General features: G+C 48.0%; 1 protein-coding gene across 1 annotated transcript; it reads right to left on the bottom strand.

Moving 5' to 3' along the window:
- Positions 1-100,260: 100,260 nt before the first annotated feature.
- On the bottom strand, positions 100,261-227,337 carry GRIK3 (glutamate ionotropic receptor kainate type subunit 3). Its single transcript, XM_067311619.1, has 16 exons — positions 227,164-227,337; positions 160,500-160,676; positions 159,211-159,468; positions 157,672-157,853; positions 152,980-153,033; positions 148,114-148,287; positions 145,231-145,374; positions 141,974-142,081; positions 137,271-137,384; positions 132,466-132,669; positions 121,704-121,927; positions 114,254-114,372; positions 110,992-111,209; positions 102,070-102,292; positions 101,617-101,867; positions 100,261-100,506 (listed from the first exon to the last, which is right to left on the bottom strand). Exons 1-16 carry the CDS (start codon positions 227,276-227,278, stop codon positions 100,312-100,314), a joined length of 2,760 nt encoding a protein of 919 aa, XP_067167720.1. The 5' UTR covers positions 227,279-227,337; the 3' UTR covers positions 100,261-100,311.
- Between the last annotated feature and the right edge of the window lie 59,114 nt (positions 227,338-286,451).

Below are 286,451 nucleotides of genomic sequence, written 5' to 3' on the forward strand. Positions count from 1 at the left end.
AAATGCCTGAGAAATAGGTCAGAGCAAAAATTGCAGTATGTACATTTGATAGAAGTTCTTCCAAAGTTCTGTTCTCTTTCAGGTTGCTTCATAAAGTAAATAATGTGAAGCTCAGGCTGGTATTTAAGTGTATCTATTTAAGATCTGAAGAGAAAACATCGGTAGGACCTCCCCAAAGTTGCCATAAGTTTAGAACAGATTGGTTTTTTCTTTTAAGACTTGGAGTTCAAATTTTTGTTTGCTCCTTGTTGCTGAGCCTTTAGGTTTCACTCTCAAGCAATCTTAGCCGGCACTGAATGTCCGAATCTGTTCAAATAGCCAAAATTGCAGACATTTTTTTGTATTGGGCAATAACAGGTGTTGCCTGGACCCAGGAGCAGGTGCACTGATACAGGCTCAGTTTCTCATGATGACAGAAGGTGTTAGCTTGCTGGAGTGGGTTTGTCCTAGCAGAAGACCAGCAGCAGAGCAGCTTGTAGGTGTCCAGGAGCATAATGGTTCCCCTCTTGAAGGATGTCAGGGCTTTCTTGGTGATAGCTAGAGGCATTGGCTGGACTGTTTTCTGCCCGGATGTGATAATGTTTGCGAGATCTTCCACTTTCATTACCATATTACTCGGTGTCCTTCCAGATGATGGGCTTTATCTGTTTCCCTTTCACAGTGTGTTAGACTTCTCCCTTGGTGCCTGAGTGCTTTGAGCAGAACTTTTTGTCTTTTTCACCATTGATGCTCTCCCTTTTGCCTCACCCCCATGCCAAGCTGCTTTCTCTAGAGGTTCATGTATACATGTGTGCACACCCTGCCCTCCTGTTGGGAGGAGAGGCTTCTTCGTTGTCTTGTAGCATGATCCAAGAGCAGGCAGAGGCAAAGATTTGTTGTCAGCCAGTTTAGTTACTGTGAAGTGCCACAGAGAGGCAGGCTCTCACAGTTCGCTGCAAATATTCAGGCCATGCTGCAGCCCTTCTCCAAGCAAGGCAAGAGGGGAACAACAGGAAAATGCCATTCCTTGTGACAAACAAATGAAGCTTTTAATGTGTGATGCTTCAAAGAGGCTGTTGCTTTGCACTGATTTTATTCTGCGGGTAAATCTGGAGTTTGCAGGTGATGGTGCATACAATATGTGCACTACTGCTCCTGTTTGGAATTAGTCTGCTCTTCTGTGGCCATCAGGGTTGGGATTTGCTGTGGATCTCAAGGAAATAGGTACTTCAGTCCATTAGGTTCTTAAAGGTCTCAGCCAGACAAGTAGACCTGAAAGCTGTGCTAGGAGATCATTGGGCCAATCACTGGAAAAACATTTGTTTATCTTGTGCTAAGTGATTCTGCTCTAAAGCTAGGTTTTCTGCTCACACAAACTGAAATTGCTCTGACTTGGTATTATAGAATATAATCAGGGAAACAGTAAATGTTGCCATGGGACAAGGGGAGTTTGCAGAATGGTGGGTGGTTGAGTGAACCAAGCTGTTTAGCTGGAAAGTTGTTTGAGTCTTAACTTTCAAAATGTTTTTGCAGCTGAGGTTCTCAAAGCTCACTGGAAACAGTAGGTAATTGTGGAAAATGCCTGAGAGATTTAAACTCAAGTCTTGAATGCTGTCACTGGAAATAAAATGTTAAATTCTCCAGGACTGTTGTATATCCTGGTCCTATATGAACTGTTATTCTCTGTTCCTCCTTCATGGACAGATATATTCTGATCAGGGTCCAGATCTCTTGGGGGGGGGGGGAATCCTTTAGCTGCAGGTTTGAGGCCTATGATAGCAGGAGAGTAAGCAAAATGACTTCATCCTTACTTAGGATGAATTGCCTTTAAAACCTACCTTAATTTTACAGATACTGCTCTTCAAAGAAGAGCTGGTCACTTGGAACTTCCCCTGTAGAATATACTGAGATCACTTTGAGTTTATGCATGCAGCAAAGGCAAAATCCTTTTCATTTATGGAAAATCCACTTCAATCTTTAATAGTGCTTTGTTCTGTGCATAAATCTGCTTAATTGTTGGTATAAGAAACAGTGGAAAAAGCCTGCAGGCCCTGCAACTGGCAGCATTAACCAGGAGAGGCAGGAGTGGTAATTTGTGCTGTGCACACAGGCGTCCAAAAGGTTTTTCTAGTAGCAAACCTGGTGGTTGCATAGTGCGATATTTGTTTCACTGTGTTAATAGTGAGCTGGCCAGCATGCTTGGGCTGGAATATCTGGCTGCTGTAGACAGACTTATCTTTTTGTTAGAGTTCTTCAGTTTTTACATGTGAAGGTGTCCAAGATAGGCTTTGTGTATAACATGCTCCGTAGCACATGGTACCTTTCCCCAAGGGCTTCTCATCAGCTGGCTAGAATATGCTGCAGGTCTTAAACGCTTGAGAGGCTTTCTGAAGAAATAAGTGTGCTGGAAACAACAGATTTTTGTAAGAAAAAAGCATTTAAGTTCTTCCTACTAAACATGTGACAAAAAATTCTAAACTGGCTTTGGCAACAAAATCTGTGGAATTTTTTGGCTGGGACTCTGTGCAGAGATTTTTGGATTGCTGTGAACACAGTTGCACTAAAACTCCCTAGGTGGGTAGCATGCACTTATGTGAATCAAAGCACAATTTGTCTGACTGGATTTCTGTAAAGAGTTTGAATTTTAGAAAGCTCTAGGCTTTTAAAGCTCTTCTTCCAGAACTGGGTGGAACTGGATCTTTCAAGAGACAGTATGTACCAGTGCAAGTCCAAATTTGATTTCCTTTCCAAAGTGGTTTGGAGGGATTTCAGGTAATCATCTGAATGTGTGGATACTTAAACTGTACAGAACTTTCAGCCATGAAAAGCTGCTCAGAAGAACTTTCTGGAAATAGAGTAATGTTAGAAAACAATAAAAATATACACTTTATTTCTGAAAATTGTGTGGTCTACTAAGTGTTTTTCATGATAAGGAAATGTATTTAAATGGTTGAACCTGAATATAAAGTATGCGCTATGAAAACTTGTGCAGATGTCTTCAGGTGATACATTATATAAAGAATCGAATGAAGCTTTGCCTCATTAAAAGACTGCATTTTATTTACATTAATATAAATTAACTGCTTTGATCTAAGATAGTTAATAAAACAAGCCTTAAAGTCTCTGGAAAGGAGAGTAGGAATGTATTAGGGCACTTGTATTTAAATCTGGAAGCATTGAATAATATGTACACAGAAAAGGGAAAAATAAATGCAAACATAATACATTTAAAATGTATTGTAACTGTATAAGCAAAGCATGTTATTTAGAATGTGAGTCTTAAGCTGTTGTGATAACCAATAAAAGAAATCAGTAGGAAAAAATGCAATAATAGAAGAATAAAAAAATTAGCTGAAAACAATTTAATTTCAGCACTAATACCAGAATGCAATGCGATAGTAAGCAAACTTGTTTCTTTTCTCAAACCTAAATTGCCTTAGTTGGGATAACTGTTTTGAATGGTGAGTAGCCAGAGCAGGAAGTCCAAAATGAGACAGCAGCAGTGTGGCAAGATGAAGCAGGTGATCGGAGCACCAAGTTGAAAGCCCGGGAACAGCGACATGCCGCATGTGTGTGTTACTCCTGTGGATGGTCCCTACGGCTGACCTCCCAGGGTGCTGGTAGCCCTCCCAGCAGGACTGGGGACAAGGTACCTGCTGTGCTGCAGGGTGCTGTAGGAGCATCTTCTGAAATGCTCCAGCTCTCCAGCTTGTCCATCGGGCACCTCCTTAAGACAAGCAGGGTCTGCCTTGCTGTTTGGAGGGGGTCTTGTTGATTTGCACAAATTCCTTTACTGTACCCATTCCCTGGTCAGCCCATTGGTGCACTGAAGAGCTCGGTCAGTAGGGTGCTGAAGACATTGGTTCTTTATTGCTGTTTGCTGTTAATGCATTCATGGCAATAAATGCAAGATCTATTCCTGCCAGGTGTCAAATCTTTATCATTAATAAAGAATAAACCTAGATACAGGCTCAAGTACCTTTCACCTCCTGCAGTCAGTAAGAACTTGATTTCTTGAACTAGTAGGTTACTGCTATTCTAATTGGAATGAAGATTCCAGTCTGTACCTAAGAGAGGGGGAAAAAATCACTTGCTTGGTTTACTTCATACAAGAAAAAAGCTGAGCAGCTAGTGTGCCTTGTGTGTAAAGAAATGCTGAAGTTTGGAGGCAGAGCTGAAATTGCCATTCTAAAGGCAGTTTAAGTGCAATCAATATATTGCAGATGTTTTCAACAGATTCAGTGAATGGAGTGTTACTTGTCTGAAGGTGAAATTGGCTGCCTTGCTGTTGCTCTTTGAAGGCTTTCAGTTTCTGTTTGCTCGCTTTTTATGTTAAGAGACCCGTGACCATCATACTGATACTTAAGACAAAAGCCCTTGAGTACTTTTACATTTAGAGTAAATTATACGGACTCAAACTGGAAACACTTTGAATTTCTCTGAAGTAGAAATGTCAGCAGTGCAAGTCGTCTTTTTGCCATTTTCAAGGTATTAAAGCCTGAAATCTGGCACTAGGCTGGAGCTCAGGAAACAGACTGGATCCTGGGTGAAGCGCTCTGCCTCTTCTGTTGCACTGGCTTGGAGGAAGAACCATTTCTTTTATGTCCATCAGCATCAGCTGCAATGGGGATCTTGGCTGGGTTTCCAGGTGCTGCTGTAACACTGGTGCCTAACTCATAAGAAACCAGAATAATACTGAGGAATGATCTTGATCAGCTGGACAAAGCCAGGAAAATCCTGATCTTTTCCTGCTCAGTTGAACTTTAAGGCCTGCATTTGCAAACCAGTACAAGTCTCAGCTGGAGTCAGTAAGGTGTAGTGACCTGTGCAGCTTTGTGCTGTAGATAACAGCTTTGAGAGAGATCTTTGAAGCCAGGGAGGCAGATAGATATTTACCAGCAACTTTTGGTCTCTAATTTTTGTAATTTGGAGCTGTCTCATTACTGTGTTTGGGCTTCATTTTCAAGGGCAAATAGTCACTTTGCCGTTTACATTAGAGTGGTGCAGACTTAGAGGGTGAAAAGCAGACCTTTATGGTAGACTTTTAAGGTGGCCATATAGATTTTTGGGGTTTGCTCTAGAGCGCACTGCAGTTGATGGAATCCTAGCGACTTAGCTGGGTATTGAATAAAACCAAGGAAGACTAAGAATTTAGCAGAGCAGCAGAGAAACCCCAAATGTCTCTGGATTCATTGTGGGCACTTCACTGAGGAAAAAGCTTTTAGCAAGCTGTAGCAGAGCTACCAGTGGTAGCTGGCAGTCGCACTCTACAGGGAAAGAACAGGCATTTTGAAGGAATGTGTTCTTCCCAACCTGATAGTCTCTATGGACCTGGAGAACAGAGCAGCCTCATTGTAAAATATTCATAGACAGCTGCTCTATAGCATTTATCCCAGTGTTGTTTAAATCTTGAGCTAGTCTATAATTAAAGCATTTATGTTTCAGATGCTTAACAGGGTGTTTTAAATGTTTAGGTCTTGTAAATGATGTTTATTTATGGTTAGCTAATTAAGCTAGCAGAGTTGAATTTGGTCTCAAATATAGTCCAAAATATGAGCAATGACATTCCTTCTTACTTTGAAAGAGGCTGATGCAAGAGGGGAGGGATCCTTGCTTCCTTCTTGGGCACCTCTGGGCATGCAACTGCCATGCGACCACCACCCAGGTGGGGTTTCTGTGTTGGACCCTTCTGGGTGCAAAATGTTGCAAGGAAATGAAATAGTAACTAAAGCTGCCTGTCCTACTGTCACCCTTGCTGCCTATAGGCTACTGTGAGTCTTTCTCTGGTGTCATCTTCTCTTCCAGCCCTTTCATTAACTTAAGGCTAAATGCTTATTGTGCCCACATCCAGGAAAGGGTGTTTTGGTGGCTGCATCACTGCAGTGGACAGGATCTAAGTTGGTGTTGTGTGGTGTGTGTTTTTTTTTGTGGCTTCTGGGAGGGGAGAGGGAAGCATCAAATGAGTTTTAGCTTATCAGCCAGCAAGCAGAGATTTGTGACAGCGCCTGTGCTGATGTCTGGGGTGAGAGGAGGGCCAGCCTCCTGCTGCTGCTGCGGGACCCACTGAGGCCTGCAAGACAAAACAATTTGGGTCCCTGCTTTTAAGTCTCTATGAAAGCAAAAGCTTGCAGCAACGCATGCTCAGCAGAGCATCTTTGAGCAAAGTATGCTCCTTTGTCGTATGCCTGTCTCACGGGAATCTTTGCTGTGTGGAGGCAGTGGTTGCATTTGTTGGACTTTAGCTAGGGTTAATACTTATTGTTTCCAATGACTCTGACCTCTTATTACAAACCTAGCAGACAACAGGAAAAGTATGAATAAACATAATCACATGAATTAAAAAAACAAATCAAAACCAAATTTCTAGAGACCTTTTAACAATTCATTAGCTTGCAATAAAACTTACTTGTGGCCTCCCTGTCTTCCACAGGACTGAAGAGAACCAAACCTTAACTCCTGTCTTTAGGATGAGGGGGGGGGAAAAAGTCTTGCAGACTGAGGAGGAAACCTGGTGGAGACCCTGAACTGGGTGTTGGTCAATTTGTGTTTAACTTCCATGTGTGAGCTAAAGTATTTCTCTTTGGTAAAAAGTAATTCTTTCGTCTTCCCATAGTAAGTGTGAACTCCAAGTCTTGGAATCATCTGTTTCTGCTATTTATAAAAATGCCCAACACAATAGTATGCTCATTTCTGCAGCTTCCCAGTACTGTTGTGATGCAAATACTAATACTATGAAGGGAGATAAAGTTGAAGAGCTCTTGGTACTATCTAGCAATCTTAGAGATGCATTTTGTTTCTATAGATAATCTTGCAAGGCTGTAATATACTTTCAGTATTTCTCTTAATTTCTTTTATATATTACTAGAAGTACTTTCATGAAGACTTGGGTTTAGCATCCTTAAACTTCAGTTCTTGCTTTTTAATAATATTTGACTTCATAACAGTGCATTCATGCAATTATAATTCTTGTCCTTTCTCCCCACTGCCAAGTAGTAGCATCCATTTTCAAAAGAATTCCCCCTTAAAAGCAAAAACTAAATGAGGTCCAAAAAGGCATGTGGAAAGAATATTGCAGTTGCCTAGAGCTGTGCCTTTTGTGATTAGCTCTCAAGTGATGTGATCATTCTTTGCTTGAGACAGGTATGGCTGAGGCCGGGGGATTTGGGTTGCTTTTGGGATTGTTTCCACAGGGAGGGCAGAGCTGAAGCAATCGCTGCTGGACCTGCTGTAGCTGGGAGAGCAACAGTACAGACTGGGCAGATGCAAAGGATGAGAGGGTCAGGCAGGGGAGGCCGTTGAGACAAACTTATGGTGTCTTTTACTATTTGGAGAGATATGTGGATGTTTTTGGCAGAGGCAAATATTTTCTGATTACTCTTCATTGGCTGAAAAAGCACATTTCAGCTATGGTTATGATCAATGATGTTGAAGGGATTTTTCACATTTGCAATCTGTGGATACAGGTTGGTAGTTGTAGAGGTAAAATTTAATTTTCACACTGATTCAGGATTCTGGTTTTTGCTGGGGGAGGATTTGGACTGGTCTTTAGTTTGTAAAGCCTTCATGGCTATATGGAGCTAATTAAAGAAAAATAGGCTGCTGGAGCCAGCAAGAGTTAAATGTATTTGGTGGAACATGCTTTTCTATTGGTATCTTCAGTTCACTTTTCTCCTGTTGCTTTATTGCCTCTGATTAATTAAAAATGCTTGCTCAGAGCAGAACTTGGTTTCCTGGGCAGCTCTTTACCCAGGCAAAGTCCCTGTTTTTCCAAATGCTGCCTTCCATTGCATCTGTACTTGCTGCCTTAAACTCGTGGGAGATTTGAGGCCTCTAGAGACAGCTTGATTCCTTCAGTAGGAGGGGATAGATGTCGGGGTTGTGTGCCACTTGCCTCTTTCTCAGTGACGAGCTCTGAGACTATGGGAAGCCTCTCTGGCTCTTATGAAGCTGTTACTTTCTGCTACTTGTCTTATCCACTTCAAGGGATTGAACCTTACTATGAGTTTACATCAGCAGTAGGACCTTTGGCATCATAGCTAGTGTTCTGGCTTTAGTCCCTGAAGGCAAAACATCAAGATTTCATTGTATAAGCGATGGTTCATCAGTCTCTTCTGTGAAAATCTGAGTTTTGTGATGCAAAAGGATATTAGAAATAGGACTTGTAACTTCCCTTTATTTTACTGTCTACTGAGCAATTGGCAGTACCTTAATTTTGCAATGCAAAAACCTCCACTTAATCAGATTTTGTGATGACTTGTCCTATAAAAAAAAAATATTGATGATCAAAGTGTAATTCAATGAACATTTTTCCCAGTGAGGGTCTGAGAGATGCCCTGTATACATTTTACAGGGGCCAGATGGTTTGTGTGTTTGCCAAATGTCACATTTAAATTCATGACATCTATGACTGCCTCTAACCAGTACATTTTAGTTAATGTAAATCAAAACACAACCCTAAATTACTTTAATGTTTAAAAATATTCAGCACTTTAATATAACTGTTCTCAGTCCAGCTCAAGTAGGGTTTGCTTTTGTTCATTTCAGGAACCATCTGTGCTTTTAAAGCATGACTTCAAAGTAATAAAAATAGCTCCAGAAAGCAGTATGAACAAACTGATCTGGCTAAAATTTAAGGGCAGTTTCACAATATGAAATTGGTAGAATCACTCCCTCTTCAATTCTCCCTTCCAGTGGAACGTGGCACCACCCTGGACAATCCTGGGTCACCACCCAGAAACCCATGTTTCTTTCAGTTAAGCGTACCAAAAGAAAAGCCAAGGGAGCTGTTTTGACAGGAAAGGCAGAAATCCCTGGAAAAGTAACTGTCCCTGATGTTTAATACAGGGGCTGAGTTATCCCTTCACCAGCAGTTGCTGAAACAAGAATTCCCATTTACTGCAAAGGGAGATGAGGAGTCATTCCCACAGTGCAGAGCAAGCACTGCTCTCCGGATCAGATAATCTATGCCCTCACACAGCATCCATATTCCCATGGGGTGGGAATGGGCAGCAACAGCTGCCTATTGGGAAAGAGTGCAGCAGGCACCCTCAGATATTAACCAGGGACCTGTTGTGCCCTGCTCTAGGGAGAGGGAATTCCGGGAGCAATGCAATTTAGGATCTGAAATGTGATTCAGCTCCTGAAATTCATTGAAGCAGCATGTTTAAATCTGAACAATTTCATCTGGACCTATGCAAATTTATGGCATAATATGACATGGAAATGTATGTAGATGTTGTCAATTATTATAGAGCAAAGGAGCACATAGATGGAATATTCCATTAAATGTTTTATACAGCATTTTTGAAGTTCCTAAAAAAGAGCACCTTAGAAATACCAGTGAACTGGAATTGAGTTTGCATGTTCCAAGCCCATTACATTGGGACTTTTTCTTTAAACTGCTTATTAATCTAACCTTGCCATATAGATTTTCAAGAGAATACTTTTCCCTGATTTGTGAAGGTATAATGTTACAGTGAAGAAATGTCAACTCTTGATTTACTGACAAAGCAGACAACTGACATAATTTATCTCACTTGAGATCAGTTCATCAAACTTAGGAACATCTCAGCTGCTGTAAAATCCAGGCATTTGATACAATCATGTCTGCTTAAAATGCAAAGGATAACCTACATTTTTAAAATGCTGTAAAAAGAACAAGAAGTGATGCCAGGATGAAAATTTATGAGGCATGGAGCTGGGATTTGAATTTAGCATTTGCTGCGTAGTGGAGTGTTGTTACTATCTTGTTTGCACAGTTGAAAACTAGTTTTAATAGAAAGATGCAGCAGGAGGGATAAGCCTTTAGTATTCAAGTCCAGTGCCTGCTCTGACCTGATGTTATATAGGAATTTATGTGCATCCTTGATTTTAATATAACATTGGTTGATACTAGTGGTTCCTTGTTAGTGAGGCTCTGATTAGAGCACCACATGTTTTTGCAGTTTAAGTGCAAGTGCTTGTTGCATTCAAATGCAGAATTAAACCTGTGAAAACACAGATGAAAGCAAAGCACATAATCTTGTTTAATAGCAGCTAGTCTGATAATATTCAAATGGAATTAGCTTTTTCACCATCTATGTAAAAACATTGCTCTTTAGTGTACCAAGATTATAAATCCTTTTGGCTTAAGGCTTGTCCATTTTCTGTGCTTATACAGAGCCTGGCACAGTAAGTGTTGTACATGACTATTGAGTGCTATGGCAAACCACGTAATACATACCAGATAAAAATATAAACATAAAACATAGTACATAAAACTGCAGGAACATAGTTCCTGCAGTTCTCATCACGAGGGTATCTGTCAGCATCATAGGTAAGGAATTTCTAAAGCATTTAAATGTAAAGTTTTAAATTAAAAACTGATCTGCTTTAGTTACCTCTAGGTACCTAGGTAATGGCCAAATTAAATTGGTAAAGAGAAACCATATTCTAAGTGTTGTATGAGCGAGAGCCAAATAACTGCCATGTGAAATGAGTGGTTATTTACTGTAAAACCCAACTTCGAACACTTCAGTCTTCTCAAACATTCAGGGCAAAGTTCTCGAAGGATGTACCAGGGAAGTCATGTTGACATAAAACCTGGTCCAAGGATAACCCAAATTTCAAAAATCCCAACTTGTGGCTCAAACATTCTGCAGAATTTTGAACCAAGAACAAATTAGATGTTTTTGATCTTTTTTACAGTCAGTGCTGCCTCTGAAAAGAGGGGAAAATGGGAATATTTTTCTTCTATAGGTTTTTGCAGCTCCAATGTCTGCTTAGAGATGGGTGCATTGGTGACTTAAAGGACTTAAGGCTCTACATGTTAGATGAAAAGCACAACTTAGGTTAACGTTTATCTTAACCATCGTTCTTGTTTGCAACACTAAGTCTTTCTGATAAATAAGAGGAGAAATCTTTGCTTCAGTGTATTAAAAAAAATAATAATTCATGCTCCAGTTAAACCTCAATTATATTTCCAAACAATATTTATCAGATTTTCTAATGTGTGCTTAGTGCAATTCAATTTTATGCTATCAGTCAAAAGTAGCAGAGCTCGGGAACCGGGGCTGGAAGAGGTGTTTTCCATATGGGAAATGGAGGGTGCAGTAACAAGGCAGAGCTGCTGTCAAGAGAGCAGCTTTAGAGGGGGACCACTGCTCTGGGGGCATCTTGTTTTAATGAAATATCAGTGCATTTAAAACCCTCACTGCCTTGGTTTTTATTCTCAAAATAAGGGAGGTTGATATAAATTTATAAGGGCTATTTTCTGTGGGCTTAAAACTGAAACTATAGTTTCACTTCTGTAATTCTAGGTAGAAAAAAATGAATGCCTTTGTAATTTCATGAGTCTCTGAATTTATTTCCCCTAATCTTTTTTCTACAGCTATTTACCACATTTAGTCAAAAATCCAACAACCAAGTGCATGCAGAATTAAGCTAGGTTCTTAGGTACACATTAAGTAAAGATTTAAGGTTGGAAATAAGATTAATTTAACTCTTGCTTACAATTACATTGCAAAATTGATTATCTGGAAATCCATATATTTCTAGTTCACATGAGTTTGATCATATGTAATACTATCTATGTATAATACTAGATTTATGATTAGAAAAATAAAGCTCTTGAGAGCTGAATGGGAATAAAGCATGTGCTTAAGACTACACATGTGTGATTGCTTTGAACAGATTCTTTACGAAGTTTTCAAGGGGAGCTTAGTTTGACACTGACAGCCTGTATATGCAATTTGCTTGTTCTCAATTTATTATATACTTAAGTGGAGTGCCTCCCCTAGAAGGAGGGGAGCTCTGTTCTAATCCAATCGCATACTTAGACCTACAATTGTTTCTTCTCTGAAATCATTTGTACTTTTGCCATTGACCCAAACTTAACTGGGCTGTTACTGTATGTTCTTTATTGTAAGTGTACTCTTTGGTCCTTTGCCGATGAAGGAAGGAACTAAATATATATTTCAGTACTTGGCAGAAAACTTTGTTTCAGCAGTGATTTCCTCTTGGCCTGAGTAAATCTTACTCTCCTGGCCTCAGTTTTTCTGTATGTCTGTGTGAGCACAAATTGTAGCTCACTGAAAGGATAAATGATATGACATCTCTGAAGGGCTCAGAACATGCAAGGCACTATTATTTCTCAGCTGCCTTCTTCAGAAAGGTGCCTTTTATGGAAAAGGAGGGACTAAGACAAGTGCTGGAAAAAAATGATACCAGGAGAGCAGATTCCAAGATTCCCATTTCAGATGCATATAAAGAAGGAAGCTATAGCAGTATCATTCAAATGTGACAGCAGTCACTCCAACCTTTGCTATTACAGCACAAAATTACATGTTCTTGCCAGAGAAATAGGAAGGGCTGATAAGGAAGACAGCTGGGATTTGCTTTCTTATCTATATTTTACACACATGCTCTTTCATTTCCCTCCTGCTCCCCTCTGTTTCCAGGATCCAGGTTGGCTTTTCAGTGTTTTCACTTAATTTGCATACAATGGGGCAGCTTTGTACTGCATACTAAGCCGCATGGATACAGATGGAAAATTAAATTCTTTAATTCACATGCTCTAAAACTGGCAGCATTAAAGACAATTTGGCCTGCAGAGGGCTGTTCCTCTTGGAAGTATCACTAGAACTCCTTTCCTGAGCTGTGGTGGAAGATCCAGCTTTGGGGCAATATACAGTGCTCAGATTTTGCTGCAGTAATTGCTCTATTCTACATTTAAAGATCAGACTCCAAGCTTTTGCACGCATACGGATTCCCTCTGCTTGGTCTGATTCCTCAAAACAAGCTATATTGTGCGGGTGCTGCTGAAAGACTTGCTAGTCCCATGGTCATTATTTTGGTGGCTGTTGGCCTGGAAGGGGAGCCAAGCATTTTCTGACTCAAAGTAACTGAGGCCAGACTGAGGGACTTAAACATGCTTTGCACTCAGTGTGCTGAGCTGCTGAAAAGGCCCAAGCAAAGTGACGAGCAGACGGTATGTGAACACCCTGAAATCTTTCTCCCTGAATGCCTGGTGGGAGCTGAAGTGTGCTGCTGCAGGCTGGTATTGCTAGGAGAGCACAGCATGGCACTGGCATGTGCCAGGGTCTCTTCTGCAGTGCAGTATAATTGTTTACACTGTATTAGCAATATGTGTGTTCTGGGAGAAGTTAAGGTTGAGGATGAAGGGAAATCCATGAAACAGTTGTGGCACAGTCCTAACAAGCACCACAAAACCCTCCATCTACCGCACCTGCTGGGAAGAGTTATGTGCAGTTATGCATGCTCTTGAATGTTCAATGAATAATTCATGTTATTAAAATAGCAAGATATTCATCAAGAGTTATGAACAGAATCACTATTCACACCCTGCCGCATTTCTGCTTATTACAAGGTAATTGGAGGATAGGCATTAAGGACCAGAGGAGACTGAAATATTTTGACTTGCAGTCTGGTGTCCCGTTAAACATTTGGCTTTGTGTTAAACAGCACCAAGGTGCAGATATTCCCAACATGCCACAACAGAAGCAGGAATGCAACCTCTGATTGCATTTCACAGGAGTGAGAAAAACATGCTGGGCTGAAAATGGAGTAGAATAGCCTCTTAGTTTGTATGACCTCTAATCTGTAGTTAATGGCAGCTATTTGCTATTTAACATTTGATCAAAAGCACTTCTAATTTTGTGTCCTTTGGGTTTTGACATGTTTCCATGTATATTACAGATTTTGAAAGCTGTTCACTGAAAGCAGAATTGGCTCTAGAAATGTCTTGCAGGTAGCTCTGGTTGAGAAACCAGAGTGAACTCAACTTCTCTGATGCTCTGCTGAAGCCAGAAAGGGCTAAGTCGAGGCTGAAGCTGACAGAGAAAGAGCAAGGTCTATTTAACCTCGCAGTCCAAATGCAGTCCCTGATGGTGCCTGGGAACCCAGGAGTGAGTTAGTGCACTTGTCTGGACATATGCTTTGTGCTCTGCTCTTCTGCCTCTTCAGTAGATGATGGAGATGATACTCTAGCTGTATTTATGGAAGCAGCACCACAGAGGTCTCTGGAAATGGAGAAATACATATCTAGGCAATTTTAAAAACATTTATTATTTATCATAATGTAATAGATGAAGGAACTGCCATAGCCAGCCACAAGTGTCTTTGATTTTTCTGAATAGCAATATTGCACTTGGGTATTGCACTCAACAGACCACTTTGAGGCTTGAAAGCTGAATCCTATAAATGTGTTAGGAAAGCTAGTCCTGTGCGGGTTTGTATGGGTGCTTAGGGGCAAGAGCTAGATTGTTGACTGGATAAAATGTTTGGACTTGAGTGTTTGTGAGATTTAATATTTTAAGCTAATTGGCACCCTTGGAAGCACTAGAGTGAGATTTAGGATGATTCAATAATTGCACATGCATTGTATGGGGAAAGCACAGCACCTGTTTGAGCTTGCCCTGCCATCTGCTCTCCCTGTGTCTTGGAGAAAGTGTTTAATGTTTGTATGACTTTCTACATCTGTGAAATGGGGATATCTGCCATGGCACTATACAGAACTCATTTAACTGTGTTGAATTTACTGTTTACAAGGAGTTACAGAAGTGCTAGCAGACATGGTACCACATGTGCAGCCATCATCCATTCTTCCTTGATCCAAGCTCCACCTTTAAAAGCTCCTGAAAATAATTGAAGAGAAAGTTGATTGCTTTCACCCCAGGAGCTACACTTTTCTGAATCCTGGGGTGGAGGGAAGAGGGGTTGAGGGGGGGAAAAAATTCAGTGTGGAAGTCAGCCTTAACTTAGTAAATGCTAAGCTACCAGAGTAACTTTGTATTGTTGGAAGAACAGGAGAGAGGATCGAAGAAGGCAAGAGGGTAAATATTTCCAGCTCTCAGTGTTTTCTCCTAAGATAGGGAGCATAATCACTGAAGGGTTAACTCACATCCAAGCAGCTCAAGTGAAGTGAATAAAGCAGGGCTATTGCCATTAAGGGGCTCAGCCAGAGGAGGGGAAAAAAGTGGTCTCTAATCAAGAGTGCTAAACTGGTAATGGGAAGAAACTTAATAGGTTGAAACTCTCAGGCAATCCTGGTAGGCAGCTGCTAGATCCCTGGCTAAGCAGGTTAAGTGCATCAGCTCAGACTCCTCAACTAAGTTCAGAGCTTCAGAGGGTAATACCAGATTTACCAATTGTGCAAAAAGGGGATGTGGTAATTACAGGGTAGGATAGAGGGGCTTATGTGTTCTGCTTCTCATCAAGATTTCCATTTTGGTATCTTATTTCATCTGTACTGTTCTTTCTAGACGTTTTCCACAAAATCTCGGCTTTAGTGGTTTGTGCATGCGCATGGCTCATGCCCTGGAGATGCTGTCAATGCAGTCCTCCACAGCAAGCAGATGGCCAGGGGAACTAAGACACTAGCTACAGCTGCACTGGTTGCAAGTTGCACTGTGTGGATATAAAATATATATCCTTGGGCTAGACTGGCTAAAATGACCCATGTGTGTAGATTCCACATTGCACTGAATGTGCTTCACTGTCTCCATTTATTTCTGTTTTTATGGTGTAACAGTAGTTCCCAAATGCTTATTCCAAGCTTGATTCATAGGGATGAGCATTCTGCCAGTTTGCAACAGTCTCTGCCCCTGTAGAGCTTACTGAATAACCAGATATGGGTTGAAGAAAGTGAGGAACAGATACTGACCTTATCTGAGACCATGTCTTGGGTCAGGGCTGAAACTAGAAACTGAACTAGAACTGACGGTGTCCTGTTGTCTCTATCTTTCTGTCTTTCCTTTCATTGCTGTTTCTCCCACTAATTCTTGATTTTTCTGAATACTCACTGCTACTCAGTTCACCCACAAACACAGTTGTTGCTTACAGAGGAGTCAATTTTATTTTCCTCTAGGTTTTACAGAAACAACTTCATGATTTTCTATTACAGACTTAAAAGGACAGCTTCTGATACTGCTGCAAAGGAAACCGCTGCTTGTCAGGGTGGTGCTGCCTGGAGACTGGACATTCAGACTCTGGAGGAATGTGGGGTTGTAGCAATGAGCTCCTTTATGGGCTGCTGTTGCAGCAGTATCACACTGGAGAAGACTACCTCTGAGCTGTATCAGGTTTAAAATTAGTAGAGCAAGGTCTGGGACTGATGGATTAATAGAAAAGTTAATTGACCTTCCCAAAAATGATTATCATTAACAAAATACAGCTGTTACCTGACAGAACCAATCTGTGAAGGCAGTGTTTGGGGCCTCTTATTTAGTCCCTTTTTGTATTCTGCTCCTGACTGTACTTAGGAAAAATACTTTTTTCAATCTTCGTAGACTTCTCTGATTTAGACCTAGCATAGGCTTTTCCACTGGTGACTCAAAGTGGGATTCTGGAAATCTTAACCCCACTTTAGGGGATGGCCACTCAGGTCCCATCTACGCCCATGGTTAATGAAACTTGAACTGACAAGCGTTGTGGGCTGGCTGTGTGGACGAAAGGAAGTTTTCTGTGCCAAGTCAGTTCCATTAATCTTGGGGCTGTGACATGTCGGTGCTCTTATTGATTTCCCAGCAGGCTATTCATCACCAGTCTTGTCACGTTATGAGCCAATATGGAGACGGCATGGGAGGGAAATGGGGCCGGTGTGTTTTATCTCCAGGGCACAGGATGCTCATAATCAATGCAACTTGGCGAAGGAGCCAGATGGGTTGAGATAATTGATGAGAAGCACCTCAGTAGAAGTTCCGCTCATCTTGTAGGGACAGCAGGGGAAATGCTTTTTGTTTTTTGGCCAGCAGATATCTTACCCAGACCTGATGGTCTGAACTGGCCTGGTGTAGAAGGCATAAACCACAGTTTCACTGACCCATGTGCTTGGCAGTGTATGATGGGCTTGGTTGAACACTGGATTGGGCTTGTCACACACTGCATTCATGCAGGAGTTAGCAGCCAGGTCTGTGCTACTGAAAGGGCCAGACCTGCCCAAATGCCTTATGCTGGCCCTGGGCTGACCTGCATGGACCTCGGAGGCCAGTACTGTGCTAGACTGCAGCATCAGGCCAGCCTGTGCTAATCAGACCTATGCTCACACTCAGGGCACCATCCATATAGATCAGGTCTACAGGCATGCTGCTTTCATGTGTTCTTATTCACACTTTGCATAGTCTGTTTTTCTGTTTTGTACCTGTGACAAGCACTGAAGAGGAAATGCTTGACTTGCTCAAAGCACCTATTTCTAGGGCAGGTGCTTCATGCGATTCTCTTGCTGTGCTGAGATGCACAAACTCGCCTGGCAGTGTGAATGGGAAATAAGAATCCATGGCCTAGTCTCCAGTGAAACTTTCACATAGGGACGGTATGTATTTTTTAGCAACTTAATTTTATTTTTTGTTTTCTCAATCCATAATGAGCCATCATAGTGAAACCCTACATATTAAGTTGTTTTCTTATTGCTGTTTTTAAGACAGCTGCTTGGAATTAAAATAGCTCTTAGGCAAAACTTATATAGAAACAATTAAAAGCCTGGTGTTTGGGAGGTTTTTGCAATTATGAACAGATCATGTTCTGGTCCCATAAAGATTCATGCCTCTGGCATCAGTGGGCAGAGCTGTGTGTGAAGATAAGTACAGGAAAAAAATCTTTGTGGTCTGAATTCTAAATTTGAGTTGCTGGGTTTTTTAATTTACCATCACTTGATTTATCTATGCGCTTTGCACTTCATGGAGTGGCTTTTGGCTCCCTGAGTTGGAAGTTGGAGTTCCTGTACTGAAGGAACAACTACATGGCCAACCTGCTGTGCAAGTGGGGCAGAATCTCATTCAGCTGACTTGGCTGCTGCTCTAGGGGCAAGTCCCAAATCTCCCCTTGTGAAGCTGTTTGTATAAATAGCAAAACACTTTCTGCATAAGGAATCTGACCCCAGCGCCTGGAGCTTGCATCCCCCAGTGGTGGCCTCATCCTCCTCTGTAAGGTGTACAGCTGAGCAAGGGTTAACAGCAAAGGGCATGCTGAAGTGTCTTGCTAAATGCTTGCAGAGAAGATGCCTTTGAAGAAAAGGTGGAAACCAAAGATAATGCGTAGTTAGTTTATCAGTTCAGAATCTAATGCACAAATTAAATTGCTGCTTCCTTCTGATAAATTTTGCCAAGTGTGAAAATCCATTAAGGCTTGAGTGCAGGCGGAGCCTTGACAGGAATTTTGGAAACACTACTGTTAAGGGTGAAAAGTTTCCAGGATTTTGAGATAATCTGCTCAAATCTGTCAAATGTGTCCCTTCTCTGAAGGCATTACCTTTCAAACTGACAGGACTTGAGCATGGTGAGCTGTGGAGGTCTGGGGGAATCAGGAGCTAAGACATTAAGGATACACAGTTTATCCAGGTACAGCCCACAGTATCCTTTCCCAGAAGGAAATTTCAGTTATGGTAAGGCCCTTTCCTTGATTGGAAACTTCCATTTAGTGTTTTTGAGCCATCTTTTAGGATAAAGGATCTCTTGGGATATAAGCCTCTTGTCCTCCTGAACAGAGGAACATTTCAAATAATGCTAGCTATAGGTATGTAAAGACAGGAAGCTTATGACTGCTGATTCTTGGTGAGTTCATGACATTCTTGACCTGATACTCAGAAATTTTAACTTTTCAGTAGTACTCATGGAGCAGAATTTTCAAAGGCTGTCTCCATTCCAGACTCATCACTTCCAAGACACATATATGTATTTGTAGATGTGTATATATACACATGCTCTTTAGAAATAACCATTTTCTGTATGCTGAAGAAAGCAGCCAGTGAAGTCTGTCCCCATCCGGTGTCAGAACTACAATAGTGATGTAACTAATATTTCTTCCTTCCTTTCGCTTTAAAGAAGTGCCATTCACAAGGGGGCATACCAAATGTGTGCTTCATTATGCCTTGTTAGAAGGCTTCTGACCTTGTGCCTTGGAGGGTGTTATTACTGTTCAGGTTGATGGAACAGATGCTATTTTACTGAAAAAGCAAAACTGCATTAAATTGACAGCACCTTATTTTATTTTTCTTGTAGCAAAAATTCTTATTTCCTATTTTATTTGCATTTTTATTATGAGAAGCATGGTGACTGAGTTACCTGGTGTTCATCTGCTGAGACTATGATGGTCTAAATAGCAGCTGGACTATGAATATGTATCACTTCATTCGTACAAGAAACTTTTGGCATATGATGCTGAATAAATGGAGGCTTCTTGGTGTTAGTGACCTGGATAGTAGCTTGTGAAATGAAGTGTCTTGAAGTGGAACACTCCAATATATACACATTATCACTTAGAAGTGATTCTTCTGTTGTTTAAATTCTTGCCTGGACTATAATATTTTCTGATTCAGAGCATATGTATTAGGCTAGGTGGAAAGGTCACAGACTTGTAGCAATATGGGTTATTCAAATCTGTTAAAAGATGCTGTATCATTGAAAAAAAGCAAGATATAGCATTCTTCAGCTAAATGATCCCGGTGGGTTTCAGAAAGCAACAAGCACATGAATTTTTATTTTTACTTTTTGAAGTTAGCTTACCTGAAGCTATATCTGATGCCTTCTAGTTCCTAATTAGGGACTTGAATATAAGAAAATGGAGTCTCTTAACCCCAACAGAATGTCGATCCATGTGCAAAGGTCAAACTGGAATTGCTCAGTCCAGAAAGACTGAGCAGAACATAAATCTCTAAATATGAAACTTAACTGCAAAGAGGAAAGAAATTCTCTTCCTCTTGTCCATTGCAGGCAGGACTAGGTTGCAAAACAGGAGGTTAACTTAAACATTATGAAAACAGGAGGTTTAAGCATTATGAAAACTTTTCCAGTGTTAAAACTAGGGGACCATGGCATTAGCTTGCCTGAGAAGTACCAAGTCTCACTGGAAGCTTTTTTAGAAGAGTTTAGACAGGGATCTGCTGTGTGAGATGAACTGATCCCAGCCTTGGGCAACAGAGGCCTGCTTGCTCCCTCGGGATGCGCTCTGGCTTGGGCTGCTGTGTCTCCGAGCTGGCATTGCAAGGCTATTTGTGCTGAACAGAGTCCCTGGCCGGGGGCGATGCCATCGGGTGTCCGAAACGGCAATGCCAGCGTGCAGTGACTGGCCAGACTGATTCAGCTGGGTGCCTGACACTTGCTGGGACACCTTTTAAGTTTCTTCTCATTCATCTTCAATGAATGCTTTCATACATGAACTATATATGTAGCTGTATAGGTATTTATAGTTGTATGTTTGTCCTACTATGAGATCCTGACACTCATCTGTAGAAATAAATACCTGTGATGCTTCAGGGCTGTCTTGAGAAAAGATCTGAAATGCAGTAAGGACTGGCCCCTCAGGCAGATGAGCACCTCGTGGAAGGGGTGGACCCCACTTTTCTTGATAGTGTTCAAATCCCGACAGGATGCTCTTTGGGGAGCTATGCTCAGCTAAATGCAAGCTGTGTTGTAGCCAAATGCTCTAGCTATTGGCTTCAGTGAAGGGGCAGGTGGGTGAAATGCAGTGGCCTGTGATGCACAGGATGCGAGGATAAATGGTTGTACTTTCTCCTCTGGCCTTAAACCCTGTGAACCTGTGAATGATTCAATTTACTGCTGATGGGAGCAATAGTGTTGTGAAGATGTTGCTCATTCCTGTGCCAGGAGGGTGCCTAGACAGTTTCAGCCCCTTGGTCTCTTTGCTGCAATTATTTATATTTAAAAAAAACTAAGTGCCTGAAGCATTTTGTCTAAAATGGTAATAACCCTCCTCAACAACAATGCAGAATACTTTTTTGATAAGATCATTTTAAAAGGTAACTGCTTATAATAATACAATTTATTCTTTATGGCTTGGGGGCAAGCTAAGATCTAAATGAAGCATGTCTTCCATTAGAACCCTACAGAAACAAACTAATAGGCTGCAAAGAAAACCATTTGTAATGTTACTATAATTCACATGATTCATTAAACAGAAATGGAAAATGATAGCACTTCCCCCTGAAAAAAAATCCTTATGGAATTACATGCTGAGATCACTTAGTTGAACTATTTTATTGACTAAGCATCTTGTTGTGCTGATGTGTAGATTATATAGGCCTGCAGCCATTTATTTTTTCATTTGCTAAAATTAGAACTGCTTTTTATTATGGGAATACTACCATATATTTTCCCCTCCAGCTGTAGCTGCTAGCCATGGCGGGGTCTTTTTCTAGGGGATTCTCTAGCAGTGGGCATTACTGGAGCACTCAAATGTATCACTAGCTTTCAGCCTCCCAGGTCATTGAGGGGGGAAAAAAGTGGAGAAGGATTGAAGGGCTATGAGTCAGATGTGATGGCTTTTAGCGGCTAAAAATAAACGCATGTTTTTTTCCCCTTAACCAAAACACGTGTTTTATGTCCCTCCAGGGGCCAGAACTGAAAAGACTGCTGTAGGGTTAGGAACTCTTGCCTAAACGAGTCAAGGTGCATTTCAGTGCAAGGTTTAGGGGAGAAAATGCAAGTAAGAGGAGCAAGAGAAGCTGTTTTTTGTGTTGTGAGCTTGTAGATTCCTGCTTTGTGTCTGGACCTTGCTGTGTGGTTAGCAAGTGCTGGGTTACATGTGGAAATGGCTGAGTGGGAGTGAATGGAGTTTTTAGGGGAGCTTCATATGGCTGTCTCCTGCGGCACCTTCATCCAGACAGAACTAAATACAAACCCTTCTTGAAAGCCTTAGCTTCCAAAGTGGCAGTGCGGTGTAGTCCTCAACAAGCAGTCATTTATGGGCACAGATGAGTCGGTTCCTGGGGAAAATCAAATTTTGTTTCATCTCTCCTCTTGCTGTCTGGCTGTCCTAATCACAGTCTAGATAATCTCCAGCCCTTCAGTAAGGGTCTAGGTTAGGTGTGAGACCTGGGAAAGGATGGGGCAGACTGCAAATGATGGAAGTATCAGTCTGAGGACTGATCTTGTTTGCCTGGCTCACTTGTCCATGGCTCCTGTATGGCAAGACATCACCAAAGATCTGTCTTGTGGTGCTCCCAGGAGAAGCTTAGGTAAAGCTTATCCTGCCTTTGAGGCAAGGGGGAAATGGACAAAGCAACCTTTCTGGGTCCCTTCTGATCCTTATTTTTCAGGATCTCTTATTATTAAAGTCTTTATTCTATGATGATTCATCTCACATAACTAAAGTGGGATTACAACATTTTGTCTTTTGATTCTTTTATGGATAGAACTTTACCCAGGAAACTCTGATTCTGAGCTCAAGAGTTAACCTCCTTTTGAGTGTCCTGTTTCTTGTCATCAAAACTACAATTGAACTCTGTTTAAAAATATGCACATAGTAGCTGGTGTTTCAAAGAGATGCTGATGTGACACTGAACTTGTTGAACTTCTATGCACAGGTTACAGCAAAAAGTAATACATGAATATAACATGTACAAGGCAAGCAATACTAGAACATATATCACATCTTTCCAGAAATCAAGGCTTCAGGTAATTCCTTTTTTGAGGCTTTGGATCTTTGCTCTTGCCTCCTCCCTGAGAGGGGACCCCCCCCGTAGTGTTGACTGCCATGCAAAGACAGCAGTGCTAAGTACAGCGTTCTTAGCTACCAGTGCTTAATGTGGAGATGGGGAATTTGTTACTCTACAAGCAACTAAAGTACTAACAGGATTGGAGTCCCATCTGCTAGGAATTGCTTAAAAACCCAGGGAGACAGCTGCTGTCCCAGCTGCACAGGACATACTGTGGGAAGAGGGATTCAAAGTGGGGAGGCTTGTCCAACTTCGTGGCAGGAGGCAACGGGCCTGCTCCCACTGCTGCAGAATGACACGGGCTGTCTTTTTGTGCTGCTGTTTGGCTAGGTGCTGTGCAGCCATCAGCTGCAGGAGAAGAGACCTTACCAGCAAAGCAAAGTGCTGGGGTTGCTTTTCAGGTGATTTGCATCTTTGGGACCTGGAGAAGTTTCTCTTGACATGCATACTCAGCCCTCCAATGTCAGCCTTGATTAATGGTGGAAAGCAGAGAGCACCATTTAAAGGATTTTGGAAAAATGGCACATGGAGCAAGTTTTAATGCTGATTTTGACAGCCCTCCTGTTTGTGGCCTTGACATGCTGCAGGATAGACTCTCTCTCTTCCAATGGCCATTCATCAGAGGTATCACAGGGCAGAAAAAGATATTAAAGGCATTTTAAATGAGTCCAGGATGACCTCAGGACTGATGAATGTGTTTGGGAGCACTAACCAATCTGACAATCTCACATTCATCAGTGCAAAATCAATCTGAAAGATACAGTGGGTTGCATCTACATTAATGTTGATGGAGGATGCTAGAATTGACAGAGTATCTTGGCACTTGCTATTTATTGCATAGGGAAACAAAATACTTGGGTTTTATATATAAATACATATGTATATATTTTTCTTTTATTCCCTCCTTTGTGACATGTTATACAGCAAGAAAAAATAGACTAGGGTAGCTAGGTATTTTGCAACAGTCTCATACATCTCTTCATTCATCTGGTAATTCCAATAGAGCATTTATTTCCATGCCATGAAGTAGGAGAAAGCTAAACTACAGTAATAAATTGTAACTTTTTTGCCAGTGTCATTTACATTTTGCTTTATTAGACAAAAGTCAAGCAATTAATCAGTTGATTGCTTAATTCAAAATTCAGTCAATTGCAATTCAGGCTTCATCATTATGCTTTCCAAATGATGAAATCTGATAAATTTGATTCTTTTGGTTGCTTGGCTGTGGGGATGGGGGGTGTAGGGGTGTGTGTGTGGAAATTAGGGTAAAGACAAGCCAGAGGTCTCAGCCTTTCAGAAACATCAGGGTGAGAGCAAAATTCCCCACAGAGTTTTGGACATCCCAATTAGGTTTTAGAAAATATGCCTAGTGCTGTGCTTCCAGAAACTGGGCACTTGGATTTCACTGATTTCAGCTGGGTTTTGGTTAGATTTAACTTCTAAAAATCAGGTGCTTTATTTCCAGATGGTAAAATTCCCGTGGTGCTGGTAACAGGCGCAAACAATAAAATACATCAGAAACCCACTTCAGTTCTGCAGTAAAAATGCAGCTCTTGCTTAGTGCTATTGAAAGCTCCTAAACAGAACACTTTCTCAATGGAGTAGGAGTATAAATGCAGCATAACCAAATATATGCTTGCTTTGCATAGAGATGCTTACTTTGCCATGAAGAATATTCATTCAATGCTCTCCTTACCTGCAAAATAGTAAATCTGCAATCCATCCTGAGTTTTCCACTGTAAGCTATATAAAAAGCTGTCATTTCCTATTGTTTAAACAATTTACAGCAGCTTAAAGAGGATGTCTCGCAGCAGTCTTGACATCTTGACTTGATCATAAACTCACAGCTGTTGTTGGGGGAGATGCTTTTCCCTTTAAGTGCCCACATGGAAGGCTGGTCCCCAATCGCCAACCATGGAAAGGTGGCTGCCTCCTGCCCCTCATGCCTGCAAAGCAGGGCTCTGCAGTGCTGGTGAGGCAGGATTGTGTTCTTCACTTCACAGCATCCACTGCTAGCAGGAAACAGGAGAAAAATACTGCTTTTACCAGCTAATATTTTATTATTAGTTTGTATTACTTTAAGAAACTCTGCAGTGGAATTGTAATCTGGTAAACCTGGAGCCCATGAAATGAGATTTTCAGTTCTGTGAGTTAGCAATAGGTATATGCATTAAAGCAGATTTACTCTCCACGTAAGGGAGATTTTGATGAGAACTGATAAATTAACCACGAGGAGTTCCGGTGCAGAGCAGGGCACAGCTCGCCTGCTGACCCCACTATCCTCATCTCACTTTATTTCATCTTCTTGCTGTGTTCAAATGACTGCCCCACAAATAAAATTATCTGCAACTTTACCCTTTCCTGCAGGGAAAGGGGCAGGGAATGTTTTTTGCAGAAGACTACATGGAAGGCTGTAAGAAGCTGAAATGGCAAGGATTTGTTCATGGTGTTCATTGCAGGGATAGCAATTGGGTCTGGAGCCTCTCGCTGTGACACAGGAACATCTGCCGAGGCTGGTTTCTTGGCTCTGATTATGCACTTTGCTCTGGATCCTCAGCACTTCTGCAAACCTGCGCCTGCCTTCCCAGAAATCCACCCTGGGCAGAGGGGCAGCAGAATGTACCAGATGTAACACAAAACCGCTTAAATTCCGCTTTAAGAAGCAGGTGTGACTTTCCTCCAAAGCAGCAGTGTTTGACTTGCAGTGTCAGGTGTGGAGGTGTCCTGCAGCCGAGCATCCCTGGTTCCTCGGACGCGGCAGGCTGCCCGGTACAGCTGTAGCATGTGCGAGAGTCCCGTCCCCACCACAACTGCAGAGTGCAGGTGCTGGGGCTGATAACCCGGCAGCCACATGCCCAGAGGAGGTGCACATGTGCCTTTATAGCAGTGTAAGGGACTAATGGCATCGCTGGATTTCTGCTCATCTTTCTAAAATCCATGCACTTTTTGGATTCCAGCACTTTGTTTTTGTCCTTCCCCACACCTTTATTACAAATTTTCTTAGGTGAAATAAATCTTTCTGTCTCCTGGGATTCTTTTTTCTCCCCACAGGTTCAGCTCTCCTGTTGTGTTACAGACGAGTTCCCTGACAGCACTGCTGCAGCTGGATTGGCCTCAGTGCTGGGATGAGGTTCAAGAAAAGGGGTTGGTGTCTGACAGCCCAGTGCTGGGTCAAGCCCATTACTGCTGTACCTGCACTCCCCGATCTGTGATGTGATATTACTGAGGTGCTGCCAGTGTTCGCCTGTCAGACTTCAGCCCTATGATCACCCTAAATAAAAGGACAGGAAGCAAAAAGGTGGCAGTTTCGTTATCTCTGCTGACACGTGTGCCTGCAGGAAGACTGCTGTCCCTGCTGTGCTGACCAGAACGATGGCAGGGCAGACCTCTGCTGCGGAAATGCTTGGCTGACTCAACTCCGTGTAGCTTGAACAAGGGGAACTTGGGTGTTTCTAGCTGCACTGGAGCCTCTCATCACAGTTCAAAGACATGCATTTCTTACAATGTACTTGGAGAAATCATGCTTTTTATGAGAAGTTTCTCAGTTCTTCCAGTCTTGTGGGTGAGATTCACAGGTGATGTAACAATAACAAATGCAGAAGGAAAGAAAATGGCATAAAATCAACTGCAGTGACAGATGTCATTGGAGATAGCTGGCAGACATGTGACAATTAAGAGAACTCATGGAGGGAACTAGGCAACAGCTCCTATGTGGAGAATCCTTGTAACCACTTCTCTAAACGCGAGCTTGGAGGCAAGGAACAAGCCTTGTGTGTTCATGAGCTGGGTACTTAGGCAGAACGTACAATAAGTACACATAATTACTGCATGCCCTCAGGTGTTTGTATGGTGCTGACACTAATAGCTGACTGGTGTAAGTCTTTGTATTTATATTCATTGGACATGGCTGACTCAGTTACATTTATTTACTTCAAAGTTTTTAATGGGATGCAATTGGAAAAGACTTATACCGAATTTGCATATTGATTTGACATTTAAGTATATGATTAAATAAAAGCTGCTGAGGTCATCACTTGACTAAATCGGCTTAATGAATGTTGATTACACTGTACATGTTAGTTTAGTGAGATCTGTATCTTTCTTCTGAATCTGTTATCACATTCTGTTCAATTATTATCGATTAGGATATGGGAAGATGCCAGTACCGGTTATGTTCCTGAGCTCATAGGTCCACTGCGTTGTGCATACAGCATGACTGGTAGATCAGAGTGCCTGCGAGCATCTAGCACATGGCGCTTCCCGTTTCACCCTTCCAGGACTGTCCTTTCCTCTTCACCGATGGCAAAAGTCACCCCCAACAAGGAATGACTGAAGCCAATGTTCAGGTCTTCAGATTCTCATAGAAGACTGCCCACATGCTCTTACACTGTGGCAAATGTGAGGTGATATGAGAGGTCATCAGCTCTCAGTAGAAGCAGGAAAGCACCTCACATTTACCAGAGGCGTAGGCAGTTATTAGGAGTTACTGATATCCCAGGAGGTTTTGGGCTAACTTACAATCTAGTGTCTTGTCAGAATCTAAACTGAATTCATGTCCCTGTGTCCTGGACCAGTCCTGCTATGGCTATTCTTTTTGTATCTTGGTTTCCCACCACTCAAATGTGTTAACAATACTTGATATTCTCATCTGAAAATCTGTTTTCCTTTGGAAATGCAGAGTCTTATCTTCCTCTCCTCTCAGCAACTTTAAACCTTTAACTTGCTGTATTTACACTAAAGGTGTATCTTCCTTTCCCTGGTAGGTAGCATGAAAGAAGGGATATTTTCATTCTCATTTGCTAATGAGTCCATTCATCAGTCTCAGGACTCTGTGATAGCAGTAGAAGGGGGATACAGCTTTCCTCTCTCACCATGCTTAGTAGAAGAGAAAAATGAGTGCACATTAGACTGAAATACAATTGCTCATAAATTCACCACATAATTGATTTGAAAAAGTCAGATGTTAGGATCCTTAAATTTGACTTGATCTTGTAATTCCAAATTCAGGCAGCTCAGAAATGCAAGTCAGTGTTTGCATTGTTTCCTAATTACCTGTGAATTGAGAATTCAAAATTTCAGGAGAAAGTGGTGTATAAGGAGATGTCTGTGTTGCATGTATTTTACTAAGCTTTTGCAGCTTCCGTGCAGCTAGATGTGCCTGCTGCTTCAGGATGTGTTGTGCTAGATGCTGGGACCCATAAGAAGGGAGTAAAGCTCTGAAGAACAACTTCAGTTTCGTGTCCCAGGTGGTGAACATGCTAATGAGCTACAAAAACAGGGTGGAAGAAAGGACAGACAGCCTGGCATTTAAGCCTGCAGCACTTAAATCATCTTGTAGTGCTGCCTTTACCAGACAGTTTGAAAAATGTTTTCATGCTCCGATTCATTTGTGTATTTTGGACAATAACTTTTGTCTATCTCATCTCATGCCTCCTTGGATAGGGACATTTCTGTGAGTATTGATAGCACCCAACACTTGTCTCCTATCAAGAGTGAAGGAAAGGACAATGTAGAGTAGCAGTAAGTGTGCAGCTTTGAGTGCCAGATTCACCAACTGAGTGCTCATGTTGTACAGCAGTTGTGGCATAATTCTGAGGTCCAGAAAGAGGAATGACCCTGGCATGAAACCTGCTGAAAGCAGTGGGATTTCCTCCGTTGACTTTGGTTTTTGCAATTGGTCTGAATATTTTAAGCCTCCCTTTCAGAAGACTGTTAAGGATGCACTCAGCCCCCAAGCATATCGAGCACTTGCTCATGCCTTTGTGCATTGTCAATCTAGGGCCTAAGTGGCAGATGAGATGGCCCTTATAGTGAAGAAAATAACTGGTCTAAGCATGTCTTCTGCCAGGTTTTATGCAATACTTTGCTAAATATGTTTTGGGATGATGAGGCTAGATCTTTGCTGCTGTTGGCTGACCATAGTCTTTTAGTATTTTGGCTTTTGGGGCTCCTGTTTTAGAAGAGGAGAGCTTTATCCCTCCATCCCTTGCCAGCCCTGTGTTTGTAGACCCTAGGCTGCCGCTCTACCTGGGGTGGCAAAGGACCTCTGCAAGCCCATGGCTTCCCAATAGTCACACTTCAGAGAAGCTTATGCACACTGCGCAAGCTCAGTGGATTGGGAGATGTGCAGTTGCCTTTGGGGAAGCTGCTCCAGAGGGAACTGAACTTCCATATGGAACATGTTTCAGTGGTGTATGCCATTAATCCTGCATGTTGAATTATTCAGGTGTTCAGAATAATGAATCATTGAACAAAGCCTGGCCTTATGCAGCTCTGTAGTAGAGCATGCCTCATGCAGCAAACCCTGCCAGTGTTCACTGGGTGGGAGTACTGCAGTTTAGTGTGTGACTTTGGAAGCCATGATCCTAAGGAATTGTCTTTCAGGCCATTTCTTGTGGCTGTCTGAGCAGTGCCTTCCACCTTACTGCACATAAGAGCTCAGGACTCAGTCACCTGTGTAGTTTTGACTCAAGTTGCTCTTCTGCACAAAGTGCGGAGCTGCAGTGGCTCCTAGAGAAGGACTAAAAGTGGTGACACCCCTGAAAAGCCCCTTCTCCATTGCTGGACTTGCAGCAGTGAGAAATGCAAGCCATTTTGTTAACTGATGTAAACCAGCTTCAACAGAGCTGTGCCAGCTTCCATCCATCACAGGTCCTGTCCTTTATCTCCATCAGTATTCTGCAAAGAGAAAACTGTGCCCCTCTTTGAAAGCCTAAGAAGAATTTGGAGAGGAAGAGGTGGTTTATGGTACTGGGTTTTAAGAATGTATTACTCTTAGGATCATACCTTAATTGTGATCACATAAAATTTCTGTAGCTGTGGTGCTCAAAGCTCAGTTTAGAACTAGCTCATAGCTCCTAAACCCAAGCCCCAGTGTGTCAGGTATGGATCTATTGACAGAATATTGACAAGAATCTCTTTCCTGAGGGCTTAGAGGTGTAATGACCATATGGGCAAGGAAGGAGAGAGGGAAGCCCGGCAATGGCAGGGTCTCCCGCTTGCCCATTTTGTACCTCCTTCAGGAGTCAAACTTTCTCCCTAAGCTTCTTCACTGACTTTAAGATAAAAATGTCTTCCTGTGAGGTGGGCAGGAAAGTGCCTGAGGAGCAGTGGTTTGACAGACCCAAATGACATGTGCTGGGCACTGCCTACCACAACAATTGTTCCAGTGTAAAAACCCAGATACATTAACATTTAAATAGAGGCTTCCCTGGCAGCCCACTGACCAAACTATGTGTACATCTGGGTAATATTATCCTAGATGTGTAAAAGCTATAATTTGGATACCTTAGAGGAAAATTGCAATCCATTTATCCTCAAATCACAGCCTGAACAGGTCCTGCTGACAACTGTACCACCTTAAAGTTAGAAACACTGACTTCCCCCCTGCGTTTCTGTTTATCCTGCTTTCTCTGTTTTGCTCCCAATGTGCTCAAAAATGATCTGGTTTGGAAACAAGTTACTGAGCAAAGCCTGGCTCTTTGGCTCTTTCCGGGCAATGATACTCATCTGTTGTAACACTGCGCTCCTTGCACCCCTGTCATGCAATGCTGATCCTGTGCCCATGGTCACTCTACCTCGGCATGGAACTGCAAGAGGCAGCTGTCAAGCTGCATGAAAATGGCTTTGCTTTTTCTGTGTAAGTGTGTGCAAAGTAGAAACAGCACTGCGTTTTGTGTGAACAGCATGGCTAGCTTTTGGATGAGTTCTTCATATTTATCTGTGCATTACTGGATTGAAATATAAAAGAGCAAGTGCCCTCAAAACTCAGTGTATTTCTGCAAAAAGGTCTGTATTGGTGAAGACTAACTTGAATGGTGTTTTGCAGAGGTGCTGTGACCTGCTTTGGTAGGTCTGCAATACAAGCATGGAGCATCAGTCCTGTGTGCAAGCAGGGCTTGCACCACTCATGTGTGCAGGCTCGCCTGTGCATGCCCACGGTAGGTCTGGGGAGCTGCTATTTGTTAGGTACCTACCCGAGCAAAAGATGCTCAGGTGAAATGGCCAGGTACACTGATCAAATGTTAGATTTTTACCCAAGTGAAAACTTCGAAACTTATCTCAGCAGAACATTATAAGGTCAAAAGGTCTAAACTTTTGCTAATTCACAGGATAGTGGATGAAAATGAATCTCCCAAACAGTGTCAAAACAGTTTAATCAATATTAGGTGGAAAAATCTTTCCAGGAAAAAAGCAAAACCAAGCTTGATTTGGACAAAGGTTGACCCTCAAAGAATTGTGTGGAATTTCTTAAAGGTCAAACTATTTTGTTTTATTTTTGAAAACTTTAACAAATCATTTTGACATATGTTCCATTTCAGAAATAAATGATTCTAATATTTCTATTTTTTTACTTTTAGTTTCAAAGTGGCATTTAAATTCATGTTAAAATTCTGCTTAATATCAGTTCAGTTGGTTTCCAACTTCTTTAGCTCAGCTCCCCAAAACATCCATTGTTTACCTAACTGTTTTTGAGATTTTTTGAATATCAAATTTAGTGCAAGACTCCTAAAGAAACAGTGGAGTGCTCTCTGGGGTGCTTAAATCCGAACGTGGACAGCACACTTGAAAATGTTTAGAGAACAATCCTCCTTTTACTACTTGGGAGGGCTGCTTTGACATTATATTAAATAATAGTTCTTGTCAGCCACCAACTTCCCTGACCCTAGGGTCAAGGAGCATGCACAAAATGGGTGAAAAACCCAGAGAATATAGGGCTACAATTTATAATAACTAACAAAATAAGTTTAAGTCCCAGTGCAACCCATTTAGTGAGTATATGAGCTAAAATATATTGCAGCTGAATTGCTGAGTTTGTCTGTTTTTCCCACAGAGCTCATTAAACCTTTTTATGTAACATTGCTGCAGCCACACTTTCCAAATGTGCATTTCGGCCAGGGCTTTCATGTATTTTAATTCTTTTTTTGTCCTTTCAGTTTTGGAAAAAAAAAAAAAAAAAACCCCTCATTCAACAACCTAAGTAGCTTAAGGGGCAAGTAAAATATCTTGTTTCTTTTGAAGAGAAGATCTGGTGTTTTGTTTTAACAGTGCAAATTCATCCTGGAAAGAAAAGATACTGTTTGTTCCCAGCTTCAAGAACCTGAGTAATAGGGAACACTGTCAAAACGAAAGCATTCAGCGTGAAATTCCCTGGCGAGTCAAAGGCAGCCGCAGCCTCTCCACTGAGAGCTGATGGGTTTAGCTTTGGCTTAGTGCACTGAGAAGCTATGGCCACAGGTCTCTAGGAGCAATTAAAAAAAAAAAAAAAAAAACAAAAAAAACCCTCTTATCAACTTAATGTGTGGTGCCCACCTAAAAGTCCTGTGTGCTGGCTTGTCTGTTCTGCGTGCTCCTGCCTGAGGGACGGGCTTTGATAGCGGTCAGCAGGAGGTGTGCATGGCTGGTCCACCTCCATGACCAGCCAGTCTGGCCATGATGTTGAGATCCAGCTGATCAGCAGGTGACTTGTGTCTTGCACCCTGCTCCTGGGGAATCCTCAGAGTTGGGCTAACTTCTTTGAGGTGCTGCTTTGTAGTTATTACTCTTGTTTTCTATTGAGTGATGGTATTTAGGCAAATAACTCCCCATGTGACCATCTCTGGAGCTTGTAGTGATAGTGTTTCAGAAGTTTTTCTTGCTCCTGGCACCTCTTGGTGCCACATGGGGAGAGAGCCCTGTCCTGGGTGATAGAAATGGGCCTGGCATGGAAGCCCTGGCATCGGGAAGAAGGTCCATGGTGCTGGGTGCCAGCGCTGCCTCCTGCAGTGTGTCCTGGGAGTCAGAGCAGGCTGCCTTCCCCCTGCCCTGCTGGACATCTGCAGGGATGGCTCCTGGTTAAGGAGGCCACCTGACCTGGAGTGCTGTCTGTCACAAGCCAGAGCAGAGCTGCAGGAGGGTATTAGAGAGAAATATTCAAAGAGCAGCCGGGATATTTAGCCCCCAGAAGGACATCCTAATGAATGATGCAAATACTTCCATTAAGGATAAACTCACCAAGTGCTGCCTCGGTCTTGAGAGCACACAGTAATTGACTTGAAACAAATTATTCAAAGCTCAGGAGATGCACACCAAGTTTCTGGCTTTGTCTGCTAAGGAGCTGTGGGATTTGGATTTTGAATCTCCTTTTTTTTGTGTGAATCTTAGAGCCATTACTGGAATTGATTCTTCTGCTACTGATTCTGCATATTGTTTTCCCTCCGCTAACTGTTACCTGTTCTAACTCTCTTTAATTTTTCTGGCTCACTTTCTCATTTGAAATCTCACCTAAAACTCCTCTGACCTTCTATTTTCAGAATCCTAGTGCTGCTTCATCTGTATCCGATCCAAAACTTGTTGATTGTGATTCTTCCTGCTGACTTGCATGGGCTAGTGTCCCTTCCTTCCTCCCTGTGCCTGTGCAGGGTGAGATTTTGGGAATTTTTGTTCCCATGGCTGCTGATGTCTATTAAGGTATATGCTTTGTGGTGAGGAACTGCTTTGGGGCCAGTTGTGCTGGAAGCTCTATGGGGCTGAGCTTATCAGGAGTGTTAGATCTCCTGCCAGCTGCGGAGGGAGGGTGAGGACTCAAGATGGGAAGACGGGTAAGATGTCCCAGAAATATTCCATCAGCTTTTGGCTATGTCTGGCCCTTCCTTCCTCCTCTGTCTCCTTCTCTCCCAACCCTATAAATCCCTTTATGCTGGTTGTCATGTGAAGAGAGCAGGGTGTGCCTGGACATCAGGGAAGAAGAGGCAGAGCTATTACAGAGCAGGCGGAGAGCTGGAGGGACACAGCAGCCTGGGAACTCATGGGTCAAACTTAGTCTCTGCCCCACAGCTAATCTGAATAGACAAGACAGGTGTGGGCAGGAGGAAAGCGGCAAGATTGTCTCCCAAAAGATGATCTGGGCATAGGGAAACTCAGGCTTGGATACAAATTAAGAACTAAACACCTTTGAGGATCTAGTGTAAGGGACTTGCCCAGGGCTATGCAGGCTGGCTGTGGCAGAGCTGGTGATGCTCTTGGATTCTGTGGAGTTTTCTGTTTCGGACTCAATGCCTTCCTCCCTTTCCCCGTTTCTGTAACCCCTGGAACAAAGCCTGGCATATTTGACAGCATCTTAGCTGCCCCAAGGCAAACATTAGATTTAAACACTTCCATGCTGTGTAGGATAAGTTCTGTTCCCTGGGGCATGTAATGGCTGAATGTGGAGGTGTGGAAGCCCAGAGAAGAAACCCATGAGCTTGGAAGCTGCATGGGGATTTTTTCAAGGCAAGATACTGCCAAGGAGCAAAGGCAATGAGGGTCATGAATACCTTCTTTCCCTTTAATTGGCTTCAAGGACTTAAGGTAACTGTCAGGGCTAAACTAAGAGTTTACCAATACACCTCCAAAATGGACCAAATCCTAAACTTCACATTAAGTTCTTAAGAATTTCTGATGTCTTGGATCAGCTGAACTGTTCTACTTTAGTATGGCTGCTGTTTTCATATGAAACAAAGTTCAGTATTTTTAAAAATTATGGTTATTGTTTTCAGTGAAATTACCCTGTTCCTGATTAAGTCTTCTCTGAGTCTTCATGAAATTTGCTGCTTGAAAATATCTGTGAAGGGACTTCCTGGCTTAGTTGAGAAAAGACTCATTTTTCAATATTAATACATTTGCGACCCATCCTCTGCTGAGGAAACCCTCAAGTTCACACAGACTGCTCCTTGGCAGTTCAGAGGTCCAGTTTAGAGCCCAGTGTATTTACTTGGGAATTACCTCTGAAGAACACCATTTACTGACCTGGCAAAGCCCGGATTAGATTTTGACTTCTGATACTGTATATCAGAGGCAGGATGAGTTACTGGAGTAGAAAATGCAAACACTACATTTCCTTTGCCTCCTTTGCTTATACTCCCTTTCCTCTTTCTAGATAGAGCTTTCAGTCTTACAGACGTAGGAACAAAATGCCAATGTGTATCAAAAGCTGCTGCATCTTGGACTGGCAAAGACCAATTTCATATTTTAGCAGGGCCATTCTGTTTCCTCTGGATACACCTGGTTAACACTCCCTCTCTTACTTGGCAAAATGCTTCCTGCCTCCTCTTAGCCCCGTGTTTCTCTTTGGTCCTGTAACAACTTTTTAGACTTGCTTTTTCCTGAATTTCAGTCCTTCCTTTCCACCCTGTTCAGTTTTGTAGAGCCTCCACCATGTCAGCTTGCTCCCCTCCTTCCAGCTCAGACTCCCCTGGCCTCTGCTGCCCCTTTCCTGTTTAGACCTAACCAAGTTGAGCTGCAATCAGTTTCTCCAACTGTTTCTTAAACAGTGGCAGATGGAGCTGTATCGGCAGAGGGGTGTTTCATGCAAAACAGTGCTTAATTTTTAAGGAATTTGTTAGAAACAAGGATGAAGGTTTGCAGGTTTTGTTTGGGAGCTTTTTTTGGCAGTTTGAAAGAGGCAAAAGCATCTGACAGCAATCAAAGGAGCAGCTGCCTTGCCAGGACATTGTGGCTCTCCTGATGGAGTTGAGACACCTGGCATTTGACAGTGGCAAAATGAGGAGACTCCCCTTATTCTCTCCCATATCTCTCACACTTTTCTACCCCTACACTGAAAACTGCTAGCATACACATCTCGGCTCCTAGCCCGTTTAGCACTGGGACTCTAAAGCTTTATGTAATCAGTCTATAGATGTAAAGTGAATTTCATGCTGGTGGAAGGCACCAGGGTTGCCATCCTGGAAGTTACTTCCCAGGAACAGGTGCTTGTACCCAAATAGCACCTGGGAAATCTGGAAGCTGTTTTAGGACAAGTGAACCCAAACCCAACAGTTGGAAGTAAAAATCATTGCAGAGTGGTGCAGCTCCTCCAAGGTCAGCAGGGCCTGCTGGTCCAAGGGAGGAGCTGTCCCCAAAAGCCTGATGTAATGGGGGGGGGGGGTGTTACTTGGCTCTGGAAAAAGGGAGAATGGCCAGTTTTCTGTGGGGATACTAGTTATCTCATGCTTCAGACAGGCTGGGCAGTGTCCCAGCACATTTGTGTGCCAGGAGAAAAACATCTGAATTCAGTGGGACCATCACTTGTTGCCCACCTCTGCAAAGCAAGGTTTACACTGCCTGAACAGCTTCTGCAGGCAGCATGTCATTTGTCTGCCTGCGCGACCATCGGTGTGATCTAATGCCAGGGTTCCCCGCATGGGCAGCTCCGCTTGCTGCCTTTGAATGCCTCTGACAGCGCTTTTGTGCTATTGACAGAAGTCGAGGCTAGTACACAGTTTCTTAATCGCTTTCTGGCAAACACCGTTAAGCCTCATTAATGCAAATTAACAGATGATCTATTTTCTGAGTCTCAGTCCCATCACATGAACTTACATTATACAACAACTTAAATCAATTTTTTAGTCCTTACTACAAATTGATTTGTGGCTTTTCTGCTTGGATTTGATTGGGCCAACTAAGCCCTGAATAGCAGAGTTGTGCTCTGCTCTGTTCCCTTATTCTCCACTGGAGGGAACAAGGTGAAATTCTGAGCAGAGTTTAGTTTAGTAATGGAAGGGAATTGTGGACTAAACGCAGGAAAGACTTAGGGCATGTATAAGAAGAAACTTTGAATCTGACCTGCCTTTGCTTGTTGAGGCAGATGTTAAGAGACCCCAGGAGTACCTGGTAATCTGTTTAGCTCACCCAACCAGCTGCTGACTAATGGTAAATCACAGCAGCCTTGTTAATCTGCAGGCAGATGAAGCATCTGCGAGCACTGATTGCAGGATGCTGTAGAAACTATTAGCCTGAGCTGGTTCTGGTTGGGTTGTGGCTTGGGCTGAGCTGGGTGTTGGATTTAAAGATCAGAAATCCTTGCTAAGACTTTTAAATACGTTGAGGCTTTTGTTTGATTTTCCTTTTTGGAGGGGTAGTGACAGAAGACTGCTGAAGCTGGTGATGGGAGAGCAGGGGTGACTGGTGCTTCTCTGGTACTTGGGAAAAGGCTATCAGGAGAGTGAGGGCTTCTCTCTCACTTCTTGCTTCCTGACTCCTCATTATTATTTCAGGGACAAGAATACTAAAAGGGTGGAGGCTGGAAATCATAAGTTCACTTTAAAATGGAAAGGTCTCTTGGGCTCTGGCCAAGTAATTAGGTTCCAAACTTGAAATGTCTGTCTTGAAATGAGAATTTAATGAATTAGCTGCATCTATCAGCAGGTGCTGAAGGGACTATTTTAGTTTAAAAGCTAGGTATAATCCTGGCTTGGCACATACAGCTTAATTACGGTCAGCTTTGACAATATACAAAAACATAAGGAGAGACCAGAGTTTGGCCTGTGCAGCTCTGGGATTTAAAAATTATTTTAGAAGTATTGAAATTGCTTTCTAATTTACTCTGACCTGATAGTAGGCCTGTTGAAGGAAGTTAGCTTGATCGCTTAGTTGGATTGCGTTTAAACTTGAGGCATGCAATAAGAGTTCAGCCTGGGGATACGCAGGACTCCCTGCTCTTGACAGGACTGTCCCCTTGCTGTTTCCAGTGTGGGTTTGCCTACAGCCCTGAGAGGTGGCAGGCTGCCTGGAAGGCTGTGCTCTTGGAGAGGAGCACTGGTCAGGAGGGCTCAATGTGGTTTAGTTCTGACCAGCGCCCCAAAAGTGTCCTGGCTGGCCTCATTTTGTGCCTGTGGTCTATGGGGCTAGCTGGAGTGACCTGTATAGTGGGAGTTTGGCTTTAGCCACTGCTGAGAACAGCCGGAGCTATTTTGCACAGCTACAGTGTTTTTCCTATACAGCTAGTTTTCAGTCAAGTTTTGCTCTCTTTGGTTCCAAGAATTAGCATAAATTAATCTCAGCATCTCTGTACCCTTGAATGCTGAAATTCAAAAAGAGCAGACACTAACAGCTAATGCTGTAAAACTGAGTAAGATCACGAGTAATTTCTAATGCAGTATTAGGGAGCCAGCACCGTGGGCTCAGATCACACTGGAAGCAGCAGTAGTGCGACAAAGCTAATGTTCGTATGGGGTGACACTTGAAGGCAATAGCATGGAAGGGGCTTTCCAGTTGTCCTGTGGAAAACACTGTACCACAGCAGAGACTTACTGTCATAGGGTGCTTGAAACCTGACCTCTGCGTGCAAGGCACCTGATGAGCTTTAAACTGTAGAATTGAGCTAGGGGCTCAAGGCACTTGTGCAGGCCAAACTCGCTTCTGCAGTGAGATGAGTTGCAAAGCAATTCTGGTCCTGGTGCAATAACCAGAGAACTCCGGGGCTGGGGCAGTGCAGAGCCAGCCGGGGAGATGCATGTTGTCTTTTTCCTCTAATGCAAGCAGAGCAGTCTGGAGCTCTATTCTCTAAGCAAATTCAGTGAGCTTAGTCTTACAGACTGTTGGAAATCTGCCTGGAAAACTGAGTGAAGAGTAGAGCAAAAGTTGCCATCACTTAAAAAGCTGTGGGGAATTCAAGTTGTGAATAATTAGTAAACAAGGAATCCACTGCCTTTATGTATAATAATCAAGGAAGTGTAAATTATCACAAAAACAAAACTGAATCAGCAAACTTAAACACTTGTCTCAAGATATGTAAGCACAAATATTGGAATAAAGCCATAGTCCGTCTATAAAATGTTGCTTGAGCTGTAGACTATTACAGATTTCTTGAAGTCCCTAGAAACTCAGTTTTTCTCACTTACAATTTCTTTTCAGTTGCCCATCGTCTCAAAGGCATAAAAATGTAGGTTGATATATCAGTGTCCTAGAGTTTGCTTCATGTTTTTTGGGGGTGTGCTAATGCTGCAGAGCTGGGCAAGGGCATGTTTCAATATGCTGTGAATGTTTCCTATATGCTGGAGCTGAGCTCCCAGCTCCTGTCAGGGGTCTGCTGGGATGGGTGCCTTTTGCACTTTATGCTGAGAAAGAATTTTCTCCAGCTCTGTAGTCCCAGGGACTTATTTTAATGCATTTTGAGTAGATGTGAAAAAGAATTTAAGGAAGCTTTCCACACACCGAGAAAGGTCTAGGGATCTGTTTTTAAATGCAAAAAAAGGGAAAGGGAGTGCTTGCTTACTACACATCTGAGGTATGGAAGCCACCAAGAAAGTAAACAGGCAGGAGAGACTTTGGTTGTGATGGGTGAATGGAAGCAATCAGGTGACTCTGGGAGGCAGGACTTGCATTAAAATAGGTATGCTAGGATATAGTAAAAGCTTTGTGTACTGTATCCCTAGAGGAAAGGGATGAATATTAAACCTAGTGAAAAATTGTCATGAGAATGTGAACCATATCTAGATTTGCAACTAATGTGAAGTTGGAGAAACACGACAGCACTTCCTAAAGTCCTGAAGAGGGAAAGGAAGAACTTAGCTGATCATCAGAAAGTCTTATCTTGTTAGCCTGGTAATTCTGCACCCAGTATTTATTTAGCAGTCAAATCTTATTGTCATATTTTGAACAACGCATCATTAACTCTGTTATTTGTCCCATTAACATAGTTGATCATGTGCTAGAGTTTGCCAGTCATCATGAACACTGAGTTAGTGCATGGCTTAGAGCACAGACTAAGATGTGAAGACAGATGTGTGTGTCTGGCCTGATTATAAGCTGTAGCTGGCAAAACGGAGTGATTTAATGAAGTTTTGATACAGCTCATCAAATACTGAAATGGGAAGATGCAATATTAATTTAGAAACTCATTATCATTTCAATTGTAGTCATTTTGAAGAGTGTTAATAACAGGGGAGCTTGAGGCAGTTTGGAAAGATGATGTATTATTCTAAAAGCAAAAATATTCTTCAAAATTATGTTTCATTTGACACCTAAACATTGAGCATATTCCTATTATCACCATGTAATCAATTTTTTGCCATGTCTTCCACGCTAACAGAACGTAATCACTTTAGGCATTTCATACACTGTATATTAGGCTTCTGGAGTGTCTAGGCAGGAGGAGCTGAAAACACTAGGTTGACAACTTATTTTTTAATCCTAAATTCTTCTGTGGAATTAAATGACTTCAAATCCTGTTAATGACAGCAGGACCTCTACAATCAAAAGAAAGATGCAAATGTGTCATCTAAAATGTGCTCCTTCTGTGTCAGACTGACATTTATTACATGTGGTGCTGACCACAATTGCTCTAAAGGCTTTAATCCCTTTTACACTAAAGTTAGTGCACCTTGGGAGAAATGAATTGCATCTTGTTCTACTTAAATAGCAGCATGATTCTCAGCTAAGATCAGAGTCTATTACTGATGATAGAAGATGCAGGAATAATATAGCCTGATTTTTTTTGTCCCCAGGTGCAATTTAATAGGAAAACTGGCACTGAACTTATGAATTGAACAAATTTGGACTGATTGTTATTTGGAGATTATATGAAACCTGTCCTTTTTATGCTGACGCTTTCTCGGATTGTAGGTGTAGTTTAAGTGCGCAGCCTAAATTTCTCATGTTGCACAAGCGATAAGTTTAGCCTCTAAAAAGCAATCCGTTGCAGCTGGCAGAAGGGGACATGCTTTCCCATGAAAAGGTGTATGAGTGTCACTGCTGTCAGCCCCTATAGAATTTCCCTGTTCCTCAGCTCCTGAGATGTCCTGAGATGGAAGATAGGCTTGCGTGCCTGAACTATGCCATGTATGGCTGAAACATGGGAACAAATCTCTAAATGGATGCCCTGTCTCTCGTGAGCAGAAGCCCTCCACCCTGCATTTGAATTCTCAAATACCTGTGGCAAGTTCACTGGTGTCATCTGTTCCTTTTTCCTCTTCTACCTACCTAAGAGTAGCAATTCCTGGGCGGTTCACTGTATGCTTTGGGGCTGTATGCAAGGCACATCTACATCCTATTAGTGCTTTGCTGTAACAGACAGGATCCCTCTGAAATCGCTGCTTGTAACTTGAATGAGCTGCAGTCTGAATAAGCACTTAATGACAGTCTTCTGACAGTGGTGCTTGAGCAAATTTCCCATCTAAAAGCAAAATCAAGGCGATATTTTGAGTCTATTCTTAGTCGCATCCATTTTTATCTGTAGATATTTGAAATTCTCGAATGACCTGGCAGGGCAGTTTCTTCCTAATGTTTTAAACTGAATTCCTATCCCACTGCAACCCTGCGTCATGTTGCTGAGATGCAGGGAGAGACCCTGGGCTCCTCCTGAGCTTTGATGTGTGAGGGGCAGTTCAGGGAACTGCTCCTGGCTGTCTGTGCCAGGGTGTGCACAGCTGAGGAAGTGTTTCCTGGTGCAAGCAGGCTCTCAAATTGCTGCAGGTAGCACAGGACCTGTGAGAAGGTCGCCGTTGTGGCTCAGCCTCACCAGTCTGCCCAGCAGCTAGCACTGTGGGCGCCGGTGATGGCTGAGACACTCGGGCTCCACCAGAATAAAGGCATTTAAAATACCTGGTCCTCTGTTCTCAGTTCTAAATGATTGGGAAGGATAAAGTCACCTCCGGTGGTTGGGGTACTTTGGGTTTGAGATGAGGAATGAGTGAAGATGTGTGACTGAAAGATCTTGTGCTGCATGTTCTCTGTCATAAATAAATTGTTGTGATGGGCTCAAGCAAAAGTTCATAGAAGAAACACCTGCAGGTTTTTCCTTGCCTCTACTGTCTCACTGAATGAGGATACCAGTCATTTAAATGAGGCTGGGTGCTGTGACATCTGCCAGCGGAGACTCCATACATCCCTCAATGGCTAGTTCTTCCATCATGAGTAAGGATTTTGCACTTATTAACTTTTTAACCAAAGATGAGCAAAGACAATCCTGCTGCTCTGACTCCAAATAAAATGACCAAATTCTTATTTGAGGAAATATTTTTGTAAAACTAATAATGGAAAAAATCATTTCTTCAGTAATTTTATTGCTTGGTCCCAGGTTGGGACCCACAAGTGTACTGAACATCCCCTTGCCCAAACCTCAGCTCTTACAGCCATATCTGGACTGTGTCAAAAGTTGCAATTTTCCCCACTGGGGAATGAGTATAGCTGCGATCAGAATTATGCTTTGCCCCTTCTATTTCAAACTTTTTGTACTTTTTCCTGCCCATAATGGTGATATTCAAGCCTTTGACTGTGCTATAATGGCCAATTATACAGTGCTCTGCCCTAGGAAGCACTGTAGGACAAGGTGGCCTAAGGGACAGGCTATATATTAGCTTCTGACATGTTCTCATTGAATAAAATCTATAAAAAATAAATCCTTGTATTAGGCTGCTAGTTTCACAATTTAAATCAACAAAGGCCTTAGCTGCATCTCCAGTGCTGACTGCTCTTTCCATGTGATGAGGAAAGATAAATAACGAGGTAATATTTTACTCTTCAGGTTCTGCCATTGGCAAATGCTTCAAAATGCATTCTGTGAATTTATGATGCTGGTGGCAGGCTTCCATGGCAATCCTTGTAATTAATCACTCAGTTTAACAATGAGGAACATTTCATTGGTCTGATTAGCACCAGGTGAAGTAATTAGCACAATTAATCAGGTGCAGGGTAGGACTGGGATTGAATTCAGGCAGAAAAACTTTTGTTTGAAAACAAACTCTTTCCTTTCCTGTGCTTGAAAACAGCCCTTGGTGTCAGGTGCTCGATGTGCTGAGACAAAGCTGCTCTGCCATGCTGCTGCGGCTGCCTGCTCTGGCCGTGCCAGCCCCTTCCACCCGGGAGAGGTTCCCAGTGCAGGGAATGAGGTTGGAAGGAAGAGGGTCCATGAAAAAGGTCTCTAATATGAAAACAAGGTCCAGCGCTGTTTGAATCTGAGGTGACCAATGTAAGCTGCTTGCGAATACCTGTGGGAAAGCAGCAGAAAGTCCAAAAGATGAATGACGCATTTTTGCATCGTTTGCTTGAGTGAAGTAATTGCTGGAGATGTTGCTTTGCTTATTACAAGTGGTGCTGTAGTTTCACTGACAGATTTTGTGGTTGTGACCATTCCATACTAGAACGCTTTGCTAAGAGTTCTTAAAAACATATTCTTTAAAGGTACTTTCTCTGTTTTGCTGCTTATATTGGCTTTCAGCTGCACTGTTTGCCGAGGAAGACTAACACCGTAATGAATATTTTACATGGATCAGTTTGCTGTAATGGTTCTAAACAAGCTAGTGACACCACTCACTCCAGTGTCAGGTTAATGTGACAGTCTCCCTCAAATAGGTCTGCAGTCAGTACTGGAACTTTCTGTTCTGGTGCCTTCACCTTTGGAATTCACCCTATATCTACATGTTGCATGAGTGGCTTTTAAATTGCCCCTTGAAGCTCACTTCTGTATCATGTGTATATATACTCACATCCAAGATTTCAGTGGTTCTAGTTCATTGTGTTATAATTGGATAGCCACAGGGAGATCGCTGTCAGAATTGATAGGCTCCTAACAATTTTTCATGTCTGGTGAATTATGCACTTTTTTCAGATGCTCATGTATTTATATGTTCCCATGGTGCTGCATTTCCTTTAAAGGAAAAGCAATGACAAACTAGCATCTCAAGCATTGGAAAGGGACTGATTTCCTTTAAACAAGGTGATGTGTGCAGCTGGCTAAAACAGCAAATAGAACAATTTGGAAATAATGTGAAATATCTTGAACTGTAGTTACTCTCTTATCCTATGCCCTCTTAAAGACTCTTCCAGGCTTTCCAAATCTAGGTTGGTTACGTGATGTTTATGAAGCGGTGCCTGTCGATGAACATCCTGTGGGACAGGCAGCAGGTGCTTTATCTCTAGCCCAGTCTCCGTGAAGTCCTGCCTCCAAGTCGGTGGCTGCGGGGCAACCTTCCATCTGGCTTCCCACATGTCTAGAAAGGGGAATTTCCTCTCTGGGCTGTTAAGGTGGGAGGATGTCTTTCCTGGCTGTGCTCAGCTGCGCAAGCTATGGACACTCCAACCTCTGTGACCTCCTTCTGTCTGACAAGTGCAGCTGAAATTGTTCGGCATTTTCAAAAGGTGGTAGAGCAGCATGTGTCCATGCGGGGAGCACGGTCACACAAGCTGTAACTTTGGAAGACAGGCTAAAGAAAATCTTGCTGTGATGCTTCAAATGTTAAGTTCCCTTAACCAGAGGTAGGAGGCTGCGGCGGGGGCTCGGTGTGCTGTGTGCACCCCCGGGCTGTGCTGCCTGGGCTGCAGCCCGTTCTCCTCCTGAGAGCGCTCGTGTGAAGAGCTCCCAGTCAGCTGCTGACACTGCTTTTCCTCTGACTGGGGTGCTAGCTGAATCTTGCTTTGTTTTGAGACTTCAGGATGTTTTAGAAATATTTATGGGATATAGATTATAGGTGTTCGCATCTGCCCGGAGCTCACCTCAAGCATGCTAACACACGGCAGGGGACCTCTTTTCTTTGAAGTAACCCTTCAGCCTTGCAAGCCTCCAAATGTGTTCCAAAAGGAGTCTGCTAGAGGAGTTTGTGTAATTTCACCATGCTTTCAGAATGAACGTGCATATTTCCACTTTTGGAAATAGTCTATCACACTTGAACAAGAAGCAGAAAAAAGGAAGATAAAATTGAAGACCAGATTAAGCATTTTATCTGAGGGTTTAATCAGACAATCTGTGGTGAGCTTTGCCAGAAGCAAAAATATTTCATTGCTTCTCTAATTACTACAGCCACCCCGAAGGGAGAAGTTCTGATGAAAGCCTTATCCCTGCAGAGAACGAAAACCTTGTGCATGTTCCTTTGAGGTCTGTTATTAATGCATTCACCTAGAACTAGTAGCCGCTGGCTCTTACTGGGTCCCCTGCGCAGTAAGCGGGAGGCTCTTCCAGGAGCAGGCAGGCGGCAGTCGCAGGGAAGATCTGCGGTGCCTTTGTCCCCATTTTACAGATGAGAGCCTGAGACGGGGAGAGGAGCTGACTCCTCCAGATTGAGGCAGGAAGCCCGTTTTCCCAATGCGTCTGATCAGGGAGCTCTTCCCCTCTGGTAGAATTCAGTGAATCCTTTGCTTAAATTATAGAGTGCATCAGTGACTGAAGGGACGTAGAAAATACCTCTCAGTCCCTTGCAGTTGATGGCTGTTCAGATTCGTTTTGTTTACCCAGTGTATTTGCCTTTTTAAGGGTAAGGCCAACCATTAATTTAGTAACTTCTGGGCCCAGCAGATTCGGAAGCTTTCAAAGGTTACTGCTCACACAGCCTAGTCTCCCAATCCCCTGGGACTCGCTATGTGAAATGGTGGAAATGGTGCATGATGAGGGAATGCCCTTTGGAAAAGGTTAAGCCCGCTGCCAGTTTATCATGCAGCGCTCCGAACAGGGGAAGAGGGCCTGTGGGAAATCAGAGGGAAGCAGGCATGCTCGCGCTGATTAGCGAGAGCCTTGCTGTCCTGCGTTCACCAAGGAAATAGGAAGAGGTACATGCAGAATTAGGATGAGCCTTGTCTCCGTGGACAGAGCAGTCCAGGACGTAGCTGCAACTGTTTAGTTTCAGCTCATTTTTAGTCTCACCGGAATGCTCATACAAAACCTCTCTTGCAATGTTTGTGATGGAAGCTTCTCCCCTCTTAAACCAAAAGCTGTTTGAGTTCCAGCCTATTGGTAAATTACAACGCAAATGCTTTTCATACTGCCAGTGGCTGTGCTCATAGTTTCATGGCTTTTTGGTGATGTGTAATTCTGCATGTGGTTTTTATTCTTCCTTCAGGTGCTGAAGGGCAAGCGGGACACAACCCTAACCTGGATAACTGGAAGGAATGAGAAAGCTGATGCTTAACCATTAACAGTTTGTATCTTTGGAGACAGTCCTGTGTGAGCTCTCCTTTGTGCCTAGGAGATGCTCGTGTGTGCTCTGGAGGTGGTGGTTGGCCCTTTGGTATGTTTTCCTTCATGGGGCAATCAGAAGCGGGAATATTGCAGTCTTGTGGGACTGGTTCTTTGATTCCATCTGTAAGTCAACAAGATGTTCAGAGAGCTCCAAATGTCTTCTGGCTCATTCTTCGTTATAGTACAGAGAAGTTGGTAAAATATTTCTTAGCATTATGGGTTGCAGTGCAGTGAAAGCCCCTGGACAGCAGTAGTGCCAGTGAAGTCCAGCCCGGCGGAGAGGGCAGCACGAAGCCTGTGTGCTCTTCCCCATCCTGTACTGTGCTGCTCAGGAACGAGTTCCCCTTTGAAGGCCAGAATTCAATCTGCAGTTTTATGGTTAGACAAAGGCTTATTTTGCAGCTCATTTTTATCACTGATATTTTGCCTTCCTAATATTTTCCTTATTGCTAACCCAAAGTGCCTCAATTATGTAAGAATCATGAGAGCTTGAAAATCCTGACAGTTTCTAGTAAGTACTTCTTGGATTACTCTTCTTTGTTCCTGTTTTTGTGCAGTGAAGTTGCACTTCGGTTTTGTTTCTAACCTGACATCCAGGAGAACTGAGATTCTTTCACTGCCAGCTGACACAAGGAGAAAGGGAAATCTAAATAAAAAGCCCAAGAATTTGCAGCCTTGTAGTAAATGAAAGATGAGCTCAGCTCCGTATCACTTGTATTCACTGCCTTGGGGGGAGCTTCCTTTGCAATAGGAAATCCTGCAGGTTCCTTGTCTGCAGCTTGCTTTGGAAGGGAGTGTTCATGCAGTTTTTTCAGCTCCATTAAATAGCACAGCTGCCCAAGCAGCTAAATGAATGAGGCTAATGAACATGTGCACAAGCTGATGGTTCAGGAGCTAAATTGCCTGGGAGCAAAGCAAAACAGAATTAGGCAAGGAAAGAACCTGATTGTTTTTCAAGTGATAAAAGATTGGCATGAATTACGGGAGGCATTAGAAATTTTGAAGATATGTAGGTTTAAATTGTTACATTTGTTTCAAATTAATAAAGATGGGGGAACAAAATGCCTGTTCAAAAGTATCGTACACTAAGGTTTCAATCTGATTTACTCGGATTGGGCTAAGAATTAATGTGTCTGCTTTTGGGATTAAGAATTATTTTTTTGTTGTGGGGGAGCCCACTCAGAACAAAGATATAATATAATAGCTAGTTGGGAGCCAGAGTAAAAGAGATGCTGTCTTAGCAGGTACAGGCTGGGCTGTGCTTCAGCAGAGAAGGAAAAGTTGAGCAAAGCAATGTTTGAGACCTCTGCAGTGCTCAATACTGTAGAAGATGTAGGTTCAAGAGTGCTGGCAGTGGAGCCAGCTCTTCTGCTGCTGATGCGATTTGAGGCATTTTAACATACATCAGTTCTTTTCCAGATGGGCTCATGTCAGATGTCCAGCTTTGAAGTTGCCCTTGGTTCAGCTCAGATGCAGAGTTCGGAGGAGACCTGAGCACCTGGTGTCTGCATGTGAGAGATGAATCCGTGTTATAGGGAATGGTCTGCGGCTGCAAAACGCAGATGTGCTGGTTATAGCCACCCTCCTGTGTGCACATCCTCAGCAGGTCTGGGAGAAGGGAAGGCGAACCGAAGTGCAATGGATAAACCTCAGGTTTTGATGCAGTTCTTTCTCAGTGAATCTAAACCTTCCCACTTCCTCTTTATGAAGCTTGTTTCCTCTTTATGAAGTTTTCTTTGGTTTTAAACCAAAACTTCAATTGAAAGTTGAATCATTTTAGTTTCCAAAGTTGTTGCTTTTTTCCTCAATTGTTAGTGGCCTTCCTGCAGCCTTTGGAAAATACAGTATTTCTGTGAAATACTTTTGAAAAGTATCTCAAAGCAAATTTTGATTAAAACTTTAAGAACTGAAATGTGGAAAGAGTGCTGTTATGGGCAGTCTTCCAAAAGTAATCTCTTCATGAAAAACATGAGCGTGTTCATTTAAACCCATTGCCTTCTGGGGCGCTGACCTCTCCTGGGTGGAAGGACACTTCTCTCTTAGCATTGGAAGGTTTTGATAGGCAGACAACAGTCTAATCCCAAAGTTCCCTTGCTTCTGCCCCTTCCTAAAGCTCCTAATGTTTCCGTCAGCCCTGTCCTTGTGACTATTGCCTTGAAAAATGTAAATGCAGTGTTTCCAGAGTCCCAGATCTCTTTAGGAAAAAATCTGCTGTCTGGTTCATACAACTGTTTCTTTAGTAGCTTCCTTTCCATTCAGGTCTCAAGACTATTGTGGCATTGATTGAACAAGAGATTCATGAAGGGAAATTAAGCCTCCAGAAGATACAATAATTTAAATAGTTGGCAATTTTTTTGTGTATGTGAGAACATGAGAAATATAGTGTGCTCATGCACCGTAAATTCCTCCAGGACCACAGTAGCAGAAGCAGATGAATTCTTATGAAACAAAGATTCTATTTTCATGCAAATATCCCTCAGTAATAAAGCACCAAGGGAATAAAAATGACAGGGAAATGTATGATGTACAAGCAGAATTGTTTCCAAAGCAGTGTATTTTCCATGAAGCCTCAATAGCTTTTTATACTGCAGGCTGTGTTGTGCAAAGCAAGATCAGGTTTCACATGAGCAGCGTGATGGAGAAAGCGACTGATTCTGCTGTTCACACCATCTTTTAAATAGAATTTCTGCGTAGAAACAGTCTTCTCCAGTCATGTATGGAGACAAGGGAAAGCCTTGTGATCCAAGGGGAGTGGGATCAGCCCCTTGTTTCAGAGCTCATTTTAGCTTAAAAAAAACAATGGTGGGAGGAGAGAACCGCTATTGGTAGTGGTTGGAAGGAGGTGAGAAAGCCCTGATTCCAGTTGCAAGTGTTATCCAAATCCAAACTATCTGAGCTTCACTTACAGCTCTGCTTCAAGGCTGAAATACAGCTATGGGCATAGCCGCAGCTTTTGGACAGCTCTACCCTGTTGTTTAGGACCAGTAAGAGGAAAATAGCTCCTGCGTGTAGCACGTGTTTAGCACAGACTTGGATGGTCCTTTGTCCCTGGTAATCGGTCAGAAAGCCTGCGGCTCCCCTCTCTCCATTGCACCTCCAGATAAGCTCCAATGTGATTTTTAAGGCCGAGATGTTACCCTCTCCTTTATTTTTCCCTTTTTATGCATATTAATGAAAATACACACCTGCAAGTGATGGGAATGAAGACGCAGTCCATGTTCAGTAATCTTTCTTGACTTTTTGTGTTGAGGGGAAAATGCCATCAGTGTTCCAGATGATCCAGAGAAAGCTGTTCACTTCTCGATAGGCAGCTGATAAATTATGGGAATGTGGAGCATTCCCTGCTGCCTAAGCTAATGCTTGCTTTCCAAACGGCATATGTGCGGGACATGAGGGGGGCTAAGGGAGACAGCGCTGTGGGAGAAAGGGAATAATCACAGCAAACTAGATCTTAAGAAGTGCTGCAGATGTATATAATTTTTATTGTAGGGAAGATTAATAGATCCTGGGGCGCTTTTTGTTTTGCTTCTGTGGAAGGAAGTGTTTACATCGCTAGTTTATTTCGAACTGTTTGGGTGGTTGGGGGCTAATAAACCTTGCTGGAGTTGCTGGAAGCTTCAGAGGCCACTGAACTTGCTCTCTGGCAAGTTAAGAATTCACGAAGCCCAAAGCATGGCTGCGTCACCTGGGATATGGATTGAACAGGGATTGCCGTTTTATTTCCTCCTTTTCCCCTCTTCATTGCCTCAGTATGAAACCCTTTGATTAGAGTTGCTATGGCACTGCTGTAGTAGAAGTATGCAAGAATTGCGCTCACCTCTTTGACTTGTCATCAGGAAGCAGCCTGCCCTAAACTGGGCCAGTTCAGTTGTGTCCATCCCATGTGTTTTGTTTTTGCTGCGCTCTCATGCTCTGAGTCACTTTCAATTGACTATGGTTAAATAACTTAATGCAAATGTGTCCTAAATGGACAGCTTTTTGCTTGCAAACTTTTTCTGAAAAAGTTAATGGATATGTAGGTATTTTTTGGTGTTGATTTTCCAGATCTGTGTGCTTGAATAAACGGAAACACTTCATATAGGTTTTGAAAGAAACAATTTGTTCCAACTTTTATGAAATGGGAAATTAGTTTTAAACCTGAAGCAACTTTTCTTCCTTCAGCTTTATTTTAAAATAATTTTAAGATCATGTCAAAGCAAAAAAATCTTTTAGCATGTTTTTTCCTAGCTTTTGAAACTTGATGAATGCCTAATTCCATTATTCCTTGAGATCAAGGTGTGAGGAATTTACAGGACCAATGACTAGCTGGAGGCAGTTGGGGTATGATAATCTCTCCTAGCTCTGGAGGTTTCAGTGTTAGATATGTTAGTTGGAGCTAGGCCCTCCATATTTACTATAGACGAAAGAAAAACAGGGCACATCAGAGGACAATTTTTAGCATGTTAACATGCTAAAAAATAGGTATCTCAAAGGTCAGACGAGCTCTCCTCTAGAGAGGCCAGGTTCTTCTCCAGTTTTTCAGGACACCCACCTCTGGAATAGAACCAAGGCATGGGAAAACTTGACTAGAAAGCAAAATTTCTTAGATGAGAATATAGGAAAAGTGAACTTACAGGAGTATCTATATGAAAACTCGAATTCAAACTTGGGCTGTCATGAAGTTGTACGTGTGCAGATATATATAGATACAGTTTTGAGGCTTATGTGAAACAAAGCCCATGAAATTACCTCTCTCAAAACTGCTAAGTCATTTTGTGCCATTAATATATTTTCGAATCCGAATATTGCATGAAGAGTACATTATCTCAGAGAAAGAAACAACCCATTAATGTATTCTGACCATAATGTAGTCTCATTCAGTATGCAAAATGCAGTCTTTGAGATGCAAAAAAGTCAGGCAAACTTATTTAATATTGGGTTTAAAAAAACAGCAAATCAGAAGAATTATCCATGAGCTTTTAAACTTCCACCTTGCTAATGTTAATTCATTCTTTCCTTTATTTTCACCTCTTTTTGATAAGACTGTTCTTTTCTAAATGAATTTGTCTTGTCTTTTCGAAGCTGGTTGTTAATCTAGGATGCTACACGCTCCTCCCCGCCCTTGCCAGAAAAATCTCTCAATGAGTAACAAGTAGGGTTCTGTCAGGGTTATTTTAAAGAGAAGTGTGGAAATATGTGTTTTGAGACGGTGCTAGCATTTTGTAACATTTGTGAGTGAAATTTTCCTGGGGAAAAAGTGCTATTTGACAATGGAGGGTTTTGGACCCTGTTTAGTATTGTTTTGTTCTTTTGTTGTTACCAGATCTCCAGGGATCACTGGCATGGTGCTGGACGGTTAATTCTTCCCCCTTTTCATCCTGTTAGCATGTGAAACGGGGTGGGAGCTTGCCAGGACCAGTTTGGATTATAATCATCTCGTGGGTGAGGGGACACCGAGCCCTCTGCTGCTTTGGAGGGTGGTAGGATCGCGCACAGCTACTCGCGCTCACCTCGGAGGCTTCGCTTGCCTTCGCTGGGCCCGAGCGTGTCCTCGCGAGCCCCTTCCCGCACTCGGGTCGAGTCTCCTTTCGCCCCCCTTCCTCTCCGTGTTAGGACCTCTGGTTATTGCAGGTCTGTCATTGTGGCTGCAGGATGTAATTCCAGGCTGTTGCAACATTAATCAGGGTTTTCTCTGCTGTATCTTAAACCTTACAAGCATGGTTTTAAACCTTAGATGAAACTAAATTAATCAATGTATAAATTAATTACCGAAAATGATTTACCCTCTGAGGCTGAAGCAGGGATGTGCAAGAAAAAACTAAATGCCAAAATTAAAACCTCAGTTAAATTTTGCAAATAATGGATAATTACAGGGCTTTTTTCTTTTTATGCTCATATTAAACTGTAAAGAATTATTAAATATTTAACTGACATTTATCCAGATAGCCCACAGCAAGTTAGGTAGCAGTTACATGATGTAATAAATGTCACCATTTAAAAATTAATTGCTGTGCTATCTAACTTGCTGTGGGCTGTCTCATTAAATATTAATGGGATGTCTAAAAATATGAGATGAAAGGATTATTTGGATATGGGATGGCAGGGTTATAAAGCGCCTGCTGCCTGGAGGAGGAAAGATGTGTTCAAGCGTCATCAGTTCATAGGCATTGCTTCCCAGCGATGCAGCTCCCAAAAATATATTCTGCCTCTAACCAGAATATAGTGCTTCCCAGTCCACGAGTGTTATTTCAGAGGAATCGAGTCGGGAGAGGGCTGAGTCCTTCCGCTCTAGGAAGCGGGGTGCCTGGCGTTATGGCCCTCCAGTAAGCAGAGGTGGATCCTGCAGCTCTTCTGATAGCATGTTAAAGGAAACTGGCTCTGTCCTGTCAGAGGTTGGTCAGATTTTCAGCAAGAAGCAAGATTTTTCTCCCTGGACAAGGAGCAGGAGCAGGGGGTGCCTGCTCCCTGTGGGCAGGGGTCTGTTGAGATCCTGGTTGCTCTTTGGTGGACGGGGCAGCGTGCACCCGATCTTGCCTGGACCCTGCAGCCCCTGTGACTTTTGCTGAATGCAGGCAACATGATTCTGAGGAAGGAAACACCGAAAAGTTAGAGGTTAAGACCTGGTTCTGCCAGTCAGATCCTGTGTATAATTTTCCTAGTGCTTGGGAGGAAAAACAAATACAGCATGCCTCCCCAAGCACAGTTCTCCATCTCTTGTGGAGAGATTTCCACCCTGTTCTCCAGGATGGGGCCCATCCTGGACTTGGGCAGGGTGTAAGGTGGTTTGAGCATGGCCCCTGCTGTTTCCTACTGTGCAGAGGTAATCTATGGTGGGGAATGGTGGAAATAAAAATGCTCATGTTGGGCAGGACTCCTGTTTCATTTTGAACCAAATATATGCTAAACGCTTTGCGGAGAATACACATCTAAGCATACTAGGTGTTTGAAAAGCAGTGCGGACACTGGGAGAGAAGTCTTCTGCAGCTCAGTGATACAGACTGAAGGGATGTGTTTGCTCTAACTCAGTCTCCCCCTATGAATAATGTATGCTGGTCTCCCAGAAAGGGTAATCGGAAATATGCTGTGTCCGTGACAAACACAGTGCACATTACTGTAATGGGGCCTAAAGACCATTCCTATTGACTCTATTTAAAGTAAGAAATGTGCAATGTGTTTTCCCAGTCAGTCACCACTTTAACTCTAATGCTCTGCTACTCCCCATACACTAATAAAGTGCTTAAAGTGAGTGAGCGAGAGCTTTTGCATGTGGAAGAAAGGATGCACGGTCGCCTGGGGTAGGCTGCTGCTGCGGCTGGAGCGGCGCAGGCGCCTCGCGGGGTTTCCCGTGAACCCCTCCGCAGCAGGGCCACGGCTGCAAAGGAGTTAACCCTGCAGCCAAGGAAGCCCCCTCCACCAAACCACCTGCACCAGGATGCTTCGCCTGGCAGAAAACATGGGTGCTGTATTTAACACTCATATGAAGCAGGAGATCATCTTTAAACCCTGAGCCTAAGGCTTGTCCAGGAGGCTGATTTTTTTTTTTTTTTTGATTCAACAGGAAAACTGGAGAGAATTGAATTTGTTTAGATGTTTTGGAGGAAATCCCCTTTCCTTTCCCTTAGGCAAGCCACGGAATGTAATTTCATTCATCATGTACTCGGTTCAAAGCACCGTTTACCACTGAAGGATTGAGCAAATACAATTTAAGGTTCCACTGTGCATGTGACACATTTAATTAGTGTACATGGGAGCTCAAAGTTGTTCAGAAAGTATTTGCTTGCATAAAAATAGGCTATGTTTGCAATTTAAACTGGAATAAAACTGCAGTTATGAAGAGTTTAATGAGTTGTTGTGTAATGTTCTTTATAAACTATCATAGATGTGAAATTCTATTAGGAAATAAAAACTAGGTTAGTAAATGCAACCGAATCCAGCCTTGCACAGCCTCTTGCTTACAGCAGCTGTAAGTCGTTGTTAATGTGAATGGGATTTGCATGTCTGCAGTGGCTGTTGGAGGAGCTGGAGTGAAAATCCCTTATGATCATCTCATTTCTGTGTTAGCTAGAGCATTGCTCTCGGAGCTGTGTTTAACACAGCAGCACGGAGTCTGGGACGCGCAGAGGAGGTACCAACTTGGGATGTCTGCTGTGGGGTCACGGGTGTCCTCAGCTCTGTAGTCACGCAATTTTCTAAGAGAGTCCTTGCAAGATAACCTCTAGACAGGTATCTTGAGTGTCCTAAAACTAGGATTTTGTGTAGAATTGTCAGAAAATTACTGATTTCTGTCAGCTGGGAGGCTCATACAAAGATAGAAACTCAGTTTTTGCTGTGGTCATGTGAAAGTTTACCTCAAACATTGTATGTTAATTGTAAAACTGCTGGCAGCCCACTTACTGCATGGCGGTGAAGCTGGTACGGATTAAGCTTAGAGTGCAACGTGGTGACACGGGACAGATTTATCTGAGGAAAAGAAAATGGTGTTACAAGGGGAAGGGCAACGATCCAGCTGCTGATCTGCAGTACTGATGCCCGTAGGAAGGCACGTGTGGAAGAGAGCAGTTTGCCGTGTCTCCTGAAGTGCAACAGCCTTGAGTGTTAAAGCCAACAGGATTAAGCAGGCAGACTTTTCTCTCTTTCCTCTCTTTTTGGGTTTCTCTGCTCTGATGTGGCAAGTTGGGAACTCGGCCCAGCGTGGAGCGGTGCTTCAGCAGCGAGCGTTTCTGCACGGTGCCCTGCTTGCCGTGAGCCTTAGGAGCCTTTCCTAGTCCCCGCGGGTCACCGTGTTTCGGGGGCGCCTGAACAGTCCGGCGCTGGCAGCCGAGCCGTCCGTACGCAGAGCAAGCCCCTTGCCGAAAGGCGAGGGAAAGGAAGGGTTTTTTCCTTCCCTGTTCAGCACAGCGGTGACGTGCTCAGGGTGGCGAGGGAAGTCTGTAGCGCAGGCAGAGCGGCTGCTTGCCCTCGTCTGCCTGCCTGGAGTGCAAACCCTCCTCCGGGAAGATGGGATGCTCTAGAGGAAACTCTGTGTAGTGTCATTATAAATTCATTCTAGGCCCAACTTAAATGTTAGGAGCATCGATGCCTTGTTCTATTCCTTCAGCAAACGTACCAGTTATTTATAAAGAGGGCGAATATATCATCGTGTATTACTTTGCTTTCTCATCTGCTGTGCAGCTGTCTCCAAGATCATTAGGACAGCATTTCAGGGGTGTTGGAGCTAGTGGCAGGCACGGGAGGAAGGACCTGTCAAGCAGACGGCATACTCCATTAGACACAGCTTTCATTTTTGTGGGCAAGCTGCATGGATGGGGAGGCGGGTTTTATTCTGATACTCTTTCAACTGAATCTCCATCTATGCTTCTCGTATACAACCCAGTAACTGATTCATCGATGAGCTGCAGTTACTGTCATGTGGGAGTGAACTCCTGTCACTTCCTACTTGGGAACTTCAGTTGTTATCTAGTACCTCTGGAGGTCACTATAACAAAGACAGAAAAATACAGATGCTGGAATTGTTTTAAGATTTCTGTTTGACTGTTTGCAATCTTATTTTGTGTTACAGCACATGTATGTGTCAAATCTGCGATCAATTAATGTAGATTTTTAATATTAGCTTTTTGCAAGGAAAGGTCTTGATTCTACAAGATTTTTGATCCTTCAGTCTATGCTTCTCGCTAACTACAGCAATTGTTCTCGTTTCACTTTTCACTACTTTGAACTTCAGAGCAAATGTTGTCTGAAGACAAACTTGGAACTGGTTGCGTGCATGGTTCTTCCTAGGCTCTCATTTAGTGTCCAAGTGCTTTTGAGGGTCTTGACTAATATTTTTGGTGCCTAAGTAAGACATGCTAGTGAAGAATTTGCCTCGTCCTTTCAACATCAGTGCCCTTTCTATATGAAAAAAATGTAGCTGAGGTCTTTAATCCTTTCTATAAGGGCAAAGGGAAAAATTCCCCTTCCTGAGTTACAATTTGCACATTGCCAACAGAACCTGCCCAGTTTAAAGATTTTTCCCACTGGTCAGAAATGGAAGATCTAACCTGGCATTTTACATCCTGCCCTTTATGGTCTAGTACGTACTTATCTGTCTGCAATCTCTAAAAGCTCTGATTCTTCCCTGGAGAGGAAGAAGGTTGTGAAAGATCTATATTTAGTGTTCTTTACAGTAAGGCCAGAAAGCTGGAAGACTGATTTCTTAAGAGACATAGTTTTAAATGGGCAAAACCTTAAAGCAAATTAAGTCAAGTTAGCACCTAATTGCATCTCCAATATATAGTGTTTGTCAGTGAAGTATCAATTGGTCCCTGTTAATAAAGCAAAGAGGTGCTAACAATTTGCAGTGTAACTTAACACTACTAATTGCACTTTCTTTGTAGTACCCACATTAAACCAAAACTGGGCCTGATTCTCACAGCATTTAGTCTTTAATGCTTCTTTATACTGCAGAGTAGTCTAAAAACTTTAATCAACACAGGAGTCAGAACCATCCAGTGTCTATTGGACAGATGTCAACCCTATTTTGAAAAACAGACTTAAACTTTCATTTTATTGACAATGTTCCTCCAGCTTTGGCATAATTGTATTTTGAAAGCTCACCCTTTTATCCTTAGTGGACTGCTGTATAACGGAAGAAACTCCTAATTCATGACTAATGAAAACATGTTTTTCCATGAAGAGTTGAATTAACAAGGCCTATGTATTGATTCTTATTTATAGATGTACATCTTGTATTTGGATTCTCTGCTGTCTAATGAGGCATGAGCTCATGCTCTGATTTACAGATTTTCTTCTGTCTGGAGAATTCAAAGCATCTCTTCTTCCCTCCCCCCTGCAGGTTCCCTGGTGTGTGATAAAGGTTTGAGCACAAGCTAAAGCCTTTTTTCAGTGGTGGTACTATTATCTCTCTCCTGTACGCAAAAATCTTTTCTCATGAACTCAGTTATGATGCAAGTTTGATATCTCTGCTCTTTCAGATCTGGCTGAAACTGGCTGATGACTTAAAAAATTACAGGGGGAAGGAGGGGATGAAAATGGACTTGTGTTGAGCAAAGTCACATTCTCTCATTTCCCTAGGAGAGCAAACCTAAAAGTGTTCACTCTAAACAAGACAAAAATAGGACAGAAGGCCAGAGCGTGTCCCTGGGTACAGGTGTAAGGAGCCACTGCTCCAGCTCCCTGTGCAGCCTGACCATGTTGTAAATTATCTGGTGTCTCCTTTGCGGTGGACCCTGCGAATTCTAGGGGTTGGGATGTTTGCGTTGTGCCATCCCTATGCGTTGGTGTAAAGTGTCATTAGGGTTAGACATGTGAAAGGGGCCTGCACTCATGAGCATGCTTGATTTCATGGATGCACTGTTCATCTCCACAGTGTCTTTTAAAGAAGATGGGAATGTACACAAGGTCTGTATTGACATGCTGTCTCGGGTCCAAGTACTGAGGATGGATCTGGCCTCATTTAAAATCATAACATGAACTCTGAACTTGTGTGGCACAGGATATTGTACACACACAGACTCAGATCCAATGCACAATATCACTGTGACACAGGAGACTCTTGGTGAAAAGCATCTGTGCAGCCATCTCGCATGTCCCACTCCTTTCCATGGCATCCCTCACCCACGCTGGCAGGAATTCAGGTCAGTCCAGGGGATGCTCACAGGGCATCAGAACACTGTCAGCTCCTTTTGCAAGCTGAGATGGAAAGGAGGACAGTGACATGACCAAGGATATGATGGGGAACCAGTGGCAAAGCCTGCAGGTCTGAATTTGGAATAAAAATTGAAAATGTCACTATAAATAGAATTTGTTAGTGCTACTGTTTAAAAAAAAATGTATTGAAAGATGTTGAGGGAATGATTTTCATTGGTTTCTATTCAGTAAGTTCTGCCCCACCAGCAGAGGCAGATGCTTAAAAGATCTCATCAGCTGTTTCACACCACGTTTTGTGTCTCAATCCAATCTATATAATTGCAGAATCAGTCAAAAGGGATAATTCTGGGTCTTTCTACCAGAAATAATTTTTTTTTCCATTCTGGTGATATGCAGCATGACCTTCAACTCTTAATACCCTAAAATAAATAAAATAAAATTCCTCTGAAGTTTCCCATTGATACAGTGAGACTGCAGTATAAAGTATGAGGATTTCTCATGATCCAAAGCTTGTGCTTTCTGGTTGTTTATCACCTGAAAAGTACCATCTCTGTTCCCTGATATGTCAGGATATAGACACTATTTTTTGTGTGATGGCTCAGCCTGACTTTTCAATGACTAAAATTTACATCAAGGGTTTTCAATCATATAGTTTCTTAGCCAAACTTCAGGTGCCTTTGATCTCCGTTCATGGGTTAACTGCTTCGAGGAGTCTCAAATTGTTGGTATTGTTAAACAGACAACAAATTTTTCTTTTGATTAGACACTAAGGTTAGCACAACTGTCTGGATTTTAGAATTATGTAAGCAGCTTTCAGTGCTAGAAGTTTACCCTTGAATATGACAGGTATAAAACATGTTTTCTGTGTCTGTGGATCTTTCAGTCGAGTGATTGATCTACCACTGCATTAGTGCAAGCTTCAGCTGTGTCACTCTGACACAGAGCTATGCTCTGCAAGGGGAGATGACCGAGTATCAGCTTACCAAGGACACTCCTAGGATGGAGTAATCGCCAGTAGAAACCTTTGCATCATTTGCAGATATATGAATTTGGTTTCTAAACTAATAAGCACAAAATGTCCATAACACAAATTGTTTTCAAGGACAACCAGAGTCTCGGGGCTGGCCCTGGTAGGCCTGCTGAGGAGCACCGAGTCCACAGTTGTGTGAAATTTCATTTTTGTCCAAAGAGGTGATTAACAAAAATGATTTGGCCTTGCTAATCAAGAAGTTGGGGTGGAATTTGGCAGGTTTCAGGCAGCACGCTCTCAGGTGTTGCACCAGTCAGATCAGGGCAAAATTTGTGTGCTTTTTCATCAAATGATCAATTCTGTATCTCAAGTTCTGTGTCACTGCTCATTCCCCCAAATGTGGAAAGCAACCAGTGGCAGCTCTACTGTCTGGTTAATAATCTGATCTACTGAATTTCAAGTTTTTAATCAGCTATAAGTATAGAGTAACCTTCTTTAGTAAGAACAATCAAAGGACAGAGTAAACAGCATACACTCAGTGTGAGGAGATCTAACTTGTTTTGCTTTATAGTCATTACGTGTGAAGAGAAGAAGAAACCTCAGTAAGAGTTAAACAATAGTCTTCACACCTGCAAAGTAAAAAAAGTAAATAATTATAATTTAAAAAGGAGAGTTTTTACTGTGGCATTTGAAAATGACTGATTTGGAAGTAAACCTTTAAAGAGAAGGAGAACCTAGTGAAAGAATTTTATATGAAAGGCAACACACTGAGTACCTGTAACCTTCAGGAACTGGGCAAAGCCATACAAAGTGCATTCTTCCTTCATGGTGTTGCTGATGTGCATTAACTCAGGATTTGGCACTTCACATAAAGTGGTGCCAGTGCAGCAAATGGCACAGACCTACTGGCAGCTCCGCAGAGTATAAACTGCTGGGGGGGGGGGGATTTCTTGAAAGTTTTGAATGGCAGCTGTCAAATGTGCAGCTGAGACCAATCGCCTTGAGATGAGAAATTCCTTGGTGACAGTTATGTCTCCAAAGGTGGTAGAGGTTAGGTTTTCTGGAGACCACTTTTCTCAAGTGCCACAGCAAAAGTATTCAATTTTCTTTTCACCTCAGAGACTTGAGGGATCTTCTTGAAATACCAAGAAAAGTAGAAAGGCATAAGAAGGTCACTAGAAAAATTTAAGGAAGTGGTATTTAGCAAATGTAATTGACTTATGTCAGGTGCAGTGCTAGCTTTTAGAGTAATTGTTGCATATAAAGATCACTAGGAATGTTTTTTAGAGAACATCTTTTTGGAAAATCAGTGAAGAGGTGTTAACAATTACATGCAGTACAACATATCCCTCTTATTTTAAGGGTCTCTAGAGTAAATAATGCTTTGAAATTATAATAGGAATTACAAACACAAATAGGTATCTTCTGACTTAATTGGTAGAAGTGCCCATTAGGGAGAAACCTCTGGAGAAAGTAAGTTCTGGAGTGTTTTGAATCTTCTTCATTAGTAGTTGTGTGGTGCTTCTAGAAATATAAAAGCAGAGGGATTTCTCTTGACAAGCTTCTACTGCTCAGTGTTGTCCATAGGTGCAGTCTCCTGAAGCAGTGGAACTTGCTAACACCGAGATGTGTGCGCTGGGAGCAGGCATCCTAATCCAGCAGCTCTGGGAGAGCCGTAGCTAAGGAGAGTCCGTGCCGAAGGTGTCATGAGACGGGTGCTGCGGGCTGGGGGGGGGTCAGAGCGCTGTGCCCCGAGGGGGTGTGTGGTCTTCTAGAATCTGCTCTTAACCTTCTCTGGAAAAAATGAAAAACTGAAAGTAGAATAATAGCAGACTTAGAGACAAAAACAAACCCCTATTTGATGTGGGCAGATCTGCTATGAAGGCAATTGCACCTTCAGTACTTAGGAAGTGCTGGTATCTACTGGGAATAATGAATTAAATTACTGCCATGAAGCTTGTTTAACCTTGTGTTGGGCATGTTTAATTATTTGACAGCTTTTGATAGATAAAGTAGAACATTTAAGTGTCTGTGTATTCATAGTGTGTGATTCAATGAAATGATCTTTATATATTCATGCCCTGTAAATGGCTTTGAATGCACATCTAATAGGGGACTATATTAGGCCTAATAGGATAGGTATAGCAAAAAGGAGAATGTTTCAATTGGCCACTAAAAGGCATCAGATTCTGCATGGGCTGACAGTGTGAAAGTGCCTCTTAGAATAACCCATGGAAAATGCAAGAAATGTGTTAAATGTGAACCCGGGAGGAAGGCCTTAGCGATTCTGCTTGCAGCAAAAATCTGATCAATCAAGAACGTGGAGCGAAACAGTGGTGAAGCCCAACAGCTAAGTAGGTCACCAGTTAACGAGACAGTGACTCACACAGAGAAGGGGGATTTAATTTTTAAACACCAAATCCTGAGTTTGTGTGAAATAAAATACATAAGTCTGGCAGTAGGTCAAATAAGATAAAATATTTTCTGTATGTTCTTTCATTCTACTGTTTGCAATTTTTATTATATTAACCTATACTACTACAAAAAGTTATACAACTTCTAATACTGAAGTCATCTTGAGATTATATGAGAATTCTTTGTTACTGTTGTTCCCGAACACCTTGCTCAGGGCTCCCATGCGCCAGGAGCTGGTTTATGTACAACGATGGCAGTTGTTGCGAGATGGTGCTGTGACACAACCTTCCAGTTTCTCTAGTGTGTGAGCAAATGTTTGGCCCTGAGAAGAGGTGCATAGTTTTTCTGCTGGTGTTGGTCTGTGTGATTCCTTGGATGCAGGACTAAAATTCCTGGGAGAATAGTGGTCTACATGGTGTTTGCAGTCCCTACCCTCCCTGGTGCCATGTAAATGTGAAAACTCACCTTCCAACTGGTTCAGTTGTAAAGCCAGGCTCTGTTCCCGCTGCCGGAATGAATGCCATAGCACTGACTTCTCTGCTACATATAATTTTATGAAGCTGATAGGACACACACAACTTGAATCAAGTTTTTATCTCATGTTTAAGCAAAGTGATGTATTGCCAAAAAAGTGACTGCCATATCAATTTTATTCATATATCCTTTTGATCGCCTAAAGGGTGCAAGATGTGTAACTCGGATCAATGTTTTCCTGTAAGTGCTGTTGCATATGAACAGACAATATTTCAATACATAGCTTTTTCTCCAAGAAAAGTTCCATGTTCACTCGAACTCCAGTTAAAATCTTCTGTGGTTATAATTAGTATTTTATCTCATTGATTAATGGAGAAAGATCTATAAGACTTATCTTAAAATCACTTAGCAATAAAAGACTGTGTAATAATAGTGCCTTTAATATTTTTAACAATGGCACAAAGAACTTATTCTTCCTTCTTGGATGTCAGCAGTAGATTTATTTTAATGCAAGGGAAATTCGCTGTGGATCCATCCAGTCACATAGTCTGCAGTTCTCATAGTCCATAGCCGGAACAGTTGAGCTGTATGCAGCTAAGCACTTCCGCAATAGAACCTTTAATAATAATAAAATATTAATACATATCTACATCCCTCTGTTTTCTTTCGTCTGCCTACATCATCCCCTCTTGAACGGAATATAATGTGTCCACGTGAAGTTATGTGCCCATTTAATGGGAACAGGTCTTCTGAGCTGCTGAATCCTAAATTGCAGCTGGTGGCTAAAGGTGAAATTCTTGCTATCATACTCTTAGTCTTCTCTGCTATCCAGACCAACTCCCTTCAGCAGGGAAAGAATGGAAGAGGAACTAGGGGAATATTTTAAACAAAAGCAGAGCAATTCTTGTGAAATATTTCCTACAATTTTCTGTGCAAGCAACTTCTCATCTTGAACTTTTCTGATCAAAACTCTGTTCTGTATTAGCCAGTCTATGGGCAGATGCTCTGTTTAACTTCCTGGCTCATGGCAATGCTGGGTTTTCTCAAATTGCATTTTTTTTAGTAACAATCTCTTGCTTTTTCTCCATTGCACCTATACTACCTGATAGCAGCTGATGCCAGATGAATGCTGCCACAGCCTTTTTTCCTGTTTAGCTTGTCATTTGGGGAGGGGGCAGGGACTATCTTTTCCCTTGTGTACGTATGGCACTCAGCTGGAGGGTGGTGCACTCTTTTAATCTCTAGGTGTTATTGAAATATGTTGATCAGCAGCAATGTCAAACCTGTGAAGCTCAGTCTCAACAAGGAGCAGAAGATGCAGGCCAGCCAGGGCAGAACGTTGTGCTGTGGGTCTGCGTCTGCCTATGTCTGCACAGTGAAAGGCATCTTTTTTTGACCATTGCAAAGGTTGAGATAAGGGACTGGAGAAAGTGGGTGTGTGGCAGAGGGAGATGGTTGTGGTAGATGTTTTTGCAACTATATACTTCTAGGTATTGGTCTAAAATAATGAAATGCATAAGTATTTTTAGAGATTATGTGAGTTTTGGATTAATCAAGAATGTAAGTTTCAGCCTCCTCCTTTAGATATGAGCTCCTATTAATATTTATAAACTATTACATATTAATACATTCATAATACATAAGCTATGTGGCACTATTGGTTTTAATAGACTTTTTTAGAACATCATTATAACTGAGGATGTTCTCCTCTGTCCTTCTTAAAAAGTTTAAAAAGTAATAATATGGATTTATTCTCCCAATGTTTATACAAGACTTTAAAAAAAAAAAAAAAGCCTCCTTTTTAATTACCTTGCCAGCCTATCAATACAAGGCTGTAGGCAATGTAATTTCAGCTGCTCAGAGTTGTATAAACTGCAATCAGAGCACTCAAGGAGGAGAATGGCTGTAGGTGCAAATCTAATTGAATCCACTATACAGAACTGGTGCTGAAGGACGTAAATGGCTGCGGGGTTTGGACTGGTTTGGAGATATCGCTGAGGTTTGGAAGCGTTGCGCAGTTACGCTGCCCCGGCGTTTGCAATAGCCGCGTATCCCGCTCCTCTGCCAGCCTGAGCCCTCCCAGCAGAGCGATTCTCTCCTGAGCTTTGCAGCATCCCTCATCCCGTTAGTGCAGCGCGGGGCCGGCGGCGGCCTCTCCCCAATCCCTTCCCTTGCACGTTTGCAGCCCGGGAAGGGTCTGGTCTGGTTCAGCTGTGCAAGTGGGCAGGGGCTCCAGGGCAAGTTGGTCTCTGGGCGCTTTGTCAGCCCCTGTTTGTACCAACTGACAGAAATGAATGAGCCTCTGAGACATCTGTCAGCCTGAGCTGGGACCCCTGGGGGGGGGGGAGAGGAGAAGCAGAGGCTTGGTCTCAAAATTGGTTTTCTGCATGATTCCTTAATTCCTGTGCCCCATCAGCCTTGGGGCTGAGACCTCCGGAGAGGGGCTGGCAAGGCCCCGGGCCCGGCCTTACAAGGTTAGGCGGTAAGCCCTACTCAGGTCTGATCAGTGACTTCCAGCCCTCAATTGTAAATGGAGTGTGGGAAGGGGGGAGAGCCCCCCCATGAGTAGGAAGATCTGCAATGAGCTTGCGTTAATCGTTCTCGAGCAGTGCGTTGCGCAGTGCATCGAAAGGCTGCCCGCGGCTTAGAGCCCCAACAGCCTCCGGCTCGGAGCAGAGGCTGGAGCAGGAGCCATGGTGCGGCAGCGGGACCCAGCTCATAACTTGTTTTCCTGCACGCTGGAGGTGACTTTGAACTAGTTGGAAGTGAGTCACCTTTTTCATGGAGGAAAGAAAAGCCTCCTTAGTCCTTCAGGAAGTGTCTGTTTCATTTTGAGATTAAAAAATAAAGCAAATAAGGCCAGGACCTTTTTCATCATATTTTGTGTGCATATTTGTGTCAGTGTTTGGTTAACCTTTGCCCTACTCTTTCATCTGCAGTAATTAGGATGTCCTGGTATTTTTAGATCTTCTTAACATTCCTCATTTCAAAGTTAATTTTCTTCCAGAACAACCCAATTAAAGGTGTATTGCTTTTTATATGCGCAATTCTGGGCTAATTGCCTTATTTGATCATTTTATATTTGTAAGGTAAATGCCTTATTTTCTTTAAAGGGAACTATCATTGCCTCCCACATATTGCATCTCAAGATCTCTCTCATTCTGCGGTTGATTATTAGCAATAAAGAATAATGCTATTACATAGTTGTTCAGAGAATTATGTAATTTGCAGAAGAATGGCACTGAGAAACCGTCACTCACTGTTTGCAGGCAGGCTGCACAAGGGGCTCGTGGGACGAGCGCGAGGGAGCCGTGCGATGCTGCTGTGCTCCCTGCCGTCATTTCCCGTTTTACATCACGGGCCCGAAAGCTCAGATCACCCTTCAGTACCTGCTGAATCAAAACCCAGGTCCAGGAGATGAAAAAATAACTTGCTAATTTGGGACTGGTCATCTTTGGTGCTGTGGAGAGATTTGATGCTGCTTCTTGGTCCCAGTTTATCATAATGTTTATGCTTAACTTTATGTGTATATATGATCCTATTTTCTGGGCTGAATTATTTTTCTGTATCGAAACACCTATCTCCTATGTTCACAGTAAAGATGCATAAATAGTTAAGGGCAGGCCCACTTTTCTGTTTTGTTACATGAATTCAGGTTTAGCTCTGAATTGGTCCACAGTGGTCTTAAAATTGCTTCAAAATGTTTTGCAGTTAGCGTGCGTTGGCAGGAATAAGCATAAAACCAGGCCTATTTTTCAGTCAGCCTCACAGTGTGAGAGCTCCAGCTCTGAATGCTCACAGCTTGTTCTCTAGGCTGTGTTAATAGATGTATCAATTCCCGCGGATGAGTTCGTGTCGAGCTTTTGCCGTAGGAATGTTCGTTAGCTGGGTCAGCTGCGGTAATCTTACTGCAAGTATGATGGCTCTTAAATCATTTTACCCAAACTTCTCTCCTGCCTTCTGCTCCTCTCTCTGGGGCGAGTCCTTCTGACTGTGCACCTGCACCTTTTTGCCAGAGCATGCTTAAGTCTAGATCAAGGAAGGGTTAAATTACAAGCTAAAATTTGAGTGGTGGGGGTAAAAGTGAAGCACAGGGTGGTAAAATGCTAGATTGACTAGTGGAAAGAGCTATTAAGCCCTGGCAACAGTCAGATAAATATGCCAAGATGCATTCCTGTGGCATTAAAAATATCTATTTCTTTAACAATTAATACAATGAAGGATACCATGTTTTGAAACCTGCAGCAAATTTTCATAGAGAAAGAAAAAGCTTATTTCTATTTTTATGGAAAATAAATGAATAATATATGAGCCAAGTTTGATATTTACAACATCAGCACTTAAACTTATGGTTAGTTTCTAATTTTAAGAATGCAGTAGCCAAACTAGTAATATAAAAAAAAAATTGCTCTCTTTGTAGCAATTTGAACTTGTAGGCAGCACTGTCCATCTCTAGCAGAATCCAATCTAACAAGCCAGTAGCAAGAAAAGAAATTGGCACAAATTCAATTCATACAGGCTGGAAATAAGATTGAGAAATACCATCACCTTAATTCATTATTATTTCACTATGAATTGTAATCTTGTCATTATCCTTTATGCCATCTTTCAGATAATCCTGTTCTCTGGGGAGGCTTGGATATTTTTTGCCAGGTAGAAATGCTAGAAAGGTTACCTGTACCCCAAGCACTGTACTATGATTGCAGAGGACAAAATCTTACTTAAAAACCTGGGGAACACCTGTGTGAGCAGGTAAGGGGCTGTGTTCGTTATGCTGCATGGCAGCTACTAATGTTGTCTTTATACGGGTGTATTAAGTTAAACTGTTGGTTCTTTCTGATGCGTTTCCCTCGTAATCATAAGTGTGGGCCCGGAATGCTCCCGGGATATTAGCAGCCTGTAAGAAAGTATTGAAATGTGCTTCCTTGCCACCAGCTGTGTTTGAAATAAAAAGCTTTAGTAGGTAATTTCGAAACCCACTGGACCAAACACAACTGAGCGTCGAGGCCCCGTGCCCGCAGAACGGGGAGCTCGTGAAGGCGCGTTGAAATGTCTCTGGCTCTTCCTTTGGGCTCGACTGGGAAGCGTGGGGCCGAGGTTCCTGCTGCGGGGCCTGGAAGCCGGCAGCAGGCGCCGGGGCGTTGAGGCCCTGTTCCCTGGGGGCGTCAAACGGGGAGCGCAGGCCCTGCCCCGGGAGCAGCGTGTGGCAGTTGGAGGTGTCTAGAGAAGACGCTTGGCACAACGATGTCCTGCTTGCGCCAAAACCTTTCCTCGCAGCCGAGGGCAGAGCGTGAGGACGGGGTCAGCGCAGCTGGAGACGGAGGGAGGCACACGGGCTGTCGGAGCTGCGCGAACCCCCTGCCCCGAGTCCTGCCCCGCAGATCCAAATGAAAATCCTTCCTTCAGGGACCAAAACGCAGTGCCGAAGGGAGAGCGCTCCCTTCATCCTGGCGTGGGAACTTCAGCAGGTGATGTGGATGGTGGCCAGAGCTGGCGGTGTCCGACGTGGGCTTGTGCTCCGGCTGCGCCCGGCCCTGTGTCCGAGCCCGCTTCCCTTTCTCCCCCGTTGCGTCCAGCGTGGACAAGCCCAGTCCCAGGAAGAGGAGCCGAGGCCGGGCAGAGCCGTTGCTCCGTGCGTGGCGTCGCGGCCACCGGCCCAGCAGGAGCCGAGGCAGCGCTGGAGGCTGCTGCCCGCCTGTCTCGCTGCCTTCATCATACCTGACAGTCCTGTCCCAGCCTGGCAGTCGGAGGCGCTGGGCTGAGGCAAAGCTTGACAGCGTGATGAAGAACACGCGCTGACGTGGAGGACAAATTGCCGCAGCAGCACTGTGGTAATAGCTTATAATGCAGAGGGAAAACCAAACACGCACCTGCGGGCGAGCCTGTGCTGCTGGAGCTGCGGGCTGCTGTCCCACCGGCACGGCTCCTGCGCCCGGCCCGAGCTTCCTGCCGACCGCCAAACCTCCTGGCAAGCAAGGAGCTACCCCAATCTCGATGGCTATAAAAATACATGATGGGGAATATCTGTAAGAACATCAATCTTCGTGAGCGAGGAGAGGATGGAGTGGGGTAGTCACAAGTGAGTTATCCTGTCACTCCTGACAAATGAAGATAAATTGTGTGACACTGGCTATTTATTTATACGCTTTGCACAGTATGCATATGGGCATGAGCAGGAGAAGCAGCGTTATAGATGACAAAAATAAGTGTGCTAAGAAGGGCCTGTCTGCGGCTGAGTTTTGGGTGGTTATTGCTGCATATGGTCAAGACAGTCAGTGACTTTGTCTCTGCAGAAAGCTTCAGGTGGTGAATTCCTCGTGCCCGGGCTGGGGAGGGTGGCGGGGACGGTGGGTGGGAACAAACCCCCTCGCCTGCAGCGAGGTCCCTCGGGAGCCCCGCACGGGTCAGCGGGCGCCGCAGGATCCCTGTGCCCTTTCCCCAGGATGGAGGGGGCGCAGAACTGGTCAGGGAGCCTTTGTAGAAACCCTAGAAAGGGCACTGGCCAGTCCCCCCGAAGCTTTGAAAAGCAAACAAGCAGTGGATGAAAAATGGGTAATATACTGTGGTATAATGTATAGTACACTTGCATATATTTCTTTTGTTCGCCAGCTTGCATACATATTTGTCTCTCTTGGTTTGCATCTAACCCCCCCCCCCCAAAAAAAAAGGAATATTTGTCTTGCACTGAAATGCAGAATTTAACACTTTCCATCTCACACTCTACCTGGGGGCTGAATACATCACTTTTATTTGCAAATAAGTAGGTGGGAGAGGCACTTTTTGAATAGATACTGTATGTGCATCTGGCAGGAGGGATTTATGAGCGTGGAGCAAGCACTAATTTCTGCTGGTGACAGGCTCCGTGGATGAACAGCATGAAGAGTCGGGGGTTGAGCATCCCAAGAGATGCAGGAAGGGCTGATGGCTGCGCTGCCTGGATGTGCTCTGCCCAGGATTGCATCTTCGGTGTCGTGCTGTGCTATGCTAGAGGCTCTCTGCCAAGACTCGTTGGGACGCCTTATGAAAATATCTCTAAGCAGAGGGGGCTGATTAGGGAAAAATTCCTCATATTTGCACTGGAGTTATGGTCTCATCAGAACAAGACTGTTAGAGTAAACTCCTCATCTCATGGACATCTCATCTCCTCTTTTGCAGATTGCTATCTCAGAATGAGTTGCAGATGCAAATAATGTCTCATATCTTGTTTTTTTAGCTACTGACTAGCTAGAGCAGAAGCACCCTTTAAAAATGAATGTCTGTGTTAGCTGGTGACAAACTTTGAAAATTGGACCCAGAACATTATAAATATAATACTGTAACAAATGGTTCCCTATGAAAATTAGTCTTTTCTAAAAATGTTGTGGAAATGTTTTTTCCCCAGCTGCTCTTAGTCTCATGTGAACAGACCAGTCCCATATTGTGTCCAAAAATCCTTGGCTTCCTTGGCATCTTTGAGCAAAGTACAAACCTTAGAGGCAACATGATCATTGTCTATGAAGAACCTGGGGAGGAAATAAAGCTGCTTAAACTCCCAGACAACATTAGTGCAAAACAAATGGGTGTAAACAGAAAGAATAAGGTTAGACAGAAAACAAGCAAGTAAGTAGGTCCCTGCCTGGCAGAGGAGATGCAACCTGGGAAGGCCTTCCAAAAGAAATAGTTAAAGCATCAGCAATTTTTTTTATAAAGTGTATCTTCACCTGTTTGCAAGTGGGATTGTGTGACAGGTCTGTCGCAGGTTCTAGCTGATGCTTTCTGGGATGGACCTGTTTTCACTGAGCCCGCAGCAGTGAGGACTGAAATCCATAATGGTAAATTTGTATTCTTTGAACAAAGCACTGACGCAGTCTAACTCTTTTTGTGGTATTTGCAGCCCATGTCTAATTGAGGGAATCACGGGAGCAGAGGATGCAGGGGGCTGGGAGAACATTATGCGGTTTGCATTATGCATCTTCACAGATGCAAATTTATTTTTGAATTAACCCTCAGCTCAGTTGAGTCCCACTAATCTCTTTACAAAGGCATGAACTGCTAATCCAAGTCCCACATTGGACTAGCTGCTGTTTGAACAGTTACCTAGATTAGTTTACATGTTTAAAATGAAATTTGTATTTATTTGTATCAAGAGTGCAGTTTAAATTGGGGTTGACTTTTTGCCACTTTTGAGAGGTTTCCTGGGAGAGAGCTAGCATGAAATCTTAATTCCAAACTGCCTCCTAAAATAGAAAGCTGTGGCAGATTAGGTAACATGTCCTTCAGTGTTTGGGAATGTAGATTACAGATGGCTTCTGCTACTGGAAAAGTAAAAAGGTGTTATGCTAATGCGGTGTCATGCCTTGCCTGTGGCATATAGTGCAAATGGGGATCAAAATAAGGAAGAGACTGGCATGGTGCGGGCCTGGAATAGCTAACGAGCCGCAGGGAAGAGGAATTTGCACAGACTGGGCTGTGTCTGGTGGTTATCCATTATCTTCTGTCACTGTGTTGATAAACTGTTATCACTAAATTATCCTCAGTCTAATACAAGCTTTACGTCAGGCTGCTATGAAATCCATTACTGTCTGTCAAACCATTTGGCTAATGGAAAAAACCCTGTTATCTCCATTTTGGTTGGATCCCTTTATCTGCCTACTATTTTTATTACAACTCCTTCTCATGGAATCAGGCTAATACAAAATGACAAAGAATCAAAAAGACACCCAAACCGGGGGGAGCTGAAAAAACCCTCTATTGCCCTCACTTGGCCTTGTTAAGGAACACGCCTGAATTAATTGAAAGACTTGTTTGTTCAGTGATCGATCCCATGAGCTGGTTCCTTTTGCTTAAAAACTTTTGTTTTGCAATAAATTCTGTATACAAATGCTATGACACAGAAAAAAATATGTTATGATTAATGCAGTAGCTTCCCTTGGCCTTTATCTTCCTAAAAACACATGGCAGGGCTGCCTTATAACTTCCTATTGTTTCATTAATTTAAATTTGCTGTTCTTCCAGCAATCATTCCTATCAAAAAAAGGAACTTGTGTGATCCAAACAAGCCAGCCAAAAACCAGAAGCGGTTTGCAAACAACCTAGCAGAAACATTAATAAAAAACACAACCAATAATGCATGTATGCACAGTCTAAGCATATCCATTCTTCTGCAGGCTCTGCGGTTTCGGGGGGTCAGAGGTATCTGTGCCCGCGGTGAAGGGTTCTGGAGTGGCGGCACGTGTGCTGCGTCGCCCGGCAGAGAGCAGCGCTGTGTGCACGCGACCTGCCAGCGATGGCCGCGGCCATGATCGAGCCGGGGAGCTGAGCGCCGCGGTGCAAAGAGGCGACGCCAGCCTGACCTCGGAGCTGCAGGAAGGCAGCTCAGCTTGGCCTTGCCGCCCCACCGCGTGCCCGAGCAGGCGATGCGGAGAGAAGGGCCTGCAAAGCGCTGCCTTTCCATATGCGAGCGGTGGTGTGAAATCCTGCCTGGCTGCGGGAGTCTTGCGTGGGACGCCATGCCGCGCAGCCCTGCCTGCAGATGTTCACAGGCGCTTAATGTTCGCTGCGGGAGCAGGGGCTGCTGCCTGGAGGAGGCACTGATCTCTGAGCGTCGAGGAGGGAGGCGCTTCTCAGGGCTTGCTGCACGGTCCAAGCCTTGGCGCACTGCTAGGCGATAGCACCGAGGGGGAAACGCGCTGCAGGCCACAACCACCCCGCTGGCTCGTGCATCAGCGGTGGCAGAGCCTCTCGCTTGCTGTGAGTAATGCACAAAGGATACTGCCTTGGAGGGAAGACCAGGGGAAGGAGCTCTGCCATCTGGCTGACAAAGTGCTTCCTCACCCTGCAGTTCTTGCCTCTGAGTATTTTTGTAACACTTCTCACTGGGGATCTTAAAGACTTTTTTTTTCCTCCTTCCCTTAGCATGTTTTTTAATATTCCATGGACACATGCGATGAGACCAGTGTATAATTATCTTCTCACTCCCCGTGTGCAGTCACTGAATTTGTCTTAATTTCCTGCACCAGTGCCCCTGCACCGGGAGCTGGTTGCTGCCCCCTGTTAAGTCAGTGGCCTTGTTCACAAGCTAAGGAGATTAAAGCGGTCAGATTCCAGCTAGGCATGGAGAAGTGCATTTTCTCATATAGGTTCTACGTATAATGCAGCAAGAAGATGTGGGGTTGTGGACTGATGCAGAGGACTGGGGAATGCCTTTAGATGCCGTCACCATTTTGGTCTCTGACCATATGGAGGCACAGCGAAGCAGAGCCCCCGATACGCAGGCACTAGCAAACGGTGCACCATCGCTGGGCTGATGCAGAGGTTCTCCTGCATGGCCAAACTGCCTTGGTCTGCTCTGCCTGGCTGTGTAGGCAAAGCCTCGGAGTCCAGGTATGCTACTGTTGTCCTCACTTTACTGCAGCAGGTGAAAGCTGTGAAGCCTAAGGGGTATTGCTGGCACACTCATACCTCCCAAAGCCCCACCATCAGTCCAGGCTTCCTGGTCTCTGTCCTTTCCTGCTGCAACTCCAGCACTGCTTCCTCTTCTCCAAGTGCCTGATTGCTTTCCTTGGATGTTCTTCATGTCCTCCAGCAGTTCCTGTAGACTGCAGGTTCTGTCAAGGTGGTACCTTTCATTCAGCCTCTCTTCACTCCTGGTCTCTTTAGTGTTTGCTGAAAAACAGACGCGAAAGGACTAGGCCAAATTCCAAACAAAACCAGCTGTGAGAAAAGCACTTTGTTTCCAAGCTGCAGTGCTGTGATATACTTCTGGCTTTAATTTCTAAAGTTTGTCTACATGCTGTCTCTGAACTGATTGCTTTTCCTCTTGCAAATCTCTAACAAGCTCCTGTTTCCTAAGCAAAAATGTAACTGATTGAAGTTTCCTCCTTACTTTCTAGTTTGGAAAGAAAACAAAAAAAATGGCCCTAACCTAAACAGTGCACCTCCCCTCTCCCTCCCTTTTTCATACTTAAGCTCTTGATTTTGCAAACCCTTTTCTCATCTGCTGGTTGCATATTTATGGGGATCTCCAGGGCACTTTGTGTAGGGCGTCAGACCCAGGCGCGTGCACCGCTTGCACACTGTTTGCATAGGTGCTGGCGTAGCACAGCTAACAGCAGTGACTGCCGGTGAGGTCCAGGAGGGCGGAGGAGCGTTTCCAGGTCCCACTAAGGGAGGATCTTGGTTTTCCTCATCATCCTTGGGCTCCTTGCTGCTGCTCGGAGCAGTATCCCTTGCTGTGCCTGGACTGCCGGAGTCTGAGTCACTGTTTCCTGAGGAGTGTTAGAATTTAATATAAATAAATAAAATGAATGAAAAGCTGAGTGTTTCACGGGTAATTGAAAGGTCAGCACAGATCATGCTGTGTCATTTGCTGCTCTCCAAACATCTTTTCTGGCTTCTTTTTTAATCCCCAGAAACACAAGCCACAAGTGCATTCCTTCCCTCCCTCCCTCTCTCCCTCTTTTTTTGGCCATCACCCACAAGGCTGCTGGATTGTCACTGCTGTAACCAGTTGTACGCTCTCTCTTGCTGCAGATATTAATTTTTTGTTTATAGAAAAATCAATAAGGTTTGAGTTATCAAAAGCTGTGTGCACTAGTGGGAAAGACACAAAATCAATGCTGAAATATTGCCTCATTTAATGGCTGCTGTAAATAGCTCTGTTATGATTCTTTAGTAGAGGTAAATTATGAAAGTGCTAGAGAGACCAGTTTAACTGTACTAGTTTCTAGCCTGCACCCACCAAGCCCCCAGCTCACCTTGTGCTGTTGGGCATTAGCTGGCAGAAGCTTGAGATCTCTTGGTTCACGGATATGCCATCGCTCCAGCAGGAAAGCAGAGAGCCACCTTGGCTGGGCTTGATGGGCCCTTACGATATTTTGCTCTATACTTATTAACACTCCTTTTGCTTCTGGAGGAGCGAAGCCAGTAGTTGTTCCTGCAGGGCTGCTGTCAGGGCACCCGGGTCCTATCACCGTGGCCTTCCCACTCTTGCTGCGGCTGGGCGCATCGAGCAGGGAGGGCTAATCGCAGCGGCCGCCCTTTCCTGGCGGGTAGGGTAGCCCTGGGAAGGAATTTCATCCCGTGTTTCCTCTCGTGCTCTCCTTTGTAAGGCATGCTTTCAGAAGCGTCACTGATGTATGCGATGCTTTTAAAACATTTTAAATACCTGTCCATTTTTAATGGCTTATTTCTATGCCATTGAATGCAAGTATTGCCAGTAGAAGTTCTCTCTGGAATATGTTTTGGTACTTTGGAACACTGGCTTTCTCTGCGTTCCTGGAAAGCCAAGTCCTGGGTTTGGCGTTAGCATGGTAATGCAGCTGGGTTCCCACCAGCATCAATAATTACATATGAGAAAAAGTGTTCTAGGATGCCTGGCTTGAAAGTTGCAAGGAATTAGGAAATCCTACTTTGCATAGCTCCTTGAAGGTCAGACAAACTCACCCTGGGAACGGTATTAGTTGATCCAATCACATGTGCAAACTCCTGAGTCAGAAGGACTCATTGAAGGCAGATAAGAGTTTTCCCTGAAGTACTGCTGCAGCTGGATGGATAGCGCAGGCTTTGCCTTGGTCAATATTTAACTCTGGGTCAATACATCTTGCTGTTTGGCTTCAGGGAAGTTAATATCTGCCGAATGTCAGCAAAATTCTGGCAATTGTATCTGCTGGCTGCTTCGTTTTTAAGAGGAAGAGGTTTCTTTTCTGAGGAGCTAGAGCGTGGGTAGGGCCTTGCCAGTTCTTAAAAAGTGAGAAGGAGCCACAGTTGTCATTGCTTAAAGATGAGGGCTGTGCAAATGACTCCATCTCTGACTTCCCTCCTGCCTACTGAGACCCAAACCCATTTTTGGTGCTTCTGCATACGTGCAATGAAAGATGGTCCTTATCTGAATCAAAAGTGACGAGGATAGAGAGGTGAAGAAAGAAGGGATGGAGAGCTTAATACATGACCAAGATGTTGCGGTACAGGATCAAGGTCCTCTGATTCCCATTCAGCACCTACAGAAGGGTGGTGCTGCCTCTTGCTGTTTGTTTTGCTCTCCTGGGGGTTCCTCTTCTGGCCGCCCTGCAGCGATGCACGCTGCCTGCTGCAAGCCGTGGGCAGCTGCGGCAGAGGCGTGCAGGGCTCTGGCCAGCTCTACCCTCCTCCAAAGCTGAAGTTCTCTCCTCTCCTCCCTGCAGAGCTGTTACTTTGGGCAGTAGTTAGCCAGTGAAAGTGTTTTCTTTTTATTATGGCTTTAATATTCATGACACGCATGTAAATTAGAAAAAAAGTAATTGTCCCAACTAACACTAAATAGGTTTTTCTTACACATCTGTAGTAATTTGATGCTTCTGCTTATCTCATAAAAAGTTTCCTGGTGGAACTGCCTCAGACTTGGTGTTCGTACAAGAGCCTGCTGAGCTTCTGTAATTAAGCTGTGATTAGCCAGCTATAAATACATGGAATACAATGCTGCACTCTTAGGGCAACTGGAGATGATAAAGGGATCGGTGAATACCGCCGGCACATCAGTAGCGCGGAGATGAAGCTTTTGCTGTGGATGGCGGGTTGGTTGTGGTGGTTCAGTTCCCATGGAGCATCTCTATAAGCTATGGTAGATCTTGGGAGCAAGGGCTATTGCTGGTAGAAATTACTGTCATTTCTTTAGTTCTGATGCTTTAGGGCTCTCCAGGTAGGTGTCAAGGGAGCTGTCCCGTGTGTGAGGCCACGTGGAATCACTTCTCTGCTCGGCTTTTCTCAGGAAGCAGTTAATTCAAAAGTCCAAAAAGCTTTCCAGTAGGATGGCCGGTTCCTTGAACAGTCTAGGTGGCCCCGGCTGTGAGCTTTGGCTTGTCAGACATCGCTAGGCTCAGACTGCTGTGTACTTTGGGTTCGGAGGTGTTTGATGGGGAGGGGGGCGTCTAAGAGCCTGGATCCTCCTCTCTGCGCAGAGCGCATCTCCTGGGCTTGAAGCCAAGGGCCACGATGTTATGATCGTTCAGCCAGAAACATGATGCATCTTGTGGCCTGTGGGCCCAACTGCAGCTGTTTGTAATGTCAGGGAACTGCTCTCAAGTGAGTTACAGCTGATACTTCATCACACACACGAGTTGGCTAAAGAATAAACTAGAGGAAGCCGGGATAATTCAGCAAAGAAAGCGAGCTGACATTTCGTGGATAAACAATTCATTATTCACTCAGCTCTAGCCCTGGTGCCGGAGCAAAAGTTGGTTCGTTTCAAACCCTGCTGCGTTTCCTTTCTCCGATGTGACCCAATGTGACAGAAGAAGTGTTCGTGAACACACTTAGCTTTCAAATTTGAAAGCTCTATCAATCCAGATCCCTTGAACTGCTCACAGAAAACTCATATCAGCTGCTAATTTTCACCCCTTGCATCTCAAATACTGTTTGGGTTTTCTGTCTCGCTGTTTCGGTTTTAAAAGCACTTCAAGAAAAACAACGCAGGATTATCTGGCAAGGAGGCAGTTGTCTAAAGCACTGTCTGAACAAGCGCTTTCTTTTTAGCAGCCTCTCGCCTCTCCGTTACAGCTCCTACCACCGTCGTTCCTGACTTGGCCCCTTTGGGCCGGACACTGCAGGAACAGCGTGTACAAAATCCTGATGTCCCTGAGCTAAATGGTGGCGGCCGTCGGATGCTCTGTGGGTGACTCCAGTCAGGCCAGCTGAAAGCAGCCGACTCTAATGTGTCTGAGGTTGAAATCCAGAGACGGGGCACCGACCCCTCTCTGCGCGAGCCCCGGAGGGGAGCTGCAGCTCGGTGTTAGGCCGGTGTGCTGGGAAATGACTGCTTCCCCCTGGGGCCAGGCAGCCGGGCTCCTGGGGGTGCAGCAAAGCAGCAGCAAAGCCTGGCTGATGCCTTCTGGCTGGGCTTAGCTGTGGGTGTGGGCACCCATCTGCTAAATCCCGAGCGCTGAGAGCGGTTTGGGAGGTGCCCAGACAGCAGGTTGAGGTGCAATGAATGTTTTTCTGGTGAAAACAGAGTGCCTACATGGGTCAGGAGCCTACAGGTTTGGCTTTTCATGTGGTTTTAGGCATATGAACCTTTTTCTAAATCTAAACCTCATTTCCTGGTAAAACATAACCAGCGGGTGAAGCAATAACACTGGGAAAGTGCAGGGATTTGAGGAAGGAGGGTGGTACCTGCATGGATTGTAAGTTTGGATATTACTCTCTTGTTTCTGATGTTTAGCATAACTAAATCAAGATCCTTCCATGAATGATCTAGCCCTATGAGGAATCTGTGCCTTGGAAAATGGACCTTGTCTGTTAATTTTCCCTCAACTTGGTTAAAAATGCAAATGCCTACCTATGACAAGCATGTACCAACCGGAGTCCATGGTAGCCAAGAGAGAAGGCCAAACTGGAGGCAGTTTTTGAGAGATGGGGTAGTGCTAGGATTTTTGAGGGATTTCGTCAAGTTTGTTGTACTGTCACGGAAATATTCCAGGGGAATGTGAATGAGGAAGCAAATGGGGAAGTTTAAAGCTTCAGGCAATGGTGCAAGCAGAAAGATTTGCATGAAAGGAGGTGCAGTGCCAGACAGGAGATGCCAGAAGCAGAGGAGGAAACAGTAGTAAAGATTTGGGCAGGAGCAGAGCTGAACAAAACTTCCAAGCAAAGAGGTAGTTCCCAAACAAAATTCAGAGAAGGAAAAAGCAAGATTAAACGAGAAGGATCTGCAGTCTGACCTCTGTGCTGTGCAGACAAAAATGGCTTGTTCTATTCCAGTTCCTAAAAACTACTGAAAATACCTGTAAACAACTAGATCTAAAGCTGCCAGGAGGAAGCTTCACCCAGAGGGCTGTGAGTGCATCCCAGATCATTGCAACAACATCCGCTTGGTGTTCTAGCCTCCGGCACTGTTAGAATTACCACAGAGCGCTTGCAAGTTTTAGCTTCGGTTTGGGCTGCTTCACAGGGGACTGGATCCACGCAGACGCTTATTCAGACTAGGAGGAAATGCATGATACAGATAGGGAACTCCTTTCATTGCTAATTCCCCGTCTGTTTTGTATCTTTGCTTTGTTTGCTTGCGTGGGTGCTTGTCGGAAGAAGGGCGTTCCAGAACCGCTGCACAGTTTATGGGTAAACATGATGTGATAGTCGCTTCAAATGGGGCTTTTGCAGTAATTCTCATATTTCATTCCTTTCTATTCTGCCAATCTAGCTGAGACCTGCTGCTCCTCTTTGTCCCTCTGTCGTTCCAGTCCAACCCTGCCCTCTATATGAATGCCCAGAAAAGTATTTTTTCCCATTTAAAACTAAGCAATTTTTATTTGTAGCTGTAAGTGGGTCCATTAGTGCCAGTCAGAGGAAAGCTGAAGAACATTTGGCAGATAATTGGAGCTGGGTCCATCAGAGGGTCTTGATGTAGAGCCTGCTGCACTATGTGCTGGTAAAACATCTGTGTAAATAGCTCTGCAGCTGAGGTTTCATTAGAACTGCCCATCACGACAGTCCTCTTAAGGCTCTAAATCCACCAGGGACTCCTCTGTGTCTACCCAAAATAGCAAGCCTTCCACTTAGTGAGCCCTGTTCTAAAAACGGGTTTGTCTCATTTAAATGTTCCTGGCTGTAGGCATGACCTGAGATTCTTTGTTGTAATGTGCTGAGCTATCAAAGCCCTTGTCTTGATAGCGTCTCATTAGTCTTTGAAGAGAGAAGGCTGGAGATGGCATCCAGCTGTTTCTCTGAGCTGAGTATATAATTTTCCAGCCACATCTGGAAAGGGGGAAATATGTAATTGGATGCAAATTGTCCTCTGTTGCAGTGAAAAATGTCATTTCTAGTAGGATTTTCTTTGAAAAATGAATACACCTTTAGATGAGAGGGGATAATTCTAGTGCTTGTGGAACTGAAAGAATGAGTTAGATAAAAACCTAAGGCTTTTCTGCTGCTCTGCTAAAATTCTGCTCATTTTTAGCCTAGCATACCTATGCAGTTTTCTGGTGCACCTTGCTACTGTCCACATCCCTGACTCTGCTTCGCTGCACATTTGGCACCTGTACTTGTGTCCAGCTCTGCTGCTCGCCCTGCTCTTCCAAGCTTGCGGCTGCAGCTGGTTTTGGATGCTGCTGCATCCTGACAGTTGCTCATGGCCTAATGCCTGCTGCACCTCAGGACCCACTTCTAGAAACTATATAGCATTTATTAAAGTAATTTTCAGAGGCTCATCCACCTTATTTGGACCAAACTAATGAACCTTCTGTACATTCTTAAAAATATGTAATGCAGAGAGAAGATGCAAAATGATGCAGTGATTGAAACCCTTCTGCCTGATGGCTCTCTGCGTCTTTTGCGCAGTGCGAAGTTCCTCCCTGTCTTTGCTACCGGTGCCTGCACACGTCAGGGGCCCTGTGCAGACTGGCCTTTCTTCTGAAGCTGTGAGCTCGCTGGCAGGCGCGCCTCAGCCTGGACTGTTCTGCCCTTGTTAGCTAGCCGTACCCTTCCTGCTCCGTAAGGTGCAGGTGAGCGTGCCGTGCAAACAGGCTCCCCTTTAGTGTCCAACATTAGCTACTGCACGTAACAGTGGTGTTAGCTGGGGCTACGGAGAAGAGGTCCTGGGTTCAGTCCTGGCTGGTTAATCAGTAGGAGAGATTATTTAAGATCGTCGTTGCCTCACTAAGATGCAAGTCAGAGCACCTGCTGTTTGCTTGCTGAGAGATGTGGGTTAATGCTGTACGATATGAATACCAACCGAGTACCAAGTTTTCAGACATGCAGATTTGTTTTGCGGATCATCATCTGTTCCCTCTGTGTGCCACTTAAACTGCCTGTTGTTATGCAAATCCGGTAATGTATTTATGAGTGCTCTCCAGAGATTTCAAATGGCATCTAATCTGGTTAGCAGACCCATTCTGCAAGAGACCTGCCTAACATTCAGCCAAAGATGAAAGATTGATATTTTATACATTCGACTAGAGAGAGAAGCTGTTTTATCCCATTCACCAAACATTACAACACTTTTACTGACCTGAAACCCATGTTAATTGCTGGGAAGAAGAATAAACACATAAGTGGATAAATGTGAACAAGCACGTACAATGTATTTACAGCTTTTGACAGTATCTGCAACAGAGCTGCTGCAAACTGCAAACTCACCTGTTCTCATGAATTAAGCAAAGCTGGATTGGGTCAGTGCTTGGATGAGAAACTCGAAGGGACAAACTGTCACTGGTGATTCTGCAAATGGCAGCTCTCCCTTTTCCGAGCAAATCCATCATGACTTCCAAAATACCTATCCCATTGCAGGGGGGCACCTATAGCAGAACCAGTTGCTTCTGAGCCTGATATTAGGGCTTTCAAACATTAGACTTGAATTTCTCATTAGTGAGTCGCATCCAGTCTGTGCTGAGTGCTGTAGACTTTTTCTGTGAAGCATCTTGAAGCTATTTCTGTCTACGTAGCTGAATTTGTTCAGGTTTTCATTGCCTTCTGCCTTGATCATTGAAACTGCTTTTCTTCAGGTACTGATAAAGGCAATATTGCATTATTATAGCCATCATTTTATGGCCTGTTGCATCCTTCCGCTGCTCCCCCATTTTCCATGGAACTGGGTACGGTGTATTTGCCTTCACGTGCTTGCTGTTATCCCCGCTCTACCTGTTGCTCTTTGTTCAGCGTTAGGTCAGCCCCGCTCCCGTTTGGCTCAGGGTGCTGCGTTTGGCTGGTTCCTTATTGGGGTTTCAAACAGCCGTCTTTGAGTTTTTCCCCGTACTGCTCCTCCCAGCTGAGAAGGGCTCCCTGTGAATAGCTGTAAAGCCCTGTCCTCGTTTGCCTCTGAATTCCCTGTTGAAGCTTGCCTTTGCCCGGGTGCCCACGAAGCCTTTTGGAGCTGCCGGGTACGCTGGGTGCCCCCTCTCGCGGGGATCGCCGTTCTTCTCGGGCAGTCTCCTCTCTGCTCTCGCTTTGTCCTTAGATTGTGAGATCTTCTATAAAAGTGATGCATTTTTGTGCTTGTTTGGTAATGTAATTATTTTCTTGCAAATAGCTGTTTCTATTGCACTGGCTGAACTTGAGAGAAAAATCCTTTTGGAATGTTCTACTGTTAAAAGCTTATTTCTTGCTGAAATGAAAAATTATAGTACATCCTTTTTGATCAAACGGCACACTTACGTTGAAACAAATGTTTCTGATTTTTTTAATGTTGCATTAGAATTAGACTGAGGGAAATTAACTCAAAATATCTTGCTGAAATAGATCTCATGAAAAAGTTGCTATGTTTTGACTCTTTAAACTTAAAAGGCAAATGTCTTCAACAAAGCAGCATGAGTTTTTGAATAATTTTGATATAGATGAAACATTTTTTATCAAATTAACCTTTCATTTGAAGGCTATAAATATAATAAAATTCATGATAATGTGCATCTCTGGATTTTATTCCAGTCACTGAGTACTTTGGAAACGCAGAGCACTGCCCAGTTGCTGTCTCCCGCTTCGGCGGCGCTGTGCGGCGCGGGCCGGCTGGCCTCCGCGCGGCGCCGGGAGAGCTGCCGTGCTGCGGGCGAGGAGCAGCGTGGCTCGAAGCGCGAGCGGGGTCGGAAGCCCAGTGCTCCCTCGAAGCTTTCCCTGCCCGCTCCCCGCGGTTTGATCGGAGTGCCTCCTGCCCCAGTTAGCCCACATGCCATTTTAATGTGCCTTGTCAGATGACAGATTTCGGGAGAGCTTTAGTAATTAGGAACTCCACTCTCATCAAGGAAAATAATTAGTGAGAATGCATGCAGTTTACAAAAGCAGTTCAATTAAAGAGAATAACAAGCTTTTTACAGCAACAAAGGAAGGACTAAGTAGACCTCAGTGAGTAAATAAAGCTGTAATCAGTGTGATTAATTTAAAATCTCAGGAAAGCATGAATTGGATTGATATTCTAGAAGTCTAATGTGTCTCATGAGACCAGAAAATAAATCATTCTACATTTTAGAATAGGAAGCCTCATCAATTGTGAACAACAAGAAAAAATAACTGACAAATGGTATTTTCCTATAATTTTTTTTCTTTGAAAACACATTTTGGCTAGTGTTTTCTTCATGAGGCTCATACATGAATTTGCACATGTTGCCTGGCTAAACTAAAATTAAAGTTTAGAAAAGGATTGGCTGGCATTTTCACCGGGAGCTTTTTCAGTGAGGCCAGCTGGGAAGGAACTGGGGGGGGGGGGTATTTTTGTCACAGATAAGGATGAAGTTGCAATGGTATTTTATGGCAGCAGAGGGACTATCCAAACAAATTGTCGGGCTTTGTATTGCCACGTGTGAGAACAGGCATAAATTCATGTGCAGAAAAGAGCGGGCAGCTTGTGGAAAGGCTTTTAGGGGGACAGCAAAGGTCCCAGAGCCGCAGGGGCTCCGTGTCTCCCTCGTGTCCGTAGTGGAGCAGGCGGGATAAGGAAGGGAGGGAGGCAGTGCTTCACAGCCTTAGTTTCTTATTTTGTCTTGCCTGTATTTCGGGGATGTGCTAGTGCAAGTTCTGCAGCTCGAGAAATCAATGCTGCTAGTGCTGCTGCCTGTGTTGCTTCGCTTGGATCCGAAATCTGGCTCCCCCCAGTAGTTAATCTGGGGATGCACCAAGCCTGATCCGCTGGGCAGGAGCCCGGCCTCTATATCGTAACTGTCTTGAGTTCGTCTCCTGCAGATGACTGATGTTTTTGTGGCACTTTACTATGCTTCGTAATAATTTAAAGCATATATTTAGCACATCAATAAAATGTTTCTCGGTGTATTGAGGGTAGAGAGCAATATATATATTCTCCTGGCTTTGGTTGGGTTGCAAAATGTTGGCAGATCAATCTAAAACGGGGAGTGGGTTGGAGGGCTTGGGGGGAGGACGGGTCTCCCACTGCCAGACTGCTTCGTTCCTTCAGGCACGATCATGTGGATGGGATTTCTTTTAGGCAATGTATAATGGCACCGAAAATGCAGCTCTTTGCATAAGCAGGATTAGAGTATATTTTCCTGTCATAATTGGCATTACTAGCCATTTGTTTTGGTCAGAAAGATTTTTCAATGAAACATTTTAAAGAAAAGTGGCTTTTAACCTAAATGGAAATTGCCATATAGGTCAGTTTTCTTTTTCTTAAAATATTCTTCCAACTTTTTTCTTTTTAACAAAAAAGTTCATGTCCTGAAACTTGTTAGCTGGGACCAGAAATGACACCTGGGCAGAGGGTGTCTTGTTCTGACTACATCCAGCAGAAACAGGCTTGGATTTGCCTGTGCCAGGGGTGTTAAGGTGGCACCCTGGGATGTGCACTGGGGCGTTTGCTGTGGGTTTTGCTTTGGTTTCTGTTAAAATCGCTAAACGCGCATTCGAAGATGGTGAGCGTAAAGCATTGCTGGGGAAAAATAGGCTGGTATACAACAGCCTCTGCCCCATTTGCCCCAACGGGACAGGCAGAAGTCTTCCTCTCAACCACCTTCTACAGAAACGGGTATTTCCGTAACCTTGGCTTTACGTGACAGAGGGCCCAACTGCGTGTAAAGATAAGGCCATAAGAAATCACTGTGCCAGAAACAGCCGTTCAGTTCTGGGATGTTGTTCTTCCTAAATTAACCCCTACCACCACGCTCAGTCTCTCACTTCATCCCTAAATTCTCTGCTGGTTCCTCTCCCTCTATTTTTTTGTCATAAAAACATCCCCTTTTCTTCTAAGCCCAGTTTTTTTTGCTGTCTGTGACCTTAAATAGGGACGACTTCTGCAGGCTTGCTTAGTTTCGAAGAAAAGCAAAACAACCAGCAGAGCTGGAACGGTGACCGTACAGGAGCGTGTCCGAAGGTCCCCACCTTCAGCAGGGTTTCGCTGTGCTTCTCACTACTGAACCTTTGCTTGTAGTGACTTTTATTTCTGGAGATTTCTAAATTTGTCCTGCTTTTTTCCAGATGGGCTCAGTGCAGATATCTGTCTCTGAAGCAAGGAAACATCTTGGTGATTTGCAGTCTGGAAATGTCATATCTATCCTAAGAAAAAGAGTTTTTGGGCCTACTTTTGCTACAGAGCGCGGGGATTTAATCATTCCCTTTGATTAGTATTTTTCATTCTTTTTCATTTTCCTAATGTTTCCAGTATGCTCAGCTTTCTACTCTGTATGTTTTAGTGAAAAAAGAGATCCGTTAAGTGTCTTAATTGATGACTTACATGACAATTATCACTGAATAAGCAGCTCTGATTACTGGATCTTTCACTTGAGACAAGGCAATACATCACCGCGCGGTCCGGAGCAGTTAAGTGTACAAATACACCAGCCCGTTCTGCTCCCCTCGTCTGCGGCCACGGCGAAGCCTTGGAATGCGTCCAGCGAGTGGCTTAGGCAAAACCTCCTCCTTGAGGATACAAGTTGGTTTCTTCTAATCGAATCTTGTTTCTCAAGGCCTTCTCTTGCTAAATATGGCAAAATTGTTTCTCAGCTGAACAAAACAAACTCTGGTGCTGTATTTTGTGCATCGGTCTCTCGTGGTGCCCCAGAGATGTGTGGTATTTAAAGCAGATGTCTGAGCAGATAGAAGCACAGTGCACCCTAATCAAGAATACAGCTGGATAAACAGTTCTGATGTGGTTCTGCAGCCGCTGGAAACATGACAAACTGCAGTCTGGTCGGTGGGAGATTGTGCTAGCAGAGGGTGGACGGACGCAGAAGTGATGGTAGGCGACAGGGGCTTATGTCAGCACCCCCGGAAGAATCCAGTCTTTCTTTGGGTCAGGCCCTGATTGGGAAATGCGATGAAAACTTGCAGTAGCAGTGTGATTCGCACATTTGTGAAGTTGTTGCCTGGACTGGAAACGGTTTGTGGGAACGGTCTGCCCCTGCGAATCCCTGCAGTCCCAGATCGGTCCTCCATTCGATGCAAGTCCGTGGCAATTAAAGCCTATTAAGGGCTTTGCAGATGTTCAGCAAAACCTGCTGTGACGACTCCTGCGACGGGCCCTGCTGCGGGCAGCGGCTCCGCGGCTCTGTTCTTCAGCGAGTCCCTGCGAGCGTGCCCCCCGCGCCGCGGGGCCTGCGCTTACCCGCTGCTCTGGCTGCCCGGCCAGCCTCGCGCCTCGCCGCGGCTAGCAGGGAGAAGCTGCTGATGTGCCATGGAACAAGCAGGCTGCAGCTGACTCTGATCAAATACCGCAGGCAGCTTGAGAGGAAATCTCAGACTGTACTTTTTCATTGCTGGGATCCTTCCCCCTCCTCCCCTATAGTATTAATGATTTTCCAGATTTAAACATACTGTTTATGTGAACCTCATCTGTGAACTCTACAGTAACTTGCATCATAATGCTAAGGGTAGCATGAAAATAACCTTTCCCCAAATAAATGCTTAACTGGGGAGTACCTGCAGCGTGAATGAAAAATCAGAGGTGATAGGGCTATTTCAGCAAGTTCAAATTCCAAACAACCTCTTTGCAGCAGAGGAAAATGCTATATCGATACCTCCACATCTTGTTCATTTGCACTGGAGAAAGATCAGCGTTTGCATTAAGTTCCCGAAAGTTTTGATAACCTCATTCCCCCCAAGGGAATTCTTAGGCAGGATAACGTATAGCCTGTTGTTGTGTGTTCCGAATTCCATTTCCTAGAGATCACTATTTTATTGCCAGACCAGCATTTAAAAATTGCTCCCTGTTTTCTTAGCTTGGTAGGAATTTACAGCTTCGAGTAGAAAGAAAAGGATTTTTTGATAAGATGAGGGCTTGATTTTTATTTATTAGTTTTGATGGAAATCTTTACCTTACAAATTAATCTTGCTAGTTATAAAAAGTAGCTACTGAAAGCGCCCAGCTCTTTCCTACGGAGGTGGTTTAGTTGTGACTTGCCGAGTGTGGCCCGGCCCCCAAACACAAAGTTTGTTCCCGAGTTCTGGGCGCACCTTTCGAAAAACAGCTAGTGATTTTGAGTGCCCAGGCACAGCCGTTGCAAGGCCGTTCCAACGGGCAAGAGCTCAGCTCTGCCTAAAAACAGGACGCCTTTGAGGTGTTTAAAGTTTCTTCCTTTCGTCCTCTCCTTATCCCATCTTTTAACAGTCGCTAGGGCCTGCCACGTGTTATGCTCTAGTATCTTCCTATGGGCTGTCTTTTAATCCGCTGTACAGCGTCTTTAGATGCCTGCTGCACCTTTCTGCTCCTTCGCGTCCCTGAGTTGGTCCCCGCAGAGCTGCCTGTTCTCCGGCAGGCTGAGCAGCAGCCGGGCTGTGTGTCCTGGCAGCTGGAGCTGCCTTCGCTATCGTGTCCCTGACTGGCTCCTTTGCACCGTCCCTTTTCCTTGCTGCTCTGTGCTCTTGCCAGCTGCTGCAAGCTGCTCTGTAACGCCTGATTTCCAGAGGCCGGCAGTCTGAATCCTCTTCATCGTGTGTTCACACCTCCACCGGCACGGGGAGCCCAAGGATGTGAGCAGAGACACCCCGGCTGGGCTGAACCAGCGGGTGCTGGGTGGTGGGTGCCCGGTCCAGGTCAGGGTCCTGCGGAGCAGTCCATGGTCCCCGAGGATGCCAGCGGCATTCCTGCTGGGGCTGGAGGTTGGGCAGTGCCTTCTAGCTTGAGAAGATGCATGTATTTGTCTACCGAGTTGTTCATTAGTCCTTTATTTACTGAAATATTAAAATGTGTCCTCTTCACTGGACTCCTGAAGGATTGAGGCTTTGATGCAGATCATGAATTTTACTCTTGGGATAGTTATCTGGACCGTGTGCCACCCTAACACAAGTCCCCGTTACTGGCTGTGCTCCGAGATCCTTTAGGTGCGGGGGTTCATTTCTTTAAGAATTAACAGAGAAACTTGCTATTTGAGCTGATTGCTGATGATTAATACAGTGTGTCATTTGTCATGTTTATGAGCAGATGAAGTGCAACTTTCTTTCTCTCCTTGACAACTTGAGAACTTTAAAGCCTTTTGTGTTTCTTCTTATGTCGCCACACATTTTCAAATTCCACACGTACTAAAATACTTAATAATTAGCTTATATTCCTGTATACTTAATGGTAACTGTATGCTTTTTTCTAGTCCTTTTTTCCCTTCAGGTATTTTTGTCTTAGTTCCATATGGCAAATTAATTCCATTTTAATCTCAAAATTTTTCTCTGGATGTTTTCAGAGTCACAGTCCCTGTTATTTAGCCTCTTAGGCAGAGGGGTCCTCTCGAAAGCCCTCTCTGCCTGCCAGGGAGCACGAAGTCACCACCAGGACCCGCTCCATCCCGGAGCGCACAACATGGAGGACTGGCAGGAGGTGGCTGCTGCACCGCATTGCGCTGGAAGAGTTTCCAGCTTTTTAAGGTCCCTGAGTCTACCCTAGCTTTCACCATGCTGAGAACTGCTTCAGTGCCTACTGCCAGGGTCTGAGCCAAAATCTGCGATGAGAACTCTTGAGTCCTGGTGCAGTGCTCCGACATGCCAGACTGAATGCTCAGAAACACTGTTAATGGACCTTCCTCTAAAGCAGATGACAGAACTAAAAAAATGCGGAGATTCTTTTCTTTAGCTTCTGGCTTTTCAGTTGCTTTAAGATGCTCATGTTCAACTTTTCTTTGCAAACCTGGGGGCAAGAAATATCTTTTGCAATAAATCTGGTATTTCTATTTAATCACACGTGCCTGGGAGCTGGGGCCACTCAGACTCATAATGAAATCACGAGCTTTGAGACCAGAGGATGGGGTCTTCTAGAAGTGTAGAAATGAAATAGAATGGAATGAATTGGACCCCCAAGTGATGTGCCTGTGCCCTCGCAGCTGTGCAGCAGGCCATGCTGTGCTGATCCCGTTTGAGCCTGCCCGTGCGCCCGGGGCAGCTGCTGTAGCCTGGCTGCCTAGTGCATCCCTTCCACTTGCTGCAAGAGACACGAGGAATCCCTAGCTGATTTCAGTCATATCACATTAGCTGGCAGTTGTAGACTATACTATTAATTATATTAATTGTATGTCTTTTGTAAAGTGCCTTGAGGTGTCTCGTCTCGTCTCTGTAGCTAATTCCAAACAGTGTGTCTCTCGTTCTGAGAAGTCTGGTACGTGACGAACCAGAGGGAAGCGGAGCTCTGTGCGTGCCGTTGCGCATCCATACTCTGCGTGGAACAAGAACTGGTCGTGCTGGAAACCTGACGAGAGAAATCCTCTTCCATGTTTTCTGCGGACTTCAGCATCAGTGATGCTTTTAGATTTTTGGATGCTCATCTGAAACAAAGCTGAGTTCCGAGGTTTTCTTACTGTTAGCAAATAGAGGGTATATATGTTATTTTCATTAGCGTTTTATGACCTTATCTTGCTGTCTGCTTGCAAGAAACAACCTCTTATAAGGTGTCTTTTAGCCCACCCCCTCTTCCCTAAAAGCTCTGTTCTCCAAACATAACCATGCAATAGGGACACTGGCTCTGCAAATATCATACTTGCTTTTCAATGTGTTGCTTTTCAATAGCAGCATTAGATAAATGGATCTTCCTTTCCCTTCAGGGGTAATGACAATTTAAAAATGCCCTGTCCTGCCTCCACTTCCTTCATTTGGCAGATTTTTGGTAGTTTATATAATTTGGCAGTGATCCCCTGTCTAAACCATGTCCAACATTTCATGCAATAAACTTAATGGACTTTTCCATCTTTGAACAGCTGAATTCTTTCTGAGCAGCTGCTCTGGGTTATTGATGGCCTAATTAGAAAGCTGCCTTAGGCCTGCCATGAGACTATGAAAGGCTTTTTTACATATTCCAGTGCATAACAGAAGCAAAGTGTTTTCAAATGATCTTGCTTGAAGGAAGGGAGCACCTACTGTTTAGATTTCAATAGCGCAGGCCTAGAGTCTAGGGGAAACAAAATGGCCAGGGTAGGGAGAGCCATCTGAAAAACTGACAAGCAAGGTCCTGACTCTTGTAATGAGAGCTTGTCGAGGCATTTTTTAGTCTGGTAGAAATACTTCTGAGTGAGTGTAATGTCTTGGTGCAAAAAAATCAAATTTTTATGCCTTTTTTAATCTCTTTTTGGTTCCCCCTCCAAGACTATAAAGGGAGAAAGGAAAAAGGGGGAAGGTGAAAATACAGAAAACATTTTATTTTGCTTCAGACTGTTTTTATGAATCCCCTTGCCTCCTAAATCTATGCTGATTTTCTTTCATAATGGATACAGTTAGATTTTCTTAGCATTTTTAACAGAAGCGGCTTGTCAGTCCCAGGAGAGAAGCTAAGCGTGGTGCGTGGCTCCGAGGGCCGTGAAATCTGTTGCGTTTCGGTGCAAGCTTGTGCCTTTTTGTCCTGCGCTTGGGCTCTCACTGCTCATCTGCAGTTTTCCCCGGCGTGTCTGTTTTTCCTTAAATTAGCTCTCAGATATGTGCTGTGTGTTGCCTTGTGAGGAGATCAAGGTCCGTCAGCCCATGGGATGTCGCTGCTGGGCAGGGACATCAGATCTCTCTTGTGTAACCCTGTGGAAAGTGTTCAGTTAAATATAAAAGTTTTCAGTGTGTTTCTGCATGAAAAATGTGGAAGTCAGTAGAAGACACTCTGAAAGTGCACTTTGATTTCGGGGACTTTCAGAACTGTGCCAGAAGGATTTATGAGCATCGTTCTCCCCTCTTCCCTGGTGGCAGAATCCAGAGGCAGGTGAAATGCAGCTGTGGGCAGCAACAGCAAAGCCCTGCGAGAGCAAATACTAGCGTTATGCAGCATCTTGGTGGTACGGGGAAGGATCTCAGACAACAGAGAGCACCAAAGAATTGAGGAAGCTAGGATGCAAGCAAATAAAAATTGGGTAGCTTTAATATAAGAGCAGCTGTTTGTAAATGGGGCTATTTGTCCTGGGGAGTGGGTGTTTCGTGGCCAGCTCGCAGGGGCACTGCTTGGTGCAGCTCGGCTGCAGGCGCCTCCCCTCCCCTGCCCGGGAAGAGATGCGCCGGCTGCTTGGGGAGGCCCCGCGGATCCCAGCAGGGGAAAGTGGAATTTCTCTCGCCACATCTTAAGTGGGAGGCTTTATAGTGAAAATGATTTTTTTTCTTTTTTTTCTTCCCTATGAACAATAAAGTCGCCCTTTCCACCTAGCTTTGTTTACTTCATCAGTCCTCCTTGCTCGGTAGCTCATTTCAAAGATGTGCATGACAGCTTGCTTGGGTGTGAAAACTGAAATTTCAGTTCTTGTGCTTGAATACAGAAGTTACTTAGCATGTCTCTGCTGGTGAGTTAGTCCAGACTGTCTCATCAGACCTTGATTCTGATTGGAGGAAAAAAATCCCCCCAAACTAACTCTACTTCTGAGACTATTCTGCAGCATCCACCTAAACTTCATTGTGCTAGAAAACATTCGGGCTCGTAAATTAGTTTACCGGACCTTTCTAGCTATCAGCATCCACTGGAAAAAAAGCCTAAAGGGAGTAAGAACAAATGCAAAAGGTTTCCAAATCTGATATTTGGAATTCATGGTCGTTTTAATAGTTCTTTAGATCCGAGTTGGAATGCTTGAAGCTTGCAGAACATGCCTGCTGTCTGCGGATGAGGCTGAAATGGATGAGAGGGAGAGAAAGCCTCACTCAATTAGTCTGGAAGAGCCGCCGTCCTCCGAGAGGCCATTTCGAGTACAATGTTTAAGATAATCACTGTTTTGTGTTTGCGTAAGTGGATGCCAGAGGGCTGCTCATTCCAGGCTGCTTTTAAACCCAAAGCGCCCATCCTGGGCACTGTAAATCCTGTTAGAAATAAATAAATAAACCCCCCAACAAGCAATTCAGCCATCAGAATCTCTGCTGGTTTTGTTTGTGTTATTTTCATTTGCCTGGGTAATCGAATTTGTTGGAATTAGGGGTTTGTCTGGATAATAGCATTTTCTAGCCCTCTGGAGCACGAGAGGGCTGTGGTGAATGCTGATGGGAAGGGAGCGCGATATTGATTGGAATAAACTGGCCCCAGATAGCATCAATTACCCACTTGTGAGCGCGCTTGCTTGCTGGCTGCCAGCTCTCGATTGCGCCGCATTAGCCGCCATTTCTGTCTGCTAGAAGCGCTCCAAAGCAGACGTGCCTCGGCGCGCGCTGGCCGTCCCCGCGCGTGACGGAGCGGAGGAGCGGGGCGCTCCGGCCTTCCTAGTGAAGCCAGCCCCGAGTCTGCGCGTTGGCAGCCTGTCAAACTGCATATTGATTGCGGCGTGCAGCCCGAACGTCTGCGGCCGGTCTACTTAGCTAATTGCCTCTTTTGCAACGTTCTTTGGTGATTACTAAAGGCTGACAGAAGCAAGGGCGTTCAGTAATGGCCTACAAAGTGCCTCCGAGGCCCGTCGCTCCGCCTGGCTCTTCGGGGTGAGGCTGGAAATGCGGATGAGGAGCAGGGACCGTAGTCTGAGCGTTAGTGCGGACGGTAACTGAGGCGGGTCGGATCTGAGCCAAACCCTGCAACGTCTCTGCTGGTAGATTTTGCGGGGGTCTGTAGCACCGGCGCGTTGGTGGTGGTGCGCGGATCTGCAGGCAGGGAAGACGGCAGCAACTACGTTTGATTTTTTTCCGGTTCCTTCAGGGTTGCTGGGTCCAGCAGCAGTTAGGGCGATGGTTCCCTGTGCTCAGGTGTGTGTTGTGAAGGGGCCAGAGCTGATCTGCCCTGCCCACACCGCGCACGCAGGCAACTTGCGCGTGTTAACCGCCAGCGAGGAGGGAAGCGGGCGGTTGCGGCTCCTCGCCCTGGCAGCGGGCGCTGCCTGCGTCGGGGCCTCCTCGCGGCTCGCTCCCCGCGCCGGCAGGTCGCACCAAAGTCAGGTTTGCCAGTGAGTTCCTACTTCTTCCTCTATTCCTTCTCGGTAGGGTTTAGGGCTGCGGGTAGCGATCTGACAAGCGGATACATAGATCAGGATAGAGAGAAAGCATATATTTTGTGCTATGGAAGTGCTAGGGCAGCAAGGTAAAATGGAAATTTAGACAAGTGTATAAACAAGCTATAAAGCTAGGAGTGCCACCAGGACTTTGGGGTGTGATTAGCTTACAGTGCATCAAGAGGACGATAATTCCTTCTAAATGATGGATCGTGTTACCTGTTGTAGCTGCATAATCATCTGCAGGATGGATTGGGATTAGTATTGTAACAACTTGCTGCTTAACTCCGAGCTATTCAAGCCTCTCTAATGCCTCCCGTGCACTAAAGGAGTCCTCCTCTGCCATGCTCTGCTCGCGTCTGAGTAGACAAGAGTGGCAAAGCCATTAACTTGGAGCATATTTGTTAATGTGGCGTAAGCAGCTAAAGAAGATGTATTTATGCTCCTTCATTTGCAATTGATAATCTGAAGAGCAAGAGGCTGGTAATACATTTTCTCGCTGGGGCTTCTATCCCTTTGCGGCCCATGCCGCGGAAGGGAATAGACGGCTCATTTACATAAGATAATGAAACTGCAGCAAAATAGTAAAATTGCAAAGCAGCTTTGTTTTAATAATGACAGATGCTTTTTAAACACTAATTATGTGTCTCGGCAGTTTCAGCTGGGCCACAAAAATGGAGAGCGATATTGCTGAAATACTTATAACAAAACCCAGGCCCTTCCTACAGCTCTCTTCCAAACAGCAGTGTTTCTTCTTTGCTCGAATGTTTTTCCGGCTCAAGGAGTGCCTGGTTTAAGTCCTGAGACAGGACAGACAAGCCTCAGCGAGGTGGAATGACCCTGTTTGCAGGGAACGGGATCCCAAACGCTGAGCTGGGCATCCCTGGGTGGGGAGGCTGCTGTCACCTCCTTACCTTGTTCCAGCTCTGAGCAAGAGCAGAAGAGGCAACAGACCAGGCAGTTGCGTGCGCTGCAGACACCGGAGCGCGGCAGGACAGGGATTTCTCGTGCTGCCCCCCTGTGAGCTTTTGGGGGCCGGCTGGGAGCAGCGGGGCTGTGGCGCTGACTGCTCTCCTGCCCAGTTTGCTGCTTGCTGTGGCCCCCAGCACAAGCCCTGATGCTCCCCAGCCCTGCAGGAGAGGAGAGCGAGCCCCTGCGGGCTGGCACCCCGCGGCACGTTGTTGCTCCGTTCCTCAGCTGCCCCAAGGACCCAGGAGGCTGCTGTTTACTATGTAAAAATGGTGCAAATCTCCTTGGTTAATGATACCAGCAAAGCAACTGTGTAAACGACAGCCTAAACTTTCCTGAGCAAAATTCACTGTCAAGCGTAGCAGACGCTTTGCTATGAAGAAGCAAAACAAAGCATAGGGAGAAAGATAAACACATTAATGGAACAAAAGCTATAATGCGAGTAAACGGCATGCATGCAGAAAAGGGAAAGAGATTCTATGCAGAAGGGAAGGATGGGATGAAAAATAAGATAACTGATGCTTAAGGGGGTGAAAGGATGGCTTGTGCCTGAACTCTTTCTGCAGCACGCTTTCAAACTTTTTTGCAATGATTTATCTACCCCTTTACTCTTCCTGGTCCCCCTTCTTCATGTAATGTTCCCCCTTTCACTGGCGACATCGTGCATTGGTTCAGCCTGGTTCCCTTTAGCACCCACAGAAAGAAGCCACCCCAAACCTGGCACTGCTTTCTGCCAAAGCAGAGTATCTTTGGGGTTGTGAAATACTAGTTGCGTCACAGTCACTTTGCGAATCTACAAAACCATTTCAAGGCGCATTACATACAGAGCCCATATGTTACTTCAGTGCTGCCAAAAGATTTCTTGTTTACTAAGATCTTGCTTTCGCTCTGTGTTCAGAGTGTGCTAAACGGCACCACTGATACTACTTAAAGTAAAAGGTGTCAGCACCCTGTCTGCCCCAGCAAATTGCTCAGCACTTAGAGCTCTCTGGCAAGGTCCCTCTGCGCTAATGCCTCCAGCTGGAGCCACTCGTGCTTGCTCAGCCTGGAGAAAACGGGGCCGATTCTTCCGCAGCCCTGACCGCGTCCTTGCTGCTGTCTGGCATCGCAACGACCATCTTCCCAAGCCTTCCCCATCCCCTGGGAGCGCGAGTCCGCATGCACCGCAGGGAGTGCTCAAAGCAAGAGTAGCATTAGGAAAGTAGTTCTCGGGGTTTGTGGTTTGTTTTGTTTTTTTTCCTGTTTTCTTAGTGCTTTTTAATGTCTGGAAACGCAGAGGAAAGCCAAAGCCGTATGTCCACAGCTGCTGATGCTATAAATAGCTGGTGGAAGAGTGGCTTCTCCTGGGGGTGCAAGAAGCAGCCACCAGTGCCAGGTGGGAGCACGGCCGCTTCCCGGGGCAGCCCGGTGTGCGCGGACCTTCTGCCCGTGCTGGTGGGAAGCTTGGGTGAAGCTCCGCAAGTTGTTAGTGCCTCCCTGCGCTCAGCCCGCCCTCCTGCTGACGGAGCAGGACGCCTGCTCTCCTCCCCCCCGGATAGGACAGGACACGTCTAAGTTTTCTGGTGTCTGTTCTGCTGCTTCTCCTCCTCTGTTTACGTGGGCTGCTGGGAGATGGACGCAAACTCTTCCAGAAGAGTCACTAGCACAGCCACCCTAGCCAGAGTCCCAGGTTTTTCTAGTGAAAAGCAGATCTCTAATGTACGGCAACTGGCCCCATGGATGGTTTGATATTTCAGTTTATGGCTGAAAATATCAAATGCAGTCGCTTTAGTGCTGTCTCTTATCTGTGCTGGGGAGATGGAGGTGCAAGAGCCATGCTAACTCCTGGCACGCTCTGCAAGCTCGCTCTGAGGATGAAGGTAATGGCACTTCTGAAAATTACATCAAGATCCTGAAATGAAAGGGCTTTTCCAAGTGAAAAGTTATTCTGTTGTACATAGTTACAGCTCCCTTTTTCCATGGTTGTTAGGGGCCTAGCTGTTAATGATGCATACCCAATTATTCTGCCTCTCTGGTCTGTTGAACCCACCACTTAGCGCATTATAGATGAGAAACAGGCTTTTCCTGCTGCCATATACTCTTATTAAACAAACTGCCTTCATTCTCTCTCTTCCATCCCCAAATTTTCCTTAACAAAATCGGATCCGTTTTGCTCATGGCAAAAATCTAGGTCCAAACTTGTCTGAGTCCTTCATGAGGGCAGAATTTTTTGTTCGGTGTAGGTTGAGGGAGGTAGGAAAGAGTTGTTCTTCATACCGGCTGGGCAGAAAGCAGGAGCGTGACGGAGGAGCTGGGTTTGGAGCAGGCGGCTGCGGCTTTGCTGTCACTGCGAAGCAGGCTGCCGCGGAGGTGATTTGGAGCTCCAGAATCCGAGATGGGGAAACCACCTGCTTAGAGATGTACCTGAACAGCTGCTGCTTTAGAAGGGGATTTTGATGAAATAACTACAGGTTAAAAATTGCTTTCTCTGAGTTGCAAATCTACAAATGTCTAAAAGTACCTGGATAAAACAGGGAAGTGAAGGATTAGGGCAAGCTGCCTCTCCTGCTATCCCTTTATTTTCTCCCGCTTTTGCCCGGAGGGACTAATCGTGCTCAAAGGGGATGGATCTTCTTCTCTTACGAGTGAAATCTGTTGTCTGATCAATTATTCATGTGCAGCGTGACTGGCAGCTTTGAGGCGGCAGGTTCACTGTCAGTGAAAGGTGATCTGCTGAATGACAAGGTTAATTGCTGTCTCGGATTATTGGCGATAATGATTTATGTTGACAATTCCTCATATTTATAGAGCAGACATAGGCTTGCTGTGCTGGGTCAGACGGCGTTGCCCTGCCCTGTGCTTTCTGTGTTAGAAACAGCTGATTCCTTGGTGCAACACATGGCGCGTAAGAACGGATTTCATTCGCACAAGCAGGTCTTACATGCTAAGCAATGAAGAAGCAGCTTTGCAAAGGCATCAGTTGCTTCTACCTTTTTTCCCTATTTTCTTTTTGACATATTTTTTGCATATTGATCGGAGTTTGGAATATAAAAGTGAAACTCCGCTGTCCTCTGAAAGTCTCTCCTTTGGGGGGATTGTCAGGGCTGCTGTTTTCCAGGGGGCCTGAGTGAATAGAAATGAGAAAAATGCATGAGGATGACCCTTAGAAATAATTAAAGTGGAAAGGATTTGTCTTTTAAATCTTAGTGTATGCTAAATGACAACATTTTGGGATTATTCAATAAATGCATAACTACACTGCATAAAATGCATACTTGCATCCCAAACATTTCCAAATGAGCCAGATTTGAGAACCCTAAATCCCACCAGTGCCTGTGCCTATGTATTTAGAAGCCTGACTCCCACTTTCATTGCTGTGGATTGTCTTCATATATTAAAGATACTCACAAGGCCTTTTGAATGTATTCCTAGAATATTTTGAATGTGTTGCTCAAATATGCCTTAGTTCTTAGAAGTGGAATTAGGATCTGAAGTCACTTCAGCGTTACTCTGTACTCACTCTAGAGTCCTGTTTGGAGAAACGTCCCCAAAAGAAACCTCTAAATCTTCAAATCTGGTCGCCAGCTTCCCACACTGAGCTCAACCTCAGACGGAGTCCGGGTCCTGCAGCCTGGTGCTCGCGGAGGTAGACTGAACCCCTCAAATCTGGGTGTTTCTCCTGACCGTCACACGCTGGCCCTGCAGTGTCATCTGTACTGGTGCACCCCGTTCTCCCTACCTGCGAAATGGAGAGGAGAAGCCCTTTTCTCTCGTCCTTTCTCTAACTTGTCTCTCTTGTTTGCAAAGCCGGTAGGGCAGCGCCTGTCCCTTGGTGCGAATGCGAGGGGTGTGATGGGGAGCGGGGTGCTGCGGGCTTGGTTTGTCACCCCGACCCTTTCCGATGCTGTTTCGGAGTCGCTTGTACCGAATTCTCCTCAAATGGCACAACTCAGCTCGGTTGCGGTTTCCCCTCTGCAGAAATTTTCTCCTGGCCTCAGTATAATAAAGTAGAATCAAAGATTTCAGACTAATAAACATTGGCGTTTAGAGTCCTTTCAACTTTTATCAAGCTAATACAATTTTTGACTTGCATCAAAAAGGGAAGGAGGTAAACAGAGGTTTTCTGAGCCTTGAAGCCCAGTGGGAAGCTGCGATCTCGTTGGAGGGTCTCTGTTTTGGGCACCTTTCCGTAATGAAAAGTGACGTGCAGCCTCGGGCGAGGTCGCGCTGGGAGAGCGCTTCTGCAGATGGCTCTTCGTGGAGTATCTGGGCTTAATTATTTGCCTGACACAACTTTCCCTGGGTACGTGAGGACAGGGAGAGTTGGTCTGAGCCGCATCCTCTGTTCCTACCGCCTCTCACTGAAGGGGAAGCGAACGGGGATATTCGTGCTCCTCTCCCTGGTCCTGGTCAAGTCCATCATCGCCCCCAGAAGGGCCCAAATCCCTCCGCTCGTTCTGGCAAGCGGAATAAGAGACTCCGAGGGCTGGGTTTCCCCTGCTGCCCCAGCGGGCAGCGCTCACCGCTGCTCTTTCCAGGGGGTTGGTGTTAATTGTGATGCATTTTGTCACTGGATTTTTGTGGCTGATCATCAGGAGAGATGGGGGGATCGTTAACAGCTTGTTTTCAAGAATAGGATTTCAATAAGGGGAAAGGGAGTTGCTGAGTATAAACAGGCAGAAACTTCATTTTTTTTTCTAGAAATTATTTTATTTAAAATTTAAAACCATATTACTTCATACAGCAAACTGTGCACTTTGATATATCACAGTGTCTTAAAAAGGAAAATAATCAGATTTTTTTCTTTTTTTGGAAATTTTATTTACATCAGCCTAGAATGATCAGCAAGTAACACAGTTACTATGAAACCAAAATTGTTACAAAATGTTTACAAAAAACTATATTCATAGAAATTCTGCATGTCCACAAAGGAAAATCCCCTGAATGTCACGGAGACCTTTTTTTCCTTTTTTTCCCCCTTCTTTTTTGTTTTTTTGTTTTTTGTCTTTTTTTTGAGAAACGTGTCAAAGAAAGGTACAGAGAGCAAAGGGCTTCCAACATCAGTGCCCAGCGGTGCCCGTGCCCCTGCCCAGGCCGGCCGGAGCGGCACGCTGGCAGCGCTCCCGCGCGCTGGCTGTTTGCCCTTGGCCTCTCGTCGCAGTCGGGCTGCGCATGGCTCGAGTTTGTGAGCGCTGGGGAACCGCTCGCCGCGCTGGCCGGCTCCCTGTGCGGCGCCCGGCCGCGTGCCGGTCCACAGAGGTGCTCGCCGGGGCTGGGCTCAGGCTCGGTTCCCTGCCCGGGACTCGGTTGCTGCGAGTTGGAGCTTTCTCCCCTTTGCACGCTCGGTTTCTCTGTGGGTTCGTCGTCTCGACGTCTTACCCAACACTTATATTGGTTATTTTTAGAAGGAAAAGCAAACCCAGACAAACCTATCCGTTGTGTCCCTGCTCTCTCTCTCAGGAGACCTGGAAGGAAAAAGCAAGCGATGTGAAAGAAAGGGACAGTGAACTGAAATGGCAGCGGTTTAGGTGCAGTTTAATAGCCAAAACCTGCTTGTCTTTTTTTGTTCTTCCTTGCTCCCTCTGCTCCCTAAGCAAAGAACAAAGTGATTTACGCAAAGCCAAAAGTCAGATGATTTCTAAGACGTGAGTTGTTAGGAGTCACCAAGCGCTCACAAAATAGCTTGCCGAAGGCTTTGAGGCTTTGCTGTCGCGCCTGCCCGCGTGTGGCTGCTGCGCTCGGGTCCCTGCGGCCGCGGGTACGGCCTGGCCCAGCCGCTTCGCTCCCTGGGCGGATGCGAGAAGCCCACGGGTTAGGGGGAATAACAGGAGAGACTCCGGTCCGTTAAGCAACGTAGCAATAGAGCAAATTAAAAGTTGTTCTGGGTGGAGCTGCCTCGGATTTCCAGCGGGATGGCGGAGGTCGGAAACCATCTCGCCTCCCCTTAGCTCCCACCGAGCAGGAGCTAATGGGGAGGAAAGAGCAGCAATCCAGAGCGTGTTTGGGTCCCCACTTGGATGACTCTTCTGCCTTGTGGCACGTTATTTTCAGCTGTGCAGAACATTACCTGTGGTTAAATGTGTTAAGCGTTTTAATAATCAGGATCTTAAATATAAAACCATAATATAGATGCATGAAGTTGTCTAGTATTTCATGGCTGATTTACTGTTGGTGTAGAGAGAGAGAAGGGAAAAGGTTAATCTGCAGGGTTTTTTCTTGCTGGCTGCTAGCACTGGTAATTCCAGATGCTCACCTGTCAATCTGGGACACGTGAGTAAAACTAAATCCAACTGGGGTCAAAAGTGAGTAAATAGTGTTTATGCTGTTAGTAGTATTTGTGTTTAAAAAAACAAAACAAAAAAAAAAACACCCTACCAAGAAGCAAAATGGATGCAATTTTCTGTGGTATTTTACTCCCAGAACATTTAAAGCCAGGTTCAGGCTTTGTTTTTCTTTGCCTTGATTGTAAAAATCTGTTTTTAAGAGCTTAGAAATTTGTAAAGAAAACAAAGTCTGCTGCTCCGGCAAACCTAAGGATTTGCAAAGAGGTACAGAAAGCAAGTCATTAGCTTTGGGGAATGGACCCATTTTTTCCAATCCATACTCTGTTGTTGGGATTTTATTTCACTTAAGTGGCTTTCATGGTGCTGGTACTGGTGGAGTCCAGTCTTCGTAGCAGGCCCAGGTTTGAATTCAGCCTTTTCTCTGGGCATCAAACAAAAGGACTCCAAGCTCAGCTCCAGGAATGCGGGGAACAGGCGCACGCAGGGGAGAGCTGCTGGGGACCAGGGAAAGGGACAGAAGGGAAAAAATCCTGCTTTGTCACAGGTAGAAACTTTTGATTTTTGCGAGCTAGTAGTTAGTATTGTGAGTTTAAAATTAGAGTTGAACTTTTCACATTGCAGGAATCTGTAAAAAGAGTATGCTCAGTGTATGTCCTGCTTAAAACCTGTTTGAAAGTTGGAAGGATGTAAGCGAGCTTTATTTTTTGTCAGCAAATTATTAGGAATATGATGCCCATTGGCAGCTTTCACCTCTAATTTTTTGTGGTTTATATGAAAAAAAGGTGAAAATAAGCATCAATTCCTTACTACTAGAGTCAAAATACAACAAATCCACCCTTAGATCACTATGTTGCTTCTTGTCATTAGGGGAAAACCAAGTAAGGACAAATTATGTTCCCTGATGGAAGCTATCTCCCCTTGAGCTAATTTGCTACTTCTGAGAAAGAAACAGGTGGGGACGGAAAATCTTAAATCAGCTATGAACAGGTTTGTCCCTTTGGGCAAAGGCAAACTTTCCAGAAAGGCCTTGCAGTTGGGGGAAGGCAAATCAGGTCAGTCTAGCAGCTGATCGCTGCGGCAGCTGTGGACCCGGCTAACCGCGGGGTGACGCGATGCTCCCGGCTGCGGAGCCCGAGCCCGGCCGGAGTCCTGCGGAGCAGGAGACGGGGCAGCGCCTGGGGCAGGTCCGTCACCGTTGCGTTTGCAAAGGAAGGAGGGTGCGGTTTTCTTCAACACCAGTATTTAAATCAGAATTTTTAAGTGCCTTTACAATACTGTCCTCGTGCTATTCCGGGTTACGATATGCAGAACTATTTCCCTTTGTTTCATTTTGCAAATGGCCAGGAAGAAATTCGTCAGCAGGGCATCCCGCTGGCCACCCAGGTGCTTTTCCTGTGGACAGGGGGGAAGTGAATGACGTTAGTCCAGGCTTGCTTCTAGGTCAGCAGAGGGGTCTTTGGTAGTTCGGACTGAATTCATCTGCAGGACCAGCCTTCTGGGTTAAGCAACCGCAAAATAAGAATGCAGTTTGCAGAAGATTTATTAAAAACGTTTTAGCGTGTGTTCGCCTAAATCTCCGTGGGGATGCTATTGGAAGGGCTGCGGATTCGCGGGTGGAGCGATAGGGGTGTCGGGTTCGGCGCACACGGTGCTGTTTGTCCCAGGGCCGGCCCGGCCCCGCAGGCTGAGGCTTCCACTCTCGAATCTCTGACGCCGTGAGGAACGCTTATTCCTAAACCAAACACGCTCCTCTCCTGATGTGAGTACGGACGCAGCAGAGCTGCAGTTCAGCGCTGCTGAGTTTCATGGAAGTCAGCAGCATTCAGTTCTTGGAAGCAGCGCGCTCAGTGCTGCTCAAGCCTGTGGGCTCGGCAGAAGAGTGACCTTTGCAGAGACAGCGAAGGAGCTGAAGACCTGAAGGTGGTGGTGTCGCCAGGGGCAGGGGCTGGCGTTGGGTGCAGGGCGTTTGGGTGGTTTTGCAGCGGTTCCCACGCGCCACCCTGTCCCCTTCCTGGTGGCTGGGCGTCCGGCTGCGTTCAAGCTTGCTCGCCCCTTCAGTTGGCCGTCTTGGAGATATCTGTGAACGCTCGCTGGCCTTCTCCCACCACGCGCCCACGTGGACTTCCTGCTGTGGATGGCCAAGAGCCAGCACAGCCATGAGGTAAAAGGCCACGGTGAGCTGCTCGAGAGAAGGCACAGCTTAGACGATGATAGTATTTCATAGATATTTTTCCCCTTCCCGGGCAACGTGTCCTAAACGTGCCGTGTACGTCAGCTGGGAATAGATGCTCACAGACGGTTGCTCGCGCCACACCTGTACGGACAGAGTGTTTCTTTTTATTGCCATGCTGAAGAAGCCTTGCTCTGGGGGCTCCTGCTCACCCACCGAGGAGCAGTTTGCCTCTATTCTGTCTTGCCTCCATGTGTTTTCAATATGTAAACATCAGGCTCATGGATGATGGTATGGTTGGATTCCGTGAGGCTTGTAGGATCTAAGCTTTAAAAAAAAAAAGAAAAAAGAAAAATAACAAAAAAGAAAACAAAAGCCCCAAGACCCATGTTACAGTCCGTGCTTTGAAGATCTTGCTTCTATACCGGTGACTGATGCAGTTGCGTTTTAAAGGCCTTGTTCTTGAAATGAACCAAACCAGGCTTTTTTCTTTTTTTTCTATTTTTTCTTTTTTTAATCCTTTCTTCCCTAGTTAAGAGTGCAACCAGCCTCGTCTGCAGCAATTCCTTCCCACCCACCCCCCAGGTCTGACTCCCTATGGGAACACAGGCGTCAATCCGGTGTTGCAAGTCATGTTGTCCTTCCCGGGCAGCCGTCGGTCATTGAACGTGTGCATGTTGATCACCGCATCCGTCTTCACCATGACGGGGGGCTGGGGCTTGTGTTTGACCCGTCGCTGGCAGGTGAGCGACAGCCGGATCTCGTCGGCCATGGCGCTGCAGAAGGAGCGCTGGGGAGAAGCAGGGACAGAGCAGTTACTCTTAGCAAAATATTCGTTAACAACCTCTCCTTGAGCAGGAGGATGGTGAAACTAGACTCTTTGCAGAGGGTAAGCACAAGGTTTAGGCTGCGTTTGAGGCATCGGCTGTGCTTGGTTGGCCTTCAGCGATGCACAGGCCTCTGGTTGACCCTCTCCCCATTAGCAAGGATTGTACCTTTGACATAATAAATTTTGCAAAATAGAAGAGCCACAGGTGACCCCGTCAGAGGGCCGGTGCTCTGTGTGCTCCCTGCTGGCTGTTTGGGAAGGATGCTGGTAGATTTATGTGCTGAGGTTCAGGGGGCTATTGAATCCTGCTGGGTTGCTAGCAGGCAATTTATCTATCCAGTGCATCACACAGTCAGCTTTGATTTCTGGTCGTGCGTATGAATGCGCTTCCCAGTTACTGCGCTGTGACACAAGGAGGAGGGAAGAAACACAAAAGCGGTCTTAGTTCTTGAGCGCTTATCAGCCGCTTAAGGTGGGATGGGCCATTTGCATAATAGTATTGCAAAAAGTGTTGAAAAGTTGATAAAATAGTGTGAGGCTTCCTGACCAGTTCCTTGATGTTCTAGAATAGTCTTCTAAGGGGAGTGGGGACATAAGATAGAGACTTAATATTTCTATGCATAACAAATGTATAAAATACGCAGCACAGTTGCCTGTAACAGTGGTGCCTGGATGTAACAACTCAGGTCCTGTCCAATCCTGACTTCCAGCGCAGCTTTTTGTCCCTGTTTTCTTGACTTGAGGTTGTTCAGAACTACCCCTGCAAACGGTTACTTGTCCGTTTTTAGCCTAGCTGCTGTGGGAACAGGTCGCCCTGGATTAGGCTAGGTACAGTCCGCCCCTGCCTAGGCCAGGGGAGCAGGAAGGAAGGAGCTGTAGGGAAGGGTGTTTCTGTGGTGCCATGGGGGCTTTGCCCCAGTGCGGCTCCCGGCTCGGCACCCACTTGGGCAGCAGCTGGGGCCCCTCCGAGCAGCTCCCTGCCTGCCGTCAGGGTGCAAAATACCCGATGCCTGGAGGGAGCTCGGGAAACCCTGCCTGGCGGTGGGGCGGGGAAACTGAGGCAGTCGATACCTGCTCGCGCTCCGCCGTTTTGCGCAGCTTGTAGATGAACTCCACCATCGCCACGAAGACCGAGAGCACCAAGCCTGCGGCCAAAACGATGAAAATCCCCCCGATGTTCTGGATGCCGAGAGCGCTGGCCTCCTTGTTCTCGTCCTCAGGGCAGCCGTTCCCACGCCACCACTTCTCTTTCATTACGTGGAGCTTGTCCTCCTCTTGGAGCTGGAGGATGGCAATGGTGATCTTGTCCCTGTATGGCGACCCTGGGGAGGGGGAAAGTAGGACAAAAATCGCTTAAGTAGGGAACGTGTCTGTGTCAAGCAGGGCTGTTCAGACCTCTCCAACAGGCTGACAGGGAAATATTTGGAAATACGCTGTTGGGAGTGGGCTATGTCAATCCCATCTGTTGTGTTTTGGTAGCTCCCCTCCTGGGCTGCCTCTGGAAACCCCACCGGTGTCGCTTACCCATGGGAGTGCCGATCCCGTAGCCTTTGGTATCGATTAGCCCTCCAATCTGAGTCAGGTTGCAGTTCCTCTGCGTGATGTACTCGATCGTGGTCGACTCCATCAGCAGGGCGTAATCAGCTGTGAGGGTTCGCTGGATTCCTTCCTCATTATTTTTAACGAGTGCTGTGGGTTTGCTGCTCATGAAAGCCCACATTTTTTCAAAGGTGGAAATTTTGGATTTCTGGAAAAACAATAACCCCCACACCCAAAATAAGAATTAGTCATCTTATTGCTGCGAGAAACACCCCCAAAACCTACTATCTTTATAGTAAATAAAAAATATCAGTTTGAGAACAGGTCATGTGTACAATGAAACTATTATAAATTTGACCATGCCTTAAATATCTCTCTGCTTTTTCTGCCAGCATTGTTTGGCACCAAATTGCCATAACAAGAGAAGATGATTCCTTCATAGTTCATGTTGTGCAAACACTGAACAAAAATACAGTCACTGCTTCAGAGACCTTATATTTTAAGTGAAAATATTCATTTGCATCAATAAGATATGGCAAGACCCTGCCTTGATGCCCTGCAGAACTTGCTGGAGTGACAGGCTATCAGTATATCTGTTTAAACTTATTAGTTTCCTAACCAGAATTTTGTTTATCCTGTAATGTTTCTGCACAATGAGAGAAGACGGAGAACATTTCAGAGGGCATGTTTTTCTTCTTTGCACGCTCTCTATTATATATATATATATCTGTTCTCCAAGCCTTACAAGGAAACATGTCTCCTCTGAGATATGTGCGACTGCCAAACAAATTTAACATATCCATATAAACAGAGGCATAGAAATACTCAAGAAGATTTTGTTACAACTAAAAATAAACGTGGATATTTTTCCACTATCAGGAGACAGTCTATTAGAAAAAGGGGAACGTGTTTTCTAGGTTACTATTAGTATGAATGCTTTTTCATTTTTCATTAGAAATTTTCATTTTTCATTAGGAAACGTGTCGGGTGGGATGATACACAGCTGTTTTGTATTGTTCCATAACATTTTAAATGTACCACTGATTTATCTGCGACCTCCTCCTGCGCTGACTTTCCGTAGCCTGTGTGAAGGCTGGGAAGCTGCCGCAGGAAGAGGCGCGCCGGCTTTCTCCTAAATAGCTGCTGCCTTGGTCGCTGTATTCCCGTGTGCGAGTGCAGCTCGGATCGAAATGCTCGGGCTGGGTAGCAAGGCAGCTCGGCGGCAGGAGCGTGGATTTTGCGGAGCAGCCCCGTGAGGTCGGCGTGCAGCGCGGCCGCGGCTCCGGTGTGTTCCCATGTGCCCAGGCCGCGTGTTCCCTGGCTTCGTTCCACGCGGTGCTGTTGGGAAGCAGCCGTTCCCTTCCCGAGTGATACGTGCTTGTTTGCCCCTGCCTAAACTGGCCGCTCTGCGCGGTGGATGCGTGCGCTCGTTCAGCCGGGGAGTTAACGGCGCTGGGCAGCGCCTGTCGCAGGCTGCTGCAGCCCCGTGGCGCCGTGTCCGACGCCAGCCACGCGAACGGCCCTGCGCTTCGGGCCTCATCGTGCCGCCGCTGCAGCGCTTCCTCGGGGAAATCCCCGCTCCAGATGGACATCATACGGGAGCGGGAAGGAGCTGCTGTCGCTTGTCCTTGTTTAATTCTAAAGGAAACGCAGACCCGACGGACCTGGCGATGCCAGGATCGCCTCTCGGCGGCGGTGCCGAGAAGGCAGGCCGAGCTTCTCCCGGGTGCGGGCAGGTCCGGGGCAGGGCGCTCGCCCGGGGCCCCGCGAGGTCCGGCTTCGCCCGAGCTGTTCCCCCCGCGGATGCAGCCCGAGGGAGGGAACCGGCGCGTCGCTCCTCTCCGCGTCCCGCTGCGGCTGGGACGGCGCTTGGGTGTCGAGGCTTGTGGTCGTGCTGCTGCCTGCGCCTTTGCGAGCCGTTCTTTTCTGCCGAAATTCTTGTTTTTCCTAGATCTCCTTTTTCCTTCCGATTTAGTAAGAGGCCAGCGTAGTCAGCCCAAACATCCTCCCCCACAACACCCCTTAGCAAAAGCCTGAAGCTGGACTGATAAGTCTCTGTGCTTTGCCTAGAGTAAAGCTAGTGGCTGCAGGAGGAGCTGCGCTCTCTATTCTAGCTGTCTTTTATATTCCTTTTATGTTTGTGCTCTTATATTAAAAAACAAGAAAACACAAAAACACAAATAACAGGGCATGGAGCCCTAGCCAATCTCAACTGCTGTTATCGCATCTCCCCCTCATTTTTTTGGTACCACTTAAAAGATGCTAGCAGAGGTTTTTCTGATTAAAAACTCTATAATGCATGGTAAATTAATTAAAAGATATAGTTAAAATGAAAAATCCCTCATAATATTTTATATTTTAAATGCTTTACCTGTCCTCCTCCTTTTTCTATATGTTCAGTGAAAGTTGAACAGTTTTTATGGCAGTTGTCGTGTAACTTAACATCCCAAATTTGGTTAGTATTGGGCAGTAAAAAAGGCTATTTCTCTGTCTTTAACCCTGTTGGCTCATTCTCCTGACTCAAACATCCATGGACTTATTTCTCCTCAGTTGAAATTCGTGCTTGCTATAATCCACTTGATGAACTCGCTGTGGTGGAGGTTCTGGGGCAAACTCCATTCGAGAGGCAGGATAATCCCCCTCACTTGAAAATCTGGTCCAGTGCCTGCAAGGTAGATTTGTGGCATCTGTCAAACCTCAAAGAGCAGCAAGAAATGTAGCCTCCAAAAGGATTATTAAATATCTGTACATTACGATGAGTAATTGAAATGAATAACGTACTGGACTTGCTGATAACGACCTGTTTAACATTTATATAGTTCACATCAGAGGCCTCTGAGTTCACTAGCTCTCCCTTGCTCTTTCTCTTCCTGCACTTAATGCTCCTTGGGTGTTGACACAAAGCTCTTAAACAACATCAGCGTTCTCCCAGTTTAAAGCATAGAGCAAAATAAACTGGCAAAAAATCAATAGGCTGCATTTAGCGAAGCTAATAGGACTCGCATGAGCCACGGTAGCTCTTCAGGCAGCTTAAATTACATGAGACAGGGCTCCCTGGAACAGAAAAAAAACACTTTTCTCTTCTTGAATCACTCCTTTTGACCAGCTGAAAGGAGTTGGTTGTGTTTGGAAGTGCCAGGAGGACCCGCTCTTTCTCAGCTCCTGCAGCCCCCTGCTCCCCCCGCAGCAAGATGCCACTGGTGGCAACGGCCTCGTCGCCCGTAAGACAAGGACGTGTTAACTCACGCTAGCAAGGACAGGCCAAACCTGTGGCGAAGGCAAGGCAGCTGGACCCGATTCTCCGGTCAGGGCAATACCTGGCTCCTCCCAGGGGATTTATTTCGTGTTATTTCTTTAGCTCGGCTAACCTGAGATAACGGCACTCCTCCTCCCAGTGCAAATTCACCAGCTGTAATCCTCGGCACAGCACTAGCAGTTTGATAGATTTGGCTATTTGTTAAAAGTCCAATTTTAAAGCAATTGTCAGTCACCGTGAGAGCACTCATCAATCAAAACCGCGGGCGCAGCTGCAGCGCGGGGTGTACGGTGCCCTGACTCGCGCCTAAATCCTGACAGCCCCGACCACAGCGCTTTTTTCTTATTATGAGAAAAAGTTGTTACTTCTAGAGAACTAATTGCTGCAACTGCACCTTTTTCACATTTCCTGGAAGGATTGGCTAAGGCAGCAATTTTACAGCCACAGGGACCTAACCTGCCCTTCCCTCCTCTCGGGTGTGTCAGCTGTGCTCCAGAGAAGGTCGTTGAGTTATGGGGAATTGGATGATGTCACCTGAACATAAATTCAAATGAGCAAAAACTTATTAGGCACAATAGTTTGGTAGTAAATAATAGTAAAGAATGCACATAATTGTGTTTATCCCCTCTGATTTTATATATTAAGTAATTTACCTTAAAAAAATCTTTGGGATTAATTACTGGTTTGAACTGATGTTTGCTGTGCAGGGGCTGGGTGCAATTTTTTTGTATGGAATCACCATTTTACTTATGGGCTGCATTTTTATGAATCTGAAACGGTGGCCAGGAGAGGCCACCCTGGCCCCCTGCGCCCTCTGTGCGGAAGGGGACAACGAGGCAGAGCTTCCCCCAGGTTCCAGCTCCACATCCCCCCCGAGACCTCAGCTCTGCTGCAAAAGGTGGAGGAGAAACTGCTCAGTCGCTCTGGAGCATCGGGATAAGGAGACAATCACCCGACACCGACTCCTTCCCGACAGAGAAATCCCGGAGCATTTTCAGCTCCTGAGCATTTGGAATGATGGAGATTTTTGCTAATAAACGAAGGCAGTAGTTTAATGCTGCTAATCCATCCAGCCACAGTGCACGTCGGGGGGATCGTGTCTCTGGCTCACACCTCTCCCCCGCCTCCTGCGAGTGAAGCTGCTCCTCGTTTTGGTCAGGGCAGGTAACACCAAAGCCTGGTCCAGGGGCTCCTGCATCCCGATGAAACCCTGCTTCAGTTGGGAAGGAAACACGTGTGTGAGCAGCAGCCCCTCCGAGCGCAGCAATCACGGGGGGTGCTGAGAATGCCTCCGAATTCGTCCTTTAGAGTCAGAGCTCAGAAGCTACCTTTAATAACAGTGTTTCAAGACCAGTCACCCAAATAAATTAATGGAATAGTTTAGAGGAGCCACTATAGGCGTCTTGCCAAGACATATATGCTTTTTTATCAGTGAAATTGGCAAGAAAGGAACTTGCAGGCTTGCGATTTTCAATTCCAGCCTGTACGAAAAAATAAATTGATTTTCACCAACTGAAGATACTTACTCTTGAGGATTTAACATTTCTGTACAAGTGAATATATATGTACGCACACACTCACACCCGTACTCCAAACTGCACATTAAACCCAGCGTTTCTTCAGAGAGAGGCAGCATCCTTCACGAGATGTGAAGGATTTTTGGCACGATCCATAATGGAAGCTAGATGCTGTTCCTAAATTAATTGATCTGCGTTTATTCCTGTAACCCAATCTGCGTTCCCAGGGAATAAATAGCTTCTCAAACGTTCTTTTCAAGGAGTCAAAAATCTGCCACTACGGCTACTAAAACTCTCACTTCTGATTTGTTTGCTGTAGGTAGCTAGGTGAGCCTCGCAGGCAAAAGGCCTTTAGGAGGACAAGGTCACACGGGCTTGAATCAACAGATAACTTCTACAGCGGCTTCAGTGAGCTTTGTATGAGCCCTCAACCATCCAGACCCCTGACGCTAGGCAGCAACTTCGTTTAACGTTTGGGGAAATCTTCTCGGAGGATGGTCTGGGAGGCATTTGCCTTCCTCTTCATCCCATTCCCTACGGCTCCTGGACTGTGCTTTCCTCGGGGGAGAAGCGGTCTCTCCTGTGGTCCTGTATCGTGCGTTGTCACCCGTTCCAGAGCCCCGAAGAGCCGTGGGCCCGCGTGAGGTGTCGCCTCTTAACGCAAGCGGCAGAGTTCAACGTCAGCCCTGGCCGGCCGCGGGATGAGGAGGTGCACAGGGCCAGGCGGCTTTTAATGCTGAGCACGGAGAAAGGAAGCGATGATCGTTGTGGATAATCCATGGAACGGGTACAGCGGGGGGTTCCTGATGGGGATACAGCAAACCACAGGCATGCTCGGCCGCCAGCTGTCCTGCGTAGGGGTCTGCGTTTCCTGAGCAGAGCGCAGAGCTGCCACAGCAGCCGGCGTTGGGCTTGGCGTCTCCCGCGAACCTCCGCTGAGAGCCGAGCAGAGGCAGGTGTCGCGGACGGAGTCTGTGCGCTTCGCTGTGCCGGCAAGCCCGTCCCATCCGGAAGGAGCCCAGGTCTCAGCAGACGCGATAGGTACCCGCGCAGGCAGCTCGGTCACTGAGTTACCCTGTTCTCTGGACCTTTGCGCTGTTTGACAGATGTCCCCGCGAAGACGGCGCTGGCAGAGCAGCTGTACCGAGATCACTGCAGCGTTTGCCCTGTCATTTAATGAAGATCTGGCTGAGGGGTGGGGGGAGATTCTCCCCATCATCGAACACGCGCTCCTGTATTTCCCTTTACGTGAAGGATAAATGAACATAGCATCCCACATGAGCACTCTTGCTGCTCCAGTAATTGAAATGCTTGTCAGAAGGGACATCCCTGATAATTCATCTCTGAACAACAACAACAATAAAAAAGAAAAAGGAAAATACACTGCATAAATAAACCCTGCCAAATGCCTGTTAGAAGCCTGAAGAATGGCCCTGATGGAGAATGATATGAAGCAATAAAGATACTATGTCCTTCATGATCTAAAAAAAAGGCAGAGTTTTTTTTTATTTCTATATAAAATTCTTATTGGAAAGAGTAGTTAAAACACTACAGTAAAAGTCAGTCTTCTCTTAATAGCTGTTCTAGGTTTATATCGCTTTTGGAAGGTAATACAATGCATCTGCCCATGCCAAAGACAAAATTGCATGCACCAGCTCCATTGCAAAAAGCAAGCTAATCAGTGGCAACCTGCTATTCCATGCCATATCTGCATTTCCCAGGATTAATTAAAGACCAAACCAAACAAAATCTTCCATGTTTCCTTACCAATCTGTGTTACTGCTTGTCAAAATAAGCATGGGGTTTGGAAAGAGTAATGGCTTCATACCCAAGTCATAGCCAAGAAAAGTTATAGATCTGCAGAAAAATGCTGTGTTCTTTCTTGTTATTAAAATTCAGCACATTGGCTGCCTTTAATGAGTCTTGGCAATTAAACTGCTGACTGCCTAATCTAGCTGCCATTACACTGCAACTATTCAACTTATTGCAGTATTGCAGATAGCTCACGCTTTAAAAAGCGGGTTGTGTGTCACGTGTTGGCCCATATATTTCCTTTTGCATTAGGATGACGTGAGAGGGAAGGAAAATGCCTTGGTGCAGCTTGGCAGAGGGGTGGCGGGGGGGCCCCATACTCCTCCATCCAAAGGGCTGGAGCAGCTCGGGCTGAGAGCAAAGGCTCTTTTGTGCTAAGAAGAAAGAGCAAATTGGAGCAGCTTTTTGGGGTGCGACTGTCCTGTCCTGCCGGTGCTCCTGCCGCTGTGCTGGCAGAGCTGGGGGGGGACGGACGGACGGACAGACCCCTCGCATCCCTGCTGCATTGCTGCCGGCCGGCGGGTGCAGGGAAAGGTGTAGCGCGAGGCCGTGGCCGCTGTCCATTGACCGTGCCGCAGCCAGGCCCGTGCCGGGCTCTGCGCTCCCGCGCTGGCATTTCCTCGCCCCTTGCTGCTGGCCGGGGCCCCGCACGGCCTGCCTAGCTTATTGCAAAGCCTTTTCTGGAAGGAAGGTTTTTAAAATTCGTTTTTAAATTTAAATTCCCCTCCAAGCCTTGTGTTTGCCAAGATGATCGTTCCTTAGATTAATCGCCCTCATTTCTATTCCTTCATTCCCTCCCTCTTCTTTTAATGTGTATTTTTACAGCCCAGCTGTGGTTTCAAAGGTCTTTTTAAGTCTCAGTTTCTTTTCATGTTTGAGGCAATAGTGAAATACGAATTCTCTTTGCACCCTCCTCTGCGCTGTTGGTCGACTCCTGAAATTAATAGTGCTTCAGCAGAAGACCGTGGTGTGTCGGACGCGTCGGTGGCATTGCCCGCGCGGCTTTGGAGGCGCAGTCCGGCGAGCTGAGCTGGGCGCGGGGCTGGCTGGAGCGTCAGGAGTCGGAGAGGGGCAGCTTCCCCGTGCTCCGGCCTCGGCCGAGTGGCGGCTGGTCCCCGACGCTGGCTATCCCGCGGGCGCTCGGTGGCGTGGAAGGCGCCGCGGTTCTGTTATTTCCCTAACGAATGTGTCTCTGGAGCTGCACGTTCTTTAACGCGCTTCATACGCAAAAGTGGAAACTACTTACTCCTAGTCTCTTTGACTCCAAATTAAAGTTTCTCTGGTATTTCTTTGACTCCAAGTTACTCTGATAGGTTTTTTCTCTGTTATATTTGAACATAAGTAAGTAACTTTTTCCATCAGATTATTTATGCTAATTAATCTCTGGTTTATAAGGGATGTAATTCTGTTTACGTATATCCGCTGTGCTGTAATCCTGGTACCAGTACAAGATCTTTCATTTTAATCATCAATACTAATAAATGCCAGACAAGCCCCATATCGAAATAGACAGATGATGACCAAAGAGTGAATAAAAACAGTGAAGAAAAAAGAATAAAAAGTAAATCTTTCTCTGCGTGCAAGCCTTGCCTTTTCTCAGCATCTCTGAGAGAAGATGAGCATGAACAAAAAATAAACCCAACACCTAGTTTGAGCTGTTTGCTTTTTTAATCAGTATTATCCATTGTGGGCTTTTTGTTTCCTCCTCTTTGAATTGTGCTGGCTAATTAAACTTGATTACAGTAATGCGAATACTTGAAGGAAAAGAAAGGTATTTCAGCTGTAAAAAAAAATACTGGTCAGGGAGCACGCTTTGCAGCATCCGTACAGTTTGAGTTGCAGTTTTTGTTTGTTCTCGCCTCCGCTCGGATCCCAGTGTCCCTGCAGGGTGATTAGATCAGCCGGGGGCTCCTTGGGGTTGGTGCTGCAGCGGGTGAGATGTGGAAGCGTGCAAGATACCTGGGGAATGTGTGATTTTTCTGTAGGTCTTTAATAGGAGATACACCTGTCCTGCTGTGCCTAACGCATGCTACATTTCAGCGTACCTGATCCAGTATGGGGTACAGTAAACTGTAAAATCAACATAATAACTGAGACTTCTGTTAGCAACTGGAAAAGGGGATTTAGTCGTGATGTGAATCTAGGTAAGCCACACTGGTAGGGACAAAGTCTAACCAAAGAGGCAAGACGGACACAGCCTTCTTGTAAGGAGAAGCAGTGGTGGCTTAATAGGCTTTTTGTCTTGTTTTTTGTTCTCGCTCCCGTTGGTCTGAGAACGTTGCGTCTCTGCCTGGATGGCAGAAAGCCTGCGCTTGAGCTCACCTTGAAGAAGGTCATAGTAGCTCCGTCCTTCACTGCTCCGTACTCTATTTTTGTCTGCTTTGCCAAGTCATCTGCCGAGTCGATGGGGGATTCCATCCTCTCCACAGTCAGGAAGGCGGCGAGGTTGGCCGTGTAGGACGAGATGATAATTAGGGTGAAGAACCACCATATGCCACCAATGATCCGTGTAGACAGCGCTTTGGGCATCAGCTCAGAGCCTGGGGTGGGAGAAGGGTGGAAAAGGAAACAGAGAAAGGACCCATTTTATATACGTGTATGTACATTATATATATGCACATACATATATGTGTGTGTGCATATGTATATCTATATTTCAAGGACTAGGTTTCACTTTCAAACTGAAACAGCTATGCAATTAAAGCCAACTGTTTTAGAGGCAAATTATCCAGACATCTTGCGTGCAAGGAAATCAGTGGGTTTTTTGTAGCATTTGCAGAAAAAGCTTCTCCCTTTATTGCTGACCTTGGGTACAGTGCACAATTTACAGGAAACATTCAAACTGAAGTAATTAACTAGGCTGCTTTTATGAGATTTAAATAGCAAGCCATTTATGAACTTTTATGAGTGTTTTGTTCTGCCATTTAAAAAGTGCTTTGCTTTTTTATGGATTACTTTTCAAAGGATTGACTCTAGGGATTGTGTTCAAATACATAAGGTTTAAAAAAAAAAAAATCAAACAGTGAGAGAAAGGAACTATCAGGGTCCAGTACTTTGAATAGCAGTTGGAAGTAGGGAAGCAGGAGATGTTGCAGCATAAAAGGTGTAACAGGTCTGGAACGACTTTTATTGAGCAGACATGAAGGACTAAATGGGTTGTGCTATTTTTGTAATCGCCCAAGACACTTTTTAAAGCCGGGAAAGAGCTTTGAGTTTGAAACAACTGTATTCAGAGGATTTATCCAGCCTGGAATTTGCAACAAAGATTGGGCTTTGCAAAGCAATTTAAACAGCGTGGCATCAAAGCATAGCATGGAGTGCAGCTTTTCTGCTATCCGAGTGCAGCAAGGAAGCACCAGGAAGCAGAGAAGCTGTGGATTTTGAGGGTTGTTTCAGTGCTTGTCAAGATCCTGCTCCTTTCCCGTTCTGTCTCTTGCCCTTTGATGCATTGGAAGGTGTGATATCAGTCTGGCTTTGAAATATTTTTCTTCTTAGATGCAGAATAGAGTTAAAAAGCATGCAGCTCTTTTCATTTATGAGCATCTGATAAGAGGATGATTCATCCTGCTAAACCATCTTGCTGGGAGCTGTCACTGTCCATCAGGGCGGCCGAGATCTGGGAAGAATCTTTAATAAATGCTGTAGCTGCTGTAGCAGCAGGACGAGCGCAGAGCAGTATTATTGTGAATGCTGCCAAGCTGATGCTACGGTCCTTTTACTCTCTGTCTATAATGGCTAATACACGATAGAATTAGTGAGACAAATGTTTGACATTTTCCGCTTATTGCTATTCCTGAATTTTCTGTAATAAGATCATAGTTGAATTTTGTTCCTTATTCAGAATTACTCACAAGTTCACCTTCTGCTCTTTTCCTAACAAACCTACTCTGTTCCATTCACGTATCTGATTTCTAAGGTTCCTGCCACTATGGTGTCTTACAGCAGTAAAACTTGAAACGTTTGCTCCAGCACGGAGCGACGGCTCCAGGGCTGCTTGCAAAAGCTCCTCGCAGCCCGCTTTGCCGCGGCAGCTTTGTCCTGCTCTGGGGAGGGTTTCACGACCATTTGGCAATGTGCACGGTGGCCAGACGAGGATAAAGATAGGGATGGATCACAGGGCAAGCAGCCTCTTCCGTAAAGCTGATCTAAAATAGAGCGAGTCAGGAGAGAGATCCCGAAAAGGTGCCTCATGGGGCCCTCCGTGAGCAGGTGTTCGTCCCTGCGCCCGCAGCAGCGTGCGCGTGGATGCACCAGCCCTCCGTCGGCTCGCGCCGTTTCCAGACAGCGCTCGCTGGAGTTGCTTCTTCCGACGCCTGCTGAAGCGTGCGCACGTCGTTAATGGTAATTATTGCTATGTTGTAGCGTGTGTGTGCTGGCACCAGCTGCAGCTCGCGGTCCCCTGCCCCACCGGGTGAACAGCCAGCCTGTCCCCGTGGCCGTGGGGCGAGCTGCTGCTGCCGGGGCTTTGACCCACCATACGTGGAGGGCACCAGTAGAGGCAGGTGCCAAAAAAAAAGGCTGAAAGCGAGGCTCATTTGCTGAGATTTCCATGGAGGACAGGGCTTTGTCAGCTCTGCCTCTCTCCAGGGTGCAGACTTTCCAGAGAAACCACATGTCTTCCAGCGGCAGAAACATTTGGCTTTAGATGATCTCGAATGGGGGATGAGCACTCTTCGTTGCCTCGCCCTTCAAGGGCTGCATAACGTGCAGAGCGACGTTCCCAGTCTCTCTTGTGCCGGAAAGGCAGTCAGCCAGATCCGGCCTGCTCTCTGGAAGAAATCTGATGTTTTCTTGGGAGAAAAAACCTTGGATGCCTTTTCTGGGGCGCCTCAGAGAGGGCTCAGCCCTGGTGCCTATCCTGTTTCTCCATCCTAGCCGTGCGGGCGAGCCACCATGACTCGAATGGATGTCTACGCGAAAATGAAATTCAGAGCGTTGAGTGATACCAATACACAGTCACCAAGACGTCCTGAACTCCGGATCGCAGCTGGTTCCTGCTGATGAGATTAATTCTTAGAGCTGTTTATCTCATTAACCCTTTTCTAGCCTCGTTCCCCCCGCACGGCTGAGTGCGTCCGCACGCGTACAGGGCCCGGGGCTGCCTGCCGGGCGCCGGCTCCCCGGGGAGCTGCTCCGTTCGGAGCAAGCCGTGCGCGTGATACGTCTCAATCAGGGAGAGCAGCGGGGAGACGCAGCCTTCGCAGCGCGGCGGGTCCCCGGAGCAGCGGAGCTGCCAGACGCGCGCTATCTCCCCTCTCCCACAGCTAGCTGCCTTTCCAGCGAGGAGACAAAAGCCGGCGTTGACAAGGGCTTCCGTAATTGTTGGGAGATGCCTCGCCGCTGGCCCGCGCCGGTGCTGTCAGCGTGCAGCGACACGGCCCCGCTCCCCTGCGCGTGACAGTGGGGAGAGGGCTGGCAACGTTATTCTTTCTGCTGCAGCTGCTTGTTTTTGACAGGCACAAAGATGTTTTATCTTGCTCCTGTCACAAATAAAACTTAAACTTAAAAGGCAACAACAAAAGGTCTGTGTTGGAGAAAAGGCAGGAGGGCGAGTGGGTGGGGAGGAGGCAGGGAACCACCGTACCTTGCTGCATCAGCGCTCCCATCCCAAACCAGAAGCTGTTCAGCAGGGTGAAGTTGTTCTCCACGATGTCTGAGCCAGGGTTGCAGGGATGAGCATCGTACCACTCGTATGGGCTGAACCTGCGGCCGCACACGGAAAGCGAGAGCTCGTTAGTCGGGATGTGGCATGAAAAGACCCTAAAGGAACATGAGACAAAAAGCTGTAATGCATCTTGTAATGCTGTGAGGGGCTGCTGACCCCTCAGTTGTGCGGCTTTTTAAAGAAAAAGACAAATTCAGCCCAGATTTTCAAAAGTGACCAGCGTGGCTGCGAGCCCCACGTCCTGCAGTGCAGACAGCAAGGAGACCTGGGAAAGCAGCTCCCGATGAAGTGTGCCAGGCTGCTCCCCAAAGCCTTCAGTCGCTTCTCATCGTCTCTGCAACACGTCACACGACAGCAACAGGGGCACACGACTGTGGGATGGGACGCAGTACCGACACAAATCTCTAGCCTAGGACACAATGGTACCATAATGCAGGAAAAAAACGCTATTTTCTGTTGACCAAGGAAAGACAAATAGGGACCTAAGACCTAGCTAAGACAAATGAATTACAGCGTTTTAAGGGACTCTTTCCATAGCACACATAGGGATCCGTGCAAGATGCAACTACAGTGAGAAGCAGATTTTTCCACCAACCTGTCAAGCAGAAATCCTGCACTGTGAGAGCACTATCACAGTGGAAATTGGTGTGGATTCACCGTGGAGTCCTTACTCGCAGTAAGCGCTAGGCATAGCTGTTCAATACATTTTCTGCCAGTTGTCGCGTGCTGCGGTGGTGATGCAGCGACAGCTCGCGGATTGTCCCTCTTTGAGACTAGTTTTGGGAACTGGGGGGTAGCTCCTTTCTTCAGTTTCCTGGACAGCCCTGTAGCTCTTGGACAAAACCGAGGGACTTTTCTGTGATCATCTCTCTGCAAATCCTGCCCAAGATTGGTAGGCAAGCACAGCCTTGAATGAAGCTCATTTTGCCAGAATCTGGGGAGGATGCTCAATAGGAGAGATGCTAATATTTTTAGAGCTGTTTGTTTATGTTTTCTAAGAATCCCAAGTTTTGCAGAGACTAAATTAAAAACCTAATTGTTATAATTGCTTTTGAACCAGGTATTAATTATCATCTCTATTTCCTTCTGAAATCCCTGTAGCTTCACAACAACCCTTTCTTGAAGCCCAACCTGCAGTTTGTATTAGGAGGTATTTCTCTAATTCTCTGCCAGCCATGCTGCTATTCAAGGAGATCTCTTGTCGTTTAACTTTGCGGGGGTCCTCAGTCAGACAGATGTATTTGGACAAAAGAGCAAAACTCTCTCCCAGATGCCTCTCCTGGCACAAAAATCTCCCCCAAACAACTACCCCTAACTTCTGCTCTCTGCACAGGACTTCTGGTTTCAGTCTTAGAAAAGTCCATTCTGAGTACATCCATGCTGCCTTCTGCTGCCGTTTCCCCACGCAGGATACGGGGTAGCAGTCTCTTTGGCCATGCCTCTCCGGAGGTCCCGCTCTGCAGCTGGGGCCATTGCCTACCATGCGTTTCCGGAGTGCGGAAGCAGGGAGGTCTTGGTTTGGCTAAGATTGCACCCAGACAGCCTTGCTCGTTCGTCTGGGTAACAGCCAGTCTGTTCTTACTGCCACCTCCCTCTTCTTTTTAAAAGAAGAAGAATCGGAAGGGAAAAGCAAAAATTAGGCAGAACTTAAACTTGGCTTTGTATGCTGTCCAGTCCTTTAAACTTGCTGTAAGTTTATGCCAGAAGCGTGTAGAAGATGGTGCCTAAGCCCTGTCTGTTGAATTAAGCCAGAGTTCAAGAATTAGATGAAAACTTTCTCTGCCGATGGAAGAGGAATTGGTAGATCAAATGAGCCTGACAAGACACACTGAAGGACTTCAAGGTCTCTGAGTGAGAACCTACTGGTGCTGCTCGAATTACAGAGAAACATTCAGAAAACTGCAAAGCAGAGGCAGAGTCTTCGGTGCTTGAAAAGCTGGAGGGACCATTAACGGAAACGGAGGTATAATGAGGGAACAAGTGAGTGGATCTCATTGACCCCGTATAGCTGGAGCCACAATAAATGGGGGCTGTTCAGGCTTCACCTGCTGCTGGCTTCCCTCTTCCTCACGTGCAGAACAGGTTCTGAGAAATATGTAATCAAAAACTGTAATTATTTTCTTGTCTCTTCTTTGGCCTTGTTGGCAGGGAAAGGGGAGCATTTCAAAGAAGGTTTAGTAAAAAGATAAAGTCTAACACAAAGTACTTTTGAGCCTATATTAATGTATCTCCAGAGAAGTCCTTTATGGGTGACCAAGTGCTTGCTATGATTAAAATGCCTGTTAAGCCCCCCAACCCCCTGTTGTGCCCCAGCTGGTGATGGGTTGTAATTTGAAGGCCAGGTGAAGCTGGGGACAGCAGGTGACAATTCCAGGAAAGGGCCAGCTTGCATTGCACCACCTGGCAGATTGCCCCATGACGCCGTGCAAACTGCTGCTGTTTGCAGCTCTTTGGGGGCTGGCGGGGCTGCGAGCAGAGGCTCCATCAATAAGCAAGAAAGACCGATTAAAAGAGGAGATGGATCAAATACATCCTCTGCCTGCCTCTAAATAGTCCCTAAGTTGGTTAAAGTGACATTGACCTATGGTTATAGCATCAGCAGAGGACTCTGGTGCCTAGTTCAGAAGACTCATGTCTCTGAATTAAGGCTTTGCTGTTTTGACTGTGTTTTTCTCCTGAGGATTGAGTTTTAGAGGTTCTCCTGGGGTCAAGAGCAGATATTGTTTCCATTACTACTGAATGCAATAAATATAACCCATATTTTCCTTGGGAAATCTCTTGCTCTGTGTGTTAAAGGATCACTCCTGCACAGTCTTAACTACACTGAATACTTGATGTTATTTAAAGGAGCATCTGAAGGCAGAAGAAATGGCAGGAGCAAAACATGCTAGTTAGAAAATGAAAGAAAAAAAAACTGTAATTGCCATTTTTTTCAGCCAAAAAGTAGTCTGATAGGGGAAAAAAATGCTACATTACATTGTAACTGCTGTGATGTAACTAAGACATTAATTTTGCTGCAGAACAGCTCATTTTATCAGCGTAAAGAAGAATGAAAGAAGCTGAAAACTAGAAAAAGAAAGCAATAAAAATTAAGGGAGGGAGAAATGGCCATTAGCTGAAATAGCGCTCCGATGGGGGCCCGCCGAAGCACTGAGTTGACGTTACCCTGCTGGAAGGGAGCCAAAGAAAGTCTTAAGGCTAAATTCACTGCGTGACCGTGTTTTTACCTTCCTGCCCGCCCCTGCTGTGGCCGGGCCCTGGCATGAGGTGGGAAATCTGGGTGTCCCCATTGCTGGTTTCAGGCCCAGGCCGCTCGGCTTCAGCACAGACATGGGAGAAGCGATCCAGCCTGTGGGGCAGGAGCCGGGTCCCTGAGCAGCCCCGGGCACGGACGAGACCCGGGTCCTGGCCCCGGCCGCTGTGCCGAGGCAGCGCTGAGCGGCCGAGACGTGCCGCGGCGAGCGCAGCGGAGGAAGGACGGGACTGCCCTCGGGATCGAGCCCCTGCCGGGCCGGGCTGGGCTCAGGGGAAGCGGTTTGCTGCCCGTCGCGGCCGCGGGTGCAAGGTGTTGCGGAGCTGCAGCGGTGCTGACAGCTCTTCTCCCATTAACCCCGTGGTAATTACCGTGCTGGTCTTCGCCATCCGGAGACATGTGCTGTTAGACTGCGCTAAGAAAAGGAGGGAGGCGATAGGGTGGTTAATGCTAATTAATGGCATCCAGGGAAGTTTTTCAGGGGTGGTCTCGGTTCCAAGGAGTCCTGGAACGCGCGTTCGAGCCGGGGAGCTCAGAGCAGGACCTGTTTCTGCCGGCTGCGCGAAAAAATGATTTTTATGGGCTCTGAAAACAAACAGAAAAGCTTCAACTGTCTGTTTGTTCCCTTTAAAAGTACAACGATGAGTTTCCTGATGCAAAGCAGCCCTTTGCCTGCCACGGCCGCACGAACCAGCCTGTGCTCGGCTGCCGCCCTGCAGCCTGCGGAAGCTTTACGGATTCTTTCCCCTTTCGACCCAGAAGGAAGCCGCAGCGGAGAGAGACTGAGGCTCATTTCAGGCCTCAGAATGAAGCAGAACCGGGGGGCGGATGGGGCGGCTGGACAGACGTCGCTGCCGGCGGCCTGCCCGGTGCCGAGCCTGCGGTCCGCAGGCCCCTCTCCTCCCCACTGGCAATTCAGATTTTCCTCTCTGTAAAAGGGGATTTTGGGATGCTTTCCCATTGGGGTGAGTCAGTCTGTCCTAGCATTTCCTTGGACCTTTCCTCAGTATTTACTGCGGTGACTTTCATGTTTAGCTTTCCTCTGTGCATTTAACATGCTTTGAAAGCAGGATCTGGATAATTCAGGCTGGCTTTGGTCCTCCTGTGAGTAGGGAAAAACAAGCTCATAACAATAAAGTTGTATTTGAATTCCAATTCCAAGCTGTGCAAGCAGTCTAATACTTTATGGCATTACCGCCAAAATGCATTATGGCAGCAGATCCCATGTAGCTCCGTTCTGCATGCTTATCAGAGACACAAAGTGGAGACGTTCTATTAATCATCACAATATTTTTCCTTTTCGTAATTACCTTGGGTTCATTTTCCCTGCTGAGAGTGTCTGGTGCCTTCTCTCTCTGGCAGAAGCAAGGCATTAAGGACCTCATCCCGCTCCCGCTGTAGCCGCTGACAGTTCCCAGCGCCTCCTGCCCAGGCAGCACGAACTGGCAGCAACGCTGGGCCAAACCACCCCGCGTTTTCGGCGGCCGTGGTGGCTCGCCCAGCAGTGCCGGGGGCTGGATTAGTGCTCTCGGTGTTAGACTCTTCCTCTTTTGGAAAGCATGATAACAGCAAGCGTTACGTTCCTGCGTGCTGAAGTGAGCTGCCGGGTCCCTTTTCTGCCTGTGCTGCGGTAGCCCAGGCTGGTGTTCCCGGTGGGCACTATGGGGATACAGCGTAGAAACTCGCTCCTGCTCAAAGAACTTCTGCTTAACCTCAGCAGCGTGATTGGAAATCTGGTGCGCGAGTTAAAGATCTCTATTTGATGGAGATGCGTTGCAAAGAACAGGAAGGAGAAGGGTTCCAGTTTAAAAGTGAATGGTTGGGGCCTTCTGCGTCCTTTTGGTCTGGAGCGCAGCCTCCTGCTTTGCGCCTCTGCGGAGCAAGCGTCGGGCGACGGAGCCGTGCCGCCATCCCCAGGGCTCTGGGGGGTGCAAACACTGTCTGCTAAGCAGAGTTCTCTTTGACAACTGCTGTTATGTATAATTAGGATATTACACACTAAACTCAGGAAATCATTTCTGAATGCCTTCAAGGACCTGATGGGTGTTGAAAATTGCAGCTTGGTTGTAACATGACAGTTAATGGGTTCTGGTTACTGCGGTTTCATGTTTAGTGTTGCCTTCCAATATCTGATTGGCGTTAGTGGATTAGATAGAAGCTGCTTTCCGAAGGATGCTCTCAGAGAAAACACAGCACATGGGCCCTTGGGGAAGGGGCCTGCGCAGAGCCCTGGTCCTGCCAGGCACGGGGGTCAGGCAGGGAGGTTTCGGAGGGCACCACTGGCGTAGCTCGCGCTGGAAGGCAGCGAGAAATGAGTGTCTAGCTGCAAATTGTGCTTAGGAAACCTCCCCAGGCATCGTGTTTACTCAGAAATACTTAAACATGCAGGAAGCCGAGCAATTACAAATGAGCTGACTGGGGTGCTCACCCGGAGGAGGGAGGGCCGGGGGGTGCTGCACCCTTGGGGGGGCCCGTGGGTCGTGGAGAAGGGCCCAGCACCCGCGTGCTCGGCCGGGGAGGGCTGCTGCCCAGCGGGAGGGACGCAAATGCTTTGTTTTGGGTTTGAAAAGGTAGAGTCACGTATTCAAAGCAGCCCTGGACTGTGCATCTCATCAAAGACTCTATGAAATTAATAACACATGCAAATATATGTAAATTCTGCTACTTTTAAATATTGAGGTTTTAAACATGCTAATTAGATGCGTGTTAATTTTTGTAAACAGATACATTGTTAGGTCCGTAGCAATGGGTTCTCCATTCTTTTGATACACGGGCAGGTTTGTGGGGAGCTTTGCTTGTGGAGGATTCGGAGACAGGAGCTGGAAATGATGAGGGACAAGGAGAGCTGTGTGTCTGGGGCACAGCAGAGACTGGGGTCCCTCTGGAGAAGATGGGTGAGAAGTGACCTAACTGAAGCCTGAATAGTGATGAATGATACAGAGCAGGAAGACGAGGTGCCCCATTACCCTTCATCATACCAGGGAGACGCCAATGAAATGGAAAGGCAACAGGCTTTCTAAAACCATAAAAGGAAAAGCACATTTTTTAATTCCTTTTTTCTGAACGTATACTTAATTTCTGGAAGTGCCTGCCCTGATGTGTCGGAGGCTGACATACGTATGTTTATAAGGCAAACATGCACAACTGCACTTAGTATGGTAAAGTAGTACAAAGGGTATGACACCAACTCTAGCTAGCAGAGAAGAAAACAGATTTCCCCTTGTGGATAGCCCACCTTTAATTTTCACTACAGGGTTTATATCACCTCTCAGCCACTCTGAGATACAGATCCTGTGCTCAGCAGCCTGCTGCCCTTTGGCAAAATCCATTTCAAAATCTCTTTGTTTCCAGTTTAAAAGGGAGCTCCTGTGTGCTGAGGCCTTAAAATAAAAACCCTCATGTAGAGCAAGCTACCAGCACTGAGCCATTATGCCAAACCTGGAGTGCGGGCGAGCCCTAACCTTAATGGGATCTCAATGCGCAGAGCAGGCTCCACCTTGCAACATGCGTGAGGGTCCAACCCCACGGCAGCGAGCTGGAGACCCAGCGAGGCCTCCTCTTCCTCCCAGCAGCAAAGCAGCTTGCTCAGCTCGGAGCGCGACCCGCCAGCAAATAAGTGCACGAGGCCTCAACCAGCAAACCTTGGCAGTGCCTTTGCTCGGAATGGAATAAGCAGAGTAAATTCATTGATTTGAATGCACAGTGTATAACCTGTGTACAGAAGGTCAAAACTAGACCCATTTTAGCTTAATACTTGCAGAGTAACACCGCATTTCAGCAAAAAGCCATTTGCACTCTCTGCAAATCATGACAAACCATAAGAAACTATGCTTCATCTAATGCTTTGATTATCCCTCAACAAGCAGGGTAGAAACAGAGCAGCAGTCTGACAATCACGAGCAACCCCACGCTAGCAGACCAGCCTGCCTTTGGGTAATGGACCAAGAGTAATTTCATTAAGGAAACAGGTTTAATGCCTAGGCTCCCGCTGGGTGGTGAGATCTCTGCGACACACCAGGCAGCAAAATGCTTCTGAGCATGGGGAAAGCGCCTTGTCGCAGGGCAGCAGATGCGGCGCGAAGGCAGGCTGGTGGCGTGGCCTCGGAGGCCCCTTACCTGGCTATGACAAAGAGCACGCAGCTGACGCCCAGGTAGGCGAGGAGGATGTACATCCAAATGTCGGGAGACAAGGGGTTGAGGAAGGAAAACACGCTGGGGTTGGTCCCGTTGGGCTTCCGGTAGAGAATGCTGACCCCCAGGGTCATGAAGGGCTTGGAGAAGTCTATCGCTTTCTCCCGCACGTGGGTGATGGTGAGAGGAGCAACGGCCAGGTCAGCTTTCTGTGCAGCAGCACCGAGGGAGAGAGACACAAGGAGAAAGAAAGAAGCTGTTAGAAACCTGACAGAAACCCTCTGCCTCCCTAGCACACCCCGCGGGGAGGTCGAGCTTGTTCTTGGCACAAGAAAGCAGCTCACGGCAGAGCCTTCCCGAGGCAGGAGCCAACGCTTGTCAGGCTGCTCTGCTCCTCCTCGCCAAGCTAGGCAGGCCAGCCGAGCTGGTTTGACTTCCAGCAGAAGTACCCCAGGACTGTGAGGTTGGCTGGATCCACATTTCCCGGCTCTATTCGAATGCAGTATCTTCCCCAGACCTCAAAGGGCTGCGTGAGCACCCCCCGCTGCGGCTGGTTCCGAAAGCACAGCAGAGAGCAGGCTGCAAGCATTCAAAGGTTTAATCCTTGCTGCCTTCGCCTGGGAGCTACAAAACCCAGCAGGACCAGTCCACAGGGAGTCAGCCGTTTCTCTGCTCCAGTGCCATCCTTTCCTCCCTGCTCCTGTCCCCCCAATTAGCAGGGTGCAGATAGTTTGCCAGAGCTCAAAGCAGAAGTCAGGCAAAGGTGTGAGGGTTACTCTGAGATGAGGCTTGCTTGAAGGAAGATGAGATGGAGGGGAAAAAAAATACAAAGAGAGGGAAGAGAAGGCTGGGCAGCGTACTCTAGCCATTGGTTTAGGTTTTTCTTTTCAGTACATCCAGCTGGAATTAGGTGTGAGGTGCTTACAGCCCAAGCTGAGGTGCCCAGACGGATCACACAGGACCTCATAGGCAGGAGTGAAGCCCAGGGCTTCTACTGAGCTGCACTAGGAGCATCTGAAGTCTTACGTGTGCGTCTGGAAGGAGAAGCCCAGCGCACGCTGAGTCCCAAAGAGCCCGTTGCCTGGCTGGACTCTGCCCCGTGCACAGCACCTTTCCCCCCCGGCACTCATAGTGCAGCGTTCTCCATCCATGCCCGTCCCGGCACAGAGGCGCTCGGGTCCCCGCTGCGGCCAGGGCGGGCGCAGCGTTGGCTGTGCCGGCACCCGGAGCGGGATGGGCAGCCTGGGGAGTGCTGTGCTGAGGCGCAGGTTTGTAACGCGGCTTCGTCTTGCTACGCTTCCATCAGAGTTAACAAGCCCTAGGGGAAACCCTGTTCGTTCAGGATTTCAGGCACTTTTTTAAGGTTTTTTTAAATGCATCTAAGGACTACCTTAGTGACAGCCGCTTTACTTAGGGTTTCCAAATCACTCTTTTGATATCATTGACTTTAGAGGAAATGTAGACACATAAATTATCTTGCTGACGTTGAGCTGAACTTCCCCCTACTGTAGGTGCTTAGCATACCCATGCAAGATTTATTTAACATCTGGTTCTGAAAATTAAAATACTAAATTAACCATGGGAGATAATTACCTAGAGATATAGTGGATTTGTCTTTACTTGCAACCTTTAAATCAGTATTAGCTGTTATGCTAGAACATGCTTTACTTGAACAGAAATTATAGGTTCACTGTAGAAAGTGGTGAAGATCTGTGGCCTGTGCTGAGGAGAAAGGTCAGACTAACGGTCTCTTTTGACTTTAAAAATCTGTGAAGAAATCCAGTGGAAGATTTTTAAATACAGGGATCTGTTTGGGGTTTTTTCTATAGCAAGAGCCTGTACAAGAGCTTTTATCCATAACATGCAAAACAAATGGTTCTCCTGTCCAAATAACACAGTTTTAGAGGTCTTGAACAGAAGAGTTTCAAGAATTTTCTAACAAGGGCAAAAATGTGTATTTTCTTCTAACATGGTTTTAAGTTGAGCTATGGTTGCTTGAATGTTCCCAAACCTTTCTTTGTCACTTTCCAAATGAAAATAGAATTATATTTTTAAATCAGCTTAGTGCAGAAAGTGCCCATTTGAATTGCTGTCATTTGTCAAAAGTTAGAGAAAATAGAAACAAGATTTTCCCAGGGAGACAGTTTGTGCCGGCCGGGGCTATGACATTGACGACAACTGAAGGGCAGCTGGTGCTGACTGTCCGGCTTGAGACAGTGGAGTCCTAGATCTCCGAAGCAGAGTTTGCATCTCCTTTATATATCCGTGGCAGAGCATGCGAGCAGGGTGTAGCTCGGTCACTAGGCATCTCCCCAAATGAGAGGAAACTTGGAAATTTTGGCTTATGAGTCTCAAAGTCACAATGCAGAAATGGCAGAGGAAAGGCAGAATCTTAGCTCCTCCATCGCTTCTCTGTGCGTGTCGTGACTCTAACAGCGGTGCCTGCAGAAGGTGTTGAAGGATTTGGCTACTGATTTTTCTGAAAAAGTAAATAAATGAACAATAACTGCTTGTCTGAAAGATCCGAGGCCAAATATGTCAAAATGGTATAGAAAGCTGAATAACAGTTAGAAATTTATGCTTTAACACAGAAAATGAAGAGAGAAAAATCTGCATGGATGCCTGAGGACCAAAATGCTTTTAGCGCAGAAATAAAATTTTACTGTGTCATTTCAGCAGCTCCTGTGATTTGATCGCAGCTCCACGTCCTTGGCAGTCAATGTCGCGCACAACCAGAACGAAGCCCGTGTTATTAGGGAGCCCGATCTGGTGGCGTGTCCGGAGCTATTAAAGGCCTTATGGGGCTGTGCTCCGATATACTTTCTGTCAATGCAGATTTTTCTGAAGGTGGCCTCTAATTACGGATTTGCTGACTGAGAGGATCTAAATCAAACGCCGCCAAGGGTGAAGCCTGCATTTGTCAGGCTCTGATGTTACGGACCAGGGAGTCGATTACCAGGCCCCGAACACCGCCTCCACTCATCCCCGACTTTTATGCTCTTGCACGATAAGATGGCTTTTTATTAAAAATGAGGAATTATAGCAAGTGCCAGTGGCTTAAGGCTCAGATCCAGCAAAGCCACTTAAACACATGCTTATGTCTTACTGGCACTTGCATACACTCCAAATGTTATGTGTGTTTCTAAGTGTTCTGCTGAATTGAGGCCAAAAAGCTGAATTTTGCCAAGCCGGCTACCCACCAGATGAAGGCACTTCTCTAATGCACCTTTCCAAGGGTTTGGATCTCCTTATTCGCACGGTGGGTAACAGCATTTTAGCTATGGTGAAACTGATGCAAGTTCACCAAGCACACGTGGATGGAGGATCGCATTCCCTGCAGAGATATTGGTCTGTTATCAGAAAACGTGAAGTCTCTCTTCGGGTTCTCAGTTTTCACGGGAATGTTGCCTGTCGGTCGGAAAAACCCTTGCGCAGGCACGGGCACAGCGGAAGCCCTGCAGACCCGCCACCGCCGGAGCGGAGCTGGTGGCAGCCGCTCACAGCGGAGCCGACACAGCATAAGCACAAGCACCAGGGTAAATATTTATTCAAGAAAATAAGCTGCCTCAGTGCTTATTTTGCCAATCTGAGTTAGGTATTTATATAAACTAATTATGTTTGTGTTGACTGATAGACAGGTAAATAATGCATATTTTATTTATATAATTAATTGTTGCTCAGGTGTCTGGCAGCACCGAAATGTTGAGCCTTCGGTCTCTTTTGCCACAGCTGTTGTTAGCGGCGCGGCCACAATGTTGGTTCTGCTTTTCTGCTCCCACCGTCGTTGCTGAGGTCCCATCGGGGTCTGGTCCCGCTCCGGCTGCCCTGACCCCCGCACCCTCCTCGGCCTCGCGGCCCTGCCTGCTGCCTTCCTCCCGAGCTCTCCCCCTGCCTCCTTGGCCGCCCCGACGGAACTACCCGCTGCTCGGTCCCGGCAGAGCCGGAGGCGTCTCTGTCTAAGCCGGAAGATCCGCGGGGCGAGGGCTGCGCCTTCCCCCGCAGCGGCCTCAGCCCGGGGCATCCCTGGGCGCTGCACGGCTGGGCGGGAGAGCGCTCGGCAGGAGGAACGTCAGGGCAGGCCAGGGGCCGTCCCGAGAGCTGCTCAGCGTGGCGCACGGAGGGGCAGCCTCGACTGTCCGACTCCTCCAGCTCCTGACAGCTGCTCTCGCGCTCTCAATCCTAACCTAGACATCGCTTTTGTCAATGAATTTATTTAATATTAGTGATGAGTAAGAACAAATGTCAGCAGAGAAAACCCGGCTGTGCGTGGCATGGGGGAGATGAGGACCATGAAGTCCCGTTGGCCTGTTCTAGAAGTCCCTCTGGAGGGAACTAGCGTTGGTTGTACCTCTCGGTGCAGTTAGGCTACGCCTAGGTACCACACAGGCTCTAGGATCCCAGCGAGAACAGCGGTGGTTTTGGAGACGCATCCTGTCCTCAGAGTTACCGGCGAGCGAGCGAGCCGGACGAGGGCAAGGCAGGTCCGAAGAGGCTGCGGAAGCAGGGGAGACCTCGGGACTCCCCGCGTACGGTTCAGTGTGCTTCAACCACCCGGATCACTGCGTGTTACAAATACGATTCTCCCCCGTTAAAGATGCTGAGACGAAAGTAGAAAGCGCACCCTTATGCTTCTTTCCACTTTCCCGCTAATGCCGAGCTTCTGCAGTCTATAAACAAACCTGAAGTACACTGCCTCCACACAAATTGCTTTTTTCTCTTCCTGGCCCAGTGGCTTCCAAATGAATCCCCAGCTAACCGGCACTCGAAATAACCATCCACCCAACGCAGGAACATTAATGGGAATGTGGCAATGTGGTGTGATATGTAATTCTGCCAGAATTTACTATCGATAAATGCCCATTTATTGTGAAAATGTTAAATCAACTGTCATAAATCGTCCCTAAGGATAGATATTACATCTTCTCTGTACTTACCAGTTGGCAGGGATTTCCATTAGAAACCCTATTATTTTTCATGCCATTCTTATTTCCACATGAAGTTTCAGACTGAGTGGAAATTTGAGAGGTACTGTCTCAGCACAAGGCAAGTTTTATTTGTGAACAAGTTTGTGCAAAATTTCCAGAACAACTCATTTTGCTGGTTTTATGTGATTCTGCCCACAAACAGTAGGAGAGATTTGTAGACATCATTTTGCCAGACAACTAGTATTTATAAATAAGAATGGCTGGGCCACAATGCACAAAGTAGTTTTACTTGTATCAATAATAATTTCTATGAATAAACAGCAGTAGCAGTTCACTACTGATGAAAGGAAGAGATTTGACAGTTGCCAGTTCCCTGTTTATTGTGGATGCATGGCACAGGAGCTTCCCTATATCACCTGGGTGCCCCACACCTGCCCGAAATGCTAATGGTTGGAGAGAGTTGAGCTTTCATGGCCTGTTCTGATTTAGGTTCCTCTGCAGAAGTGGCCTGTCAGGAGCATGATAAGCAACCAGTTGCGGTGATAAGAGAGTCCTGTCCTCCTGGGAATGGACTGAACCCCACCGAAACAGGGATTTTCTGTGATGAAGGAAGAGCAGCACATGAAAGGCAGTGGGGCAGGACGTGCCGTGTTGCATCTCGCAGCACAAGGCTATCCTTGCCAGACCTGCTGCGAGGGACTTGGAAGACAGGGTCATGCTGTGAATTGCTCTGACTGCTGTTGCTTTTCCTGTTTATGCTTACGGCCAGACTAGAAACAAAGCAGTTTTAACAAAGGATCATAGCCTACGGCGTTACTGCCTGTGGGCTGCATGTCTGGATAAGAAAGGACAGTGGAAGGAGGAGGATGCACGACTCCAAAAGGAGCAGCGAGAGCTGGCTGGGTGAACAGCCCGTCCTCTGTCGCACTCCCTGTGATTTGCACCTTTGCCCGAGAGGCACCATAATCCCAGAAACACTGTAATTATCTACCTTCCCGGGCTGCCCCGACTGGGACCTACACCCAGCTCCCTCTCTGGACGTATTTCACGACCCCAGTAGAAGGCCATCCCGAATAATGCACTGTCCCTTGCTTTGCCTGTCTCCTTTTCCCTGAATCTCAGCCTGAGATCAGTCTGTTACTGGTATGCAGCACGCACAGCTCCCACAGCTCTCAGCCCTTCCACGTGCTGACAGTCACCGTTTTAGCCTCTTATTTCACTTCAGGAACATCCTTTCCTGTACACGGGATGCGGGACCAAGCCTACACATCAACTCGGCCCACCAAAGGTCGTGCACTGCAGTAGATACGTGAGCCCCAGCCTCAAATGCACGTGAACTAAGCGGGTCTTCAGCAATGCACAGACTTTTAGACTGCTTAGATTTAATCCTGGCGTGGGTATTTGCATTATGCTTTCACCCGAATGATCCCAATTCTTTTATGAGAGAACACAATGAATATGGAGGAAAGGCAGTCCAGACATCAAACTCCTGGTGTGGGCAGCCCTGTTTTCCTCACTACAACTTTGTTTGAGTGCTGTCTTCAACACTTTTCCTACTAGGTGTGAGATAAGTTTGAACTTTCCCATTGCGCAGTACCAATCAGTTGATGTTCCTTTCCCCACATGCTTTGATGATGCTTTGCTGCTGAGGAACGGCTCCATCTGGTTGCAGTTTCACTTTTTAATGCTTTACATAAACACTGCTATAAAAAGCAATGACATGAGGATAAAAAAAATAATGGCTTCGTATGGGGTTTGGGCAATGGCTATAAATCACTCCCAGACAGGCACCGAACCACACCTGTTAGAACGCCGAGTTCAAATCTGATGCTACAGCAAAACTTGCAAAAAAAAGGGAGGGGGATGCTGTCCTTTCCTGTTGTTGTGTGTTAGTTAGCCTTTTTAACAGGTAGCTAAAAAATACTGTAGTGCAGGTTGACCCTGAATTTAGACTGCTGCTTAATGAGGTTGTTCCCTGTAACTTTTTCTCAGCCTGGCTCTTTTAGCTGACCACAGCCTTGGGAAGTGCCGAAAACTTCCTGAGAGCCCTATAACGTCTTGCTGGACATTGGAAGTGACATGGTTCAGACTAGCGACAGTCTAGCTTCTATTCCCTATATCTCTTTTCTTGCTTTGGAGCTATTTACTTCTTTAGGGACCTTTTAGGCTTTGTCTACATTGCAGATACTCTGTGGTAAGAGCCATAAACTTGGCTTTCGGCATTGACTGAGGGGATCCAGGGTCTCAGAGCTTGATGTTGAAGTACGCAGGCTGTTCTGTGTCTGTGTATATGTGTGTCAGATCCATCACTCAGTGGGGCACAACACCACCACCTTCTGCTGCGAAGCTTGAGTGTCAGTTGTCTAACTTAGCATGGCAGTTGTGTAAGAAGCTACCAAAGTCTGTAGTTCAAGCTGTGTGGACTTCTCTGGAAGCAAAAATGCAAAGGCAGATTTGCGCCGCCTGTGGCATATTCCCTCGTGAGAGTGTCTTGTTCCACCCAAGGCCTGTCCTTGCGTGCCCTTGCCATGCCTCCCACTTCTCCAGGGCAAGCCATCCAAGGATTGCAGCGCACTTCACAAACAGATCAAGCATCGCTTTGTCCCTATAAGGGACATAATCATTAGCATCTGCATTTTACAGATGGAAGAAGTATTGCACAGAAGCAACTTGTCCAATGTCATTTAGGGCAGACAAGCCAAATGTGGAAACGCAGCCTAGATCTCGGGCCGCAGCTCCGCAGTCTCCCTGCAAGCCAGTGCTCCTTCTGCAGTCGCAGGGAAGCTCGTTTGCTGACGTGACTCACCCAGCAACTGCATTCTGCTCACATGAGCTGTGGGAGCATCGCAGCTGCTGTGGACGTGGGTCGCTTTTGTCTCGTTTCTGCTTAGGCAATGTTTTCAAAGTGCAGCCAGGAGCTTGAGAGGTGGTCCGAAGGCTGCACCACTTGAACAGGGTGTTGAGGAGGAGGAGAGAGAAATTTCAACTCCAGGACTGCTTATACTGCTACCTGCGATGTGTGAGATGGTAGATAAATTTTGTCCTGATGACTTTTTCTGGGAATAAGGGATTCACAAAAGCGTCAGCTTTCCTCACCTCCTTAAGTGGGCTTCTGGGATCACAGGATGTGCTGGAGGCGAAATATCTCATTAGGAAACTCGGCAATCTCTGGCCGTGAGCGGAGGGTTCAGATGATGCGACTTGTTGGCGGCTGCGAGGGTAAAGCTGCCACCAGAGTTTCACTAGTGTTTAATAGGCTTTTATAAATGGCCGTGGAAGGAAGAGCACAGCTGCTGTGTGGAGGGGGTGTGAGCTCCATGTCTCAGGATATTTTAGAAAATAAGCTGCATTCTTAAAAAAACATATTAAACTGTCCCCTGTGCACCTGCTCGTGCTCTCATTTCACTGAAGGGTGGGCTATAAACTGGGAGAGCACGCCGTTAAGGCGGTGATGCCACTGGGGTTCAGGACTAGACCGCGGAGCCGAGCTGCTCCCAGCTGCCCGCGCTGGCACGTTGCTGGACTCAGGCTCGGCGCGGGGTTCGCTGGCTGTGGCGCACTCCGGGCAGACTGGAGCAGCGTTTCTCCCAAATCCCACCAAAATCGTTGCTCGCTAGAGCCAAGCTGTGAACTCGGGCGCTTTGCGCTTTCCCGTACAAGTGTTGGTGGATTAAAAGCCAGGAAAATAAGGTTAATGGCCAAGCTGTGCATTACACAGTAATTTGTGATTATTAATGGAGCATCACTCTCCAAACTAGCCTAAATGGCTGTGCGAAATTTAAGGAGACGCAACCACGCGTTGTTCTCCTGAATAGTCTGTACGGGGAGTGAAGTAGCAGGATTTGCTAAGCGGAGGGGGAATAGGGATCTGGGTCTCACCGGGGTGGGCAAAAACGGGAGGGAGTCTGCATCCCTCAGCAGTTGGGGAAGAGGCCTGGGGCAGCAGGAGCTTTGGGTTTCCCTCAAGGAAACTTTCCCTACAAGTCCCCCCCGTATCCCTTCATCGTGCCGCCGTGCGCGATCCTGCTGAGGTGCTGCTGGTGGGGAGGGGTGGCTGGAAGGTGAGAACCAACCTGGTAACGTGGGAGGTGGATGAGGAGCTTTCGGAGAACTGCCTGTCTTGTTTCCTATCGAATACTTGCACTGCGAGGGTTTCCGGTCCTGTCCCTCAATCCATCCCCTGTCCGTTCACCTGCCTGCAGCACACCCAGGTGCTGGACTGGGGGCACGAGAGGTTTGGGAGGATGCGGCCACCCTCTCTCAGGCTGAAGAAGGTTCTTGTTCTGAACACGTCAGAACGGTGATTGCTCACGTGCACTGCAGTATTTTTCCCCAGGAACTGATCAGCTGAGACTTTCAAATTATCAAGCAGTTTCTCAAGCATAACTGTCATCCGTTATGAGTGACAGGAACACTGCATAGAAAACACGTGTGCGAAAGCTTGGAGGTATAATCAAAGACTAAGTGGGCTGAGCGAGCTCCTTGCCTCTCCTCCCCAGCTGGTGGGTGATGGCAGGTCGTTGTGGTTGTGCTGGTCGTTGTGCTTGGGCAGAGGGCAGGGGCTTTGGTGGACTCTCATAAAAGATCTCTTATTCCGATGGAAAAAGAGACCAGACCTACGTTAGCTTTGTGACTAGGCCTCAGTTCAACCAAGCGCTGGCTGAGCAGCTACCTTGTGACTTCCAGCACTAGTTCTTCCATGCCCAGTTCATACTGAGCGCAATGTTCTTCTGTAGCCTAAAAATCTCCTTGTTCTCTTTCGTGTGTCTTTGGATGTGTTTATAGAAAGCGTTCATTTTGCTAAGCTAAGCAAGCCTCCTCCTGAGTTTCCTCCAAGTGTGTGTGTGGCTGATTTTCCTTTCCCTGATTTTCGCAGGAGTCCTTCTTTTCTCCAGGTTTAATGCAGATCTCACCAATGCCTTGTACAATGGCCATAAACCCCTAGTTTCATAGAAAACACCTTTCTTGATACATCCTAGGGCCGTCTTGACAACTAGTAGTGCACATACATCCTGTAGTGGACCATTATTCTCTGATATCCTTCCCATTATATCATCCAATGACTTTATATAATACAGAAAAAATTCAGGGGGAAAAAAAAAGTAAAGATTTCCCAGTAACGGCATTGCTCAAATATTCGGTACAAAGCTTCTTCCACCACATCAGGGACAAGGTCCTGTTTATTTAGATGGGTAGAGGAGATCTCCTGGACTCCAGGGTCTCACAGCAAGCACAGTGGACACACAAATTTGGGTGTCTGTATCTAAACATGCAGACCAGCATCACTTGTCAGCCAGAGCGTTCCCTGGCAATGTCACCTGGATCCAGCTGAGCTGGGCCTGGGACCTGCCTGGTGTCCCGGAGCCCCCTTGACGCTGTACCCAGCCCACGTTCGTGGGAGCAGCGCGGCAGCTTCCGCGGGGTGCGAGCAGACAGGCTGCTCCCCAGCAGGAGACCCAGCTGCCGGCTCGTAGCAGCCGGGCCTTGGAGCAGCCCCGTCTCGCTTGCCTGCGTGCCCAGCCTGTGCCCCGTTGCCGTGGCGGGGACAGCAGCACAGCAGGGACGGTCCGTGGGTGAAGCTGCAGAGCCTATTTTTGTACTATGAAAATGTCCATTCTCAGAAGACTCCAAATGAATATTTGGAGGAGTCGGAAATCACGCTGGTGACAGGGATACGCCTCTTATGTACCAAGCAACATAGCCCACAAGGGCTCAAGCAGAGCGGATATGAGCTTATTGCAGGTATCATGAGCCAGAGAGCAGTCCCACCCCGGGCAGAAAGCCACCCCAGCTGCATGCATGTGCGGATGTGCCTCACTTACGTGGTCAATGAGCTCCTTGACCATGCCGTTCCACTGCCCCTTGTCATCCTGCGCGCCGTATTTCCCGTCCTCCACCAGCCGGATCTCATAGGTGAAGCCCAGGATGATGGCCAGTTCCTTCAGAAGGTCGATGCAGTAACCCTCAAAGCGGTCGTTCCCAAACAGGGCCGTGTCTGACTTGCGGAACATGACGAAGGGCTCTTCCTGGACACCGGAAAGCAAAGAGTCACGGTTACGGGCCGGCCGCCAGTCCCATTTTCACAGCAAAGCACCAGAGGCAGGGCTGCTCGGCAGGTAGACCTGAGCAACAAGACTGGACTCTTCAGGCAGCGTTGGCATTGTGACATGTTTGGAATAAATTAACTTTACACAGCGCATCAGCTAATTAGCAACCTTGTTTACCCCACAAAATTTAATTTTGTCTCTTCTGAGCAGCCAACTGTTTTCCATTTGGTGGGATTTCAGGGAGAAAAATAACCATTTCATGCTCTGAAAATGAAGAGCGTTGAGAAACAGTAAGAGGGGCAGGGGAGGACAAATTCAACTGCAGCTCCTGCACAGCAGAAATGCAGCTGACCCACACTGTGGTGCAGTTGAATTTGCACTCACTGCAATGGCAGCAAGGAAGAGGCTGGTGGATTACATACAAGGTGAAGGAACCATGCTTGGCTGGTGGTCAGCTCAACACGTTCCCTGAGTTTAGGTCATTTTTCTCTTTTCCCCCCGCTAGTTGATGGGACATGAGAATGGCTGAGGCAGGGGATGGGAGAGGGACCCTAGTGCTGCCCAGAGAAGGTCTGAAGGAGAAGAGCTCGTTGAACATGCTGTCACTGCAGGCGTCCTCTGAGCTATAGCAGCCTCTCCCATAGGTCTGGTACAGCTTCAGTGGGGAAGGTCAGGGGTGCGTCTTTAATCGCAGTTGTCCCAAGCACTGCCACATGCCAAATAATAACTAACACAGTACTTTACAGTAGGCTTTGCCCTGTGGCTTCCTGCCTCTTCAGCTGAAGCCAGCAGGCGCATGTGCAGTTGCAAACACATAACAGCCATCACCGTCCTTCCGCGAGGTGTCAGGCGGGGGCGGTCGGTGAGGACTGAGGGCAAGGGACACCGTAGGGAAGCCCGAGGGAGAAAACATGTAGAGGACAGATGGAAATGGCAAAACATGGTAGGCAGCAGACAAAAGCTAGAAGGCAAGAGGAGGGCGAGAGATCAACAGCAGCTAATAAATGGCTCAAATTAAAAGCACCCTCAAGGCTCCAGTCCTTGCCTAAGGGGTGGCTGGTGTATGAAAATGGGGTTGTGGCAGAAGGCTCGCAGGTTGCCCTGGGGAGCCGGCTGGGCTGCTAGCGCTCCCGCGGCATCGCATGGGGGCAAGGGGGGCGGCAGTCGCGGGACGGGAGATCTGGGATCCCGGTTAGAACGTGAGCGAGGTACCCCGTTGCACCGGGACTACGGCAGGCGCCGGGCGTCCCTCTCTGCAAGGCCGCGTGAGCCCCACCGCTGCCGTGGGGAAAGCGCTGCCTCCCGCGCGGGGGGCAGGCAGCGGCAGGAGGTGCCTGCGTGGCCTCGTGGCCGCGTCGGGAGGGTACGAGCGGGAGCGCACACGGCCACGTCTGCAGAACTGCAGAGCAAAACCGCTAAGAGCATGCCTATAGAGTTGAGTTTGGCGCACACGGCTCAGTTAAATCCTGCTCTCTCTGGCCTCCTCCTCAGCTTTCTTATCTGGAGTTAGTGCTTTGTTTGTGAATCAGCTGAATCTATGGATTTTGATATAAATACACCAGTTCTAGAGCAGCCATAAAGCACTATTAATTTTGGGAAGCGCTGTAGGGATTACATGCATATTTAACAGCTGAAGCACTGAACATTAGGACGCCACAAGCTTCAGTAATGTATCTCCAGGTCTCAGACGTTTCCTAGGGGGTAATTCTGAACTCTGTGAACCACTTATTCACGGACTATTTCACAATTTATTACTGAAAATGGCCAGACATCCAATTCACAAGCTCTCTCGGTTTGCTAATCGATTTCTCAGTGAAGGTGCCCTCAATTTCATAACTTCACAGTTCCCATATTGCTTGGGGAGAGTGGCACTGGCTGCTGGGGTAATATTTCTCTTCCAACAAGTCACTGCAATATGTGCAAAAGGGGGGAAAATAACCTTTCATGCTTTTTCTTTCAAAGGTTCCTCCTATGGCTTTTCTGCAATCATTTACACCAATGCAAAGGCACAAAGGGAAGTTGCAAATGCAAATAAAGTTTAGGGTTGTATTTTATTTTTTAGAATCCAGTATATGAAAATGCAGTTATTGCAAAACTTGGGTCTAAGCACATTTCTTACTCTTGGCAGGCAACAGAATTGTAGGACAGATGTGGTTTCTGGGTAGAGACCCCGTTGCGTGTGTGCAGGCCCAAGGAATCACACAATTAACGGGAACTGATATCACAGTTGTACATTCTATAATTTATATGTGCTCGTGGGGTAAGAGATGAAAATACTGCCTGAAGGAAGCATGTCAAGGGCAGATGGCTGATAGGTCTCCTTCTGGCTCCCTCATTTTGCATTATACCTTACTCTTGAGGTACAGCAATCGCGTTAGTCTAGACCTCGGCATTTCCACAGCTCCAGCCATGTATCTTATGCCTGGCAGGATGCATCTTTTCTGATTTCCCTCAGTCCTCGCCATACAGTTCTCACCAGTGCTCTGCTCCTGGACGTACGTGGTGCCCCTCGGCTTCACCCTGCACGATCTGCTGCTGCCTCTGTCCGAGCAGCTCTGCTGCCGTCTCGCGAGGCTCCTCTGCGGCAGCGCCGGCGCCAGCCATCCCCTCGCAGCAGGTTTCCCCAAGTACCGCGCGCAGTTCTGATTAGAGACGGCGCAAGGTGAGTCCTTACACAACTTCTGGGGAGCTTTGTCAGGCTGCAGTACGGGTTGAGCAATTCCCTTGCAGCTGATCCTGAGCCTCCACCTGAGAGTGGATTGATGTGATGTGTTATTCATGTTGCTCTAAAAATTTGCATCCCCCACGTACAGGGACTGGCAGTTTACCTTGCCAAAATGAACTAAATGTGGCATGGCGGGTCTCTCTGTTTGGTCTGTTAGAAAAGGCTACTTAAACTTCCTCTTCATAAGCATTTTGAACACACCAAAAATGCTTAAACGCAAGAGAATAAAAAGGAAAGCAAACTGTATGTGTAGTGTGCCTGCGCGAGGGCTACTGCAAGAGTCTGAACAGAGGCAGTTTCACCATCTGATGCTCGTTGAATTGTTAAAGCGCCTTTTGCTCTGTCGTTTCTCTAATGCTTCTGCAGTAACTCCTGATGTGACAATTCATTTGAATAACCGTAGCCAGCGGGGAACCGTTGCTGCCACTGATTCTGCTAATGCATATTGCACTGGATACCGCACCTGCGCCGCTCCCCCGTAAGCATGACCCATCTCCGTCCCGTGGGAGCAGCGCAGCGTGAAACTTTCAGACGGGGAAGGGAACTTTCTTTCTCAGTCTCCCGTGCGTGTTGGGACACAAAAGCAGCGTGTTGCAAAGCTTAGCCAAGGAGAGCGGCCTGTACCCGACTGTCAGAGAGGAACCTGAACAAAATGTTTCAGTGAGCAAACATTACGTGATGAAGGGGAAGTTCTGAGTTGCCTTTTTTTTTTTTTTTGTTAGATAGGGTGGCTAATTTGTAAGGAGAGCAGCAGCATCTGTATTGCACCGGCATTCTGTCTGCTTCCTTTTCACCAACCCTTTACTGCGTGGAGCAAGCCCTTTGCTTCCAACCTTTCCTACGTCCTGCATCAAGCATTTCCTTACTCTCTTTTCTTCTGAGCAGTGAGAAGCTAGAGGATGGACCTCACAGTCTTGCAATTCCTTCTATAATACAAACCCCTGCTCTGTATAAAGACGCATCCTTTTAGGATGGCAAGGAGGCATGCAATAAGGGATCACAGGGCTCTGCTCTGGGGAGCGCACCCCCAGGCTGGCAGTTCTTTCCTATCCCTACCTTTAGGCTCCCTGAAAATATGGAATATAAAAGGGCCAGAAATTTTACACAGGCAAAAACACGGTTCAGCCCCAATTGTAGGTGAGCTAAGTGCTGATATTTTTTGTTGCTTCCTGCAGGTATGCCACAAGCCTGTGCCGTGTAATGCAGCCATATAGAAACCAATGCCACTAGTCATAATTCATTAGATGTTAAATAAAAATTCATTCTGATCTGATGCCTGCCATCAAATCCAATAGTGAACGTGGGAACAAAATGCAGTGTGACAGCTGGAAGCGGAGGAGAGCAGTTAAGTACCCGTGGTGTGCTGGATAACTGCATTACTTTTAGCTAGTTTATCAAATATGTACTTGAGAGGGGGAAAGAAACACGATCGTCACAGCCAGGCTAAGGTCTCTGGCTGTTCTTGGCGTTTTCCCCTGCGACAAGGATATTCCTGTCTGAGGCGGAGGTGCCGACCAGCCGACGGTGCCCGTTGCTGCTGACGAGCCAGACACCTGCACGCTGCCGGCCCTGGGCGAGTTGGGAGCTTTTTTGGAGCTCAGCGCGCACAACCCGCCCCGAGCAAGGAGAAACGGGAGAGCTGAGCCCGGCCCGGCGGCAGGGGGAGCGTGGCCGGCCACGGAGGATGCGGCACCGTGTCGCCCCGGGGCAGAGCGGCGGGCAGGCCCTCCTCCGTGCCCTCCTTCGGCTTTCCAAGGGACTCGCTAATCTGGAAGGGCGGGCTGCAAATTGTCAGGGAATCACGTGTCCCAGCGGCTGACGCGTAGATGGAAAAGAGAGGCCTGCAGTCTCCTACCAGGACAGTGGTGACAATTAGAGATCTGTTGCTCAGCGAGTCGGTGACGTTAGGCCCTCGTCCCTTGGAAATTTCCGTGATGTTCAAGCCATCCGAAGGACTCCACACTCCGACCTGGAATGAAGCAAGCAAGCAAATGAATCAACACCTGGCTCACATTATTCAGTCGCTCTCAGCATCCTACTGGCCTGGAAAAATAGAGTTGCTTCCCTCATCTGCAGAAAATGGAAGCAAAGCTGAAATTATCATCTTGTATCAGCTGAATAGAAGATTTGCGTTAACCCTTCAGTTGCAGGTCGCTCTACCTGCATGTGTGTAATAACCAACCCTTATGCTGCTCTCAGAAGGATACAGGTGCATGAAAGACAACCATGATAACTACCATTTAGGAGCTGAATGAACAATTTGTAATGGTTTTGTGGAGTACAAACAATCAAAATGTGCTGAAGAGTCAACTCTGGGTAAGAGCAAAACAGAACAAAAGTAAACAAGCAAAAATACGAGGCCGTTTTCTTTCATTTTAATTCTTTTGTTTTGATGGGAAGAATTAAAAACAATTTGACCAGCTTTGCGCATCGCTGGTATGGACCATTTCTATCTTCTGCACAGAGGCATAGACTCACTTTTTAATGAATTTTCCTTAAAGGGCCTCGGCCCCAGCATCTCCAGTAGATGTGATTAAGTGCACCCTGAGCTGCAGTTTAGGGCGTTGTTGATTGAACTCTTGGTTTGCTCTATCCGGAGCAGAAACAAGTCAGTCCTGGTCCCGTACGGAGGCCAAGAGGGTTGGAGTACTCCTGCCTGTGCAGCGGGTCGGGGCACTGCTGCGAAGGTCAGCAGGCGCCACGGAAAGGCAGAAGAGGCAGGCACGAAGAGCGGGGAGCTGCAAGCGCTTTCCTTCACTGGGCAACTATGCAATTGCCTTTATTGTCGTTGTCCCACTTAGAGATATACTGAAGTCGTCTACCGGAGGCAGCTGTGCCTCCTCCGAGGCAGGTGCACAGAGCCACTGAGGTGTGAAGACCTGCTCAGGCGTGGGCTCGGGCACACACAGCTATGCTCCTCGTCTCTTTGAGGTGCTCTTTTTTTCTCAGGCTGTCAATTTTAATGCATTTTTAGACTTTGAAGAAGTCTACTGACCCAGAAATAGCAAAACATGTTTCTATTTAAGAGAAGTCATCTGGGGAGCTGTAGGCCTGTTAACATGATCTCAGCAGGATCGAGGAGGCTTGAGACAAACTTTGGAGGCAGGACTAGCTAAAGGCCTGTGACAGGGAGATGATACGCCACCAAAGCTGCAGGCACGTGGGACTGCTGCCAACGAGCAGAGCAGGGTGGCCCTTCAGCCAGCCTGGCAGCGAGGAAAAACAAAACCCCCATGGTAATGGGAACAGATAATCCATCTTAGGGTTCATGCTGGGAGATGGGACTGAGAAACCTGCAGCAGACAGCTCAGACCCACTGGGGAGCCAGGAGCTTCCAATAATTTATTTATTCCTATTTTTAAGATACTCCAACCTCTTCAGCAGTCCAAGGAGAGAACTTGGTTTTACTGCATCCTCAGAAAGAGACTTTGTAATGAGGAATGCTGCCTGGCAAAAAAATTTCATAAATTCTAAAAGGGTTTCCATGAACTTTGTGAAAGGCTCTAAATATTTCAGGCAATCCTCCTTGTCTCCCTTCAATCGCAGAACAGCTGCAATGTCAAAAGATTATTACTGTGCATGGAAAAAAAGCAGGAATCTAAGAGACCTCTACTAGGTTAAAGTTGCTTTAAGAAAATGAAATACATGGAACTTAAGACTGAATTAATCAGTTTTAAATATTGAAAAAGGAAAGAAAAAAAAAGTGCATTAAGAGAAGCATGTGAGTCAGATAGTCAAACTACATGTAATTATGTTTAGTTAATACTGCTGTAATCCCTGGAACATCCAGGAGGTAGAAGGATCAGGAGTTCAATCCTAAAGCTCAACAAACATAAGCTATTATACATAATGCAGAATCCGCCCGGGATTTGTTTGTAGTTTGCCATTTTGTTATTTCAGATTAACTATTGACAGAAACCTAATATCAACAGAGATTTGACATCAATACTTTAAAATCCCCCTAGAGTTGACAAGAAGCTTTTTAAAAAATAATAGTGGGAATTGTGAAATCTCTGAATTGATGGAGATCAAACACAAAGGCTGAATGACTGCACAGAATATGCATCAAGGTTTGGCTCCTTCCTATGGGCTTTCTGCGACACACACGCGTAATAAATACAGCTAGTGCCGGTCTCCAGCACGCCTGAGGAGTATTAGTTTGACAGATAGGGGCTGTGGTTGTACATAAACATTTAGATTCACATGGTACCCAAACGCTTGCCACATTTTTCTGTTATTTTACCAACACGCAGCTCTCCTGCAGTCTTTGGTGCACTGTACTGCAAAAAGACACAGGGGAGTTTCTGTGGGATTTCTGAAAGCGAGTAGCTTTCAGAAGAGAAAGTAGAAATTCAGGTATGAATTTCCCATCAGTTCAGTGTTGCAAATCAGCGTCCCTGTTCGGGCGCTGCGTGGAGGAGAGACTTGGCAGGCGCGCAGCAGCCCGATACGCTCAGGAAAACCTCACCGGCGGAGGAAGCTTTTACGCTCTGCGGTTTTGCTTTATCGATCTCGGCCTACGGAGCCGAACTCTTCCTCAAGCGCTAATGTTCTGAGCTATCGTTTTCTTTTCCGTGTATCAAAAAAGCACCTGGATCCACCTCGTCTTGCCCAGGAGGCTTCTGCTGCTGAACGAACCAGGAGAGGGAAAGAAGAAAGACATCTTTCAGTCTTTGGGAAAGGCTGGTTTTTCAAAACTGGAGAATTTTGCACAATAGGGTGATTTTGACACAGTTTAGACTCTAAACTTTTTTGGTAATTACTACTTTAGAGTTGTCACAAAATCCAAATGGAATAATGTAACTTTTTTTCTTGGCTTGGGAATGTTTTAAGGGTTTCAATATGTCCTGTCAAATGTTAAGTGGAAAATTTTATTTTTCAATATTTTGAAGAAAACAACGAAGCCGCAGAGCTCATTTCCTGCTCAGTTCTTGCGAAAAGGAGGGCTCTTCGCTCTGCCCCGTCCCCACCTCCTCCCTGCGCAGGGCTCTGCTGGGCTGCAGCCGAGACTGAAGGGGGCACTGGGCTTTTTTGAAATAACATTTTCTTCATTCTGTGTTTGACACCAAAACAAATCCACAAGGAGAGTGCAGTGCTGACCTTGAGATTTTTTACACAAAGCAAAGAACTACCACTGTGGTGTGAAAGCACGGCAGCAATTTATTTTAAAGAGAAGGAAAAACAAAGCGTAAGAAAGGGGGATGGGGCTGCCGAACCCCTCGGTCGCGGGGAGCCTCACCGCATCCGCGCCCTCCGAGCAGGGCAGCCGCTGCCACCGCCGTGAGCGCCGCTTGATTAATTCCCCAGCCTTAACTGGAAGAGTCATCTGTGCACCTGGGGCTGCTCGCTGCATGGCTAATTGAAAACTCCCTCTCTGCGTTCCCAGCTGGCATTCGCTGCCGTACTCGAAGCCCGTCTCCATGCCCAAAGGTTACAGGACTCGGCACTTCATCCGTAGCTGCCAGCAAGGCACGGCGCGGGTGTCTGAAGCCGGCTCTGCTCTGGAAAGGGAATTGCTTTTTCCTGTAAATCTGCAGGCGAGACGCCCTTTAGCAGAATGTGGACCCAGAGTTATCCCAAGGAGGGGTCAGACCCGGAGAGGGCCTGGTGGCCTCAGCCGGCATTGCCTGGCGGCAGATTAGAGCAGAGCACCCGTGAAGTGGCAGCGGTTGGTGTAAGCTGTCCACTGCGCAGTTCTTTGCTCGTTTTAGGCCACTTGCTGCTTTGTTTTGTCTATTAAATGAATTGATCTCACCTTGAAAATGGTATTTTAGCAGCTTTAATGGTTTGCCTATTGCTTTTCTTTTGGAAAAGTAATTAAAGGAAAGGAAATGAAATCCCCGTGAACACCTGAGAATCAGATTTGCACATCAGCATTGTACTTCTGTGCCCAGGGGAGATCCGCGCTAATTAGGAGGAAGGGAGCCTGCACTCTGCTGCCATGGCTGCTCCCCGGGATGGCAGGGAAGAGGAGCTGCTGAACGCAACCCCGCGGCCAGACAGGCAGCGCAGGCACTTCGCTTTTTTCCTCATTGTTCCTTCGGTAACACAGAAAAAAAATTAAACAAAGATGCGCACTGTGTCCTCCTCCAAAATCTAGGCTGTAATAAGCTGGTGCCATTTCCAAGCCTTAGGCAATTTTTATTGAAGAAAGTCACACCAAGATGATGCTTTCAGGAAAATACCAGCGTTTTGCAAGCAAGCCCAGCAGGATGGAGAGCGGGACAGGCTTATTACTTCCACCTTGGGCCTGGGCAAGGACGTGGTAATGGCTGCTCAGAAGGTTTATTCTGCCTCCGCTCTTCTGCCATATCCCAGCAAAGTGCCACAAGCACTTATGCAGCTGGGAACTAAGCCCACGCACAGAGCTTCAGGGCTAGTGAGTCACAGATGAGACGTGGAAAAGGATCTGAGAAATCCCACAAAGTAAATATCCTTTTATATATAAAACAGAAAACATGGGAGCAGTAAGGCCACCAACCATTTTCTCTGTTGCCTGAGCAGATCTTTCAAAGTCAGGTAGCCCATGGTTCAGTAGGTAAGACAAACCCTGCCTACCTTTTCGAGCCCATCTTCTTTGAGGCTGATGATGTCCAGATCAAAATCTGTCCGTAAACCACTAGTTTTGTTGAAGACAATCCGTCCAGTTAATCCTTCCCACTGGGCCTGTGGAAGGGAGAAAAAGTGGCAGGGCTGTTACTTGGTATCATAAATAATCTTTTGTCCTCTACTGTACAATGCGCTCTTTTAATTAGTCCTTACACTGGTACTTTCTCCCCAAAGAGCAGGATTAATTAATAACCATCTCCATCACTGTTCAGACTGCAGACTGAGCTGGAGATTTTCATAAGTCTCTTAAAGTCCTTGCCACAATTTTTGTTAGCACCTTTTGTGTTCAACAGCTGTTCAGGACATGATGACTCAGTAGAAAACTACTTGCATTTATCACGGCATCCTTGTGTGCAGCATTTACCCTTGCAGTGCTGAGAAGTGCTGGGCTGCGGGGAGCCTGGATTTGGGACAATTCTAGTCAACCCCGCAAATAACCCTTATTTGCACAAACCTGCTGGTGCTTCCAGGGCACCTGGAAGCTAAAAAGAGCTGAGTACTTCCCTCCCTTATTTCAGATGGAAAGTGGAGCACAAGGGTCTAGGGATCCAAGACCTTATCCCTGCTAACGGGCTCCGTCTCTCCAGAGCAGACGTGGGAACGTTGGTAGGACCGTGCTGTGTCAGAGCCCCTCGTCCAGTTTACGGCGGTTTGACTTAAGCCCTGGGACAGGTGCCCAGAGACGATACGGAAGCTGCATTTTGGGAGATTTTCAAAGCTTGCCTGGCCAAGGCCCTGGGCAACCTGGCCTAACTTGGGAGCAGGTCCTGCCCGGAGCAGGCTGTTGGAGTAAAGGCCTCCGGAGCTCCTTTCCAGCCAGAGTTATTCTATTACTCTCTTGCTTTCCCACCGTGTATTTGCAACCCCACCAGAATTAAGGCATGCTGTGGCATTAGGGCATTAAGCATCCCCAAAGCATGCTGTGACTGTAGGATGCTCCTGTGATAGTGCCGGGCTGTCGGCAGGGATTACGACTTTACAGTCCCGTTTCGGTAACGCGCAGTTCGGTTTCTGGCTCTTTCCGCTGAGCAGCTCGGACGTGGCAGGTCCTTCCTCCCCCGGTGAACGTGTTCCCTCTCTGGGCCGGGGAGCTTGGCGCATCCCAGCGCGGGGAAGGAGGCGCCGTGCATTTGCCGGGGGAGCGGCTGCTCCAAACGCCCGCTCCCCATGCGAGCAGCGCGGGGCCGGGCCGCGGCGGCAGCGCTGAAGCCTCCCTCTCGCTGCCGCTCTGCCTTCGCCGGAGCTTAGCGAGCGCAATTACTGCGTGTGCAGGGGAAGGAGGTTCATCCCTGCAACTAGCTGACGCCGTGCCAGCGAGGGAAACAACAGGCAGGCGCTGGAGTGTGCGGCGCAGGGTAATTTGCAAAAGGAGCCAACCAAACAAATTATTTACACTGTCTTTTGGCAGCCAGCTGGAGCAGCTTTCCGCAGAAGGGAACAAAACACGAAAAAGGAGAGAGAGAGAGAGGCAGAGGGAGAAAAGATACAATCTTCAGGGCTTATTAACAAAAAAGTTCATGCTCTCTGCAATGGCAGCAACTCCTCCTTTCTCCTCCCCTCGGGCCGGGCAGCTTGGGAGCCCCTGGCGTAGGCGCCCGCGCCGCTCTGCGCCTGCCGGGGTCTGCAGACGGTACTGCAGCACAAAGCCTAATAACGATTAACAATGTACTTCTACTCCTTTATGTTTAAAAACTTTAGGGGGTTTATGGCCAGCTGTTGCAGTGCGGCCTCAATCATGTATACCATACTGCGGCCGCTTTCATAGCTTCCCACGTGAAGAGCCAGAGCCGCAGCCAGAGAAGGTTAAAAAGGCCTTAGGGTAAATGGGGCTTTTTCATCACAAAGACGTATCTGGCGGCGTTTGCAATGTCTTCCTGCAGCTCTTGCTTCCGTATTTTTGTCCTTTTATTTGCGGGCAAGCAGAGCAGAGCACGGGGTGAGCGCAGGGTGTGCGTGCGAGGGGCCCTTTGGGCAGGGCTCCTGGCCACCCCTCGCTGCGGCTTCCCTCTGCTGCAGTCCCTTGCTGAGCTATTGCTCAGGAGCACCTGCGGTTTGCGCCTGTTCGCCTGCTCTTGCCAGATGCAAACAAACAGTTATGTGGGCTGAGCAGAGAAAAATTGCCATGACTCAAAGCAGAGAGCAAATGAAGCTGCCTCCTCGCTCCCCTGGCTCCCTGCTTGCTGACTCCACGGCTCTGCCGAAGCCCTCCGTCGGCGCGGGCAGAGCTGCGTGCTGCTGCCAGCTTTGCCGCTGGGGTTTAGCTGCGCTGAATGCCCTTTGCGGAGCCTGGGCAAATGTTCCTGCGAAAGGCAAACGGCTATTGCTCCGCGGAGAGACGGTGTCGTAAAGAGAGCGGTCCAGCTGCTCCCGATGCACGAGGAGGCGAGGGCAGGTCTCGGGACAGCAGGGAGGAGTCCGGCTTGTTTTGGATGTTTTGCTGCGGCTGCACTGATGTTATTTTGAAGGCAAAGACAGGGTGTAGATGGTGCAGAAGCCCGATGCTGGCTGTTTTACAGAGGGCAGTTGCCCTTAATAGCTAAATACTTAAAAGATACTAAGCCCCCAAGTGCCATCTCTTCTTTAGACAAATATAGCAATACAATTAAATGAGCAGCCCCAAGCCTGGCCTAGACACTTACTCACATACACAACGGATATAATTCCCTTAAGGGTCATCAGTGAAACCAACCCCGGGCACCCAAGCATTGCTTCTGTGTCCTGGTTTGGGAGGCGCAGGAGGCGGCACTAGGTCATGCAGTGGTTTGGGTGGGAAACCAGGAATAGAAATCTGGACTTCTCGGTTCCCAGGTCAAAAAGCTGCCCCAAGCTACTCCAACACGCCAGATGAATTCCCTGTCAGGGGACTTCAAAGTCAGGAGAGCTTCCTCACGGCTTTATTTGACCCTGAAAATTTAAGGTTAATTTTTGGACTACTTCATGTAAAGTAGTTCCTGCTGCTATGCTACTATCTTCGCTTTCTTCTCCCACACAGAATTTTTCCCTTCTGGGTAAAGTCAGCAGTCTGATGTATATCTGTGCTTCCATCCGTTTGTACCAACCCCGGCAGGGGAGAATTTTATAATCCCGTAACTGCAGAACCTCTCTGCCATGTGCCGCCGTACCTGCACTCTGAGCAGCTGCACTGCTCCCGCTGTGGAAGTTTTGCATTAGTGGGAAGCAATTACGGTTGCAAATTATGCTTTTACCTCTTTTATGAAATTCATGAAGCGGCCACCGAACCTCCAGGCTTTGTGCCGATGGCACTGCAGGGAGTTAACAGTCATCTGAGGGGCTCGCTGGTAGCACACCGAGACGATGTGAACTGCGTCATACAACAGGGCAGCATCTGTCTAAAGTAAAGGGGAACAGCATTTGCGTTGGTGACGGTCGCGCAGCGAGGAAGCGTCATGCAGCAAGGCAACGGGGAGTCTGTATCGCGTCTCTAAAGAAGCTGCAAGATTTCCCCTCTGAATTAGCAACCTGCCCAGCGCCCACCAGACACGAGGGTTTCTCTGTCCCAGTCCTTCCCAGCTCCTCACCTCCCTGGTGTCTAACTCTGCAAACAGCCCTGCGAAGGCAGAGCTTTCTGCGCCAGCAGGATCAGGCCCTGCCGCAGGACTGGGCTCCTGCACGGTGAGCGGCTCCCTGGCACGGCCGACCGGCGCCTCTGGTCCGCTGGACGCTGCGGGCACAAGGTGGGACCGTAGGGTGGCCCATTTTCACCGGCATCTCGAGGGGCTGCCAGGAGCGCGTTCGCTTTAACGCGCGATGAGGTGGTTGCGGACCTCTAGGCTGACCTCTCATGCAAAGCACGTTCTCAAAACACGTACCTCTGCACGTGGCAAAGCCTAACGAACACAAGTGTTTTTCTGTTACGTGGCTCTTTAGACTCAAAGATCACTGTTCTCTCTCAAAATCATAGATTGTGAAAATGTCATCTGTCTGTGTGCAGCTATTCTGGGTATTTCTAATACATTTACTACTGTACTGTCAAACAAAGAAGGTAGCTATTTCTATACGTAGAATATGGTGACAGGATTTTCTTATGCAGAAAGAGAGAAAATATTATCCAGGCTACTTTATGTATAGAGAAATGAGAAACGGAAAAGTCAAATGACTTGCCTGTGGGCAGACTGAATTTTCCAAAATGACCCAGACTTTCACTGAAATCAGAACATCACAGATTTGCAACATCTTTCCGCATTTCAGTGATTTGATTTGGGGAGAGCTTCCCCTCCCCCCCAATATAATGTGATAGTTTTAAATTCAGTTTGAGGTGCCCCATCTCACCTCCAAACACTGACCAACAGAATTGGATTTATTTTTCACCCCGACGTAGTAAGTCCCACTAATGAAAATACATTATTTGCTGGCTTCACAAAGGCTAGAAAACAGATGCGAGTACAGCAGTAGCACAATAAAACAGAGTAGCACAGCAAACAGCAGGGCAAACATCTAACAGGACGCGGCCATGGAAAAAATCCTCCAGCATTGGCAACCATCCCTGTGACCTTCCCTTCCCTTTGCACCCGAGCATGAAGAGCAGGCACCTGACCTCCATCCGGTGGGCTCGGGTTTATAGCGTTAGGGACAGAAGGGCAGACTGAATTAGTCTGGGGCTGGGGGAGAGGGGTACGAGAACGCACATAAGCAGTTTCGTGGTGAATCACATACTGCGCTGCCTCGCTGAGATCAGGGCCCCGCTGGGGCAGGTGCCCTGCAGACATGTCACGAAGGGCAGGATCCCCTCCGAAGAGGCGCATGGACGGGACAGCAGGAGAGGAACCCGGGGCAGCAGGGGGCAAAGTAACTTCTGCAGCGTCGTAGGCGATGCGCTGCTGTAGTGGTAGGCAAGGCTGCGGAAGAGTAAAAGGCTGAAAGCAAACGATGGGGCTCTGCTCTAAGCGAAGGAAAGAACAAGGGGGATTTGAGGGAGCCGTTTCAAGGTGGAGGTCTGGGAGGCTGTGCTGCGTTTGGGCAGGGGTCTGGCAGCGGGAAGGAGGAGGAAGGACGAAGCCGGTCAGCAGCTGCGGGGGTCGGATGCAGCCTTGCAGGCAAGGCAGATGGGCGAGCAGGTGCTCTACCTTCAGAGCGGTAACTCAGCGGAGCAGAGCTGCCATCAGACCCTGAAAGGAGTCATCAAAACTGCAGCAAAGCCCATCTCTGCACATGGATTTGGCTGGTTTTCCATAACTCAGTCTCAATGAATTGCCTGGCCTAGTCTAGCTGTGCGCTGTGCTCCTAGTCCCTGGGAGCTGGGGCATTTGGCACCTTTTAGCAATTGCATGGGGAAATCATCAGTTGCTCTGAATCCGTGCAAGGCTGCGGAGAGCCATTCAGCTGGCTCGTCTCGTGGGACGTGGAGCATTTCTACTCCCCCATGCTGTTCCCCAGGCCTCGGTGGAGAGACTTGCACAGCAATGGCCCTGCCCTGCCCTGCCCTGGAAACCAGCCTGGAGGAGGAGCGCGTTTCCTTTCCAGACCAGGCACCTGGGGTTTGTGGCACTTAGAGCTGGTGCCTTTGCAGGTCAGCGAGCACTCGCTACATCTGCGCGTCAGGCGAGCGCAGACAAGTCCTGCTGCGCTTTAGCACAGGGCACTAGATCCAGCTGGTTGCAGCTCCCTCTCCTCTTGCTCCCAGCACAAAGTAGCCAGGGCGCTTCCCCGCTGCGCTTGGCATTCCCCAGCTCGCCCCTTTCTGGAGCTGAAAGCTTTGAATTTTGCAGGTCCTGGGGTCAGCTTTTTACTGGGAAGAAGAGAGAGGAGTGGAGGAGACCTGAGAGCTGGCTGCATCCTTAAGATGACAGCGTCGTCTCCCAAAAGTGACAGTCTCTCTGCAGCTGGGTTTGCAGAAGGACAGTGTGAATAAGGCAATACCGTGCAGGGTTTTCACCAGAGGAGCTCGCTGCATTTAGGGACAGTTATCAAAGCGTGCAGCTAACCACACTGGGAAGGATGCCTGAAATTAGCTGTTACTAGTACAAGAGCTGATAAATACAACATTTAGGTCTCACTGAACATTGCTGCCTTGCCTCCCAGTCTGGTTTACTTCCCAGACTTCATCTGTGCTTTGTTTGAATTTCTCATACCATCATGACGCCATCCAGCAGGCCCAGCTCCGCCTTGGGCACGGACTGCAGCCGCTCCATGGACCACTTCTCGACGATGGAGGCCACGTGCGGGTTCTCCACGTTGAGGATCCGGAAGCCGGTCAGGTTCACTCCAGAGTAGCGGTATGGTTCTAGGTCTAATGCATAAAGATCCTTAAAAGAGAGAAACCAGTTTAAACATTTTGTTTAGCTTTGTTTTGTTTGTCTTTTCTGTGTCAGTTCATGTCTGTGTATTGAACTGGAGGAGGCAGAGCCCACGGGAGGTGGCAGTGAGGACGGTGCCCTAATGAATTTGGTGAATTGTCCTCTCTATTGCCGTCAGTCGTTACTTGCAGAAAGACAGGACTTGTACGTGTTGGTGGAATTAGGGTGTCATATGTATGAGTTCACCTATGCCCAGCAAAGAGAAAGCCCTGCCCAAGAGCTCACTGTCTAGATAAATCAGACAAGCAAATTGTGGGGAGAAAAGCAGGACCGGGAGCTCTGTAGGAGATGAAATGGTTAGCTTGGGATCACTGCGGAGGAGTTGGGAACTGATCCCTCAGAACCTCTGGGCTGATCCCTTAACGACAGGGCCTGCAGCCCGTCCGTCCTGCAGCCTGTCCGTCCTGCAGCCGGTCGGCTGCCTGCTGCAGCGACTACTGATCGGTGCAGTCCATCACCCCGTCTGGCAAGGGTGGCCAGCAGCACTCAGGCAGTGACTCTTCTGGCAGTGGGACAGCCAGAAGAGCCTTATCGTTGCCTGCGAGGAGCTGTTTCACACGCCAGGGGTGAGGCAGTTAATAACGGCAGCAACAGTAATAAAAATAGTAATAGCAATGATTACAGTGTGCCTGAAACTGTGCAAGTATCAGGACACGAGTTGAAAGCCTTGGCCAGGGGCAGTGACTTTCTGGTGGTATCCTCAGTTCCCTGTGTGCTCCCTGGGGCTGAACCATTCAGTCCCATCTCCAAAGCTCCTAGCTTGCTGAAACCGTGAAAAATGAGGCTTGCAACCACGGCGGGGGAAGCAGAGTTCATGTATCTGAAGCTCCCTAGGGCTTTTCTGTGGAGAATTTGCTCTGAGTGCTGAAGCCCACAAGGTGCTGCAGATGACAGAATAACTCCACATTTGGAATGTCAATTTGCAGGCTGCTATCAAAGAGGAACTCAGACTCATTTCTTGACATTACGACCAGCCTACGCAGTCTGCAAATGAATGAGTGTGCCCTTTATACAATTCGAAAAAATGCCAGCCAGGCAGTCCTCAGCTCTGCTGGCAGCTACCCCGCAAGCCATCACTTGGCAGGCAGCGAGGAAGCGGGTGCTGGAGGCCTCTGCACCTCTTTAATGCATCTCCTGGCTCCGCCACGCATCTAAGTGTCACCTTCAGGTCCGGGAGGACTGGAACTCGAAGCCCAGTGACTGGTTGGAGTAGTTTGGGGTTGGACAACACGCCAAGAGCGTCCCACAGCTGTTCTGCTCGGCAAAACCCAGAGCAGCTGACCCAGGGGAGCTAAGAGCGGCCTGGGAGGGCGCCGAGCGAGGCTTCCCGGGCATTCGCCAGGGGGAATGGCAGCCTGGAGGGGCTTCGTTTATGGGAATCGTTTGCATAATGGGGCATATTTAGTCAGATGTTATCCTGAACGGTTTCTGCAAGTGTTCACTGGTAGTAAAAACGCGGGCGAGCGGGAAGGCAACGTCGCTGTCTGCGATAGGAGGATGTGGATGAAGAGGGCACCTATATTCATTGCTCTCACGAGGGATTAAAAGAACCCAAGTTTAAATACAGTATGAGAGCAGGTAGCTGTTGCAGTTTTGCATGCTACGGTCTGCGCTGGTGCGGAAGGAACGAGGGGAATTGCTGGGTGCCCATCGCTGCCCTGGGAGGCAGAGCCGCGCTGCAAGCCTGCCCGGCGCGCGGCCGTCCGCAGCGAGCTCCGCGCGCCCGGGGCAATAGGAGCGATCACCCGAAAATGCACCACCCTGAGCAAAGCGTAACAAAACCAGTGCTCGCCGACGACCGAGACTTCATCCTCAGTGGGAGAGCTAGGAATTCTTACAACTGTTTTCCTTTAATAAGTTTTGGGGTTTGATCTTTTTCTTAAATGCTGGTTTCTGACTTTGCGCCCCCAAGGTATACTGTTGATGGATGCTGTGTTTTAATCTGCAGGTGCGGCCAGGGACCAAGTCATTAATCATACCCACAGAAGAGTTCAGGGGGTTTTATTGTCTTTTTTTTTCCGCCTGAAATATTGCAAGTACAAACCTCTATGTCTTGTTAAAGGGCATCATGCAAAACAAGCCATGATGTTGACTTTTAAATGACTTACGGTAACTGAGGGCAAATAGAGTTGTTTAAGCTCAGACAGATGTTTGTATGATCTGGGTATCAGGGTGTGCAATGGGCAGTGCCTGACCCCCTGGGGCAGCTCTGTTCTTTCAGGTTTTATGTCTTTTTGTCAGACACTTCAGTTTGTTTTCTGGAAACAGCTGTGGGGAATTAATATTTGGTCGCAAAAAGGAGATGATTCCCCCTTAAAATGTAACCGCACACGACAGATTTAATCTGCAGAGCTCCAGACCTCGTAGTCCTCTTCGCACTGCTGTCAGACCGCCAGCACTGGCCACCTTTCAGATCTGCCCCGCATTTGGGGTGCCCTCCCCGTCCTGCTGCTCTCCCCTGCCCCTGCCTTTCACCAGGTTCCCGTGGAGGTCAGCTTCCCGTTAGCTCCCTTCGTGGGTCCGGTTTAGCTCTCAGCTGCAACCTGATTTATCCTCTCCTGGAATTGGAGGATAATTAGGAATGCAAGGTGATTTTCAGAAAGTTTGGGGGTTGGGGAGAGCAGCCGTATCAGCTTCTGCTCCTGCACAGCCATGATCTACAGACTGAAACATCTGGATCTGTTTTCCGCCTCATCTACGCTTCCCTTCATTCATTATTTTTTGTGCTGCAGATTAGTCGTCTCCTCTATCCTACTGCCTCTCCGGGAGTTTTATTCTCAGCGTTTCTGCGAGGCCCTTCCCTTTCTTACCTATGCTCCCATCTCTCCCAGTTAAAATCCCCAGTTTAAGCTCATCGTTCCCGAGAGGCGATGCTGATGTTTGATCCTCGCCCGCAGGAGCATCCGCAGCGCTAGGGGCTACGGCAGCAGGCGTGCGGCGCGGGGCAGGCCTGCGCGCCGTCAGCTGCAGCTCTGCGTGGAGCCCCGCTGCCCCTGCCGCCTCCGCCGCCTGCGGGTCTGTGCGCGGGCCAGCCACCCTCTCTGTACAGCACCGGGCGTAATGGCCTCGGCCTCAGATCAGGCCCCCCAGGCTGCTCTAACGGCAGTGGAAGTTGCCCGTGTACATCGCTATTTGAATGGAAAACCCACTGATGAACTCAAAACGTCATGGATCTCAGGTAGGCTTAGTTTAACAAGAATACCTGATTGCCAACACCAGTGGAAAGCTAGACTGTGTTAATTAAGCGCCTAACCGGGAGAAATGGGGTTGGGTGTGGACTTTGTAGGGCGGCTCAGAGCGTGGGAAGCGGCTCGTGCGCGGCAGTGCTGCCTTCCGTCTTCCTGCCACTTGCGGCAGAAGTGACAGCAGGCGTTGGGGAAACTTCTGTATTTGTAAGGGCTCGTTTTTACAAGCTGCTGAGAAATTCCCAGAAGTGTTGAGCTTAAGGGGGTTGTCGCTGCTCAGGACTTTGCAGGATGTAAAAGCTGTGCCTGCATTAGACGAAGACTCGGAAGGGTTTCTCCTTCTCTGTCAGAAAAGACTGAGATAAGGCCCTTCGTGTTGAAGTCAGTGAACTGTAGTCTTGCTGCCTAGCAAAACGTTGAAGCATTTCGTGCCAAGTGTTGATACACCGTACTCAGTATTGACTAGGGACCTTTTAGAAACATTCAGTATAACATAATAGACTAATTCATTAGCACCCCATGGGTCTAGTACTGTAGAAGCTGAAGCACATGCATTGCAAGCTAGGAAAACATCGCCTTAAGGAATGACAGATTAAAATATCCTTCCCATGATATAACTGTTATTTCAGGAAAGTGGCATTAATTGTGATTGCTTATCTATTAATTTATTATAATTCTTTTTTTCCCACCTCCAGGCTGTACCTACACATGAAATGTACTCTAGGCTCAGCTGGGGCTGATTAATAGGAGGTTATCTGGGAAATGCTTAAAGCTGCCTGGAATAGATAATGGCAGCAGGGGTAATTAAAATGTCTTTTGCATTTGAAAAATAAATGTTGCAGTTTTTAAGGGTTAGTTTAGTCTGTTTCTTTCCTAAAGGCAAAAAGATAAATTGGATTTCCAAAATCGCACAAAATTCAGCAGAATACTAGACAATAGCATCCTAAATGGAAATAAAAGTGGCATGCCAAAAGCCCCAAACCAAAATGCCTCCTGGAGTCAGAGGAGAACTGGCCCGTGTTTAATGAGACTGAAGTTAAATTCAAGCAGAGCTCTTCTCATGCAGAGCAAACCCGCAGTGTCGAGCTATTGACCACAGTGAGATGGTCCTGGGGTTTAAGGGAGACCTATATGAACACAGCGACACGCGTACCCAACTCTTACTGAAGCTCAGTCCCATAAATCCTGTCCGTGGGGCTACAACCCTGCAAATTCACACGTATGTTCATCTTTCAGGGTCTGCATAGTTGCCCTGAAATCAAAATGACTGAGGTGGGAAGTACAGGCATCCTTCTCCCTTGCGTTTCCCACCCCACCGCCGTAGTGTCCTGCAGCCGTACAACATGCACCCGGGGAGGGCACCCCGCCAGCCCTCCTGCTCTTAAAGTACCTCCTCGTTTTCCACTGAGGTTCAGCAGCGAGTGTAAAGGGTGTTTGCACAGATTAGATACTTTACCAGAGTGGTGAAGATGAAGTGGTAGTATTCTGTCATCATTCCCATTGCCATGGCCTTAAGGAGAGGAGGGAAAGGAGGTTAGTACGAGTGACTCCAAGAATATAACAACAGTCGTGCAAAAGAAACCTCTAAAGAGCTGATTTGGTGAATGTGGCAAGAGACATCCCCGGAAGCACAGAGGCTGGATTCTGGATCGATCAGTGAAGTGTTTAAGCATGTGCTTGGCCAGCAGCAAGCACGTGCTTAAGTGCTGAACTGAGCTGTGGTCTTCAAACCTTCCTGAGACGGTGGCAAAGCCGGAGTGTCCAGCTCCCCCGGACACTGGGGAGTTTCTGGGTGCTGTTGAGCCGCAGAGAGCCGGGACACCCGACTGCAGCACAGCCGTGCTCCCGCATCCCGCAGAGTGCAAATCCTCACGGGCGCAGGCTTGCTTCTGCTGGAGTAACCGAATTTCCTTCTCTGGTACTCAAACTATGGGCAATCTTACAGAAGCCTGTGCAGAATGACAATAAAGCAGCTGATTCTTACGGTCACAAGACCATGTGCTGGCTTAAAAAGCTAGAGTAAAAGGTCTTTTATTTCCTATAATTGTATTTCTGTTGCTCTGCATCTCCTGTCCCTCAACGTCCCTGCATACAACACTTTAGGTAAGGCAATGTGCGTGTCCATCCTTTCTGAGTACAATAGCGAGAAGAGTCTAATTACCATGCAGGACCGGATTTAGAAATGCTTCTTGGGTCAGTAAAGGTGTGGGGAGGAGGGAGGACATCTCCCATCCCTCAGCCCTCGGAGGTCGGGTCTGTGCCTCCTGGCTCTCAGCCGGATCAAGCTCTAGGGCGCAGCCCTGGCACAGGGATGGTTCATGCACATTGCTGGGATTTGCATAAATGAGCACGGGACAAACTGTGCAGTTCTGTGAGGTTTATCACAAAATCATTAGGGTCTAAGGGGACCTGGAGGGGATTACCCTGTCCAGGCCCTTCACCATACAGAATGGAAATACGTTTCTGTGAAAAGGGTCACCTTGAAATCGTTCTGAATGAAGGATGTACCTATGGTTTTGATTGTGGTGCTGATTCTGTGAGCATGTTTTCTGGAGAAACATATGCAAGAGTGCTTTAAAATCTCCACTGATGGGAAAGGAGCTACAAGTCCCCCCAGGAAATACTTGCTTCCCTTGCTTTTCTGTTCGGTGTTGCTAAAATTACTAGGCCAGAATTTGGCTCCAAGGAATAAAGTGACAGTTTGAAAAGAAGCAGGATGTCAAAATCATGGGAAAAAGAAAGGATACAGATTATGAGCCTAGATATTGTAGCTCTAGAGTGGGACTTGATCCTGTGTTTTGTGGCCTGGGATACCCTTTAGAAGCTGTGTCCGTGCAGCACTGTGCTTGCATCCCTCCTCCTCCCTGTCCAGGCTGGTGGGTCTGCAGGGCTGTGTGGTAGGTCTCTCCTGACCTGCCCACTCGAGTGCAAAAACCTGGAGCACACGAGATGGTGTCCTGATATGTGGCCAATGTGCGCTGTCAGGATCACAGCCGTGGGGCGCGCACAGAGCAGTGCAGATGTAGCCAAAGAGATGATGCAAAATCAGTCGAGAGAAAGCAAAAGCATGAGATTTTGATTCACAAGGTGATGATTCCATAGCTGACTCATCTCAGGGGGGGATAAAAAGTCCAGACTTGCTATAAGAAACAAGTGCCAACTTCCAAGTACTTGCAGTCTGTGTGCAGAAAACATCTGGGTTTGCAGGGGAATAAATAAATGATAAACCTGGTGGATAAACTACAGCAAACACCAGGAGGAGAATGGGAGCTCCATTAAAGTGAAAGCAGGCACATCTGTGCGGTGCAGAGTGCAGCAACTGTTCAGAACCGGCTGCCAGGAAGAAGAGAGAAGCTGGGGATCTAGAGAACAGATGTAAATCATTAAAAAGTGACCAAAAATGAGCAAGGCCAGAAAATCTTGGATAACATGGGAAGGTCTTATGAGCAGGCTTAGCACTTCTGTAAGAGTTTTCTGAAATGATTTATTTGTCCAAGAGGGTGAAATAAGGAGTGGTTTGATGTCTCAGTCGTTCCAAGAAAGGCAGACTCGCTAGATAAGGGCCACTGTCACCTGCACCGCTCTGTGCCCTGGAGCGGTTGGGTCACGGTTCATGGATTACTCGTGTTTAGCAGTACTGCCCCGGTTACCTGCGAGCGGCCGTGCTCCTCGCCTCTTTGGGGAGGATGTTACCCGAAATAACGTGGGAGCAAGATCCGGACGGCCTCGAGGCTGTGCGCTTAGCCTGAGCTGCCCTAACGGCAGCAGTTGTCCGACCATTTCGTGTCGCCTGAAGATGGACGGTTAACGCGAGGTGTTGGAAATTTCAGCGCAAGGCTTGGGAGAAACCTCTTGTCATTGGTGCTGCGTTAGGGCTGGCAGAGCGGTGGAGAAACCGCAGGTCTTGCCTGCCAGGAGGAAGCACTAGAGGCCAAACGTTTGTGTATTTAACTGGTGTATTTACTAAAATGTTATAAAGGGCAAGTAGTAATAATAATAAAATATATAAATGTTAGTGTTTCAGGAGAGGATTCAGGCCTGTGAATTATCCGTTCTGGACACACAAAACCCGGGGCTGCTTTCCCTGCTGCCTCGGCAGCTCAGGTTTGCTGCGAGCTGTTGTTCTTCCAGCAGTGCAAAGCAAAGGCAAAACTGTCTGGTCTGTGCAGAAGCTTTTGCTTTTACTCAGCCCTGACTTCAAGTGAATATTCGGATCACAGCGCGAGGAGGGCAGTTTTTTAATAGGGATTTAGGGGCATGTTTTTCTAGTCCGTCCTATGGAAAAGACAAAAGCTGTTTCACGAGTGAGGATGGCTGCTCCAGATGCGCATTCCTCACTTCAGGGAGAAAAGTTAGGAAAAAATGAGGTTTCTGAACGTGCTAATCCTTCTGCAAACGCGAGTGCTAAGAGTGACCGAGACAGGAGGGTCAGCTCCACGCAGAGCCTTGCAGGGTTAAACCACAGTGTATGCAGATAGGCAGAGGAGCCAGCCAGGGCATGAGCTGGGGTTATACACCTTCCCAAGCTCTGAAAACATTTAGTATTTTTTTCTTAAGCAAAAATACACTGTATAATATTGCAAAAAAAGAAATCCCTGGTTTGCGTCCTGAAAAAAGCCCCCTACGCAGAAACAGAGCCAGAAGGGCTCAGGAAAACTTGTTTCCCTCTAGTCCCCCCTCTCCCCCGTCTTCCTCGTTCTGTACTCGCAGCCGTGAGCAGAGCAGATGGCTCAATAAACTATAATAAACTGCGTAATAAGTGAACAGCACCAAACACAGCCAGCATGTTAAAATAATAGGCAGGAGACGATGAGTCCTTCATACCGCTTTGTTTGATAACCCCCCCCGGCTTTCACGTTTCTCTGAGTGCTTTCCTTCATTTTGCACCAGACAGGCTGCGGGAGAAGCCTCCTCCCCTGCGCTCGCTCTCGCAGCCCTTCGGGGGATTTGTTTAATCGCTCTCGCAGTCTCTGGCTGCGCTGGTATGAGCAACGCTTCTGCTGGCTGGTTTTAGCGCTCTCGGAGAGAGCGTTTTCCTCTGCCTCTTGTTGACCCTGAACCGTAACGGCACATGGATACGGGGAGGACCGGGGTGAGCCACAAACCTTCCGGTATGGGGAAGATGCCAGTGGAGGAACTAAGGGAGAAGGAAAAGGGGCCGATCAGTGGAAAATCACTGACCTCTGGCTTAAAGCCCAAGAATTACACACAGTGTTCGGAAACGGACACAGAAGGCAACCGCCCTCCGTTCTGCCCAAATCTGTGGTTTCTTGCATCAAGACACACGAGTATGCGCATAACTCGGAAAATACCTAACCCGAATGAAGCGTTTGATACGTGGCCCCTCTGCAGGCTCCTGTATTCACAGCCTGGGGGAATGAAGCAGCACGGAAGGGAAAGAAGATATTTAAAATCAGCAAGCATGAAACGCGAGGAGAAGGCTGAACGAGCAGTGACAGAAGTGGCCCGGAGCAGGATTTTCCCTGGTCTGTTGTTGGCTGAAAGCGAGAGAAGCCAGAGCTGCGGGCAGGCAGCTTGGGCACTCGTGGGACCGGCCGCGGCAGCGCGCCTGCAGACGGGATGGGGGCACCCGGCCCGTCACATTCTCCTCCCACAAAGTTTTTGTTAGTTCTTATGGACAGTCGCTTTTTGCTGCTTCCAGTTTTCCAATGAAGGCTACATTTTCTGCAGAAATCCAATAGTATCCTTAAAAAAATGAAATTCAGTGAAAATTGCAGGTTTTGACCAAAACAGTGTAGACAGGTTTATTTCCCCACCTTTATTACTAGCTGTGTATCTGTCTTTCGGCTAACACTGCTGAAAAAGCAAAATATCAAAATGTTTGGGTTGGGGGGCAGGGGGTGTTTCTTGGCGGTTATGTTGAGCTGCACCCTGATCTTGACTTTGGTATTTCCTTAGTACTTAACGGTGCCACCTTCATGTTTTTCTAAAACGGCCCTTTGTTTCAAAACCTGCATTATCAGACCTAAAGCTAAATTTGCACGTTGCACGTTTAGCGTAGCTGCGGAAGGCTGACGGAAAGGCTGCGGGTCTGCCCGTCCCCTGAAGGGCCCGTCGGCAGGGCTCTCCCCAGCGCCGGCCCTCGGCGGCCCCGGCGTTTTGCCCCCGTCACCGCCCGCCGGCTCACCTGCTTGAGGATCTGAGCCGCCATCACGTGGCTGCAGTCAAAGATGATGCGAAATTCCCTGCCCCGCTTCATCTCCTTGAGCAGAGGCCTGGCGTCGTCGGTGTCCAGCGGGAGCTGGCGGATTTTCAGGCGGATGTTGTACCGCGACGGGGCCATGATGAGCTCTTGCAGCCGTATGAGGCCTTCGGGCGTCGCACAGAGACAAAGCCACAGCGTTATAGGGAAGTCTGCCTTTGCCGTGCAGGCTGGGTGTCACGCGAGCTATGACTTTCTGGTATTGTTTTATGGAATGCAATCAAGACCTTCCTCCCTCCCTCCCTCAAATGACCATTCTTAAAGATATATCAAAGCAAAGCTGTCATCTGTCAATCACTTAAAAACCCAGCTATTTAGAGAACAGTTGTCCTCAGGCAGAATGGCTTTTCCTGGCATTTCCATACTGCCCCTGCATCCAGCTAAAATAGAGCTCGGGTCCATGCACCGCTTAGGAGGAGTCCTCATCTTTGACATCTCAGGGATCGTGACATATTTTCTTAAGGAAATACACCCGTAAGAAAGGACAGAATGTGCTAACCAGCTATACAGTAAATTAAAATCCATAATATTTGCCATGCACAACAGCAAAAGAAAACAATCAAAATTTGCCTAGATCTATGAATAGCATAGTTTGCAATGGGCACTTAGTCAGAACTTGTAATTTCCTGCTCCCCTTAGAATTCATTTCTCTTCTACGCAGAAGGTGCAAAGCCGTGCTGGATGCAGCTGATTAGGGATTACTGGGATCTAGCATTGCAGGAAGAAACTCAGCAGAGGCCTAGTGCAAGGAGGACCAGAGGCTGCAGCGTGTCCCTGTGCGTAGCAGAAGAAATGCCTGAGAATATGCCACAAAGGGAACATGCTGTGACCCACATTGGCAGAACAGGAGTGTCACGCTGCATTTTCATCAGCCCTCCCCTAAAGAAACCATTTGGTTCTGTGGAATTGGGTTGGACAGGGTATCCAATACGTCTTTCGTTTGGGGACTTTTTTTGATCTACAGTGCTGTGCAGCGCTTTGCTTTGTTTCAATGTCAACAGTATTCTTTACGTGAAAAACTTTGTCAGCTATGTTTTACAGAATTAGCCAGAAAACAAAAAGCTTTCCTGAGCTGCTTTTGCTTTTAGCTGGGAAACTGCATCCCAAATGGCAGCCCCAGACCAAGCACTTTGCATGCGTGGACGCCCCTGCAGTGCCGGATAGCAGAGAGCTGAGCCAGGTTTCACCGGCGGTCGACTAATCCCCCCCGACCCGTTGTTGGCTGCGGTGGTGCTCAGGGTTACCCAGTTTTTGAAGAGCTTATGGAAGAAATGCTTTAGAAAGAGTGCTGAGGGCCTCCTGCAGCCCTGGCCTGAGCGCGTGGGGAGCCGCCGCTCTTGCCGTGCCCTGATAGCTGCCTGCGAGGCCCTGTGCTCCTAAAAGGGTTCCTTGGAAAAGCTGCTAAACGGGACCACAATAAGGAACCTCCCAGATTCCCGCTTTGAGAGCAGCCCCGGTACCTACCTGTGCTGTCGTCGTAAACCACGGTGGCTGACCTCCATTTCAGGTACTGCACCAGGTCCAGAATGGCGTGGCTCAGGGAAGCGTAGTCGGGGTACAGGTTGACGTAGAAAGTGTCCTTGTTATCCAAGGGGTGATGCTTCCACCGAAGCTGTATGTGGGGGACTTCCAGGGCATTGCAAATGGACTGAACGGCGTTGGTGCAGGAGCCTTGCGAGGGTCCGAATATTGCTACAACGCCGAGAGCGAGCTGGTCGCAGGCTGGAAAGGGAAGGGAGCGAGGATGTCAGCGAAGGGGAGGACACGGCTGCCGGAGTCGAGAGCCCGGGGCCGGCGCTCGTGGCACGAGCTGCCCTAGCCACAGTGCTGCAGCACCGGTCATGGTACTGGGGAAGGACCGAGCAGCTTGCGGGCCGGTAGTCGAGGCTGCGGGGGGTGAAACATGCTCCGGGGCGATGCTGCCCCTTTCACTCCCTGCTTAGGCAGTATTTCCACTGATCTTAACTGCGGGTGCTCCAGAGAGCAGTTACGACTTCGTGTGAGTAAGGGCAGAGCCTGCCCAGTTCGAACAGCCCTGAGGGCCGTGATGGGACACAAAGGTGGTCAAAACCACCCTGAGAAATGCATTTTCCCATCAATTTTAATAGAAAATGTTCTGCAAAATAATGGTTTTCATAGCACTGTTCAAGCTTTCACTGAGAAATTATAACAATCGCATTTGGGGCATGAGGAATTTTTAGGGGAAAAACATTTAAGATTTTTAAGGCAGAAGCAGGTAGTTTCTGAAGTGGCCCTGTGTACCAGAGCAAAAGGGCGGCAGCTTCCTCGTGTAGCACCGCGCGCCGACAGAGCTGCGTCTCGTTAAGGGGCTGAGGAAGGCGCAGCCCGGCTCCGAGGCCCGTTCCTGCCCTCCCCTTCAGTACTTTGCTCTCAAGTAATTCAAACGGGCTGTTACCGATGATAAAAAACGACCGTCTGTTATGAAGAGGGGGATTTCCACAGGAGGGGTCTGCGGGTTGCGGGGGTGCAATAAGACGAGCAGAGGCACGGCCTGCGGACCCTTGCGCGGGGCGAGAGGCAAACGCTGAAGGAGGTGTGTGAGGTTGCAGAGGGAAAAGCGTACTTGTCCCTAACGTTAAAATGCCTCCGGAAGGCCAGTTCCCGGAGGCTGGCAGCCTGGATCACTGAACACAGCAGGATGAAATGGGCTGCTGGTTCCTAAGCCAAACCATGCAATTTCTTTTGCTGAGTAGATGACCACAAACCTGGTAACAAGAGTGATATGCTCTTACCTTTCTTAGTTGCTTCGAAGCTGTCGTGGAAGTGTATCCTCTGAATGTCATAGGTTAATGTCGTGTTAGGCAACAAAGTTCTATTTCTGTTAATAATATTGGCAGAAAATCTAAAGGCTTGCTCTTCCGCACTCATAACCTGGGCGTTGGGGCCATCTGCGTACTCAAAGATTCCTCCTGAAAGACAAGGCGAGACCGAAACAGAATTAAACCTTGCAAAGGTTGGTTCGTAATCTTGTGCAACAAGGACCAGAAAGGACCCTTGGACAAATCTGTGACATTTGCAAGCTGATCAAGGCGCGCTCCCAGGACATTTCCTCGACCAACATAAAGGCATGAAACGTTTGGTTGAGCTAATCTTTGTTGTAACATGCAAGTTCATAAAAGCATTCAGAATGCTAAGTTTTTGGGGCAATATGGGAAAAATTTAAAGTCTTGGAATATTCAGAACAGACAGAAAAGTAGCATCCCATGAAACTTTAGCACCAGATCTTGAGAACTGAGTGTTATAACTCAGCTGAAGAGATGCTCCAGGATTGCCCTGGGCAGAGTTCCCGCGGGATAACGCTGCTGCCGCTGCCCTGCACTCCCATCTGGGCCACACTGTGACGCTTCCCTGCCGTGTCCGTCCGTCCCCGAATCCTCGCAGAGGACGCAGGCGGTGCAGCCATGCTGCTCGCTATTTTTAGTGCTGCTTTTAGGGCCTTTCTCATCTTCTGTCATTCCTCATGTTTAGTTATCCAAGTTCTTAATTCAGACCAGCAAAGACTTCTGAATTTGCCTACCCTACAGCTTATCTGCTCAATAATGCACATCTTGAATGCATGCTTCCCAGTGTTCAGAAGTTGTTAATGCCATTACACCTCCCCAAGGGCAACAAGCTTGTGTCACGGTATCGCTAGCGTTCTTGGCTCTGCATCTGTAAGTCTTGTCCTCAGTTCCCCACTGGCAGCCTCTCTAATTGAAGTAACTCAGTGCACGCTCAAATTATGTAATTGCATATTCTTGTTTCTGAGATGTGGGAACGATCTTATGCCCCTTATAGAACCATGGAAAGACACATAAACCTTGTTTTATCTTATTAAAAAGCAACCCAAAATTAATGGATGAGTGAGATAAGCAAATGCAATTGGTAACAGATGGTCTCTGGGTTCATTAGCAGAAAGAAAATCTTCCTCTTCAATTTGAGGTAGCCCTAAAATGTTTTGTTATAGACAACAGATGTCTAGTCAGCCCTCCTACTTTTTAAGCAGCTGCATGAGTCCACCTCCATCGCTCTCACTTTCATCAGTGACGCGCAATAGAGGGATCAGACGTACTTCAGCCTCCTGCCCAGGGCTGGGTGCAATAACTCTAGAGAGCGTTAAAAAGCACTGGGAGATGGTCCTGCTTCTGACTTGCCTACTCCTCATGCTCTTGGCCAGTCACTTCCCTCCTCTTTTCTTGCAAACTTTGTGCATCTGTGTCCCCAGCTGTAAAGTGAGTGTAGTCATTAATTTGCATTCATAAACATCCAAAAGAAAAAGCAAGCTAAAATCCAAGTAAACATTTGAATTATTCACTGCATGTCTCTGGTAGAAAAAAGTATTACTCATCTCAGTGCTAACATGGGTGTAAAAGAGGGGGGAAAAAAGAAAAAGGTGCTGAACGTCATTCTGGAGAGGCAGTTCAGTCCCTTGTAATCTTCAGCAAGTCACTTGCGACCAGATTTTCAATCTAGAATGCTTAAAAATGTAGACAGGAGCCTACCAAAATTGTCCAGGTGCCTGATTCTCCCTGGATCGTGTCAAAATACTTAGTTATTGACCAGTGGAAGGAAAATTATTCCTCATAAAAATTTGCAAGGTCTGGTGCCACAGTCTAAGTTTCTTAGAGCAAGGAAAGTTCATGCACGATGTTACCCCAGAAACAATGAACGGAAATAAAGCAAACGCAAGATTCACCCTTGTCTTTCTGCTCGAAGGTTTACCGCCCAGAACATTTCAGCAAAGGAATTTTTGTTTTCCAGCATCGTGCTGAATACCTAGGTTCGCGTTACATGGGCTGTCGAGCAGCCGACCTTGTGGCTCCTCTTTGCTCAGAGCCTCAGGGCTGCTTTTGAGCATGTCTGATTATGATACAGTGGGAGGACGGGGTATGCGGATTATTGGTGTTTGATCCCAAATAAATTAACGTTCCAGACCCCCAATTGGATATAACAGGTTTCTTGACAGAAAAGGATTTTCTCTGCCACCACCCAACGACTTGAATTTGGCACCCGGCGACGAGCAAGCAGACAGGCACAAATGATGCATTTGTGATTATACTGCTGGCTGCTGAATACGTTGGGACAATGTGAAACCTCCTGCCGTTGCCGCGGTGGTGAAGAGAAGCCACCGCATACAGCAGGCTGCTCTTTTGGCTGGAAACGCTGGAGGAAAGCAAGCAACCGATGACAGGGCTCTCCGTAGCGCTCGGATGTGCTGAAAAAAGCAACGCGATGGCACTTGGCAGTGCTGCCTGCCGTCTCCTGGAGATCACGCGCCGCCTTTCTCTTAGCTGCGCGTCTCTCCTCCAGATCTGCTCGTTTCCATCGTTAGTTAAAGAGCCTAAGACGGATGCTGCCCAAACTGATGACGAGCACCTTCATGCGGCGGGCGCTGGTGCTGCTCGCAGCGGGCGACAGGGGCAGCACTGCCTGGCGGCAGGCGTGTGCTGCACGCGGCACGGCGCGGTGCAAGCCGCTCGGTCATTGCTTAGTTTGTTGCGGTGATGCCTGTGGCCCTGCGTGGCCCAAGGTCCCAGCGCGGCCCGAGGCCCCTGTGCAGCCGGCTCCCGGCCGGCCGGGGCTAAGGGCCGTCCCTGCCCGGCGGAGCAGAGGGGGCCCTTGCCTGGTGGTGGCCGAGCAGCGCCGGTAGGGATTTGCCCTGACACACGGGAGCGTTTTGCTTCGAGGCAGAACCACGTCCGCTGGGGTGGTGGGTGCTAGCGGAGATCGGTGTGCTCGAATTCTCTGAAACGCGCCCTCGCGCTGCCGTAAAAGCAAACGTGTCGGCTCGGTGGAGCGGTCCGGCAGCGTCCGAACGTGGTGAGCTTTCTCTGCGCTCCCCAGCGAGCGCCTCTGGGCCTTGTGACAGCAACTTCACTGGGGCTTTGCTCTTATAAAAATACAGAAAGTCAATGGGCTATAAAAAGTCAACAACAAAACGGTTTCCGCTTTTATATGCTATCTATAAACAAGCTTCATCTGAGATACTAAAACTAAAGGACCTTTAGTGTTGGTGTATTTCTCTAAACCATTTCTACCTCCACAAAAAGCATTTCAAATGTCTCGCAGATTAATTGATACCGCTCACTTGATGCGGTGCTAACGACCTTTCCTGGCATCACCCCGTTGCCTGTTCAGGTCGCAGCGTCCCCTTCCTCCTTCCCCTGCCTCCTGTAGCTCTGCAGGCAGATGAGAGGTGGCTGCGCTGCAGCCCCTTGCGCTGGCAGCTCCCCTCTAGGCTGCCAGAGCGGCTCCGCAGTGTCTTCCCGATGTTCCGGAGAGCGTAATTAGCTGCCTAATTTATCCAGGAGGGGCCGTGCTGTTTCCCTGACCAGCCGATAAAGCCCACAGATCTCGTACTGCAACGTGGTGTTTAACGCGCGCTGAGTTCTGACAGCTTCAGGTTGGGCTTGTTTGCATATGTAATTTCTCCTGAAAACTTGCTTTTTGCTCCATGTTTGTGCAGCATTTAGTGCAATGGGATCCAGATCTGGGAATCGGCCCCAGGACAAGCTATAGATACCATCTCGGGCAGAACAGGACCAAACCCGATCAACCTTTGTCACTTAAATTGTACATTTTGGGTTGACGGCATCATCCACCCGCTTGATTTTGGCAGCGGAAACCCGACAGAGCCCCATGCTCCAAACCGCCCCGTGCCCTGCCCAGCCAGCGGGGGACCCGGGGGACCCACCGCGTCCTCACGTGCTTCGTCCCGCCGGGGACGACAGGCAGCGACAAGCCGCTGTTCTCGCAGACTGCAGGTGTCGGCACCCGCTGCGTTCCTGGCTTTGAAAACGGGAAGAGAAGGTGTTTGAAGCTGCCTTCAGCAAAGATCTTAAGCCTGGGCCTGCCCAGCAACCCGAAGGCTGCGCGCGTCGTGTCCTCCGCTGTGCCGAGACACGTCTAGTGTCTCCCACCAAAGAAACACGTTTCGCTGCTGCATGTCAACAAAAGGAAAACGCGTTTGATCCTCGACAGCCCCGTCGAGGAGGAGCCGGCAGAATTTTGTCTGGCTGCAAAGTGAGGGCGGAGGATGCTCCTTAGCACGCACTCAGGGGAAATAAAGACTTCGGTGTTTATCTGATGGATAATCACACGAGTTTTCTTACAGATCTTTGGTGAGCGTTATCTGTTCTGTGTTTTCCAAACAGACATCTCAAGGCATTTTAGCTCTGGTGTTTTCTAAAATATGTGGTGGAAGGCAAGGGGAGGAAAAGCTAAGGCATCGGATATTAACGGTGAAAAACAATACGTATTCTCAATTATTACTTTGCTTCAGAGCAAGCTAATTGCTCTCCAGAGAATGTCAATCAGCAAATGAGAAAGCACACTAATTGGAACCAACTTCATGTCTTATTACTTCATATTATTTTATTTTATTTCATGACCATTGAAGTTGCTGTAGAGTTGGGGATTTTTTAAAATTCAAAATGAAAATCTAAAGCAAATGTCTGAAACTACCTTTTAGATCTCAAATCAGAAAAGTAGTAGTATGGCCAGGCCACCGGGAACAAAGCGGGAGCTGCACGTGAAGGGAGATTTAGCTGCAAGACGCAGGAGGATCTCGCTCTAGAAGAGAGCTCTAGCAGAAAATTAGTCAGGGTAAAATCCAGATCCCATGAAAGAGCAAAAATCCCACCGATGTCAATCAGACCCATCCCAGGTCTTTCTGCATCTAGCAGAGATCCGCTATATAGCTCCCTCTCTTGAGGGGATGATGCTGGCAGAAGACCTTTGAAACGGCCCCACGAGTGAACCGAAACGAAGCCTCGGTCGTTGGGACGGGAATCCTGCCGTCGCGATTGAGCTTCTCCTTAGCTGCACTGCTCAGCCTGAGTGCAATCGGAGTTATTTTTAGCTTTGCAGAAAGCTAAGTCGAGCGAGTCAAGGTATTTTAGGTTTTTACTTTCTCTCCCCTTCCCCTGTTTAACAAAACAAACAGCTTCGTTCTCAGAAAAAAAAATTCAATAGCGCTCGGTTTGTGGTGTGATCTCTTATCTTTTACTCCTTATAAAACCACCGAGTTATTTAGCTTTGAAGAACAACTATTTCTGATAACACTTTTCTCTCCCCCGCTGACAGTGTTGTTAACACATTTAGACAGCTTTCTGACAGTCACTTTCCATGTGACATCCTGGAAGAAATACTTGTTTTGAAATAGCTTTTACTAGGATCCAGGCAGCCCGAGGTGCTCCAGAGACTCCAGAGGAGGAACCGAGAGGTCCCGCTGGAGTCTCCTGGGCCTTTCCGTGCCCGCGGGTCTGTTCTGTGCCTTTTTCCTCTGAGGTTGCAAAATAAAATACCCGTCGTCCTGGGCAGCAGGGGTGGCTGCAGCGGGACCGTTTGTCCTCTTTTGATCTGTTCTGTTTCGGGGACGACGTTAACAAGCAAGAGTCAGGACTGGGACGCGTTATTTAATGCTTCGTCCTCCCGGGTGACGCTCGGAGAGTCCCAGAGCCGCGAGGACTGCGAGGAGAGCCTTCCTCCAGGGCAAGGCTGAGAAAAGTCATGCTCCTGCTTTTATCCCACCAGTCCAACAGGCAGAACGTCACCGTGATGGTGCAGGTCTCCTGCAGGGCTGGTGTTTATAGCAAGGAACAAGTCAGCACTGGCGGGAGGTAGAAGAGAATTGTCCCAGCACGGGGTCTGCGTCCCGGGGAAGGAGCTACAGCTCCCAGAGACGACGGCCCATTCGGCGCCTGGCCGAGGCAGCCTCTAATACAATAACATGGACTGCGATGAAAGCAGCGAACTCCGGAAGGGAATAAAATCACCCAGGAAAAAAAGGAGGAAAAGCAATAACCAATTTGTTTGCACAGAATTCTTCCATTTTCCCTCAAGGAGCTGCTATGATGAAAGCTTCAGGAGTAAATGCCACTGAAGATGGAGTTAGTCCCTTGCTCAGCCAGGCGTTGAGTGGATCCCCTGTGTCTGATGGCAGTGCCATCTGGTGCACTCCAAACAGAACAAACTTGTTCCGCAAATTGATTAACGAGGAAGACGGCGTCCAGGAGAAGCTGCCGACTCCCACCCTCAGCCCCTGTTCAGCCGAGAGCCCCTTGTGCCGCCTGGGGACCCCGGCACCCCGAGGACGTCTGGGGTCCCTCTCCCCGATCCGTCGCAGTCTCCCACCTAACCTTGTATGTCGGAAACCCAAGGTCAAACTGCAGCACCTTCCTTAGCAGTAACCGTAACCCGAGGTTTACGCCCCGTGGCAGCACCGTGGGTGAGCTCAAGGCGAAAGCAGTCCAGGCTCTGCTTTGTGCAATAAATAGAGCTCACAAGCTTGTTGGAACAGGCCTTCTGGGGACGTAACTGAAAAAGCTGTCTTAGGTGCGGCGGTCGCTTTCTGGTTTTGACGGAGCAGCGGAGAGGAAGGATCTGAATTCCTGTCCTCTTAAGCTGCTGCTGATCATGCATCAGCCTTGTCGCTTCAGCGCGGCGCTGCTTAATGTGACGCAGCACAGCCGTGTATCCAGAGCCGTCTGAGGCTCCGTAAACACGTATCCCACAAAAGAGACCGCTGGCAGGAATGTGCCGCCTGCTGCTTCCAGGCCTGGGCTGCCCGGCGCCCGGGGGGTTGCTCTGTCCGCAGGTGCCGATCGGTTCAAAACCCAGGAGGAGGATTTTCCTTATCCTTTTCTTTTACAAGAATTAAGAAGGAATTGGGCTCGTCCCTAGACAGCCCAACGTTGCTCTCCTGGAGCAGGTTCGCGTGTGCGCGGCGCTTTCCGAGGGCTCCAAAGCGTGAGCCTCGCCGCCGCAGAAGCCCTCGGTGCCCCCGGCCAACTGGGCGTCTCTGCATGCACCGTGTCCCAGTGCTTGTTGCGGCCGCGCCGCGGTCTGGTGCCCTGGCACGGCCGCGGGTGCTTCTCCACTGCTCGCACCGGATTTATTCCCCGAGGGCCTTCGAAAGAGGCGAGACGTGGCGGTGGGAGGGCGGGAATTGCAGCTCCGGTGCTGCTTCGAGCCTCCTCGCGCGCTCAGAGGGAGGGCTGCCCGGGCCCCGAGGCACCTGGCAGCTTCCCCGTTCCCTCCCAGCGCCGCTGGAAGGCGAAGGGAAAATCCTGATTCCCGTCTGCGAGCCACAGCGCAGGGCCGCGTCGGAGAGGCTGTTTCTCCCCGCGGTGGTGTCCGGGGCAGGGCGGCTCCCTGCAGCCTCCTCGCTGCTCCGTGAGCTTTCGCAGGCATCAGCCCAGCTGAGGTTGGAGCCGCCGAACAGGAAATAGCGTTCCCAGAGCCTTGGGTTTAACCCCGTTCTGCAGCGTGATGAAAGACTGGGGATTTGCTGAGTAATGCCGAGAAAATGAATTGAAGCAGAAAACCAGATATGCAAAATTTGTGCGTCCTTTAAGGATGGATTTTCTTGTTTGCCAGGACAGAAGGTTCAACTACAGGTTGATCCACTCCAAAGTGTGTTCCTAAGAGACGGTATCTCTCTTTTTTTTATTTTGACATTAAATATGCAAGATCTTATTTCATTTGCACTGTATTAGGTACTTCATGTCATAAGGGGTGACATTCTCTTCTGTATATAAGCTGTTTAACAGATGAGCAGTCAAGTGGCAAAGAAATACATTATTAATGTTTCTGGTTAAATTAACTGATTAAAAACACTGTAGGTAAAACGTACGTATCAGCACTTTACTCACAGTAAATGAGAAATTAATGGAATAAGGCGGCTTGTTTTTTAATGAAAAGTAGATAGGGATGGTCTAAAAAGGTATGCCACCTTTGATGGAAATTGCAGGTTGGGTCTGTGGGACCCGTCGGGCTTGGTGCCTCCTTGGGACCGTTCAGCGAACAGCATGGATTTGCTTCCGCGTGTGTCCGAGGCACAGGGATGGGGCAAGGCTGGGCCGGGAACCTTCCCGCGAGGACCTGCTCTGCGCTGTGCCCTGCGTCCCTGCGTCCGGCTGTGCCATGCCCTGTGTCCGACTGTGCCATGCCCCGTGTTGGGCCGTGCAATGCCCCACGCTGAGCCGGTGCGTGCGGGAGCTGCAGGAGCGCTCCACGTCGGCAGCACTCGCCCCGCGCCGGCTCACCCGGGCGGCCCCCGAGCGACCGTGCGTGCATGCGTGCACATGTGCACGCTGCTTGGAGCTCCTGGGAGCAAACCACTGCCGGCGCGGGGTCCGGCGGGCAGCGTCCACTCTGCCGTTCTTTGAACGAGCGGCGCTCCTGTTGCACGTTTGTATCTGAGAAGGAGCGTTTATCACCGCAGCAGCGCGCAGCCCTGACCGAGGGAGCGGATCAAAGCACTAATCTGAGATCAAAGGCCTTCAGCAGTGCTACAACAGAAATGAATTAAGTTAGCAACGGATTTGTTAATGATATTTACATTTCTAATTTGCATGATACATGATTAAAATGAAATGGGCATTTTTACTTTTTAAGCAGCCTCAATTAATTAAAAAAAAAAGCCGCATCGTAATCTCCTAGGAGTAGCTTCCCATCATTCAAGAAAATGCCAAGAAACCTTTGATTTGCCAGAGAAGCAGACCATAGCGTCCTCAGCTCTCCGCGAGTGGCAGAGGTGTGCCGGCCCGGGACACCCCGAGGGCAAACGCTTCCGGGAGCATCGGCGCTGCCTGTCCGCGTCCGCCCGTGGTGCGGGGCCGTGGCTCCCGCAGGCCCTGCCGTACTCCTTAAGCTGGCCGGTTTCCCCAAAAGAAGCAGTCCTGCAAGCTTTGCTGCTCCCCTCGAGTTGCTCTCACAGATAACTAACCAAATACTGGGACTTGCTTTGATTAATTGGCAATTCAGATTTCTTTTTTGCATGGGTTGCCCCCAGCATAGCTAAACCATAGTATTTACTCTTGCCTCTACTTTATGCTAGCTCCCACTACCGGGAAAAAATAGCTGGATTTGATCATGTTCAGACCCAGGTTAGGCTGATTCCACATCTGGTCGGTGGCGTTTAAGCCCTTCTTTACCTTCGCCGAGTGCCCTGAGCAGGTGGCGCACGCAGGGGGAAAATCACTTCCCCAGATTTTATTCTGACTGCGTATTATGTCCTGGTAATCACTGAAAACAGAATAAATCAGCCATGCTCGAGTGTCATATTTATAGTCATGTTTTGGGCCATAGGCACATTTTAAGCTGTAACGTACGGGAGAAAAAAATGTTTGAAAGCTCAAAATTATTAAGGATCTATAACACAAGTTTTAGGCAGCACAGCTGTAAATATATTTTTCCACGGTGTTTTATTGGCCTGCAGCGTAATCTGGCGTTATATGTGATGTCCATCTGGCGCACAGTTTAAGCGAAATAGGAGGCAGGAAAACAAGGCCACGACTGAAATAAACCCAGGCTTAGGTCTGCGGTTGACCAGACTTGCGGCAAAACCTGGAGGCTGGAAAAGCCCCGTGGTTTATCCCCACGGGGTGCCGGGAGCCCTGCGTCCCAGCCGGCCTCGCACGCAGCCCCGGAGCGGGCGCAGCTCCACTGGCCCCGCTTTTATTGAGTTTTCTGTTGCTTTGCTCCCGACCACCTATTGCCTGCCATTTTGCAGGTAAAACCAGGTATAAATAGGAAATAGAAGCTGTCCCACACTGAAATGAAGTCTCAAATAAAAATTCAACACAAGTTAAATTAAAATTAGTGTGTGTATTAAATTCTACTTAATTATTCATTGCTAAGCCGCAGCTAATAAATGTTAATATCCACCTGGCATATAGCATATAATACTAGACTTAAGAAATCTAAATTAAATCCTACACCTCATTTACAATGTAACCGAGTACCGGCAGTCAACTGATTCTTTCTCATTCTTGTGTTGAAGCCTCCAAAAATCAGGGCTTTAAGTGAGATGATGCATTGAATAGCAAATGCAATTCTGCAAATATTATGACATATTGTTTGTCATCTGCCCTAAATATTTAACAGTTCAGTTTTATGAGATTTTTATGCCACATGCTGTGAATTTGCTCCTGATAGATGCCGAATTTCCAAACCGGCTCCGTACCGTGATTGACAAAATGGATTTCTTTCAGGAGCTGGCAGTCCTGACGCCTGTCAGGGTCTTGTCTGTTAGCATCTTGTCTTTTGTTCCCCCTCCTTTTTAACAGAAAGCAAGGAGGGAAAGGAAGAAAACACAAAAACCAGAGTCCTGTGTGAAAATTGTTTCTGCATAATCCTGTCTGCTCCCTGCGGGAGACCCCCGTGCCGGGAGAGGCCAGCGGCTGCAGCGGCTCTCGGGGCAGCCAGTGCGCCGGGAGCCACGGAGCTGCTCCCTGCTGCTGCCCCTTACGGGCAGGTGCCTCCTTCAGCCCCTCTATCTTCTATTTTAACGTAGTTAAACCGAAAAAAAAGGCGCCTATGCCAAGTCCGGGGCGTGGTGTATGCGCTCGCGCGGGGCCGGCCGGGGAGCGGAGCAGTGCCATGCTGCGGGACCGCGCTCCCTGCGCCCCTTCGCGCGCCGGACAGCGGCTTAATGAAGCCGTTCGTCGCGAGACGGCGTCTCCTCCGTCCCCTGCCCGACGGCTGCTCGGCACGGAGCGGGCAGGGCACAAGCAGGGGCATTTTGGGCAGCCCCAAGCCCCGGCACGGGGAGAGCGCCCAGAGGGCAGCGCTCCGACACACACCAGCGTTTGGAAAAAAACAGCTTGGGATTTTTTTAGAAATTCCCTCGCAGTCTACCTCGGCTAACGTGTTTTGTTGTGGGGAAGATCCGTCTAGGGTAGGCTTTTTAGAACTTTCTGAGGTTCAGATTTTTTTTGTGAATGGTTATTTTTCCCTTCTTTATTTTTTTCTTTTCTTAATTGTCAACTCTGAATGTCTAGCGTAATTGCAGCTCAGAGATTTGGTGACCTAAAAGCAGCGCTTTATTCTGGGGAAGCAAAGAAAAAAAAGGGAAAGATGAAAGGGTCTGCTCTGAAAAATGCTTTCATTATTTTCCTGTCATCTGTATTCTCAATTTACAAACAGCTACGTAGAGAGCAGGGAGTGCAAAGGGATGTGCTGAAAACTGCTCGGCGTCATGACTGAAAAATGAAAGTGAGAATTTTAAATTCCCCTAAATGATCAAATTCAGCTATTAAAAATCTTTGCTATCTCTTAAAAGAGGACGATGCACACGAAAGAGCAGCTTGCACGGAGCTATAAGCTGTGTTTAGCAGACTCGCTGCTCTCGTTTGGTCTCGGCGCCTCGGCGGGGGCCCTGGCCGCGGTGGCGAGCGCCTCTCTGGCGCCGCGGGCTGCGGTTTCTCATCGCTTCTGGCCCCTTTGCACGAGGCCGGCTTGGCGCACGCTGCGTGCGGACGGGGCCGAGCCGCGGGGAGGGTGCCGCGCGGGACCCGTCCTCTGCCATCGCCGTCCCGCGGAGGAGACAACCGCGACGGCTGCCACGTGCATCGGCAACGCTGCTGCAGAGAACCGGGAGCCGCCACGTCTTCGCAGTGATCCAACTGTCACATTGACAGAGCTGAACACGTTTAAGTATGAATTGAACCAAATATGTGCTAATGAAGCTGAATATTCATTATTATGACTAAACAAACTAAGTGAATCACAAATTAAAGTGGGTAAATTATTAGTTTGGTGGCTCAGAAAAGGGGAAATTTCAAGAACATTCCAATTATAGAGGAGGTGGAATGGGAAAACTTCATTAATAGATTCAAATCCAATTAAAAACGAGTGTTAGTCATTGTATAATGCTTCACACCTTTGTCATAAATGACAATGGATTTAACCGCACCACTTTTGTGCTCAGCAATGACCTGAACACTGAATTGTCCACGCTCACGCCCAAAGAAGCTTTGATATTTTGCGATAATTCTAAGATTTATCATAGTGATGACTGTTTATTTAATGCTAAAGGCACCGTTTCCTCCACTACAGCATTATGAATGATACCAGGGATTATGGATTCAGCACCTCGTGCTGATTCCGGCAGAGCTGAGTAACGAGGTCCGTCGCCCGGTGCTAGCACCGGAGCAGGAGCACGTGCTTGTGAGCACGGAGGAGCCCATGGGTTAAGTGGATAGTAGCTACTGATTGAATTCAAAGTTATTTCATAAGCTCTTAAGTAGCTAGTGGAAAGCAGCAGCTCCTGCAGGACCTGCGCTGCAGCTTCGTTGCATCTGCCTCCCGGGGCCTCTGACCTTGGGGGGGTGTTTGGGCCTCCCCTGGTCTGGTGAAGCCCTCCGGAGCAGTGGGAGAGGCGGAGGACCTGCTGGGGCTGCAGGAGTATAAAGCAGACCGGTGGCATGAAGGGATCTCTTCTGAGCTTTATTTGGGCAGAAGCTTCTTTCTGCTATGAGGAGCCTCTTCTGTAAGAGATGCAGGGACTACCCCAGCTTCTTCCAGCTCTGGAGCATGGCTTAGCTACAGCGGCCTCCGCAGGAGCTGGGTTTTGTCCAGGCACTTGGTAAAGCGCCTCAAACCCGGGAGCTTGCTCTGCTGCTAGGAACAGGCGTTTGCTAGTGTCACAAGCAAAGCGTGGAGAGTTCAGACCCGGACTGAGATCTCTGTACTTCTGCGTGACTGTCCTAGCCCGGGGTCTAGCAGGAAGGGTATGCAGGGAAAGAAGTCGTGGATGCGATTGGGAAAGGAGCTTCCCATGAGACATGAAATAACTCTGTACTTTCTTGCTCTTTCGAGGAGTTGGTTCTTTCACGAATTTCCTCTATTTTAGGTGAATCAGTATCTCCTGTGTAAAGGTTGTGTCGTGTGGAGTAAACTGGGAGTAGTGTGAATTCAGTGAAAAAATGATTTGATGATGGAAGTTCAGAAAACTCAGGAGGAAGGGATACTTGTAAAAGTAAATGCAAATGGAGCTTAAAATGCAGCTGAGCTGAGTTTGACCTTAATTAAAATGAGTATTCAAGGAAGAGATTTCTGACAGACAGGAAAGCTGAGGAGTGAAGGTTTCCTGTTTACCACCCTATTTATAAACTGCTGAACATAAGCTAATGTTCCTCCTCCTCTCCGCAATGTGTCTACAGAAAACAGATTGTCTGTGGGGAAACTACGCGAAGTTAGGCAATATAATCCTCCTCCTCCTCCTCTGGCGCGTGGGACGAGCAGCCTCATGGTGGTTACTACCGTTATGCCTGGGCTGGAGGATGAGGCCTTAAAGCTGAATCCTGGGACTGCGGCCCCGGCTGATCCTCTAGCTTACGGGTTATTGGTACAGATTTCAAGTAATATCTTCGGTTTTAAGGAGCTAAGCAAGAAAACACAAGATGAGTAAGAAGAGCAGAGAACGAGCAGAACTATCCACCTGAGAGCAAGTTTGGAGAGGACACAGCAGAGAGAAGCTGCTGCCGTGCCCAGCATCTGGTTTATGCGCTGCTTTCTTCCTAATGCTTGTAATATATTTAAATGCTGCTCTGAAAGGGTGTTTCTAGCATCTCCTAGCCCCGCATTAAGTGGGACCCTCTGCTGGACGGCAGCGCTGGAGCCCAGTGGTACAGACGTCGGGTCGCTGCCCCGCGCTCTGGGCAGGGTTTGCAGCTGAGCTCCTGCGCATGCAGCATCCCACGGCCAGCCCGGGCACATGCCGGCCCCAGGTGACGAGCTGAGCCGAGCCCGGCACGCTGGCCAGGCCAGGCGCGGGGCCGGGGCATCGCCCGTCTCGGCTCCTGGGCTCTTCCACGGCTGCTATTGCAGCTCGGCTGGCTCTACAGTCTGCGTGCTTCGTGGGATTCACTTAATTAAGATGAGCTAGTAACATCTTGGGCCCATAATAACGAAAATACAGGACTTAGCATTGGAAATCAATAGCGTTATTTCTGGTCGTGCTGTGGACCTTGCTGTTCCAGCGTGGAAACAGCACAGAAAAGATCTGGAATTAAAATATGCAGTGGGATGTAAGGCTTCTTTGCACAGCTGTCCTCTTCCCTTTCTCTCGCACCCTCCCCTGCAGACAAAGACACGGAGATGGATCTTCCTGAAGCCCCGGCAGAGGCCTCCTCCGTGGAGCAGCAGAGAGGCAACTGCTAAGGATGCTCTCAGCCGTGGTGCGACCCTCGCTGCCTGCTGCACAGGGAGACGGTTCGATCGCCAGGCTTTGCTTGGGTCCCCCCTCGGGCAACAACTGACAAGAAATGTAGTGCAAATTATTTTACTTCCTAAAAATTGTTTATGGAAGTGCTTAGGGACTAACCTCAATTACATCTCACCAGACAGTGAATGGGAACAGTCCTGCTGCTTGGTGTTTCTCTAAGCTCGTAGGATAAAAGAAAAACAGACACCAGATAGAAGGCGGGGGGGGAAGGAAATGATTTTTTTTAATTTGTTTTGTAGATGGCAGAATTAAGGCCCAGAAAGATGCTTATTTGCTCACAGCAGTAAGTTCAGGACTGAGAACTGAGTCCTGACTCAGTGTTCAGCCCCGAGATCGTTATGTTCTACCTAAATAGCCATTCCTAATCGCCCAGTCCTAAAAAGCGGCAGCATGAGCCCTGCAGCCAGACCCCTTGCCCTGGAAGCATTCCTGTGCGGGCAAGGCGAAGGTCCTGCTCGGAGCTACAGCCCGGCGAGAGCTGGGCTGTTTCTTTCCAGCGTTGCTAGCGAGGTTTGAATGACTCAGTTGCTGGACAGCGGAGCCGTGCAACGTCTGCCCGCGCTCCCCGTGCTAGACGAAAGCTGTTTCAAGTGCCCACAGTGCGGCGCGTGAGACGCGCTCTGATCGCAGTAAGCAAAACAGCTGAATGTAACAGCATGTGGCAGCTGCGTGGCGCGTTACCCTGCAGACCCCCTCGGCTCCCCGAGGAGGACGGGACTGCGCTTAGCTAGGCGGTGGCTAAGACGAGATGTGGCAACTGCCTGTAAGTGTTTAGAAGGCGTCAGCTCGTATTTGTACGGGTCCCAGAAGGGTGAGCTGAGATTGCAACGATCAGATGGAAATTTCAGGCCAGACTTCGGAAGGAGCTTCCTTGCCACAGAGCCGGAGACTGACAGCGCAGCCTCGCAGGACGGCATGATGCTGCAGATCAAGTCCCGCTGCTGCCCCTCTGCTGTGTCCTGAGCCTGCGTCCTCAGCAGCGTCCTGCAGCGACCAGGCAGGATAAATCAGACTCCTGGGAGCCACTGCAGCCAGGCAAGCCTGTTTTCGGTTGACAGACAACCCCAAACCGCAATGGGTGTGTTGCAGAATGCTTTTATTTAGACTTTCGCTTGAGCAGAGCTGCTTAGGAAGGTCAACGGGACAAGGTACCTGCAGGGTAGCAAAGTCCTGCTTCTTCCCTGTAGGCAAGGCAACCTCCTGGGCTCGCGGAAAACTCGTCTCAGGTGCACCAGATGCTTCATGACTATTAAATAAATCAGCTCTCCCAATTCCCTCTCTTTAAACCGACCATGAGAGAGGATTAATGTAACAGCCAAGCTGGCTACACTGAATAGTCTCAGCAACAAAGTTGGGGAATGGTTGTGATGTCTGAAGAATCGCCTCCTCCTCTTCCTCGGCATCCTGCACTCCCTCAGAGATCCAGCTCAGATCCTCCCCTCTCTCTCTTCCCATGCTTTTGAGCCACCCACAACAAGCGGCACCTTCCCATTTGATGTCTGGGCGCGCGGTGCCGCAGCGCCTGCCCTGCCCTGCCCGAGCCGGCTGCGGATCCATTGAAGTGCGGCGTCCCTCTGCGCCCTGCTCTCACCCGGCAGCCTGCTCCGCTCGTTTCATCGCGCGTGTCGTCACCGGCTGAAAGCTCCCTGGTAATTACGGAGGCTGCAGACGGATCCCTGCCAGACGGAGAGTGCACCGTCAGGCTAGCAGCTCTTTCCTTTTACCTTCGCTCCTCTGGTTCTCTCCTGTGCCGTGCCACGTGTCCGCCTGTCTCCTCTCTCCTAACGCCTCGCACTGTTTGCTATCGCTGCAGCTCCCAACCCGACGGGGCGGGGGGGCCAAGATGACTGTCGTGGGGGGAGCGCCTCTTTTTAAAAAACAGTCTGTCACTTCACAGTGAAATTTTACATTTTAAAAGAAAGGAAACTCCACTGTTAAATGTCCTCCTGAAACGTTGCAGAGTAAGTGGGACAAACAGGCCCTGTTTTGTCTTAGAAAGCGTTGTTATGACGTGGTGCTTTGCCACCCAGCAAGGCACTTGGAAAATCACTGGGAGGAAAATCTCGTGTGTACTGTGCAGGAACCCGGGATTTTATGCTGCTTTGGAGTTAATATGAGGAGCTTTAGGACACTGAAAGCTACACGCACTTGAAGAAAGGACAGATATTCCCAGGGCAGAAATTGGCTCCAGTCATCCATATTTGTAAATGTAGAGCTCCCTTCCCTGCGTTTCCTGTGATGCTGCCAGCAGCGACTGGAACCGCAAGGTAGCATCCGTGTGCCCGGCAGCGGCGGCTGCTGCAGGCAGGCTCGGGAGAGGGTTTTGCTCTAGTCGTTTGCCTGGAGATGAAGCACCTTCATTAGCAAGTTACAGCAGTGCAACTGGGGGAGAAACGCAAGGAAAGCTTTCCCCAGAATGACAGGCACAAGGATGTGGGGAATTTCTCAGCTGTAATTGCTTTTCTCAGATGAAATAGCAACGTGAACTGGGAATGAGATTGGTGCCGTGTTAGCACATTCGGCAGCTGGGGGGAATCCTCTCACACTGCTGAAACGCAGGAGGAGACATCGCAGGGGGCTTTCCCCGGGCGGCGCGGGAAAAGCTTTCAGCGCCTCTGCGTTCCCGCAGGAAAGCTGCGGCCGAGGGAGATGCTCTGCTTGGCCTCCCGCGCGCTCGCTCACGCTTTTGGCTTTCGACAGCAGCTTTCTCCAGCGGCTCCAGCAGTGCTCTGCGGGCGTTTCTCACCCTTGAAGAGCACGGAGCCCCGTGGGGAAGGAGAAGCTGTGCTTGACGTTAACAGCTCATTTCAGAGGGCGTTTCCTGTGGAAGGATGATTTCAGGCAGTGAGCTAATGGTAAGATGGGGAAACCGTATACCAAAGGGGAAAACAGAGCTCTTGCTCAGTACTGCCAGGACTTTGATATTGGACGGGTTTGCAGTTTCTGTTCTCTTTCAAACGCTGTTTGCAGATGCCTGTGCAATCCTTTCAGGTGCGTGTGCATCCTGACAAGATCCTCTAATGACAGATGCTTTGCAGACAGGAACAGGTAACTAGATGGCAGCATGACGATCCAGAAAGTGACTGTTTCTATAGCTAAAAGCTTTAGCAAATGCATCATAACTTCTGTGACTTAATCCAAACTGAAATACTGAACTCTGTGATCCAGGAGAAATGCTCAGGATTGTAGAAGTTGTACTTTCTTATACTGTCTTGCCTGCTTTAGGCATGCTGCGGCTAACACTAGGGCCTCCTAGCAGGCGTGAACTGTCTTTTGAGGACCTAGAGGAAAGCAGAGTGAAGGCTTGCAGTTTAATGTCGTGTAATCCATCTCTGCTTAGCCCAGGCGAGCCTTTTGCCCAAGTCTGGGCTTTGTGGTGTGGCTCATGGTGCACAGACAGGTCTCTCCGGGCCGGCAGTTTGCATTCGATAAGCTCCCAAGAGACCTGCCACCCCTTTTCCTCCTCCAGCCTCAAGCACAATAAATAACTTGCAAATCTTCCTCTGCAAAACCCGTGGCGTAGCTGTGATTGTGCCCTTCCATGCTCACTTCAGAGCCTTCTAATTGCCATAATCCTTCTCCATATTGTAGTAATAAAGTGCTTACTTTCACAATAAACATGAGTTAATTTCGGTGTGTTCAAGCTCTGTGTTCAGTTTTTTGGATCTGGGAGGCACTTCCTAAAGCATTCGTGTTGAACTAACAAATTTTTATTAATGCTTTCAAATGGAGATGAAAATGATGTGTTATCTCAGAGAGACGGCAGGCTGGCAGGCTCAATGAAACCAAAAATCCCACCGGTTCAACCTCTGCTCCTTCTCTTTTGTGTGGCTGAGCTTAATGCAATAATGATACTGCGCTGCCCTCTCAGAGATGAATATAGGAACCTTAACTGGATTAGTATGCTGAACTGTTTATTCCTGCTGAGACTTTGAGCTTGCAAGAGCTTGTCTGAACTTAATTTATTAACGTGCTGCTAAAACAAGTGAATAGGTGTGAAACGCAGCTTTGCTCTTCTTACTTTCCCCTACCTGTGCGAGCACGCAGCTGTTTATTTCCCCTCTCGGGGTTGGCGGATGCAAACCCCAGGAGCGGCCAGGTTAATCTCTCCAGCACTTGCAGCTGGGCAGTGGAATCCATTGGAAGGGGGAACGTGCTGGGCTGGGCGGCAGAAGTAACGCAGTGTGTGTTTGTTTATCCCTTAACGAAGGGATGGCTCCCTAGGACTCTGATTCGGGGGCTCACCTTGCCGGTGCTGGCCCCGACGGCGGTGCCGGTGCCGTGGGGAAGCGGCGCTGCCCCGATGGCGGTGCTGGTGTCCCGCGCTGCACGTGCAGCAGGCAGCTGGGGCCGCGCTGGCCGTGTGCGGCGGCGCATGCAGCAAGCACGGCCCCCGGGGGCTCGCCGGCAGGAGGAATCGTTCGCTCATGCACCCTAACTCACCGCGTTGAGCAGGTAGCCAATAACGGCGAGGAACCGCTGCCCGCAGCGGCACACCGCTCTCGTAACTCTACCTTAATCGAAGAACTGAAGAGCCTTTCTCTGACATGCAGGTTTAAATGGGCTGCGCTGCTCGTGGTGGGCACTTACACCGATCTGCCTAACTTCAGAAGCAATGTGCTGCAGCGGCAGCTGCCTGGGGGATTCTGCTGGCTCCCTGGCGCCCGTTCGCAGGGCCGCGGGAGGGCAGGTCTTGCAGAGCCAGCGCCAGCAGCGCTTGGTGCCGCGGTCAACATGTGCAGAAAGTGGGCTCGGGGGGCCGGGCGCCTCTCGAGTCCTCTGGCTTGGCTCAGCCGGGACACCCGACTCCGGCTCCGGCGGGCGAAGCCGCTCCTGCCCCCGCGCAGCGCTGGGCAGCTGCTGCCTGAGCGGCAGCGTGAGGATCGGTCCCCACCGGCTGCTGCTCAGCACCGCTGCTGGGGACCGCAGCGCCCCAGCGCTCGGATGGCAGCTGCTGAGGACGTGCAGTAGAGCTGCGTATGGCTAAGGGTGTGCTTAATATCGCTTTTTCCTTCTATGCAGATCTTACTGTTAATAATGCCATTTTTAGCTTCCCCGACCACAACTCACGCAAGCATATATTTTTGATTTTTTTCAAGTGCATCTTGCCAGCAAACTGAAGCATATGCACACAAGGGTAGTATACTCTATAAGAATGAGAAATGTTTTTTTGTTTTTCTAAAGAGCTCTTTAAATGATCTTTGCTTGTTAAGTGCCTAAACAAAGATATATAAAGCCCTATTTCTGCAGGAGAAACATAAGTTAAAGGTCACAGGGAGAACATACGCGGGTTGCCTAAGGAGCTAAGGGGATAAACACTAATGCCTTTCTTAACTTGCTCTTTCATCCTCTGGATGCTCACCCGCCACTAGAGGAAGTAATGCAACCTATTCCACAGGAAAAAAAAAAAATTTCTGCTGTGCTTAAGAGCTGCATGTTCTGAACCTCTATCTGCAAATCTTCATTTTTTTAAAGAAGGATCAAATACTAATAACAAAGGCTTTTCCAAGTTTAATAACGAGGAACTATGTCAAAAGTTGTATTGGAAACAATGGGGCCAATTAACTCACAGAGTTTTCCTGTGACCTTTGAATTCTGCACTGAGATACAATTCGTATAAAAAGACTAAAACAATATTGAAGCACGAAGGTTGTTTCTTCAGTTTAGTAGCAAAAAAGGCTTTCCTTAAACAAATACAGCAAGTGTCTGCAGAAAGGTCAGCAACCCGAGTCACGCAGCCAACGCTAAGCGCTTGGTATTTAAAACCCGTGTTTCAAAGCCTGAACGTAGCTGTGACAGGTATAATCTTCTCGGAGGTGTCCCCCACCACGTCCGCGTGGAGTTTGCTTGTCTACGTCTCTGTGCCTGCGAAACCCCTCCGTGGTTCTCTCTGGAAAGCCGGGCTCCAGGATGGGGAATGGGGGCTGAGGTCCTTGTGCCGTTTGGCAGGACGGATGCTGTGCTCTGGGAGCGCTGATGGATCTTTTCGGTTTGGTCTCGGTGATACCGACCGTGCCTTCGTATCCACTTGCAATTTATCTGTTCGGGCAGTGCTTTGGGCAGCCGGCCCTGTCGGCCGATACCTGCTCGTGTCCTGCTTCCCGCGGGGCACTGCGTAGCAGTGCACGAGCTCTACGGAAAGCCTGAAAACATTTTGTTCTCACTCTGATTATTACTATCAATCTGCCACATGCTCCTCTGAGCGCTTCACCTCGCTGTTCTCCAGAGCCAAGTCCTCGCAGAAGACCGAGGGGTTTCTCCAAAGAGAGCTCTCCATGGGGAACCGCCTGGCGCACCGAGCACCCGCGCTCTGCTCGAGTCCGCCTGACCCCGGATAACGCTGTCGCTGAGTCCTCCTTTCCCTAGCACTGGGAGAGGATGCAGGTATTTAGGTCCCCATACCGTCAGGGCCATCTACCAAGCCTGAATTGCCCTAGCAGCGGGGGCCCAGCCCTGGCCGTGCCATGGTCACCGCACGGATGGCAGGCGACGCGTCCCGGGCTTTGGCCCCTGCGGAGCAGCCGTCTGATGCTCCGCTCTGTCCCGCTGCTGCAGGACTAACGCGAAGCTCCGCTCCGGGGCACGCGGGCGCTTCAGTTAACCAGGTGCGCGGAACAGATACTCAAGGTCTCTCTGAACATCTGCTTGGCCAATACACTGCAGACTGGTACGGGACAATACTTCCCAAGCTGAGACACCCTGCTCCACCACAGTGCATCTTCTGCCCTACTTACGCCACGGCCGCGGGTGCGCTGCCTACGCTGATTAATGAAGAGGCATTTTAGGGCAGAGCACTTGGGAGCCGGTTTAATTGCCAGGTTACAAGATATCTGTGCCTAAATTAACTGTGTCTCCATTCTCCTCCCATTACACAAACTTCATTAAAACACCACTCAGTAGTGCAGGCATCTAACAATTTCTCTAGTAAGCAGCAGTGGCTTCATCTCCTGATTAATAACCACAAGCTGGATTGAAGGTCACAGTATTATGTTCTCCATGGGTGTACAAAAATAAACACGTAACATGTCCTTTCAGGATTTCTGTGAAGGCATTGTGCAAAGGGCCAAGGGCCAGAGCAGAAACACGGCCGTAAAATCATCGTAACATCACACAGCTCAATGACGATATATTCTCTAATTATGGAAGTCTCAGAGACGTCCGCAAGAAGATATAAAGTGGAAATACAGCTGTATGGATGGATCCAAGATAAATCCCTAGGAGAGTGGATAAAAGAAATGAACGTTAATGGGTTGCACAGAAATAAGGATTTGAGGAAATTCACCTAGAAAAAGATTGGAAGAGGTGTCTGTATAACCAGGAAACAACTAAAACTACACACCAAAAGGGAAACATAAAACTGGAAATTGGGTAATATATCTCTGTCCTCATCAAAGAGACACTTCTGTTGGAAAATAAAAATAACATTCTAAAACACAATAAAGTGGAATTTATAGTCCAATTAAAAATGCACGACTTAGGAAAAAAATCTCAACTGCTTTTCTTCCTACTTCTCACTTTAGGTGGAATACAATGAGAACATAGCATATCCGGAGGGGGAACAAGCCACTGGGAACTGCAGGAAATGAATACCTTGAATGTACAAGGGATTAAAGACTTCTCTCTGCCTCTGAGACAGCCCTCAAAGTCACGAGCTGCTCCAGAGCTACCGCTTGCAGTAGACTTAGGTGATTTATCTGCTTTACACCAGTTACATGTCTGGCTCTGATGCTCCGGCTCCAGGCCAAGCCACCATGGGAAGCAGAGCCCAGGGAGACGCCGCCTCGCCTGCGCTGTGTCTCTTTCCAGGATGTGCAGGGGACTCCATCTCCAGGGATGTCTGCACCAGGCATCAGAGAACTGTGTGGGAATACACAGGCAGAGGATTGAAACCTGGCACATTCAGGCTCTTGGGAGATGGAGCTGGAGACTAGGGACGGGGTGGAGGCTCTGCCTGCAGCGGCATCAGCAGAGGAAGCCGTAACGCAAGGTCCGAGTTGGGAGACAGCCCTGAGCCCACGCGGCTGTACCCGCCGGAGGAAGTACTGTGCTACAGCATGAACGCGGCCGTAAAACTAACGTGACAACCCGCAGCTCAATGACAGGAGAGTGCCTAATTATAGGGGCCACAAAAACACCTGAAAGCAGCATATAAAGCAGAAATGCAGATCTGAGCACGAGTCTCTAACTCCCACAGGGAGGAAAGGCTGCTGCACTGAACGGGAGGACGCTTGCCCCTGGCCTGGCGTCGGCATCGGCGCCGGGGAGGAGGGAGCAGGACCCTCCTGCCAGCGCGCCGGCGGGGAGAGCAAGAAAATCCAAGCACCCGTGGATCAGGGGAGAGAGAAAAGCAAACACCGTTATTATCGCAAATGTTATTGAAAACTCAGGGCAGCTTTTGCGTGAGCAACAAAAGCGGTGCTAGCCACACAAACCATCTGGAGCTCCCTGTGGGAATTCAATAAACTTCCTCAAATTGCTTTAGACATTTTCCACTCTCTCCACTCGCTTTATGTGCAGCGTTCAGCAAGACACTGTTTCTTATTCGAACACAGCTTGTCACTTGTGTTTGGATCGTTTTTCTTCTCTGTGCCAATACTTTGTTCTTCTAGCTCTTAAATCTTCAGTGCCCTTCCCAATGCCAGCTTTCGGAGCGGCGGGTGCCGTGCCCTTTGCTGCAGCTTGCACATGTCCGCAGCCTGCTCGCATCACCCCTCGGGCTGCCGCAGCCAACAGGTGGTTGTTAGTAAATCCGTGCATCAGGAGCAAAGCTCAGCTGCTCGCCCCCTTCCTTCATCCGTAGCAGAATTGCATGTTTTCTTCGTGCACTTCATCATCTTCCCCCATGCTCCCAGCCTGGCACGGCTCTAGCCGTGCTGCGGTGCTGGCGGTGGTGCCAGCAGCAGCAGCTGGTACCCACGTTTCGGTCTGTCTGCGGCTTATCAGGAGTCAAGCCACAGACATGCACACTCCAGCAGTGAATTATGATATAAAAATAAGCACAAGCCTGATTATTGGCTTTGTCTGCTTTTTGCAAACAGATGCTCCATTGTTTATTGAGCCTGTTCTCTGAATCCACTGACACGTACATGGTACGTGGTAGTTTAGATGAGGAGGCGCTCTCTTGTATCTTTTTTAAAGTGCACCCTTTAAACATGCCTGACAGATGCCTATTGCATACTGTCTGTTAGCACGACCTTTTTCCGCACCCCAGGCTTTTGGGGAGGACGGTATATCTAACAGCGACCCAAGGGCAGAAGAGGTTTGTTACCCCATCAGAAAAACAGATCCAGCCAGGAGCTAGGTCCAAAGAAAGCATATGTGTACGTGGCATAGCCTTCGCTCACGGAAGCTCAGTGAGAAACTTCCCTACGCTGGAGCTAACCCTTAGCTCACCAAGCCTGATAGTCTTCTAGGCAACATGAAAATAAGATGAGATAATGGTCACCCGTCCCTTATCATCCCATCTCACACGGTATAAAAAGGCACGAACGCTTAGGAAGGTGCCCAGTGCATATTCTCTGCTCTGTAGGGTGATAGACTGAACACTTATGGTGCCTGTAGGGTCCTAGCTTTGTTCGTATGCCAGTTTTCTGTGAACATGAGTTCATGTGACTGTAGAATTAGCTTGCCTCAAACAGCCTTGCCTGTAAAACGTTACCTCTTGTATGAATATAGAGAAAGAGTACGCACAAATGGCAAGTCGATTCATTTTTAAGTCAGTTTTGCATACTGTAACATTTTGCCTAGCCATAGTACTGTGCTCGCATTGGGTAGAGAAGAGCCCCTACCTGCTTGTGGTTCCCTGCGTGGTATTTTCAAATCCCATCCCGGCCCCCAAGCCTGTCCTGAATAAGGGGATTTGGTGAATCTCTGCAAGACTCAGCAGTTTCCATTTCCAGGGATACGTACGAGTGGGTTTTCTCCTCTCATGTTCCCTGTCATTTCAAGTTTCATTTTTGAAAAAACTTAAAGGAAAACTCAGCCAAAATTAGTCTCTATTTGCCTCCCACCAGAGCAAAATTATGTGACAGCTTTTACTTGATTTCTGCATGAAACTCTACGTCTGACTTCCTGTCAAGTATTTTTCGTGTTTATCGTGCCAACCAAATACGAGGGAAATGCTACGTGCTCGAAGCAGTGCAAGGCAGCCTCGAATCGCTCACGCCTGCATTCCAGTGGGCGCTAAGGGAGAGACACAACTGCTCCCTGAGTTTTGATGCTGTTCGGTAATCACAAATATTTTTGCAGTGGGAGAGAGGATCCTCTGGGACAGTAAGAGTGCTTGATTTTAGGTATTTTTTTGTCCCGGGGAGGGAGTTTGCCAGCACAGTTTGACCTGCAATAGTGCCCGTAGGCTTCGTCTGAGCTCGCAGAGCCGCAGCGCCAGGAGCTGCGTGCGTGCAGGCTCGGGGCTGGGGGGACAAGGCACGAACAAGGAACGCTGACCTGCACCAGACACTGTGTTGGTGATGCAAAATTGAGGTCTGTTCTCCTAAAATAATGAATAACACAGCAAGATTTCTAAGCATCTTGGTCATAGGCATCTCTTCCCCGAGTTCTTCAAAGGAAAAAGCTCCTTTTTTTCGTATCTCACTGAGGTCGCTTGGCTCCATCACAGCAACACTGCAAGGCTTCTAACGGCATTTTCAATTAACACCAAAATCTAATGAGAATACGTAATCACAGTTAAGCATATCCTGCTGGCACATATCCTGCAGTGCCTTTCGAAACCCAGCGAGAAGCAGCTTTCTCACATGTTAGCATGATATGTGCTACTTCGCTGGTACGATTCGGCAAAGGGACGATATTTGGTTAAGTCTGGTAGTAAGAGCAAGGAAGAGAAAACACTTTGTCCTGTAAGGGACTAAAATTGGCCCTAAGAAGCAAAAGTCAAAATGGAAAATCTAGCGAGCGCCGGTGGGCACCGGTCAGCTCTTCACAGCTGCGGGAATGACGCACACTGGAATGAAGAACCAGAGCAGAAACAGTTACACCATCGGGAACCTGATAAGCGGATTGCAAAACTCTTCCACAGTATACGATATTGCTGTTATTATTAATTTTAAATGTATTGTTTTGTTCATAGCCTGAATCTAGCTTTCTGTCAATAATATATCAGTCCTTCTCCTGTCTTCCAGTGCCGCAAATCTTTGCAGATCTGTAGGCCTGTGTTACAGGCTGATTTTGTTGGTGCCGAGAGGAAGGCCAGGTAACCATTGGGAAGCAGACCACTTCCACCACTGGTCCTGGTCCTTACTTCTCAGCTAGGCTGCGTGTACTTCCTGTTCTTTTTTCCTACATTGGTACATTTTTGTGATTGCATTTATTATTCATTATTTTGAACTGTGCTTCAGATACGCAGCAGGGCAAATTGCTAGACAAGGTCATGCCCTGCAAGGCTTTGAATCTTTTATGCAAGTGTGGTGCAGTAAGCAAGGGATAGGGAAGGGCAGATAAGGTGGGGACGAGCAAGGGGCTGCATAAATAAATCTCGGAGGTACTTTGGGAACCTCCCTTGCATCTCCGTTCATTCCAGGCCTTCCCATTAACTGTGCATGGAATTAGCACTTCTGGATGTCAGTCTGTAGGAGTCGGAGCGCTCGTACTGTCTGTAATGATTGCAGTGGTATTGCTTACAATCTCTTCCTCAGGAGGACACAGTCTAATATTTTGCAAAGTCCTTTCAAGCCACCAGCCAGCTGTTGGGTCATTCCTGTATCTGAGCCATGACCTTCATCCTTCACAAGGTCTTGTAGCAATCATCCACTTCGTTTCTCTCCTTTGGTCTGAAAGAGCTCAACTTCTACAAACCAAATGGAAAGGCTGCAGGGGCTTTTCGGGTGCCCGTGCTGGGAGCTGCGGTGCGGAGGGGGGGAGCTCACCAGGAGTCTTTCTTCACGGGGCTCTGCTGCAGGGTTGGGGCAGGGTGATGCGAGGTTTAGGGAGCCGGGCCCGTTTCCGGTGGGTTCCTGAGCTAGGAGGAGGGCTGGCGGGAGAGCAGAGCCGTAACTCAGCCTGCAGCTGGGGAGGACGCGTGGGGCTTTGCTGCAGAGTAGGGACAGGGCCAGATCTGAGGGGGGAAATGCTTGTTTAAATTGTTATTGAGGCTAGTGTTGGCAGCTGATCAAACTCTCTTAACTTCACCTGTCGATCATCCATTCTTCTAAAATAACAAGCAAATAAAGAAAGAGCAGAATTTGCCTTGCGAGCCAGGTGTTGAGGGCTTCCCCGCTCCAGCGTTCAGTGCGCTCCTTTGTCACCGCGACGTGCCGGAGCCCTCCGGACCGCGTCTCCTGAACAGGTCTGCGAGACCTCTTGCAGTCCCCCGTGTCCCACGCTGGGGAAGCAGCCAAAGATCAATCCGTGGCAATATGAATGTATCCGACAGTGCACGCTTGTGCAGCATTAGTAAACGCGGTTATTTGGAAACCAATCTGGCATGTAATTTGTCCTTATAGTTGTGCAACAAGAAAAGACAAACCAAACGCGTAAGGGTCAGATGGCAACAAAACAGCTCTTTGAGGTGTATCTTTCTTAATCTAATGCTTATGGGGAGAGGACTCCTCTTCAATTAATCTATACTGATATTCACCAGCCTACCCAAAGTGACCAGTGCCTCTCTGTGCAGAAAAGCCTTTCTATTTTCAATAGTGTGAAAGCTACACCGTGCTCTCGGAACAACACCGTTAATGGTATGGTAGGTGAAGCATTCAAACATTTAGTAGTGGTAAATTTTAACAATTAAATATATAGGTTTTCCAAGGGGAGAAAACGTTAACTGATTTATTTGCTTTCATTTTTTGCCCTGAAAAATAACAATCTCAAGCCTTTTTCTAGAAAACATTTAGAACAGAAAAACTGCATTTTATTTGGGAAAATGCTAGTTGCAAGTGTCAGGGGAGCTGATGATATCTTTATCTAATGCTATTTTAAACTGAAAAAGTAGCACTTAAGTGATGGCACTATGATCAGGCAACATTAGGTGTGCTTCATGGATTTAAATCAGGTCCAACAAATAGTTTTACCTTCTTGTGAAGGAGTCCTTCAAATACATCTGGTGGACTACAAATTAATATGCATTGTGCTGTATCTCCAGTAATAACATAGAAAGTAACAGATCCTCAAGCCTTTTAAAATGAAGCTGCTAGTTATATTTGATCTCTGAGCTACAGGTTTTCTATCTCTGGTTTAAATGATACGCAGATCTGCTGTCATTTCCAAGCACAATTGATGGGAAACAGCTGGATTCTTGGTGCCCGGGAACATCTGGGTTGGAGGGGGAATTTCCTTGACTTCTCCAAATAGCCACAAATTATCTGAGAGGCTGCAGCCACTTTTGTTGCTTTTGGTAGGAAAAAGTCAGTGCAAATTCAATAGGGACCAGAGTTTGGAAGTCATATATTAGATTTGTGCCCTAGAAAAGCATGTAAAAAAAGAAGAACCTTTATTATTAAGTGTTCCTATAGCACAGACTATCCGAGAGTGAATTCGCCTGGCTCATTCAATTGGAAAAAATGCTTTCAAAAACAGGATGCATCTGTTCTCACCTCCCCTAATGAAATTATTTAGCACCCTACCATTATACTGTTTCAAGAAATAAGATTCACTGGATGATAAAAATGACACAAGAAATTGTTCCAAGCATGGGAAGCATGTATGGAGCAACGCAGTAGTAACCCGAACAGCTTTGCCACACACCAGTACATTTTACATAAACTTCTGTTTATAGCAGAACCATTAACAGCTTTAAAAATGTGCTGGCTTCTGTTTTATTCGCAGTTAGTTAAAGATGGCACATGCTTTAGAGTTCTTCATTCAAGGAAACACAGGGTGTGTTACTTTCCAGCGACGGGAAGGGGTGAGGGGAAAAATAGAATGATTAAAACAAAACAAAAGAAGTGAAGGAGCAGAAATTTTCAGATATCAAATGTAAAAATAAAGAAACCTTCGTCCCTTAAAATTGTATGAGATCTCCACTTGTGTAACTCTCCAAGGTGATGTCTCCTCTAGGGAGGTTTCAGAGTTAGTCTTACAGTGACTTTTTCTAAAATTTGACTAGAATACAAGAAATGCCTGACTCCACCTTAGCAACCATGACCTGTGCCATGCAAGCCCCTCCAGATCCACCTTACCGACTTTTGTGTCTTTTTACCATCCTCTCACATGACTTCTTGTATTAGTTTTTGCCAAGCTTTTTCTCTAGGCTCCGCACAGTGATGTGCCCCCCTTCATGCTAGAATTAAAATCCAACACTGAGTAATAGAGAGGGCTGTATCACACAGGTCCAAAATCTCGTTAGAGAATGAGTCAGATTTTTTTGACAACTGTCTTCAATAAAAATGCGTTGACAGGCATTAAATTAGTACTATTTTTAAATGCTTCATTAATTGACTCTTCTGACAGCTCTGCCAAGCTTAAATGAACTGGTGTATCCTGCTTTCCTTTTTATACCACTGCTGTCTTCCAGCCTTGTGGAACTTCCCTGCTGTTACACGTTTTGTTAAAAAGTGGCCTTGATTAACCAGAGCTATCCTCAGCCACCTCCTCGGGATCCTAGGGAGGCTTTTCTGGCTGTGCTGATATTTTCTAAAAGTCTTTCCTTTTAACAGCGGTCCAGGCTCCCTCTTGGTAACTGATGGAAAGAAATACACTTCATCCCCCCCCTGTGGTACAAGAAGCCATCCTTCTCTTCATATAGAGATCAGAAATGTTTATTAAACCTTTCCGTGTATTACTTTTGCATGGTTAGTGATAATTATATCATATTCTAAATTTTCTACATTGCATAGCTTCTAATTTATCTTTATTGTTACCAATTTCATAATTTTCCATTTCTTTATGCCTTTGCTGTTTTGTTTCTGGTTTTTAATTTACTGGCTTCAGTTCAGCAATAATCCAGGACAGGCTCCTAGCCAAAGCTCTCTTCTTCTCTGATTTGCCAAAGAAAATGTATTTCCATATTCTAGACGGTTCCCTGGAACTCCCAGGTTTCATGCACAGTTCTCCTTCTAAATTTTCCCTGAGATCTGGGGGAAAAAAGTGTTGCTTTTAGAGCACCAGGTCGACATGTCACTTGTTGCAATGTGCTCTTCCCACCTGTACGAGAGTCCCTGGGATTTGTGAGAGCGGCCTGCTGGGGCTATGTAAGCACATGCCCAGAGCCGGGAAGGTGCTTGGAAGCATTAAGTGGCTCGGTGTGCTGCATCTCAAACGCCTTGGCGCATCAGCTGCGAGACAGCTGTATTTTAACCTGACAGAATCCCAAATGCGGCACTACAGTGAAGGGGGCTTCCAACTCCTTTTGGGCAAGGTCTTCTACCGGCGTGATTGTCCTTCGCTCCAGAGCCCAAAAACAGCTCAGAGGAGTAAAAAGATGCTGCTTTGTTGTTATAAAGAAATAGCCGCTTTTGTAAAGGACCTGATCCACATACTTAGGAACAGGTTTTCTCTTCTACCCAGGTAAGAGCTGAGCTGAGCCAAGCCAGCCTGTATCCAGCCCCTCGCAGGTGCCCTGACCAGCCTGGCTCCGAGTTCTGCATTCACCTGCGGTTGCGTTGCCCGGTGCATTTGCCCCAGCTGTCCCAGAGAAAGCAGCGTGCGGCACCGGCTCTCTGTAAAGCAGGGGAAGGAGGCTGGCAAACCTGCCGTCAGATCCTTACTGACGGAAACCAGGCTGGTGTGCAGAGCACTGGCTGGCAAACTCCGCACTCGCACCTCAGCATATGTCCTTCTGCCAGTTAGCATATGCTGGTTTTTGCTAACGGGAATTACCAGGGCTCTCATCTGCACTGCCGGCGCAGCGGCTGCCCAGCTCCCGCTGGCCTGCGGCGCCCGGCGGTGAAACGCCGGAGAGGAGCTGCCTGCGCGCCCGGCAGCTGAGGCCGCAGCAGGTGCCCATGCACTAGCCTGCGCGGGACTCTCTGGTGTTCAGATCCTCTCCAGACCTGGTCCTGGGCTAGTGGAGGGGTTTGGGAATCTCAGACACTGTGAAGCACCCTCTGAGGTCCTGCAAAAGCATCTGCCATGGTCCATTTCCTCCGCTTTTAAAGCTTCTCCATGATGTCCAGAGCATCTCTGCTGTTTAGTGGGAGCTGTAGGAAGCTGTTCAGCAACCCTGGTAAATTCGAAGTACTGGGATTTAAAACCAGCAGTCACGGGGGTCCTGATGTATCTGCCTGAGAGAAGGCTCCATTTTCTTTGCTCTCTCTGCAAGCTCACTCCAGCGGTGCTATTCTGAATAACATATCAGTTCCTAGAATCTAAGGCACAGGCTGAGATTGCAGTATTTTTAAGACATAATGAAAAAGGTAATTTTCCCAGCCTCTCTGCAATCTTCATCATTGGGGAGGTATTTTGTGCAATTTTCAGTACTAGCTATAATCTTGCTTCCAGAGATGATAGCATGCTGTTGTATTGCCGGGGGTTCTTTGAACCCCCCCACCAAGTAAAGGCAAGAAGAAGTGAGCACAGCTATATAGGTGCCCTCTGCTAGAAGAGGGGAAGCTAGTGCCTCGAGGGAAGAGCGTCGGCTAGGCGAAGGCTGGCCTGGTATCAAGATTTGAATCTCTGTCCATGGGATGAGAAGTTTAAAGAAAAGAGATCAAAGATGAATGAATCCCTTGAATGCGCTAATACACAGAACATATGTCCTGTGAAGGGGACGCTGGCATGTCCCTGGGGATATATTATCGTCTGTCACTCTTCTGCCATACTGTCACTTCGGGCGAGAAACCCACGGTACTGAAATTATGACAGTCATCATATTAATTTTGGCAGGATTAGTTGCAATTCCATGAAAGGGACACAAGGACCACATGATGTCCAGCATGTTAGCGGGAAAAGACTTGGGAAAGCTTCTGGAATGGCAGGGAATTTGTAGCCTCACTTTATGTGTAATGGATTTGCTCAAGCCAAGGGCAAGGGATCAGGAAGATCGGTTTTATGGGGATGATAAGTTCTGGAGTCAGAGGTGCAGCTCTGAAGTAGCAATGTGGCACAAGTGCTGGTTCTTCCTGCCTCTCCGAGTCTCTTTGGAGGCGGCCATAGAGCCTGGTTGGACGCGGCCCAGGAATGCACCGGCGCAGCGCTGCGGTACACGGCACTCAGCAGGACCGGGTGCACACAGCAGCCGTGCCTTCATCCTGCTCCTCTCCCTCGCCCGGGGAGAGGATCTTTGCACAGCCAGAGACCCAGGTTCGCAGACGATGCTGGGGATCAGAGATGTGGGACAAGAACTGAGGAGAGCAGTGAGGAGCATGTTGCTGGTGTCTGAATACGCAGCTCTGTAAAGGATTAATAAAGGGACGGTGGCTCTTTATCTCGAGAGCTCCCAGCAGTAAAACTGGTTGGAATGAGCTCCATCTACTGACACAGCAGCACCGCTGTACAGCCAAGGGCAAGAGTGCCTCTGCGGGGGCGGCATCGCTCTCCAGACCGAGTGCACCAGGCGAGCAGGGCACCGAGGGGTGACGCTGAACAGCGCGCTCGGTGCCCTGGTGCGCTCGCTGCAGCAGCTGGCGGAAGGAAGGTGCAAAGTTGCGTTAGCGGCAAGATGGAGCGCAGGAGCGCGGGCAGCAGCCTCCGCGGCGCTCAGGGAATAGCAAGGGCCTCTCGCGCTGCGTGCCAGAAGCCATTATCCAGAAATCATGTCATCTGTGGAAAGGAACGGGAGGAGAGCACAGCTCAAAGACGGGGTGCTCGGCCGCGGGTAATCTGCAATCATTCACCTAATCAGGATGTCTCCGTCGCAGCCTCGTTGCCTTGTGTTTTTGGTGTTAGGGCTTGTGATAGATATTTGCAGGCTTAGGACGCAAACAAGCTGTAATACTCAGTCAGATGATGTGTTAGGGATTTCGAGGAAAACAGAAATGAAAATGTCAAAGCTGTTAAGCTTTGGAGAGCTTTCACCCGAACACGGGCAGAATGGACCCTGGGAGGTTGTTTAAAAATAGCAGCCAGAGGGAAATTGCTTTCATGGTGGTGACATTCTGGTGTTGATGCCCTGCTGGAGCACTTTTCACTCTGCTTTTTATAGATCACAAAAGAAAAAAAAATCACGTGATGCCTAAATTATGAACCCACTCAAAAAGCAGGGGCTCAAAATTCAGCTCAATCAATTTAAGATCAGCCTTGACTGTGTCTGTGTCATACCTATGAGTGACTGAATAAAGGAGCAGAAAAGGGTAGCAGAAAAACATTGAATTCTCCAAGGCTTGGGGCCTCTTATCATCTGTTTTTCCTGTGCAAGGGCAGTTTAAGACACTTCTACCTCAAAAAGGCAGTATTTTACACCTTCCTCTTGCATCTCGAGTGCAGATCACTACTTCAGTGCGCAGCAGAACAACGAAGCAGGTCGAGTGCCTCTGCCTGCTCTGCCGCTGCTCCGCTGCACCTGGGGCGCTCTCCTAGGCTAATGCACAACGCTGGCTGGGGAACTGTTGAACGCTGGATCGCCTAAAAGCATGGGGGGAACAATGAATACTAAAAGAAATTTCAGGAACTCTAAGTATTAAAATAACGTAGTTGCTTCTCCTCTGTGAGGGCACCACGCGCTTAAATCAGGAAAGGGTTGCTGATCTGGATTTTAGCCTACTTGTTCCAGTTAAAGGCCATTTCATGCTGCCTATAACTCAAGCTTTTGCTCCACTAAAAAGTGCATATGTGATAATAATATAAGTCTTTTCTTGTGTTTATTTACATGTAGTCCTTTGTTTTGCACTGTATTGAATGGGAGACAGCATGATTAAAAAGCTTTTCATTAGAATAAAAACAGTGCAGTGACAAAGGAAGCGTATAATGAGAAAAGATGGATTTTCCTCCCTCTGCAGTCCTTCGTGTAGCCCTCGCGACCTCGGGGTGCTCCGCACCGGAGGCCGAGACCCAAGGCTTGGGCCAAAGCAGCGAGCGCGGGAATCCCGTCCCTCCGTCCTTCCTTCCCACCCCATCCCGCAGCGTCTTCACTTATCGCCAAAACGGGATTATTCCCACGTGCCAGCGAGCCGTTTGGCAGGGCTGCGCCTGGCAGCTGTGCTGAGAGCCGTTTGGCAAGGGAGTATCGATACGCCGAGAGCGCGGATATCAGCTATGCAATATGGCCCGGCGCAGACAGTAAGCAAACAGACTAGCGCGCCGACCCCTTTCTCGCTCGGCTCGTTCAATTCCCCCTCATCTCGTGTACCGAACGCGCTGGCGCCTGGCGGTCGCGTCAGCAACGCGGGAGCCTGCGGCTGAGCGCGCCGTTAGCAGCGCTGGGGTGAACGGGGAAGGCGGAAGGGCCCGGAGGCCTTTTGCCCGCTGCCTTTTCCTCCTCGTGCGAGAGGAGGTGGTCTGCAAAGCAACCTCACAGCCGCCCGCCGGTGAGTCCTCATCCCCAGCTCTTCCCACCGGATGGGACAAGTCCTGCCCGTGACCCCGGTCGGGATCCAGCATCCTGGGAGACACGCCGGCTCTGCCGTCAGCCGGGGCTCGCGCTAGCTGGGCGCCTGGGAGCAGCGAGGGGCCGGCAGCGCCCGGCCGCGTGGATGGAGGCGGCCAGAGGCACCCGGCACCGGTGGGGACGGCTCTGCTGCCGGCGGCAGCGTTTTCACGCAGTAAAGGCTCTCTGAGGCCTTTTCTCTCTTTCTTCTGCGTAATGCGTTACGCAGGACAGAGCGGAGGGCCACAGCATCCCCTTCACCACCTCCAGGGCCCTAAGGAGCGGAGCTGCCCTGTTCCCTGTCTGCTGCACCCACAGCTAAAATAACACGCTTCGGGGGGGCTGAAGCAGAGGGGGATTCCTGCACCCGTCCGCAGGTCTGACTTTGAGATCGCATTGCATGTTCTGTCTCTCTGTAACAACGCTCCGGTCATTTTTCCCCCGTCCGCGCCGTGGGCTCAGACCCTCCCTTTCCTCCTCCCTTCCTTCATCTTTCTCAGCTTTCTGCATCACGAGCTCTTTGCAGCCAGCCGCCTCTTGCCATGCGTTTGGGAAGCCCCTCTTGCGAAAGGGCCCTTCGGTGCCGGGGCCTTGCGGCGCGGCCGTCCTCGCAGCAGCAGGCGCGCGGGGCCGGGAATGCGGGCGCGCAGGTGCGCGGAGCGCGCCGGTGCCGCGGGTCGTCCCTGCTCTTTCATCCCGCGCCGCCCGCAGGCGGCCCTCCCTCTGCCTCGTGCTCCTGCCGCGAGCCCCGCCGCACGGGGCGATCAAAGCAGAAAGCAGACGGGGAGACTGAAAATGCGCCGAGCAGCATAAAGGGCGAGGCAAAAATAGAGAGTCTGGTCCAGACATTCAGGCATAAGATGACACAAACATAAACAGCATGCTCGTGCCCGTCAGTGCATTGCAATCCAGGAGCCAGGCGAGAAGAGCTGGGGGCAGAGTGACAGCTCCTCTTACCGTCTTCCCAATTACCTGCTGAAAAGCAAACCTCGCAGAGACGGCACAAAAGTCGCGGGGCCCCTATAGAAAGGAGCTGAAAGATCAGCGCTGTCCCTTTCCTCAGAAAAGGCGAGGAATAAAGACTAGCGTAGAGGGTTTCTAAGCGCTTGCTCGATGCCCGCGGCGTTATTGATTGCGCTGCTGCTGCTGCGCAGAGGGCGAGGGGGCATTCGCTGCCTTCGCTTTGTGCCGCGGGCACCCGGCGCCATGCAGCTCTTCCTGCCGCCCTGCGTCACGTGCGGTGGCATCCCCAAAGAGCGGGCGGGCAGGAGCTGCCCCCTGCGAGCGGGGAAGGGGCTTTCCTGCTGCAACGGGCTGCGGCTGCCTTACGCAAAATTAATACTAATATGCATGCACGCAAAGATTGCTTCCGTGCTGTTTGTGTAAGGAAAGGGAGCCACGGTGAAATGTCGGACTGGATGATGCACATGGACTTGGATAACCTGCAGGGCTTTGAGTCAGCTAGAAAACATCCCCTTTATGCAAAAATCCTGAAGAAGTAGAATTGCTCAACTATTCTTGCCACACGGAAAAATAGAGAAAGTTGTAATGCAGAAGACTGTAAAGATAGCAGAGACCAGGGAGAGGGAGAGAGGAAAACGGAGCGAACGGATGGATTCCTTAAGGTGAGAAAAGCTAACTAGGGAAAGAAAAACTTTGATCGCATAAAAAGTCGTAACATTCACCTTATAAAACCCACAAACTCAGTGATTTAAAGGGAGGAAAACTACTATTTGTTTCCAAATTTACAGGCAATAATACTTGATTTAGAGCCCTGTCTGCCTCGTGTATAGACTGCAGTATAATTTAAAGGACAATAAAGTCTGGGACCATAATACCGTCACCACAATAAATCAGACTAGCTACCACTACTCAGAACAGAAATTATTAATCTGTGTTCCAAATGATATGCCTGCGTATTGCTTATTTTAGCTGTTTATGCAGCAAGCTGAGATAGCACTTTCCCCTCTTATTATTTTTTACTTTTGCAATGAAATACTGTCTTCCCCTACTAAAGGGGCATTTATTATTCAGTATATATGGGGGCAACCCGGTGTGTTGTGCACACAAAGCATCTAATATCAGGATACAACTTTACAGCATACATACCACTGAACTATTCATTTCGGGGTTGTTCTCAATCCTGAGTGCACTAATTCATTGCCCGCTGGCAGCTGTAGGAGCGCAGCGAGGGCTTGTGCTAGGCGGACTCGGGTGCGTTGCAAAGAGGTTGCTGCACAGTTAAAAATGGGACGGTGCCGCCCAGAAAGCCTCTCTGCAGTCTGGAACAGATAGCACTTAGATCCCGCTTCGAGTGCCAGCCACGTGATGCTGGAATATCCCCGGCCCGTTTTCCCTGCCGCAGGGAGCGCACGGAGCTCCAGCTGGCCCGCCGAGTGCTCCGGGCGTCGCAGGGATGCCCGGGGATCGGAGCTGCTCAGCCGCGGCAGAGCCGGCCACGGGCCCCTGCTCCGCCAGCCCCTTTCCCTGGCTTTGCGTCGCAGCTGCCTTTCTGGGCTGTAGCCTGCCCGAGCCGGCAGCTAAGCCCACCACCCTTGGAGGGGGATGAAACCCGGAGGGAGCAGAAAAGACTTTGCAGAGGCGCAAGATGCAGATGAGCCTCAGGAGACTTCGCCTCTCCCAGCTCCTGCGGGTTTAGCTTCTCCTTCCCTCCTCCGTCCCGGTACACGCGTGATGCGTGATGCCCAGGCGTAGCTTGTTCCCAGCCGTGAGACTTCAGGATGTCTCTCTCCTCCCGAAGAGATAATCTCAGCATTTCATCAAGAGCACTCGTAGCACTTCATAGGCTCGGGAAGAGAAACAGCGTTGAAGGAAGAATGCGACAGGCATTTCAAAACCGTGTTAGCACTCCGTTTTCCCTTTGCATTTCTCAAATGCAGCCCAAGCCTCGTGAAAATGCCTTGACTACGTAACCTCAGATTTAGTCGCTACTCGCTCTGTATAGTCTATTAACATCTCGTTGTTCTTCTGAACACCGTAACCAGCATGTGCTCGCTCAACCCATTCCATGTGCCCATGAAGCATCCATGGAAAGAGACGGCTTTGATGGAAGAAAGACATGTACACTGCCACAGAGCCGTGAAACGATGGGGGTAGCAACAGCTCCCTCGCCTTTATCGGCACCTGCCCCTTCTCAGCAGGCTCCAAACCTGCTTCCCTCTAGCGTCAGCAGTGCTGGTTGTCGCAGAGTTGCAGGAGACATCCTCCAGATGTCTTTACTTTGTGCTCCTTTGCCCTTGTATCATTTCATTTTCTTTCCCAGACGCCAGAACTGTAAAGACACTTTGTGAGAAAGCTGATGAATGCAAGGCGGAGATGATATTGTATTTGGTTTATTTTTTTTTTCCAAATAGATGATACATGTCCCACTTTCCTGTACCAAATACACTGTGATAAATGTTGGGAACACAGGACACGGCATCCAGGTTTTGAGGTCAGTAAATCAATGACAGAGCCCTCGCTAGCACTAGATGTATGGATCCTCAGTAACTGAAGTACTTACTGGGAGCTCAAAGAAAAGCTACTAGGTGAAAATGCACTTATTCTGAGAAATAGTCTTTGATATCCAGATAATAAGCTGTAGGGAGAAGTATTCTTCTTTCACTAATCTAATGTTTAACATTTGTGCAGTTTGTAATTACAGACTATCAATAGTTTTGGCAAATTCAAGTGAATTTGCAACACAGTAAGATACAATTTAACTTTTAAAAATGCAATTTTCTGGGAATTTTTAACAATACAAGGGGAGAGATGGAAGTTCGTTAAATTTCGAGGATGAAAACCACACATTTTTGAGTAAAAGTGCACTTTAAAGAAATGATGAAGCTTGGGCTTATTTTCAGGCGGGTATTTTAAGCAGCAGCATTAGTGTGTAAATGAGCTGCTGCGGTAGGCAGGTCTGCAGTCGGTGCTCAGCCTGGTCCTGGCTCTGCTGAGCTGGCTCACTCTTTAGTAGCACCAGCTCTCTAATCACAAAGGAAACCCGTGTCGGAACAGGATTTGTCCCACAAACAGATGCAGTTGGCTCTGTGAAGCTGCTGCCGAACAGGCACATTATCATTTTCTGATTATTATTTGACAGTTGACAATTTGAGCAATAGCGTGATTCACCCCCAGTAACAAAAAGCAAGAATGAGACTTTTCAATTTGCTTCCCCTGGGATAGAAACTAATTAAGTTTAGTAGTCTGTGATCCCTGTCTGCAGTCAGACGCGGCTCGCATGCCCCACTGGTCTTGAAAAGGTAGCAAGATTAATATCACAGCAAATGTCTCTCTTTCTTTTCGTAAAATCACAATTATCACTGGGAATTTCCTCATCACTCCAGTCTTACGTTAAACAAAAAAAGCCTATCCAAGGGAGCAGAGAAGAAGCAGGGTAACCTTTTGGCAGCTCCTTCCCGTGTAACTGGGAAGCGGGTCCTGCGTGCAATGCCATTTGCCGCGCTGGAGTGAGGTGCAGGGAGATCGGAGGCCCATCTCGGAGCAGGGATTATCTTGCTTTTGTCATGCCAGGGCAGACCTTCCTCTTTGTCTCCTTATCTCGGCTACTTTCAGAAGGCTCAGGGGGGCACTTGCTCTGGGGGGAATAGGAAGGATCTGGGATTGCACCGGCTCAGCGTGTTGCCAAGCCCTGCTGTTCCCGACTGGCCCAAGGGGCCCCCCAGGTCTCTCCTGCCCGAGCAAGAAGTCTTCTCCCCTGCACAAGAGCATCTTCTGCCTTGGCCTGTTAAGGAGTCTGCTCTGGGCGAGCAGCTCTTTTCAGACATCCCACATTTTCGAGCTTTCCACATAATAAACCAAAGGACCAGGGTGTTTTTGAGGCATGAGCCAGGCTTACAAAGTTTACAAGATCGGATTGAAAATCATGAGATTTTCAACTTTGTAAATTTTTGGACTGTTCTTGCATCTTTCCTGAGATTTGGCCGTATAAGGTCTAGCTTTCTCTAATAAAAATGACTAGAATTGTATTTCTTCTTTAAAGAAATACGAGGTTGTCCCTTGAATAGAGAGCACCTCCACTTGTGGTTTTAGCCTGAACCCCGAATATCATGAGCTTCATGTTTAAAATGAGTAGAATGGCCAACTATTCTGAAATCGCTGCAACTCCTTGAGAAGGGAGAATACTACAGTCATGGGCAGCACACTCGCAGCTATTCATGATTTTTCCTACATTATCAAGGGAGTAGCATCATTTTCATTTGCAGAAGTGGTCTATTTTCATCTGGAGTAAAACACTAAGATGTTAACATGAATTTTAACATGCTCCTCAGGACTACTTAAAAACCCATGTTTTTAATATAGCCCAATTCATTATTAAACAAACAGACTTTTTTTTTTTCATTTGCAGCCTCCTAAATTGTCTGCAAACCACATTCTGTCTAAAGCAAAGGGCTGAAAGTTACATTTGTGCATAGTGACATATTCAGCACTGAAATTTTCCCCAGGAATGTCCCCATCTGCTGCTAGATTTCTCTTTCAGGCTAATCATTAAATATATCTGAAGAAATATAAATAATAGATGTGTTTTAAAGAAGCAGAAGTTAAATTTAATGAGTGTGTGGTGTTCTGGTGTGTTTTTTGTTTGGAAGTGGAAGGAACCTGAATGCATCCTGACCTGCACGCAGTATTTTCCCACCGTCACTAAAATACCAGAGTTCTGAACTTCGTAGGCCCTCTTGCTTTCACAACTGTTCGTCATAACCGTTTTTCTCCATACGTGCTTGGTTTTGGCAACTGTTTGCTTTTGTTCCCTCTCATTAGTAATCAAGCTCTTCCCCAAACCCGATCCTCAGCTGTTAAATACTTTTTTTTATAACTATTCTCAAACAGAATGCAAGACGTAGAGCTGCCCCGAGACAGTCTGCATCTTCAGAAATCCTTAGTCCGTCCCCAAAGCCCAGGTGCTGAGGTGCCCGCTCCGTTATCACGGGCTCTTTGGGGGAGCACCGGTCTGTCCTTGGTGATAAGGAAAACACAGGGATCCGGAGGAATTATTAGCCCCCTTCCAGTTCCCTCCTTGTGTCTCAGATGTCTTAGACGCGACAGGTCGGACCCGTTCTTACCGCCGTAACTCAGCCACGGGATTGCAGGAGGCTCACGCCTGGGCTAAGGGAGACGGATCCGGCGCCCCCTGCTCTCCGCTGGGAGCCCGGGATGGAGGGGCTCCCGTGCCGCGCAGGCCAGCCGGATGCTCCACGCCGCCTGGGCGCTGCCGACTCGTTCCAGATGCCCAGAGGAACGAAGTCGCTAGGGTTGGCCACGATGGATGGTGCCCTACCTTGGTTAAGGCTGTGCTCTTAAACGCAATTTGTAGAGTTAAGTATGCTTATCTGATTTATACTGTGTGGCCTTAAACGAGAGCTGAAAGCGATCCTGACTCAGATGTGCAGAAAAACACTATCCAGGTACTGGCCCGATTCTCATTGTTGTTGTCTGAGCAGCTCGAAACTCTCCAGAAAGCTTTATTTAGCACGAGGAGGCCGAGATTTCTCTGACAGGACAAAATTCAAGAAAAGCTTTGGTAGAATGAGAAATAGGTTTTCCGATCTCGCGCGCTGCAGTCCGAGACAGGCCAGACGCAGGACAGTCCTGTCCCTAGAGAGCGTCTTGGCGGGATTCGGTTTCTTCCCTCACATTTAAGAAATTGTACTGAAGTTAGGAAGCGAAAAAAAAAGATAAATGAAAGAATAACAATGTTACACTGCAATTCTAGGAAATGGTGTTTTGTGGAAGAAAGAACAAGAAAAATCGTATTTCCTCTGTGAGATAATTACTGGTGCACTTCTAGAAACGTGGCCAATTTTCAAAGATAAAGATGATAAACTCTTAGATTTGTGCTGAGACTAAAGGGAGGTGAAAACTTTGCCTGTAGGACCAGTCATTATCTCTTGTATTACACACTAATTTTGTGTGCATCAAGTGAGCTCCTTTATTCAGTAAGGTTCTTGCCCTTAACTGTGACTTCTAGAGACTACAGTAATACAAATAAAAAGTTCCAGTAATATAATTTCTTACAGGAGGCCTAGCATCACACCAGCTAATCAGTTCCCTGTTGGAAACCTGGTGTGTTACAATAGTGCTGAAACATATAACGTTGACCCCATAATTATGCTCCATATTGTTAAATTTTATCTCTTATTCCTGGAAGCAAATATATCCCTAATACTGTAAATTGCTGCAGAAGTGTTAATGAAACACATTGTGACTCTAAAGTAGGAAGAAATCTGTTACTATAAATTACATTTCAATTTCCTTATTGCCAATTAGACTAAGAGAGTCAAACAGGTCGTATTTGTATACAGCTTGTCAGAAACGAGCTTTCACAGTTAAAGTAACCAGAGCAAGAGCTGTCGACGGGTCCCCTCCGCCTCTGCCCAGGCGGCGGACGGGCGCCGCGCCGCTGCCCGCCGGGAAGGTTCAGGGTTTGCTGCGGGCGCTGGGGAGGCAGCAGCTTCCTCGTCTCTGATTTACAGCCCCTGCGTCGCTTATTATGGGGTGGGTTTAGTCATCTAAAGGGAAAGGGATCTTGTTTGTTACCAGTTGCGGAGATGAGCGTAAATCCCATTGGCACCTACCGTCTTTACTCCATAACGACTTTCTGAAAGAGGAAACTGAAAGCTGCAAATAGCAAGAAGATTAAAAGATCTCTGTAAATGAGATTTGACTCCTCCTGCCACCATTCTGGGGAAAAATGCATTGAACTTGACTCAGAGTTTGCTGTAGGTGAGGCTGTCAGATGAAATCTTGAAACACTTAAAATCTGTGCATTTCTGATAGAAACTGCAGGTCAAATAGTTGTGCTGAAAGAAAGTGCTTGTGGTCTGTGACTTTTTTTTTAAACATGTTTCTGATGCAGAGATGAATTGTAACCTCATGGTAAAATGATTTGGGATCCTTTAGCAGGAAAGTCTCGGTGTCTGTCTGATCCTCTCCCATTTGGTCACAGTGGAGATAAAAGCTTTGTCTTCTCATGTGCAGGAATATTTCATTCCTCCTTGCATCTGTTTTCCCCAATTTATTCTAAATGACAATGGAATTAACATATTTAATGGCAAGCAAAAATCTCACTTAAAATGCTTTCAAACACTCTTTCCAAAAGATTCAGCTCTGTCCCTTTCAATTAGCTTTTCAGTTCTCTCTAAGTTAATTGCGACGTTGTCATTCCGACAGTCTGCTGCAGAACCGAAGCAAAGGAGGGAATGAGGCAGCAGCCAAAGGGTGTAAATTATTCAGGGATGTTATGCGTGTCCGGAGGGGACCCGGAGCAGAGCCGGAGGAAACCTGGGAGTAAATCCAGACCTTGCCAAATTATCCCGGTTTGCGATAAGGGGGGGCAGGGGAGGAGGGTTAAGGAGCTCTCCCGAGACAGGCGAGCCGGGAGGGCCCGGAGCGGCTGGCTCGGGAAGGCAAGGCGAGCGGGAGACGGGGCAGCCGTCCTGGCGAGGCGGGGACAGCGGGCACCCGCGGGTTCACGTGAATCTCCCCGCATTTCCGTAGCCGGCTACAGGAAGCCTCTGACCCCCCATCTTTTGCGGGTCACCTGATTAAGCAACGGCAGGGCAATGTTCCCTATTAGAGCATAAGCTAATGCATTATGTCTTTGTTATGCTAATGTCCCAGCACTGCACAATTTCAATAGCACTTCCAGAAAAATTAAGTATGTTCGTTGACACAGTGAAATGTTTTCACCCTCCATGTAACCTTCACAGTTTCTGTACAAAATCTATCAGTCAGTAAACTATTCATCTGCGAATGCTTACCAATTATTATGCTAATGTATTACAATACATTACAGTGAATTCTTTTTAAATGCCAGGAAATGCAGCTGTCTGGCAACCTACCTCGCCTGTATTATGGAGCTATCAATAAGCAGCATAGCATTTGTAACTGGATTTTGACTGCTTTGTCAGAACTATGCAAAAATTTTTATCATTTAATATTATGAAGAAATTCAGGAACTAAAGTGATGTAATATATTCTCCACGCAGTGAACTCCAGAGTGGCACCTAAATGCAAAGCAGATAGCTGTGCATGGGTTTGCACTGAGCCAACTTGCGCGTGAACGTGATGGCATGCAGCACAGAGAGTACTGTACTGTATGTCCCTCTGACCCAGTATATGTAAATGCATGTTATGATGTGTAGCTGCTCACTAAGTTATATCCTTTTTCTGGAACTGAGTGATACCAAAACTTACACTAGCATATATAGGCTGCAAACAGAGATACTAGGTTATATGCAGAGTACAGAATATTAATAGTTCGCACTGAGATGATTCCTTTCACAGATTGCAGGTATTGCCTCCAGATACCAAAAGGCACTATCTTTTTTGTTGCCTGATAGAGGAAATATTCGATATTAGTATGAATTTGGCTGTATTCTTAAGTCACTGAAGAATGATATGATAAAATTCCTTATTTATTATCTAGAATTAATATTTCTTATTGAAAAGAAGAAATTGCTTAGCCTGAGAATTCTGAGTTTCAGTGCATTTTTACCATACTAACTGTGCTAAGATTTGCTCTGTGCAGGATACGTGCAAGTGTTTAGGTTTGCTTTCCAGGTACTGTGTTTTGCCTGCCATTGAGTGCATGTACAGCTACACGTAACAGCAAATTACAGTGCGTTTATATACTCTATTATGTGGGCTTACATAAATGTACAAAGTTGGTATTTTTAAACGTTCACAACTGCATAATACGTCAATGAACTCATTTATTCCTCTGAGCATGACACAATGTTGGAAAGAAGCCGTGCATATATTAGCGGGGCAAGAAGCTCCTCGGCTCCAGGGAGGCCTCTGGCGCTCCGGCTTGGGGACGTTGGGCCGGTGCTGAGGGTGCCCAGGACACTGCTGTCCCGCAGGAGAAGCCAAGCCGTGCACCCCGCTCTGCCAGAAGGGAGAGTCCCCCGTCCGAGCCACGGGGAACGCCGTTTCCTGGGGGGCCGGAGCCAGCCGCCGGCGGAGCTGAGCTGGCTGAGGCAGAGGAGGGTCTGGACGTGGCCTCCTGGGGGTGGAGGGCACCAAGAGCATCTCCTTGGCACCGCGCACGGACCCTCTGGACGCACCTCGCGCCCTCCCAGCTTTTTGGCCCTGGCCCCGTCTGCCTCTCTGCCTGATGCCTAGGCACGCTGCTCACTGCGACAGCTATTAATAATTAATAGCCCTTTTCTCTATCAGCCTCATTGCTTGCAGCCTACCCAGCCTTTTCAAATTAAGGTGAGCTCCTTCAGCATGGCAGTCGTTTGAGATTTTTTAAATAGAAAAATAGATGCAGCTAGAGGTATCTGTCAAGACTCGCCTGGTTCCTGTATTTGTCTTTTCTCTGGAGCTAACATCCATGAATTTGGTTAGTAGAGTCATAATGTTATAATTATTTCATTTAATACTCTAATTATCCCTTGTGATTAATCCTGACCATAACAAAAATGTCTGTGAGTCCGGAAGGCATGTTCCAATAGATTTTGCATTATGAATGTTAATTTGAGTTAACAAGTACAATAGCTAGAGGAAAGGAAACCGAAGAGCGTGAGGACTCCTAGCTTCTCCTGAGCAAGAGCTGGGCCTTTTCCTGCCTGCTCCTGTTAGTAACTGGGCAGTGAGCGAAGGTCTTTACGGGGATAAATTCTTTGACTTCGCTATAGCATTGGAAGATCTGGGTGGGTATTTGGGGAGCTTTGGAGCAGGCTGTAGTGGTGACGGGTTGGAGCTGGCGCAGGTTTTGAACAAGCTCTGTACGAGGAAGCCCGGCGCTGCTGATCCCGTGCGTTCGTATTGTCGGTGACCGCGTGCGTGCCGTGAAGCCGTTAACGCTGCAGGTGCTCTCCTGAGCTGCATCTCCCTGGATATGGTGTGGAGCTCGCCCTTTGGCCACTGTGCATACTCTGAGGCATATATGAGAGCTGTCTGATCTCGTGGCATTACCCCATTTTCGCGTGTTTTGAGCTGCTAAGTCACATTCAAAGAAGCTAAAGCTATCTTAAATTCTTCAGTGTCTTTGCAGGCAGTCCCAGCAGAGCCATAGCACACCGCTGTGAATGTACCCACAAGGAGTTTTCCTTTATACCTGGTTTTGAGGTCAAAACTTTCCGGCGCAAGGGCCTTGGTTAACGTGCTTTGCAACTCTCAGATATGTTATTAGCTTTGTTATACACACAAATATCAATTTACACACCTTTACACTATAGTTGAACCAAGCTGAAAAACTGCTGTCTAGGTCAACCCAAAACTTTACCAGCGCTTAAGTGTGGAATTTGTGTTTCTTCCTCCTGCGGAGGCACCACACGCGCGCTGCTCTTCCCTGGCTCGCACAGCGTGCGTTGGCCTGCACCACGGGCACGCGCGTCCTCGCAGACTGCATGCCTGCCGCCAGGGACTGACCATCTGCACCTCGACGTACAGCAAGAAGAAACGTACGGACAAAAGCAGCCTCCGCTGCTGGCAGCGTCCCGCGGGGACAGACAGCTGGGATTCTTGCAGAAAGGTTTTCCCTATAAGACGGATCTTTTCACAGCATTTTGTCAAAAAGATGCAATGATACGTGTGCTCCACGGGCTGAGAGAGCAGCTGTGAAAGAATCTCAGCTCAGTGTGCATCAGTGAGAGAGCAGAGATCTGTGACCTTATCGCCTGCCTGGAGCCGGCGGTCGGAGTCCGTGCTGCCCGTTGCAGCGCTCCCTCCCTCGCAGCGGAGTGAATTGTGAGGTCCTCACACGCCACCTCCGTACGGCCAAAGCAAACACGTCATAAATTTCTTCTTTATGTACAAAACCTATGAGGTTGCAGAAAATAGCCTTTCAAAGTGAGGAATTACGGCTGACTCCAGGCTTTGCTGTCCATCTATCAAGATAAGTGCCGGGCACTTTGCTAACAGCCAGAATGAAGTTCTCTGCCAGGCAAGGGGCGACGTCTTTGGTCTGGCGTGCACGGAAAGATGCAAGTGCAGACTTGATGAGGACGTCTCAGCCTCTTTTCTCTACTAGTGCCCCCATGAATGCGCTAGGCTGGGCACCGAGCACGGCTGCCGATGGCAAATGCAGCCCCAGGACGCAGAGGGTGGGTGGGATGGAAGGAGGCCTCTCCTGCAGGAACAAGCCGGCGATTCCTCTTCCCTTCCCATTTACGTTGGCATGTTCCAGAGGTGGCTGAACAAGGACTCCAGCCGCGCAACTGTGCTGTGGCCTTCAGCTGTCAGAAGAATGATCTGAACGCCACTGTAAAGTTCCCCTCCGACAGAACATTTCTTCAGCGCTGTCTTGGACATCCTTGGGGCTGCAGAAGTGCTGCAGGAGCCCAGCCTGGAAGGGCGAGCAGAGACAGCAGCTGCGCTTCGTTGCAGATTAAGGACGTTCTGTGCGGTGCCACGGAGGGAAATCCCCTTGGACACTTTCCAGATGCAGCCGCATTAAGTTTCCCACAAGGTACAAGCCTCATCCTCTGTAAGCAGAAACATCCTCCAAATTGCATGTTAAAAGCTGGTTGCTTGTTTTATCGTGAGGAGCTATGGAGAGGAACGCATGCAGAAGGTGCATGGACCCAGGGGTCCGCGCTGCTCCGCCACTCGTTCATCTCCTGGAGATCGCCCGCTCGCCGAGAGCTGCACATTAAGGAATTACAAGCTGCAGATGCAGTGGGGAAATCCTCACGCGACGTCTGCCGACGGGCAGGACCCCCGGAGGCGGCCCGGGCCCCGGGGTGGCAGCGGCGCCGGGATGCAGGCACGCATCCTCCTGACCGAGGAGCGTGTTCGGCTTTGCTTCAGCCTAGGCCCCGGCTGTAGAGCGGCGGCGGCAGCAAAGCCAAGCCAAGGCCCCTTTGCCTCCGTTTCTGGCAGCCAGTTATTCATTGCCAGGGCGACAGTCTGCTCCTAATGCGGAGTCAGGGGGTTGTTAAAGGAAATAACGCAGCAACGTCCTCCTGGGGGGGTCTGAAGCAAGCAATGTTCTGAGAGACAGGAGCAAATGAACGTGAAAATGTGGTGCTTACAAGACCCCATCGCTGCCCGTGCTTGAAGGACTGGCTGGTAACACCTGCTTAATAATCAAGATCTTTCTCTAAAGATTTTTTTAAAAAGCGTTAAGGATGATATTGAACAGCATGAAAATAATCTGATTACTGTGATGTCTCCCCGAAACATTCCTGAAACGTGTGAAGTGTTGCTTCTGCTGCAGCTTACTTTTCTGTCACAAAGTGAAAATCAAAACGCAGAGCAACACAAAATCAGAAATACTTACTGCATGGAATAATGAGGCTATAAACCAAACTATAAAGTTAAATAATTTACCATAAATATCTAAAACTCTCAAATTATTCTCTACATTAACTGCCTATGTTTAAAATGATCTTTGCATTCACCCTGTCACAGATGGCAACATCAGACAAGAGAGTCCTTGACAAAATCTCGCTGTAATTATTCTTTCCACAGCTGCAGTTATTTTAATGCCTTTTCAGTTAAGCTGAAAGAGGCGCACACATTTTATAAATAAGGGCTTTTAACCAGTTTGACAATGAAGCATTTGAAAACGTACAGTGCAAAAAAAAAAAAAAAAAAAACCAAAAAACTTTCACTGCGTCCTGAAACCTGGGAGAGCAACTGTGCAGACACGGAGCAGGAAGACAACTGTTCTTTCTAAAGCAATATTTTAGCAAAATTTTAGCAATTAAAGCTAAAGTTATGCTGGTTGTAGTGGCGTGAGATAGTTGTTACTAGCAGCTGAGTCGCTGAGGCGCAATCTAACAATTACTTCATTTTGGCTAGCAGCTAGGAAGAGGTCTGCGTTGAGAAGCCACCCATCCAGGACAGGCAGGACCTCCCAGACTGACTTCCAGGAGACAAGGAGGGCTTCAAGGAGGTCGAGGTTAGCAACTGGTCCAGTGTTTGGCTGCAGTCAGAGTTCGGTTGCTTGCTTGTTTGCTTTCTATTGCTTTAAATCAGTGTGGCCAGTCCTTCTGCCTAAGGAAGGCAGCGAACTGTGCTGGGCTCTCCTGTCCCTCGGCCGCCTGGCAGAGGAGCCGAGGGGCAGCAGCTCGGCTGCGCGCCGCGTTTGCAAAGCCTGTCCGCAACGCACACGTCCACTCTGAAGTTGCTCAGTTTGCACCCCGTTCCCTTCGCCGTTCACGTGCGCTATGCCTAGTAGAAGTATTCTCAAGGCGCTCTTATGATACAAACAACAATTAAAAAGGCGGCCAGAAACACAGGGAAAGAAACCAGGACAAACTGTGACCTGACAGAGGTTGCACCCGTGGAGATAAAGTCGGGGCCTCCTCAAACCCAATTTCTCAGCCCAGTGACTAACGTGTCCTTCCCCAGCACTAGGTTACACTGTCTTCTCCAGCGCCTTTCCCTTTTCTTTTCAGGTGGACAGAAATACTCTTGTTCGTATTGTCATCCTCCTGGAATACCCTATGCAGTAATGCCATTAGCAACAAAGGGACTGAGAGATGGAATTTGCAGCTATTTCCCAAATTGTTATTTGACAGCCAGATTATAAAGGCCTTGTCTAAAACTTCTTCCAGTGATCCTATGCGCTGTAATTTCATCTGCTTAGAAGAGTTAGTGAGTTTGGGATATATCTAAAAACACAGCTATGGCCTTCAAGAAAGCTATGAAAACCTGAGCTGAAGCACCAAAATTTAGGTTCCTGTCAGAGTTTGTCAAAGTACTTGAGAGCATGCTAGCACAACTCTGTATGACCTTCACTTGTGCTTCTAAATCTCTTGAAAGCCTTCAGAAACACCTCTCCCCTAAATCTGTGTTTCAGGTATCTGAATAAGTGGCCCTATTTTTTAAAGCTCAGAACACTCAACAGCTCTTGTGAAAAACAAAAGAAGCTGAATCCTCTTTAAGTGAAGTTCACGCTGTCACATCAAATTGCAGCTGCTTTTCCCTCCCCTCCTTTAAGCTGTCTATAAGTTTAAAAGAAATAGAAATTCTAGCAAATTGGAGATAAAACTGAAATGATGGTAGTTGCACTGGCAGGGTGTTTTCCCATTTAAGCCAAATAAAGAAAAATAAAAGAATGGAAGATCAGTGGGAGCTCTTTCAAAGTGTAATGCTAGCAAGCTTTGACATAGAAAGAGGACATCGTGGTCTCCAGCGCGCGCAGCCCAGGGAAGGCTGATTAATGGAGGTTATTGTCAGGGAGGCCTGGCTTTTGTGCTCAACACTGAAAGACACCAACCCTCAAAGTATTCACCATCACACAATAACAGATTGTGTGCAGTTAGCCTTAGAAAACAAATGTGCTCTCTCTTGTATAAGATGATAGAGCATCCATCACCTGCTGGCATTAAATAATACAGAATACTAGCGTATGTAATTAGCAATACATGAAATCTAAACATTATTTTAAAGGGGTTGGAATGGAAAAAAAAGGAGTGGCTATTCGTACTTCCCTTTCACTTGGAAGTTTGTTCTCTCTCCTAACCGAAGTGTCATTTTCCTGCAAACTTGCTCTGCTCGCCCTCGCCAGCGCTGCGTCACTCGGGCCAGCAGCTCGGGGTGGAAGGGCGCGTTTCCCTCTTGCGTCTCCGCGGCCTCACCCCGCTGCGCTGAAGGGACGCGGCTGCTTCCGTCAGCACGCCAGGACAGGAGCGGTTCTCCTGCCAAAATCTCCACCGATCCTCTTATTAGATTTAGACTGCCAGTGAAATACTACTGCAGAGCTGAAATGGGCAAAACGGGATTTTTATGAGACACGCTATGCACTCTGTTAATGGGCTGCTCATAAACCATGGCTTGCCTCAAATCCTCTGCAAAATCCAACTAGCTGCCACATCGCAGATCTGTCAGTACTTATTTTATCTGCCTGCAAAAGGAAACAGGAGCATCAATTCTGTCTAGGAGAAACGACACTGCGGTTGTAAATCCATTTGGTTTGCTCTGTAGTTCACTAGCACTGAGCTGCTGCAACAAATCGACAGCAGCAGCACCGGGGTGTTGGTGGCTGAGAGCAGAGACCCCTCTGCTCCCGGCACGTCTGCTGTGGGAAACCGTCTGTCCACATCTCTCCTCTGTTATTCCAGCACAGCGTCACCACCACGACTTAGACGTTACCGGGCTGGTGGAGGAGCTCTCCTGATGCAACATGCATCTTACAGACCCGTGAGACCTTGAGTCTCTGGAAAAGTCCTTGTATTTGGGGTGAGAGGGAAAGGATAGTTACACTGAAGAAACACCCGTCATCAGATGGTGACCCGCACCGCTCCAAGTCAAGGGAACACTTTCCATGTAATTCAGTAGCATCTACCCTCTCTCATAGCCTTCCCACCATCTGCAAAATGGGAACACCATTTTCTTTAAGTATTTGGCCTAAGGCTATCTAGGGGCTCTGTGGCAGAGCTGGGACTCAAACCTGAGGCTCCTGGATCCCAATCTCATATCCTTCCTCTTTTTTTGCATTGTACTGCAGTATCAGCCACACAATTAAGAGCTACATTTAAGCATCTGAATAAACAAACAAACTTCATCTTTGAAACAGTAAAGCATGTCTCGTGGGGTCCCTCTACTCCTTACTTTGGAATCTCAGGCTGATAATTAAAAACAGGAAAATTCACTTACACAAATGAACATCACATCATGCTGTGGAGCTAGCACAAAGGTACTGTCACTTCCTATTTCAAACATGCTTGAGTTGGAGGGGGCTGGGCTTTTTTAAGAGACAGCGAGAAGTCACTCGGCTGGATGGCGAGCAGCTGGCTTCACACGGATGTCCTGAGGGCTCCTCCTAATGCAGGCTGCCCGCGAAAGGCTGGCGCAGGACGGGATAATGATACAGCAATGTCACTGCGTGCCAGTTCGTTATCGCCAACTGCAGAAGAGATGAGGGCAGCGCACTGTTCAGATGCCCGGAGGGGAGGTGGCAGTGCAGGATTTCCAAGGTGCCCGTAAATACCACACCAGACTTTGGCCTTGGATGAAGCTCCTTCACACCAGAGCTTCCGGCACAAAGGGGCTGCAAAGCTGGTGGAATCTGCCACCAGGGAATGGCCCCACACTCTTTCCCATTGCAGCGATCAAGCCAGAGCTGCTGTTGTGGGCTGCTGCCTCTGCAGAGCATCCTTGACCTTAACGAGCCGCAGGGAGCCATCGCGGCCCTGGAGAGCTCTGGCCTCCAGAGAGCATAACGTGTCCACAGCGCGGCATCGGTCCCACTGCGCCTCGGGTCTCCTGCACCCGACAGTTGAAGGTGCTGCCTTCCAAGGCCTGGGAAAACCCACAGTCACCGTCAGACAGCGTCACACCGACGCCTGGTGCAGGCAAGTCCCGTCCCAACACCGAAGCATCGCCGCCCCGAAGGCAGAGCCGGCTGTAGCGCAGTCGAACAGCGCAGGCACGGGCTGCTGCAGGATGCATTTGGCACTGAATAACGTGCAGAGTCCTTGATCATATGGATCTGACTAGGGAGGCAAATGATCAGGAGCTTATTATAGTCGTCTTTTCAATTAAGTGTCTCAAATAGGGATTTAATTGGGATGTAATAGCACACACTATTGTATGTTAGTTAAATACCAAGGGATTATTAAGAGTGTATTTTTAAGGCTTTACAGTCCCATATTGAGTAAACAGTTGTTAAATTTCAATAAATAACTTTTAAAATCTGCATTAAATAAGCAGTTAAGCATATTTAGGGTTTTTAAAACGACTCAAGTCAGAGAGTCCCAGGTTGTAATCTCAGCATTTCACTAGTTCAGCAGGGCTGTGCCTGCTCGCATACTGGCTATGCCTCGCAGACCCTGCATTAAGTCTCAGCCATTTACATGCCCATGTCACAGTCTTTACATTACAATGTCACCATTACAATGTCCCAGAAAAGCAAGGAGTGCTCTTAGCCTCATTTTATGGGCAAGAAATTAAGGCACAGAAGAGTGGAGTCATTTGTTCAAAGCCATACAGGGGGTCTGTTACAGAGCGGAACAGGAGCTTAAGAAAGATCAAAAATTATTTTTCTAAAAATACAGCTTTGAAAGCCTGTAAAGAAAATGCAACTCTAACAAATTGCTGTATTATTATTGAACAACACAATTAGTCATATGCTGTTTGAGTCAATGACATTGGTGATGAATATACAAATGTCCCATGATCCCCCCAAACTAATGACTGTTTCAGTGCACTTGCTACTTGGGTCCAGAGAATACGAGAATGGAGTCAAGGGCTCTAGGAAGGACAGTAATTATATGGACCGCCATCGAGCTTTGATTCCCCTGACAGGCAGCTCTCACTTGTATCTAACCAAGAGGGTCTTTCTAAGACAGCACATTAGAAACAACAGGTGTAATCATCCTGGTAACCATGGCAATGAATAATTTAGGAATCATTTAACCTTCATATTAAGGTTGATCTGAGCTTCCTGCTGCTTTCTGTGACTATGGTGTTATTACAATGAATTATCAATGTATCCTAAGAAGTAATTGGGTAAATTGCTGCTACTTAAAGCCTGCATCTTTGGTGCAGATTGAGCGTTTCAGTGTTTGGAGGAGAAAAGAGTGCAAGCGCACATCTGCCTGCGGGTGGTGGACAGAGGTGGTTGCACCAGTGTGAACGGGGGTCCTTTGCTGAAAAGCGGGGCAGGAAAAGCCGCCATGAGTTCTGTGGTCAAGGTGATTTAAGCAACAAGGCGCTAACGGTACTCGGCCAGGCGTGAAGATTAAAAAGTCTCTAAAATCATGCCCGTGCTCCCACTTTCTAAATGGAGCTGCCTATAGCTTTCGTATTCCCTCTCTTCTCCCGTAAAGAAAGATCCACAGGGAGCTCTGAAGGGCATTGTATTAATGTATACTTGTCTACGACACACGTAATTATTTCTGGGAGATTGCCACCATGATGTGATTCCAACAAGCACTTTAATGGAAACTCCATCTGTGGAAATACAGCAACTGTGATATTTTGGGGTGGGGAGCTCACCCTAGGCTAGTTTTCCTGCCCAGCTCTCTCCCATCACGGCTGACATGGAAGCACATGAGCCATTCAGAACAGAAAAAGGAGCAGAAAGTGTTCAGAAACAAGTCATTGCCATTACCCTGCCTTGTTGGACATTTAACACTAGTAAAGAAAACAAGAAATCAGTAATCTTCAACCCAGTACACTGTAAAATTAATGAGAAACTACTGAAGAACACAAATAACCAGTGCTCTCCGTTAAAGGCAGCTAGCACCAGTTGTAGCAATCCAAAGGAAAAGCTGTACCCTGGCTACTATCCGTTATCCTTTTGAAATCCGTTATCGTCAATGTCTAGTTTTTGTCAGCTGAAATCAGAGAATGGTTAACCCTTTAACATGCTGTCTATTTAGAAATAATCATTCTTATTATAAATCAACTGTGATAGCTTAAACTAGTCATAAAGATGTATATATGAAAAAACAAATCAAAGTAGAATGGCCGCAAAGGAAAAATCATTAGTTCCCTAGTGGGTTTACAAGTAATTTGCTACCAATAAAAATGCAAAAACACATTTTGTTGGGTAATGATCATAAATAATCCTTGGGCAAGAATTTTTTCCAGGACTCACAAGTCCACTCCCTTGATGGCAAGTTTTATTACCCTGGTTTCTCCGTGTTTTCTTTCAAAATGCAGCTGTCATAACAATTTACGAATTACAGTCCTGTTGGCATAAACTTTCATAATTCATATGGAAATAGGTTTTCCCACCAACACTCACAAAGCACAAAAAGCCATGTAGCCACATAGCATGACCTTAATAACACAGTCAAAAAGTACGTATCAGACTCATGGGCCAGTACTAAATATAGATGATCACACGGTTGGGGGAAAAAATCCCACGTGAACTTACTTGAATGGCAGGGAGGTGTATTTTATACTGTGGCATACTTAGAAAACCCGTGCTCTCGCCCAGACTGATGGGACCTTTCCGGATCTTTAGGATGCAAGGGAACATGCTGAGCAGTTTATTTCCAAGCACTGGCACTAAGCAAAAATCCCAACCAGCTGCTAAGGAAGCCTGTGAATACAGTTTATTCCTAAAATAGGAGAAAGAACAGCTTGTCCAAGATTTAAGCTATATTAATTTCTTCCCTCCACTTTTGAGGCATGAGGTTGAAGAGTGGAGTTCAATGTCCAAAATGAAGATAGCACTAAGGGAGCTACATTGGAAGGGAACTGAGGCTATTATTTAAGCAAGACTAAATGACAAGTCACATCTGCCAAGGTTAAAAGCTGAACACGTATCATGTGGTTTTCTTGTGGTTCATCTCTGTGGTTCAGTTGTTCTTCAGTCAAAGAGGGGGGGGAAGTGTCAGATTCTTGGAGTAAGAGAGAGAGGGAAAAAGGGAAATTTAATTAGGCTAGAATTGCCTCCAAAAAGTACTAAAATTAAATGTGAATTCATAATGTAAAGATAATGATATGCAAATCAGGCTGGGTTTCAGGTTTTAGTATGCCATTGCTCTTCTTCTAATTGGAAGAAATGGATCCAGCTACTGAAATTGCCACACTTAACATATAAAATCACACTGCAGAAAGGAAAATATTTCATGTTCCTCCTCAAACCTCAAATAACTACCACTGCATTAATGTATAAGAAAATGAAGTAAATAGGGATATAACTAACTAATTTTTTACTGATCAGTTTATAAACAGATGTGCCTGTGTACAAAAACAGTTTTGTCTATTGAAACGTCACTGAGATTGAAGGTAGCTGCTAAAAGAACATGGGACTTATTATATTTAACATTTTTATTGATAACTTTAATCTTAAATGAAGTTGAGAGCTGTATAAAGACAAGCTCTGCATCTTAAAAAACATTATCAGCTTCATCTAAGATCATGAAACACACCTTCTGAGTAACCCATTATCCATGATGCAGATGAATGGGAAAAGAAACTAAAGATCCTATTTCTGTTCAAATATTATGAGCTAAACATAGATTCCGCCCTGAAGCTAAATGTCCACTTTGAATTTCTTCAAAGTAAAGATGACAAAAACTGATCTCGCAGAAATAAAAATTTGTAAGAAGAAAAGTGCATAAAATGAGGAAGAAAGTGGTTTTCTTTCCCTATAAAAGAACAACGGATCTTTAAGAATTTATAGACCAGAAATTCGAACCAAGAGCCTCCTTTTGAAAGGTCCCTGTTACTGCTTAAATTTGGAATAGCGTTACAGCAAAAGAGAATTGAACAGTGATTGCATCCAGAAGCGGAGCAGGTGAAGCGCTGTGGGCCAGGCGCGGAGGAGGCTGCAAGCCCCCTGGAACCGATGGGCAGGAGCAGAGGGGCGAGGGGGGGGATTTTCCCCTTCCCCAGGATAGAGCCTGCCCAGGATGCCTTGCCTTCGGGATGTCCTGTGCAATGTCTAAAGCACCTTGCGGGAAAGCAGTCCGGCTGCCACTGGAACGGGTGGGAAACGAGGGGCTGGCGTTAGCCCCGGTCTGCAGCTTGGCGAGCGCCGCGGTTTGCTCTTCTGCCTCTCTAGCTGTCCAGTCTCCATTTACGTTCTCAACTTCTAATGCGATGGTTCAAGTGACGAAAATATTGTCTCTGTGCCAGAGAGTTAAAACTGAAAGTAATTAAGGCAGAATCTTCTCCTGCAACAGAAAGTAGTGAACATGTGGAGATAGCATAAAAATCAGTGTTTCTGCCATTGTAAGCCCACAAAACAAATTAGATTTTGAATGAAGCACATGGCACAGTGACCCATGTAAAAAGCTTAGCTTGACCTCTGAATGTAATGACATTTTCTCCCCAATTCAACTTATAATTAGACAAGCAGAATTTTGAATATTTAAATTAGAGAAGAATTCATTGATTGTTTATTTAAAAATTTTGACAACAGCAAGACGCTGTGACGTTTATCTCTTAATACGGAATGCACAGTTCACTCCTCCGCTTAGACTGATCAGACTCCCGGCAGCAAATACCCACAGCAGAAGCAATTTTGAACCCAGGCTCTTCTTCCTCATCTGAACTATCTAGGAGCTTCGGTCTTGGAAATTTTCCTTCCTCTTGCTTCCCGCCATGGTTAAGCCTCTAGATGAAGCCTTTCCTAATTCACAGAGAACAGCAAAATGATCTCTTTTTTTATGGAAGTCCTTGAACTGGCCAAGACCAACGTGCCACTAAGTGCTGGGGAATTATGTCCTCCTCCAGCAGGGGTGACCTGGCCCGGCCTGGGCACGGGACGCAGCGGGGAACAGGCTGCATGCGAGGGCAGAGATCACAAATTAGACAAAGAGCAGTTTAACTGGCCGCTAATGCAGAGCAGAGGCAGAGACCAGGCGGGAGTGACCTGAAGCATGATTTGCAGCAAATGTCTTTTTCTCTCATAAATAGGAGCGACACTCTGGAATGATTATCCGCCCAGATTTATCTCTGCAGCTCCGTGTGTATCCTTCTGTGCTTAAAAATGTCTCGCTGCCCTTTGTATTATTGCATTGCCCTTTACATTCATACCGCATAAACCTCTCAAGTACCGTAAAACTTACAAGGTGTAATATAACATCATGATTTCCTTTTATACACCATAAACAACCCGCACTGAAGAAGGAGCATAGAAAGGGAGACTTTATTTAGCCTGACAATGATACGGTGTGATTCAGGATGGAAATATATATACAAGTACACACACATACACTCTTACACACTTAAAATCACAAGCTGGATTGATTATCTGGCACTGATGGATCACTTTAATGTATTAGGTAGATAAGGAAATTGATTATTCAGTAAATCATTGTCTGCACTAAGAATCCAGTATTAAAAAAGAAAGAGAAAATATGATAAACCTGTCTCGCACAGGCAAAGAAAAGCTTACACTTTTAAGGTTAGTCATTATGTACCTTTTGCTACATGTCCAATGAAAGAATAACACCTTGGATTTCTGCGGTATTAAATTACCAATTTTCCTTCCCAAAACACTCTAGGAAGCGAACCTTATTGCAGCTGACAGCCTTCAGGTGCACGGCTAGGAGAGCAGCCGCTGCCGTCCCTCCGTAGAGCCCGACGCTGAAAAGGGGGCAGAATGACCGAGGAGAGCCCAGAGCCGCAGCGCTCCCTGCCCAGGGCCAGCGGCCGGCCCGGGACGCCCAGGATGCCAAACGCACCCGCTCGAGTCAACGCGAGATCTGTCCGCGTGTCGCTAACTCTGCTTCCAGCTCCTGGCAGCAGCTCGCGCTGACCTGTGTGATAACCTGCCGGGGGGGCTTGGAAACACGGGCTGCCCCGTGCCGTCGGCTTGCTCCGGAGACACCAGGGCACTGACGAGCCTCTGCCCGCACCCGAAGGGTCAGAGGGAGAGGAGGAGCGGAGGAAGCAAGAATAGGAGCAAAGAAGGAGAATAAAGGAAAATTAAAATGAAAAATTGGATATATAAGTCTCAGAAAGCCTGCACCATGCTGTCACCCCAGGGATGCACCCAGTAGTTCTTCTGGGCCTGTTTTTGGCAGCTTTGTCTTATGTTTCTTTCCTGACCTAGGTCTGTAGGTCAATACTGAGCTGACTTCTGCTTCCCAAAGGGAAGAAATAGGAGATAGGAGAAGTGACAGAGTTTTTAAAAAGTCAAGCAAAGAAGGTATGCGTCGAAAAGCCTTATAGCCGTATTAGTAAACAACAGCAAAAGCTAAGGTAACAGACGTATTTTAGGAAGGAAATACCTAACGACTGGGTGCTTTCTCTGGGGAGAAGCATCAGAAATGGTCTGCGATGAACCTCCTGCAACCAGAGCCTAGAGAAGGAACTCAAGTATTTCTGCCAGTTAGGACTATGGCGTTACAGAGCTTAGTTGCCTCTAAAACTCCCCGGGTCCCAGCCCGGTGCCTGAAGTCCCAGAGCAACAGCTCCGAGTCACGTGTCGGCAGTGCTGGAGACGGTTGGGAGATGTTTGCCTGGTGTCCTACAGCAGGTCTGACACTGCCCCAAAAGGCTTATCCGTGAATTCTTTGGGAAACTGGATTCTTGCCCAAGAAATTGCACTAGTTACACTGTAAAGTAGGAGGCAAAGAAGGCAAGGAGGTATTAGCTGATACTGTGCTCTGCTGGGACAGTTACTCTTTAATTCTCCAACACGGAGGATCAAGAACCTTTTGCTACCAGTGCTATGGTTAGATTGTCAACCATAAAAAAAGCAGCCCTGTTATATTGTCATAACCCTTTTAATTTGTATAAAAATGCAAATGGGTATAGAAACCATTAGGAAACAGTCTTGATCTGCTCTAATTTTTACTAGAAAACATACCAGCTATCTTTGTACAGAATATATGGAATGAATAATTTATCTAAGGTGAGATATGACTCAAAGATCTTCAGACTTAACAGTGCCTGATTAGTTTAAAGAAAAACTTTATTTATAATGGCAATGAAAACAGCCATCTTTTTCCAGACTCCCCGTCACTGTAGAGATGCACACACATTATTCTTTACTGACAACTTAAAAACCATCTTTTCGACACATTTGCAGTGCGCAGTCCTGAGGCACGCTCAGGCAGGCAAGCTGGTTTGTACCTGGAATGCAAAAATCTATCTGCAGATGGTTGCAGGTGTAGCATGCAGCTCCGAAAGCAAAGGCGAGGTTGTTCCTTCTTGGGAAAATCAGTTCTCAAATCCTATGCTAAGCATGTGCTGTAAGCATTTATTCCATTCATAACAAAATCAGCCCGGTTTTCAATGTACAACTTCTGCTGCAGCCAGTGGAAAAATTACATAAGCCTGTGTACCCAAACAGCTGCTGTATCTAGCAGAGACGCTCCTATTTTACAAGCAGAGGGTGGAATTTAAAATTACTGCTGTGACTTGCTTCTGAGTGCTTTGAATCCACTGCTAAACTACCCAACAAGTCTAACACTTCAGTCCCAATAGACAGTCATAACTCAGCTAAATTTGTGGGTTATACCAGATTTTATTTACTGTTTCATCCTGAGAGATAAGTAAGAGATGACAGCCATCTATTCATTAAACTGGGGGAAAAGCCGCCTACAGCTAACACGGGTTCTCTCGCCGTACGCTTCCCCATCTTTAATCGAATTTGGATTTTGCCGTACTAGCGCTGTTATTTTAAGAATGGCTTGCGTTCGTATCCACCTGGGTCCTCCCGAGTTCAAAGAGCCGGGCTTTTCACCTCTAAGCCCCTAATTTGAACAAAGGACGTGCTGTAGCAATCAAACGTCATTACCAGCTAACGAGTATCCGGTGGCCTATGCAGGAGCAGTCAGCGGCCTTATCCCATTCCTTATTGGACATTACGAACCACCGTTGCAGCCCGAGCCACTGCAGTGGCACTAATGAATGCTCCTGAAGCCGCTGTTTGCAGATGTCAAGGAGCGAAGGCTAATTTAAATCAATCAGTCCCGAAGGCCTCTGTAACGGGCTTAGTGCTGCGGTGCCGGGGAACCTGCGTGCCCTTTATGGCGGTCCCCGTGTGCCCAGTTTCTGCAGCGATGAGCAAAGCGCAAGTCCTGAACTCAGGAATTCATCCGAACGTTTATGTAACTTTAAGCCTTTGTTTTATTCCCTGAATATTACCTGGTTTGTGTGGATGCTTGAAGCTTTCCCACACAGGGCTGTTTTTCAGCCTCAGGAGCTAACCGGGTAGACTGCCCGGGCCGGGGGCTGGTGACCAGCACCGCCAGCACCTCTCCCATCTCCAGCACCTCCGCTGCCCCGGTCCCTGCAGCGTCACTGCTGGGCTGCACCTCGTGCAGCGATTCTGCAGCCGAGCAGCTGCTGTGCAGCGGCTCCTCCTCACGCCAGGCTGCGCGCGCTCCCCTTAGGCAACCTCTGATCAGGAAGCCAGAAATCGTGTGTTTCCCTTTTCCTTCTCTTTTCCTTTAGCACTACAAAGCATTGGCAGAGGCGTCAGATTTATCCTCCCCCTCCCATAGCATCTTCTTCCTCTCGTTATCTTAACCTCGGTGGTGACCACCCTGAGCAACACCGACTGAAGCTGGAGCAGAAACAAGGCAGTGAACTGAGCCTTTCACCTGCTTTAAGAGCTCTTTGGTAATGATCCGAATCTATTTTAGGCTTTATTGTGAATAATAAATACAAGCACCGCATTATTGCTATTTTTATTATTAATGAACCACTGTAGTAATGCCTTGAAGCCACAATACGTTTGAGTCCCTGCTATGTCAGTGCAAAATAAGACAATCCCTGCCCCAAAAAATAATAGTCTTGAATTTTTAAGGGACACAGAAGCCTGCCATATGCAATGCTAGGTTGTCAATGCAGTCAGTACAAACGGGACACAGAGTCACAGTAGCTCAGACGCTAATCGCTTTAAGACAACCAGCACTCCTCGTTTCACATTTATTCCATCTGGCAGCGTTGCCGGTAGCACAGTTTCGAGCCTCGCATCCAGCCCTCCGTCCCTCCGCGTCTCTCTCCCCCTCCGTCCCCCTGTTGAGTTCTCGCGCTTTCAACTTGTTATCTGCCTCACCCAGAGACTTTCACCACTCTAAGTACGCAGAGGAAAAAAGTCTAGACAGCAGCACATTAAACCGCTAGCCAAAAAGAGGGAAAGAAGGCTGTGCAGCATAACTGGAGGAGAAATGCAATACATTGGATTATGAGGCTTAAAGCCTGCTACAAACCGGCTGCGCAGCGTCGGGTTTTATTCGATACCGTGTCTCCATGAGAGGCTCCAGCACGGTCGCTCCGCTGGCAGAGCTATTCCATGCAAATGCTTGGGAATTAGTGATGATAGCTAATACAAGAGAGCAGCATTCAGTAACTGGAAGGAGAAAGGTGGCCAGAAACACGGTTTTCCGTACACCTACGAGCACTGAAGCAGTCAATGAAAAACACTGCCCTCTGCTGCTGTAGGGAACGAGCACTGCAGGAACACCAGGCACTATCGACTGGCTGGCAATATATTGACAGCGGATGGGAGAAGGAGAGCTGTATTTCATTTAATATTGCTAATTCAGTGAAATTGCTGATCTGCACCAAAGAAGCACTTCATTTACCAGGACAAGAGAGACCTAACTTTGTTGAGGTTGAATTATTGTTAGTACTGTTCTGTGCGTGACTGCACCACGAAGGCTTTAAAAAACCTTTTCATAATATCAGCCTTCATTTAGTTCTGTCAATAAAAACATCCAGACATGGAGAAATTAAGTTTAAAGTAGCAGCAGTGGGTTTGCACCTGCTGGTGATAAAACAAGAAGTGGCGATGCACAAACGCAACGCGGCGCCTTTACGGCAGAGACTTTCCCCGCGGTGGCGAGCCGGGTGCCGGGCGCGACGCTCCGGGGAACCGGCTGCACGCGGAGTCCTTCCTCGCCGCCTGGGTTCTGCGCTAATCACCCGCGCGAGGGTGTCGCTGGGTCAGCGCACGCAGGCGGCAGCCAGTGTCCGTCCCGTCGGAGCAAGCAGCCCCAGCACTAAGCAGGTCTGTTTACGTCGGCTCTACTCCTTCCCCCGTGATGAATGAGGGTCTGTTTTTTTCTGTTTGCGGTTTGATCTTAATTTCCTGTATGAGGTTCTCAAGAGGATGCTAAGATCAAATAATTAGACTTTTCTGCGATAAAGAGGTAACATTGTTATTCAAATGTATTCCGCATTAATTTACCACCAAACAATTTACACTTCCGTCCTTACATCCTGCTGAAATTACTAGAATACGTTATCTGACACACAAAGCATCTCGTGACCTGAAATAACTTTATCAGCCATGAAACGCTTGAGCAATGGGTGTATGGTCACAGAAATACAAATGGAAATGCAGGAAAAGCCACCGAGGCAATAGAGTGATTTAAAAACAGGAAAAACAAGAACAACAGATAGCACTTAGCTTGCAGCAGTGCAAACGCGGACGGGCAGCATCCTGCCCCAAACCCACTAGCCCGTTTGGTGCTCGGTCCCCAGGAGGTACAGGGGTCCCCATCCCTCTTTTGCTACCCCTCGTAAAGGAGCCGGAGGCGTCGCTGTAGCTTTACCCAGCGATACGAATAGACCAGAATCCAAGGCAACATCCATTTTATGGTCAGCTAGGCGCTACATAACGCGTGTCGACTCGGCCAGGCGACCCCCAAGTCTAATTTCTTTCTGTTTATACTCCGCAGTCAGGAGCAAATGGCAGCAACGTGCGCAGCCAGGCTGCCCAGAAGGGAAGATTCCTCAAATTAATGTTTTCTGTCTGTGTGCTGGTCTCAGGTGGTGTGAAGCCACTTGTCTAAAGCTATTTGCTTCTGGGGGGAGAAGAAACATATTGATCCCAGTTCAATTTCTCCCTGCTCCTACCCCGCGATGTGTCATTGCCTCGCCAGGCACGGAGAGAAATTTCTCATTGTTTCACGCTCGGCGACTCCCAAACTCAACGCTGAGCGTTCGGGCGCGCCGGGCCCCGGTGACGCACCGAGCCGTGGGCCCAGCCGCGTATCCCTGCGGCCGGGCGCATCCCTGCCACCGGAGCCGGGCCGCAGGCAGCGGGCGGCAGCGCGGGGGGCAAACGCCTTTCGGAACGGCTTTGAAATGAACGGGTAGAAAAGGGAGCCTCAGCGGCGTGCGCCTGGTTTCCGGGTGAGAAGGGGCCCCCGCTACGAGTGCCCGCATGCCGGGGGGCTCCAGCCCCTCCGCCGGAGCGCGGGCGAGACCCGGGGAGCCTGCTGCAGCCAGGCGGGACCGTCCCGTCCCGTCCCATCCCATCCCTGCTGCTGCTTGCCAGCGGAAGTTTTCCAAACAATTAATTGAGCAGGTGCGAAACAGAAAAATACTTGGCCCGCCTTTTCCAGAATTACCTTCTCCGGTGTCCACAGATCGCATAACCACGCAATTCCCAGTCCTTTCGACACTGCTTTTTTCAGCCTAGAAAAGTCTCTGTCTTTTTTTTTCAATGAAACTTAGTTTGCAGAGTGTAGGAAGGTGATTTCAAAACAAAATCCAAGGCAGACATAATAAGACCCAGAAAAGCCAGTCATACAGAGGAGGATAATTATCCACAGAATTTGTTTTCTATGTATTTATATAAAATAATCAATGATTTTTTTTCACCTAGTCTCCAATCCAATTTGCTTCTCTTTTCTGTGTTATTTGCAAATCATGCAAACAATCGATGCCCTGACCCCTTCTCTTAGCAAACACAGTTTAAAAAGAGACTACAACAAATAAAATCCGATAAACTCCTTCATGCAAGACTGTTTGTTTAAAGGCTTAGTCGGAGCCCAGTCCTGCTCGCAGCCACTTCAGTGGCACAGGACTGGGATTTTCAAAAATGCTCCAAGTATAACAGTCTGTTGACACAAACCAAAAAAGGAATATCATCTTAGCTTTTTAAAAAAGGCAAAAATCCAGAGGTGAAGGTGAATCTTTTCCAAGATTTAGAGATCAAGGTGAAGTCTCTTCCAGGCAGTGGGTGGCTCCCGTGCGGAGGGAGGGGTCGGGCCGGTCCCGGTCCCGGCCCAGGCGCACGGCGCTGGTCCCGGCGCTGGCAGCCGCCCGCAGTGGGGACGGCAGGCGCTGGCCCTGCTGCCCTAGCTGGGGTGACCCCCGCGGTGCCGGGCGCTCAGGTAAACGGCGACGGCCGGGCTAAGGCCAGGACCGTACCTGCGGCCTCCGTGTCAACTCCTAAAAGCACTTGAATACCAACAAAAACACCACCGACAAATGCAAGTACTGTCACTGGGTTCACTGCTCCCCTGCTCTGTTTTTTACCATTACTAATTAATCTCAAGCCGTTGGCATGCATTTGATGCGCACGTGCATTTTGCTAACAGCTCATCCGTCAAAACAGTCATTCCACGTAATTCCCGAGGAGGCTTCAGCAGAGCCCGGCAGTCGAGGCTTGTCGGCTTCCCAGCATCAGCCCTCCGGGCTCGGAGGGCGACGACGTTTGCAGCAGCACCGCGTGCTCGCTGGGGCCGGGATCGTCGGGCTGCCTGGGGTAGCTCAATCATGCTGTACGCGCCGTTTTTACCATGCGGGGTGGGGGCACGAGACTGCAAACGCTTGAGGGCTCCGGGCTGCACTGAATAACAGGTATAATCTCGCTGGTCGTATCCGCAGCCGGGGCTGGCAGCATCGCAGGTACCTGCTCTCTGCCGGGGCGGTGTAAACCCAGGCAACTCCGCTCGTGTTGTCACAGCTATCTGTCTCAGTACCAGAATAAGTCGGAGCTGCATCAAACACCTTGAGTGTGCAGCAGAGCTAGATGGCATTTTCTGATACAGCATTCTCAAATATTTAACAGATTGCATAATAATTAAACAGCTGTTGAATAAGCTGCAGATACAAACTCCTACTTAATAAAAAAAATCTAGCAATGAGGCACAGCTTTTCTTTGTACATATATATGTGTAGATTATGTTTATATGTGTAGATGAAATATTTATATTTGTGAGAGAAGGAGTGCTTTTGTCTCTTTCTTTCCTTTTCTAGATGTCTCCCCTAGAGAAATAAAACTGTGTTTATGTTACCAGTTTCATAGGAAAAAAAGGATAGCTTTGAAAAGTTACTTGTTTTCTTTCTGGTTTGAATTTCAGTTTAAAAACAATACTCATTTAAGTGTTCTCCACTTTTGGCATAACCTATTAATTAGAAGCATTACTTGAAAGCCAATACAGCTTTGCACAAATTAATGCAGGGGGGAAAGCTGCAATCTTCCATGAACTGAGAAAGAGGTCAAAATTATTCCAGTTCTAGCCGAGAGCGAAGGTAAACACAGATCTCCCTCCATCCTCATTTAAAGCTTTTCCTGATCTTAAAGTTTCTGATTTTACTGATCAAGAGAAAGGCTAAAGGAGCTGCTGAATTTAGGCTGTTTTCAGGCTCTGAAGCGAGCCCGTTTCTGCGCGAGCACCAGCCGCGCTGGCAGGGGCTGCGCGCGGCGGCTCCCACGGCCGGGAGAGCCGGCTGCGCGCTGCCTCGCCGCCGTGCGCAGCGCTGGCCCCGGCACGGTGCGGGCGTAGGACGCTCTGTGCCCCCCAGACCTGAGGCTGAACATCTCCGCACGCAGCCGTCGCCCTGCAAGCGTCCGCGCGTTGCCGGCAGACCGCAGCCGGCGCGGGCAGCCCTGCACGAGCGCGGCCCCTCGAGCCGCCCGTGGCTCCGGCGGGTCCGGGCACCCGCTGCTGCCAGCCGGAGCGCGAGCAGCCCCGAGCCCGGCGCTCCCGGCCGGCAGCAGGGCCCTGGCAGGCGCCCCAGCCTCTGTCCCTGCTGCCCTTAGCTAAAGGTGCTGCCGGGGCCCCTCGGAGGGCTGAGACGCAGCAGCGGCTGCAGGGCAGCCACGATGGGGTCTGAGGCCAGTAGGAAGGACAGAGGCGCCGGACGGACGGGCGCTGCGGTGCGGGGGGCGGCGAGCGATGCCCGCCGTGCGGGGGGGACCTGCCACCGCGCAGCTGAGCCCTGCTGCTGCTGCTGCTGCTGCTGCGCTGCCGGGGCAGCCCTGTGCCGCCCCCCGAACAGCGGCAGCTTCTCTGGGGGTGGGTTTTGCTGTGGCACAAAACGCGTCCAGCGGTTCAAGGATGTGGCGGAGACACGTTCACCCAGCATAAAAGCCCTAGTAAAAGTTCAGCAGCCACCAGGGCCCAGACCCTACAGGCAAGTCCCATTAACCTTTTCCACCAAAATTTGTGTCACTTAAACATGCGCAGGACTGCACCCGCCTCTAGTGCCTTGTTCACAGAGGTCTGTGGGAGAGCAGGGTTCACCCTGCCGGAATGAAGCCCCGTGTCCGTGAGACGCTCTGGGCCATGCTGTCACTTGAAACCGTAGTAGCGGTGACAGTATTTCACTTCAGAAAGCAGCTATCGCTCAGGACTAGCATTTTTCTCTCTCTTACTGGCTTTCATATTGCTGCTGTGTCGTTGCATTGGCATAAATAAAACCTGTTTTTTCACTAAAAGATATATGCAGATCTATTCAGCTTTCACTAGTTTCTCTGGGTTAGAATTTGTTCCCTGAAAAGACAGTTAACCTGTCCTTACAGTTTTTACTGGCCAGACAGCAGATCCCTGGAAATGCATACCGATGGCAAAGTACATGGGATATAACAGGAAAACAGAGACTTTCTTTATGTGACATACTGAAAACAAGCACCTTTTTTAATTACAGAAAGAAAAATCATAGACTCTTTCCCAATCCGTTTTCTGTGCAATTACTTTATGTAACGTTATTAAAAATTAATTTTCCCCAGAACCTCAGCTATTTAATGAAACCTGCCTGGGCTCCAGCAGCGGCTGCCGTGCAGCCAGCCCGCTGGCACCCTCCGGGCACCCAAGCTCGGTGCCTCGGGCTCTCCAGGACTGCCCGTCCCTTCTGCCGGGCGCCCGGGTCTCAGAGCAGGTCCAGCCGTCCCCGGGTGGGAGCCTGCCCCGGCCCAGAGTCAGGGCACCTCTGTTGTACCAGGCACTGCATCCTTCCTCACAAGGGGCACAGCATCCCTCCTTGCACCCCCACAGCATCCCTCTTGCACCAGGCACAGCACCCCTCCGTGTACCGACACAGTATCCCTGCTTGCACCAGGCATAGCACCTCTCCTTGCAACTGCACAGCACCCCTCCTCGCACCACCACGGCATCCCTCTTGCACCGGGCACAGCTTCTCTCCTTGCAACCGTACAGTATCGCTCTTGCACCGGGCGCAGCATCTCTCCTTGCAACCGTACAGTATCGCTCTTGCACCGGGCACAGCATCTCTCCTTGCAACCGTACAGTATTGCTCTTGCACCAGGCACAGCATCTCTCCTTGCAACTGTACGGTATTGCTCTTGCACTGGGCACAGCACCCCTCCTTGCACCTGCGCAGCACCCCTCCTTGCACCCGCACGGCATCCCCGCTTGCAGCAGGTGCAGCACCCCTCCTTGCAGGGGCACAGCACCCCTCCTCGCAGGGGCACGGCACCCCTCCTTGCACCCGCACGGCATCCCCGCTTGCAGCGGGCGCAGCACCCCTCCCCGCGCAGGCAGGGCACCCTCACCGCGCTGTGCCCCGCACCCTCCCGCACCGTGCGCGGCCTCGCTCGCCTCCCGGCGCTGCGCCCCTCGGCCTGGGCAGGGCCCCGCCGCGGCCGTCGGGGCGCGGAGCTTACCGATCCGGATGACATGCGGCATCCCATGCGCGCAGGGGCCCCAGAGGCCGCCGACCAGGAGCGCTGCCCAGTATTCCCAGAGCACACGGCGGAGCGCCGGCCAGAGTCGGGTCATCGCGGGGGAGGGCGGCGGCGCCGGGCGGCTCTACGGCCCCAGGGGTAGCCGGGGAGCGCGCTGCTGCCCGGGGGCTACGCGGAGCTGCCGGTCGGCGCCGAGGCCGGAGCGCTCATGGCACATCTTACTGGGATCCGCAGCCCGCGCCGTCCCACGTCCCGCGGAAGCCGTGCCGGAGCGCTGCCGCCGAGCCGAGCCGTGTCGAGCCGAGCCGTGTCGAGCCGGGCCGGGCCGGGCCGAGCCGAGCCGGGCGGCACCTGCGGAGCCGGGGCTGCCGGTGCAGCCCGCAGGAGCGGCTCTGTCCCCTCCTACCACTGATGCGCGCGGCTCGCACAAAGCCCCGGAGTGGAGTCCTGCACTCAGCGCGCACTCACACTCGCACTCGCACCCGCCCCGCACCCCGGGGGGGCCGGGGCAGGGCCGCTCCGCGGGGGCAGCCGCGCACCGCGCCCGCGCGCAGCCCCGCCGCCGCCGCGCTCCGCGGGGCAGCGCGCAGCCGGGTCCCGGCGCGGCTCCGCGGGGCAGCGCGCAGCCCGGGTGCGCGGGCGCGGGAGATGCTCTGCCCCGTGCGCGCAGCGAGCGCGGCACCGACCTCCCCCTCCCTCCGCCCTCCCCGCGGCGCGCAGGCTCCGCCGCGCCCCGGTGTCCCCGCAGCTCCCGGGGAGCCCGGTGTCGCCGGGCCCCGCCGCAGGTGCAGGGCGAGGTGCGGGCAGCATCGCTCGCGTTTGGGGACCGTCCCGTGCCCGGGGTCGGGACTGGGATCGGGACTGGGATCGGGATCGAGACTGGGATCGGGACCGGGATCGGGACCGCGGACCGGCGGCGCCGCCGCCGTTTCGGGACCCGGGGGCGGCCCCGGGGCCCGGCGCCCAGCCGGGATCTCGGCACTTGGGGGAGTTTAATGACCTCGGTGACAGAGACAGAGCGCTGCAAACGCCCCAGATAAGTAGGCTGCTTTGTCAACTTGTTGGGCTAGGCTAGGCTAGGCTAGGGCGAATTTATTTTTTCTCATTTAAATAATTTGATCTGTTCCATCATTTCCAATCGCTCCCATTTGCCAGCTGTCTGCTAACTACATTGCCTGGAACATCCAAAGAGCAAATCTTTAATTTTCTTACAAACATACTATTAGTTCATATCTGTTCATCCTGTTAATTTTCCTTGTCTGTGTCTTCTGCGGCTGCTCTCCCGGCTCCACGTTGTAAGAACTGCTGCTCCCTGTCCTGTCTGCGAGCGACTCGTCCTGGACTAGCGTAGGCTATCCGAAATGTAATACCTCTCAATGGACTGCAGGAGAGATGTACACAAATCACTGTCTGCCTAAAAGTCAAGGAAAATTTCCTGGACTTTGCATCTGACAGAGGACAGCAAGCACACTGCTGGGGCAGGGCAGAGCCAGGCTGGGGGATCCCCTGGGTGCCCATCACCGTGGTGTCCCTCTCTGGCTGTTCTGTGGAGCAGGAACGGTGTCTGCCTAGGGCAAGATATCCGATACCCTGTTATCATGGCAGCTTCTTAGGGAAGAGCTGGAAGATCCTGGGGGATCTGCAAGCCCATGGCTCTGTCCCAGGGCAGGACCAGCTGTCCCCAGCCCGTCCTGAAGGTCCTGGCGTCACTCTTCCTAAAATCTTCAGTGATGCCTCCCCAGGCAATCAGTGCCAAGACTTAACTCTGTTGTGGTTCACCTGAGGCAATGGGAAGTTTCCGCTGAGGATGACCTTGACTCTGAGCATTATTTCATGATGGAGGAGACTTTCCCTTACTTCTACCTAAGAGTCAAGTGAGAAAGGCAAGGTCACTAAGTAACATCTTCAAAGCACTGGGCCAGTGTTAAATCGCAGAGGAGTTCCTTCATTATTGTTTATTGTGAACGGACTGAAACCCTGACTTCCAGCCGGAGACCTTCTTGCCCGTGTCAAAGATAAGGGTGTATAAAAGGATGTCTCATGCTAAGGATGTTTTTATCCATCATGGCACCTAAAAGGTTAAGGTTCAGCAAAAGGACATGGAAGAAATTTTCTTTGCTTATTGCTTAAATGAAGGACAGCTGTTGATGTGAATTTATTACAAAAATAAATGTCACAACCTGGGCATCCTTGGCACCTGGAGATAAAGAAAATCTCTGAGAGGGTGCGAGTAGAGGAGACTGCTTCTGCTCTGGCTGTTTTTCCTGACTGTTTTCAGGCTCTGTAGCATGCAGAGAAGATTTGCTTTTCAGGAACTCAGGACAGGAGGTTCTGATTTTGTAAGCTCTTTACATTAAAAGTAGCCAGGATGATATATTCTGTTAGTTCATTAGTAAGAAGATGCTGCTGCTTCCTGGCACTAGGCACAAATAAGGCTCTAACCTGTGTTTCAGTCTCTGAATGGCTCCTGCAGTAATAACAGCAGAAACGGTTTGTTTATCATCATTTTATTTGACTAGTATCGAATGGGTATGCAGAGGTCATGGATGGTGCTGGCTCTGCAGGTCGAAGAGGGCATCCTGCGCTCTTGAGAAAGACAGGACAGGAGGCAATCATTCAGCGGCAGTAGATCCCCAACCAGAATAAGCACGTTCAGACACAAGGCAGAGGTGGCTCCTTTCTCTGGGTTTGCCTGTTCTTTCCTTCTCTACGACATCCGAGAGCTGCGTGCAGCAGAACAGCAAGTCTCTGCCGTGTTTCCCTTCCCGTCTTCCTTTACAGTCCCCAGTTCCCACGCATCTCCTGGGCCTGGTCTCCCGCGTGCGCTTTGGCAGCGCTGCTCTCACCCTGGCAGCGATCCTGCTCCCCTTGAAAGGGATTCCAGGCTTGTGCCATGTCACGATAACAAATGACATGGCTTAGAAACTAATCTCAGATGTTGCTTCATATTCGCCTTAGATTTTTTTTTCAGGAAGAGTATTTGACTTGGTGTATTACGTATTCATATCCTGCTCTGGCTGTGTGATCTCTGCACCTGCGACAAAGGATTTCATCAATTAGGCCAAAGTTCTCCATCAGCTGTGGCAGAGCTACATCATTATCCTATAATTATAGCAATGACAAAATGACTGGAAAAATGAGAAAGTATCTGCAGAATTAATGGAGCACCTCTTAGGAGCAGAACTCTATCTTAGTACCACTATTATTCATTAAGCTCTGCTACATGTAGGGTGCTGTACAAAACGCACAGTTGCACATATTCATTGCCTTAGTACATGGGCAGTACAGATTTCTCTGGGAGACTCAGAAGAGGGTGAATTTACATCAGTATGAGTTATTCAGGCCTTTTGCAGATGTTTGCGACTGCTGTTGCCTTGCTGAAGGCTAATCCGACATAGCAGAAGGACCTGAGAGTTCTTCAGGGATTTGCTACAGTGGTTCTAAAAATACCATGTGTTTGCCCCATTCACAACCACTGTGAGAATAGGTTTACCGCAGTAATTTATCATTTTGCAGTATATCCGTGATCAATTAGTGCAATTTCTGTGCTGTGTTAACAATTTATGAACATAGTATGCCATTTATGAATTAAGAAGTCATTTGGTTACTCCTAGTTTATTATGAGGCTATGCAGATATGTTAGATTTTCTTACTGCATTTTTGTTCAGTGACTACACATGGTATTTAGAGCTCCATTTATTACACAGATAGGACTTTGACACTCATGTACGTTTTACATTTTTTATACACATAAAAATCTCAGTTCTGTCATCCACAAATAAAGCTGTGGATTTATGGAAGTTCTAAAGGCTATGAATTTTAATGCAAGGCTTTTCAAGTATAAAAGGGGACTGCTTACAAAAATGAAAAAACGTTGAAATTATTTCATTAATATCTAGGGAAAAATGCTGATTGTCTAAGGACAATTTCAAACAAGATTCATGTTTCAGAACAACAGATGAGGGATGACCCCTGCAGAAAGAGACATATTGTAAGCCTTCATATAGCTATGTTTTTCCATACTAATGAAGAAAAAGAGGCTTTTTTCTTAATGGTATCTAAACTGGCTTATTTGAATTAGCTACATCCACATGTATTTTGTTTAGATTTATATGCATCAAGTGTAATATAAGTACAATCAACGTGAGTTATGAGGCCCAGTGCTCACATTACTGAGATTCATGTGCTAAAGTCTTCTAAAATACCAGCGAGTAAATGTGCAGGGCCTGGTAAACACAGATTTCTAGCACTTGAGTGCCCTCTACTGAAACGTTTTCAGCGATCCCTTAAGTTTGACACCTAGCAGCTTGATTGATAGCTTGCTAAATTAAATTTACTCCTGCAGTTTACAGGTTCACCCATTATGAAAAATGCCTCCTTTCTGTCTGTCCTCTCCTGCTGTGTCACACGCTCTTTTCTTCTTCCCTCTTTTCTTTTAACTCTCTGGTTTTAATTCTGACACCTCCTGTAGCTCTGTATGTGCCACAATCTATTTTTTTTAAGTGGCGAGTTTGGATACACTCAGGATTGCTGCTGAAATAATCATCTGGGGAGCAGTAATTGCACTGATTAGCGCCCAGGGCTCCATTACGCCAGACACTGTGGACGCCCATAGGAAGGCGCATGCTTTGCCCCCGAAGAGCTTGCAGTCTGCTTTAGCGCTTTGTCACCATAAACATAATTAACTCTTTGCAAACAGCCGAGGTTACGTGGTGGTGCCATCACGTTGTGGGAGCGCAGAAGGAGCGAACAGCCAGGAACAGCTGCGTCCCCCACAAGCCCATAGAGAGGTTTCATGCTGCGTTATACTCCGTGCGTTCAGAGGCAAAAAAGGACGGCGGAAGAATTTCCACGTTCATTTGCAGCGGGCAGAGCTTTGCTTCCCTGTGCGTCGGCAGCAGGGCGAGCAGGGCTTTCCCTCAGGCTGGTTAACCGCGGCGGGACCGTGCTCTCCGCACGGCGCCGAAGAGGTGATGCTTCTTCATCAGCTGCCACTTCTTTACCAGCAGTTCTGCCCTTTCCCCCCTCCCCACGGAGCTGAGGGCTTCGGAAAGTGCCCGAAACCTCTTGCATGTGGTGCTCGAGGTCGCAGGACCGCGGCCACGTGCCCAGTGCGGTGGGAGAGTCGCGAGGGCGGCACCCTCTGACGGCTGCGGCTTTCCCACGCCCCGGGCGCTCGTCCGTTTGTCCTCCCCCTTCCTGCCGCGTTTGCCGGGAAGGCATGTCCTGCGGGGCCGTCTGCTCGGCACGGTCACTGCTGTGCAGGCGGGCGGAGGGGACGCCGGAATGGGGAGGGAAACACATTTTCTGTGCGGTCTGCGTTGCAGAATAACGCTGCTGGAGGAGCTGCTGCTGCTGCGCTACGCTGCATATATTTGTGTTGGAACATGGCGCGGTGTAAGAGTTGGCTTGAAACGTGTCCAGTTCCGCTGAATGTGTTATCGCGAAAGTCAGGCAAGCGCACTGGGAGAAGGCAAGTTCCCATCAAACCGGAGCGCAGAAATGCCTCCGTGGAAATCGTGAGAGCCAAAGGGAGTCACTCCCTGCTGCTGCGCTCCTGTTAATTTTGCACGGGTGTTTGCAGGGGGCCGGCGCTGCGGGGAGAGCTCTGATCCGAGCCTGGCGGGTGGCCTGCGCGCCGGCACAGATCAAGCGCTTGCTTTGCTCTCGCTCGGAAGCGGTTGGCATCACCTGCCTCTGCGCGAGCCGCCGCGCGGCCGGGCCGGCGCCGAGGAGGCTGCTCCGCTCCCGCTCCACGCCTGCTCCGCGCCTGCTCCATGCCCGGCGGGTCGGCAGCAATTCCCGGGCGACCAGAGGGTCCCTGCAAGTCGAGCTCCCAGGAGCACGGGGAGAGTTTTGGCCCCGAACGGCCTGCGGTTGGCGGAGGCACGGGAGCCACTCTCGTCTTGGCGGCTCTGGTGCTACCCGTTTCCATTGCCATCGCCTCTCCGGCCGGCTCCAAGCTGGGAGCTGCAAACGAGGGCTGTGCCAGCGCTGGGAAAACCCGCGAAAAGCCGCTGATGACAACGGCGGCGACTAGAGAAGTTGCCAGACTTTGCTGCCTAGGCCTGGCTTCGCGCAGGTGACGGAGACTCTCAGAATGAGAAAATAACAGTGGGGGGGTCGTGGTTTTGTTTTAACTAATTCTGCTACATTTGGCCTCTTCCGGGGATCCCTTTGGGCTCGCACCTGCGTAAAGCAAGCGGGGAGAGTCGGTCTGGGAACCGCTGGGGCGCGTACCCGCGCTCTCCTGCCCGGCGCGTCGGAGCCCACTGCCTTCGTTTGGGAGGGGGCAGTGGAAATTTGGGCCGTTAATGCACCGCGTGGGTCACGGGGGCCTGGGGCGAGCACCGCGGCAGGGGAAGCCGCACGGCGCCCCGGGCGGGCGGCTCTGCGTTTCGCTCGGGGAACCCATCCCGGGTCCTGTAAGCGCCCGGCTCCCCGAGGCCGGGGTGCCGCCCGGGGCAGCGGCAGCTGGGGATGCTCGGCCGGGCCGGGCCGGGCTCCCGTGGGCGCGAGGTGCCTGCCGGGGAGCCGGGGCGAGCCGTCCCCGCGCCGGGGCCAAGGCGTCGCGCTCGGCCAGCAGAGCCCCAGCACGGCCTCCCGGCAGCACAGCAGCGCTCCGCAGCAGCAGGCGGGTTTGTGCAGTTGTAGCATGTCTTATACCCTGAAAAGGGCAACAGGGAACAAATGAATAAGTGGGATCAGTTTAAATTATTGTCTTTATCGTGCCACATGTTTGGCACCTGACAAGAAGAAGCTGTTTTGGCCAGTCGGTTGCGTCAAGTGTTCCCTTTTCTCTGCTACGGTATAATCTTTTGAACTAGGCTGAGTGGAAATACGTATTTGTATCAGACAGTCTTTGCATGTATTTTTCATCCTCTTTCTGCAGAGGTAGGAAATCATCTTTTTTCCCTTAGAAAAAAACCCTCTATCTTTAGGATTGGTGGGAGAAGCCATTTGCAACTGATGGGTGTAAATTATGCCTGCTTAGTCAGACAAGAAAATTAGAGACTGCAGAATTAGACTCTGCTTGCAATTATCCTTACATGGAACCAGTTTACAAAAACTATTTGGTATGCTCCTTGGCTTTCTGATATATTCTCAAGTGATTTATTTTCGACCTGTCAGCCTCAAAGTGTGGTCCATTGTGTGAAACGCGGGAAGGATGTCCTTTTTTTCCTGTAGAAGTACACCAAATGGCTGAGCAGAAGGTTGGTCACCTGCCAACCTGTGGGTGCACAGGGCAGTTTGCTGCCCACGTGTCTAATTACCCATGCAAAGATTTGGAGCGAGTCTTTAATACCTTTTTTTGTTTCCCCTACATGCAAAGGGCAAGAAAAGAGCATGTTATTTCAAATGCTTGGTAAGATCAGACCTCAGTGAAATTATACTGGGGATTAATTTGGCCAGCTGCATCCAGTCTTTTTTTCCAATCCTCTTGCAAACTCAGGCCTATTTCCAATTCACAGTAAATCTCTTCTTTGTTCCAGAACGCTCAGAGAAAGTTTCAGTGTTGGATGGGGAAGCTGGACCAGATCTGGCCTTATCTATTTTTTTTAAAAAAAAGGCATGATGAGGCATCGCTTCGTGATGGAAGACCTGACGTTCGGGGGGATCAGCAGGTTCCTCATTGGGAAGGTCGTGGCATGGCACAGGGTGTCCCAGAGAAAACGTCTTTCACAACAGCAGCGGAGCATCAGCCCAGGCAGCACGGCTTGGGGCTGGGTCATCCCCGCGTTGCCCTGGGCTTGCGCAGCCGGGCGCCGCTCCGGCCCCACCGCACTGCGCCGCGTCCAGGCGAGGACGTTCCTGGGAAGCACAGCACCGCATCCAGGCAAGGACATTCCTGGGAAGCCCAGCACCGCGTCCAGGCGTGGGGGCTCAGGCAACGACATTCCCGGGAAGCACGATGCCGCGGTCATGCAGCATGCACCGCTTTTCCTGGATCCTTCCAGTTTAAACACCGAGGCTCGGTGCGGCCTCCTGACAAAAAGATGTAGCACTTGCAAGAAAAAGCATTTCAAAGACAGTCCTTCCCCCTGCCCTCCCTGGGTAACAGCAGAAATTCCTGAATCCATAGGTTGTCCTGACCGTATCCCGTCTCCGGCTGCCCAGGTGCGAGGAGCCAAGGGGCCGCGGTCGTGCAGGGCCCCCGGGGCGCTCGGGCCGCGCTCGGCGCCGAGGACAGGCAGCAGCGAGCGCGAAACGCCCCCAAAACAGCCCTGGGCTGGTTTTCGAGGGCGTTGGGCGCCTGAGCTCCTGCAGGCGCCCGAGCTGTGCTCTCGGCGCCGCTGAAAATCAAGGCGCCCGTCTCAAAACATGACTGCAGGGGTGCGGGCAACCAGAGGGGGGAAACCTCTCTGTCGGCTGCTGTCGACAGCACTCGCCGTGCAACTTGGATGGCGAGCGGCGAGGAGAGCCATCTGCACCGAGCCTCTCTGGCAAAGATTTCACATGGCCTTTCTTTAAGCCGGTACAGGAATCCTTTAAAACTGGTGCTAAACCAGACCACTGCACCACTTAAATACTTGTTATTCATGCCTGTCGGTGCCTGGGCACGGGGTTAATTTGAGTGCTTTTCAGCTTAGCTAGCAATAAACAATTTCGTGTTTTATCCTGTTGAAAAAGAACTGTGCAGCATATAGTATTTACGGATGGAAAGCCGGAGTGTAGGAGGCTTCCTGCATCCAGAGGAGAGAGAAATGCCTCTTTATTGTCTTTTTTTATCTGATATTTGTTTGGTATTGTAAAGGTGTTAAGAAAACAGAGAAAATGAATTTCAAAAGATAGGAAACTAATTGGTTTTTGGCATCTAACTTGCAAGATCCTCTGCAGTTTTCCTAATTCTCCCGAGCTGCTGCGGCGACTTCTAGGAATCGCCGTGCACGTGCGGTCGTGGCGCGTGTGCCACAGCGTCTTTCCCTGGGCCGCGTCGGTGCCGCTGCTTTGGGTGAAAGCGCAGCAGAGACGTTGCGGTAGGGAGCGCTGGGGCAAGCTGCCGGTGGCGCGGCCGTGGGCGGACATGGCATCGTGATCCCGGCGGAAAGCGGCATTCCCAAAGAAGCCGGCGGGGCGGCCGGTCAGGCTGGAGCTGTGGCTGGGAGCCAAAGCAGAGGGGCGACCTGCGACTGGAGGGGGCACGCTCAAATTTAGCCAGTTATTTTCTTCCTAAAACGTAAATTGTGGCTCTAAATTTGAATCTGAAATCCCTCTTTCAAGTTTCATCGCTGTTATTTCTACTTACCGTTTCAGTTTGAAGATAGGACAGAAGAATAATATTAATAAATGGGTCATGGTACAGGTGCAGCATGGCTCATGTGGCTCCGTTTTCGAACGTGTATGCAAAATCTTCAATATATCGTATCTGTGCTTTGTGCCGCCATTCTTTTCATGAGGGGAACATGACTTGCATATTGAAAGCTCATTGAGAAATCCTATGAAAAAGTAATTAGCATTTCTTTACATTTCAATTTCTTGATTTTTCTATGGGAAACTGTTGCTTTTTTCAAATGTAAAGAAAGAAACAAGAACTGTGTCCAGTAAACATTAAAGATTAGAAACGAAATGTAGTTTCATGTAGAAGTATTTTATGTTAGGGCTTTTTTAAGTACAAAAGAAGAAAGCAGATCATTTTGCATAACTGTATTTTTGCTTTATAAGCTTTTATTGGGGGGAAAAGTAATGTCTTAATGAAATTATGCATTCTGCACCATTTTTAATTTGGTCAAAACCCCATTTTTTTACCCCAGAGGCATGTCAGCGCCTATCGGAGCGTGCCGGTCTGTGGCTGCCGGCTTTGTCCGGAGGTGTGGGCGGAGGGTGGCTGACGGTGTCCTGCTCCCTGTTACTGCTTTTCATAAACGAAGGCCAAAATCCTGTGAAACCCCTCAGTTAGCGTTTGCCCACCGCCATAGCGCAGGGCAGCAGGGAGGTCAGGCGCCTTTATGTTTTGATTGGAAATGGATATACATCTTTCCCGGGAAGCAACCGCCGTGCGAACACGGTGCTTTCCCGTGTTGCAGGGAGAGGGAGGCTGGAAGCAGGCGAGGGAGGCGCTGGGCTCTGCTCCCGCTCCCGCTGCCTGCCTGCCGGCACACGCCACCGGATGGCCCGGCCCTGGGGAGACGCAGCTGCGTACCCTCCTGTTAACAGTTTAAAGATCAAGCAAGGAGCGGTTTGACTAGAGATTAAACATAAAGATGCTCATTTATGAATTAGAAAAAAGAAAAAAACCCTCTGAGCAGATTAAAGTCTTGCAGAACCGACTAATAAATCACCTGCTGGGAAAGCGTGGCAGCCTCGTCTGCGGCTCCGAAGCGGCTAAGGACAAGTTTAATAACATTTTACAACTCAGAGGCTGAATGAAGAGCGAGCAGAGGGAGCGGAGCCCCCCGCCAGCTCTGCGTGCCCCTCACCGGGGACTCGGGGCTGGGCGGTCCGAGGGCCGCGGCGTGGGAGAGGTGGGTCCGCTCCATCGCCGCCGAGCGGCTCCAGTCTCTCCTGCTGGGGCTGCACCACCGGACGGCAAAGGGGCTCCCCAGCGCCGACGCAGAGCTCAGGCCGGGATCTCCGTAGGGTCGTGGGCATTTATGAGCGAGGGGAAAAGCTTGGAGCTCTGCTTGTGTGTTGGTGCTCGTTATTTATATTGCAGCAACGAGCGTGTGCCGCCGTCACAGACCGGTGCTCGAGCGCCCCGTACGCGGTGCCGGGAGCGCTCATAGCCAGGCATGAGGGAGTAAGGCAAGAGATATACAACTTTCTTTTAGAGTTTTGGTTTGTTAGCTTAGACCGAGGACTTTTCTGGGCCATGGACCATCTTTCATTGCCAGGTTTTCAGAACAAGGGTGAAGGGACATTCATCTTTCTAGGCAAAATCCCGGTGCAGCAACACATCCACTGTGGCCTGCAATGCAAGTTCCGGAAGGAAACACTGAAGGAGTTTCTCTGGAAAGATGCACGCTATGCTGCTGGTGGCTCTGGCTATAGCTTGGTTTTGAGGAACGTGGCCTCTGCAGCTGCCTGCCCTGCCGGTCAGAGCAGCCTGCAGGGCTGAGGAAGAGGAGAGCTGCCGGGTCTCTGGCTGGTTTCGTGCTTTGTTTGAGGACTGGGGGGACACAGGGACTCGGGAGAGCTGGCTTCGCTTCCTATTCGGGTACGTGCTGCAGCGCTGGCTTCCGGCAAGTCCCTCCGTTTCGTGTGATCCGTTACAAGTGGCAGGTGTCCCTCTCTTTCCAGCCTGCGCGCAGCCTGCGAGCGTCCAAGCCGTGCGCCCTGCGGGGAGCAGAGGGCTGCCCTCCACCGGTGCCCACAGCCTCGACTGCAGTCTGCAGGTGCCGGGGGGAGGGCTGGGAATGCAGACCCTCGTCCTCCAGGTGCTCCGAGCCCCTTCCCCCTCTCCTGTGTGCTCCTGCAAGCGGTAAAGTAAATACCAGCTGGGGTGCCGCTGGGTCTGCCGAGAAGCGACCGCCGGCTGATCCTCGCGCGCTTCGCTAGCGAGCGATCTCCACGCAGGCGGTGGCCGAAGGCTGCACAGACTCTTGCTTGTGAGGAGCAGAAAGCTCAGAGCAAAACACCGCTACGCTGTGCTTACGCAGCGTCGGCAGGATTGTCTGCCTGGTGTTTATTAACGCATACAAACAGATGAATACCAAAAGGGCAACTGCAATCCCTTCTTAAGCCATGAAATCCTGGAAAGGTAGGATTCTTGGGGTCTGCTGTCTGTTCTCCATTTACAAATACCGAAGTAGAGCTGAGCTCCTGGATGTCAAGTCAGCACGCCTCTCAAAGTGGCACAAATAGAACTAATACTATCTTATGAATAACAAACTAGTATACTGTTGTGATGAGTAACTTAGAATAAAGCTGCTAAGGTGTGTAATTTCTAACACTGAGGGCTCTCATGCACATATTGTGAAATGTCCATAGATATCACCTACTTGCTCCTTACCTCACATCAAAGCGTAATCCACTGCTTATATCGTTTTCATAGCTAACCAAAAATATTATAATCTAATCCTAGCAGAGGATGATGCTCTGCTCTTTAGGTAAGGAATAAACAGCAGGAGCATATTTACTCTTCAGAAAGAAAAGATCAAAAAGGCTCTGGCAAAGCCTGCCTGTGCTCGTGTGCCATAGCAATGCAACTGGAAGACACCTAATAGAACGGGCCAGAGTTTCGACCTGGTTCTGCCTGGGCAATGAACTGTATCAGGGACACAATGGGTTTCAGCGGTGTCATTGCTAATTGGCAGCTGAGGTGGGTTCTGTAGTTACTGAAGCATCACATCCCTGGGATTCTTCCTGGTCCACTGCGTTGCCCTGCCTTACCTTGGTGGGAAAACGGGGCTTACAGACCCAGGTGCAGCTACCCACTAGATAACAGGTGTCATTCGTGTCAGCAGCTCCCTCTTGCTTTTATTGGATGTACACTTTAATAACTGAGACTGAGGGAATTCAGTGGGATTAATTGCTGGCTTGGAGAATAAACAACTCTAGGTGAAGTCAAGGGTGATCAACCTCAGCCAGACAGTCATTTCCCAGGAGATGCTGTATGCCAAGGTACCTCTTGCTATAAATTGCTTTGGAGATACTGTATGCCAAGGGTACTTCTTGCTATAAATTGCTTTGGATGTTTGAATATAGACTTCTTTCACTCAAACACTGCACTGGACACCTGTGTCCTTACGCTGCCATCGTGCCCTCAATCACTACGTGAATTGTTCATGGTCCTAAGAAAGGCCTATAGTAATTCAGAACTAAATCCAGATTGACTACCATAATTTTGTTTTATGTTTGCGCACCCACTTTTCCCACTTTTCAGAAGGTTTGTTCCATTCTGTCGTTCAGGGCACTCCCAGGTGCAACACCGTTCTGATGCCTCAGAAGCCTCTCGAGCAATATGCAGACACAAATCAGTTATTTCTGCAGTGTGCTCTCAGAACCTGCTTAAAGACAGATAGCACAGTGCTGAGAGCCCGCTGGCAAGGAATGCACTCAGCCGCCCTATTAAAAACAGCACAACAAGTTTAATCTCCGGATGGCAGGGAAGTTTGCATTGTCAGCATTGTTTGATCCAGGTTTTAAAGGCAGAATTGAAATCATTCTTCACTGGGCTCAACACATTGATCTCTAGCAAAAGAGCACTTGTAAATAACCTCACCGAGAAAGTGTCACCTCCAAACCATACTCATCCCTGAGAAGGGCAAGAAAGAGCCTGAGCAGAGATGGCTTCAGGGAATTTTTCTCTCTCTCATTCCTCCCTGGCCAGCCCACCATCAAATGCACACATCACATGCTCCAGATCACAAGCCATTAATGAAGAAAAATACTGAGGCTCTCATTTCTCAAAAAAAAAAAAAGAAAAAAAAGGAGATTTGCTTGCTTTTCCAAAGTGGTTCATCTTCTCTGAAGTTCAAGGAAGTAGTGGGCAGGACAGGATGTACACAACCAGTGACAGGGAAATGACCGGCTGTTCGGTGTGTGTCAAGGTTGGTTTTCAACCAGAAGCGGAGGGTTGTTTGGAGTTCAAGTGCCTCGTCTCGTCCTTCTCCCACTCCTCCCCAGGCTGCCGGGGAAGTAGTGCAGCGTCTCGGCTTTCCGTCTCTCTGGAGTCACGATTCTCCGTGTCCCGCTCCAGGGAGGTGTCTCTCATGCTTCCTGGTAATGTAAGCACCCACCCTTCTTACTCCTTTATGTGACTGTGCTGTGTTTCGTGTTGATTTTATTTTTAGCAGTGGAAGGTGTTCCTGGAGACAGTCTTAAGGGCTAGATTCTTTCTCTCTTATTTAAGTCAAAATTTTTTTATCTTTTTTCCAGCTTGTAAAACAAAATGTACAAGGCACAGCTTCTGTGCACCTTGCCAATTATTTAAAATTACCAGCCGCATCACTAGCGTTTGATCAGTGTTCCCCTCTGTCAGACAGCAGTTCAAACCACCGCCACCGCTTCCTTTCCAGATCCTCGTCCCTTTTGGTACTGGCAGAGGAAACCTCTCCTCCCTGATGGTGCTTGGTCTGTCCGGGCTGTTACAGGGCGGCAGGAGCAGCAGTGAGCCATCACCTTGGCCTCTGGCGCGGGGCGGCGGCGATGGACCGGCTGAGGCAGCTTTGCCGCCCCTCGTGCTGACCGGACGCTGCACGTTTTCCACTTGCGGCAGCAGGTCGGGTCCCTCCAGCTCAGCCGCAGGGCAGAATGGACGACTCCTCTCTCGGGATCCATAGGACGTAGCTGGGAATGTCTTCAGCTGAAAGGAAAAGCCAACCAGTGTTAGACTTGCTCTAAGCATGAGATTTCACTAGCATGAGTAGATGTATTTTGGGGCATTTAGCTGCCAGAGAGCTATAAAGGTTTTTTTTTCTCCTTCACCAAATGAGACATAATGATCACTTTAAACATTTGTAAATTGCACTGAAAATGGCTAAATTTGTAATTTGGAGATTTAGAAATTGTTATTTTTGAATTAGCCCACAGTAAGCTTTGAGACACTCTGCTGGAATGGCTTGTGGGGGTGTACATGCTGTCTGCGCAATGTGCTTGTGTAATTCCCATTAACATCTGTAGGAGTGACTGTGACTAACTTGACCTCTTGGAGGATTTGATCTTGCAAGATGCTGAGCACTTTAGATTTGATCTTCAAAGGTCTCTAAGTATCTTTTGACTTCAGTAAGTTGATTCATTTGCTTCAAGTTAAGAACATGCTTAAATGATTTGCAAAATTGAATCCAGCCAATGTGGTTTTCAAATTAGATATATTTCTATGGGTCTTTTTCCTTAGGTTTGTTAGATATTTAACAGGTTTGAAGGAATTCTGTGACAATTACGATGACCTACTTCCGAGCAGAGCCTGGGTGCTTCTACCCCGTGATTCTGCACTGATGCACAGAATGGCTCTCTAGATAAGTACGCTGCCATTTGAATACAATTTTCCTTTAGGAAAATAATAAACCCAGTAATGTGTAGCTGGGGCAAATTCACAGGAAAAGTATATTTAATAGTGACAGAGTTCTAGTTCCTATTCAGGAGGGAGCAACATTTCCTATATCGTACTCTGGGGCAGAAGTAGGATTGTGTTCATTGATGATTTTCAGTGGGGACACATAGTATTTAATTACATGTAGGTCCAAAATTAATACATTCTAGTCTTCCTGTTGACCTGAAAAAAATTGTTTCAGATTGATTGGGGAGTAAGGGGTATGGTACGCGGGGGAAAACAAAATGTTGCTTTTATATTTAACAAAATTAACTATTATATATATGAAAGTAGAAGTGATCAGGAGACTTTTTCAGAACAAAATCTTAACATAAAACAGTCCACATGTGAGAAGTGTTCTGGCTGAAGCACTTTGCTACCTGTCAGGTCATTTCCTGAGCTTCAAATTCAGTAGGTGCCAACCCCTTGCCGCTGCAAAGGGCCCGGCGCTGAGGCCGTCTCTTCTCCCGGCACACACCAAAGCCACCGGCGCGGGGAGGAGTCCTCCCCACGGGGGCCTGAGCTGGTTTTGGTGAGGGTCTGGCTCTAGACAAGTCTTGTCTGAGCACGTGGATGTGCCTTTGGGACTGCTAGTCCTCACTGGGTCCATTGGGACCTTGACGGCAAGCAAACTTCCTAACTGTCTGCAAGTGCCCCAGAAAGCCGCCGAGCAACCTTCTGCGTTTGTGCAGCTCTAGATCCATCCTGAAAAGATTGGAGGGAACAGACCTAGCAAAAAGCAAACAGCAGATGAAAGAGAAGAATGCGTGATTTGGAAATAAAATGAAATCATCTTTAATGAAGGACTTCAAAAATAGCTATGTCATTTTTACCTACAAAGGAAGTTATTGTGGTGAAATTATATTATCATCTCATGCTGGTTTTAAAAACCAAGCAGTGCCTCCTAGAGAAAGGTTACTCTAAAAAGCTTTGTTTTTTCCTTGAAAAAACAATGCTATGAGGATGTATGTTTTTAATCAATGAGGTCTCGTAACTAATGGATCAGAAAAGTTTAGAAGCCAGCATCAAACTGAAGGCATTAGTAACTGTTGTTTTCAAGTCAATGGAATTGATCAGCAAATTTAGTTTATTTCTGAATGATCATTGTAGAAAAGTGGAAAGCAAACCAATATTTAAAGATGTACCTGCAAGCAATAATACATGATTGCAGGCTTTGGCAAGCTGGGTAGCAAAAAAAGGGCTGGATGACATAACAGATCATTCATAATTGTCAACCAAATTGCATAGTTGGTATTTAGCTTAAAAAAATGAACCATAAGAAGCATTTCTTATTGATTTTGTTTCGTTAGAAACAATATAAGGCTGCCTTAAAGAACTGGGAACAGGTTGCAATTGATTCTCTTTCCTTTTGAACAACTTCCAGTAGAATTTGAGATCTGATTTTAATTTAGGATTTATTAATGCCTTTTCTTTCTCTCCCGCTTTCTGTGACTGTAGGAGAGGCTGGGAGGCATAGACGCTCAACTGAAACTTGGGGAAAGTTTATGCCAACAGGTGACAGCTGCTTTGAAACTGGCACTTCACAGATTCTCTGGAGAGCAAAAGAAAACCCAGAGCCCAATATGTATTTTACAGGGCAGATACTACTGCTTTTGGCAGGTGCGCAAGGTGTCCTACCGCCAGGTTCATTTCCCACAATATAATTAGACTCTCACCAATTCCTGCTAACTGCCCTTCCTCTGCAGTAAAGCTATTATCATTAAACCTTTTCATCCTGAAATATTAACCCGTATTTCCAGACATGGGGGTTAAAGTATATTATATTTCCCAAATGATTATTATTAGTCTGCAGAAGGGCAGGCTTCCAGGCTTTTCATCAAGTGCTGGACAGAGTGGGCATGTCCTGTCTCAGCAAGGACAAGCTGGCAAGTTCGGTGAAATACGAGTTTAGGCTTTGCTTTACCAGCATCCCAAAGCCCTGCGATCTCGCTAGCTAGCGGACAGTGCTGCGTTCGAAAAGGCGTCCTGCTTAATGGGTTTGTGATATTAGCAGATCAAGCTCTGAGCAGGGCTTAGAAAACCCAAGTTCAAACCTTCTTCCTTCTGCAGGGTTTGAATTTGGGTGTGAAAGGGGTCCAGACCCCAGGGACGGGTGGGCGCCTCCTGGCATCTCCAGCTCCCGTTTCTGTGCTGAGGACCGTAGCTCTCTTTCCCCACGGTGTTGTGACGCTGACAACGTCAGTGACGGAGATGGTATCACACCAAAGGCCTTCCATCAACACCAGCAGAGGAATCGAGGAAAGCCATCTCGGATCTTGGTCGGCTGCTGTGGATGTTTATGTGAGAGCTCTCGGCTTATTTCACCTCCTGCCTGGCCCATTAACTTGACGGTAGAAATAAAGCCACTCGCGGCACCGTCCTCCTCGCCGGAGCGAACAGCTCAGCCAGGACGACGCTTGTGCAAACGTGCTGTGCCGTCTGGCTGCCCGGGACCGTGCGCTCACGTGCCAAACAGGGCTTGTCCCAGCCGCGGTTCTGCTGCGGTGGCACTTCACAGGATCGGGAAACGGGGCAATACTACACAAATTAAGCAGAGAGGTTGCAAGAGTGGAGCCGGCCCCGCACCAGCTACGTAAAAGCCCTGGGGTTGCTCTGGCCCCGCACGGTGGGCAGCAGGCGATTCCTGCCGGGAGGAAGCGAGCTGGGCAGCTCGGGGGAAGCGTCTGAGCTGGGGCCGTTCTCCAGCCACGCTCTGCTTGCCCTCCCCGGCACCTGGCCTCTGATAATATTGTTATTGCTTCCATTTGGGTCTGATTCATTTTGCATGCCTTTCTTCTAAACGGATCTGTTTGCTCTCCGTCCCTCTATTGCCAGATAATAAATATACAGCCCCTCATCCATGAAGGATGCACATCTATTCTTCCTCCCACCACCACAGGCAAAGCCTGTAAGACCTAATGTTATTTAAGGTCCTTCTTACATGTGAAAGAGATGTAATCACCCTTCACGGGTGAGATATTCTGTGGGGATTCATCTCACATTATTCTGCATTAAACTGTTTCAGTTCAAATTTTTAGTGCCTGCTGTTAGAAGGAGAAGGCAGGTAGGGAGAAGCAAGCCCTGCTGCCCCACGCCCGCGTGCTCGTGCAGCGCGGGTTGTACGGGATGCTCATAGACACGCCTGTCACAGAGGCACGGATCCCCGGACTGCGGAAGAGATTCCTCCCTTATATCTCTGCTGAAATCATTTCTTTGAGGAAACAAAAGAGAACCCTGCAGAAATGAATAGCAATTTTCCAGAATTGATTTAACCAGTCATTTGTATAAACTCGTCGCATGAGACAAATGGCTAGAGCAGAGGTTAGCGAGGAGGAGCACAGACACTGGGGCTTTGCAGAACTCTTCACAGCCGGCTGCGGTTAATGGGAAGCCTCGCTCCGCTGGCTTTGCCACTTTGAGATCCGGCTCCCTAGCTCTGGACGATGAGTACTGGAGCCGGCGAGGTTACAGCGGGGAAAGCTGGCAGAGTGGGAACCGAGGTGGCCCACGCGCTGTCCTGCCGTGGAGACACCTGCATGCTCCCCGCGATGCCAGCCATGCCGCACGCCGGGTGGGTTTGCCCGGATATGCTTAATGCAGGATATGAATTCACCCAGGCCTGCCCCATCCTGAACCACCCAAGCAGCTGATGTGTACGAGAGCCCGTGGCTGCGTCCATCCAGTGGGGAGGGATGCGGGCGCATGAGCCGGCATGGCGTGGGCATTGCAAACAGCCCGCTCCCAAGCAGCCGTGCAGCCCCCGGCAGGCCGAGCTCCGGTGTGGTGCGGCTGCAATTGCTGGCAGAGCTGGGCTGGTCTGGGGGCAGCACGGGAAGGAAACCTCGGCCTCGTTGGCCAACGACGATCAGTCACTGCCCGGCTTTGGCATGGGCCAAAGCCTCTCTTGGATGCCTCTTCGCTTACAGGCAGCCAAGAACAAAAGCTCCGGCTGTTTCTCCTTCTCCTGCTGCCATCCCCGAAGCAATCCCATCCTGCATTTATTGCAGGCTTAGCTGGGCTGAACTTTGAAAGGGCCAAATCCCATGCTGCCAAAAAGCCACTTTCCTCCCCTACCTCCAAGTAGGAGCCGTAGTCTTAATACAGAACATTTTAATGTTATGCAAATATCACCTGAAGCTGCTCCAGCCCAGCGTCATGCTTTGCCTTTGGATGTGATTAGCCTGCAAAGGGCTGGGAAGGCAGTTTTCATGAAAACATAAAATAAGAGCTAGTTCTGTTCTGTGCAAAATTGGTATAAAGCAAGAATAGCTTCAGTGGCTTTGGGAGGGTTGTTCTACATTTATGTCCTTGCGACTGGAAGCACAATTTGACCTTGCAATCTTCTTTAAAATTTTCCTTCATTTAAGCACTTTCAAAAAAGAAATAGTCAAAAAATGAAGAATCATTCCTGCTTGGAAATTGCAAAACTTCTTCTGAGAACACTTTTTGTGTTCATTGTTAATTGTCAAGAACCCTGTAAGTGTGTGAATGTTGTTAAGAAAACAGCATTCATTCAGCGTTTCCCGCAGCAGTGAAGGTGCTTTGGCAGTTCGTGGAGGCACAGCAGTCATGCGTGTAGTCTGAGGAGAAGGGCTCTAGAAAGTGGATCAGAGAGCAAGAAAAAGTGTTATGAATTCAGAGGGAGGCAAAAACCAGGGGCAGCGCTGGCGCTGGGAACGGGCAGATCTAAGGAGTTCTGCAATACGAGAGCCCAAATTTCATGCCTGTGCCGCCTTCTTCAAGGGTTTCCCATCAGATATAAATTTTCGAAAGGGCTCAGTAGGGTTTTAGGGGCTTAGCCAGCCTTTTTGAGAAGATGCCGTTGTGACTGCTCGGAGGAAACAGCTCGACGTTCCTCTGAGCGGGTTAAACGGCGGCGCGAGGCTGCGGGCGGCAGCCTGCCGCGGCGCTCCCGGACCCGGGGGGCTCTGCCAGCAGCGCGGCCGTCCGACAGAGCGAGGGCGAGAAGGCGCCCTGTGCTCCGGGCAGAACCTGCGCCGAGCTTCGCGGTGCCCCGCGGGATCGCCGCTCGCTGAGCCCCGTCCCGCGCCGGCTGCCGCTGCTTCCCCTGCCCACGGCCTCTGCCCCGGGGCTGCGCACACGCTGTTTGGGGCTGGGGTGTCCCTTACGTGGTGGCACGTCCAGGGCACGTCCCCTGTCCCCGGGGAGTCCCGTTGGGATTGCCGTGTTCCAAGTGATAGGACAAACCTGCAACAACATCCACATCTTCCCGTTTTCACGAAACACAGGCCAGATGTGCTTCAGCTTGAACCCTTCGGTGAAGCCAGCTTCTGCTTAGGGCACTGATTTATACGGGCTTTGTTATTCACAGCCTCACATTAAGTTAACAGTAAAGATTCAAAACTGCAAAATAATTGCAGGATCAAAATGATTCACAAACATTTCAAGGCCTGAAGCTGCCACAAGATGGTCAGATTTACATATATCATCTGGCTAAATAATTCAAGCTAAACAGATTAGCTTGTTATGCTCCTGACAGAAACGATCCTTGAATATACCGTGGCCTAGTGCCAGGGCAATTACGAGAGGGAACATCCTCGTTTGCTGACAGTGACATTCCAGTGACAGTGAAAGCTGAAAAACACCTGGAGGTGATGCTTTTATGGATATTAAAAAAAAAAAAGTCAAGATGTCAGACTCTTATCTTGAGCCAAGGAAGGAAAAGCAAAGAGAGAGATTCTTGTGGTTTTTGGTTTAACTTCTGACCCAGGGAAGCAGCGGAGGACAGTCAAGCAGTTCCTTTTATAGTTGCTCTTAGTCCTACATTAGCAGATGGCTGGGGTCTGCTGGTACGAATTCTGCAGCCTCTTTGGGGATGAATGTACAACGGTCGTTACAGGACAAAGATTATGTATCATGATTTATGCAGGCAAAAGCAAATAAGTTTTTGATCCCTGTGTGCTGATATCAAATGTAAAGAGCTATTCATTCATAGGCTTTAAGGTCAACCAAGTGCATCTGTGTTTGATTAATATAAATTATGATGCATGTGACTCGAGCCTGAAGCCTGCATTTACCTTTGTCATTCAAAAAATAAGCAAATAACATTTTTGTTGATTTTTCATGAATGTCACTTCATTGGCATTGCCTGTCACAAATGTGGCAGTTAAATATTTCTTTATACATGCATATTGGATTTGGATAGATTTGATCTGGATGAAATAGTTGTACAGGTAGAGGGATAATATAGACCTCCCAACAGCAGGAAAGGCCGTGGAGCTACTGCTTCCTTGCACTGAGTGGATGCAACTGGGAAGCTAAGGACAGTGGGACAGAAGAGGGGGGCAATAAATCCTGCAGTAATGTTGGAAACTGGGGAGGGGATTTACCCCAAAAGTAACGTTCACAGCATTGCATCTGTAGATGATCAGAAGAAGCAACCTCTGTTATTTCATCTAAAGGAATCACGCTTTGACGTGAAAGCTGCAGCTGGTTCTTGTCATCTGGAGGGGGGCCTCCACCACCCTGGGTGAGGGCATTGCCTACCCCTGCTTGGCAGAGCCAGCCCTTTACATTCCCACATCTAAATACTCCCTAAACGCAACCTTGGCCTTGAGCCAGCTTCTTCTTTTCTTTTGGAGGGCACAGAGCATAGCGATTGAAGTTGGTGTCCTCGTGGTGCGGGAGGGAAGGGAGCAACGCTGCTCCGCCGGCAGGATCTCCCACCCCGAGCGCAGCCTATGAGATAGCTATGTAAATATGGCTTGCTGTTAGTTTGAGCTGCTTTATTTTGAAAAGCAGTTTTTGCTGAAATGTTCTCCTTTCAGCACCGTAACTTTAATACATTTTATAGGGAGTTCTTTTATGTGTCAATAAAGAAAATAGTGCTGTTATTACATAAGGCTGTAAGTGAGATGGAGAGCGTGACAGCGGCTGCTTCAGAGCTGCCACAGGTTTCGGGAGAGCAGCTATGGCTCTCTGAAGAAACGGTCCTTTGGCTGGTTCGGGGCTGGATCAGCTACGCACGCTCTTCTTACAGAAAGGCACAGTCTCACGGAGCTGTCAGAGAGAAAAGAAAAGTCTCTAGTTTTTACAAGCATCTATGCAATGTTTTTGGCTCTGGGAAGGACTTGTATGAACTTGAGCCAGCATGTGTGGGGGACGGGACGGATTCAGTGTACATGCTGCAGACGCGCTGCGGCCCTGGGTCCTGCCGCACCCCGCTCGGGAACGGGAGAGCAGCCGCAATCTTATGGTTTTACGGTGAATGCATTAATATTCCTGTGGTTATCGTGGCCACGGCATCTAGAAAGATATGGAGATATACATACAGCACTAGCACAGAAATCTATTAGCATAAATTACCGATTAATTCACCTAAAGAGCCAAGTCCCAACTCCATGATTAAAAATAGTAACAGAACTTCAAAGGGGCAATAGGCAGCGTGATTTATGTTTGAGATAATACGGATACTTTCAAGTACTAAAGGATCTTCCATATGCTACTTTCCTTGGTGTTCTGTGTAACATGCTGTGTCCAGCCAAGATTAGATAAAAGCACACGCAGGATCTTTTTTTTTCCTTTCCAACATTAGCTATTTTTCGTCTTGTCCTAACCCGGAGATGAGGTCTCAGAGCTTAATGTGCAGAACTTTGCTGTTGCCTCTTGGCTTCAATTCCAGATAAAACTTTTTGGGTTTTGCTGCTTTGAGCTGCTTATAGTTAAATTGTGGGTATTGCTCTTCGGTTTGGCACAGCTGAGCCGGACTGGGAGTGTGGTGCAGGTGCCTTGGCAGAGCCGGGGAAGCAGCACCTGGCTGCAGCCCGCTGCCCACGCCAGCCTTTCTCAGCTTCCCAAGCAGAGCAGCCAACCAAGTGTAGCCCAACCGGATCGCTCTCGTTTGTTTTTATCTAAAACTTTTTTTTGATCACGTTTAATGCAGATGAGCCCTCCACACAGGTATTAACGAAGCTGATTTGCACTATGCCCGTCATCTTCAAAAGTCCGTTTGTTTCACCAGGCTTCTCGTTGTTTGCACATTGTTATTGCAGTAACCACATTTCTAAAACTGATATGATCTTGCTGGGAGGCTGTCATTCATTCTGTTGAAAAATTGTCCCATACTTAATTTATTTTGTTATTAACAGTGGGGCAGTCCTACTTCCAGAAACTCCTGGAAAGCACTCGTGGTGTTGGTGAGTCCATTCTCACTCCCGTAACCTCCTCTGGGTTGTTGTTATGGCTAAAATGCAGTAATTGTACATTTCCCAGCAGAATGTTTCAGGTAGCAACAATTTGGTGCCAGGTTTCTGCTGATGGGTCTCAAGTGACAATTAGTTGGGTTAAACTTGCACTCAGATGTTGTAGAACATCTTTTTATTCGTATGGCAGAAGCAGAACTAAACTTGCCTGATGAGCCTTTACCGTTGGCACTCCCCTTGGCCAGCATGGTCGGACTCCTCCACATCCGTCCGCGTGACGGACGACCCGCGGCAGCAGAAGAGCTTGCACGGAGAGACGAATTTGGTATGCTGGTGTGCGAGCGCAGTGCTGGTGCCCAGCAGAAGCAGCAGCGTGTGTCTGCCTGTTTTTCTCCCTAAAAGGAAATGACTGATTCGTTCAAAGTTCAAAGCTAAGCAGACACCGACTTTCAGGAATGATCAGACCTCGGCTGAAAAGCTTGGCTTGTCTGCTTGTCTGTGCGCGCGAACCCCCGGCCTTTCCCGGCGATGAGCAGCTCCTTCAGCGCGGCGTGATCCTCCGCTGCTAGTTCTTCTTTTCTGTTGGGAGTCGCAGCGAAGGGAGGATCGATGCTTTCGGTGTCAAGCCAAGACAATGTCTGTGCGTTATTGCCATGATATTGACAGCTTGGCTTCTTTTCTTGTATCTTCTGTACTTCATTTGTGAAAAGTACTGTAATTATCCCCTAGTAGTCATTTCAGGAATGGTGAGCAACTTGAAAAGAAATGAAAATAGGTACAGCTGATTGCAAATAAAACACTTCAAATATTGAACAATTTTTCTAAAGGTCTAAATTTTCCATTTGCCTCAGCACTTAGTGCTTCTACAGCCATTTTGTACCAGCTTTAACAATGGACATTTTACATCGAGGCATTTATGGTAATAAAAGTGAAGAAGGGATCTTCCCCCACACCCTTTCTTGCTATTTTGCATCTCTCCTTCCACGTGCAGTGAGGCAATTAATAAAACCCTTAGATCTGTCTCCCCCCCCCCCAATCCATTCAGACTTTCTCAATCTAATTGTCGGACTATCTTTCATTAAGCCAACTGCAGACTTTTGATCTACTTCTTTGGAAGAGCTTTTGTGTTCAGCATTTGAACGAACTAGTCCCCTGTTTACAAGATTTACATCAAAATAAGGTTTCTGGGAAAGAAAATCCAGCTTAGCAAAATAAAAAATTGTGCAAAGCCCCCAGAGAGCTAATTCATATGCATTTCAGCAAAAATAATAATAAAAAATAGCATAAGACAGCCTAGCTTCGCTTTGCAGAGATGCAGTAAGAACATGGTGTTCTCCACTTTTTAGATGCTGGGTTATTTATGCGGTAGGCTAGTAATGACCCCAAATCCTCAGGATTTGAGTGCTGTTGGGTATTCCTTTACAAACTGGTTATCTTGCTTCAGTTCTCATTATTGCAGTTCTCGCTGTCCTTGGTTAGTGGGAGAGCGCTCCTGGGCTTCGGCTGGGGCAGGGACCCCGCGCGGTGGCAGCGGTTCCTGCTTTGGAGGCAGCTCGGTGCCTCGTGCCGGGGGAGCCGGGGCTCGCGCCAGGCAGCGGTTACCTGAACGGAGCCCGCTGTCCTCCTCGCTCCGTGGCTGGCGCGGAGCTGGGGAGCCAAGGCGAAGCTCTGGTCTTCAGCCAAGCGCTTGCGTCTCCATCTCACCCCTTAGGCCGTTTTCCAGGAGGGTGAGGATGAGCACGGTGCCTTCGGTGTCCTTCTTAGAGTAACTTTGTATGAAACTTTTTGGCAGCGTGAAACCAGCTCATGGGGTTTACATTCAAATAACGTGAAGTACCAGGATGAGTTTTTGTGCTTAACGCAGAGACGAGGGTGGAAGGCGAAGCAGCAGCCTCTGCGTGCCTGCGATCCATCAGTGGGTAATTCAGGCACGCTGTTCTGTTATGAACGTGAGCCCATATTGATGCTTTCAGCCCAAGGGTAAGGAAGTGCTACCTGTTTTCCTCAGCTGCTCTCTGTTTTATACAAACACCCTGTAGCTTAGAGAAAAAGTCATTTAGTAGCTGACAACAGCCGAAGCAATCTACCGCAATTAATTAATAGCCCAATGTCTTGTGCAGTTGGCTCCTACACAAGGCATATCATAGCTAATTGGGAAGTCAATCCAGACCGTATCCTGCAGCACGTGTCCATGTTAACGATAAGTGATTGCTGTATTCGGGGGTAGTTTTTATTTAATTCCCAGTACTTTATTTTGACTAGTGAGTAAAATATTCTTGAAGTATCGAAACAGTCTGTGTAGCTGAGTAACAGGAGCACAAGGATGTCATTAAAAAGGAACCCAGCTGGATCTGGATGCTGGCAAAACAACCTCAAAAGTATCCCAGTTATTTGGGGGGAAAGGAGCGGCATTTGGCGTTCTCGCAGGGTGAAAGAGTCCATGTGAGAGTAGTTGAAGGGAAGGGCTGGTCACCGGTGAGCGGGAGGCCGCTTAGGGATGCTCCGTAAAACGAATCAGTAAAACTCTGGCAGTAGATGTAGAGCTGCCGTGGACACCTCCTGGGTGTAGCCGCTCGGCTCACCCAGGCCGGGGGGCTGCCTTCAGGGAGGAGCGCCAGGAGCCGCAGTGCTCCATGCGGCGCCGCTCCGGGACACGGAGAGCACGTGGGCTGCCCCGCCGGGACTTGGCAGTCAGGTCCCCATCGCTCCCACGACGGGGCATCCGGGGACGTCGCTGCCTCGCTGGCGTGATGCGAGGGGAAACGCTTGTTCTCGCAGTATGTATTCGGGTGTGGAAATCGTGGCCCTTGGATGCTGTAGAGCCAAGAGGGCAAATGGGGGGAGAAAGAAATTAAACAGGTGGAGGGTAGGTCCGCTGGTGAGGGGTGACACCGAGATCCGCCTCACTTGGCCAGGAAATTCCTGAATCTCTGATTGCCGCGGCTAGGAGGGTGTAGAGTGGGAAAAGTCCCTCTGTACGTGGCCCCTTTACGCGCTTTCTGTATGCATCCGCTTGCGCCATCGTTGCAAATGGGAGTGCTAGGACTCTTGCTCTGATTGAGCTCGAAAGTTTTTATGTTTTCAAGTACAGTTGCAGAAATGAAACTAATGATTAGAGATAAGGGAATCCGGGTGGTATCTGTGGAGAGTCCTTGTTACACCGTCGAAATCCATGTCTCTTTGGGCTTGAAAGAGCTTTGAAGAAGTAGAACAAAACACTGATTTCTGCATTAAGTTATTGTCACTTTAATTCTCTGCGTTCCTGCACTGGGTTTTTCTTCCTGGGTGTGGAAGCATCGCGTCCCCCCGGATCTGAGCAAGAGCAGGGCTGCTGATTTCAGTGGCATTTCTTTCTCCAGCAAAACCTCAGGAAACAGGGGAAGGAATAGCAAGGGGGTTAATTCAACAGGCAGTCTTGTGGGATGAGACTCTTCTCACTAGAAAGCAGTTAAGGAATTTGGGCTTAAATTTCCTGGTTCTGAAATACTTGTCTGGCAATATCCCCATGTCGTACAGATCTAACCAGTTATCTCTGGAATCTCTTTGCCCCACCAACTGTGGACAAACGTGCCTTGATTTTAGGGTTAAGGCAGTAAAAGCAGGCCGGGGGAAGTGCTCTGCAGGTTAATAGTGCCTTCATTTATGAACTAGTGGATCAAGTCCCAGAGGTCTGGAAAATCAATGAAGAATCTTCATTCCCCCCCCACCCCATCTTCTTCTTGCAATTGTAAAACCTAGTTTGAATCGATCATACACAGTTGTGCAGTTTCCTCCAAAGGTTGCTATGCAATAAACATGCAACTGCACAGACCATTTCTGCATATCTTAAAAAAAAATAAGGAAAAAGTGATATTTTTCTCTTTGCATGCAATTTTTGAGAAGCGGAGAGCAAGAGCCATAAAGTTTCCGTTTATAGATGTAGAAGACAGCAGCAGAGTGTGCTAAAGTGAGCGAGGAAAACCCAAGGTGACATTTAATTTTAGCGATAATAAGCTATGGCAAAACTCCCCATATTAAAGACCTAAGGCAAAAATGTTCAGCTGGTGTATTCTGGAGCAGAGACACTGAAAGGAGCAAAGGGAGACAGGGTAAGACACCTTGAAGAAGATTCAAAGAGCCAAGTATTAATTTTAGGGATGAAGAATTTGAGCACCTCTGCTAAGCAATAAATGAGTAATGCCTGTTACAGCGAGAGACAGAGCTGCTTTACTGCTCGCGTTTGCACAACAGAAACTTTTCCCTGGGTTAGGCAAGGCTGCTGCACAGGCACAGCCCGGGTTTGTGATGGGATTGCAATGGCGTAGCAGCGCCGTCGTGCAAGGGCGTTCTCCAGCCCACGTACCCCAAGCGTCCGTGCCGCTCACGCCGTGCAGGCTGGAGCACGAGTGACGGGGCCCGCGGAGGTGGGTTCAGCCCCCGAAGCGCGGGGAGGAGCAGGCTACGTAGCTGCGGCAGGCAAGGTGCAGGGTCCTGCCCGGGCACCGCTGCCCTGGGTCCAAGCCGCAGCCAGGTCTAGGTGGTTCACGCCAGCCAAGTTGTCTTCCACGTTGCTGGATGCAGAATCTGCCGCCTCTCGTTCGAAAGCCTTTCAGTCTGCGGGGTAGGGAAACAGCTGAGTCAAACAATTTGGGCTGACAAGTAGAAAGGCTCCGGGGTGAAATACTCTCTTTAACAGACGACCAGCCAGCCTTATCCCATTTCAGCCTTGTTTCGGGGAAATGCCCATTGAAGTCCAGCTGTAGAGTGTGAGGAGGTGGAGTTTGTTTGCCCCTGTAGGCTCTATAAGCACTGTAATTCTCACTTTCTGCTCTGTCCAGTGCGTAACCGCAGTCCCTGGAGCCAGGAGCCTGCTGGAGGGGCACCGCGTGGCACCATCACCTACCCAGCTGCTCCAGTTTGCTCCGGACGCAGAGCACCGGTCCTGCCCCTCTTGCTGCAGCCCTCTCGCTAGATCCACTGCTTTTGCTGTGAATTCTCGTTACTGAGGGTTTTCAAAGGGAGGAGGGTTTTTCTTAATAGGCCTCTTTGCAGATGTTTATTCTGGGTGGCAGCTATGTCTGCAGATAATTGCACAACATCTATTTTGGCAGCACTTTCTAGAAAAGAATTAATAAAATCTAATAAGGCACTTAGAAAGTCATGCAGTTTTACTAGCTGGCTGCACACGAGGGCAGGTAATATAGCAGGATATTGAGTCTTACTTTAGCTTCTTAAAGGACTATCATCTCAAAACAGCTGGGGCACAGCAATGAAAATCTGAGCTGTTGGAGCCTTGTGATTGGCACTCCTGAACTGCTCTGTGAAAAAACGTATGAAGTACCAAGAAAGCCCACAGCAGAAGCTTGCTAGCAAGCCCCAGCTGCATTTTTTCAGTATAGGCTTCTCTAGTTCACGTAAAATGGATTTAAAGTGCCCAGAATGGCTGCACTATGGGAAGAAATTTGTTGGCTCTGCCAGCCATCTATGCACATTCCCTTGCAAGGCTTCTGCTGTGGAGCAGTCTGGGTACCAATCCTGTGAAGGTGCTGAAATCACTTCCTCGGCCTCAAGTCAAGATTAGCGTGCTAATCCCTTAGCATCCCTCGGTGCTTTCCGGGAAACGAGGGAAGGCATTGCTGGCACTCCTAATAAGTTGCCGGTGCAGCCGGGGAGTTTGCTAATGTGCAGGACGGAGGCTTGAACACAGGGCAGCTGCTCGCAGTGCTTTGCCCGCAGAGCCGTTTTCGCTCCGGAGGTCTGTGCCGCATGGTGCGGAGCGCCCTGGGAAGCCCGGGGAGGGAAAGAGCTGTGCAGGACCCCGCCAGACCCGGCTGGGCGTCCTCGCTTGGCTCCACTGCTACGGAGAAACCAGCAATGTTCGCTGATACTCACAGCAGGAGTCTGCACGGTTTCAGGTGTTATTCTCATATTGGCCTCAGTTACGTGCTCCAGTGCCCCGGAGCGTGTTTCGCACCCTCCCAGCACGGCTGCGTCCGTTAGCGAACCGGGAAGCAGCTCCCTGCCTGAGAGACTGCGGAAACGGCTGCCTCGAAGCGGACAGGAGAAAACAGTGACCTCTGTAAAATCCGTTACGCCACAAAATACATACAAGTCTTTTCACCGTGACCCCAGAGAGAACCTGGAATGGAACGAGCGGGATGTGCAGGGCGCTGGATACCTGCCGGGAAGTGCTGGAAAGGTGCGTCCGGGTGCAGGGAGGAGCGTCCTCGTCGGTGGAAAGAGAAGAGCACGAACAGCTCAGGACGTGCATCCAGCTGAATCGACTGTAAATTCGGTGGGAAGCCTGAAAAGGCCCACGGGGGAGGAATGAGGCGGCCGTGCAGTCTGTCTGTCCTCGCCGCCCGGAATACTTCCTCTCCGTGCTGGTGCGACCCGGCCGGGGCGAGTGCTGGGAAGTGTTATGTTCAGCTAATTGAACGGAGAGAAGACGAGCAAGAATACGTGCCTAATTCGAGGAGGAAGTGGGAGCAGCCTGAAGTTTTGCAGCCCCCCGGAGCCGCTCCTTCCCTTCGCCTGCCGTCCAGCGGCAGGGCGAGGGGCTGCAAGAGCAGACGGGCTGCGCAGTGTGCCGCGGACAGGCAAACCCTGCCAGCGCAGCCGCCGGGTGTCTGTCTTGTCAAGCTGGATCGGAGCGACGGTGTCTCCTCCAGGCTCATGTCTCTGGATGCCCAGAATACGCTGCTTTGTACAAAGTCTGTGAAAGTGAGGGGACGTAGTGCTGGGAAGCCTGCTGACCAGTGTCGTCTTAATTCACGGCTGTCTGTAAAACCAGACCTTTTTCTGCCTCTGTGGATGTGCATATAAATAGATACCCAGAGTCATGGCAATGAGTGTGTTATACAATGAACATCAGCGCTCACAAGAGCCAAAAATACCTACAAAAACGATGGGCAGTTTGAATGGCATTTGCAGAATGCTGCTAATGGCAGAAAATTGTTGCCGTGTTTAACGCAGTCCTGTCACAAAATGAATCATCCATCCTGCCAGCATGGGGACTTGCACCCGGGAGTTCAGCTAATGGTGGCCTCCCGGTCGCATCCGGCATCTGTCGCTAAAAGGGCCCCAGCATTTTGTGGCGTCCTCGGGCTCATGGCTCAGATTTCAGGTCAACGTTATTTTCCACTTGCAAAATGACAGGAGCACTGATCGCGCTTGCCTTAGCGAGACAGCGCATCCTTCCATTGTTGCAGTATAATAAGGACAATAATTCTTGAAGAGAGAGTGAGAGAGAGATTTTGTGAAATGCTCCCATTTTGTATATAAACGTATCGCTATTTTTCAATCGTAAATGGCCCTTGTATTGAAAGCCCGGTGTATAAGCTCTTTCCATTCAGTTTAAAAGCTGCAAAGAAATAGAAACTGTCTGGAATTCTTCTGCCTGTGGAGAGAGGGGACACTTTTCTCTGCGTCTTTCTCTATGTTTAACTATGTCTTGTTGCAAAGGTGTGATTTTATGGTTTCATTATGAGATTGGGACTAAGGGTATTGAGCTTCTGTTCTGGCTCGAACACAGACACTGTGTGGTCTTGGGCAATTTATTTTACGGTTCTGTGTGTCAGGCCCCAACCTGTAAAATGGGGATTATTTTAGGCTGTTTGCTTTACAAGATCCCGGTGCTGTAAGGACTTGCATGGCAGGATGGCTGTACGGGCCTGCTAAATATTGGTCTATGTGTGTGTAACCTAAATGCATCCTAGAGCAGTTTGCTAGTGTCACACAGAAAACGGGTTCCTGCACTTTATTTTATTAGATCACAGATCTTCTTGGTCGTTTCTTTATGGAAGAATTATGAGAGTCTGAAAAGACTCAAGCAGCAACTTGGGAAATGAGTTGCTTAAATTTTTGCTGTATTGAGGTACTTATTTAGCATGTTTTCTTTATTCTGTGGGTGAGCCCAGGAAAGAGCAGTCGTCCCGCGCGTCCCCTGTCGCCGCAGCGGCGCGAGGGTGAGCGTGTCTCGTGCGCTGGCGGGTGTCTCACGCAGGGTTTGCCTCCAGCCGTTTCTGCTAACGGTAAGCGGCAAACGTTCTTCTGACTTTCGTATCCTAAGGCCCTCGAATGCTACAGATAGACGGTGTTGTTAAAGCTGTCGGAGCGGAGCGAGCCAAGGGAACCTTTGCCGCGTGTGCGGACGCACGTGCACGACGGGGCCGTCGCAGCGCCTGCTGCAGCGGCTCAGGAGCAGACTTCTGCGGCAGACAGAGCCCCCCCGTCCACAAGCAATGAACGGCAAAATCGGACGCTCTCTCCCCAAATACCACGTTCGTACGCTGGCTTGAAGCATCCTGTGGGTATCTGCACCCGCCATCCCTCACGCACAGGCTCATGATGGCTTTTTGATCATCCTGATGTGCTCAGAGCTCAAAATTGGAAATCGATCCTGCTGTATTTAAGCAGAACGAGCAGCATCGGGGACTCGGTCAAGACGTGCTTTGTTGCAGCTCTGTGCTGAATTTCCATTTTCTGCAATTGCTGCAGATGTAGATGGTGCCACTGGATAATTTGTTCAGTGCGATGGGAAACAAATTACTTTATTCTTATCCCCTTTAGATTATATAATGGTTCTGCAACTGTGCTGCATGGTCTGTTGGATGGAGTGTGTGCAACACAGGGAAAAGGATGAGCAAGGTCATATCAGTTGGGTTTGGATTATAAGGAAACTCTGGACACACGTGTCATTCTGCTGACTCTGGGAACGTTCTCCAAAAGTCTGAATATAAAAGTAAGGGTGAGAATTGGACACTGCTCTTGCAAGGAGGGAGCGCCCAATGAGAACTGCCTCCTTGTGACAGAACTCAGCACCATCCCAATATCTGGTTTATTTTCCTGTATTTGGGGGTGCTGAGATCACAGTGAGCCCCCTGGCTTGTGCCCGTACCTCTGCCTGGCCACTTCTAAACTCCTTCAGAGTTTAAAATGACAAGGTTTCCCACTGCTTCCAACCCCGGGCTGCCTTTAAACATATATTAGCAGTTGTATGACTCAATTGTATTAATTGTTACATTAAATTATATGGTATTGCTCAAAAAGAATGTTAATTTAATTTCCCTACAACTGTGTTCAACTTAATTTTTAATCACATCTGATAGCAAAAATTTAAATCAGGAGCTGCATCTTGGCTCCGAGAGGACCGAGCATATAATGAATGTACTATACTGATCGGGACAGTTTGTAACGCTAATACAATTTAAATATAGGCAGGCCTCTGAGCTACAGACTTTAATTATTCATTCTCTCCCAACAAGCTGAACCGCGTGGAGGCCGAGCTGAAATGCTCTTGCATTCGGGTCTGGAAGAGGATGTTAGAATTGTTCAACGCTGACGCTCCGCGCGCCAGACCTGGACGGACACAAACTGGTTTAACTGGTGGCCCGGGAAGGGAGCCCCAGCAACCCCCCCCAGCACACACCAAGCCGGACCAGATCGGGAAGCGGACGTCAGTCTTTGGGATCCGGGCGGCAGCGCAGGAGGGGCAGGCGGGGAAGCGGGGGCGGAGGAGCGTGGCACCGCGGCTCCGCGCGGAGCAGCCGCAGCAGCGCTTGCCGGGCCGCGGCCGTGTGCCGAACGCCACCGAATAAAGACCGTCTTTCGAAGTAGGCCAGGGAGCAGCGTGGTTTCTATTCAGCGTTTCCTGCAATTGATCTGCGCTCAGGAGATCAGCGCCGGGAGTTAAGGACTACTAATAAGCAGAGCTTGGCTAATTAAAGAAAAAATAAAGCAGAAATCCCCCAGCAAACTGCTGGCCCATTAGTCACAGCAATGTGCTGGGGATTCAGGCAGCCGTGGAGCTGCTTACAAATCCTAATGCGAGCTTTTGCTGCTCTTCTGCCCTCGTTGCTCGGTTGAGAACGGGGCGTTTGGTGTGTGTTAATCTGCTGAAAGCACCGCCGGGCACCAGCTCCCGCTGCAGGAGCAGCAGGCGCGGGGCCGCGCTCGTGTGCTTCTGTCCTCTGCGTTCGTCCCGGCTGCAGACATGAAAGGGGGTTCATTTTTCTCCGTTTACAAGCAGTGTACATCACTGTGTGTCTTCTAATAGGAAAAGCAAGATCTGTATAAATTCATAATGGCCACAGTAATCTTTCTTTTCCGTGAGAAGCTGGTATTAATAGGGGGTGTCACAAACTATGAATTTTATTGTAGTGATATTCATTACATGTGATATACAGAGAGAAAGGGTGATGCAGCGAGTGCAATGAATTATATTTGTTGCAAAGAGTGGAGCTAAGTGGAAATAAATTAAGCGTGATGTGTTTTAGGAGATTCTATATTCTGTAGCAGGGAAAAAAACTGTCCAAAAACGTTAATAAAGAAGAGGTTTCTATGGTGCAACAGGAGATACAGAAAAAGAAAAAGAAAACATCTATTCATTTCCATGCACATACACACATTCCTTGATGTACTTTTAGAAAAAGGCTGCAAAAACCCCAAATCCTTCTGTTCTAGAAATTTACAGAACCAGGATAATTGCTACCTGTGGTTGCTGTGGGAACCATAACTTTGCAGTTCCAGATTTTAAGAGCATAAAGCCTCAGCCAAATGTGCCATGTTAGTGTAATTTCTGTCACACTAGAGGAAATCAGCCAATTTGTCGTTAATATAAACATGTTAGGAAGACAGAGTTTTGTAAAAATGGGGTTTGTTTTTTTTATTCCCCTTAAAGAAAGAGTGAAAACGGGCAGCTCTGCTGGAGGCATTTGCCTCGATCTGTCCAAGTCCGGCCTGGCCGTTAGCGGCGATGCCCGAAACGCCGCCCTTCCCGCTGCTCCGTCTCCGGCCGGCTCGTCCCAGCCCCGCGCGCGGGAGCGACTCCGCCGCCAGCCGGCAGGACCCGAGCTCGCTTCCTCCAGGACCACGTCGCCTGGGAGGGTTTCCCGGGTCCTGCTTCGCCCTGGGACATCAGTCCATCCCGTGAAGCGTTTTGCATTTGTCCTTCGCAGCTTCGGTAGATGGGTCGCTCAGGCTCGGTCACGCAGACGACGGTCACGGAGATGGCCCTCCCTTGGGAAGGCCTTTCCTCCCCGGAAAGGGGAAGCCGGGGTTTCCACGTGCTTGTAAGGTGCTCGGGGAGCTGCGGCCAGCACCGGCCGCCGCGAGCGTGGAGGGCTCAGCTCGGCTCAGCTCCGCAGGGAGCAGGGCAGATACGGGAACGGCTCCGATCGGCCCCGCTGTGGGCATGCGACCACCGCACACGACCCCCTGAGATGCGCTGCAAACGGAAACGTGCCTTTAAAAGTTCATTATTCTGCTTTTTCAGGTGCTTTTAGCCTCTTCCATGCATTTCCTCTCTGTCCCAAGGGCAGATTCATTTATGGCAGCTTTTATGACTTCTCCTCAGGAAAATAAATACTCCAGCAACAAAATTGAGAAGGGCCTTCCTTCCAGTGTTATTTCCTTCCAGTGTTATTTCACTGGAATTCATTCATTTTGTGCTAGATTGACAAAAATATGGGCTCAATGTTTCCTTTTCATCTGTGCGTTTGTTCTCCTTTAAAAAAATTGAATGTTTCCTTGCGAGTAGGAGACACTTTCTGGGGTGTTAGCTAGTCCAGATGCTCCCTTCCTAGAGCAATATTACAGGACAGAAGAGCAAAAATTTGCATCCGAGTCCCAGGAGTTCTGGCTATATCCAACCACTGGTAGGAAAGCTAAAAGAAAAAAATCTTTGATTCTGAATATTTGTTCCTAGTTCCCCTGACATTTTACATGGCGAGGGCGATGGGATTAAATGCATGGTGGTTTAAAGCTACACAACGCTTCACACATCTGCCTCCTTCGGGCTGCAGGATGATGGATGGACGGAGGTGGCGAGCCGCGCGGCGGAGCCTGAGCAGGGAAACACCAGGCCCACGTTCTGCCTTGCAGCGAGCGCTCTCCTGACAGCAACATCTCCCGACTTTTCTGCATTCCTGTGGGTGACAATAATTCCCGCGTATCTGCGTCCCTCGGCACCTGAGCAAACACCAGCGCTTGCGCCTGCCTCAGCCGGGTGAAACCTTGCCCTTGGAGAGGCCCTGCAGCCCCCCAGCGCTGCCGCCTCTCACTAGCGACCGCCTCTCCCTGCCCTCTCCCCAAACTTCATCCACAGGCACCTTCTGCAGCATTTGCTGCCGCACGGGGCTAAAAATATGGCCATAACTAAACCAGACTGTTAAAAACATGCCTAAATGTTCACTTCAAGGGTTCCTTCTTTTCCATCTTCAGAACAAAAGAGTTTTTCCCCAAAGTCACAAAAGTCTCAACAAAGGATTCTTGCAAAGAAAAAAAGAGGAAAAAAGAACAGCAAAAAAAAAAAAGGCAGAAAATAAGAAGGGTTTCGTAGGAAAAAACATCCCTTTTTATGAAGTATGGCATACTTGCCGTTATTTGTTCCAAGTATGTCACAAAACATTCATTTTCACGTATTCCCTTTCCTGACTTTCGGCAGCACCCTGCGGTGCCCCGTCGTGCTGTGCGCCGGCAGCGGAGGTGCTGCACGCCCCGGGAAGGGCCGGTGCCCATTCCCGGAGACCTCTGGCTCCAAAGCCGCTCCGCAGAGCGAGTTTTGTTGCCTTCTGCGTCCCTGCACTTGACTAAATGACCTTTAAGGTCCAGAAACTTTATGGGGCCCCTTTTTATGAGCCTAATAAAAGGCGGCGGTAGTACCCAAACTGGATGTTTCTGTGGAAGGAAAGGGTGACTCTCCTGCCACCGCGGGAAGAAGAAATACAGCCTCGGCCGAGGAGGGGGCTGGACTCTTCACCGCACGTCTCGCTGGGACGGGGCCAGTTGCTTCTTTTTTCACGCTCTGCCAGGCAAAGGAAGGAGGAACTGCAGTCCTGGCACCGGGTTTTTTTCCTTTTTTCTTCTTGGCTTTCCTTAGTGCCCGTCACCGTTAGGACTGTGCACCGAGCTCTATGACATGCCCGTGTCGCGGCTCGAGCCACCTTGGGGCTGGGGCTGGGGCTGGGGCTGGGGCTGCCCTGCGCCCACGCCGGCTCCCACCGGCACCCCGGCCGGCTGCTCGCGCGCCCACGGCTCTCGTCCCGCGCCCCAAGCCTGCTCTCGCTTTCCGAGCGAATGCATGCTCATCTCGTTTATTTTTTCTCTGAATGGAGGTTAAAAACAGCACAAGCAGCAGATTGGTGGATTAGGGGCTTGGCGTTTGCCAGGCTGAGAAAAGGGCTGAATGACGGAAAACGTCTCCTCGGCGGGAGAGCCCGGCGAGGGCTTTTGTGAGGGCCAAGAGCCGGCTGCAATGCAGCGGAGGAACGGATCGATTTGGAAGAGCAGAGGCAGCGTGCAGCCAAACCCCGGGCTCCCTTGCAGGCACTGACGCATTTGCGAGACGCTCCCAGCCCTGCACGTCGCTCAGACCCGCGGGTCCCGCGCAGGAGTGATGTTCCCGGGCTTCCAAAGCACACAGAGGAGTCAGGGCTGGAGAGCGTTTTATTTATTATTTTGCTGGAAGAAAGTAACCAGGATAAAAGGGCTCCAGAGTTAACAGTGCAGTCGCGGCGTGTGCGTTGGTTGCTGGTGCTGCCTGGGGCTTGCCAGCCCCGCTGCGGAGCCAGCGCCGCACCTGCGCGAGCCAACGCCGGTGCTGGCGCCAGGTGTGCTGGTGCTGAGCCCGGGGCGCGCTGCCGAACCCGCACGGTCGCTTCGGCCCCCGCGGGACCCAGCGCACAACCGTAACAGATATATCTGCCTCTCCAGCCTCCCAGCCCTGGCTGCATTTTATTTTTAGGGGACAGTTAAAAGAGACTGTGCAGGCTCAGGGAAGAAAAAACCCTCTCCGACAGAGCAGGCGCGGGGAGGATCATGACAGCGTGGTGCCAAGCGCCAGCCAGAAATCCAGAGAAACACTGCATGGGCTAGAAACACATCAAAAATACTGCCTGAAATGCAAAGCAAAGGCAAAGGCGGCTCCAGCTTAGACACATCTGCAGTGATATTTTATTGATTATTTAAGACCCTTAAGGCAATTTAGCTAGAGCCTGTAAAGAAGGATTTGGGTTTTGCTCCCCTGGATGTCCTTGTTTCCTGGCTGCCATGCTGCCTAGAAAAGTCCCTCTGATTTCTCTTCTGCATTGTTACAAGCTGCTGGAATAATTGCTTTAAAATTGGGGTTTGGGTTTTTCGGAGCAGCTATGAGGAACAGAGCAGTATAGCTAAAAACAGAACTCCTTGCATCAACATTACATTTATGACTTTTATAGGCAACACTTAGGATTTGCGATGTTAGCATATTTCGTTTGCCTTTTAGCAGCTCTCCCTAACTGGCACTTCAGAAGACTAAAAACAGACCCGAATATTCCTGTACAAAAGCATGCTAAGGCATGTCCAGGCCTCCCAGCTCTTCCAGGGCATTGCTTAGTGCAGCGGGGCCAGGGACTGCGGTGCGTAACCGAGGGGCAGACCGGGGAAACGCTTAGCTGAGCCTGAAACTCCAATGGAGAAGATGAGGAAAATAATAGGCAGCTACATGTAAAAAAAAAAAAAAGTGTAGCATATTTGTTAAACATTTTTTCCATTCCCAGAGCTGTGCCAGGGGTATTTTATGTATAGCATAAAACTAAAGCTGATGGACCATTTGATCTCTCTGTACTTTTGAAGCCTCTGGAGCATGCACACTTGAAAAACTGCTTCGCTCCAGCCAAAGGCACTGAAGACTGAATTTGATGTCACCAGACGTAGGTGCGTGGTACGTCCGTGCGCGCGGAGCCCGGCTGGGCTCCGTTGGGGCTGCCTTGCGGCACCCGCTGCGGTTTGCACGGGGGGGTCTGCTTTGGCGAATGAGGCCGTCGTCTCTGAAACGCAGTCCGCGCTCGTGATGCAATGCTTCCCGATAGACCGACTGGGAAAGATTTTAGGCTCGTAAGTTCATAAACAGACAATGAGAATTCCCAGCAAATCAGTAATACGTCAGTGTTTACAGAAATAACAGTCGTTACTCTAGTAAAAAAGCAGTGTTCTTTTCTCAGTGTCATGCTAGGCAAAGAGGGCGCTTTTTCCTACTATGAATATATATTCTCATCTAAAAAGGAAATGAGTTTGTGAATTTCTGTGATTGCTTATGAAAGATCTTATGGTATTATTGAAATACTGGATTTAACATAATCTTGCCCAAAACTGTGCACTGTTTACGGAGAGAAGGAAATAACAGTGTAGCTTGATATTACTCTGATTTGGGTGCTCTAACTTTTCAAAGACAGAAATTTGACGTAGTAAAGGTTGGCACAGCTGAAAACGTGACCACTTGCTCTTCTCAAAACCGGTAACGGTTCGGCGGTGGTCTCTGTAAGCGCCTCTTCTGATTAGGGCTGGTTGGAAAAAGATTTATACTGGGAATATATAGGCTGAAAGTTAGAAATGTTGAATCAAAATGGCTCTTTCATTTAGAACCTTTTTACTGCAGAATTTTAAGAAACTCAAACTTGATGTTTCCTTTAACACTTCCATTAAATACTTTTTCTAAAACCAGATTTTGGGCCAAAGCAAATCTAACCAGCTTGCGTTTGGAAGTCTGTTTTAGATTTTAAACCTGTGATAGTACAACTCCTTCCAAATTCCAATTAACCAGAAAAATTTTGTAGCATTTATTTCTACATAAGCCTCTATTCTCTGTGCATTTTAAATAAGCTTTATCCTGGGAAAACATGAGAGCACTAGCTCCAAGTGAAAAGAATAAAGGCAGTTGCTGTGTAGCTGTGAAAATCTGTTAAGTACTGAAAAGCTCATAGTAAAAAGCAAAGCAATGCAATGAAGATATCTAAGCCCTGTTCTAATAAGAGACTGTGAGAGAAGATAAAACCTTCTCACAAACCTTGTCTGGCTGAAAAAGAAGGCAGGGTAACAGCAGTAGATAAACCCATGAAAATGCTCAAACACAGTGCAGATACTGGAATGAGCAACGGAAGACCTCCATGTCCTTGTTCTCTGCCAAACCGCAGCACCTGGGGTTTCGGGGTGAGCGGTTCCTCCCAGAGTAGGAGGGGAGAATGCGCTGGACACGTGAGAGATGCTGAAAACAGAGGGGGAAAAAAACAACGAATAAACCCAGGTTCTTAAGGAGAAATTAGTTAGGCAGATGATCTTTCCGGAGTGTATAAAAATAAGTTTTTTTTTTTTTTAAGGAGAACAGATGGGCTTAGGATGCCAGCAGACAGGTTTTGTGTCACGAGGTCCGTGTTAGGCAACCGCATCCTGTCCCGTCGCGTCCCGTCGCATCACATCGCGTCCCGTCCCCTCGCATCCTGTCCCCTCGCATCCCGTCCCATCGCATCCCGGCTGCGTGGATGCTGCCGCACTGCCAAGCCCGCTTCCTGGGAGCGCGAGCGGCGCTGTGGGGAAGAGCTGCTGACCAGCCCTTTCTCGCCTGTCACAACTAATCAGCGTCACCTCAGCTAATGGGGAACACAAAACCTATTTAAGAGCTACATTTGCCACTTGGCTGGTTCCATTACACAGCGCAATATCCAGGTGTCACATTTCCCCTCGAGCCGCCGGGTTTCGCGCGTGCCCAGGCTGCCCGGCGCAGTGGGGCGCTGCCGGCTCTCGCTGCGGGGTCTGCCCAGGCCCTCGGCCCCGGGGAGCGGGAACAGGTTTAAAACCATTCACTTTTGGTTTGTTTTCTCTTTTAAGGAAGACACCTATGGCTGGGGTCTCTGTGCCTTGCAAACAGACATCTGAACACACACCGTTTGCTTACTGACTCCTTCCTAAATCCAGCACAGAAAGGGGACATGGCAGACAGGGCTACAAAAAGGGATATATTTTTCTTACTTATGGCCTTATGGTGGAGTGCTTTTCATCACATCTGGGAAAAGTTTGCATTGCCTGGAGCCTTACCGCTTGTTAGGTACTAATGCAATTTCCCCCCGAGCAAGCGTCTCGTGGTCCGAGACGCCCCTCAGCTCTAGCTGAAGATCTCTTCATTTCTACAGGCTCTTCCTTTTTCGGGACATCAGGTGTCTGTAATTGCCTGGAACAATTAATTTCTATTTTGCAGTGATTTTTGTTTTAAAGTAGATGTTTTTGTAAGGATCCAGGTGTTTAGTGAAAACGAAATACCATCTGTGCTTCTCACTCAGTTTTCCACACGAGAGCTCTATCATGAGTGAATTTGCACAAAAAGCCAATGCAAGGTGTATATGCCATACAAGTGAATAGGATAGAGGTCTTGTGGTGCCAAAATGAGAATTTAAGTAGTACCTAGCATTTCCACTGTGCTGAATTTCACCCAAACTGAAAAAATATTTTTTCAGCGAAATAAATCCTGTGCACATGGCTCTTTAAGCTTCATCTCTTCCCTATACTTGTGAAGCTGATAATTCCTTTCTTATTTTTTTCTTTTGTTTTATTTTGCTTCCCCTTCGGGCCTATGAAATATCATAGATCTGGAGCCGTAACAGTAGATGTATCTAGAACTAGAGGGAAACTTTATCTGTAGGCCTTGCTAAGATTTTCTGTGCTTGGTACAGACTTTCCAGAAAAAGCCTTGAGAGTTGGTCGCTTGCTGTCGGGCTGTCGTAGAGGGAGCTGCAATTTTAGAAAATTCTGAAGCTCCTTTAAAGGTGTCTTGGGTCAGGCATCAAAGATCACGTGTCATTTCTCACTGTCTTGCTTTGTGTTCATGCTATAGTATATGTTGCCCGTGGTGGCTTTATCTGTAACTACAGTTTTATAGAGCAAGATTAAGAATGTAATTGCTTTCTTTGATTCTTAACAAGACCAAACAATGACAGGAATATCAGTGAAAGGTTTAGTAAAATGCTCGCTTATTTGAGCAGATGTGCGTGTCTAGCTCTCACGCTTGAAAGCGGCGCTGGCTGTAGGTGATGCTCTGCGGAGGAAGGGCTGCGGTGGAGCGTGGGAAGCTGCTGCCGGCAACCAAGCCCGGGCCGAGCGCCGTCTGCTTTACAGTGCTTGTGCGGGGACCAGGGACGCTCCGCTGGGCTCTCGCTGCCAGGCAGGAGCAAATGCGCACGCACAAAGGTTAAGGTGACTGACGGCTCACGGAGATGATCCCCGCATGGGAACGCAGCCGCTCCGTCCTGTTGGTCTGCGTCGGGGAGAACCTCAGCCGAGGTGCCCAGACCCCTCGCGTCAGCACAGGGTGTTCCCGGGAAGACCCCCGGGCTGGGCTGCCTGGTGCTGCAGCTTCGGGTGCCCATCTGGCTGACGACAGCCGCCACGCCGGGCTCGTTGTGTTTAACGGAGTGGGAACTGGATGCTCTCTCTCAACGTGCTTCCTTAGATTGTGTTTGAGCTCTGCATGCCTGTATAAGATAAAGCAGGTCAAGTAAATGAACAGACATAAGGCTGCTCAGGGTAAGTACAAGGATAACAGAGTAATGATATTTAGGCGTGATACAACTCATCTGCAGCGTAACAGGGGTTGGCATCTGATCTCGCACTGAACAATTATTCAAACTGCAGCATCTGCAAGTAGGATGCTATCGCATTGCTGTATAATTTAGCCTTGCGCTACGTGTGATTCCCTGGCTCTAATGCTAAGTACATGAATGATTAAATATATGGAGCTCTGTGTTAGGTGGAAAGGCAAGAAGAGTTTGCAGGGGAATTCAGCATGTGCAAGCGGAGGAGCCCAGAAGAAGCAATGCTAAAAAAGGATATTTCGTGCCATAGCTGTGTCCAGAATATGTGATTAGCTGAGCGCAGATGGGGTTACAGAGGAGCATTAGGCAGGAGGATTTAAAGATTTTATTAGGGACAAAGAGCTAAGCTACACATTTAAGTTTTTAGAAGAAAATCTTCTGTGATACTCTTCAGATTGCTCTGTGGTACGTTCCTCATTCCCGGCAGAGGAATCGGCGCTCGGCTCCCATTGCAAAGGGGCAGTTGTTGCTGTGAGGTCCCCTGCAGAGGACCGTGGTTGAACGGGCAGCTGGGGCCTCGCTGGACTAGTCCTTCGGGGATGCTACCACCGTGGCCAGGTGGGCTGAAGCGCCCTGGAGGCGCGCGTTTGGGGTTGATCCCGTACACGTGTCCGAGCGTCCGCTGCTGACGCTGTCCCGAGACGGGTGGCGTGAGAGGCGTTGCCGGATGACGGGTGGAAACGCGGAGGCGGCGGAGGGACGGCAGGAGCGGAGGAGGACCGGGCGGGAGGAGGACCGCGGCGAAGCGCAGCCCCCGCGGGGCGCAGCGTCTGCCCTGCACGCGCCGCTTTGGGTTCGCACGCTTCGACTCAGCTGGTGATTTTGGGCTTCCGTTGCTGAGCGAAGCGATCCACGACTGTCTCACCTTTTCCAGCCCGTTGGCTTTCTGTTCTTGTGCAGAGCAGGAAGGAATTAGGAGATTTTGAAATCTTTGAGATGTTTCTGAAATCTCCTGTGGGATAAAGTCTCTCTCTTGACCAGCTCAGTGCTGTGCTGCCCACACTGCAGGATGCAGAATGGAGATTTTATGGGGAGAGATGAAGTTCCCAGGCTCGGCTAGAACAGTTTCTGAAAGATTATTTAACAGGATCACTGGAAACAGCTGTTGTCAAGAACTTAACTTAAAGATACCGAATAGTAGTGTTAAAATGTTGGAGGAATACAACAGAAGTACCTTATTTGATACACCTTGAATGCAAGTATTTAAATAAATAAAAGAAGATGAGCATGACTAATGGATATTGAGGAAAGCAGTTCTGGGTGCAGGTGCAGAAGCGAACAGAAGGGAAGACGCAGGATTTTGTTTTCCTCTCCTCTGAAATACCCTCTGTTCCTCTGAGATATGGGAGTGATAAGTCTCTGAGAAAGAAAAATGTTCCTCTTGGTGACCTTATGGATTTAAGATCTATTTCTAAACCAAATTTTCATATAAAACCTGCCACACACAATCTCCAGATTAAACCTCATTTTATTTTCAGGCAGACATGACCTTTCCTAGCTTTGGATATTAAATATCACAAAACCTGCTGCAATTTAAGCTGAGGATTTTACATTTAAATAAATGTAACTTGAAAGCAAAACTAACTTCTCTGCAGAACACCTGGCACAGGGGAGTCTGGGGCTGGTCGGGAGGAAGCATTGCCTTCTCCTCCCCGCGACTCCTCTGCACCTGCGGGTCCCGGCGGCGGCTCCTGCTCCCCTTGCCCCGGCGCCAAAGAGATGCTAATGCGCCTTTGCCCTCTGGCTGCTCTGCAAAAGGACGTCCGCTGGGGCACTACCAGTCTCCTTAGTACTTAGCTTGAAAGAAGCAGCTTGGCCCAGGCTGCTCCAGCAGTTTGGTCTATTTTCAGCCCTGAGCGATGTACAATCTTAGAAAAGGGAGCCTATATTAGGAGGGATGGCTAATAGTGGAATATCAGTGTTGCTATGGCATGCGGATGCCATTAAAATGATCGCAGTACAAAACCTACTTGGGTAGGTGGACACTCGCGATGATTTTTGCAAAGATGGGAGAAAAAATAACACCACCTGGTGTGCTGGTGTTCACGCAGAAGCCCAGCATCTCATTGCAGGGAGGAAAAGGAGCCCGTGTCAGCACATTCGGTCTCTGGCCATCTCTCCTTTGGAACACGAGTACTTTTCTGTAAAACAAAGTTTGCCTAATTTGCAAGGGCTTTAAACTTCAGCTGTTTTTTTTACCCTTCCCTTTTCAGCTTGGAGACGCCTTTTGGTTAACAAATGCTCTGTGACAACAAATCAATGTTCTTCTGTGTAACAGAATTAACTCAACTTACACAGCTAAAGATTTGCTCTTTGATTATTGTCAATAACTAATCTTTTCATGGGTGAAATGAAGGACCTCAGCTCATTAGCACGTGCTTTACTGAATGTAATTTTTCAGTAGAAAGAATTTAAAGCCTCCAAAAGGGGTAAAGGCAGCTTAGGTGAAGGAGAATGTTAAACAAGGAAAATTAGTGCCGGACAAAGCCCAGACAAAGTAAATAATCTTGGGTTGAAGCGGGAGGCGAATTTTAGATGCTTTCCCAGGGCTTTGCTCTCTTCTTTTTCTTTCTCTGAAAAGTGCACTTGAAATCTCATGAGAATTAAATTGCTCATCTGATTAGCTGGATCCTAAACATCTCTTCAAGAAGCTGTTGCAGTCGTGCTGTAAGTAGGTAATTATGGCGTTCTCGGAAAAAGACGGTCCAGCGAAATTGCCACCTCTTGCGGCAGAGGCAGGGCCGCGGTTTCGGCAGCAGAGGCTTCGCCTTGCCGGAGGTTTTGGTGCCACCGCAGTGCTCGAAGGCGGCTCGGAGGCGGATGAGCGGCGAGCCCCCGCCGTCGGCTTCGCTCGCCCCGTGTCCCCCGCGCGTCGCCCGCCCGCGCTCCGGCACCTCCTTCCCCAGGTGGGTTTGCGGATGGGTCCCGGTTTAGCCCCCGGCTACGCTGAGGTGCCTCGAGGGTTCAAGCAGCAGGAAGGAGGAGAGGGGGAGAAGCAAAGCAAAGAGGGGCCGAGTCCGGCGCAGCGGCTCTGGGGGCCGCCCAGAGCCCGTCGAGGCGTTCGAGCACCGCCAGCCCCAGGCGCTTCCTTCGTCCGACCCGGCCGGCGTTCGCCTCCCCCGGGACGCGAGGAGTGTTTAATGTGTGTAAGCCTTGTGAAGTCCTTATGGAAAAGCCATTGTCTGAGTATATAAATGCAGAATAGTAACACTGTCCTGATAAAGAAATAATTATTTAACGTGAAGCGAACATCTAGCTGTGTTTTCTTCTTTTTTTTACCTGATTTTATTTAACTAAGTTTCAACAATAGGAAAATTTCTGCTTCAGCTCCCAACAGACAAAAGAGAGCGTGTCTCTCTCAGAAGTAAATCACTGCCAGCTCCACAGAGGCTATTATAAGTCACTATAAAAATGACACAAAGAACCACACGGAACGTGAGCCAAAGCTGGTATGGGGGGAAAAATAAAGCAAAGTTATGGCCCTTATCACTCACAAACTGCACTTTCCACAGAGCTTCCCGAGAAGAATAGCCCTAAACGCCTTGCTGTGAATCAGACAGAGACGATACAGTGATGTTATTGCTCACATATTACCATGATTTTCAGCATCATGGTGGTGCTTAAAGGCATTGATTAGGCTCTGGCCTCCTTAAGCTGTACAAACATGTAAAGAAAAGCCGTCCTCCCCGGAAAGTCTTGCACTCTTAGTTTACAACGTGATATAACAAGGCGGCAGAAGGTTTTAGGAATAGAGATTAGGAGAGCAATAAAATAGATCTGGCTTTTAGGGAATCGATTTCTGTCCAAGAATCCTGTACCTGCTTGTCCTTGAACTGAAGGAACAAAACCAAACCCACCGCTTTTCATCTTGCCAACTTGAGGAGAAAAGGCTGATCTTTTTATACCTATTGTACGGCTGTAGGCGCTAGCGGCGGGCCCACGCGCTCCGGGGGCACGTGGCCCGCGCGTTCCAGTATCTCTGGCTCAGCTCGCAGCCGCACGCAGACAGGTTTCTGGAGCCAAACGGGATTCACTTCTGGAACATGTAAAGCAGAAATACAATAGTCATTTGCATGAGCATTATCTAATTGCGGAGCCAAAGTGAGGTGTATGATGATATGGGTGTATTTTTTACATGAGTAATCTTCAAAGAAGATGCTCTGCATAAATGTCACCTGACTCTGTTCTGATTTAATCCCTTTTATTTATCGCACCATTGTACCTGTTTATTATTTTCAATTTTTCTTCCTGGCGTTTTACCTCGATGCACCTGCCACTTCTGATCCTATCACAACCTTTAAGCGAGGACAATAAAGTACATTTGTGTCACTCTCCACTGCGATATGGAAGTAAGAAAATAGAAAATAACTGCCACCCCCCCTCCTGCACATATATGTGCTTTAAAAACAGCGCGATGGCTCTTCCCAAGGCTGCGGGCGAAGCGGTGGCGTTGGCGTCTGTGGTGCCAGCAGGGACCCTGGCGTGCCGGGGCCAGGGAGTGGCGGCAGGGACAGCTCATCCCGGAGCGCTCCCATGCCGGGGGCTCCGTCCCTGCCCGGAGACAGGGACGGGGATGGGGATGTCCCTGCGCCCGCGCGGCTGCTCCAGCCAGGGCGAGCCATCCGTCAGAGATAATTGCGCCAATTAGCTCCAGATCCAGGAAGACTTTATGACCCGATGATACATCTGTGCCGGGTAGAGAAGTGCAAGCCTTTTTCTTCAGATTATTGCAAACTAATCAGCCTGGCTGATAAGTTTACAATTTAACACACAGCTCGGTGGTTGGGTTATAAATGCTTCGTTTTGTTGCTCTTTCAGTTGCCCTGCTTTGCAGGACTGATATCAATCCTCATTCAAATCGAAGTTCCTCTCAAACATGCTCCAGTGAAGTGGAATTTTCTGCTAAATAAGGTGTTATTAGCCTGGCTCTCCTGTTCTGGGCGAGGAATGAGCTCTGCCACTGAAACCATTCTTCACTGATGAACCCTGCTTAAAAAGCAATTAGCAGACATTGCAGTACCAAGAAAAATGCAAACCTTGTGACCTTTCAAGCTCTTGGCTGCAGTCATTTTAAGATATAGGAGTATTTTCTATTGCTCATCCCAGAATTTCAGCAAACAGTGATTTTTTTAGCTCTTCTCTTTGGCATATTGCTTTTCAACTTTTCAGATTCTGTTTGCTTTAGTTTTACTCTCCCTGTTGCAGGAAGCTATTCTAAGACCAGCTTTGGGAACACATGGAAGCCTCTCCTGGCAGCCCTCCTTCCCGGCTCCCTGGAGCCACTGCCAGGCGCTTCCCATCCGCACGCGATCCGGATGATCCCCTCCCTGGTTACGGATCAGCCAGCTCTGTGCAAACCGTGCCAGGTCTTGAAATAGGACAAACCTGAGCATCAAACCTGGGTTAAAACGAGCAGGGTGCAAAGCGAGGAGGGTGGGTTAAGGCCACCGGTTTCAGTGGTTCAGTGACTCACCCGGGGCACTGGGCAAATTGGGGGCGTTTGTGTCTGCTGGGAGGCAGCGCCGGTCGGAGACGGCAGGGTCAGATACGTATCCTTCCCGGTTTAACCAAAACGAGCGGGAGTGCACTCGAGATACGAATCAACTGGCATTTGGTGGTTTTATCTGCAAAGGGAACTTGTCACAATCCAGTTGCGCTAGCTGAGAAATAGAAATGTTATTGCACGGAGAGACATTTGTAATTTAAAAATCGTTTCCATTTCAGAAAGTCAAAAAAGAAACAGCGCTTTTATTTTAAGATTTGTCAGGATTTTGTTGATGATGTTTTCCCTCTGTTGCCACAGTCTAACATAAAAGGAATAAATGCTTTTCCCTGCTTTCTTCCCCTACTCAGTTAATTCTAAATTTGTAGAAAAAATGTGATGGGAATCCTCCTTTTTTTCTCTCTAATCTTACTCATTGCAGTGTGTTCATTCAATAATCAACAGAGGGGAAATTTGGGGAGAGCAATACCAAATTACAGATTTGTTTCCCTGAAAAACAAAAACAAAGGAAAACGTTGATTTCTGCCAAGGCTCTCAGACTTCAATCTAAAGCAGTATTTTGTTATGGAAGAGGTTGCTTTCAGCTGGGCCCAGTGTTTTGCAGGGACAAATGTGGATCAGCTCTGCATTTGGACCAGCGAGGAGGAGATGCATGTGCGCGGGCAGAGCGGAGCAGTGGGGTGCGGGCGGCCCGGCAGCATCCTTGCTGCCTGCTCCGGATTCGGCCTTAAAACCTAAGTGCAGGGAGCAACCCGTATCAGTGATAAATCTGGTGCCATTTCCCACACGTGCAAGAATAATGCTTTACAGCCAAGCGTCTGCTTCCCGGGACGCGGGTAGTTGCACATGCACAGGAAAGAACCCGCCCCCCCGCCCCCCAGACCGCGTCCCCGCACCACCCGGGACTGTCGCGGGCCGTTTCGGGAGCGTGCGCTATTTTGGAGCTGGCCTGAGCTTGTGCTTTTTGCTTGGGAAAATTACCCGTGGCTCTGGCTGAGGAAAGCTGTGACGGTTCGGGTATCTCAGTTGTTCTTGCTGAAGAAAAACCTACATCAGAGCAAAGAGCTATCAGCTATAATTATTAGTTTTAAAATTTCTGAAACTTTAAAATGGTTGAACTGAAAAGAAAGTTTCAGCGTGAAGCAGAAATCTATATTGCAGGTATTGACACAGTCCTCACCCTCATGCATTGTCATAAATAAGGACATGATAATTAGATATTTTTTAAAGGACAAAATTATTTTATTTGCTTCCCTGCCGGTTTTCATGAGACCATCAGTCATTCCCTGCATAGATAAGATTTCTTATGTACACTGACAGGATAAATTATATGGTTCTCATCCAGCAAATCAACATTACTGCGCAACATTATCTCTTGCAAAGCGATGTCGGAGCACATCATAAATTCTAACCAGGTTTATTAGATCTGTCTTTTCTTCACATATTTATTTTATCCCAAGCTGAGGTGTGTTCTTCCCTGATTATTAATCATATTAATAAGGATGTGGGGGATATGACTTTCTATAAAACAAGACCAGTTCGGTGATGCGTGGATGTTTGCAGGCTTTTCATCAGGGTGCCATCGAGTCTGGCCACAGCTGCACCGCGGTGGTCCCATCGGTACAGCAACTGCGCGCTCCACCGTGTCGAGAAGGTGCCGAGCGCCCGCGGCACCTTCAGCATCCCGCTGCCCTCGGCATCGCCCAGCAGCCTTCTGAGACCTTGCAAAATCAGAGCCCGCTGTTTTAAGAAGTCACGATTGTGTATTGTGATGATTTGTTAGTTATTTGACTCCGCGTTTTCCCAGGAGGCCTCGCTGGCAGAGCTCCAACAATAAGCTTTGCAGTGGAGAAAGAGGGGAGTTTCTCCCCACCACCCCTTCTCGACCCCTTGTTCCACCATGGGGAAATAATGATAATAAATCCTAGGGCTGATTATCTCAAACCACCAAAATAAATGTATATGTAATGGAGACATGAAACTGTGGAGAGCTGTAAATGTCACTGCAAGTCAAGAGGCTGCCATAAAGTGAAAGGCTTGAAAATGAGATTTAGAAGTGAACTGGGAGGAACATTGGCATTTAGCGATGATGAGTCTAATCACCAGCTCTGCCGCGCTGAGGATGTGGTCTTCTGACACCGGTGCGGGAGCTGTTTTTAGCAACCAGGTGACAGAGTCAGAAATCGCCGTCTCCTTGGGCTGCGGTTGTCTACCAAGAGAGACGTGGCTCAGGCGGAGCCGAGGGAGCCGGAACGGAGCTGGAAACGAAGCAGCCCAACGTGTTGCCACCACCGAGCGCGCTAGGTGCTGCCCGCAGCACCCCGGGCTTCCCGTCGTAGCTGAGGCATCCTTGCCTCCTCTTAGACATCTGCTCTAACGAAGGGAAAGGAGTTTTGCCAGGTGTGGTGGACGCCACCGCTGCCGTGGCCGGCTGCGCGAGCGCGGGGCGAGGGGTTCTGCAGCGTTTCTCGCCCCGCTCGCGGGCAGCGCAGCCGGGGCAGCTCGGCGGCTGTCGAGTCCCTCCGACTCGTCGCGAGCTCGGAGCAGCGAGGCTGCGTGGGTGGGATGGGGCGAGCGAGGCTGGATTATTGCTGAAACTACGGATTGAGGAGCGGGAGAAATAGCGTTAGAGCCTGGATCTCCTTTTATACTGTTAGAGACAGGAAACGGCGTTTGCTTAAACTATGATTTGATAAGTAATTGTGACTTTTTTGCCTTTTCTAGTGGTGGTATGATTTTATGCGTCTCTGAGGCATTTTTCAAAGGAGTGTAGTTCCCTTGGCCTGTGGAGGGGTAAAAGCTTTCGGCATCACCACGGTGGTCAGTGTGAAAAGGAGGAGCCTGGATGTCTCTAAAGAAAAGAAAATCTCTTTAAATGGGTACACAGCATCGAAATGATGAGACCCACTTGTCAAACGCACAGGCAAATGTTGGATACCCTGGCCAAGAGACTTTGTGTTTTTTGCTTTTAAGATATGATTAATTCTAATAATATGGTGCTCCCATCTTTTCTTAAGTTGAGAATGAACAGTTTGCAAGGTATGGCTTATCCAGCAAATTAAAGTTTTCCTCTACACAGATTTCTATGAACAATCTGATTATTTACTCCTTTGCTTGGTCATATTAAGCTGATGGGTAAGTAGTAGGAACACACTTCAGCTTTACTGAATGCTCACAAATTTCTCATTACATTCGATGCTTTCCGTTCTAGACTCGGATTCTGGGAGGGGCGGTCCAGGTACCCCAATGTTGTTTCTTTTCCATGGTTGGTCTCCTGATGTTTTTAAAGAAGTCCTGCTTCTTCCAGTACATATGAATTTAATTTTGTAATTAAATTAAACTTTGGCTTTGTGCCCAAAATTTGCTTTTCAAGAACTTAAGTCAGAAAGAACTGAACTCTCCTGTTTCATCAGTTCCCCGAAAGTGAACGATGGAACCATTTACTGTGGTTCAATTAATCACCAATAATCTGGCACCAAAACAGCCACTAATGATTTTAGACATTTTGCTCTCGGGGTCAGTGATTCCTCAGCCCCGTGGACGGGAATGATGGGGGTGTCAGGCTCCTTGCAGCGAATCCTTTCTCGTTAAATGAGAGAGGGGTATTTTGAGGATGCCGGGGTTGCAACAGGTCAGAACATTTCCAGCGGCAGAGGCAGGCGAGATCAATAGCAGCTCAAGCTCCAAAGCGCATCTGCTCGGCGGTGCGGCCACACGCGGCTCTGCTCATCGCGGCACGGACGCGGCACGCCGGCGGGGCGTGAAGCTGGATGGCACCTGCCGACGTCCCGGCAGAAACGCGCAGCTCTGCAAGTCGTTTTTGCTGTATCTTTGCTTCAGCGGTGCAGCCCCGGGGGCTGTAGCTTGCTGCCGCCTTCCCTTTGTTTTGCTGCAGGAGTCTGGGAGGAGGAATCTAGGACACCGAGATGTGTGCAGATACTTTGGAGCTTGCGATGGGAAGGAGAGGAGGGTTTTCTGAGCCAACTGCAGGGCTGGTGTGAGCCAGCAAGCCAGCCCTGCTGCAGTCAGCACGCTCGCTTCGCAGTTCACCAGCTCAGAGCTGGATTTATCCTCCAGACTAGTTTATTACAGTCTCTTCTGCGGTTACAGTGAGTGCTGCTAACATGATCCGCAGAAAGACCTGTCATCTCGTTCTCAAGGAATAATGTTCTCCTGCTTCTTCTAACTGGCATAGTTGGGGATAAAATTGTTTCTCAGAAGCGGGCATGAGATCTGAGCTGGCATTCCAGGAGAAAATGAATTTTGCAGCTAATTTTGCTGTATACGGGTTGAGCTGAATGGTAAATGAACAATGCTAACTAAGAAGAGTTTCTGGTTTTTCATTAAGTTCCAACTTAAATTGCTTTACTGTGTTTTGTCATGTCCTGACTACAGAAGCGCAGCAGTGAAGGGAGCTGTGGACGGCTGGGGAAGGGTGTTTAGGAAGTGTCTAGCAGCAGATAGGTTTGGTCTGGGTTTCTAAGCACTTTCTATTTTCTGGTCATTTACCCAAATAATTAAATGTTATGCAGACATAGCCCATGGAGACAGAGCAGACCTGAGACCCTCCCTGGTGCCGTGCCGGAGCTGCGGGAGCCGGCTGCCCTCCGGCACGATGCCATCGCTTCACGTGCGGCTTTTTAAGGTGCAAAAATGTGTCACTGCCTCTCTCGTTACCCACTCCATCAATCTCAAACTGTCGCCTAATGACAGTCGCCCACTCTTCCTCCTCCCCGGCAAAGCTAGGGAGCGGAGAGCAGCCACCGGCTCGCCGGGCAGCGGCTCTGCGTGCTGCGAGACCCCGGCGCTCGGAGCCCGCTCCATCACCCGAGACGCAGCGGATGGGTCCAGCCGACGGCGTAGCTGCTCCGAGGAGCGTGGCGAGTCCGGGCCACAGCGTCGAAGGGCTCCTTGGCCTCGCGCAGGGATGTGTAGGCAGGTGGATCCTGACCTTCCCGCCCAGGATTTGTTGATGGCTACCGGGAGAAGGGTCTTCGCACCGAACGCGGGCAGCACGCGGCAGAACCTCCCCGCCGTGCCTCGGCCGCACGCGGTGGAAACCCGGGATGTGTGACAGCATCGTATTCAATGGGAAAGCGGAGGGAGCGGTAACAAAGCCGGGACAATAGTCACACAACACAATTTGTTTACTCCGTTGGAGGAAATAAGCCATTCTGTAACTCATGAGTGAGTCATGAAGGTCACTGCACTAAGTGCAGAAATAAATCGTCACATATTTTATTGCTTCCCCTACTTTGTTTATATTATTATTGCCTGTGTGTGGTATTTTTTATTAGTACCAAGTGGCTAATCACTTGATCCTTCATTATTTCACTGGATTTATATGACTGACAATTAAAATAATTATTTTAAAATAAGTAGCCAATCATTAAATCTCCAGATGCTAATAGTGAAGAATTAACTCAGCATTAATGTGAGTGAAATATGCCATTAAGGCAGGTAGCAAAGTACACTGTAAGTCACTAAATAATGAATAAGGCGTTAGTGTGGAGGGTATAGAGGAAACACCTGTATATTAATGCAAGTAGCTGAAAAACGGGAGCGCTTCGGCAGCAGCTGGGAGACGCTAAGCCTGCGGGATAGAAGACATGCCCCGAGCGCTGGCTTGTGGTGCCCATGCTCCTGGGGCTCCCGGGACTCCCAACCGCGGCGGGGCGGCTCGTCCGGTCCTTCCTCGTGTGCCAGCACCCCTCGCCCCCGCAGAGGAGGGACCAGAGCCCCGTCCAGCCGCTCAACGGCAAACCCTCCCGCCTGCCCGGGAGCCAAGACTAACCGTAGACCTTCGCTGACGTAAGAGGAGAAATTTGCTTCTCTGCATTGCCAGGCCCGGGGAGCTATTTGCACCCCGGGGACTCCCCGTGGAGCGGGAGCAGCGCTCTGATTTTTGCAGGCAAAATCGCGCGTGTTTACCATAATGAAATGCTCCCCTCTTGAGTCTGTCCCTAATGCCTTCCCCGTCATCATGTGCTCCTCGCCGTACTGGAGCATAATCACCGTCTCAAAGGGCCTGGATGAGGCTGATCGAAGATGGATGGGGGATGCTTTTCTCCCCTGACAATAGGCGTTGTTAAGGCTTTTGTGTGCAGCTCCTCAGCTTCTGAGAAATGAGCATGTAATCTCCATCCTGACATGCAAAGGAAATGGAAAATCCATACAGGCCTTTTTAAAATCTATAGATTTCAAAAGCATTACTCCCCCGGGGGTGCTGAGCAGAGCGCTCGTCACGGCGGCAGGCGAAGCGCCCGGCTCGCCTCCCGTGCGCGGTGCAGGTGCCGGCGCGCGAGCCGCTTCCCCAGCAGCACCGCTCGGTGCCCCAGGGCAGAGGCGAGCAGGGAAAGTCATTTAAAGCAGCTCCTTGTGCTTTGGGGCAGCGACCTGACCTGGAGCCCAGCACGGGCCACCTAATGGTGCCGTCTGCCCTCCAACATCTTGCGGCCTGCCAAGCTATTAGGGACTAATCTAAAAGCCTTTGAAACGCCTCCCTTTGATTTCAGCCCTCCATTAAATCCTGAAAGGTGGAAGTTTTGCACTGTTTTCCACGCTACCAACCTTTTTTTGAGGTTGTCCATATGCGTCTCGCTTCCTCTCCCATTCGTGTTCGTGTTGGCTGCTCATAGTCATTTGTTTGAGGATCATTAGGACATTTCATCACTTTGAGCTCAGGGGGCGGTGCAGAATACTTCAGCTCAGTCAGGGAGATCCTGCTCTCCGAAGACGGCCTCCGCCTCCGTGCCGTGCCTGCCGAGTACCCGCGTCCCTGGGCTCCCGCGCTTATCAGGCAGCGTATTGCTGATTGCAAGCTGGGGCTGGGACGGGAGCTTTTCCCTAGCCTAGAGTCTATCAAAAACTCCAACAGCACATTTTAGGGAAGAGGGTTTTTTTTAAAGAAAACCGATAAGTGACACCATTTCGCTGGCCTCTTTGGGCAACAGGATGCATTTTTCTGAACACGCATTTAGGTCTCTATTTAAATCAAATACTTCTAGCAAAATAATAAAAGCTGGGAAAGAGAAACAAATTGTTTAGCACTTTGGTCTTTTCAGTGGAAGGAAATTATTTAGTAACAATTAGAAAATGAAGTGCAAGGATCAATTCTTAGGACTTTGTAATGCTTTGGAAAGTAACATAGATTTTTCCTTCCTTTCTGCTTACATTTAGGTCAACCTCATGCAACAGAGGTAAAACCATCTGGGTTAATTTTAGAACCCCCTTAATTTCTTCATTACTGGGCTAGCGTTTCTAACCAGCTCCGCAGCCTTCAACAGTTGACTAACGGACAAATTAGGACCTGCGCTTCCTCTGCAGGCTTTAATGAGTAGCTGCCATTGCTCGTGAGATGCTTCCAGGACTGTGAGCTCTTAAATGCCTGTTTTCAATACGAAAGATGTAATTGTAGTTTTTAATGTTTAAAGATTAATTACACAGTAGCCCCTTCGCAAATCCGCAGCTTCCTTCCTCCTCGCCCTTGTTGGTAATTTGATGTTTTAAAATAGTCAGGCCATCAGCAAGTCCCCTCACCGGCGGAGTCGGGGGCTGTATTAAATTCGGCGCATGTGTTTTTGGGGGCACCCCGCTCGCGGCGCCGTGCTCGCAGGTAACGCCGACATGCCAGCCCTGCCGTTGGGGCGACTCCGATGCCAGCTGTAAAAAGCTTTTTCCCCATCAAAAGGTACATATTTTCCCAATAATCGCTATTCTCTAGCGCCCCGGCCCTCGGCCTTTCCCGGTGTTCCCCAATGTTTCCCGCGCCCGGCGCTGGCAGGGCAGCCGTGTCTCTCCTCCTAGGGCTTTGGCTGCCTTTCTTCCACCACCAAACCTCCCTGTGATCTCTCTCCTGCTGACACAGTCCGGTGGAGCCTGCGTAACTGGGAAAATGCATGTGAGAAGATTAATTTCCAGATTTGTCTTTGTGCAATGGACCCCAAGGATGGCAGTGCATATTCATATTTCGATCCCTTCAGGCTGGCAGCTCTCATGGGTTTATTCTATCTTGTGATTTTCAAATCGTCTGAATGCACAATATTTTCCCCCCTGCCTCTACTCTGATCCTAATTGCATGATACAAAACCCAGCAGCTTTTGCTCCAGGCTCATATGGATTTCACAAGGCAAATAACCCTCAATATTAAAACATGTCAAAAAGATGTGTGTTAACAGAAGCAGTTTTAATGCTTAAGGTGGTGCATTTTTTAACAATTATTTCAAAAATAATATTGCTTTGCATTTGGCAACCTTGAAATCACTCCTGGATGCACACATTTGCCACTGGTTGATTGATTTCAGCAATTTCGCTATTATAGCTAAACTAGGACATTCACAATCATATATTCCTTGCATGTTTGCAGCATGAAAAAAGCAACTCAGGTTTTTAAAATAATTTTAAACATTCTTTTGTGACCAGCTGCAAAGAAATATTTTAAAATAATGAGTTTTCTGCAACTGGATTCTCTTTCTTATGCCTTTGGTAAGACGTAATTGAGACACTTCCTCTGGCCTTGCTTCTTCTCTCTTTGCCGTGTTCAGGGTCACCTCTCCCATGGTATTTACCTCCACATGTTTGGACGTTTGCAAAATGTAAAGCGAGTTGCCACAGTTCCCTGCTACGTTGGAAAGTCAGTTCTAAGGAGAGGGGTTTTGCGTCCGCCGTTTGCACAGCTCGCAGTCGCCGCCCGGCCGGCGGAGCGCTCTGCATCGCGGTGCTCGCGCCCCGTTTCGGCACGGTGGCAGGGAGCACGGTGCCTGTGCAGGGGCCACGGGGCTTCTCCGCAGCAGAGCCGGGATCTTCCCACCGTAACGGGCGGCGAGAAGGAGCAGGTGCTGCAAACCCTCCGTACGGCACCGAGGCATCGTCGCTCCTCCAGCGACAGGAGCGATTCAGGGTCTGTTCAGAGCAGCGGATCCTTCAGACGGGCCGTTTTGCTAGTGCGGCTGGGTCAGGCGGGAAGGTCACCGCGGAGGAGCCGGGGCTCCCGGGGAGCTGCTCGCCCGGCCACGGCGGCGCTCTGCCGTTAGCTCAAGACAAAAACGTTACCGTTTTTTCTGGGGGAAAAACAGGCAGCTAGAAGGAGGGATGCAGGGTGTCTGCAGAATGACTAGTCAGTCTTTAGAGGCTTCACACATTCCCTTCTGCCTTTTCTTTCCCTGCAGAAATAGCTCTTACTCCAGCAAACGGGGATGGCAGCACAGAAAATCAGCTGCCTGAAACCGGGGGAGAAACTGGCCACTTTGCTGGCAGGGGAATTTATCGTTCCTCTTGAACTTCCCTGCCAGAGCCTCCCCGGCGGGAGCTGTGCGGGCGCTAAGTGTCCCCCGCGCGCCGGGAACGCTGCCGGCCCAGCCCGGCGCGGCAGCCGGAGGTGGCCTGGCACTCTCATCCCGAGGAAATACTACTTGCAGCATGAGCGGCTAAAAATAGGTAACATTTCTCCATCTGCTCTGCTCGCTTAAGAGCACAAAAAGCAAGCGAGGCACAAAGCCGTCCTGCCTGCGGCCGTGGGCGAGGAGGCGGGAGGAAGGGGAGGGAGAAGGAAGCGCGTCTCCTCCTGGGTGCAGCCCGTGCGCCAGGCTCTGCAGGGACGTCCCGTGCCCGGCGGGCGGCGCGGGGCCGTGGCACAAAGCAGCAAACAAAGTGGTCAAACTCCCGGGACCGCTGTGCCGGAAACCTCTTTGGGTGCCTGCGCCCTCTGGTTATTCGCCGTCAGACACGGGGATGAGGCTTCACGAATTGGCGGAAAAGGTTAGATTTGCAAATATCTGGAGCTGTGGGAGAAGGAGGGTAATAGATGTGATTATTTTTATGAATGATAGGTAGGAACCTTGATTTTCATGGGTGAAACTATATAATATGCCAATTCCTTGCAAATCCACCAAATAAATCTATGTTCTGTATACAACTTAATTTCAACTTCATAGCTCAAATGTATGTGTTTACTTCGGGGAGTAAGCACTATTTGTAGTTTCCAGTACAATGCAGCTCATAATTTTTTCACACCTCTCGGAGCAGGTGACAGCTTGCTTGCAAAGTCTAATTCATCCTCACACTGTGCACAAAGCGGTGTTTTTAATGTATGCACAAATAACACATCAAAATAAGCCTACAAACAGAAGAATCTGTCCCCGTCCCCAAAACACCCTTTTCTGGATGCAGAAGTGGAAAAGGAGCGTGCCGTACAGGAGCGCTGGCCAAACCCCTCGCGCAGCCCCATGCACCAAGGCAGCGAGGGGAGCAGACCTCCCTCTGTAATCTCCTCCTGGACAGAGCCCCTTTCTACTTCACTGCAGGAAGGACTGGGATGCTAATTGCTGTTTTGCACCGTTAGTTCTGCAGCGCTGGGTGTCTAGATGAAGCCCCTGGTGCCCGCGGGGTCAGCGCCCATCGGCACTGCGCGGGCTGGGGCCGGCCGCAGCTGTGCGCCGTGGCTGCGCCGCGGGAGCAGGGCTTTCCACAGGCCCACAGCAATCCTGCCGATCTGCCTGGTGCCTCGGCATCCACGCGCCCCGGTCCCCTGCCCCCGGCATCGCCATGGTAACGGAGCACTACTTTTCCTGCGTGCACTGCGAGCCCTCTCCTGCAATCCCGAGATGTGGGGCTGGTGCTGCACATCTTTGCCCGTGCATGCATGATCCTTACGCCAGACCTGGGTCTGCAAGGTCCACGTGCGAGCGTCGGGTCTGCAAGGTCCCCGCATGAGCATCAGGTCTGCAAGGTCCTCACACAACCTTTGGGTCTGCAAGCTCTGTGCACAAGCGTTGGGTCTGCAAGGTCCCCCCGTGAGTGTCGAGTCTGCAAGGTCCCCCATGTGGGGGACGATGGCCTGGGATTTCGGGTCACTGCTAAGCAGGCTTTGAAACTCCCCAAGCGGTAGTATGCTTTGATGTGCCCTAATTGCATTTAGTCAAGTTTTAGGTGTATTTTAATGGTATTGATTGTTAATAATAAAGCTGTGGCTGTTTAATGCTGAAGGATGATTCATTGCCAGTGGGAGCAGAAAGCCCGGGGGCAAAGCATTATTTTTGACATACAGTAATTTCTTCTAGCGGGACTTTTTTTTTTTTTTTTAACCAAACCTGTGTTTTGGAAGCTGATTAGCTGATGGGTGGGTTGGGACGTCAGATTGCAGTTCACCCCATCATATCAGGGCAGGAGCAATGGTCTGCAGCAGAGTCCCTTGCCAGGCCCTCTCCGGGGTCAAGCACAAGCTCTGAGTTTTCAAATGGGATCTGAACTTTGAAGTCACGTTGTCTAGAGCCAGAGAGGTTTTAAATGGAAAAACTGCAAAAAGTGGATTCTGTTGGAAGCGCTAGGCTGGGAGCTGCGGGAGAGGGAAGGGGAGCGCAGCATCGCTTACCGAGCGGGACAAGCCTGTTTCTTTGGCTGGCAAAGGCAGCTGCACGGCAGCAAACCCCCACGCCAGGTCCGCGCTTCGCTTCACCTCCCCCTCGCCCTTCATCCTCTTCCATGAACGTCCCGCAGGCCCTGCAGTCCCGATCCGGGCACCGCGGTGCGGAGCTGGCAGGTCCGCGCCGGGTCCCGCGGGAGGCACCGAACGCCGCGAAACGGCAAGCGCTGTGCGATCGCAGCGGGAGAGCCGAGGAGGCGGGGGCGGGCGGCGCATCGCTCCCGCAAAGCCGGCAAGCTGGTGCCGTCGCCTCGCGGGAAAACCGTTCGGCTGCTTTAGGCTCCCGCGCGGCCTCGGGAGCGCGCTTGTGCTCCCGCTGCACGTCTGCGTTGTGCTCCCTGCTGCACGGGGACGCAGGACGACTGAGGCCTCGCGGGATGCTCGTCACGTGAATAACGGTGATGAAGCATGGGTAGTTCTCTCGTTCTGCGTTTCCCTCCCTGTTTTCCTTATTGCTTATCCTCGCAGTTAACAAAATAGATGTTTCTGATCAGATTTTGGTTCGCGGATTATTTCTATCCAATGCAAAGTGTATTAAAACATACTGTACTTTTTAAAATTAGATTTTGTTTTGTGATAAGCCATTCAGCTGTAGATGCATTTCAGTCACACTGAGAAGATGAAAGACTCTGAGCCACTGTATTACTTTAAGTAATCAGGCCTAAGGCTAAAGGTAGCTTTCTTTTTTAGCTGACAAATAGAAGGAATAAATAACCTGGACACTAAAAGTTGCATTAGGCAAATAAACATTTCCACATGAATTATGTGTGACATTCAAGGGAAGGCAAATAAACCTTGACTTATGGAAAGCTATCAAACCTCTTGGAGAATTAAA

This window comes from Apteryx mantelli, chromosome 27 (genome assembly GCF_036417845.1).
Source record: "Apteryx mantelli isolate bAptMan1 chromosome 27, bAptMan1.hap1, whole genome shotgun sequence".
NCBI classification, from domain to species: domain Eukaryota; kingdom Metazoa; phylum Chordata; class Aves; order Apterygiformes; family Apterygidae; genus Apteryx; species Apteryx mantelli.

Excerpts from the sequence above, each read along its gene's own strand:
- GRIK3 (XM_067311619.1), bottom strand. The coding sequence starts at position 227,278 with ATGACCCGACTCTGGCCGGCGCTCCGCCGTGTGCTCTGGGAATACTGG. Across the intron at positions 137,385-141,973 it reads AAGAAGATGGGCTCGAAAAG|GTCGGAGTGTGGAGTCCTTC; the intron begins GTAGGCAGGGTT and ends GCTTCATTCCAG. Across the intron at positions 132,670-137,270 it reads TAATTGTCACCACTGTCCTG|GAAGAGCCCTTCGTCATGTT; the intron begins GTAGGAGACTGC and ends TCCGGTGTCCAG.